The sequence below is a fragment of the Capricornis sumatraensis genome, chromosome 17 (genome assembly GCF_032405125.1).
Source record: "Capricornis sumatraensis isolate serow.1 chromosome 17, serow.2, whole genome shotgun sequence".
In the NCBI taxonomy this organism is placed as follows: Eukaryota; Metazoa; Chordata; class Mammalia; order Artiodactyla; family Bovidae; genus Capricornis; species Capricornis sumatraensis.
Genome location: NC_091085.1, coordinates 20909261 through 21197618, shown reverse-complemented (window position 1 = coordinate 21197618; position 288358 = coordinate 20909261).

Below are 288358 nucleotides of genomic sequence, written 5' to 3'. Positions count from 1 at the left end.
TCCCTCTCGGCTAATAGGTAGCAGAACAAGGACAGAAATTTAGATATTCTGGCTTCCAACTTGGAGCTTTTGCTGGTGCACCTGCTATTTCTCATTACTTGAAATTTAAGGGGTTCAATGAGATGAAAAGATAAGGAATTTTAAAATGTAGTTTTTCATTGTTTTTTTCTGAATCTTCTTCTAGTAAGGAATATACTAGCAATATTTACATATTCATTTGTTTATCTGAGTAAATAAATGCTATTTTGGAGAATGTATTTATTGGAAAAATACACCAAAGTAGTCAAATATCAAGAGTTTGTTGGTTTGGCTTGTGTATGAGGGCTAGGCATATAATTTGTATCTAGAAAAAGACATAGAATTTGTATCTAGAAAAAGGTTGTGAAAGTTCTTGTGACTTTTTAAAAAATTCTTATATAATATGGTCTAAGAGAGGATGCTGTGAAAGTGCTACACTGAATATGTGAGCAAATTTGGAAAACTCAGCAGTGGCCACAAGGACTGGAAAAGGTCACTTTTCATTCCAATCCCGAAGAAAGGCAATGCCAAAGAAGGTTCAGACTACAGTACAATTGCACTCATCTCACATGCTAGCAAAATAATGCTCAAAATTCTCCAAGCTAGGCTTCAACAGTACATGAACTGAGAATTTCCAGATGTTCAAGCTGGATTTAGCAAAGGCAGAGGAACCAGATATCAAATTGGAATCAAGATTGCCAGGAGAAATATCAATAACCTCAGATATTCAGATGATACAATGCTTATGGCAGAAAGCAAAGAGGAACTGAAGAGCCTCTTAATAAAAGTGAAAGATGAGAGTGAAAAAGATAGCTTAACACCCAACATTAAAAAACTAAGATCATGGCATCTGGTCCCATCACTTTGTGCAAATAGATGAGGAAACAATGGAAACAGTGAGACACTTTATTTTCTTGGGCTCCAGAATCACTGCAAATTGTGATGGTAGCCATGAAATTACAAGGTGCTTGTTCCTTGGAAGAAAAGCTATGACCAACCTAGACACCATACTAAAAAGCAGAGGTATTACTTTGCCAACAAAGGTCCATCTAGTCAAAGCTATGGTTTTTCCAGTAGTCATGTATGAATGGGAGAGTTGGACCATAAAGAAAGCTGAGCACCAAAGAATTGATGCTTTTGAACTGTGGTATTGGAGAAGACTCTTGAGAGTCCCTTGGACTGCAAAGAGATCAAACCAGTCAATCATAAGGGAAATCAGTCCTGAATATTCATTGGAAAGACTGATGCTGAAGCTGAAACTCCAATACTTTGGCCACGTGATGCAAAGAGCTGACTCATTGGAAAAGACCCTGATGCTGGGAAAGATTGAAAGCAGGGGGAGAAGGGGATGGCAGAGGATGAGATGGTTGGATGGTATGACAAACTCAATGGACATGAGTTTGAGCAAGCTTCAGGAGTTGGTGATGGACAGGGAAGCCTCGCATGCTGTAAACCGTAGGGTCGCAGAGTCGGACACAACAACCAACTGAACGAATGGAACTGAAGATCTTTCTGAATCCTTCCACTGTATTTCTGGGTCAGTTAATTCTTAGGTCCTTAGGAGACACCTTTGCTGTGTATATCTTTCATCTTATCTCCTGAAGGTGAGACCCCTGTGGTCTTCACATGTTCTTCATCTACACTCTTAATTTAGGAGCCTCCCTGTCTGAGGTGGCACAGAGGCATCAGTTTCTGCATGCCACTTCTTTCCTCTCCAACATCAGAATTGCCAGTGACCCCTTATTGTTTTTCAGGGCCAGCACCAATGCCTGGGTTTGGATTTCACTGCGGTTCATCAACTGGCTTCAATGCATGTACTGAAATTTATCTTTCTCATCTTTCTTGAAATTGAACATCCCCCTTCAGCTGGACCAATCCTTCTTCATTCCCCCACTGTAAGTTTGTTTATTTCTATCTCTTTATCTTTACACTTGAGTTTCTCTCAATGGAAAACCACCCCCTACTCCTGCATCTAAAGACAAATTTAAAACGTTTCCAGAACTCATAGTAGCCATGAAACTTTTCCAGATGAACTTTAACTAAAAATGCGTGACAGCATTTATTCTCCCAATGAAGTTAAATCTATTCCATGCCACAGAGTAAATTTCTATTCATCATCTCAACTAGAAAGTTTCTGTTGCTTCCCTTGCTTACAGTATACAGCTAATTGGTTGCTATTGTAATAATGCTAATTGGCACTAAATACTTAAATACATAAATACATTTACATTACTCTTATATTCATTATTTTATTGATCCTGACAAAACCTCTATTTATATTAATATTTATAATAACATAATGACTATTATTGCCCTTATAAATAAGGCAATTGAAACTCAGAGAAGTGGAACTTCCCTGGCAGTCCAGCAGTGAAGACCCTGCTTTCACTGTAGGGAACACAGGTTCAATCCCTGATCAGGGAACTGAGATTCCAGATGCTGCAAGACATAGCCAAAAATAAAATAAAACAAAAACAAAAGAAAATCAAAGAAGTCATATTAGCATTAATTGGAAATGTTACTGTTTTATTTTGCTGAGTATAGCATTAAAAATAAGTCTACTATTATCTTCCATATTTCCTAAATGAAATAACATTTGCTGCCCGGACATAAGATGTTTGAAATGAGGAAAAACTCATCTTTTTGCAAAAACTCACTATACTTCCTTGCTTTGCCTCATTCTAGTGAAAGTTTCATTAAACTAGGGAAGAGTTTTAGCATTTTTCTGTACCCATCATTCTTTGATTTACATAATTAAGGAGATAGATAATTTAAGCTTCTTTTTACTTTCTTTGCATTTGAGAGGTACATAGCTACACAAGAGTAGTTTTTCCTGACTATCCATGTGAAATAGGTGGGAATTCTCACAGAGTAAATGTTTCGTTCAGCCGTCACTTTGTAATAGCTGGAGGCTGACTCAGGCTCAACTGAGAAAGTATTTAAGGACTATTTAGCAAACTCACAATCAGTAAATTAATTTTCAAGAAACTATTATTTAGGGGGGGAAATGGCTTTTCCTTTCTCAGCATTCTGTATGCGTTTTTCTTTCTTAAACTACAATTTTTATTAACTTCCTCAAGCTACAAAAACAGGCACCATCGAGCACCACACAAAGGAAACCAAACCAAGCAGACAAGAACTTAAGGGTTGTTGGCCTCACATTGGATTGAAACCTGAAGGCACTGACCCGTGTGAGGCCCATTGCGCACTGGCCAGAGGCTTCCCAGGACTGCCATTGGTTTGATCCCTTCAGCGTCTGTTCACACAGATGCTGGAAACAGCTAAACTGGGAGATGGGAACTAGATTAGGAGCTGGTTGTACCTTCCTTCAGTTTGTATGCTTGAGTAATAAGTTAGAAGACAAGAGTAATAGTTTCCATTCCTGTAACTCTAAAGTCCTTTGAATTTTATGATCCCATTTTGCAAGATTGAACCGTGTGTCTGCTGTTCAATTTCAGCCTGAAATCACCAACCTGCTTTTCCCTCTCCCTTGCCTCTCGGGCTTCTCCAGCAGCCAGCTGGCGGCTGGGCTGTCTTGCCCTTGGGCTTGCCACTGAGTAGTGGGAGTTGGGTGGGAGGCCCTTTGGTGGACTAAATCCGCAGTTACTTTGTATTTCCGTTTTGTCCACCGGAGGGTAGAGGTGTTGATACAGTATGACTTTGCTCTGTGCTTCCAGTCAGATTCCAAGCCAAACTGTGTTCACTGGAAAAGAAGATGCTGACTGTCTGACTCCACAGTCAACCTAACCAGGAGGAACTTGGCATGTGAGTGCGGCTGCCTACCGGGTCACCGTTTTCCCCTATGACCTTGCTGCACCCCTGCTTATAGTTTTCTCCCTCAAGTACAACAGCTGATCAATTTTATATATTATTAAAGATGGTTTGGGGTGTATTTCTTTGGCTGAAACTATTTGCCAAGTTTGGATTCTTTTCTACTTCACCTTTGGATATATATATATATATATATATATATATATATATATATATATATATATACACATACACACACACACTTGCTCTCATGTACGATGATGAGCTCCATACCTAAGGCAAATATCAGGCTCAAAAAAAGACTCCCAGGAAATGACTTTAGGTTTAATATTTAACTTAAATGTCCTCTGTCTGCTGCCCGGAACCTTTTTTAAAATTTATTTATTTGTTTTTCTTTCTTTTTTCAAGGATGAAGGATGCAGAGGAAAGTGGGTTGCTAAAAACAAGACAACAGAGTTGCTGAAAATAATTCCATGTAACTTTAAATGGTGACCATTCTATCCTCAGGTGTTTAAAAACACAACACTTTTCCACCTTCCAGAACATTTGTGGTTAAGTTCAGAAGGACTTTGGAGATTTTGCACCCTTTTGAAACCTCCAACCTATGTGTTTTCTGAGGAGATACTGCTCCACAAATTGATCTTCAAAGTGGGGCCCACCCAGGTAAGCAAATAGTTGTAAATGTAAGTAAAAAGTGTAGTAAAAAAAAGAAATAAATTAAATAAAAGAATTAAAATCCAGATTTCCCTAAAGAATTCTAGAACCCTTTGGTTAGTTTCTCATAATCTATGTGACCCTTGAGATCCAACCAGTCCATTCTGAAGGCAATCAGCCCTGGGATTTCTTTGGAGCGAATGATGCTGAAGCTGAAACTCCAATACTTTGGCCACCTCATGTGAAGAGTTGACTCATTGGAAAAGACCCTGATGCTGGGAGGGATTGGGGGCAGGAGGAAAAGTGGACGACAGAGGATGAGATGGCTGGATAGCATCACTGACTGGATGGACGTGAGTTTGAGTGAACTCCGGGAGATGGTGATGGACAGGAAGGCCTGGCATGCTGCGATTCATGGGGTTGCAAAGAGTCAGACATGACTGAGCGACTGAACTGAATTGAACTGATGTGACCCTCAAATATCTTCCTGACTTTGCTTTTGAACACCAGCAGTTAAGTTTTGGCTTTCTAATAATGAGGTATTGAGTGTATTTGACTGCTCTCTCTTCCCAAATCTGGGATTTTTGTCCAGCAGATGTTCCCAGTTGTGTTACTGTTGTTGAGTTGTGCGTGGGGTATGATGATGTAGAAACCCAGAGAATAGTTTGAGACCAGGCCAAACATTATTTCTTGTTGCTTAATACAGGCCAAATTTGAACTCATGCTTCCAAAGGTTCAAAAGCTAGCACATTTACTCTCCCTGGAAAATACACTCCAGAATAATAAGTCATTCTTTAAAAAATTCAATCACTTTTGTACATCATATCATGACTACATGCGCCCACTCCTTTTCAAAAGTGGAAAGATGCTTTATGTGTCAATTCTCCAAAACTCAGAAAGTAAGTCCCATTTGCAGACTGAAGAAAATATGTCCTAATGAGGCAATATCTTAAAAATATTGTCAGTGTGAACTCCGCAGTTAAGAGACCTGGTAACACATCCAGTATCTACAGGGAAGATGGAAAAAGAGTTGAGCCAAATGGTATCATATTTCTTCTGGGGTTTTCCTCTCTCCTGGTGTGAATGTGAGCTTGAGGTTTTATCATAAAGAGATGAAATGGCAAGAAATCATTTACTGGCCTGCTGTCATGGAGAAAAGGCATTCACATCTGTTTCTGGTATTCTGTTGAAGAATCTCTCCAGTTGATAATTTGGATTGGAAGCAAATTGGTTTGTTTTCCTAGGTCTTTTTCTTCCAAGCTCAGATAAAACAAACCTATTCTGTGGGTCCAATGGTTTGTATTCTAAATTCTTGGTTTATGTAGCACAAAATCCCTCTATTATATTGTTAACACATGATCCATCTTAAAGAGAACAAAACTGAATTTTAGCAGGATTTATATTACTTAAGCTCACATGACTGACAACACTTTATGTGTGTGTATTCACAAGTATGTGTGTGAAGTTAGAATTTGTATAGATTTTAAATGTTATTCTATCTTTTAATTTATATTTGCTTTAAAATAGCTTGCACCTGTAATAGTAATTATAACTTCTTACTTTGAAGACTACCCCAACATTAACCTGGTAAGGGAAAAATAAGGATGTAGTCAAGTGATAAAAGGTGACAGTAAAGTCTCTTGTGATAAGGTAGTTGATATTTTCCTTGCTTTGACTCCTAGTTGAAGAGTACTATGGAATATTTTTATTATTTTTTAATCAATCAGTAAGGGGATGTGGAGAACACCATATGTAGACAAGTTTTTCAGTTGAAATTAAGGTCATGGAAAGCTGAAGCCTTTCGTCATAGAGTATAGAATATATGAAAAGAGCACAAACACAGAAGTAAATAAAGAAAAAGTGAAAAAATGTGAATGCGTAAACACAGAAAAACATATATACACATGCCAAATATGGCTGTGTTTTAGGTTTGTTGATAGGCTAAAATGACCGGAGCCAAGAAGCAAACTGGGAGGGCAACAGAAAGTTACAGGGGGAAAAGAAACTTCTGTATCACAGAAAGAGCACTGTTTTAGATGAAAGATGTTTTAACAAATATCTAGTTAATCAGAAAAATTACTTGTCCTTGATTTTATTTTGTTTTTGTGAATCCTGCTATAATTTCCTCCTGAAAAAGAGTGTAGAATATTTTCCATATTTATTACAAAGTTAAGTGAAACTCTACAATATGGCTTTGGTTCTTTCAATTAGATTTTTAAAAAGAGATTCAAATTGGGTTAATGACCATTCTTTTGAAGTGATGGAACTTTTAAAAATCTTGTACAAAGATAATTTTTTAGGGAGTTATGAGACTGAAAAATGTGAAATTGTTTTAGAAAAGATGTTGTCTCTGTCTTTTGCCAAAGTCCAGCAATATAAACAACTAGCAGGTTTCCTGTAAAGTCTAATGAGACGTAAACACAGATAGTAAAAGAGAAATGAACACCAGAACACAGTGTTTAAAAAAAAATTATGAAACGCGTGGCATTCATAGATTTATTGAGACATATTGCTTGGAATTACTCGACTTTTCTAGTTAAAAAAATATATAAAACTACCTCAGTCAGAAGTAACCTGGTTGATGGATGCCATTTTGAAGTTGGTTACAATCTTGTCAGCAGAGTGTATAGCCTTTGTCTGAGATCGTCCCATAACCTCTCTCTTTCCTATATTATTATACACATTTCAATGGGATACATTCTTTTTTCTATTGCAAGAACTCATCCTCCACGTGGAAATAAATAATCTTACTTCTAGATCTCTTAAACTTTAGAATCTAAGGAACTGAAAAGAAGCAAAACCAGTTTTTAAAAAGGAAATTATTTTTATGTAATCTTATGGCAAAACCCTACCTCGGGGCAGAACTTATCAATTCAACTTTTTGTAAACAAACAATCCAATAAAAGGAAAAATGTGAAAAAGTAACCTATGAAAGGTTACTTCATAAATGGACCAAAGAGTGTTACACTGTAATTTGAAACCCAACATTTCTGGGTTGAAATAAAAGGAATTGATGCTTTAAACAAATTTTATAATACTTCTGCATTTCTACTCTCTATCAGCTTATGTAAATTATTTTTATTATTTAATATGCTTTAAAAGTTGGTTATTAAGTCTGGAACATTTACTTAACTAATTATTTTTCATCACTTGGCATTTTAGAAAAAGAGGTCAATCATAGGCAACAAACTGATGTCATAAATTTATTAGACAAAAAGGACAACTTCAAAATATGCCCTGGATTTAGCAAGATCATAGAATGCAAAAGTCAGAAGTAGCCACAGAAGCAGAGATGCTGTTCTGAAATGAACAAACTCTGCAATTGGACAAACAGCAAAAAGAAAATCCTAACTCTACCACTCACTTGCTATGTACCCACCTTTTTGTTACTTCGTTTTATTACTTTTAAAGTATACAGACATGATTAGAAATTGGTAAGTAAAATCCAAACATTAAAGATGTTTTTGTTAGAAACAGGAATGACTTTGGGCAGGAAATAGGTACTCTGAAGTCTCAAGTCATACGTTCATCTCTGTGTTGCCTTGATACTCAAACAGCAGGCATTTGAGGAGGAGAGGAATTCGATAGGGAGATGATCCTCACTGTCTCCAGGGCTGATGCCCAAGAGTTACATCTGGGCAGGCCCCACCTTCCTCAAGGTCAATCATAAGGTCCCTTACAGAAAAAGGGATCCACCGTGAGAGCCACAGTGTGAACGCTTTATCTTCAAAAATAATCTTATAAACTTAAAAACATATGATAAAACATGATAAAACTACATTAAAATGAAAGTGTCCCCATAACCATCACTTTTGTTACTAGAAGTAACATTGCAATAATTACTAATGAAATAATTTCAAAAAGTCAGAAAGTCAGAGTGAGAGTAACTCAATATTCAGAAAGATTGTGTTCTTCCAAATTAGTTCTTCTGTATTATTTGAATGCTGAAATTCTTAAATTTATAAAATATTTATTAAAATTATTCTTATATTTGAAAAATATAAAATACTATAAAAAGTAGAGGACGTTTAAAAAAGAACTTAAGAAAGGCTAAGGAAGAGACCACTTGTGCTTTCTTGACTTTTTCTCCTGAGTGGTAGCCATGAAATACAGTCAGTGGTATTCCCATCATTTTTTCAATTGCCATGATAGAGTACTTATCGATTTAAAAAAATTATTTTGAAACTTCAGAAATTTGTCTCAAAATGATGCATTGAAGTGCATCTGCTGTGGAATAGGCCTATTTGCTTCAGCATTATTTTTCCTGAGGTAGAGCAGTCGCTGGCACATTGGGAAGAATAAAGCCTTTGGAGCCAAGCAGACCTAAGCTTGTGATCCATTGGCTTCCCTCCCTGGTTATGGGAGTTTGGGCAATTTGTTTAATGTCAAATACTGGCTTTGAACATCAGTATTTTCATCTGTAAAATGGGAATAAGTAGAATATTAGGGTATCATGAGAAGAGATATCTTATATTCAGTGCCTGGCTTTTGGTATATGCAGAGCTTTTTTAATGGTCTAAAAACTATCACCTACTCATTATTATCACCCACTCATTATTTTTTATGGAGTACATAGAGGCAGTCAACAAGTATGTCAGTATTCTAACACACAAGGATGTTGTTTCAAAGTCAAACAAATGTCTCTAAACTAATAGGTTTTTAACATAGGAGAATATTATTTTAAAGTAAAAAAAATTTTCTCTCAAACTGGTTTGGAAAAGCTTTCTCTCATATACTAGATTTCTAATTGAACTGAACACAATGACTCACATTCTTATAAATAGAGCATATTTTAGTAATGAAGACTTTCAAAACTGACTTAGGGAACTCCTGTACATTTAGAAGAGATAGACTTTTCCTTTCCTGAGTTCAATTGTTTTGTATTTTTATTACTTTTTCCCTGTCAAACCAAGGGTGCATTTTAACCACAGAAAGCATAAAACGCCAAATTTTTAAACCGTTGTAAAACTACCCTGAATGTTGTTGAAGTGTATAACCTGAGTCACTCAGCAAAGAAGAGTAAAGACGGATTTTGCAATGTCAAAAAAGTGGTATTACCTATCCACCATATTTGGAAAATATCCCAAAATGTGAAATATTCATATATTATAATGATATAATTGAGGCATGAAACAATTTTTGAAAATGACTGCCCACAAAAATATATGTAAACTGAATCCTTCCTGTTCTTCTGGTTGACAGATACATTCATTGGTTCATAGAGACTAAACAACAACAACCGACGTATATCTCCTTCACCAGTGGAGAAACTTACTTTTCTTTTTCTAAAAGTAATTTATTGGAGTATAGCTGCTCTACGATGTTGCATTAGTTTCTACTAAACAGCAAAGTGAATCAGCTGCACGTATGCGTACCTCCCCTCTTGCCTGGGTTTCCTTCCTGCCTAGGTCACCACAGAGCATTGAATTGAGTTCCCTGTGCTATACAGTAGCTTCTCATTAGTTATTTATTTTATAGCTAATATCATTAGTATGTATATACATATATATATGTGTATGTATATATATCAATCCCAGTCTCCCAATTCATCCCACCCCTCCATCCCCCTCTTGGTGGCCATACATTTATTCTCTGTCTCTATTTCTACTTTGCAAATAGGTTCATCTATATCATTTTTTTTTAGATTCCATATATATGCATTAATATACAATATCTGCCTTTCTCTTTCTGACTTACTTCACTCTGTGACAGTCTCTAGATCCACCCACATCTCTACAAATGGCACAATTTGATTCCTTTTTATGACTGAGTAATATTCCATTGTATATATGTACCACCCTGGAGGAGGGCATGGCAACCCACTCCAGTATTCTTGCCTAGAGAGTCCCCATGGACAGAGGAGCCTGGCGGGCTACAGCCCGTGGGGTCGCAGAGTTGGAGACGACTAAATGACTGAGCCCACACAGGCCCCGCATGCCCTTTACTCATCCTCTGTTGCTGGGCATCGAGTTTGCTTCCATGCTCTGTCTATTGCACACAGTGCTACAGTGAACATTGGGGTGCATATGTCTTCTGGAATTATGGTCTTCTCCCGGTTTATGGCCAAGAGTGGGGTTGCTGGGTCATATGGTCTAGTTTCATTTTTTGAGGAACCTCCATACTGTTCTCCATAGTGACTGTATTAATTTACATTCCCACCAACAGTGTAAGATGGTTCCCTTTTCTACCAAGAGAGAAACTGTCTCTGTAACTTTGTAGAGACAAGTGATGCTTTGGTGGTGGCAGCATCTCCAATGGTAAAGGTGCATTTCTCTTTTGATGACAGGCAGCACAGTAATTTTTCCTCCCTACGTAAGGTAGAAGGAGGATCCTGGGCAATGTCACTTTTCATAGTTCTTTTAAAATCTTTGACTCATAAGTAAACTAGCCTGTGGTAGAGAAAACCCCACCCTTCTCCTTGCTCTGGTAAGATAACGATGGTAATAAAAATCAAAATAATAATGAGGAGGGGGAGAAGAAGAAAGGAGGAAAAAGTAGGAAGAGGACAGAGAGGAAGAGATGGCCAAGGGTCAGCCTGCCCACTCACTTTCAAGGGTCAGCTTGACAATAAAATCTCAAAACGTCTGCCACATGAGAATTGTCTGGGACCTGTATTTTTAAAAGGCAGATTTCTGAGTTCCACCGTCAGATATTCTGAATCAGCCTGTCTGAAGTAAGGCCTAGGAACCTGCAGCTAAAGTCTGAGTCCCCAGGTCTCTATGTGGCTTCCTTGCAAGGCTGGGTGTGGAATTATCCTTGCATTGCCTTGCTGCCCGCTCTTTGGGTCTTTATTCCCTTGTCACACAATGGTAATGTAGGAACAGTCTCAGGCTTCAGTGAACAACTGGGGTCCGCCAAGAGAAGCTAATACACAGAAGCTACAGACAAAACTTAACTGTTTAGAAGATCCCTTTCCCAAGAGAAAAGAGTGCTCATCAAAATTAACTCTCTGCAGGGTACCCTTGTAGACAGAGCCTGGTTCCTAGTGCTTGTCCTTTTGCAGACTTCCTCCAAATGTTCCAGGACTCTTAAAAAAAATTCTTATTTCATATTGGAGTAGAGCCGATTAACAATATTGTGATAGTTTCAGATAGACAGCAAAGGGACTCAGCCATGATACAAGTATCCATTTTCCCCCAGACATCCCTCCCACCCAGGCCGCCACATAACATTAGCAGTGTTCCCTGTACTATACAGTAGGACCTTGCTGGTTATCTGTTTTATATATAGCAGTGTATAATGTCGATCCCCAACTCTCCCACTATCCCTCCCCCCAAATCTTCCCCTCTGGCAACAATAAGTTCATTATCTAACTCTGTTGAGTCTGTTTCTTTTTTCATAAATAAGTTCATTTGTATCATTTCTTTTTATATTTCTGCATATATGGGATGTCAGATGATGTTTCTCCTTCTCTGACTTCCTTCACTCAGTATGACAACCTCTAGGTCCATTTTTGTTGCGGCAAATGGCATTATTGCATTCTTTTTGATGGCTGAGTAATAGTCCATTGTATATATGTGCTACATCATATTCGTCGTTTCCTCTGCTGATGGACATTTAGGTTGCTTCCCTGCCCAGGACTCTTTTTTTTAGGGAATATCCACATCTCTCCCACAGTTGCGGCCTGATGACTCCTCTCCATTTATCTAGACTCCTGAAGACACAGTGTCTCCAGAAGAACATTTTTAGTTTCTGAAATAAGAGCACAGCAGGTAAGCCTCCTTGGGGAGATGTGGGTGGGAAGAATGGTGGCTTCCTATGGTGAGATCGTGTAGTGTCGGCTTTGACATGTCAGATCTTGTTTTCTTAAAAATGTCCCGGAGCAGTTGTAGGTGCTGAAAGGTGAATTTGTCTAGTTATTCAGCAAATACGTACACTCCACAGACACCACACAGGCTCATCATACACAGCGCACAAAGACAAACACATGAATTCATTATGCTCATTACAGTCCAACTCTAGATCCAAAGTAAGAAAAGAAAATTACATAAGTAATATGATCTGCGCATCCCCAATGCAAATAACATGTGGGGGACTTGCTGATAAGTAATACCCGTTCCCTCTTAGATTAGGCTTTACTAGCAGCCAGTCAGCATTGGGAGTATATAAGAAATGGTGCTCATTACTGAACCATCTGCTCACAGAGACTAACATATAGACTCAGTGGAAAGTTTAAAATTATCTGTCAGGGCACATTTCTGGGTTTGTTGTGAGTGGAAGAGATGCAGTGTGAAGATTTATGATCTATGGCTTCCCAGGTGGCTCAACAGTAAGGAATCCACCTGCAAGGCAAGAGTAGCAGGAGATGCGGGTTCAGTCCCTGCATCGGGAAGATCCCCTGGAGGAAGGCATGGCAACCCACTCCAGTATTCTTGCCTGGAGAATCCCATGGACAGAGGAGCCTGGCAGGCTACAGTGCACGGGGTCACAAAGATTTGGACACGACTGAAGTGACTTAACATGATCTTCCCATAGAAAGCAGTCCCCCGGGGGTTGAAGTCTGGTTGGAGGTGTTTAGCTTATACTTCCAGTGCTAGTTATAAATACTTTACATTTTTTTGGTCTTTGAAATTTTATTATTTTTGTTGGGTCTTCTCTGATGGTTCAGTGGCTAAGACTTTACCCTCCTGATCCAAGGGTTCTGGGTTCCACCCCTGGTCAGGAAACTAGACCTCGCATGCCACAACTAAAAGGTCTCTCATGCCGCAACTGAGACCCAGCACAGCCACATAAACCCACTCTAGTATTCTTGCCTGGAAAATCCCATGGACAGGGAAGCCTGGCGGGCTGATACCTTACTGTTATTTTTAAATCAACATGGAATAAAATTGAACTCTGATTTTGGTGTAGAGTTGTATGAATTTTTAACACATGTATATATTTGTGTAACCAGCAGCATAATCAGGACACAGTAGTTCTCAACCTTCAAATCCACCTCTTGCTAAGCCTTTATACTCACTCCTCCACCCAGCCCAAACCCAGGCACCACTGATCTGTCCTATAGTTTTGTCTTTTCGAAATGTCATACAAATGGAATGATGCAGTATGTGTTCTTTTGAGACTGACTCTTTCACTCAGCAGAATGCCTTTGAGATTCATCCAAGTTTTTGAAGGGATCAGTGGCTTGATTTTTTTTTTTTTTTTTTTGCGGAATAGAATTCCCTTACGGACATACCACTGTTCTTTAAAATTGAAATATAGTTGATTTACAATGTTGTATTCATTTCTGCTATGCAGTGAAGTGATTCAGTTATAGAAAAATACATACTTCCTTTTTTTAAAAAAATTCTTTTTCATTATGGTTTATCACAGAAGACATACCACTGTTTTATCCATTTATCCATGAAAGATGTTCGGTTGATTTCCACATTTTATCAATAATTGTTATGAATAGAGTTACTATGAACATTTGCATATAGGTTTTTGTTTGACTGCAAGTTTTCATTTCTTTTAGGGAAATACATCAAAATAGGCATGCTACGTCATTGTTGGAAGCATATGTTTAAATTTATAAGAAACCGCCAAACCATTTGCCAGAATGGCTATAGCATTTTGCATTTTTACCAGCAACATATGCGAGTTCCCTACTCCTCTTGTCACCTCTAAGTATTGTCAGTATTCTTTATTTTAGCCACTCTGATAGGGATATAGTGGTATTTCATCATCATTCCAATTGGCATCTCTCTTGTGGCTATAGATACAGTTCTTTCCTTCTACAATATGTTTGAATATATCTGTCTTTGCAAATCTTGCATTGTCCATTCCAGGGATACCCCTCAAGAATGAGCAAGGCACTGGGCATAGAAAGATGAATAGGACACAGTTCCTGCCCTTGGGGAAACTCACAACGTGATGGTAGGTACACAGGCTGAGCATGACTGCATATAGATCATGTACCCAATGTAAATTAAAATAAAATTATTTAAAAATGACTACAGAATTAAAAGTACTGACCCTTCTCTCTCTGGTCCATTTGTTGTTGCTGTTAGTCACTCAGTTGTGTCCAACTCTCTGTGACTCTGAGGACTGTAGCCCACCAGGCTTCTCTGTCCATGGGATTTCCCAGGCAAGATACTGGAGTGGGTTGCCATTTTAAAATTTCTAAATTCAAGGATTTTCTATCATGACGAGAATTTAAGCCCCTCTTTCCACAAAGAATAAATAGGACAAAAGTAATTGATGCCCATTCTACCCTCAGTATAATTTTTCTTGTGCTTTCTTTGATGACTTTTAATCAACATGCTCCTATGATTTGACCTTTTAATTCTTTCCTTTCTGATAGTTCAGCTTGCCATTTGGTGATACCTTCATTTAACTTTTTTTTTCGTGTATATCCTATTATAAGACATTTATCCATCATGGTCATTTACCACTCTGAGCACTTACTGTTTAGAACAACACAACCCAGCAGCTTTATTTGCTGAATGTTTACTGAGTAATAGCTACTGAACTAAGCACTTCATATGTGACATCTGGCTGAAATCTCACGAAGGTTCTTCACCTATGACCAAAAAGGAAACTAAGGCTAAGAGAGTTTAAATAACTTGTCTAAAGTTATAGAGACAATGGCAGAAAAAGATTTGAACCTGAATCTTTTTGACTCCAGAGCCTTGCACAGAGTACATGTTTAATAACTATTTTGCTTCTTTTTACTTCTCATGGCTTTTTCTTTATTGTCTAAATTCCAATTTAGTTCAAAACTTCTTCATGTTACTATACTTTTCAATTGTGTGTGCTCTTTTTCTGGACAAATTTCATTCCAAGAAGTGCATGTCCCTGACAAAATTTCGCATTAAATACATTTGTGAATAATCATGCTAACAAGACTTCAAGTTATACCCTAGATTATCTTTCTAATACTTTAAGGGATAAGACAACTGTCTAGGCCCAAATTACACATTTATGAGAAAGCTTATGGGTTGCTCTTAGGGCAAAATTTCTTGGTGAAAATAATAGTCATATTTCTTTCAATACACTTTAATTTATATTCTCTCTTCTCTTATAACCAGAGAGATGAATAATTAGAGAGATTAAGCAACCTGTCCAGTGACAGACCTCAGATCTTGCTACACTTGTCCTAGTTTCCAGTTCTTCCCAGTACATCCTCATCACTTTGCTCCCAAGGCTCATGTTGGCAGGTTGACTTGTCTTCAAATCATCTCAAAGCCTGGAGATAAAAACCTATTTTGAAATGAAAAAAAGTACTTTACATATGTCAATAGACATTACCATCTTCTTTTGGATGAAAAAGAAACATGCTTAATCTATGCTCTGTGCTATTAGTAGCTGTAAAGAGCACCAAAATACAGGGTCAGCAAGTGTGTCCAATATATATCCTGCTATAAATATTCTAACTTAAAGGATATATTTAATATGTTTGATATCAATGTTCTTAATGTTTCACAAACTCTTGCAGGGCTTCTGTTACTCTGTATACTCCCTTCCACAGAAGGCAGACATTCCTTAGAGAAAATTACATGGGAGGGGGCACTTTTCCATACTTTCTGGAAATAATAGGGACAACTGCCTGTGAAACACACTTTATCAGACAGTGCTGCATTAAGGTGAAAGCACATTTTGCTTGCAATTAAACTTCAGGTTCAGTGCTTTTTACAAATAAATTCATAATGGAAAACAAAGGTGTTTTAAATGGGAAACAAAGAATAAGTTACAAACTCTTCCCCTAATTAAAGAATGCTTATCAAATGTGGTGTTTTTCCACTGTGAATAAATCTGGAAGGTACCTTACTGAGTTGTGTTTGTTTTCCTGTAGGTCTTGGGTGAATATGTCTGTGACAGAAAATGAAAAATTATATGTATGACTAAAGCAAGAGATTTTTTTTTAATGTAGTGATAATCATGATCTCTTCTTATTAACATTCCTATGAACTTCAAACTCACAGTGAGTTCTGTTTCCCTCCATCAGAGTCTTTCTACACATGGGATGGTCTTTGAAGCGAGTTGGAGCCCTCCATGTTGAAACAAGATGAGGATAACATGGAAGCAAGCCCTAGAGACCACTGTAGAACCCATGATAACTGCCACCATGGAATCAGATTATTCTAACCACCGTAGAGAGAGCCCTGCAGGCACTGATGGTCTGCAGGTCTGATGCACAATGCATCATAAAGACAGCAGAATGGTCTTCTGCTGAAGATAAATACAATACAACAATCTAAACGTGGAAAGTCTAATATCACAGAAATTTTGACCTAGACATAGAAATCAGAGGACCTTTATCCACATTTAACCTACCAAAGAAATGATACTCCTTAGAAAAGTAGTTTAAAGTTATAAATGGTTGATCAGCCCTTCTATCCAATTCTGTATTAAAGATTAGCTTAATTATACATTATTATTAGTTCATTTGAGGAAACTTTATAGCCTCTGACTACTAGATTATCTTTACAATGCTTTTGTGCTCTGCTGCTGATCAATGGTTTGCTACATGGATGGATGCTGCCTTGTTATAAAACAAGATTTCTTTCAGCTTGGGCAGTTGATTAATTTTTCAGAAACAATTTAGTGAGTATGTAATATATTGTGAGTACTGTGTTAGTCACTGGGGATTCAATAGGGAATTCAGTTCAGTTCAATCACTCAGGCGTGTCTGACTATTTGTTACCCCATGGACTGTAGCATGCCAGGCTTCCCTGTCCAACACCAACTCCCAGAGCTGGCTCAAGCTCATGTCCGTCAAGTTGGTGATGCCATCCAACCATCTCATCCTCTGTTGTCACCTTTTCCTCCCACCTCTAACTGTCCCAGCATCAGGGTCTTTTCAAATGAGTCAGATCTTTGAATCAGGTGGCCAAAGTATTGGAGTTTCAGCTTCAGCATCAGTATTTCCAATGAATATTCAGGACTAATTTCCTTTAGAATTGACTAGTTTGATCTGCCTGAAGTCCAAGGGACTCTCAAGAGGCTTCTCCAACACCACACTTCAAAAGCATCAATTCTTCGGCACTCAGCTTTCTTTATGATCCAACTCTCACATCCATACATGACTACTGGAATAACCGTAGCTTTGACTAGATGGACATTTGTTGACAAAGTAATGTCTCTTCTTTTTAATATGGTGTCTATGTTGGTCATAGCTTTTCTTCCAAGGAGCAAGCGTCTTTTAATTTTATGGCTGCAGTCACCATCTGCAGTGATTTTGGAACCCAAGAAAACAAAGTCTCTATTTCCATTGTTTCCCCATCTACTTGCCTTGAAGTGATGGGACCGGATGCCATGCTCTTTGTTTTTTGAATGTTGAATTTTAAGCCAACTTTTTCACTCTCCTCTTTCACTGTCATCAATAGGCTACCTAATTCCTCTTCACTTTCTGCCATAAATGTAGTGTCATCTGCGTGTCTGAGGTTAATGATATTTCTTCCGGCAGTCTTGATTCCAGCTTGTGCTTCATCCATCCTGGTATTTTGCATAATGTCCTCTGCATAAAAGTTAAATAAGCAGGGTGGCAATATACAGCCTTGAAGTACTCCTTTCCCAATTTGGAACCATTCCATTGTTCCATGTCCAGTTTTAACTGTTGCTTCTTGACCTGCATACAGATTTCTCAGGAGACACATAAGGTGGTCTGGTATTCCCATCTCTTGAAGAATTTTCAATAGGGAGCAAAGTATAAATAATGCTTGTACTCTATCATCTTGAATGAAAAGTCAGCCCAGGTGGCAATAGCAGTAAAGAACGTGCCTGCCAGTGCAGGAGATGTAAGAGACACAGGTTCAATCCCTATGTTGGGAAGATCCCCTGGAGGAGGACATGGCAACCCAATCCAATATTCTCACCTGGAAAATCCCATGGACAGAGGAGCCTGGAGGGCTACAGTCCATGGGGTCACAGGGAGTCAGACATGACTAAAGCGTCTTAGCACGCACTCACACATAGCTGATTTACAATGCTGTGCTAGTTTTGTGTATACAACAAAGTGATTTAGTTGTACATAAATATATACATCTCTTCTTTTACAGATTCTTTTCCCATGTAGGTTTTTAGGCTGCAGTCCATGGGGTCACGAAGAATCAGACACTTACTGAGCGACTTCACTTTCACTTTTCACTTTCATGCACTGGAGAAGGAAATGGCAACCCATTCCAGTGTTTCTGCCTGGAGAATCCCAGGGATGGAGGAGCCTGGTGGGCTGCTGTCTATAGGGTCGCACAGAGTCAGACACGACTGAGTGACTTAGCAGCAGTAGCAGCAGCAGCAGTGCTATAAGGTAGGTCCTGTTGATATCTATTTTATAGTGGTTATCATTCGTGATCAGAAGTTATACTGGAGTAATTTTTAGTGATAAAATGTGTTTTCTAACACTTGAATTATTAAGGTCCCGATTATTTTTGTCATTATCATTAATTTATAGTGCTCATTATTGTAAAGAATCTTCCTTCACAATTATCTCATTTAATTCTTTAAACAACCCTATAAGATCGGTGTCTTTCTTCATTTTTAGCTGCTTAAGAGGCAAAGTTGAAAGGGTTAAATATCTTGCTCAGGGTCAAATAGTTAGTGAGTGAAGAGTTCAAACCCAGGTCTGCCTCAGGAGCTTCAAAGCAACAGGGTAAAAAGTTTTTTAAAATAAGAAATGTAATTGGCACATGATATCTGGAACTTATTGCAACTGGGTGCGACTAAGAAATGCCGGGGAAAAAATTCTCTTTTCAGAATCTCTTTTCTTAACAATCAGGGACCCACTGTCCACAGTGGGTAAAGAGATACATAGCACCTTTTCAAGGCTGAGTAATATTTCATTGTATATATGTACCAAATCTTCATCCATTCATCTGTAGGGTGGGACGTATATGTATGCAGCACTGACGTATCTATATATATCTACACTGCCATGTATAGAAGAGAGAGGTAGTGGAAACCCTGGCTATAGTGCAGGGAGCTCACCTTGGTGCTTTGTAATGACCTAGAGGGTTGAGAGCAGGTGTGGGAGGGAGGGGATATATGTGTACACAAAGCTGATCTTCTTTGTTGTACAGCAGAAACTAACACAACATTGCAAAGCAACTATCAGTTCAGCTCAGTTCAGTCACTCAGTCGTGTCCGACTCTTTCGACCCCATGAATCGCAGCACACCAGGCCTCCCTGTCCATCACCAACTCCCAGAGTTCACTCAGACTCACGTCCATTGAGTCAGTGATGCCATCCAGCCATCTCATCCTCTGTCGTCCCCTTCTCCTCCTGCCCCCAATCCCTCCCAGCATCAGAGTCTTTTCCAATGAGTCAACTCTTCACATGAGGTGGCCAAAGTACTGGAGTTTCAGCTTTAGCATCATTCCTTCCAAAGAAATTCCAGGGTTGATCTCCTTCAGAATGGACTGGTTGGATCTCCTTGCAGTCCAAGGGACTCTCAAGAGTCTTCTCCAACACCACAGTTCAAAAGTATCAATTCATCAGCGCTCAGCTTTCTTCACAGTCCAACTCTCACATCCATACATGACCACAGGAAAAACCATAGCCTTGACTAGACGGACATTTGTTGACAAAGTAATGTCTCTGCTTTTGAATATGCTATCTAGGTTGGTCATAACTTTTCTTCCAAGGAGCAAGTGTCTTTTAATTTCATGGCTGCAATCACCATCTGCAGTGGTTTTGGAGCCCCCCAAAAATAAAGTCTGACACTGTTTCCACTGTTTCCCCATCTATTTGCCATGAAGTGATGGGACCAGATGCCATGATCTTAGTTTTCTGAATGTTGAGCTTTAAGCCAACTTTTTCACTCTCCTCTTTCACTTTCATCAAGAGGCTTTTTAGTTCCTCTTCACTTTCTGCCATAAGGGTGGTGTCATCTACATATCTGAGGTTATTGATATTTCTCCCAGCAATCTTGATTCCAGATTGTGCTTCTTCCAGCTCAGCGTTTCTCATGATGTACTCTGCATAGAAGTTAAATAAGCAGGGTGACAATATACAGTCTTGACATACTCTTATACTCCAATAATAATAAAAAAAATAGATATGTAGCACCAAGGTACATATTTTCTTTTAAGCATTAAATGAGGCATTACACTAGGACCTGTTTCTTTTCTGAATCTTTTGTGATGAGCACTATATGAAATAGATGCTGAGTGGGAAGCAAGTAAGTGGATGTCACACTGACACATGCTTTCCTGCCCAGCATTGCCCCTTCCTCTGCCCAGCTCTTCCCCAGCAGCTGGTTATGCCTATCTCCTTCTCTAAAATTCACATGGTCTCAACACTGGTCACAAAGTTTCTTCATTCTTCTGTTTAAAGGTTAAGAGATGAAACTTGTAATGAAACTTATAAATGAGGTTAAAGAAAACATCCTGTGCACCTGTTTCCATGTATGGAGTTCAATTGAGCCATTGTCAAAGCTATAAGACCAAACTCCTCAGGAGTTGCCAAGGGGAATCCACAATTCAAAATAATTTCATAAAAACTTATTCTGAAGACAAGTCCAAGATATGAAGATTCTCTGAGAAACTGGTCCATGTGAAATTCATATACTCTATGCACAGCAGGGCAATATATTTAGAGAATAAAAACTATTGCTTTAAAGCTCCTCTGCCTGAATTTTCCCCTCTGTTTATTACAATGTTTACCTTTGAATAAATAGCACATAATTATAAAGAACTCCATGAACAGTATGAAAAGTCAAAAAGATAGGACACTGTAAGATGGGCTCCCCATGTCGGTAGGTGCCCAATATGCTCTGGAGAACAGTGAAGAAATAACTCCAGAAAGAATGAAGAGATGGAGCCAAAGCAAAAACAACACCCAGTTGTGAATGTCACTGGTGATGGAAGTCAAGTCCGAGGCTGTAAAAGAACAATGTTGCATAGGAACCTGGATCCATGAATCCTAGGTCCATGAATCAAGGTAAATTGGAAGTGGTCAAACAGGAGATGGCAAGAGTGAACATCAACATTTAAGGAATCAGTGAACTAATATGCACTGGAATGGTTGAATTTAACTCAGATGACCATTATATCTACTACTGTAGGCAAGAATCCCTTAGAAGAAATGGGGTAGCCCTCATAGTCAACAAGAGTCCAAAACACAGTACTTGGATGCAGTCTCAAAAACAACAGAATGATCTTTCTTCGTTTCCAAGGCAAACCATTCAATATCACAGTAATCCAAGTCTATGCCCCAATCAGTAATGCTGAAAAAGCTGAAATTGAACAGTTCTATGAAGACCTACAAGACCTTCAAGAACTAACACCCATAAAAGATGTCCTTTTCATTATAGGGGACTGGAATGCAAGAGTAAGAAGTCAAGAGATACCTGGAGTAACAGGCAAATTTTAGCCTTGGAGTACAAAATGAAGCAGGGCAAAGGCTAATAGAATTTTGCCAAGAGAATGCACTGGTCATGGCAAACACTCTCTTCCAACAACACAAGAGAAGACTCTACACATGGACATCACCTGATGGTCAATACCAAAATCAGATTGATTATATTCTTTGCAGACAAAGATGGAGAAGCTCTATAGAGTCAGAAAAAAACAAGACCAGGAGCTGACTGTGGGTCAGATCACGAACTCCGAATTACAAAATTCAGACTTAAATTGAAGAAAGTAGGGAAAACCACTAGACCATTCAGGTATGACCTAAATTAGATCCCTTATGATTATACAGTGCAAGTGACAAATAGATTCAAGGGATTAGATCTGATAGACAGAGTGCTTGAAGAACTATGGACGGAGGTTCATCACATTGTATAAGAGGTGGTGATCAAGACCATCCTCAAGAGAAAGAAATGCAAAAAGGCAAAATGGTTGTCTCAGGAGGCCTTACAAATAGCTGAGAAAAGAATAGAAGCTAAAGGCAAAGGAAAAAAGGAAAGACATATGCATTTGAATGCAGAGTTCCAAAGAATAGCAAGGAGAGATAAGAAAGCCCTCCTGAATGATCAGTGCAAAGAAACAGAGGAAAACAATAGAATGGGAAAGACTAGAGACCTCTTCAAGAAAATCAGAGATACCAAGGGTACATTTGATGCAAAGATGGGCACAATAAAGGACAGAAATGGTATGGACCTAACAGAAGCAGAAGATATTAAGAAGAGGTGGCAAGAATACAAAAAAGAACTATAGAAAAAGTATCTTCTTGACCCACCGAGGGCCAAACATCCGTATATGCAAAGTCAAGTGGGCCTTAGGAAGCATCACTGTGAACAAATCTAGTGAAGGTGATGGAATTCCAGTTGAGCTATTTCAAATTCTAAAAGATGATGCTGTTAAAGTACTGCACTTAATATGCCAGCAAGTTTGGAAAACTCAGCAGTGACCACAAGACTGAAAAAGATCAGCTTTCATTTCAATCCCAAAGAAAGGCAATGCTAAAGACTGTTTAGACTACTGCACAATTGCACTCATCTCACATGCTAGCAAAATAATGCTCAAAATTCTCCACACCAGGCTTCAACAGTACATGAACCATGAACTTTCAGATGTTCAAGCTGGATTTAGAAAAAGCAGAGGAGCCAGAGATCAAGTTGCCAACATCGTTGGATCATCAAAAAAGCAAGAGAGTTCCAGAAAAACATTTACTTCTGCTTTATTGACTATGCCAAAGCTTTTGACTGTGTGGATCACAACAAACTGTTGAAAGTTCTGAAAGAGACGGGAATACCAGACCACCTTACCTGGCTCCTGAGAAATCTGAATGCAGGCCAGGAAGCAACAGTCAGAACTGGACATGGAAAAACAGACTGGTTCAAAACCAGGAAAGGAATATGTCAAGGCTGTATATTGTCACCCTGCTTATTTAACTTCTATTCAGAGTACATCATGAGAAACACTGGGCTGGAAGAAGCACAAGCTGGAATCAAGATTGCTGGGAGAAATATCAATAACCTCAGATATGCAGATGACACCACACTTACGGCAGAAAGTTAAGAACTAAAGTGCCTCTTGATGAAAGTGAAAGAGGAGAGTGAAAAAGTTGGCTTAAAGCTCAACATTCAGAAGACTAAGATCATGGCATCTGGTCCCATCACTTCATGGCAAATAGATGGGGAAACAGAGCAAACAGTGACAGACTTTATTTTCTTGGACTCCAAAATCACTGCAGATGGTGACTGCAGCCATGAAATTAAAAGACACTTGCTCCTTGGAAGAAAAGCTATGACTAACCTAGACAGCGTATTAAAAAGCAGAGACATTACTTTGACAACAAAGGTCTGTCCAGTCAAAGCTATGGTTTTTCCAGTAGCCATGTATGGATGTGAGAGTTGGACTATAAAGAAAGCTGAATGCCAAAAAATTGATACTTTTGAAGTGTGGTGTTGGAGAAGACTCTTGAGAGTCCCTTGGCCTGCAAGGAGATCCAACCAGTCCTGAATATTCATTGGAAGTACTGATGCTGAAGCTGAAACTCCAATACTTTGAGCAAAGAACTGACTCATTTGAAAAGACCCTGATGCTGGGAAAGATTGAAGAGGGTAGGAGAAGGGGATGACAGAGGATGAGATGGCTAGATGGAATCACCAGCTCTATGGACATGAGTTTTGAGTAAGCTCTGAGAGTTGATGATGGACAGACAAGCCTGGCGTGCGGTAATCCATGGGGTCGCAAAGAGTTGGACATGACTGAGTGACTGAACTGGACTGAACTGAAAGAATTAGTTTTAAATGTGAACATACAGGATGAGATCCATTTGAGTCTCTCCCTAACAAATAAATACGAAAGACATAAATATGCTTCTTTGTCCATGAACCCAAAACAAAGTGCTATCTCATGAGCAGGTTATAAGTTTGGTAGTATGATCACTTTATCTTCTGGAGAAAGAATAGAATAATCTCTTTCTTAGGCTAATGCAATATGTTTTTAAATATGCTATTTACAGCCTCACTGGAACCCTTCCACTCTGATCTTTACAATACGATACCTGTCTGAATCTCCGAGACTCAATCAAATATCACTCTTAAGGTGTAGAATAGGTAAGTCTAGTAGCAGAAACCTCAGTTGAAATTTAACATATAACTGTTTCCTTATTTGATATTCTGTTTCCTCATCCTCATCCTTCTTCTTAATTATTCTGAAATCTTTCTGAGTTGAGGCCAAGATGATTTTATTTTCTTATCAATTGTTATTTAGCACTAATACTTAGCATGTATTGAAAGTGAAGTTGCTCAGTCATCTCCGACTCTTTGTGACCCCATGGACACCAGGCTCCTCCGTCCGTGGGATTTTCTAGGCAAGAGTACTGGAGTGGGTTGCCATTTCCTTCTCCAGGGATTCTTCCCAACCCAGGGATCGAACCCAGGTCTCCCGCATTGTAGACAGACGCTTTACTGTCTGAGCCAGTAATTATCTACTGAATAAGTGAGCAAATTAGGACAGGGAAACTGATGAAATATGTTTGCGTCTTTTCTAAGTTTAAAAGGTTTTGTAGCCCAGAAACTACTAGAAAGTAACTGAGTACATGTGAAACACCAATTTGAATTTTAAATGACTCCAGTGAATGAGCTTCTATCACAATTTCCTGTGACATAGCAACTCATCTGACAAAAATCTTTTACTATTTTACTCAGTGCCTTCCAGAAAATATAAGGAAGGCATCAGCTTGCTAGAATTTCATCAATGTTTGGTCAGACCAAAAATGTCTTTATTATTTTAAAAAGAAAATTATGGACCCAGGGATACAGTTACTTTTTCAAAGAGAATATATTGTTATATGGGGTAAAACTATAATGAGTTTATACTTGAAAAACATTAATTTTAAAAATACAACCAAAATTCTCTGTCACTTCAAAGGACATGTCATTTTTCCTTTTGGAAATGCTGTACTTCTGAGAAATAGCAACGATCCAAAAGAATCATTTATCTCATAATTTTGTTAGTGTTTTCTTTTCCTTTCCCCAGGACAAATTTGAGGAGTTTCCAAATTAGATTACCACCTTTTAACTGAAGTCTCTTTTCAAAACAAATTCCTCCTATTCTTTTTAAATACAACTATGCTTTTTTAAAAAAGAAGCAAGGTCAAAAGATATCTACTCGGGTTTCTCTATTCTGGTAAGATGGGTCAGAAACAAGTGCAAATAATGAAACATGTAAGAGAGAGACGTCAGTTAAAAAGGTAGCAAAGTGTCTGAGTGCTCAGTTGCTTCAGTAGTATCTGACTCTTTGCGACCCCATGGACTGTAGCCCATCAGGCTTCTCTGTCCATGGAGTTCTCCAGGCAAGAATACTGCCATTGCCTTCTCCAGAGCATCTTCCCTACTCAGGGAAGGTAGGGATCAAAGCCGTGTCTCCTACATCTCCTTCATTGGCAGGGGGTAGATTGAGCAGCAGTGACACATGTTTCTGAGCCACAGCTTTTCAGAAGGGAGTGCTGTCTCTCTTTGAACTCTCCTCCTGCAGGTCGCAAGGAGAGTGGAAGTGTCAAGGCTCTAAGAACAGTGGACTGCAAAGATGGAAATGGTTTAGTTTCTTGATTTATTATTTCATAGAAGCATCTTTGCACATTAAGTGAATAAGAAATGAATTTCCATCCAGTTTTAGCAGTTATATATTTTGAGTTTACTTATATAGAAGCTTAATCTGTCCCAACAAATGGATGCTGTTGTGTGTTTAGTGTCTAAGTCATGTCCAATTCTTTTGTGACCTCATGGACTGTAACCTGTCAGGCTCCTCTGTCCATGGGATTTCCCTGGCAAGAATACTGAAGTGAGTTGCCATTTCCTTCTCCAGTGAATAGATAGGATTATACTAAAATATTAGAAAGGAAATAAAGATGTTGTTTCACTGAGAGAGAAAAATATTGGTAAATTTATGGAGCTATCATCACCAGAGGCTCGCAGTGGTCAAGAGTGGCTACAGTATTAGTGCATGCTTCTATGGACAAGTTGACTGGGTTTAGAGGATGAAGCAGGGAGGACTGAGCAGATCCTGGAATATTGTATAAATTAGTGTGCTTTGGTTGCAAGTGATAGAGAATTGAAACTGGATTTTTTTTTTTTAAAGCAGTTTATTATCTACTAAAACAAGAAGTTCTGAGAAAGTACACCCTGGGCACATTGGCTAAGTCTTTGTAAACTGAAGTCTCTTATCTCTTTCCTTTTCCACGTGTTGACTTCACCCTTAGGCTGAAGCCTTTCCAGATGAAATATCCAGATCTAACATCATCTTGGGGGGAAAAACAGTTATTTTGTTACCTAAAGACATGTGTGGGGTCTGGCTGCTTGTGGCTCAAAAGCCAATAAACAGGCCAGGTTGGTGGAAATAATAGTTTGCTTCATTTCTGAGGCTAGCATGCGGGGGTGGGGGGAGTGGGGGGGATGTCTGCCCAAAGGCTGACTCCCCCTCATTACTGACAGTCAGTGAGGAAGAGCTTTTATAGACAGAGGAAGAGGGCTACATGCAGAAACGGTATAGTCAGCTCTGACAGTCATCTTCAGATTGGTCGTCAGTGGTGTGACCAGCATCATCTTGCTTGTTTTAGATACAGTTAATCTTCAGTGCGAAGGTTGGTTTGTTTCCATTACTTCGAGGCCAGTTCTTAGAATTGTGGCAGCTTATGTCAAGGCTAGAGTCTGGTCTTCATGCAGTTAACTCCTCTACCTGGTGCGGGTTTCAGTATCTGCAGGACACAGGATATGGCTCAGAATATTATCCTTTTAGCTTTTGAGAAAGAATTAAATGTCCCTGACTCTGTTTAATGACTACATTATTATTATTTGGTCTCTTTTGACTGTTTCCCTTTGTTTCTGCATTTCTTACGTCTCTGATTAAACTTACTCTTTGACTAAAGCTTTCCACAGACAAAAGGCAGGAACAGGAGATTGCAGGGTGGGCAGGTAAGGACCATAGGGTCCTGTTCTGTTTCAGTTTTCCCATGACCACTTTTTAAAAGTGAGGGAAATTTTCCCAGTATTTTGTTTTTATCTCCATGATAAGAAAAAATGTATAAGCGATGGTATGGACCGAACAGAAGCAGAAGATATTAAGGAGAGGTGGCAAGAATACACAGAAGAACTGTACAAAAAAGATCTTCATGACCAAGATAATCATGATGGTGTGATCCCTCACCTAGAGCCAGACATCCTGGAATGTGAAGTCAAGTGGGCCTTAGAAAGCATCACTACGAACAAAGCTAGTGGAGGTGATGGAATTCCAGTGGAGCTATTTCAAATCCTAGAAGATGATGCTGTGAAAGTGCTGCACTCAATATGTCAGCAAATTTGGAAAACTCAGCAGTGGCCACAGGACTGGAAAAGGTCAGTTTTCATTCCAATCCCAAAGAAAGGCAATGCCAAAGAATGCTCAAACTACTGCACAATTGCACTCATCTCACACACTAGTAAAGTAATGCTCAAAATTCTCCAAGCCAGGCTTCAGCAATATGTGAACTGTGAACTTCCAGATGTTCAAGCTGGTTTTAGAAATGGCAGAGGAACCAGAGATCAAATTGCCAACATCCGCTGGATCATTGAGAAAGCAGGAAAGTTCCAGAAAAACATCTATTTCTGCTTTCTTGACTATGCCAAAGCCTTTGACTGTGTGCATCATAATAAACTGTGGAAAATTCTGAAAGAGATTGGAATACCAGACCACCTAACCTGCCTCTTGAGAAACCTATATGCAGGTCAGGAAGCAACAGTTAGAACTGGACATGGAACAACAGACTGGTTCCAAATAGGAAATGGAGTATGTCAAGGCTGTATATTGTCACCCTGCTTATTTAACTTCTATGCAGAGTACATCATGAGAAACGCTGGGCTGGAAGAAGCACAAGCTGGAATCAAGATTGCCGGGAGAAATATCAATAACTTCAGATATGCAGATGACACCACCCTCATGGCAGAAAGTGAAGAGGAACTAAAAAGCCTCTTGATGAAAGTGAAAGAGGAGAGTGAAAAAGTTGGCTTAAAGCTCAACATTCAGAAAACAAAGATCATGGCATCCGGTCCCATCACTTCATGGCAAATAGATGGGGAAACAGTGGAAATAGTGGCAGACTTTATTTTTTTGGGTTCCAGAATCACTGCAGATGGTGATTGCAGCCATGAAGTTAAAAACACTTACTCCTTGGAAGAAAAGTTATGACAAACCTAGATAGCATATTCAAAAGCAGAGACATTACTTTGCCGACTAAGGTCCGTCTAGTCAAGGCTATGGTTTTTCCTGTGGTCATGTATGGATGTGAGAGCTGGACTGTGAAGAAGGCTGAGCCCCGAAGAATTGATGGTTTTGAACTGTGGTGTTGGAGAAGACTCTTGAGAGTCCCTTGGACTGCAAGGAGATCCAACCAGCCCATTCTGAAGGAATCAGCCCTGGGATTTCTTTGGAAGGAATGATGCTGAAGCTGAAACTCCAATACTTTGGCCACCTCATGCGAAGAGTTGACTCCTTGGAAAAGACTCTGATGCTGGGAGGGGTTGGGGGCAGGAGGAGAAGGGGACGACAGAGGATGAGATGGCTGGATGACATCACTGACTCGATGGACGTGAGTCTGAGTGAGCTCCGGGAGTTGGTGATGGACAGGGAGGCCTGGCATGCTGCGATTCATGGCGTTGCAAAGAGTTGGACACGACCGAGCGACTGAACTGAACTGAACTGAACTGAAGCGTATTTTGGAAATCTGGATACATAATCAGATTTTCACTTTTTAGATAATTATTTTCTGTCCATAAACTCAGATTCTGAGTCTTTTTAATCTGTTTCTGTTCTCAGGGTCTAATACTCAGAGATCCCTGGATGACACTGTGGAATGAGGCAAATTTTCATAATTATCTGAAACAGTGGTTCCCAACTGCGTTAGGGAACTTTGGAAAAGTCTGGAGACATTTGATATTGTCTCAGCTGGGAGAGTGCTGTCAGCTATTGGGATGAGGCTGGGGACACTGCTAAACATCTTACAGTGCACAGGAATCACCAAAAGAATGATCTGGCCCCAAATGTCCATGGAGCTGGAGTTGAGAAACCCTGCTTGAAGATTTTAATCAAGCCTATTTTGGTAAGTACCTTTACCAAAGGACCATCCATTATAGATGCTGCAGTTATGCAGACATCTCCTAGGACTTTAGGGATTCTTAAAGACAAGTTGGTTAATAATAGCGAAGATTCCGAGACTAGATCTTAACTATTTTGGGTATATCTAGCTTTCATGTAAACCTTCAAATAAGCTGTTCCAAGCTTTGAAGATCCAAGACACGGGTCCTGGGAGGCTCCCCTCATGAGCTGGCAGCCCTGTTGGTGATGTTGTATGCAGGCAATGCCAGCCAGATGATTTTACCCAAATCAAGATTTGTATGAACATGACATTTTGCTTATTCTGTTGCCTTTTTGTTCTTCTGATTCATAAACAGCAATAGCGGAGCTGAACAATGATCCCTTCTTGTTGCAGACACAGATGTGCAAAGTGTGTGAAGGGTTTCAATGAGGCCAGCAATGCCAAAACAATTCAGATGATACCTCATCTGCTTCACTCTAGGACTTCAGACTACAAAAGTGTGCAAACACTGTAACCCTCTATATTTATATTCAGTTGGTCTTAGGCGTGGCCACACAGCATTCTCCATAGGCATACAAGTTCAACACATATTAAAATCATCAAAAATGCTCTCTATAGGCTTAGATGAAAACTTTTTGACTCAACACCAGTGGATAACGTCTTATCAGAAAGTATAAGTTCAGATATTTGACCCAAAAACTTCTTTTCTTGTTCTTCCAATTCTCCCTTTTCTGAAACTAGTAAAAAGGGTAACACTTTCAACATTTAATTGAAGTGTGTGTGTATGTCCTCAGTTGCGTCTGACTCTTTGCAAACCCATAAACTGTAGCCCACCAAGCTCCTCTGTCCATGGGATTCTCCAGGGAAGAATACTGGAGTGGGTTGCCATTTCCTCCTCCAGGGGATCTTCCCGACCCAAGGATCAAACCAGAATTTCCTGTGTCTCCTGCATTGCAGGCAGATTCTTTACTACTGAGTCTGACAGCTAAAAATATTAATTATAAGGGCTATACAGTACAATATTTTGGTGATGCATTCCACCCTGTTGTATAAGATAAGGGTCAAACTTTCCACAAAGAGCCAGACAGTAAGCATATGGTTTCATGGATCATATAGGCTCTTTTGAAACTACTCACCTGGGAACTATACTCAATATCCTGTACTAACCTATAATGGAAGAGAATGTAAGAATACATATGTAAAACTGAATCACTTTTACTGTACACTTGAAACTAACACAACATTGCAAATTAACTTTACTTTAATAACAATTACTACTCAGCTCTGCTCTTGGAGCAAGAAAGCAGTCAGGAAATATGCCAACAAATGAATGAGATGGACTCATTCTTTATTTACGGACTCTGAAATTCAAATTTCATATAACTTCCATGTGTCACAAAATATGATTCTTTTTTATTTACATTTTAACCATTTATAAATAGAAAATCACTCTTACCTCACGGACCACAAAAACAGACAATGGGCTGTATACCCCACAGGCCATAGTCTTCTTCATAGTGATTTGATTTAAAAAATGATATTACAATGAATCTGTGATAAGAATATTGTCAGTTCAGTTCAGTTCATTTCAGTCGCTCAGTCATGTCCGACTCTTTGTGACCCCATGAATCGCAGCACGCCACACCTCCCTGTCCATCACCAACTCCCGGAGCTCACTCAAACTCAGGTCCATCGAGTCAGTGATGTCATCCAGCCATCTCATCCTCTGTCGTCCCCTTCTCCTCCTGCCCCCAACCCCTCCCAGCATCAGAGTCTTTTCCAAGGAGTCAACTCTTCGCATGAGGTGGCCAAAGTATTGGAGTTTCAGCTTCAGCATCATTCCTTCCAAAGAAATCCCAGGGCTGATTCCTTCAGAATGGGCTGGTTGGATCTCCTTGCAGTCCAAGGGACTCTCAAGAGTCTTCTCCAACACCACAGTTCAAAACCATCAATTCTTCGGGGCTCAGCCTTCTTCACAGTCCAGCTCTCACATCCATACATGACCACAGGAAAAACCATAGCCTTGACTAGACGGACCTTAGTCGGCAAAGTAATGTCTCTGCTTTTGAATATGCTATCTAGGTTGGTCATAACTTTTCTTCCAAGGAGTAAGCGTCTTTTAATTTCATGGCTGCAGTCACCATCTGCAGCGATTTTGGAGGGCCCCCCCTTCCCCGCCAAAAATAAAGTCTGACACCATTTCCACTTGTATTCTTTTATTAAAAAGATAATTTTCTAAGAAGATTTAAATTCTTGATAGTGCTGTTTTTTGATGGAAATGATGATGGATGGCTCAGAACAGTAATCAGGGAAATTCAATCAGGAATATTCTTTACACATCTTAAAGTGTTTATCTCATATTTTCTTTATGTGTCATGTTATCAAGGATTTGATTCATGGTACATCTATTGTAATTAAATAAAGTAGTAAAATTATTCCTAAATATATTTTACTCAAGTGTCTATGTTACTGATCATTAAGAATTAGAGGAAATTTGGTAAAGATATTCAAGTTACTTAAATCAGGTATGTACATCTTAAAACGTAAAAGTATCTATGGGTTCAAGGAATGGACTCCACATCATGGACTATTCTGTTTCGTCTCTTTAAAAATATCCTAAATATGCATCTCAAAGATAACTGCTTGGATGAGTATTCCTTTGATCCACATAGACTTGCCCCAGTAGGAACCATTAGAATAAATGGGATTACTCCTTCCCTCCATAGATCAACATCTAATGAATGCTCACCCTTGTCTCCTCAGCTGAATCCTGAAAATAGCAGTTATCAGGAGCCAATACTATCCGAGTCGACTGTTTTTAGTACCCTCCACACCATGGACAGAGGTGCTTAGTGGGCTGCAGTCCTCAGGGTCGCAGAGTTGGACAGGACTGAATGACTTCAGCACTCACTCACACCATCTGAAGTCATGTCGGTTTCTATCATGTTTGCTGCTGCTTCTGCCTGAAAGCTCTTTGTCCCTTGTTATTCAAGAGTAACTGGAATATGGGGTTTCCCTGCTAGCCTAGACATCCCCTGGTGAAGGGCGTGGCTACCCACTCCAGTATTCTTGGAGAATCCCATGGACAGAGGAGCCTGGCTGGCTACAGTCCATAGGGTCACAAAGAGTCGGACATGACTAAAGCAACTTAGCATGTACAACTGGAATATAGTGTCGTTTAAGAAGCTTTTTGAGTACCTCATCCCTACATTCTTTCACTGCAGCCGTATCTGCTACAGTGATTCACTGTCACGCACTTACTGCTTCGTGTATTCTGGCTCTCTATCTTGCGCTGTAAGCTCTCTGAGGACAGAAGTTTTCTAGCTTCAGCACGCAGCTTCAGGCTGGATGTAGAGTAGATATTAAATATTAAGTGATCAGAACGTTGGTCTTCTCGAATCTTGCATATCATTTTGGACTGTTTAAAAGGAAATGGGTGTCTCCACTGAAGCTAATCACGTCTTCTGACTTGCTGTCAGAACTCTGCTGAGGGGCCAAAACCCCTTCACCCCTTCCTTGCTGGAGCCCAAGAAAAACGTGGAGCACACCCCTTTACTCCTAACCCACAAGCAGCTCCAGAATGTCTGTCCTGAAGGGCTTAGAGAAGGAAATCTGACAAGAGGCTTGAAATGGGAAGAGGGCCTAGAAAATGCGTCTCTTAGTGATAGTTGTTGAGTAGGAACAGTATTTTTTTCGGGTGCTTACTTGGAGTGGCTTTTGGGGGTTTTCAGAGACAACAGGGAGTCAGGCTGAAGCTCCTTCAGCCAACTCTTGTTTTAAAATGTTATGTTTTAGAGTGGCTCGTTATACAATAAAAGGTAACTGACCCAAGTTGTAGATATCCACTGCTATCGCCTCTCGATCCCTGCTACATCTGCCAGCATAAGACTGTAGACTGTAAAACATAAATGGTTGTCCTCCATGGAAAGTGAAATCACAGAAGGAGATGAAAATGTAAGTGAAACTAAATTTATAGCATTGATATAGATTTTTCCTTGCACTGAATGAGGAAGCCTGAAAGATTAACAATCATAAAGAAGCTGCTTTATCCCAGTGAAATGTATATGCCTATATCTATACTTCTGGTGGATTTAAATTTCTCCAAAATCCTTTGAGATTCCTCTATATAGAAGGGAAACCTTAATTCTTTATTCCTTGAATGTGGGTGGACTTTGACTTGCTTCTCACACACAGGATATCACAGAAGTTACATTATGCCACTTTGGGCTTCATCGACAAGCACTGTGGCTTCCTTCTTGCCCTTTCTCTGGAATTACTTGTTCTGGGCAAGCCAGTTAACATGTGATAACACTCAGGCAGCCCTGTAAAGAAGTCCATATGGAAAAAGAGTAAGGATTCCTCCCACAAGTACTTGAATAGCCGTCTTAAAAGTGGATCCTTCAGCCTCAGTCAAGTCTTCAGATTGACTGCAGGCTTGGCCAGCAACTTAGCTACAGCCACATGAGAGACTATGAGAGAGAACTGCCCAGATTACTAACTCATTAAAACTCTGAAACAATGCTGTTAGTCTCTCGGTTGTGTCTGACTCTTTGCAACCCCATGGACTGCAGCACGCCAGGCTCCCCTGTCCTTCAGTATCTCCCAGAGTTTGTGCAAACTCATGTCCATTGAGTCAGTGATAATCTCTAACCATCTCATCCTCTGTCACCCACTTCTCCTTTTGCCTTCCATCTTTCCCAGCATCAGGGTCTTTGCAGTGAGCCAGCTCTTCGCATCATGTTGCCGAAGAATTGGAGCTTCAGCTTCAGCATCAGTCCTTTCAGTGAATATTCAGGGTTGATTTACCTTAGTATTGACTGGTTTGATCTCCTTGCAGTCCAAAGGACTCGTATTTAATTGCCTACATGATATTTCACTGGGATGTGTCTCTGGCAGATTGCTTTCAAAGATGGCAGCATTGATTTCTCCCAAGATCCTTTGCCCTGTGACCATGATAGATAGATATATGTGCTCACTCATATCCAACTCTGCAACCCCATGAACTGTAGCCTGCCAGGCTCCTCTGTCCATGGAATTTCAGGCAAGAATACTGGAGTGGATTGCCATTTCCTACTTCAGGGCATCTTCCCAACCCAGGGATCGAATCTATGTCTTTTGTATCTGCATTGGCAGGTGGATTCTTTACCACTGCACCACCTGGGAAGCCCATGGTACATGTTAACAATGGAATATTACTCAGTCATAAAAAGAATGAAATGATGCCATTCGCAGCAACATGGATGCAACTAGAGACTATCATACTGAGTGAAATAAGTCAGAAGGAGAAAAGCAAATACCACATGATATCACTTACATGTAGAATCTAAAATATGACAGAAAACAAAAACAGACTCACAGATGTAGAGAACAAACTTGTGGTTGCCCAAAAAGAGGAGACAGTGGGGGAAGGATGGATTGGGAGTTTGGGATTAGTAGATGCAAACTGTTATATATAGGAAGGATAAACCACAAGGGTCTACTGTGTAGCACAGGGAACTAAATTCAGTATCCTCTGATAAACCATAATGGAAAGGAATATGAAAAATAGGAAAAAGTATAACTGAATAATTTTACTGCACAGTAGAAATTAACACAACTTTGTAAATCAATTATACTTCAATAAAAGTGTTTAAAAAATCGACACATACCAACAAAACTGTTATTTTGAGGGGGACAGGATGTACTAGCACAACTGCTGGCTTCAAAACTCTACAACTTTAGCCACACATCCGGGGACCAGAAGCCGGGAGCTGCCAATGTCACGTCCAGGAACATAGCTGAGATAAATGCTGGCTCACGGGCCACTCTGAGTCTGCTAGACCCTTATGAGAAAAATGTGTGCCTCACAGCCAACTGTCTGTCACTTAACTCATGTCTGAATTCAAGTCTTTCATGAGTATATGTGGTTGGTGCAACCTATGTCGCATTCAGAATGCCAATTCAAGGGAGTCTAAAATACAATTTTAAGTTGTTGATCTCTGCAGTGAGAAGGCCCACTAGAAGGAAGTTGGAATAGAGGTTAAGTATGTCAAGCTGCCACATCTGTCCTTCTCCCCATCACATTTCTGCTACTCTGTCATGCCCCCTGTTAATTCTTTCATGAGATGTATCACAATTTAAAATTACACATGTGTGTGTGTATAAAATTTTCCATTTCCTTGCACTTGTGAAAGAACCTGCCCTTGAGTGCAGGAACATTGTTTTGTTCGTGGGAGCACTTAGAATGGTGGTTGGCACGTGGCAACTCCAACCAATAGTTTTAGAATGGGAAATGAGTAAATGCATAAATAACAAGTAAGCAGTCATTAAAAATAGCAGTCATTTTGTGATGCTATCCCTCTGAGGGGTGTCCTTAGAGATGTCACTTCCCCTTTGATGTGGCTCTCCTGGCCTAAGGGGTAGCTCCAGCCTGCAAGCACTTCTTTCTTCTAGTCTCTTAATGTACAGCCCCACCAGTATCTCCATCCTTTCCCCATTCAAGAAGTTTCCTCAGTCCTTGGTGAAAGTCTTTTAGAGCCTGGTGGCGTCCCAGGCATTGGCTGAATATGGATTAATGTTGGCTTGTATTCCATTTTAAGGTTACATGTGGGAGAAGAAGAAGGTGGGGAGGGATTGGCTCCAATTCATGAACGAACATGAATATGGTGCTTGCATCTCTGCTTCAGTCTGTCTTTCCACCAATGAGATGTGTGGACATTCTGGATCCTTCTTGAGGCAGATTAGTAATCATATTTTTGGAACACAAACATTGCTTTCACCTTAGCTGACAACTTATTGAAGAAAGAATACTCCACTATTTGAAGAACTCTGTCCCTTCCCAAGAGAATTCATAATTCCTAGTAATTGAACTGATGGGTATTATGTCCTTTCCTCCTCTTGAAAAGGTTTCCCTGATAGCTCAGTCGGTAAAGAATCTGCTAGCTGGGGAGAGTAGGGGCTCCTCTAATTGGGGTGCTCAGACTTCTCAGTGTGACGGCTTCTCTTGTTGTGGAGCACAGCTCTAAGACAAGCAGGCTTCAGTAACTGTGGCACGTGGGCTCAATATTTGTGGCTCCTGGGCTCTAGAGCACAGGCTCAATAGCTGTGGCACATGGATTTAGCTGCTCTTTGGCATATGAGATCTTCCCAGATCAGGGATCGAACTTGTGTCTCCTGCCTTGTCAGGCAGATTCTTTACCACTGAGCCATCAGGGAAGCCCCTATTTAATTATTTTGATACATTTCAGTAAATTTGGAGAGAGAGTAAAATTGTGGGGATGGAAGGAATGGAGTGCAGATCATTTCTTACCAGAACACCGCTAAGGGAGGTCAGAGGGTAGTTTATCTGGAGTTTATCCTCTGTCATTGGTCCCTTAGTCACTGGGATTATGTTTATTCTACAGTTTTTCTATAAAAGAAGCAATGCAAGAAGTAAAAGCTAATGACCAGCCTCCCACCTGCATCTAAGGTCTGTTGGACAAGTGAGTTAGGTACTTTGTATTCTCTTTTCTACCTTTAATCACAGGTCCCATCTCATCTCAACATATTAGACAAAATATGTTCTCCCTTCTACTGAATCTCTGTGCTGCTGCTGCTAAGTCACTTCGGTCATGTCCGACTCTGTGTGACCCAAGAGACGGCAGCCCACCAGGCTCCCCCGTCCCTAGGATTCTCCAGGCAAGAACACTGGAGTGGGTTGCCATTTCCCTCTCCAATGTATGAAAGTGAAAAGTGAACGTGAAGTTGCTCTTTTGTGTCTGACTCCTTAGTGCTTAACTAACATTAAATTTACCTCCATAATCCTGAAGAAGGAAATAGCTACCCACTCCAGTATCCTTGTATGGAGAATTCCTTGAATAGGAGAGGCTGGTGGGCTATAGTCCATGTGGTTGCAAAGAGTCAGATACGACTGAGTAACTAACACTTACATTTTTCAACCTCCATAAACCTAATCAATGAATGTGGTCCTACCCAAGGGCCATAGGAAAAGAAAAGGGAAACAGAAGTATAGTAACAAAGTAGTCCACTCAGAAGAAATCAATGGGAATAAAGTTTTAAAGAGGGAAGATGGAACTTTGGAAGCATAAGCATACAGTTGTTGCTTCAGACTGAGAAAAAAAAAAAACCAAAAAACAGTTCTATATTTGTTACTAAAAGCAAATGCAGAATTTGGATCATGATCAATTTCAGTTTACAAACAGATTCATAAGAAAATGAATCTATAATTGGGAATAGGAAAGAAGAATCAAGATGAGGAAATCACCTTTCTAATTGCAATATGATGCAGAGATGAGGGTGGTCATCTGTCCTTAAATACTGAATAAAAGAAGGTTATGCATGCATGCTCAGTCACTCAATTGTGTCGGACTCTTTGCCACTCCGTAGACTGTAGCCCACCAGGCTCCTCTGTCCATGGGATTTTCCAAGCAAGAATACTAGAGTGGGTTGCCATTTCCTATTCCAGGGGATATTCCCAACACAAGGATCAAACCCACATCTCCTTGCACTGACAGGCAGATTCTTTATCACTGAGCCACCATTATGACTGATCTGTTAAAACAGGCACACCTTAAAGAAAGAAAGTGAAGTGCAAGTGAAAGTCACTCAGTCATGTCCTACTCTTTGCCACCCCATGGACTATACAGTCCATGGCATTTTCTAGGCCAGAATGCTGGAGTGGGTAGCCTTTCCCTTCTCCAGGGCATCTTCCCAACCCAGGGATCAAACCCCGGGATCCAGCACTGAGGGCAGATTCTTAACCAGCTGAGCCACAAGGGAAGCCCAAAGAAAGGTTGTTTAGACTTTATCTGCAAGCATAGGATGCTCATTAATCTTGGTAAAAGTAGTGTTGCTGCCCGAAGATATTAACCACGACTTCGTGTGAAAATAGGTTGAGTGTGTGAAGAAGGCTCCTTTCTGATGGTGCCATCTTGGTGGACCCATTCTAGGTCTCGCTGCTTGAAATATGACAAGGAAACCATCACTGTACCATGAGAGGCCAAGGCCTGCAGTGCTGTGCAGCTCCATCCTTCTAAAGCAGTCACCACCAGGAATGAGAACGCCCAAGACTTAGGCTTTGGTCAGAGTGGGTAGATGTTAAAATAAATGTTGATCTTTGGGGTTAAAGAGAAACTCGGGAGCTTACTGCCCAAAACCAGGAAGAGTCCTTGAAGCTTTTAACCTTCTTTTCAGAGTCTAGAAGTCACACATAGGAGGCTTTAAATTTATTCTAAACACTGCAGTCTGTGATGGACAATAATGTGGTTTCTGTTTTTGCTTGCTAGATTGCCTGTCTGTGTTTATTTGTGGGTTGCAGCTAACTGATCACACACCATATCTGTTCCATTGTGGTAGACCACTGTTATTTGCTTTGTTATTTTCCTGGAGATTGTTTGCAAAGTGTTTCCAGACGTCAAACAAATGGGTTATCCCAAGCACTCTTGTTTTCTAAGCACTGAGTGCACCTTCTCTCTCAAATTGGGCTAAAACTAGAATCTGTTGATTTAGGTGGTTAAAAGTATATAAATGGAAGATGTGGATAGATGGATGTATGGATGGATAGTTTAGATGGATAGATAGATGATAAATCCATAGATAAATAGGATAGGATATATCAATGATCTAACTTTTTAAATTATTTGTTTATGAAGTCCTGGGAATTAATTCCGGAGTTGCATATTTGGAGAGCACGGGGGAAAAGGATAACAAGCACAAAAGAGCACAAAAGAGAGAGAGAGAGAGAGGCAGAGACCAAGAAACAGAGTGAAAGTCAGCTCAAGTGGGTGACCATAACCTCTGGCAAGACATCAGACAAACAAGTTCAACCCAAAGTCAATTTAACTTTATTGGACCACACTGTCTCAGGCAATTAGAAAAATATTTGTAAAACATCAGATGAGAAAAAAGAACGTGGAGCCCAATAATGCAAAACAATGTTTATAAGAGAGAAATCATGAAGTGGGAAGAGTAAACACAGTTATTCTATCAGCACCTCCTGTTCTTCTAAAGATTACTTAACATATTACATGGAGAAAATGCCTTCAAACAAACAGCCAAAATAGTTTCTCTCTAGCATACTCCTACCCCCAAAGGAGTGAGTTTTAAGACCTCTAACTCTGCCTAAGAAAACAACAAACCCTGAGGAATTTTCGATTTTGAGGAATTAGAAATAATTGCAGACTAGATTCCATGAGCTTATGGATAATTATTAAATCAACTGATAACCTCAAGCCAAAGATAAAAATAAAAATGGTCTTTATAGTTCCTATTTTGCCCTTGCTTTTCACCTTGGTGAAAAGGTAACTCACAGCCCACACAAGTGACAGTCCCCAAGCTGAGACTGCAATTGGAAGTTTATCTGGAGGAGAGATTGCACACAGACTCTTCATCCAAATGGGCTTTCAAGGGTCTTCACAGTTCAAGTCAACTGAACTCAACCTCAGTGTGGTATTGCATAGTTTAGCTTGTTTTACCAACTCTTACAAATTGCAGTAACTGCGTATCTCATGCAGGTGGAAAACAGGAAACGCTGCATATTTTGTCATCTTCCATCATACGCAAAACACACACACACACTCTTCATGGTCTGCACTTCACTCATGTCTGATAAATAGTGGTCCTGCATATCTGACTCCTCCAAGTTCCTTTTTTGCATCCAGGCCTGTTCTCTTTCCAGAACCATTCTTGGTATTACCTAATGTCCATGGGGTTGCAAAGAATCAGACACAACTGAAGCGACTTCATACACACACACCCACACACACACACCCACACACACACCCACACCCACACACACACGCACACATTCTTATCTCATCCTTCCAAATCACTAAATTCTTTACCCACTATTGAAAAAAAATTGATGGCATAGTTTCCTTCTCAGACGAAAATATACTATCTATGTAAAAACAAAGTGAAATTTATGGTGTAGAAATCTTCCATTTCTGCCATGGACCTTCCAGTTAACAGGCCAACCCTCAGGTCAATTCTGCTTCTCTGGGAAAACACTATGCATCAAAATCTATATTTAAAAAATACTATTTAAAATATATTTAAAATATTAAATAAACTATTTATTTAATATAAATATATATATAATATAAAATAAACTATTAAAATATATTTTAAAAATACTATTATGGAATGCACACATAGATATATTTCATATAGTGTGACTCCTAGAGAAATACCAGGAAAAAAGTATCCAGATTTCTAAGATTTCAAATACCAATTATATGCTTGAATATTTCTAGTCTGAGGCTTTGTTTGTAACCATCATCTGCTCTTTAAAATCCAATGAGCCTTGTGACTTTTTGAAACTTCTTTTAAAGGAAAGGGAACCATTCTCTATGTGTTTACTATGATTATGTATAACAAGTAGTAGAAAAATTTGGAGACTAATAGAAGGAATGGCTACATGCCTATTGTGAGGGAATATTGGAAATACAGAAATACCAACTATATGATAAGTCAACATCCATACTTTCATACACTCATGTGTGTATCCGTGAGTTTGTGTGTGTAAGTCTGTTTTTTTCTGTACCATTCTGCTTTAAATAGCTTTAGAATCTGAGGTATTTATTATGCCCCCAGGCCAAAACAGTGGACGGAGGGAAGCTTCCATGGGCATCTGGTCACTTTTTACGTACTATTGTTGAATCGCTGCCCTTGGAAGAGATTGATGTGGTGGAACATTTCTGTTAATTTCCCCTGAAGAATGTCACATTGGGTAATGTTCTGTGGGTGGTCATGTAATAAGACACTGGTGTCTGTCCATGACACATACTGTATATGAAAGGAGGCGTAGATAAAGGTAACTTGGATTCCATCCCTCTCTGTTTATACGATGCTTATCACCATGCTATCTAGACACCCAGCCGAGAAGCTTTTCAACAAGGAAAATTTCCTGCTCAGTTTCATTGAAATCCATGGACAATGAGTCTGGGCAGGCTCTGGAAGGGTTAATAGGCACACATGCTTCTGGGTAGTCAGAGACGAAAATGGATTGACCCAAGTGGCAACAATTTCCCCATTTCCAAAAATGTAAGCAACTGCTTCAGTGGAATACCACTGGAAATGAATATTCTATATTATAAACATACTCTAAGTGCATTTGCAGGCATCTAGCTGTTTAAACTGTTTTTTTTACCTAAACCAGTGACTTTTGTAAAGATATAGCTATTCACAATCCCTGTTTATTTTGAATAGTAATAGCATGGAAAATTTCAAAGGAAAATATTTGGCTATGTTTTCTGTAGGAGAGAGCAAATTCTTTGAGTGTATGTGTTGTGTGTATGCATATGGGCCCGGATAATATATATTACTTTTAAAAAGCATTAAAATATATATTCCTTTTTTGAATATTAATGTAACTTTCAGTAACATTGGCCCCATGATATTTTCTTTTTTGTGTCCCATGATAGAATTGACACAATACAGCATGTTGTTGACTAAGACCAAACATCAATGAATTCAACTGAACTTTTTACAAAGTCAAATAATAACAATAATGAGTCTCTTAGAACATCTGTATTTTCTTTTGGAGAGTCTTCACTTCCTTCCTCTTTCTACCCTCTAACTTCCTTTGTTTTCTTTTAGTCTTGAACTGTAACTGGGACATTCTGGAACATAGATTTATTCTTCTTGACCTCAGCTGTGATTAATCCACCCGAGACCAAGATCAACTTCTGGCTAACACTTGTTCCCTCTTCCTTATATCAGTAATGCAGATTCACCTATTTGTATGCAGTATCTGCCCTCAGTGTAGTTGAAAAGAAAATCCAGAGAGCAAAGATGCAAGAATTATCTGTGACTGATTTAACAAACACGTGTTGGGTAGCATTTACGGCCCTGGTTAGACAGTATTTTTAATGGGCGGATATTAATTTTACTGCATGTGAAGCTCAGAAATGCAGATGAGGTTTAAGAGGATGATGAATGGCTTACAGTTCTTATTCCTCCACCATATGGTATAGAAGCAAAACTACAATTTTCTTTGGGTGGGAGGAGGTACTCAGGTAGATTAATCAAGCACACTGGCAGCTAGGATGAATGGAACCTTAGTTAACACTAAAAACCTCATTGGAACCATTAGTTCTGACCTCTTTATCAAAACTTTTACCCAAGCTGCTAAGAATTAACAAGACTGATGAATCTGAATTTCAGCTTTTGCCTTTTTCTACTGGTCATTTGTCAATCAGTAGCATTCATTGAGAATTCACTACCTAGAGAATATTGTGCAGACTTGCAGCCTCCAAACTCTGTTAAGGAAAAACTACTTTAAGGAATATTAACAGGCTTCTGGAGACAAAGTTGCTACTTTTGCAATTAAGTTAGTTCAATGGTTAAGATACGGATTTCTTTTTACAATAAGTCTCAGAGAATCTAATCTTCTAACACAAATCTAATATTTGTCAGTATAGAAGAGGATTTAGTATTCAATGCTTCCCTTTGTTATCCAAGCACGAATTAATATTTCTTGGAAATAGCATTCTGCAGATTTCAAAAAAAGGGGGGGCTGTGGTCACTCCTTTCAGAGAGGGTGTTAATATCTCTGTTGTAAAGGTGATTACAGAACCAATGTTTTTAGGATATAAAAGGTCAAAAATTGCTTAACCCAGTGGTACTCAAGCCAAAGTGAATATTAAGTTTTCCTTGGATACCATTAAAAAAATAAAATTCTCAAAATCTGACCCTCCCCCAAACTTATGTAGAATTTAGGGGGATAGAACCAAAACCCTCAAGGTTGTGGAAAACACTGTCCGAGCCAATCCAATCAATGCACAAGTGAGACCAACAGCCTTTCAAAGAATCTCCAGGCCTCATTGCCCAGGCATCACTGTTCAATAGCAAATCACTATGTCCCTGTCCATCCCCCAGTGTACTGGAGAGATGTCCTGAACTCGCAGCCTAGCAATAGTAACAGCAACAGGGATGCAAATAGTTCTGCAAAGGATGAGCTACACCTGTCTAGGACTCTCAGAATTTGTGCTAGGAAATACAGAGATAAAGGAGTCACTACATCAAGGCCACTGATGTTGATGCATGGGAAAAATTCAGGAGACAAATTGGAACCATGATGGTTTTTGAAGTTAAAAAGAAGCAGAAGCTAGAAAGAAACAGCTGTGAAATAAGGGGGGAAGAAAGTAAACAGAATATACGAGGACACTGAACCATCACAGAATTTCTAAAACAGTGGTTTGGAATTTGGGATTAACATATACACCTCATTATACCTAAAACAGATAAACAAGAATTAGGTAGAAACTAACTTTTACCTGTTGGAAAGACTTCACAGAGCAGCTAAGAAATAAATCGTCTTTGCAAATATAAAAGGGTAAAACAGGTTTGGAGAAAGACAGGGGCCAGTACTTCAGGGAAGTGTATAGACTTGGAGTAAAAAAGGTCACGCACACAATGATACTCTGAAGGAGGTGGGGGGGGGGAATGAATGGCCAAATCAAGAGGCATTTGTTGATTGGTGCCCTGGCGTAAAATCCATGACCTAGACTTTAAGTATGGGTCAAGAATTAAATAGGAAAAAGATCACCTTGTTAAAATGTCATTATTTTCAAGCTTTTGGTTGTTGTTAGCTCTCCAGTCACTAAGCTGTGTCCAGCTCTTTGTGAGCCTACAGACTGAAGCATGCCAGGCTTCTCTGTCCTCCACTGTCTTCCAGAGTTGATTCAAACTCCTATCTGTTGAGCTGGTGATGCTATTTCACTACCTCTTCCTCGGCTGCTCCCTTCTCCTTTTGTCTTTCTCCATGTCAGGTCTCTTCCAATGAGTCAGCTCTTTGCAGCAGGTGGCCAAGGTACTGGGGCTTCAGTAACAGTCCTTCCAATGAATATCAAGGTCAATTTCCTGTTGGATTAACTGGTTTGATCTCCTTGCAGTCCAAGGAACTCTCAAGAACCTTCTCCAGCACTGCAATTTGAAAACATCAATTCTTCAGCGCTCAGCCTTCTTCACGGTCCAACATTCCCATTCATACATAACTACTGGAAAAAACATAGATAGCTTTCACTATACAGACATGTATTAAAAAACGACGACCTTTAAGGTCAAAAAAATGAAGATGATGGCATCTAGTCCCAACACTTCATGGCAAATAGATGGGGAAACAATGGAAACAGTGACAGACTTTATTTTCTTGGGCTCCATAATCATGGCAGATGGTGACTGTAGCCATGAAATTAAAAGAAGCTTGCTCCTTGGTAGAAAAGCTATGACAAACCTACACGGCATATTAAAAAGCAGAGACATTACTTGGCTGACAAAAGTCCATCTAGTAAAGCTATGGTTTTTCAAGTAGTTATGTATGGATGTGAGAGCTGGACCATAAAGAAGGCTGAGCCTCAAAAAAATGATGCTTTTGAACTGTGGTGCTGGAGAAGACTCTGGAGAGTCCCTTGGACTTCAAGGAGATCAAACCAGTCAATCCTAAAGGAAATCAATCCTGAATATTCATTAGAGGGACTGATGCTGAAACTGAAGCTCCAATACTTTGGCCACCTGATGCGAAGAGCTGACTCATTAGAAAAGACCCTGATGCTGGGAAAGATTGAAAGCAGGAGAAGGTGACAACAGAGGATGAAATGATTGAATGGCCTCACCAACTCAATGGACATGGGTTTCAGCAAACTCGGGAGATGGTGAAAGACAGGGAAGTCTGGCATGCCGCAGTCCATGGGTCACAAAGAGTCAGACACAACTGAGCTACAGAAAAACAACAATCTTTAAGGTACAGTGCTGACCACTTTCTACCCTTTGCCATTTAGTCTTCCAGCACATAGGAAAAGCAGAGATGAACCAGTATGCCCATATGCTGGGAAGAAATGGAAGCCAAGAGATGTAAAAGTTTTGCCCAAGACTGGTAAGAATTTAGGTTAAGACTTAAAACACAGACCTGAATTCTTAGGCTGTAGTGTGCGTGTTATATTTTCATAAGCAAAATAAATGCAAAGCTAACTTCAGAGTGAAAGAAATCAAGAGGCTTCGTTAATCCACTTTCTAGATCCTGAAGTTTCTGTTTTGTAAGAGTTAATTTTTTCTTATTAAAGTTGATACAATAAAATTATGCAGGAGCAAAAGTTTGGAAAAGAGCCTGCAAGTTTATGGAAACCACACTATAGGAATTTAAAGAATCTGCGGTGTTGCAATGATTAGAAATTTGTGTGTTATAGCACATTTATTCAAATTGGAAATGTTTATTGTTTAGTGAAAAATTAGGGCTTGAAACTGATAAATTAACTTAAACACCAGCATGAGGTTCTCTTTTCAGCACATTCCTAAAAAAACTTTCAAAGACTATGTTTTCTCTGAAAATATATAATAAAATAGAAATATTCATAGGAAAAAATTAACTAAAGGATGTGTCAACCATTTTTCATATCAATCTATCCTTTTCAAATGCTTCAACCACGTGTCAAGGAAACATACGTTTAGTAGAATTCTCTATTTTTTTTAAAAAGGACTTAGAGGGAATCTTTCTCATTGCATCTTAGAGCAGAAGAAATATAAATCTAGTGTGAAAACACCCAGGATGACAGAAAGTATTGTTCAGATAGGAACTTTTTAAGGATGGAGTGATAATCACCCTCCTGGCTAAAGACATGGACGATAAATACAGGGGGTGAACAGTTTAGCTTAAGCATCTGTGATTATGTCTCACTTCAACCTTCATTATCTATTCTGACATTGTTGATGTTGCCTAAGCTTTTGTTTCTAAGTTTGTAACATGGAAAACAAAAGTGTCTAGAAGCATTTTTCAGATCATATATATATTCCTGCTAATTTTTATGTTATATGTCATTGAAAACACACAAGAACCAGAATCTTTCTTCTCTTTTTGAGTTAAGGGTACATTATGCAGACATGTTTACTCTGAGTTGTAGGAACATGAGAAAAAAAAGGAAAGAAAAGAGAATATAAGTTCTCTGAGAGTTTAGGTCACATGAATTCGGATGATTCCAATTACTTTGCTATGCTTGAATTTATCTATCTATACTAAAAAGCCATGTGCTTTTGGAAACCTCTATAATAATACACCACATGTAATCACAATTACATAATTATGCAATATAAAAACAATTACTTAAGTAACATTACCGGTTAACCCTGGTAATTACCTGTACATGTATGTGGGCAAAACAGTCGATTTGAGTGCGGAAGACAACTCTGCTTGAAATTGTTTTTATGATAAAATTGTGGCAGTTCCAAAAAAAAAAAACCACTCAAAACTAAAAAGGCACAGCTTTGATTGCTTGGCCTGTGAATAAACTTTCCAAAATGCCTCTCAGATTTGGCACAGCATAATGTTGCAAGCCAAAGAATCAAAGACAACTTGCTGAAGAAAATGTGTGTGAGGTTGGTAAATAATTCAGCCAGACATTTTAGGCTGATTTGAAACTTTAAACAGGAGATATTCTAATTGGGGGTAAAGTTGAAAAACTCGATTTGTGTACAAGTGAAATCATGCTTGCCCTATCTAATAATAGGGTGACATTAGCCAAATAAGGTCGTCTAGAATCTGTGCCTCCCAGAAACTGGAACTGCAGTTAGAACAGACACGGGGAGGACCAGAAACTCAGAGCTGTTTTCCGAGGAGGCAACATGTCACTTAGACTTAATTCCCATGAGCAGCTCCCTCCAAAAATATTTCAGTGTTATGAATTGTGCTCTAGGCTGTGTGAGCCATTGGGTCAATTTAGTTGAATGAGGCAGCTGTCTTTCAAGAAAAGAAAGAAATGTAAGCTCACCAGTTTAGGGAAGAATAAGTTAAATAATTTAATTGAATTGACCTTTACTTAGTCAAAGAGGACCCCCAAGCGTTGGCTAGGGAGACAGAGCCAGAGAGCAGCTGAGGCGATCGTTTACTTGATGCTCGATCAACGGCTTACCCTTAGGGACATTGCCTAGAGGTCAAACCAAAGAATGATCCATCAGTTGTAACAAAAAATAAAATGCTGATGGTGATTACACCATTACATGTTAAGAAAGGACTCATTCGGTAGAAAGCTTTTTATTTTTTTCCTGCTTTATTTTGCTCTGCATAAATAGACTTCATCTTAAAATCTTGCTCAAAATTTAATTCAATGTTCTTTTCTCTTTGCTCCTAAACTTGCTGAAGAGATGGACTACTCTACTGTCCATAAACATCAATACACAGTATCAAAACAATTTATTTATTTAATAGAAATTGACCTTTTCCCCTTATATGTACCTTCGTCCTCAGATCTATCACTTACTACAAGGTTCTTAGAATTTCTCAGTTAAAACATGCATAGTAACCTATATTTATTTTAACAAGAATATTTCTTTGTAATGAGTGCTGGAAAAGTAAAGATAAGCCAAATATACTAAGCAGCAGATAAATCAAATTAAATTTAGCTGAAGAGAAGTTTAGAAAATTGACATTCACCCCCAAACCAGCCTTTGCATTACTAAAAAAGACACAAATGCAAACATCACGTAGAGTGAATTCCCAACACGGAGTGTCAGTTCTTTCCAGCTGTTTAGGTATGTGGCAAGGAAATGACCCATGGTCAAGAAAAATACACTCGTTGGTTCTGCAATGTGCACTAAATAATCTGAAGTAGGGGCAGCCACACAAGTTCTAACACTTGTGAGCTCACATAGGGATTCCTCGGAAAGGGGGTTAAGAAGGCACAGGGAGATAGACTGGTCTGTAGGGAAGAAAAAGAAAAAGAAAAATCAAAGAATGAGGTCTGAAATTCTCCAGATACTAGCATATGAACTCTGTATTTATTTTTTAATCCAGAAACAAAAGACAAATGAAGTCATCTTAATCTTACTAATAAAAGCCTCTCAAAACTTGTCCATTAAAAACAGAGGTACATCCTAAAATGACAAAGAAAATCAACAAAAAGCTTATCTGAGCTGTTAGGATTTAAGGGACATTCAGTTTTCCTTTTGATATGGGAATATTATTTTCTTTACATTTAAAGAAAAATAAATACCAGGTTAAGAGGTACTCATTACTGTAAGTAATTATATCCTTTGTTAGGTGGACAAATGATATAACTTTGATGGGCGGTCTAGTGTTCACATTTTTTAAAAAAATTTATTAATTGATTGATTTTGTTTTTAATTTGTGGCTGTCCTGAGTCTCTGTTGCTGCACAGTTTTTCTCTAGCTGTGGCAAGCGGGGCCTACTCTCTCTCTAGTTGCAGTACGTGGGCGTCTCGTTGCAATGGCTGCTTTCGTTTCAGAGCATGACCTCTTGGGCACACGGGCTTCAGCAGCTGTGGCACGTGGGCTCAGTAGTTGTGGCTCCTGGGCTCTAGGGCACAGGCTTATTAGCTGTGGCTCAGGAACTTAGTTACTCCTTGGCAAGTGGGATATTCCTGGACCAGGGATCAAAACCAAGTCTCTTGCACCAGAGGCAAATCCTTTACCACTGAGCCACCAGGGAAGCACTCTACTGTTCACTTTTTCCAGTGCTGTAAGTCATTCAGCATTGATTGCAACATTTTGGGCCAAGTCTGATTTTATAAAAGTGATGTTCAGTAAAATGATGGGAGGGCTTCCCGGGTGGCACAGTGTTAAAGGATTCACCTGCCAAAGCAGGAGACACAGGAAACGTGGGTTCCATCTCTGGGTCAGGAAGTTCCCCTGGAGCAGGGAATGGCAGCCCACTCTAGTATTCTCGCCTGGAAAATTCCATGGACAGAGGAGCCTGGCAGGCAACAGTCCATGGAGTTTCAAAGAGTCGGACACGACTGAGGGACTGAACACACACACAAGATGGCGGGAGAATGTAAGTTTATCTTAAAAGGGAAATCTGTGTTTAGTAGGAGTCCAGAGCAAAATCCAATTAGATTCACAAAATGCATTACACATTCATAAGTATAACTTGGTTGTTATAGTGCTTTGTACCTTTCAAAGGCTGTCCCATTGGTTATCCATTTTGATGCTCAAAAAAAACTGTTATATTGGAGAAAGTTATTATCATCTCTACCTTGCATATGAATTAACCAGTTCAAAGAATCTCAGTGACTTTTCTCTCTTCTCTCGGATCCCTTTTTGGAGCCCAGGGGCCTGTGGTTGAGTGTCTGGGAAGGGTGATCAGGAGCCTTGGACCCTCTGCCCTCTTTTTACCACTTTAGTCATTTGAAGGTCACTATGGATATATTTCGGAGAAGGCAATGGCACCCCACTCCAGTACTCTTGCCTGGAAAATCCCATGGACAGAGGAGCTTGGTAGGCTGCAGTCCATGAGGTCGCAAAGAGTCAGACATGACTGAGCGACTTCACTTTCCCTTTTCACTTTCATGCACTGGAGAAGGAAATGACAGCCCACTCCAGTGTTCTTGCCTGGAGAACCCCAGGGACAGGGGAGCCTGTTTGGCTGCTGTCTATGGGGTCGCACAGAGTCGGACACGACTGAAGTGACTTAGCAGCAGCAGCAGCAGCATGGATATATTTGTCATCTGCCTGTTTTGAATGCAGTCTTTGGCCCGAAGCTAAACATGAAGTAGAATGAGGACCATGGTTGTACTCTGAACTTAGGCTGTATGGTGCTGTTTAGTACCTAGCCAGAGACACAGACACAGTTGAAGCCAGGGCAGTCTGTCTGAAACACACAATGTGAAATAGAGAAGGATTGTGAGCAGGTCAGAACGGAAAGTGTAAATTTAAACATTATGCTTTGTCCCGCCTAACTTGCTTTGTGCTAAGCTGATGGTTCTGTTGTACATAATATTTAATTTTTTCAAAATAATTTTTATTATATTCTTTTAATGGTTTAGACAACAGTCCAATTCCCCTGAAATGTAATCTCCCCATGGAAATGCTTGGTGAGTCCATCATATAATTGTTTAAGCCGTGCACTATGTTTGCCTGATAAATTCAAGGCAAGGTTTTCTGAAAAACCATGAAACTGTCTCATCTTAGAGAGGTTAAGAGGGTGTTTCAGAAATCAGATTGCCTTGTATTTGAATGCTGCTTGTGAAATGAGTGGTGTTTGGTAAATTATTCAATCTCCCTTTCTTTAGTGAGGAAACTAAAAAATGAAATTGAAAAAATGGAGATGATTAAAAAGGATGCCCATTTCATAGTAATTTTGTTAGGTTAAATAAAGCAATCCACATAAAGCATTTAATGGATATTCATAACACAAGCTCTTATTTGGGAGGATTTTTTGAGACACAAGCAAAATTCTATAAGTGACAGAACTTAGCCACATCTTAATCACTGCTCCCCATGAGCCCCAGCAAACCTTACTTTACTTTCTCTCTCTAAAATTAAGTTGCCTATTCTGGACATTTCATGTAAATGTAACTATGCCGTATAGGGCCTTGTGCACCTGGCTTCTTTTATGTTGAATAACGTTTCCAGTGTAATCCATATTGTAGCATGCATCAGTACTTCATCCTTCTCATGGGTGAATAATATTCCACTGTGTGGATATACCACCTTTTGTTCAATCAGTCATCAGTTGGTGGACATTTGGACTGTTTTCACTGTTTGGCTATTATGAATAATGCAGCTATGAAAATTCACATACAAGGTCTTGTGTAAGTATATAATCTCGGTTCTCTTATGTATGTACCTATGTGTAGAATTGCTGAGTCATATCATAAATCAGTTTTTAGCTTTTTTTTAGAAAATGCTCCCTTATTTTCTAGAATGGTTGCACCACTTTACATCTCCATCAGCAGTGGATAAGTGTTGCAATTTCTCGACCTTCTCACCAACACCTGCTATTGTCCCTTATGAGAAATTACAACTATCCCAGTAAGTGTGAAGTAATCTGTCATTCTGGTTTTGACTTGCATTTCACTAATGGCGATGGTGTTGAGCATCTTATCATGTGCTTAGTGGTCATTCGTACATCTTTGGAGAAATGTCTATTCAAATCCTTTGCCCATCTAAAAAGACGCAAATGAGCCTTCCTATTATTGAGTTGTAAGGGTTATTTATATATTCTATATACTAGATCCTTATCAGACATATTATTTAGAAATGTTATGTATATGTGCATATATATGTCTCTCCCATGTGTTTTATTGTTTGTTCAGCTTTCGTTTTGGTTGCAGGGGTCTTTGCTGTTGAGCGGGATTTCTCTAGTTGCAGTGAGCAGGGGCTGCTCTGCTGCAGTGCACAGGCTTCTCTGTGTGGTGGCTTCTCCTGCTGCAGAGCGTGGGCTCTCGAGTGTGGGCTTGGTAGCTGTGGGGGTCTTCGTTGCTCTGTGGCAGCTGGACTTTTCCCGGGCCAGGGATTGAACTGTGTTCCCTGCAATGACAGGTGGATTCTTAGCCACTGTACCACCAGGGAAGTCCTTATTGGGAGATATTTCCTCATATTGTATGGGCCATCTTTTAATTTTCTTGATAATGTTCTTTGAAGGACACTTTTAATTTTGAAAAAGCCTAATTTATCTATTTTTAGGCATTGTGTCTAAGAAACCAGTGCTGAATCCAAGACCACAATGATTTACTCACATATTTCCTCAGAAGTGTTATGATTTTAACTATTACATCTAAGTGTTTAACCCATTTTGAGTTATTTTTTATATTTTGTGTGAGACTGGGGTCCAGCTTCATTCTTTTGCATGTGGATATTTGGAGAAGACCCGGATACTGGGAAAGATTGGAGGCAAAGGAGAAGGGGGCTTAGATGGCATCACCGGCTCAATGGACATGGATTTAAGCAAACTCTGGGAGATAGTGGCGGACAGAGGAGCCTGGTGTGCTGCAGTCCATGGGGTTGCAAAGACTTGGATATGACTTGGTGACTGAATAACCACAAAATCAGTTGTTTATCTTCATTTACTGAAAAGACTATTCTTTCTCCATTAAATTGTCTTATCCCATCTAAAATTAATTGACTGTAAATGTATGGGTTTATTTCTAAGTTGAATTCACTTTGAGCTAATTTCTGTATATGGTGTGGGGTAAGAATCTAAGTTCATCCTTTTACATGTGACTATCCAATGCCCTAGTGTCATTTGTTGAAAAGATTAATCCTTACCTGTTGCTATTGCTTTGGTACTTTTGTTGAAAATCAGCTGATTATAGATATCAGTTTATTTCAAGAGTCTCAATTCTGTTCCATTGTCTATCCTTGCAAGTTTCCTACTCTTATTTTTGTCAGTAGGCATGCATGATAAGGGAACATATTCTACTTACATACATAATCCCATGTCATTTTTTTTTCTAAGAAAAATAAGGCAGAAGTTAAATTTAAAAAAAGGCAAGCGAGGTACAGATTAAACTAACTAATGGATCAAGGGAAGAAGAGCCTTGTAAATCATGAGAACGAAATTTGAATTTGAACTGACAGAGAAAGAAGATAATGAAAATTCACAGCTGATAGCTTCCCAGTTTTTGCCAAGTAAAGAAAGAAGATGGATAAGAAACACTGCAAAAAATAAGTTACCAGGGCAGGGATTAGGGTAAGGGCTATATCAGTACTGATAGTACTGTCGCAAACAACATCCTTGAAGTTGATTTTCCTGCCATGCAATATTTCTTTATTATTCCCTTGGCAGTGGGCTAAATTAAAGAGCAGGGGAAAGGAAAGAATTTTTGACAAAATTCTACATGCAGTCAATGGTAGCCAATGTCCTGGGAAGGCGGACTCACGGAACATTAGCAACCTTGATGCGATGCCCATGTCGTGCTCAGGAAGGAATGCAAAGAAAACTCTTGACAGCCCAAACAGGACCTGCATGTGCTCGCTTAGTTGACAGACAGCAGAGGTTCATCTAGGCTTCCCTGATAACAGCTGGTAAAGAATCCACCTGCAATGTAGGAGATTCTGGTTTGATTCCTGGGTTGGGAAGATCCCCTGGAAGAGGGCATGGCAACCCACTCCAGTATTCTTGCCTGGAGAACCCCCATGGACAGAAGAGCCTGGCGGGCTACAGTCCATGGGCAGCAAAGAGTCAGACAGGACTGAGCGATTAAGCACAGCACAGCGGCTCCTCTACCTGCCGCAGACATTGAGTTCTCCTTCTGATCAGCCGTATGGAATTCTGCCTATGGGATGGAGGAGACGTTTTTAAAAATCAAGCTAAAGGACATGCCACAGGAGCAATGCCTATATACTTCTCTCAAATCAAATCTGTTTGAATACAGGAAACGTTGGGAGCGACCCGTATAGAAAAGATAAGCAGCTAGACTTCGTTTGTTTCAGTCCTGCCTGAATTTCTAGTCATTTTATTTAAGGTGCGTGTGTGTGCTCAGTCATGTCTAACGCTTTGCACCTTCGTGGACTATAGCCCACCCTGCAACTCCATGGAATTTTTCCAGGCGAGAATACTGGAGTGAGTTCCTGTGCCCTCCTCCAGGGGATCTTCCTGACCCAGAGTTCAAACCCACACCTCCTGTGTCTCTCACATCAGCAGGTGGATTCTTTACCACTGTGCCACCAGGGAAGACCCATTTTATTTAATAGTGTGATACAAACAGAGGATAAACATGCTAGAAGATGTCATAGAACTGAAAGTACTATGAAAGAAACATACTGGTTCAGAAGCAAAAAACAGGGAGTAAACGAGAGTCATTCTCTATTTAAAGGACAAGATAATGACACTTGCTCCCATAAGGAACGAATCTCGAGTCATGTGACTATTTAATAAATATCTAGTTACCTTAAAAAACAAAAGATCAAGCAAAACAAACCTAAGCTACTAGAGGGAGAAGAATGAAGTGGCTAAGAGCATGGATGCCAGGACAAGACTTCCTGGGTGTAGTGTTCAGATCTGCCCCTTGCTACTGCCTCTGTGAACTTGGGTGAGGAATTTAACTTCCCTCAGCCTCTGCAGCCTCTTCTATAAAAGGAGTGCACATTGTAAGCACTTCACAGAGTTGTAGTAAAAATTAAATCGGTCACTATTAGGAAAGCATTTATAAATATTAAATTCTGATTAAGCGTTCTGTAGGTACTTGCTGTTAAACCTCTTATTTTCTTTTATTATAGATCCTTTTCAATTCCAACTAAAAAAATAGGGGGTCCTTTAAAGTGTTAAGTATCAGTTCACCTCACTTTAAACTTTTTTTATGTATTTAATTTTGGGCTGTGGTGGGTCTCTGTGGCTGAGCAGGGGCTTTTTCTAGTTGTGGCAAGCAGGGGCGAAGCTCTAGTTGCCGCGCATGGGTTTCTCATTGCGGCAGCTTCTTTTGATGCAGAGCCCAGGCTCTAGAGGACAGGCTCAGTAGCTGTGGCTCATGAGCTTAGTTGTCTGGCGGTGTGTGGAATTCTCCTGGACCAGGGATCAAACGTGTGTTCCCTGCATTGGCAGGCAGATTCTTAACCACTGGGCCACCAGGGAAGGGCCACCTCACTTTTGTTACCTGGTTAGTGTATAAGGTTGTATCAATATTATTTGAAAATAGGTAGGGAGAAATTGAAATTGATGTTTAATGGAATATTCAAAGTGCTAATTATATGTCGTTCCTGATTCACAGTGAAATCAGCACTTCTGAAAAGAAGAATAAAAAGTAGATAAATACTTTCAAAATGAAAGATACTCCTATCATTATGGGAATAGTAAATATATATTACTTTTGAAAATTTTGCATATAAATGGTATGTTTTGCAAAATAGTTTTTACTTAGATAAAGGAAACAGAGAAATTCAAGTTCACATTATTTCCATAATAGATGTGCTCCTGAAAAGTTAAGTACAAGTAGGATATTTAAACACTTGATAGAGTGTTAGTGATCCTTTTTGTGAGGTGATAAATCCTTTCTGCAACGTGAATTACCTGGTTAATTTAATCTGTGTGTATGTGTGTGTGTGTGTGTGTGTGTGCATATGTTGGGCTTCCCAGGTGGCTCAGTGGTAAAGAATCCACCTGCCAATGCAGGAGGTGCAGTCTCAATCCCTGGATCTGGAAGATCCTCTGGGAGAAAGAAATGGCAACCCACTCCAACATTCTTGCCTGGGAAATCCCATGGACAGGGGAGCCTGGTGGGCTACAGTCCATGGGGTCACAAAAGAGTCAGACACAACTTAGGGACTAAAACGAATACACACATTGGTTTAAATTTATAGTAAAATCAAGAAGTATGTGCATCAGTGGAGTAGTTTCTAGAAGCCCTAGCATCTTTAGGTGATCAGGAGATTCGGTATCCCTTTTTCTTTGCGGTCATTAACGCCTTTGGACATGACACATGAGAAATGGATGCTCTCCTAGCCTCTGGCCAAGGTTAAGGTCAAGATCTGGCATGCGACTTCTTCTCATGGCCTATGGAATGGCTTTTTACATACAATAGATACAGGCTGCAAATAGCTCCCTCAGGAGTTGATCTATCTCATTCTAGTGATAATCATAACTTCAAATGGAAACTTCACAAACTGTCTCAGACTTCTCTCCATAGTTCAGTCTTCTTGTTTTGCATTCTGCTTTTCCCCTCTCTTATTTCTGTTCTGTCTCAATCTGCAGAATTCTGAGTTTAATTACGCTTCCTAAGGTAATTTTAGCCTTCTGCTGTCCTTCTCCATTTCTCACCATTCTCCTATTTTTTTTTCCATAAAATCAATTTCTATTCATCACCCTCCTCAACCTTCCCACTCTGGTTTCCCCAGCCATCCTGTCAGAGTTTTATGGTTTGTTTGCACCTACGGTCTGTAATGCTACACTTTTCATTGTGGTTGCCAAGCAATGGCATGCCATTAACCCTCAAGGGAATTCCTAAATTCCCAAACACACTCATTCAAAAAGGTCACCCTTGAGACATCTGTCTTCCTTTCTGACCTGCTGCCGATAGGCAACAGCTGTTGGGCCATACTTAGCATGCATCTTGTCTATGTCTACCACAATTATTACACCCCGAGACAGTCCTGCTTCCTACAGGATGATACAATTGTTCTGAGATGCTAATCCTACCTCTGTTGGCTCTGTTGGTGGGGAGAGTGATTCTTCCCAAGGAGTGGTGGTTACTTTCTCCAGGAATACAGTTATCTAGAGACACTCAGTTCAGTTTAGTTCAGTCGCTCAGTCGTGTCCGACTCTTTGTGACCCCATGAATCGCAGCACGCCAGGCCTCCCTGTCCATCACCATCTCCAGGAGTTCACTCAGACTCACGTCCATTGAGTCAGTGATGCCATCCAGCCATCTCATCCTCTGTCTTCCCCTTCTCCTCCTGCCCTCAATCTCTCCCAGCATCAGAGTCTTTTCCAATGAGTCAACTCTTCGCATGAGGTGGCCAAAGTACTGGAGCTTCAGCTTTAGCATCATTCCTTCCAAAGAAATCCCAGGGCTGATCTCCTTCAGAATGGACTGGTTGGATCTCCTTGCAGTCCAAGGGACCCTCAAGAGTCTTCTCCAACACCACAGTTCAAACACATCAATTCTTCGGCGCTCAGCCTTCTTCACAGTCCAACTCTCACATCCATACATGACCACAGGAAAAACCATAGCCTTGACTAGACGGACCTTAGTCGGCAAAGTAATGTCTCTGCTTTTGAATATACTGTCTAGGTTGGTCATAACTTTTCTTCCAAGGAGCAAGCGTCTTTTAAGTTCATGGCTTCAGTCACCATCTGCAGTGATTTTGGAGCCCCCAAAAATAAAGTCTGACACTGTTTCCACTGTTTCCCCATCTATTTCCCATGAAGTGATGGGACTACATACCACCAAAAAGGAAATACGTTATGCAATCTAGGCATCATCCTTGTCTACCTACAGTACCCATAACAAATCACAGCTGACTTTGCACCCACTCTCCAATGCCAGGCCCAAGGGACTATCTGAAAACTCATGTTTGACATGCAGTGCCCACCTCAAGCTCCTTTCTTATCAATTACTGTCTTAGGGGAATTAAATGCATTAGTTTCTTAATTCTCCCTAACACTTGGCCTCATGTTTACTTTTGCTCACAATCTGTTTGCCTGTGTAGCATCCCCTTCCTCAATTCTCCCCCACTGGCTTCAGTCTAGACATTGTTTAAAATCAAGCTCAAGTTTCACCATCTTCCGTGGAACCTGCCCCCCCAAGTGATTTCATCCTATGAAATTCATCCCTCACAATTTTCTTTAGTACATTCTTTTTTTTTAACCACTGATTTGACCATTATCATATTTCTCCCACAGAATTTCAATAGCTTATAGTTGAAAGGGACCTTAGATAATTTACCTGTTTCCTCTTTTATATAAATGATTAACTGAAGCCTAGAGTCTGAGTGGCTTTTACAATGACCTTCCCTGCCTCCCTCTGAACTCAAGAGGATCTGAGGCTCTGCTCTTCCACACCTGGGGTCTAGACATTGAAGAATATAGCACTGGCCTGCAGTTTTGACCTACAGAGAAAAAGGAGCCTATGTTTGAGTCTTGGATGGAGGAAGGCTCAGAAAGATAGAAAGCTTCGATTCCAAGCAAAAAGGACAAGATTAACAACTAGCCACCACATAAAAGGTCAACCATTTTAAATAGTCACATTTGAGTGACTAGTTTTAGGAGTTAAGGCAGGGAATATCTACTATGATAATTAGAAACCTTTTAAAAATAATTGGAAAATGAGACTTTAGGGAATGGTCTAAGCCAATGTTCTTAGCCACAAGCAAAGGCATATTAGTTCATACAGAAGATTGACATAATGGTAGTGTGTGTGTGTGTGTGTGTGTGTGTGTATGCATGTGTGTGCGCGCACGTGTGTTAGTTGCTCAATCATATCTGTCTCTTTACAGCCCCATGCTCCTCTGTCCATGGAATTCTCCATGCAAGAATACTGGAGTGGGTAGCCATTCCCTTCTCCAGGGGATCTTCCCAACTCAGAAATCAAACCTGCATCTTCTGCACTGCAGGCAGATTCTTTACCATCTGAGCCACCACAGAAGCCCCCAAAAATATATATATACATATATACACACAATGTTACCCACTCTGGTACTCTTGCCTGGAAAATCCCATGGACGGAGGAGCCTGGCAGGCTGCAGTCCATGGGGTTTCGAAGAGTCGGACACGCCTGAGTGACTTCACTTCCACTTTTCACTTTCATGCATTGGAGAAGGAAATGGCACCCCACTCCAGTGTTCTTGCCTGGAGAATCCTGGGGATGGGGGAGCCTAGTGGGCTGCCATCTGTGGGGTTGCACAGAGTTGGACCTAACTGAAGCGACTTAGCAGCAGCATATATATATGAATGCAAAGTCGTTTCAGTCGTGTCCAACTCTATGTGACTCTATGGGCTGCAGCCAGCCAGGCTCCTCTGTCCATGGGATTCTCCAGGCAAGAACACTGGAGTGGGGTGCCATTTCCTTCTTCAGGGGATTTTCCCAACCCAGGGATGGAGCACAGGTGTCTTACGTCTACCTGCATTGGCAGGCGGGTTATCACTAGCACCACCTGGGAAGCCTATATATATTCGTATATGGATATGTATATACTGCCTTTACATATATATTTTAATATATATATCAAACATACATATAGTATGTTATATAAATATGTCTTTTCTTCTATGGATTGTGACTTTTTAAAGAGATTCTTTGATGTGGACCATTTAAAAAATCTTTCTTGAATTTGTTACAATATTGCTTTTGTTTAATGTTTTGTGGTTTTGGCCCCAAGGTATGTGCGATCTTAGCTCCCTAACCAGGGATGGACCCCGCACACCCTGCATTGAAAGCGCAGAGTCTTAACCGCTGGACCACCAGGGATGTCCCTGATTGTGACTTTCTTGGGGGTCGGACTACCTGACATATTGCCATCTGCAGCACCTAGCCGTGCCTCATTCACAGGGGGAATACAAGAAAAGTTGGTTGTCCACGATGGTAAGTTTCATCTGGTCCTTAGAAAACTTTCTCAGTTAAGAAACAAGTTTTAAAGTAACAAGATAAGGGCCTTAATGAGTTCCTCCCCACCCACCCACCCTGGCCCCCAGGACTTCCTTCCTACCTCTGAGTATTCTGGCTGTGGTGACAGTCTCACCCTACAGTTGCTATCTGAATGCCACACGCAAGCACCAAGTTTGCAGGCAAAATCCTCTTACTACAAGGTGTCACTCCACTGCTCTGAGACTCCAGAGGCAGTCAGTCCCAAGGGCGTCTGAATATCAAGGACTCTCTGTGGCCTTTGGAAACTCCATTTGGCATGGTGGTCTTGAGGAAGGAGATGGATGCCCTCCCACCTCCCAGCCATGGGAAAGCAGTTGGAGATTCATTCCCTGTGGACTGAAACTCCAAGATAAGAATAGCAGGACAATTAAGGAAGGAGGCTGGGCCCTTCTCAGTCCACATATTTCTCATTCTCAAATCAGGATATCTCCCCGACCACACATTGTGCAGAAAGGCTCCTTGGAGGTCAAATGGGTAGTGTTGTCAAGCAATATTCTACCCATAGGTTTTTGCAGTAGAATCCATCTTGGCTGCACATGGGAGGATCCTGAGATATATCAAATATGGACTCTGAATCAGACAAATCAAAATGATTGGCCAAAGGAAACCCTGAAGAAATGCCCCATAAAAGGAATTCAAACTTTCATGAGGGCGAAACTTAGGAACTCTCCCTCTGAGTCTTCCTCTGTGTCTATCAACATGTACCGTGCTCTTTCCCTCCTAATAAATACTTCATTGTTTTCACTACTTTGCATCTTTTCATGGGAATTCTTTTCTGCAAAGCTGAAGGGTCAGGTCCCTTGTTGGTGACCACTGGTCTAGTGGCTAGGATCTGGTGCTGTCACGGCCGCAACCCAGCCTCATTCTCTGGCTGGCAGAGACCACCCCAGACTAGTCTTGCTGGCAAGAGAATTGACATGATCTGCTTAAATGACTTTTGGGGTCGACCCATGTTGGCATTAACCTAACTAGTGCAAATCAGTTTAAAATGTTTAAGGGCCATTTGCACTGACAATGCCAGAACCATTCAGAGAGAATGATGCTGCCATGCTCAGAGCAGGACTGCCCCAAGCCATACTCCCCGCCTGGGTCACTCACTAGGTCACCCAGCACCCCTCATCTTCTCCTCCACATCCTTGGTCCTTCTGGACCACAGAGCCCTGACCCCGCCTATGCAGAGCCTGCCTCAGTGGTGGTTTTCAGCTCCAATTCATTTATTATCCTGCTAGACCCAGCCTCCTCCTCCTAGGCACAAATCTAGTGACAGAAATTCTTTAAATTAAGAGGGAAACACAAACTATCTGCTGCTCAGGAAGAAACAGCAGGACCGGACCTACTCTGAGACTAGGCGAACTTTACTGGGAAGAGAATGGTGAAGTTTAGCCCTCACACCTCTTCCAGAAAATATGCATATGAAGACATTCCTGCCCCGAAATACTGAGATACCGAGGGGGTGGAAATGGATCGTTAGGGTAATTTGATAGGCATGAGAATGCACTTACACAGCCCCTCTGACCCCTGACTGCTCTGGTCCTCCTCAGACCCCAGGGAGTGGTGTGACTCAGGTCAACTGTCGCTTATCCGCAATGACTGGGCCAGCAGGAGCATGGCTAATGGATGTCCTTTGTGAATTCTCAAGCCTTGTCTTACTCATTAATTTCATCCTTCTTCCCCACCAGAGCTTGCTAAGTGGCCAGGCTGAAGCCTCAGTCCCCAGCCTACCCTCAGGAAGGGTGCTAACTGATCTGGGATAGAGGTCTTCGCTCGGGTTCAAAGACTACAGTAAATTAGCAGAAAGAAACATGGAAGTGTTCCACGAAGTAAACAGATTCCAAGCTTCCTGGGAAAAGCAATGATAAAGGAAAGTAGAGGGAGCTGGGCCTGCCAGAAGCATCACTTCATGTCATGGTTTAAGTACGCATCCTTATCTAGCCCTTAAAGCATTCTCAGGGTGGGTTGGGTCCAACCATTTGCTTATGGGCAGAAGTATCATTTCCCTGCTCCTAAGTCACAGTTAAATTCCTTCTTTAGCTAGAACTAGTGTGGATGGTAGAAAAGGAGTGAAAGGTATAGAAATTTAAGAGTCAGGAGGAAAAGCTGAGCATGATTAACAGTGTCTGAACTGAGACCCTTGGAAGAATGTCATCCCATTGGCTTTGGTGTTTGCCAGAGCTGATGTGAAGTGGCTACCACCAGATTCTCCAGCCAACTGTTGGCACTGGTGCACAAAATGCTCAAAATCAAATCAGTTCTTGGCCTTCATGTTCATTTTATAGCACGTGTGCACGTTCAGTTGCTTCAGTCGTGTATGACATTTTGTGACTTTATGTACTGTAGCCTGCCAGGCTCCTCTGTCCACGTGATTCTCCAGGCAAAAAAACCTGGAGTGGGTTGTCATGCCCTCCTGCAGGGGATCTTCCTGACTCAGGGATCAAACCCACATTTCCTGCATCTCTTTCATTGTAGGTATATTCCTTCCACTGAGCCACCAGGGAAGGCCTCCATTTACGAAGTGCTCAGCTGTTACCGTGATGTGTGGTCCTAAGATATTGCTGGTTTGAACATCCTCTCCCAACCCTCTTCACTGTAGATACTGTTCATGGGCAAAAATATGCTTCCTAGGAATGGTTAGAAAGATTTTTGCTTCTCGCAAAGTGGCCTCCTCCTACGTTGGTAGAAAAGCTGACTTTGTGGAGGAGCAAATGATGTTATATTAGTCATGGCATCATTTTTCAACTGATGGGGGGAAAAAAAACTCTCTCCACCTGCAAAAATAAACTCGATATCATTCTCCATACATTTTTATATCATGTCTTAGGAAAAAGAATCCACCCCCCGCCAAACTCTTGACTGGATATCACTTTATCAGATGGTTGAAAAATGATGCTGTGACTAAAGGGCTATCATTTTTCCTCCCATAAGAGACTAAGATTTAAGGAGAAAGCAGATTGAAGAGGGAAAAATAAAAATCAAAGTGCACTTCTCATGTACCTTTCCCAAATTAGTGACACTTTTATGCGAAATGCTGCAAATAATGATACTTAAAGTGCCTGTCAATCTTGACCACAGTTTCAAAAGTTCTTAAAAGAATTCTTCCCAACATGAAATGGCTCCAAAATGTTTATGTCACCAATTTTTTCCATATTATGTAAGTGTGTGAGGACAGAAATGACATCTGTTCTTATATGCTATCTATTCCGTCAGCTACAAACTTATAATCATTTTAGTAACATTGACAATGATCCTGAACTTCAGTTGGTTGATGTTAAGCATTTCTTATGGTTACAATGAGTGAATCTCAAGTGGTAATACTTCTCTTGTCTCTGTAAGTTGTGTCCATTTATTATAATATACTAGGAGAGAAGGAGATTAAAAGAAAGCCTTTGCTGGGATATAAATTCTTTTTCAGTTGTAAATTAACCAGAGGCTAAGCTACATCTGAGGGCAAGTATTATCTAGCAGACTCAGTGATATAGAATCCACCTGCAGTGCAGGAGATGCAGGATACTTGGGTTCAATCCCTGGGTTGGAAAGATTCCCTGGAGGAAATGACAACCCATCCCAGTATCCTTGTCTGGAAAAAAAATCCCATGGACAGGGGAGCCTGGCAGGCTGTAGTCCATAGGGTTGCAAAGAGTCAGACACGACTGAATGACTAGGCAGGAGCATGGTTTTTGCAGTGAGATGCAGGTTGGCTAGCTCACTCTGAGAATTGAATAGATGTGACCAACTTAATTTTGGCAAACCTAAGAAAAACACTGGGGGAAAAAAAAACAATGAAACACAATCTCAAAGTACTCATAGACACTTTTTATTGTTCATAGGCAGACAAAGGAGGGTAAAAGAGCTTTGAAATTCCAAACCACCAGAGTTCTTAAGTATGAAAACTGATTCACCATTGCAATAAAAAGAATAAAATATCTAAGAATAAACCTATCTAAGGGGACAAAAGAACTGTACACAGAAAATTCTAAGACACTGATGAAAGAAATCAAAGATGACATAAACAGATGGGTTTATGTTTAACATGGTTTACACGGTTTACCCATGTTCCTGGGTAGGAAGAATCAATACTGTAAAAATGACTATACTACCAAATGCAATAACAGATTCAACACAATCCCTATCAAATTACCAACAGCATTTTCACAGAAGTAGAACAAAAACTTTCACAGTTCATATGGAAACAGAAAAGACCCCGAATAGCCGAAGCAGTCTTGAGAAAGAAGAATGGAGCAGGAGGAATCACCCTTCCTGACTTCAGATTATACTACAAAGCTACAGTCTTCAAGACAGTATGGTATTAGCACAAAAACAGAAATATAGACCAATGGAACAAGATAGAAAGCCTAGAAATAAACCCATGCACCTATGGCTACCTTATTTTTGACAAAGGAGGCAAGAATATACAATGGGGCAAAGACAGCCTCTTCAATAAATGGTGCTGGGAAAACTGGACAGCGACATGTAAAAGAATGAAATTAGAACACTTCCTAACACCATACACAAAGAGAAAGTCAAAATGGATTAAAGACCTAGATGTAAGACCAGAAACTATAAACCTCTTAGAGGGAACTATAGGCAGAACACTCAGTGACATAAATCAAAGCAAGATCTTCTATGACCCACCTCCTAGAGTCCCATGGTAATAAAAACAAAAGTAAATAGTGGGACCTGATTAAACTTTAAAGTTTTTGCACAGCAAAGGAAACTATAAGCAAGGTGAAAAGACAACCCTCAGAATGGGAGAAAATAATAGCAAATGAAACAACTGACAAAGGATTAATTTCCAAAATATACAAGCAGCTCATACAACTCAATACCAGAAACCAAATAACTCAATCAAAAAGTGGGGAAAAGGCCTAAACAGGCAATTCTCCAAAGAAGACATACAGATGAAAAAAGATGCTCAACATCGCTCATTATTAGAGAAATGCAAATCAAAACTACAGTGAGATATCACCTCACACCAGTCAGAATGGCCATCATCAAAAAGTCTACAAACAATAAATTCTGGGATGGGTGTGGAGAAAAGGGAATGTTATTGTATTCTTGGTGGGAATGTAAATTGATATAGCCACTGTGGAAGACGGTATGGAAATTCCTTAAAAAACTAGGAATAAGACCACTATATGACCCAGCAATCCCACTCCTAGGCATATACCCGGAGGAAACCAAAATTGAAAGAGACACATATATCCCATTGTTCACGGAAGCATTATTTACAATAGCTAGAACATGGAAGCAACCTAGATGTCCATCGATAGATGACTGGATAAAGAAGTTGTGGTACCTATACACAATGGAATATTACTCAGCCATAAAAAGGAATGTGTTTGAGTCAGTTCTAATGAGGAAGATGAACCTAGAGCTTATTATACAGAGTGAAGTAAGTCAGAAAGAGAAAGAGAAATATCGTATTCTGACACATATATACAGAATCTAGAAAAATGGTTCTGAAGAATTTACTTACAGGGCAGCAGTGAAGAAACAGACATAGAGAACAGACTTATGGGCATGGGGAGAGGGGAGGAGGGGGTGAGATGCATGGAGAGAGTAGCATGGAAACTTACATTACCATATGTAAAATAGATGGCCAATGGGAATGTGCTGTATGTCTCAGGAAACTCAAACAGGGGCGCTGTATCAACCTAGAGGGGTGGGATGGGGAGGGAGATGGGAGGGAGGTTCAAAAGGGAGGTGATGTATGTATACCTATGGCTGATACATGTTGAGGTTTGACAGAAAACAACAAAATTCTGTAAAGCAATTATCCTTCAATTAAAAAATAGTTACATTAAAAAAAAAACAAAAACCTGAATCAGAAAACAATAGACTATGCTGAGGGACTATCTGGTCCCTCAGATTAAAAGTTCACAACTAAGCTACCAGGATTTTACCAAGTTCACAACAAATTTTCAGGACTGATTTCTTTTGAAAATACACAAAAGCCTTTCATTTAGACATTTTATATCATTGATTCAGTAAAGAACAAGTTAAAATTTGTAATTCTATAGCAAACCAAGTCTAGATTCAAACCAGTTCATAGGTCTTTTCATAGAATAATTTGGGGAAAATAGATCAGTGTTTCTTTGTGGGTTTTTTTTTTTTTTTTTGTATGTCTATTATTGATTTCTTTACTGGAGGTTTCTCGTAAATGACTCTGTCTTTGAATAAATTCCTTTTATAGTATAGATGCTGCCATTTTCCTGGCTGTTAGAAGATTCCTAATTTTCTTTTACAATCAAAGCTGTGTGAATCAATTCAGTTCAAGACAGATGAAAGAGTTAAAAAGAATAATTTCATTATGAGTGGCAAATAATAGGTTTAAACCCAATTCTGTCCTCGGTCTCCCACATTGCAGGCAGACTCTTTACTGTCTGAGCCACCAGGGAAGCCCAATTCTGTCCTCAAACACAGATAACTTAGTTTCCTACTTGGGGGCAAGGCTAACAAAAGTCTGATCAAGTGGCTCTGTGAGATTACAGGAGAAAGTCAAAGTTTTATTACGATGATTCATGCTTCTTCTAGTCTGTAAGAAAAATTAGAGAAAAATCTAGATCACTTCAGTAAAATACAAAGTAATTTTCTGAGTGTAAATGTTTTTATATATTCAAAGTGCTTTCTTTCAAATATACCTACTTGTTTCAGATCTTAGCATTGTCTTTTAATTCCCATTATATCCATCCATTCATGCAAAATATTTGCTAGTTGAATCAAAATTTCCACCATTTGTAATCACTCCAGAAAAGCATTCTGCTTCTAATCCTTTTTCTTCATTCTACACAAACTTTGCAAACTGTTTCTTGTTATTAATAACTCCCTACATTGCTTTTCTTTCTCTTTAAAAAACTATTTTAAAAATAACTATATTTGTATGTATTTGGCTGCTCCGGGTCTTCGTTGTGACACATTGGAACTTTAGTTGCAGCATGGGGTACCTAGATCCTTGACCAGAAATCAAACCCTGGGCCCCTGCCCTGGGAGCTTGGAGTCTTACCCACCGGACCACCAGGGAAAATCCCTAGTGTTTTAAAGCTCGGGTAGAGCCATTGGGTCCTCTCCTTCGCACGAGTAAGACAGCTGATTCTGGAGCAGAGTCTTTGTGTAAAGGCTGTGCTGCTGTTTCCTTTCCCACCATGGCTCCCGTCTAGTCTCCCTTATGCCTGCTGCTGCTGCTGCTAAGTCGCTTCAGTCGTGTCCGACTCTGTGCGACCCTGTAGACGGCAGCCCCCCAGGCTCCCCATCCCTGGGATTCTCCAGGCAAGAACACTGGAGTGGGTTGCCATTGCCTTCTCCCTTATGCTTCGTCTTTTCTAAATCCCTTGTCACTATTAAAACTCACCTGCCCTGGATCTTCCTCTCTCAGGGTCTTACAGAATTAAGGTTTTAGCTCTCATATTACAGCACTAATATTTCTGGAAGTCTGTGGATTTTGTCAGAATGCTCTAGAGCTTAGACAACAGTTGTATGCCTTTGGGATTTTCCTTTCCCTGGGCTTTTGAGAGTGGGCGTCTTCTTCCAACACAAGCATCCTTTTTAAAAAACAAACAAACAATAAATTAATAGATTCAATTTTATTACAATGGAATATTACAAATGTGAGAGCTATTTGTTGTGTACTTACAGTGAATTTGCCTACCTATAGCCTCATCCACTCACAGACTCCCTTGTTTAACCTTTGGAGGTAAATCTATTTCTTTCACTTGGGGAAAAGTCTCAAGTGATTCCTCCTTCTGCCCACCACTCCTTTAAGAACTAACAATCATAAGTATGTTAAAAAATGAGATTAAAATATGGGCTATGGCAAGTACGTTATTCAAGGTGAATAGTTTTCCACTGAAAAAAAAAGGGATTCAAATATTAACCATAGTTTAGACTACATGACCTTTTAAGATTCTTTACAATTCTGAGTATCTGTGATTCTAAAGTATTCTTTTTTTTTTTCCCCACAAACATAAATCCTAAGCCAATAATCAGATATCATAGATAATAAGATCACAAGGCTTTAGGACAGCTAATTATACATTTAACACCATCTTCTCATTTTGCTAAAAAAGTAATTGAATACTTAAAGTCTTCTAACTAGTAATTCAGCCCAGATATATTTCTGCCATTTTACACATTCCATCCTGCCCCTAGAAATGTTTACAGAAGCATTTGAGAAGTTAAACATTTGACATCTATTTTTTAAATGGTTACTATCAAATTTTTAGCATGCACACTTGACATAAGTTTATTACATCTGCATTCCATTCTAATTTTCTGAGATCCATCTTTCTTGTTTTGAAATATATTTCTTAGTGTTTGTTTGTTGTTGCCTTAGTGAGAAGCTGTCTAGGAGTGATAAATATTCTTACTGCTTATCTAAAAATGCCTTTATTTCACCCTCATCATGGAGTCATAAATTTTTGAAGTTAAATCCTTAATTGGAAATTATTTTCTCTCAGAAGATATGATTGCATTGTATTCTTTAATATGAAGTCTGCTATCAACCAAAAGGACAATTCCTTTGCGGGTAATTTACCTTTTCTCTTTGATTTCTTTTCCAACTCTGTATCATGCTTATCCCAACCCACTCCAGTGTTCTTGCTTAGAGAATCCCGTGAACAATGGAGTCTGGTGGGCTGCTGTCCATGGGGTCGCACAGAGTTGGGCACAGCTGAAGCGACTTAGCATGCATGCATGCATTGGAGAAGGAAATGGCAACCTACTCCAGTATTCTCGCCTGGAGAATCCCAGGGACAGAGGAGCCTGGTGGGCTGCTGTCTATGGGGTCGCACAAAGTCGGACACGACTGAAGCAACTTAGCTGCAGCAGCATGCTTATCCATTATTTTTTTGAATATTGTTTTCTCCAGTTCTCTGTATTCTCAAGAGCTAGAGGTAATAGAAAATCTGAAAAGAAAACAATAAATAAATTTAAAAAATAATTTTAATGATGATCAAGGTAAAAAAATAAATTAAAATTTTCCTTAAACATCTATTGGGATTTTATGATTCTTTTCTTTATGTTTATTTAGCTTCTCATATTTTCTTTTTGTTTCCTTGGGCTATTAGTCTGTGTAATTTCCTATGAGCTATTTTCTAGTTCATTAATTCTCTTTTTGGCTATGTTTCTTTTACTTTATTTACATGATAAATTTTTAATTTTAATGACTATGTACTTTAAAAAATTTTTTTCAAATGCTCCATTTGTAATTATTTCAAATCTGCCTATTCATTTTTAATAAAGACTTGTTATTTTATCATGAGTTTTATTTATATTTTACTTTGTCATTAAACTATTATTTTATCATTCTTTTCAGATTATTCTAGTACCTCTAGTTCTTGGGGAACTGACCTTCTTGTCTATTGAATATGCTTATTATCCCTCAGTAATTAATGTCTTTCTTCAGTTTTAAATATGTTTGTAATGAGCTCTTTCTCTCTCTCTGTTTTTCTCTTTCATAAATCTGTAAGAAGTCCTACACTTTGGGTGGTATGAATAACCCTAGAGATTGGTTTCAAGTTTTCTTTTACCTGGAACCTGATGATTTCATATTTTATCTTAATTTCTTGTATGTTGGACTTTATGTTATTTCTTTTAAAACATATCTGTATTAATTTCTTATCTAAAGTACTCACAATTAGAGCAGAATCATCCCAAACCCCAAAGCTTTGCTGAGTGCTGCATTTGATTTCTTACAGGAACTGTTTTTTTTTTTTAATGCATTATCCTACATAGTTGACTTTATTCCTGGGAAGTGAAAAAACTTTGTATTTCCCTTTTCACAGTCTGATCTATTTTGATTTGTACAGAAGACTTAACTCTAGCTTCCTACCTTTCTTAAACTTAAAATTCCATCTCCCTTTTCCTGAAGTTTGTTAAAAACAAACAAAAAAACAGTATTCAATGTCTAGGGCTCATATCTGTGGCTGAAACCTTCATTTGAAATGTATTATTTATTCTGGCAACTAGAGAATAATTTTTTAATTTCAAGTTTATTTACTTTTATGTTCTGTTAATTTCTTACAGGATTATTTTTATAGGTTTGTCCACTAAAGTGGTTATTTATATTAGTGTCAAACATCCTAAAGCATTTATAAAGGATTTTCTACTTGTCTAGATCATACTTTCTCTCATTCCATTTTAATTGCGATTTTTAGATAATGTGCTAATGTTCAATTTCCTACAATCTAAGATAATAGAGAAACTTAAATTAACAACTGATTCAATCAACTCTGCAGGGTTTTTTTAACATCAATTCTTAACACCAATAACATAGTCTAGAAACACAACACATTCCATGTTTATCTGTAGTCCACTTATCCATAGAGGATCAAAAACTTTGTAAAGTCTTTGAGTCAAACCTTGACAGACAAACACATGCACTTGCCAGGAAGAAAGGAGTATTCTTGGCATAGGGAGGAGGATGAGTAAGGGCCTGAACGTGCAGAAGGAAGGAACATAGGAAGATCAGAGAAATACAAGTAGTTCTGTAGACAAAAGCATAAGATAAGTTTGAGGATAGAAAGAGGTGGAAGCCTTGAGAATTGAAATGCATGCATTCATGATGAAAGGAGTTCTGAGAAGTGTTGCTCCAGCTTAGTTAATGTCGTGTAAATCTCCCCGAAAGAGCTAGTGTGTTCAGTCTGGACTCACTGGTCAGTAAACCTGGATCAGTACGTTTGTAGTGCTCTACTGCTATATTCTGTGTCACTTGGTCTCCACTTTGTCAGACTCCCAGACTCCCACAGATTGCTCTGAGGTGGGCAGCTGTGTAATTTTCTTAAAGTTGCTTCCCATGCTCCGTATTATGTCTGTCCCACAAAAGCACAGAGAGTGCTTTTCACTACCTTCTCATCAGAGGCAATCAGAAGAATGTCATCACTGTACTGGGCCTATGTGGATGGCAAAGGTGGTCAAGATCCCTGTAGACTACATTATGATAGAATTGATAAAGCCCTGAGGGGTAATAATGGGAAGGTATACTGTTAGTCATGCCATTAAACAACAACAACAACAACTGCTTCTTGAGGTTCTTGCATACCAGTATGGAAGAAAAAGGTGTTTTCTAAGAAATAGCTTCATAGCAGTTTCCAGAGACTGTACTGATTTGCTCCAGTAAAGACAGTAGCTCAGCAGCATAACTGCATCAGAGTTTACCACCTAAATAGGTTTACAACAATCCACAGACATTATCCAAGCTTCATCTGTCCTCTTCCTAAAAGGGATAAGCAAGCAAAAGGGTTATTATGGACATCGCCACGCTGCATCTTTGGAGTCTTAGATGGTGATACTAATCTTTACACACCCCCGAGGGATGTGGTATCATTTCTTATTTATTATCCTGGTAGGGAGGGGAAGTTCAAGGGTTCATTTGGTCCTTTGTAGGTCCGAGAGCTAATAGGGAAATTCTGTTCCAATTACAAATCCAGAAACTGGTGAAATAACCACAAAGTGGTTTTGAGGACCTACTGAGACTAATATGATTCACATCTGGTCTAAAACTTCATTTAGTTACTTGACCACCATAAACCCCCATTGAAACTAATGGACCAGAATACTGTATGGGGCTTTAAGAAAATTACCATTATTTCAGAGTTGGTATATAGTAATCAAAAAGATAAATAAAAATAGGAAAACAGGTTTATATACACATATTTTCTTTTATAGTCATCCTAGTAAACAGCTTCTAGTGGGCTGGAGGAGGGCATGGCAACCCACTACAGTATTCTTGCCTGGAGAATTCCATGGACAGAGAGCCTCACGGGCTACAGTCCATGGGAATGCAAAGAGTTGGACATGACTGAGTGACTAATATACATATTAGTCACTATTCTCATGAGAATGGTTTAAATATGAGAATAGATTTAAATATACCTATTTGCTTTTGTTGGAGAAGGAAATGGCAATCCACTCCAGCACTCTTGCCTGGAAAATCCCATGGGCGGAGGAGCCTGATAGGCTGCAGTCCATGGAGTCACAGAGAGTCGGACACGACTGAGCGACTTCACTCTTTCTAGTAAACAGCTGCACTTTCCTTGGAAGAGGATGATAGCATACAGTTGTGGCAATGTTGAAGATTCCTTCCTCAAGAGTAAGGATCTTCCCCATCAAAGAGAAAGCTCTGTGTCTTTCAGCTGGCTTACGTCTAGAAAGTGGGTAAGAGACCACAGCTCTCCATTGCAGTGACTCAAGTCAGATTTTAAAGGCTAAATCTGGAGCCTCTTCCTTGGTATATGCATGAAGAAAGATTTTAGAAAGCTACTCATCCATATCATTCCCAGGGGAATGATGACAGATAAGTTCCTCCCAAAGATGCCTGTAGGTCAAAAGATTTGATTATACTTTATCCCTGCTGCCCTTCATTGTCCTCGACGTATAAGAGCTCTTGACCTTGCCTACCCTGGGACTGAAATCAGAGTGCCATTCTCAATGGCAGCATTCGCCACCATCACATTTACCCAACAGAGGACTAACACCGGAGATATTTTCAAAGACGCAGATGTCCTCCTCACTAACTTATTTCTCCAAGTTTTAGGAAAAGAGGCAGCCTGTGGGCCTTCTCTTAGGATGGAATTGAGGAGTGGGAGTACAGATGGCACATAATGAGTCCACTCAAAAATGTTTATCTTCCTAAGCCTTTGAATTCTTTCCTCAATGTTATGCCAGGGAAGTTCTGGCATCGGCCACTTTTGCGTCTATTGTTTTGTCAACTTGCCAGATAAATGGCGAAAGTCATTTCCATATGCATTAGTGTAACAGGCAGGCTTCAGTAAGAGAAACAGAAACAGTACAGATGATATAGACTATGAGATTTATTATAGAACCTTGACCTCATGCACTTGTGGGAGCTAATTAAACAGTTTATATGTGAATGAAGCTTCTGCATCTGGTGCTGGGCCTGAGGTCAGTAGGGCAGGAAGCAGAAAGCAAAGGTTAATGCTGAAGCAAGGAAGTGTAGAAAAAATTGGAAGCTGTAAGAATGAGCTAAAACTCGTGTTGGTTTTCACTATAGGCATAAAAATGGCACCACAAAGATGCGCACGTCCTAACACCCAGAACCTGTAACTATGTGACACGACAAAAGAGAATAGAGTTTGTGGATGGAATTCATGTTATTCGTCAAGCTGATATGAAGATAGGGAGGTGGAATGGGAGAGAGGCAGGAGGGACAAGGAGTGAGAGCAACTTGACCCACCATGTTTAGGTTTGAAGACGGAGGGTGGGGGCTGAGGAAAGAGTTGAGGAATGAGGAAAGCTTTTGGAAGCTGGGAATGGCCCTCAACTGGCAGTTGCAAAAAAAATGATGACCTCCTTGTTACAATAGCCAGGAATGAACTATGCCAACAGCCTGAATGAGTAAGGAAATGGAGTCTCTCAAGAGCCTTCAGAAAGGACTGTGATCCAGCCAATGCTAAGTCAGATATCTGACCTTACAGAACTGTAAGACTGCACATCTGTGTCATTTTAAGTCACTTGTTTGTGGCAATTTGTGAATGCAACAGTACGAAAATAATACAATCTCTCATCACTTCCAAGCTTCCAACTGTGATCCTGTGGTCTGCAGAAAAAGTGGACACCCTTTGTAACAGCACCTGGCCCAGAATTTAGAGGAGCCAAGGGAAAAGAGGAGAAGAGAGGAGCTGTGGCCAAACTGCTGTTCCCAATGCCAGCAAAAGGACCCAACACATCAGGGATAGTATGAAGGGGCTTCCATAACACCCAGGGGTCTGTACGAGCTTCCCAGCACAAAGAAAACATGGCCGCTACTCCACATCCGCTTTACAAAGCTCAGGTAACACTTCTCTTGTGGCCCACACTAACCTAGATCTATTCATGGAAAGGAATTCTGATAAATGTTGCTCTAGCTTAGTTAATATAGTATATAGTTCTTCCAAACACTGCTAGTGTGTTTAATCTGGAATCATTGGTAGGTAAACCTGTATCAGTAAATTCAGCCTGACGCAGTGCCATATTCTGTCCTGCTTGGTCTAGCACCTTGAGAATTTATCCCCATAAATACAGTTAACCTTCGGTATTTGTTGAGGATTAGTTCCAGGACCCCCCAGATACCAAAATCCGTGGGTGCTCAAGTCCCTTATGTAAAATGACAGTGTTTGCGCATAACCTACACACATTCTTCTGTGTAATTTAAATCATCTCTAGATTACTTATGATACCCAAACAATGTAAATTTTATGTAAATAGTTGTTAGCATGTGGCACATTCAAGTTTTGTTTTTGGAACTTTCTGGAATATTTTTTCAAATATTTTCAATCCGCGGATGGTAGGAAACATGGATGAAAATCCTGCAGATATGGCGGGCAGACTATATTCCCTAGGTTTAGGCCAATATAAATCTTCCAGTTCTCTTGGAATATAAGCTGTTTCCTCTTAGGTCAAAATGTGTAATTTCTTTCCGGGAGCACAGTGAGATCTGACTGTAAATGTGAGCATAGAGGCCAAAGGATTTTGGATGGGTCTTAAGGAGATTAAACTTCTCCTTGTATGACAAATGAAGTCATTACAGTCTCTTCAAACAGAGAGACGGATATTATCCTCAGACATGGGAGACAAGCTGTTTCCACTGACAAGAAGGACGAAGTGACTCAGGGACCCCAGTTTCTCAGCTTTGTCTCAGTCCAATCAGTAGTTCTTATTCCCAGTTTCAGGGTTCCACTTCTGCCGAACCAATTCCTTAACTTTCTCATGGTGCATTGGGAAAAGCTGTGGATTCAACTGACATTGTAATTCTGCAATGCACACAATTAAATGTTGGACCTACTTTTCCAGATAGGTTGGCGAAGTTGCTATGAAAAAAAAAGAGAGAGAGATTTGCAATAAAATAGAGCTTTTAGGATTTCAGAAACTCTTTTATTTTTAAATTTTGAGGTGAGGACTTAAAGACCTGAGCTCTTTTTATGAGTACTTCTCTGTAATCAGAAGATCCATTGTAAGCCAAAGACTTTAGAGTCATCATTAATTGCCATAATGGTCAGGTAAAGTAGTCATTTTCCCCCTAAATACTTACTTGAGAAGGAATATTATTATAACTAACCACAGGTCAATTAATTTGATTAATTACGATGCCACTGCATGTAATGAATTCATATCATCTCGTTTCGCATTGGCAAGGGCTCAAAACTTCATTCAAGTCTCAAAACACAGCCAGACCATTTAGCAAATCCCAACTTCAAGGGCCTGTTTCCAGAGTCTACTTTTCCTAGTAACTATTATACCAGCCAGGGTGCAGTAAAGAGACAAAAATCACATCAATTATTTGAACAGAGAATTTAACAAAGTCTGTAACTACGTAGAAGAATATTAAGTGAGTCATTGACTAGGTAGGAAGAGAACCCTAAGGTAACTAAATAGCCAAAGGAAACTCTTAAGAATCATGTAAATAGCACCAAAAAGAAGCAGCTGCTACCTTTAGGGCTGGGAAATGAATATGGTTCTGAAAAATGTTGGAAAACCTTTCACCTGTGGCTGTGGGAAGGCCCTGCTCTACATGGGGTGAAGATGCTTTGGTGCAGAAATGTACACAGAAATCAAAAGCATACAGGTTGGACTTCCCTGGTAGTCCAGTGGTTAAGAATCCAGTTTCCAATGCAAGGAACTTGGGTTCAAACCCTGGGCCAGGAAGATCCCACATACCACCTAGCAGCTAAGCCCATGACCACAACTGCTGAGTGCATGCTCCAGAGCCTGCGCTCCGCAAGAGAAGCCACCGTAATGAGAAGCTCCCCCACACAGTTAGAGAGCAGCACCCCCCACCACTGCTAGAGAAAGCCAGAGCACAGCAGCAAAGACCCAGAATAGCCAAAAATAAATAAGTAAATATATTTTTGGAAAAGCATACTGGTACAAACTTGCAGCTGTAAGATCAATAAGTTAGAAGCTAATGTAAAATAAGGGGATTATAGTTGATAACACTGTGTTATGTAAAAGAAATTTTCTAAGACAGTAGAACTTAAATGCTCTCACAAAATATATTTTAATATGTGAGGTAATGGATGTGTTAATTAGCCAGATGGGGGAAACCCCTTCACAATATATATGTATATCAAATTGCCATGATACACACTTCAAATATCTTAAATTTTGCAGGTCAGTTATATCTCAGTAAAGTGTGTGTGTGCTAAGATGCCTCAGTTGTGTCCAACTCTTTGAGACCCTACTTTGGCCTGCCAGCCTTCTCTGTCCATGGGATTTTCCAGGCAAGAATACTGGAAGTGGAGTGGGTTGCTATTTCCTCCTTCAGGGGATCTTCCTGACCCAAGGATTGAATCTGTAACTCCTGGGTCTCCTGTATTGGCAGGTGGGTTCTTTACCACTAGCGCAACCTGGGAAGCCCCACCTGGGATGCCCCACCTCAGTAAAGCCCTCTCCCCAAGTTACAGAGGAATCCCACCAGAAATAAATAGAAGAGGGCAGCTCCCTTCCTTATCTTTCAAACTTCCTCTTACTCCCCTTCTTATCAGAGCCTAGCAAGTACCTGTCAAAATTTGAATTTACGAATTTCATCTTCAACATCACAGAGCAGAATCTAGAAAGGTGGATTTGAAGCTGAAAATACAATTTTGTGAAAACTGGCCTATTCAGTAAACACTTTTTCTTTTCTTTTGTAATAAGCCTTTTTAGCACCAATATGCTAATGCATGCTTAATGTATAATTGGATACTGAATTTCCATTTCTCAAGAGAGTTGATGGCAAATATGGAAACTGCACAAAATAGTTCGGACTTCACAGAGGCTTTAAAGATATCACTAATCACATAAAAACTGGAAGAAAAAAATACAGTCTGACACTGTTTCCACTGTTTCCCCATCTATTTCCCATGAAGGGATGGGACCAGATGCCATGATTTTCGTTTTCTGAATGTTGAGCTTTAAGCCAACTTTTTCACTCTCCTCTTTCACTTTCACCAAGAGGCTTTTTAGTTCCTCTTCACTTTCTGCCATAAGGGTGGTATCATCTGCATATCTGAGGTTATTGATATTTCTCCCTGCAATCTGGATTCCAGCTTGTGCTTCTTCCAGTCTAGCGTTTCTAATGATGTACTCTGCATATAAGTTAAATAAGCACGGGGCAATATACAGCCTTGATGTACTCCTTTTCCTATTTGGAACCAGTCTGTTGTTCCATGTCCAGTTCTAACTGTTGCTTCCTGACCTGCAGACAGATTTCTCAAGAGGTAGGTTAGGTGGTCTGGTATGCCCATCTCTTTCAGAATTTTCCACAGTTTATTGTGATCCACACAGTCAAAGGCTTTGGCATAGTCAAGAAAGCAGAAATAGATGTTTTTCTGGAACTCTCTTGCTTTTTCCATGATCCAGAGGATGTTGGCAATTTGATCTCTGGTTCCTCTGCCTTTTCTAAAACCAGCTTGAACATCTGGAAGTTCACGGTTCACATATTGCTGAAGCCTGGCTTGGAGAATTTTGAGCATTACTTTACAAGAGTGTGAGATGAGTGCAATTGTGCAGTAGTTTGAGCATTCTTTGGTATTGCCTTTCTTTGGGATTGGAATGAAAACTGACCTTTTCCAGTCCTGTGGCCACTGCTGAGTTTTCCAAATTTGCTGACATATTGAGTGCAGCACTTTCACAGCATCATCTTCTAGGATTTGAAATAGCTCAACTGGAATGCCATTACCTCTAAGGGCTTTGTTCATAGTGATGCTTCCTAAGGCCCACTTGACTTCACATTCCAGATGTCTGGCTCTAGTTGAGTGATCACACCATTGTGATTATCTGGGTCGTGAAGATCTTTTTTATACAGTTCTTCTGTGTATTCTTGCCACCTCTTCTTAATATCTTCTGCTTCTGTTAGGTCCATATCATTTCTGTCCTTTATCAAGCCCATCTTTGCATGAAATGTTCCCTTGGTATCTCTAATTTTCTTGAAGAGGTCTCTAGTCTTTCCCATTCTATTGTTTTCCTCTATTTCTTTGCATTGATCACTGTGGAAGGCTTTCTTATCTCTCCTTGTTATTCTTTGGAACTCTGCATTCAAATGGGTATATCTTTCCTTTTCTCCTTTCTTCATTTTCTCTGCTTCTCTTCTTGTCTCAGCTATATGTAAGGCCTTCTCAGACAGCCATTTTTCTTTTTTGCCTTTTTTTTTTTACTTGGGGATGGTCTTGATCCCTGTCCCCTATGCAATGTCACAAACTTCTGTCCATAGTTCATCAGGCACTCTGTCTATCAGATCTAGTCCCTTAAATCTGTTTCTCATTTCCACTGTATAATCATAAGGGATTTGATTTAGGTCATACCTGAATGGTCTAATGGTTTTCTGTACTTTCTTCAATTTAAGTCTGAATTTGGCAATAAGGAGTTCATGATCTGAGCCACAGTCAGCTCCCGGTCTTGTTTTTGCTAACTATATAGAGCTTCTCCATCTTTGGCTACAAAGAATATAATCAATCTGATTTTGGTATTGACCATCTAGTGATGTCCAATTGTAGAGTCTTCTCTTGTGTTGTTGGAAGAGGGTTTTTGCTATACTAAAAAACTAAACTTATAGAGAAAAATACTCATAGAATTGAATTTGGTAGGCAAATAAATTATAATAACTTCATCTAATGAGATACAATAGCCTGTCATTTGAAGTAGAAACTGTAGATGTCAAAATTTATAAACATTAAAGTAACTGTACTATAAACTTTTTTGATGAAGTTTATCTTAATGTACAAAATGTGTTTGCAAAGCTGTATATGCTTTCTCTCTTGCTGTATAGTTTCAATCAGATTTTAGAAATGTTTCAGCTTTTAGGAGAACTACTTTTCAAATCAACCTGCCAGTCCTATATTGGGATTGTATGCTTTCTTTAATAAGTCTCATTTTTTTAAATGGTGGGAAATGTTTTATCAAAATATCCGTGATTTGGAAGCAAGAAAACTTCAGATTTTGCAATAACTACAAAGGGAAATCCATCCCTTCAAAAGCTGGGAGATGAACAAATTAAATAATGAGAACTCAAACAGTGTACAAGATTTAATTTTAAAATTCTGTAAATGCCTTTGGAATGACTTGCAGAAAAAATCTTTTGATCAAATTTAATTTTTGTAATTGGATTATATTTTTTCCTGGAATGGAAGGAAATTGAAAGGACCTCATTTTGCTTCAAAAAGATGACTTTGCTGCATCTATTTGGCAAAACACTAAAAAGAATGGTTTATAGAAAATTTATTTTCTGAGCTTTGCCTTTATGAGATATTTGTAGAAAAGAGACACTCTGAGGCCAAAAAAAGTACTATAAAAATATTTGAGCTGATAGAGCTACACATTTCATAAATATTAGAATTGAGACTATCCTCTACTTAGTAGAATTTTCTCTACACTTACTCAGTAACTCAGTACCTCTTAATATTTTCTCAATTAAAATACCATTTATAGAGAAGTCTAAAGAGAAAACTAAATATGTATACTTTTCAAATATATTCATATGAAATGTAACTGAAGATTGCAGACAATCTTTGAAACTAAGACCTTACTGAAATAATAATACATTCTCCAGAAACATATTAATCAGTACAATTTTTTATTTTGGTTTAATCTATAAGGACACATTTTATTTTTTACTAATAATTTTATTTTTAAAAGTAATTTTTGCAAAGAATTATTTTATTCATTGACTAATATAAAAAAGTCAATTGGTTTTTCAATGAATAAATAGCTCAAAAATATATTTCTAATTAATCTTAATGTCTCTTTCACACTCAAAAGTATCTTGACTTGGTGTCTCATTCTGCTCAGGCTGCTATAACAAAATCCCACAGACTGGGTGGTTTATACAACAGACATTTCTGGAGCAGAGAAATTTGAGATTAAGGTGAGGTCCTGTGCTGGGGTCCAGCCCTGATGGATCCAGGGTGATTTGAAGGTGGGGACGGAGTCGGCGTCTTTGGAAAAATACATATTTAATCACAGATATAGAGAGATTAGAGATGGATAGTGTAGTAGGGAGATTAGTGGAGAAAAAGAGGCTGAATAACTTGGATTATGTGGAATAGCATCCATGCTCCAGATGGGAATTCAGCCAGAAAAACGAGAAGCAAGAAAGAAGCGACATGGGGGAATCAGTCTTTCCGGAAACTGATCCGATTTCTTTATTTTTGGGTTTGCTTATATACCTTTTGTTACACATAGGGATGAATACAGAGTCACGTGGGGGTCAGCAGTCCTGACCTTATCAAAATCAGGTGCTTCACATAAATGTATTAAAAAAAGGTCTTAGGGATATTACAGCATCTTCTGGCCATGAGTGAGACCTGCTGACATTTTATGATCCTTTCTTCGTGATAACCAAAAAACTTATTTTTTCCAAGGGTGTTTTTTCTTAAACCAGGCACCACCCTCCAAATAAAGTTACATTCCTATAGGGTGAGGGTGTAGTGAGTTACAATCAAGAAAGGAATTTATTTAACCCAAGGTTAACATGATTAATCTTAAAGGTTAATACTTATTTCTCCTATATGCTTAAAGGTTAATACTTATTTCTTCCTATATGCTAGTTATATTCATTATAAGGGTAGGGAACATGGAGATTTAGCAGCAAACATCAGCCCAACAAATGAAAATCCTTTCACCAATGTTCCCCTTAAGATCTATTTAGTCTTAAGATATGATAAAGTTACATTTTTACATAGCAAGGACACAGTGATTTATAACAAAGTACAGTGATCTATTACAAAAGAGAAAATCCATTAACTCAAAAAGTCTAGTATTGCTAACATCAAACTACTATATTTCCTTTGCTATATTCCAAATACATTGATTAATATATTCCCAGGTGCCTAAGGATATGGAGGCCTGGTGGCAATCATTGACTCAACAAGTAGAAACAGTCCTATGCTAATTAAGACTCTCAAAATACTCCAAAACTCTCTGTGTTGTTTATGGTTAAGAGGTAGTAAACAATCATGTGGCAGGAGTATGGATAATCCTGTCACACAAGCTAGTCTGTTAGCAGAGAGGTTTGACCTGAGACATCCTTGTCCCACCCAGAGCAGGGAATTAGCAGCAATTATTGACACAACAAATGAAGAACCCTTCACCAATATAATTCCTAACCAACCCATTATACTAATAATTTCTAACTCCCCAAAAGAATTTGCCTTTAGTAAGTCTAAAACATCTCATGCCTCTCAGGTTGGGAGGCTGTAAACAATCACATGTGGCCGGACGAACCTATACAGGCGGGCTAGATAACCTTCAGAGGAGTCCGTAAGCTGAAACACTCCTGTCACGCCCAGGAATTTTTATTGCCTTGGAGCTGCACGTTTACTCCTTTTTTGAGAGAAATGGTTATGGGGGAGAGCCCCCCGTAAAGTCAGAGGTGTAGGTGAGAGCATAAAACAGACTCTGGTTTTGGAGTTGGATGCTCGGGAACAGGGGGTTTCCTGAGGCTTGATCACGCCTTTGCGTATGCCAAGCCTCCTTCCTCATGGCCTTTGCCATGGGCGGAGTTCCTCACGCTGGCTCCCGGCAGTCCTGGGTTCTGGTGAGAGTTCTCTCTCTGGCTTTCAGAAAGCCATGGAGCTCCATACTTGGGGAGAGAGAACATGCTGTCTGGTCTCTTCTTGTATGACCACTAATCCTATCATGAGGGTCCCACGCTTGTAACCTCATGTAAATATATTAATAATAACCTCCCAAAGGCTCTATCTCCAAAAACTACAACATTGTGGATTAGGACTTAAACACATGAAGTTTTGGAGGGACACAATTCAGCCCATAGCATGTGGATGATAAATCTTGGGGCACGATCCTTATGATTCTTGTTATCATGGCATGAAAAACACCTGGTCCATCGCCGCTAACTTCCAGATACACAGTCCTTGCTTGTTTTTGGTTGCGTACATCTAGTTCCACTGCATCCAAATCCGAATGAATGTATTTTCCTGGTTTGTCCAAGAACGGGTCATTTTCTATCCTCTTCTCTCTGCCTGGGAAAGATCTCTGCACTTCTCCCTCTCTTGGCCACTTCTGGGTTCCTGCTGGGAATATAATTCCCACTGGGAATCTTTCTAGGGGGTTTGAGATGCTGTGAAGCCGCCTTCAGGCATTTTGCTTAGAAAGCTCATTCTATCATTGCTGCTATACAGCTCAGAAGCCACGATGAATGTTGGGTACTTCTATAAGGCTTGCAACCTCCTTGGGAAGTGGGCCAATGGTTCTTTGTGGACTGGGACATCCTCAAAATAATTTGAAGTTTTTATTATTTCTCCCCACCCCTAGCACTTGCCTGAGGAGATGAGCACTGGGCTTCTGTTCAAGAATTCATCACCGCTAAGGTGACTTAGTCACATCCCCTCTTATTTCTCCCTCCCAGAAAGTTAATTGTATCTCTTTTTGCTAAAGAACTGGCTCTTAAATCATTCCACATTATTTACATAGACACCGTTTAAAATTTGGCTCTCCTACTTAAAAAAAAAAAAAAAAAAAGCTTTTGGAGCCCTCTATCAAATAACTTCACACTTGCAATCAAATGCCTTGGGTTTCAAGATTATTGTGACTAACATGAGTTTAAAAACAACAATAAAAATTTAAATGACTTCATTGTTTACTGTCTCTACCCGTGTCCTAAATAACGAAAACTAGTGGCTCCATAGGGGAGGCAAAAAAAAAAAAAGAACACGGAAAGACAAACCTTAATTATTACTTCAGAATGTCCTGCCAAAAATGTTGGAATTTTAAAACTGAACAAAATCCTTATAAATTATTCATCAAGTCCACACTTTTGCTTTATGGACTTGCTGTGTAAAGTGAGACCCAGACAGAATCAGTGATTTTCTCTTAAGACTACGTAGATTCTGAACAGAGGAAGGTATACTTACCTCCATCAAATACAGAACTCTTTCCCCTGATTTACACCATTTCCTTCCTAAGGTCAGCTCTTCTGAATCTCTCAACAGGTGGCATCAAGAAAACAGACATGGCCCTTTAAGTGCATTTAGAATATGGGAGAATTCTGGTCTTCCCTGGTGGCCTCCCGGTGGAAAGGCTTCCCTGGTGGCTCAGATGGTAAAGAATCTGCCTGTAATGAAGGAGACTTGGGTTTGATCCCTGTGTGGGGAAGATCCCCTGGAGTAAGAAATGGCAACCCACTCCAGTGCTCTTGCCTGGAGAATCCCATGGACAGAGGAGCCTGGCAGGCTACAGTCCCTAGGGTTGCAAAGAGTGTGACATGCCTGAGTGACTAACACACACACGCAGAATGCTGGTCATTTGCTGACTTCTAGTTGCTGCACTTACCTAAATGCAGACCCAGACTCTCTCCTTTTGTGTTTTCATAGAGTCTCATCTGATTGTTCCTTGATTTTAAGCACATGTATTTCTGCTAGCTACACTGTCAAGCCTGGTCTTTTTCTGTATCATATGTTTAATTTGGGAAATTGAAGTCAAACTCCAAGACATCAGATTGTCATGAAATAAAGTTGCTTTAATGTTCATATTGCTAAGAGAAAATAAAAATTATTTACCCATAAAAATGAAACACTCTCCAAATGAGTGTATATAATCTAAACCTTAACTGCTTATTAAAAAACATTTTGAACCAAGTTTCTTCCAAAGGCTTTCAGTTTCAAGTAGAACTTTCCAGGTTAGGTTGCTTTCTGAACCACATTCTTTCCAGTTCTAGGGTTCCAGTATTTTAAACTTTCCTATGAGACACCTCTTAATTTTGGCAAAACTGAACCATATCATGATTTGGTGAGGGGGAGGGGATAGTTTTAAATCTGTCACATAATAAGGCCAAAGCTATACCTACGCACGGGCTTCCCTGGTAGCCAGATGGTAAAGAATCTCCCTGCAATGCCAGAGACCTGGGTTCAATCCCTGGATTGGGAAGATCCCCTGGAGAAGAGAATGGCTACTTACTCCACTATTCTTGCCTGGAGAATTCATATTCTTGCCTGGAGGGAGGAACCTGGAAGGCTACGGTCTATAGTGTCACAAAGAGTTGGACACAACTGAGAGACTGACATGCACTTTTTTTTTTTCATACCTATACATGGGCAAGATTTAACGGTATTTGAAAGAATGAACTTGTTTTGCATGAGACTTGGTCATCAACTACAGAATTTTAAGAGGGATTATGATCTCAGGTGGCTCAGACGATAGAGTCCACCTGCAATGCAGGAGACCCAGCTTCGATCCTTGAGTTGGGAAGATCCCCTGGAGAAGTAAATGGCAACCCACTCCAGTGCTCTTGCCTAGAAAATCCCAGAGGTGGAAGAGCCTGGAGGGCTGCAGTCCATAGGGTGGCCGAGAGTCAGGCACAACTGAGTAACTTGCACACATGATCTCTGAATGTTTCTCCTCTATTTGTGGTCCATAATGGCAATAAACAAGTAACAAAATTCTCAGCTTAAGAAATGTAGATTATGATCTAAATAGGAGAGTTGCCTTATTTATTCCAGATAAATCATGTCATTTTGATTTTCTGCTCTGAGAATTCATTGAAACTTTCTAAAACAATAAGGGCTTAAAATGTATTTAATGCACACAAAGCAGATTCCTCCATTTTCACAAACTTTTCATCCGTAAGAGAAAAAATAAATAAATCTGTTACAATTTTAGAGCCTAGGCATAGCTATTTAAAAAAAATATGGAAATACAAATGAGCAATACTAGAAAATTTCATGCAAATGCAAAATAACTTATATAATTATTTCCTGCAAAGATTCATCTTTGAAATACGGTATTTATAAGGGTGCTTTGCTTTCAAAAACAACAATACATTGTATATAAACCAGAGAGCATGCATAGCAGCTCTGTTTAGAAAATAGCAAAGTAGCATGGAAAAGGCCTCTGTTTAGTTAGCCCACCCACCAACTAGGGGAAAAGTTAAAATAAAAAAAGGAGAATGGACTACACGGAATTGTTACCACTGTGTCAAACCTGGGATTTTGTTTTCTAAACAGTGCTCTCCAAGTGGGGTTTTAGAGTCATTACTCAATACAGTTATTCAGTTAGGGACCTCATTTGAAAATTCGATCCCACATAACTTTCCTTGTTTTGTGTTTTGTTTTGTTTAGAAGACGTGGTTCTTCCTCCACCCCACTCCTGACAAAATGGGACAAACCAGACAGAGAAACAGCAACAAAAATCATCCTTGACTTTCGCACTCCATTTTCTAACTTTTACCCTTTTTTGTATGATCCTGACTACAATCCTCCATGAAGGAGAAGATAAATGAGGAAACTCTGGCTTCCAAATGTCAATGCCAAGAACAAGCTCCCACAGCTTATTTGTGACAGGGTCTGGGTGATAATAGTGGTAAAGAACCCGCCTGCCAATGCAGGAGACCTGGGAGATGCTGGTTCGATCCCTGGGTTGGGAAGGTTCCCTGGAGTAGGAAATGGCAACCCACTCCAGTATTCTCTCCTGGAAAATCCCATGGACAGAGGAGGTAGCAAAGAGTCAGACACGACTGAGCACGCACACAGCTGGACGATGAGCTACATTTTCTGCCTCTCAGGTTACCACTTTTTCTATCAGATGGCACTAGATATATAAGGTTTCACTTGTTATTGATGCAGTGGAAATTGTACATATTCAATTAAATGACCTTGAGAAGTATATCCATTGCCTCTTGGAAGCTGGGATGCGGAGACGATCCCTCCCCTTAATCTTGTTGCTAAGTCACTTCAGTCATGTCCAACTCTGTGCGACCCCATAAACGGCAGCCCACCAGGCTCCACCGTCCCTGGGATTCTCCAGGCAAGAACACTGGAGTGGGTTGCCATTTCCTTCTCCAATGCATGAAAGTGAAAAGTGAAAGTGAAGCCACTCAGTCATGTCCGACCCTCAGCGACCCCATGGACTGCAGGATTCCAGGCTCCCCTGTCCATGGGATTTTCCAGGCAAGAGTCCTGGATTGGGGTGCCATTGCCTTCTCCCCTTAATCTTGAGTCTCCCAGATTTCTGTCTCCCTGCCAGATAGCACGTGGGTGTGTTCTAACAAAATGCTTGTAAAACCAAACTCATTGTTCCCCTCCTGGCAGCCTACTTCCAGTGGCTCATGCATGTGAGTCTGGCAGGTCAAGTCTGCCCTTGCCCTGCAGAGAGCCTCTTGCAGAGGGCTCAGTGCAGCCCATGTTGCTGACCAACCAGCAGAGCTCTGCTGACTGCCTGCCAGCCGCCAGCACACACCCAGCTTGCCCTCTGCTCTACTTCACCTGTGTGCTGTCCCCCTCAATTTACTTTAAATTCCAGCCCTTAGATGCTTCTTTTTAAAAATTTTTAAATTAAAAAATATTTTAAACTTTTTAATTGAATATAGTTTGTTTACAACCTAGTGTTAATTTCAGGTGTACGGAAAATATATATGTGTGCATGCTCAGTGCTCTAGTCGTGACTACTCTTTAGGACCCCATGGACTGTAGCCCTGCCAGGCTCCTCTGTTCATGGGACTCTCCGGGCAAGAATGCTGGGGTGGGTTGCTCTTCCCCACACCACCTTCCAGGGGACCTTCCTGACCCAGGGATCAAACCCATGTCTCCTGCATTGCAGGTGGATTTCTTACCCACTGAGCCACCTGGGAACCCTACAAATAAAATGTGGGTTTTTTCACCCCATAGTTCAAACCTCCACTTTTCCTTGCCCAGACTCTACTCCTGAGGAGCATTTAAGTATTAATACAACACACCACTGCACTTCATGACATGGAGATGGACACAGATTTCAATGATTACAAGAAATAATCTCATCTTTCTCAGAGCTAATAATGCATGTGGTCTGAATTTAGAGGAAGTAGAAAACATTTCCTTACTCTTCCCATGGGATCTCTTTTTGATCCACAGGAAGGCTTCTCCCTATTGATACCTAGAAGTGTCCCCCACTTCATCTCATTCCTTCCTTCCTTTCCCTCCCTTGTCACTCTAGCCTTCCATTCTCATCCCATGCCTTACTTTGCTGGAAAAAGCCAGAAGGCAGAGAGCCATTTTTATCCTCATGGCCAAAGCCAACGAAATGTTTTTGCTCTGTACTCTTACCATTTTATGAATGAAGCTCCTACACATGTCTCCTTCGCTCTCAGTGTTCACCACAGAGGGCACAGCTTGGTTCTGCATCATTATGCTAAAATGATGTTTATCCAACCCAAGCCTCCTGTCTCAAATCCAGACTCATCTATTCCAATTTATCCTCAGCATCACCACCTGAACACTGTATCAGTTGGGATTCAACCAGAGAAACAGAACCAGAAGGAGTCAAATATTAAGAGGCCTATTACACAGAATTGGCTTAAGGATTTCCCTGGTGCTCAGTCCAGTGGTTAAGACTCTGTGCTGCCATGCAAGGTTTGATCCTTGGTTCGGAAACCAAGATCCTCTTTACTATGTGGTGTGGCCAAAAGATTAACATAAAATAAATACAAGGAGGAAAGCTTTAAAAGAAAAAAAAAAAACTATTAGAATAGGTTTACAGGATTGTGGGGACTGGCTAGGGAAGTCTTTAAAACACAGAATGGACTGCCAGGAATGGCAGGCTTGGACTCTCTCATGGGCTGAAGCTGAAGGACAGATTTCTTCATAAAGGAGATTTCAGCTCTGTTCTTCTTTTTAAAATAATTTTTTATTTATTTACTTATGGCTGCACTGGGTCTTCGTTGTTTTGGCTTTCTCTGGTTGCAGGAAGCAGGGGCCATTCTTCACGGTGGTGCACTTGCCTTCTCTTGTTAAGGGGAATCGGCTTGAGGCGTGCGGGCCTGGGCTGCAGTAGTTGCAGCACGTGAGCTCGGTCTTGGTAGCTGCGGCTGGAGGACTCTAAAGTGCATGCTTAGTGGTTGTGGCACACAGGCTTAGTCACTCTGTGGCATGCAGAATCTTCCTGGACCAGGGATCAAACCCATGCTCCCTGCATGGGCAGGTAGATTCTTATCCACTGGGCCACCAGCGAAGTCCTTGACTCTGTTCTTAAGGACTTCCAACAGATGAAATTCAGGCCCACCTAGAACAGCCTTTCTTATTAAAGCCTACCCATCATAGGCTTGACTCACATCTACAAAATACCTTCACAACTACCCTTAGATACGTTTGCTAGAATAACTGGGGGCTACAGCCTAGCCACGGAGAAGACAATGGCACCCCACTCCAGTACTCTTGCCTGGAAAATCCCATGGACGGAGGAGCCTGGAAGCCTGCAGTCCATGGGGTCGCTGAGGGTTGGACAAGACTGAGCGACTTCACTTTCACTTTCATGCATTGGAGAAGGAAATGGCAACCCACTCCAGTGTTCTTGCCTGGAGAATCCCAGGGACGGGGGAGCCTGGTGGGCTGCTGTCTATGGGGTCGCACAGAGTCGGACACGACTGAAGCGACTTAGTAGTAGTAGTAGTATAGCCTAGCCAAGTTTATACCAAGAGACCATCACAAGCATCTAATCAGAATTAGCATGTCCATATTGAACTCCAGCTTTGCCTTCCCCCAGCTGCTCTCTACAAACTAGCTGTCCCTGCCATGGCAACTCCATCCTTCAGTTTTTCAGGACACACACTCCATGCGGTAGGTTAAATATTGGCATCCCAACTATGCCCATGTACTCATCCCCAGAACCTTTTATGGCAAAAGGGACTTTGTAGATGTGACTAAATTAAGAATCTTGAGATGGGGAGATTATTCTGGGTTTCCAGGGTGACCAATGCAATTACAACAGTCCTTATAACAGAGACCCGGGGGAGTCAGAGGAGGAGCAAAGGATGAGGAGAAGGAAGCAACATGCTACAAGCTTATGGGAGCAAGCATCAAAGTGACAGGCTTTAAAGAAAGAGAGAGGGGTTACAGGCAGGCTTTAGAAGCTGGAAAAGTCAAGGGACAGATTCTCCCCTCAGCCTCCAGAAGAACCAGCCTTAGCAACACCTTGTGCATGCTAAGTCGCTTCAGTCGTGTCCGACTCTGCGACCTCATGGACTGTAGCCCGCTAGGCTCCTCTGTCCATTCTCCAGGCAAGAACCCTGAAGTGGATTGTGATGCCCTCCTCCAGGGGATCTTCCTGATGCAGGGATCCAACCTGCATCTCCTGCGTCTTCTGCATTGAAGATGGATTCTTTATCACTGAGCCACTGGGAAAGCCCTTAGCAACACCTTAACTTTAGCCCAATACACTGATTTCAGACTTGTGACCTCCAGGATTATCAGATAAGTTTATGTTGTTTGAAGTCTGTAGTGCTTTGAAGGAGCATTAATAAAGAACTAAAGTACTGGGACTTCCCTGGTGGTTCAGTGGTCACGGCCAATGCAGGGGGCACAGGATCCCCCATGCTGCTCGGCAAAAAAAAAAATAAATAAATAAATAAATAAACAAAACCCAAAAACTCTATTCTTGTGGTGATAGTTATACAATTTTGTAAATATACAAAAATATCACTGAATTGTATAAGTAAAGCAATGAATTGTGTGATATAAAAATCATAATAAAATATTTTTTGATTATGAAAAGAACAACTAATGTACCCATGTCCAATCTGAGGTGACATCTTGTTAGCTTTAGTTTCAATATGTCCAGAATGCAACCACTTTTCAACACTTCCCCAGCTACCACCCGTTTCTAGCCTTCATCGTCTCTGCTCTGCGTAATGTCAAAAGACTGCGAACCATTCTGGTCTAGTGTTCTCCATTCTCCAGCCCCTGCCTCAGCCCCTAGGCAGCCGCTGCTGGCTTACATAGCACCTTCATGAGAATCAGAAAAAGGTGGCCTTTTCTTCAGGCAGATGCAAACTCATGCCAGGGTTAATGGTGAGGCCCACAGAGTTGAGGCTGAATGTCCTCACACAGAACACAGCCTCAGCAACTGTACACAGCAGCCTTGCCTACACCTTTGCAACAGCAGTCCACAGCGCCCTGCCAAAGCAAAGTCAGCTCCTGCCACCACTCTGCTCAAAACCCTCACAAGTCTCTCCTCTGACTCAGTCCTCCCAAGGGGCCGTCAGCCTTCTGTCATCCGCCCAGCTACCTCTCAGATCTCCTCTCTTACCAGCCACCTTCTCACTCACTGTTTTTCCCCCAAAACTGCTTTCTTGCTATTCGTCAAATATCCCAGACCCATTTTCATCTCAGGGTCTTTACTCACTGTTTGTCTCCTCAAGCTGCAAAGGTTCATCTCCAATATCCAAGTGACTGGCTCTCTCATCTCCCTCAAGTGTCTGGCTAAATGTCCCTTTTATAGTGACATCCACCCTGACTATTCTGTTCAAATGTGTAACCCGCACCTGTACCCCTCCCTTCCTAACCCCCTGTATCCTGGCTTATTTTTCTCTTTGGCACTTCTCGCCATTTCACATTCTACGTGTAAAGACTTCATTATTGTATTTACTGTAAATGCCTAAGAGGGTACCCCTGTATCCTTAAATAATACCTGTTATCAAGTGGGCACACAATGAAGATTTGAATGAATGAATAAAAGCGTTCTTTCTTTTCCAGCTCAGGCTCTCCCAGAAGCAGATTCTAACCAACAATGCAGAAACAAGAAGTCAATTTGGAAGGAGATCCCAGGACACAGTGCTAGCGGTGTGGGGAAGTAAGACAGAGGAAGGAAAGCAGCCACGGAGGCGTATGTTTTCCTTCTTCTTTCTTTTTGTTCTTTTATGTCTTTGGTTTCCTCCGGTCTTAGATACAGCATGAGCTCTTCATCGCATCATGCTGTGCACGGACTTTCTAGTTGTGGTTCATGGGCTCAGTAGTTGTGGCACGTGGGCTTAGTAACTCCGAGGCATGTGGGATCTTACTTCCCAAACCAGGGATTGAACCCATGTCCCATTTTCATTGCAAGGCAGATTCTTAACCACTGGACCATCAGGGAACTCCTAAGGGTATGTTTTCAAACCCTCTAGTTATACTGCAGATAACTGGAATTTTAGCTCCTTGGGGACACCTGGGACTTGGTGAAGACCATATACTTCTGTAAGGGAAAAAAGATTTTTTTCTCTACCCTTTTCCATTCTGTAGTTGGGCCTGAGAACTAAACTGACCAATGACAGATGAACAGGAGAAAGGCATTCAAGTTTCCTTTAAGGTTACTATTTTAACATGGCACTGCTGCTACTGCTGCTAAGTCGCTTCAGTCGTGTCTGACTCTGTGTGACCCCAGAGATGGCAGCCCACCAGGCTCCCCTGTCCCTGGGATTCTCCAGGCAAGAACACTGGAGTGGGTTGCCATTTCCATCTCTAATGCATGAAAGTGAAAAGTGAAATTGAAGTCGCTCAGTCATGTCCGACTCTTAGCAACCCCATGGACTGCAGCCTACCAGGCTCCTCCTTCCATGGGATTTTCCAGGCAAGAGTACTGGAGTGGGGTGCCATTGCCTTCTCCATGGCACAAGAGCCTTCAAAGAAGTCAGTAGGCCTAAAAACTTGTGCTACTATTTTAACAAAGAATGGTCGATATTGGAGATGTGATAAGACAAAGGCAAAGGGGGTCTGGGGGCGGGGGAACTGTGGGAAAATGACTAGGAAATATACAGGGAAAACTAATGAAAGACAAGGGTTGCTTAGTAGGTTTGTTTGCTCTGTTTCATCTTGGCATCAACTCCCTGTTTCTGGTGATAAGAATGTTCTCTTCTTCCTGTTTCAAGGAGCACAGCTTTCCCCTGGGAAATTTATGTCCTGCTTTTAGGTAGAAAGGGAAGGTCAGATAAGACATCGTACGTCTACTCTTGGACATCGCCCCTTCTGCTCAAAATCATCAATATGTCAGAGTGGCATACTATTTAGGGTGTCATGTTCACCTCAAAGTGATCCCCCCTAGGAGGCCAGGGAGCTGGTGTCTTTATCCACCAAGTTTTAGACGGGGCATTAATTCTCTGTCACTTCCCTTCTGCCACATGTACAGGGCAGAGTAGATTCCATCCTCAGAAATCCTCAAAGAGATCATTGCTGAAGTCAAACTTGTTGGCATGAAAACAGTGATGCCTGAAGACACATGAATGGGCTTCAATAGCAGCTGCTTAGCTTCTCCTCTAAGAGAGAAGATGAACCTTTCTCAGTCAAACAAGTAAAGCTACATATATGGTCACAATGTAACCCAAGCTACAAATATGGTAACTTATTATAACACTAGCTTCAGTTCTTGTTGCAGGACCCATCTTAGCTGTCATCCCTGGTTGAGGCATGGAGATGGGGCAGGGAAGGTTGGCAGGGGAGATGAGGGTACTTCGTGACTGTCCTATGATGCTCAAGCATAGAAGGACTTTTTGTGCAGGAATTGAAGGAGAAGACTGAATCAGGAAATAGTAGAAGAGATGAGGTGAACACCTTGAATTGCTGTTCTGGTTGTTTACAGCCAGCATCCTGATTGGTCAGTGCTCCTGCTCTAGACGTTGTTCAATATTGTGAGAATTACCCCCAGAAGGACCCTACACACAAAACCAGAGCCAAGACCTGAAAAGGTGCCAAAGCAATGAGGCAGTCTGCAGCAGACACAGGGATCTGGAAGCCCCCAAAAAGAGGGAGTCATGGGTTGAGTGGATGAGTGAGTGGGTGCTCTGAGTAAATGCCTAAGATGAGAACCATTCTCTTTGAATGCTCTCATGTCTTTCTGCAGCGTGATGCATTGATAGATCAGGTGGTTTAAGGAACCTGGGGAAGGTTCTATAAATCAGACATCCCAAAGACAGGACTGCCCCATCGTGAAGTCTTTCTGACATTTCAATCCATTAGAGGGTCAAGTATATCTAGAAGCTACAAAGAGAAGACTTCCCTCGTGACTATCACAAAGCAGATTCCACCTAAACAGGTCGGCAAAGAGTTGTGGGTACCTCAGGGTACACCCTTTTTCCTAACCCACCAAGAAGCATCTCTTTACCGTGTAAAGTGAGGGTCAGAGCATCACTCTGCCCGATCCTACTAGACTGTCTTGAGGTCTGATGCTATTTTTCCTCTAAGCCAGTCCTCATCTTTCTTAGGTGCCTGGCTGAAAGCATGAACCAGTTTGGATGATAATGCTGATAGTCAATGCTGTAGTGATGGAATAAAGAGAAAAGAAGCAAAAAAGAAGCAAGTGAGTAATGAAAAACAGATTACTTGGGTCCCTCAATAAGATGTCTACTGGGATAGTGAGGGTTAGAGTTAGGAAGCAGAAGGCAGAAATAACGAAGTCCAGGATAAGGGGTGTCACGAGGCTTTCCTTCTTGCTCCAGATAAGTTAAAACAGCTTCCAACGGTGCAACACATCACTTTGAATTCTCATCAGAGTGGGGAAACCACTGTTTCAGGATTAGCATTCCAAAGGGAGCGAGAGCCACTGTAGCCTCAAAACCATGACCACGTTTAAAGTCCAAAGATGATTCTAGCAGCTGTTCTCCCCAAATGGTTTCAGCACTATGAGGTTATAATGTGGAAAAGCTAGAACTGAAAAACTGAACAGATATTCTCTTTAGAATAAAAGGAAATGACTACAAGCCCGGTCATAAATGTGGCAGCTTACTAGAAAGGCAGGTTTAAAGAATAAGGAAACTCATGTTCGAGATGAAATTGAAAACAGGTGCCAGGCCTCTTTCTTGGAGTCAGAGAATGTCAGAACTGGAGGAGACCCCGGGGTAACTCCTTCATTTCCCGTATTTGATGGATCAGGAAGCCCAGATCACCAGGAATGGAGTAACTTGCTCAGTGCCACTCACAGTGAAGGTCAGAGTTATCTCTCAATTCAAACCTTAGTCTGCTTCTCAGGCATTTTAATACCTCTGGCACAAAATTAATGAACAAAACCTCTGCTTTTTTTTTTTTTAATAAGATCTATTGTAATTTTGAATCCTAAATAATCACACTGACTTGAACTCCTTGTTTCCACAAGAGGAAACGTGCAGCAAGAGGGAAGCTGAGATCATGTCTAAGGCCCATGCTCTTTATACGCTCTGTGATGACCTAGAGGGCTGGGCTAGGCAGGGGGACTCCAGAGAGAGGGGATAGATGTATACATACGGCTGATTCACTTTGTTGTACAGCAGAAACTAATACAGCCTTATAAAGCAATGACAGCCAGTCCCATATTCTTGCCAGGAAAATTCCATGGACAGGGGAACCTGGCGGGCTGCAACCCATGGGGTCGCAAAGCCGGCCACGACTCAGCACATACTCCAATAATGGGCTTCCCAAGTGGCGCTGATGGTAAAGAACCCACCTGCCCATACAGGTAGATGTAAGAGATGCAGGCTCCATCCCTGAGCAGGGAAGACCGCCTGGAGGGAGGCACGGCAACTCACTCTAATATTCTTGCCTGGAGAATCCCATGGACAGAGGAGCCTGGTGGGCTGCAGTCCGTAGGTTTGCACGGAATCAGATACAACTGAAGCTACTTAGCATGCACACAAGCACTCCAACAATAAAGTAAAATAAAATAAACTATGCTCTTGAGCTGACAGTAACTCATTCATTCATTCAGTCAGTCCATCAGTTGGTCATTCAATCAACAGATATTATTTGAGTATCTGCTTCGTGCCAAACATTTTCCGGAAACAGTAAGGCTCCTCTCACTTGTTTTCTCTCTTTCTAGGACAGAGCCAGTTCCTCTCCAGGCAGTCGCCCATATGGTGATCAATTTTCACTTTTGTAACTTACAAGGTAGAAATGACTTCATTTCCACTCCCTGGCTCAGGCCTGGCTCTCTCATTTTGTGCCCTGGTTCCCTGAAGAATTAAAATCAAACTATTTGATTCTCACTAGACCAATCTTCGGAGAAGGCAATGGCAACCCACTCCAGTATTCTTGTCTGGAAAATCCCATGGGTGGAGGAGCCCGATAGGCTGCAGTCCATGGGGTCGCACAGAGTCGGACACGACTGAAGCGACTTAGCAGCAGCAGCAGCAGCAGCAGACCAACTTTTCGTCGGTTCAAAGGACTGTCCTTGTCCTGGGCTCATGTGAAGCACTGATGCCCCTGTTTTTACCTACAGGAAATACCTGACTGATTTTTCAGCTGATATGGACATACTAACTCCATTTTCCTGTTCTGAGTTACCAAAGTCTATCAGCATATTTAGTGGGGTTATTTTCCCACCTCAGATTCTGTCCTGATTTCCTTCCTAACTTTACCAAGAAATCTTTACCATTAAGGTTTAGTTCTAGCAGACATCTAATTCTGCTGTAGAATATCATCTTATTTCCACTGCAATAAAAATAATAAATAGAACAACAGAAACAATGACCAGCAGTAATTTGGCAACTCCTATATGTTAGACACAGTGCTAACGCATTATCATTACTATTATCATCATTATTATTTCTATTAATCCATTCAATCCTCACAACAACTCTTGAAGCAGACATTACTGTTATCTTCATTTTGCAAATAAGGAATTTGCTGCCCATAGAGTAACAGTATCTGTTTACTAAATCAGTTTTTTACTTCAGAGAAGACAATGGCACCCCACTCCAGTACTCTTGCCTGGAAAATCCCATGGACAGAGGAGCCTGGTAGGCTGCAGTCCATGGTGTCACACAGAGTTGGACACGACTGAAGTGACTTAGCAGCGGCAGCAGCAGCAGCAGTAGCATCTAACAGTTCAAACTAACAAAATTCAAACCAAAATTAATGATCTTTTCCTACCTACCCCCCAACCACCAGAAGTTTTCTCCTTCACATGTGTAATTTCATATTAAAAACAGATAGCATCTTTTTCTTTTAGGTCTCATTATTGTCTATTGAGCTTCCAACAGGCTCAAGTTCGTATACTTACACTGTAGGAAATCCACTTTCTCACTGTATCTACAATCAGGAACATTTAGAATACATTTAACTTTGAAATTTAATGAGGAAAGTAGAATATGAAAACCATTTTTCTAATATTAAAATTTGCCATTAAAAGTCCAGTTTAAACCAGTTTTTCCAGATTATTATATTATGAGCCTGTCAATTATCAATGAATACTAGAAAAATAACTGACCTGTTGGGTCCAGGGCATTCTAATCTCCTCTCCCCACACCCAGATAGAATTAGTCCACATGAAATCTTTAGGGACTTACAAATGGGCCACTGTAATAGATATCTTTTCTGGGTGAGAAAAGAAATCACATATTTAAAATTAAACTGGAAGTCAGATTCTCATCTACCTGATTTCGGAGACTTTTTCTCTGTGCTTTCTGCCTTTCCCAGTTTTGAAACTAATGACTTTCATACCTTAAGCTGATATTCCAAGTGCCAAATGGGAATCAGAGGAGAAAGCCAAGCAGGAAGAGTGGGGAGCAAGTTGCCTGAGCATGTCCCTAACTTAGATTTTGTGTTAAGGATGGTGGAGCTCAACAGTGTCATGGGGCACCCTGGATGGGAGGGGACTTGGGGGACAAGGGACGTGTAAATATATGGCTGAGTTGCTCTACTGTGTACCTGAAACTATCACAACACTGGTAATTGGCTATACTCCAATATAAAATAACAAGTTAAAAACAAGGATGGAGGAGCTCAAGAATGCTTTTTCCCAGGATGCTGTTCTGGAAGATAATGCGTCTGGCATATTTAGTGAGAGTGAATGAATGAATGAACATCAATAAGGAAACGTGCTTTTGCCTGGAATCTTTTCATGCATCAATTATGATTCAATGTGGAGATAGGTTAGTATTTTGAAGATTCCACATATAAGTGATAATAAGTGATAGCATAACATATTTGTCTTTCTCTGGACTTCATTTTAGCAAACAATATAAATAGAACCTGAACTTCAAAAGTTTCTGAAAATGCCACATTTCAAGTTGTTATTATTGTTTAGTCACTAAATTATGTCCAAGTTTTTGTGACCCTATGGGAATGTAGCTCACCAGGCTCTTCTGTCCATGGAATTTTCCAGGCAAGAATAGCAGAGTGGATTGCCATTTCCTTCTCCCAGGGTACCTTCCCAACCCAGGGATCGAACCATGTTGCCTGCTTGTCAGGGGGATTCTTTAGCACTGAGCCACCTGGGAAGCCTCTGAGTAATTCAATACATATTTTTGAATCCATTAAATTAATGGGTAAATAAATAAGCATCTGCAGTTCCTTGCTCTTGAAATAACTGATATAAACATCCTGTGTTCTATCACTCCATCCTCATATACACATTACAAACTCACTTTTAAATAAAAGGCATCTTTTAAAGCAAATAACTCAAAGTAATGAATCCCAACATTTTCTTTACATTTCATTGCATCTATTCTTAAGAACTCTTCATACCAAAGGTTTCTATTCTACCAAATTTTAGTTGTTAAAGGACAAGGCATTAATTTCATCTGTTTAAAGAGTTGGACAACTGTGAGTCAGGATCAATGCTTGCATGATTGAGAGCTTCCAAGTTTGGTATGAGTGCTTTGTAGAGCCTAGAGATGTATTAATAAACTCATGATGAAACAGAACATTTCTTTTTAAAATATTTGTATATTTATTTGGCTGTGTCAGGTCTTAGTTACAATGTGTGGGTTCTTCGATCTTCATTGCAGCCTGCAGGATCTTTTAGTTGCAGTATACAAACTCTTGGTCACAGCACATGGGATCTAGTTTCCTGCCCAGAGATCAAACACAGACTCCCTGCATTGGGAGCGAGGAGTCTTAGCCACTGGACCACCAGGAAAGTACCCAGAACATTTAAATGATTGCCAACAGTGCAATTCAATATGTTCCCCTGAGTATGGGACGAGGGCTTCGTTGTCCTCGGTCAGGACAACCTCCTTAATTGCCTCAGTTTCCTGGGATGCACACCCCACGAGGGCTGACACCCTTTTAGGCCCGGCTGTGAGCAGTAAATGAAGAAATTAACTAACTCATTCAAATGACACAAAATGATAAAGCTCAAGTGAGCCCTTCTAAGGCTACGAATTAGCTTGGCACTAACACGGGGACGAGAGCTGTGGGTCTGCGCTCTGTGTGGGTAGAAAACCAGCATTGAATCCCTACCTTTATGACTCTTTGTAACCCAGAATTCGGAAGATCTGGGACCAGACCTTGCTTTCTTTCCTTGACGTGGTTCCTTTTCTAAAAAGCACGGAGAAAGGGGCTGGGCGATATACCTGAATACATTATTTTACCACTAGTTACTTCCTTCTTACTGCTTTCACTAGAAACAAGGACACTTTCTTTTTGAACTAGAACTGAACTTCCTCCTTCTCTTCCTTGTAGTGTGGCAAGGAACACGCAGAGATGCTCCTTATGAAGGCAGGCGCACGAAGAGGTGGGGGCTGGGGATGCGTGTTTCTCTTAAAAGTCCATAGAAAGCTGTTCCTTACACATAGAGCAGTGGCTCTTATGAAAGACAAAAACACATTGCTCCTTTCTTTAGATCTGAATGGAGTTAGTTAAGCTTTCAGCCTAAGTGTGAACAAGGCAAAAGAAAGAAGGGCATATCCTTGTTAAGCAACTCTAACTGAAAGAGATGGAGGAGGACAGTGACATCAGTTACAAAATGTTTAGGACTCATTTATGAGAGGGTGTGGTTTTCATTAAGTTCAGGATTGTCATCAAAAAGGAACTTCGCCAAAGGAATAATATTACAGCAAACTGAATGTGCAATTTCTTGACATCTGGGAAAATCATAGCAACGTCCTCACTTCCTTTCAATGCCCAGAAAAAAGTATTCAAACTATTAGCATTCATCAGTCATTTCCAACAATGTAATTTCTCTAGTGCTTTGTGTGTCTGTCTTGAAAGATGAAAAGAGAGGACCAAGACCCCAAATATCAGATCTTTAAGCTAAAGTAACATAACAATGTGAATCACTATACTCCAATAAAAAATAACTTTTTTTAAAAAAACCTCCTGAAGTTCAGGTTTCTTTTATATCATTTGCAAAGATAAGCCATGGTAAAATACAACCTCCATCAGTAACACTTGCCCTAAAGAACCTACTGACATCCTAACTTACGTGTGAAACTTCCCAAGAGATAAGATGAGCCAATAGGGAAATATGGAGAAGGCAGTGGCACCCCACTCCAGTACTCTTGCCTGGAAAATCCCACGGACGGAGGAGCCTGGTGGGCTGCAGTCCATGCTAAGGGTCAGACAGGACTGAGCGACTTCCCTTTCACTTTTCACTTTCATGCATTGGAGAAGGAAATGGCAACCCACTCCAGTGTTCTTGCCTGGAGAATCCCAGGGATGGGGGAGCCTGGTGGGCTGCCGTCTATGCGGTCGCACAGAGTCGGACACGACTAAAGTGACTTAGCAGCAGCAGCAACAGGGAAATATATATTATGATGGTTCAGAGCCCTAATGATGGAGTCAGATAGAGTTGGCTTCCCGTCCTACTCTGCCACTTACTAATGTTAGAGGACCCTGAATCATGTGACTTGTTGGAGTCTAGATGCTTTTATCTAATATAAAGACTAACAGAGCACCTATCTTTTAGTTTGTTGTAAGGATTCAGTTGGAGTGTGGGAGCAGACTGGCTAGCATATGGTAAACACTCAATAAATCCTCACTCAATTATTAGTGGGCTTCCCAGGTGGCGCTAGTGGTAAAAAACCCACCTGCCAATGCAGGAGACAGAAGATTTGCAAGTTCGATCCCTGGGTTGGGAAGATCCCCTGGAGGAGGGCATGGCAACCCACTCTAGTATTCTTGCCTGGAGAATTCCCATGGACAGATGAGCCTGACGGGCTACAGTCCATAGGGTCACAATGACTCAGACATGATTGAAGCGATTTAACACACACATACAATGATTAGTAATATTGATTTGGCCAAAAGGTTCGTTATGGGTTTTTCCATTAGATAGTATAGAAAAACCTGAACAAACTCTTTGGCCAACACAATAATGTGTTTTTCAATCTCCCATGCAGTGATTGAGGTTAGTAAAGAAGAAAAAGATTCTTAAGAAAATAATAGATAGAAGCTGAAAATCTCTTCGGAGGGGCTCCTACAGCATACTGATGGTTTTCAAATAAAAATTGCCGCCTGTTGATGCCGAGGTGTCAACATGACATAAGATGATCATCGGGGGAAAAAAGAGAAAAGTCAGAAGAACTAAATCCTCATCCACAACGGGGAAAATATCCCCGGAGGGAGCTTAACAAGATAATAAAGACAAGACAGAGGGTAAAAAGATGCAGAAATCTGAAATTCATGTCTGAGACCTGTCACATGGAACAGTGACAAATATTGGTTAATGGCAAGAGCAGGAGTCCAAAGAAATAATAAACTTTCCAGCCATGACTGATGACAGTGTTACACCAGAAAGCTTATAAGACAACAAATGAGTACATAGCTGTAAATCACTTCACATCAACACGAGTCCCAGTAACTTGTGGAAGTCTTTCAGAAGTGTACTATTGTGGCAATTTAGTTCTAAGGATTTCTGGAAGACTTGAAGCAGAGGGTATGCAAGAATGCTAACACACTGTTCAAAGAATTAAGCCTATCATGTATCAAATTTTATCACCCTCAATTTTCTGTCATTATATTCTAAATTAATGTTCACGTTGAAATTGATATCTTGATTACTCAAGTGGTTCAGAATTCAAATATGCAAATAAAAATCACCCAGTCTAGAACAAGATCAAAACAAATGTATTTTCCTCCACAAACTAAGGATAAGTTAGCATTCAAGTTGATCACATCCTCACTAATTTGATCAGTGTGTGAGGTTAAATAAATTATCTGGCTTCTCACTTGCCTTTTTTGGCCATAATCTAGCTATGCATTGGAAAAATATAACCAGGTCAGAAAAAGAGAAGGGTGACAGGTCCAATAGAGGTGGAACTGGGGCCAGTTGGGTATAAGCTGAAGAGAGCAGATAATGGAATCGAGAATCCTGAGTTCTACTCCATTCAATCTTCTGTGATAATCTATTTGAAAAAAGAAGCTGAAAAAGCATGCTGCTAAGTCGCTTCAGTCACGTCTGACTCTGTGCGACCCCAGAAACGGCAGCCCACCAGGCTCCCCTGTCCCTGGGATTCTCCAGGCAAGAACACTGGAGTGGGTTGCCATTTCCTTCCCAATGCATGAAAATGAAAAGTGAAAGTGAAGTCGCTCAGTCGTGTCAACTCTTAGCGACCCCATGGACTGCAGCCTACCAGGCTCCTCCGTCCATGGGATTTTCCAGGCAAGAGCACTGGAGTGGGGTGCCATTGCCTTCTCCCTGAAAAAGCATGGATATACGAATATGCCTGCAATGCAGGAGACACAGGTTCAATCATTGGGTCGGGAAGATCTCCTGAGGAGGAAATGGCAACCTACTCCAGAATTCTTGCCTGGAAAATTTCATGAACACAGGAGTCTGGCAGGCCACAGTCCATGAAGTCACAAAGAGTCCCACATGACTGAGCGTGCACACAGGCACACTCACATATGTATATGTATAGCTGAATACATTTGCTGTACACCTGGAACTAACAGAATGCTGCAAATCAACTATAATCCAATAAAATTTTTGAAAAGTTTTTTTTTTTTTTTTAATAAGGAAAAAAAAAAGAATCCTAAGTTTTAACGTCAGATGTCACATTAACTTTCATGGCTTCTAAAGTCACTGTGCCTCTTAGAACCAAGACTTTTTGATACATCAAACCAGGAGGTCAGACTAATAATTTCTCAGGTTCCTGCCAACTCTACCATCCTGTGATTTCAGCTGTTCCCCTTGTCGCCCATATCATTCTTTTGGCTGCATCGTTCATCACCATCTTCAGGTCTGTGTGGACACAGGCTACAGATAAGGACTGGGCTGAGAAAGGAACATGAAGCATTTGGAAGAATGGAGGACAAAGCAACAGGCTATAAGGCAAAGGAAAAGCCACTTTGTTAAATATTCACCCCTTAGAAGTTGCACTGATTCTTTTGTCATATATGCAATTCTTTGATATCCAGTAACGTGATAAATAGCTGCCAATACAAGTGCTTGAAATGCTAACAGACGCTTGCATACTCCCATATCTGATGACTTTCACGGTAGATATAACCAAGGTGGTCAAAATTCCTGAATTCGTGTATTTGCAACATGCTGCAGGTTTCATGGGCTTCCAAGGTGGCGCTGGTGGTAAAGAACACACCTGCCAATGCCGGAGATGTAAGACATGCTGGTTTGATCCCTGGGTCGGGAAGATCCCCTGGAGGAGGGCCTGGCAACACACTCCGGTACTCTTGCCTGGAGAATCCCACGGTCAGAGGAGCCTGGTGGGATACAGTCCTTAGGGTTGCAAAGAGTTGGACATGGCTTAAGTGACTTAGCACACAAGCATGCACGGGCCTTCATACATTTTCCTAAATTGTATTCCTGCTAAAAGTGAAATATTACTTGTGTTGAGCCTCAGATCAGAAATTAATTACTCTTAATTATACCATCACTCATTTAATCTCACTCTGACATGTTTTGTCTTGGTTGGAGCAGTTACGGTATATAATTTTACAAATTATTTTTATTCAAAAACAGGGTATAAGGTGAACAGATTTGCATCGTGGTTCCAACTCAGGAGTGGATTGACATTCTGCTACAATGTATCTTTACTGCTTGCCGGGCGGAGACTGGTCACTCTCTTAAGCTTCTCCATATTTTCTCAGCATCCACTTACAGGATAAACTCTCGGTTTTCTCTTCTGGGCCTTTTATTTTCATAAAGAAAATAAGTTCTTACTATCTATTAACAAAGACACTTTTTAAATCTAACTGGGATATGTTTAAGGTCCTAAGTCATCCAACTTTGTGGGCTCACTTTTTCTATAATGTTAAAATAACCTCAGCCCTTATCACACATTACATGTAATTACTACAGGAAGTCCAGCACCCTTCTTAATGAAGTAGAAAACAATACGATTATAAATCTTTATTTGTGTTGCATATAAAGATACGATCCATGATACTCGCTCACACACAAACTGAGTGACTTACAGCTGACAAAAATCTCACAGGTTCTGCAGTTTCATTCATAATAAGTTTTTCAATTTTTTTTGACTCACCAAACACATGCATTTTAGCTTGCATTTCATTTAAACTCAATCCTCATAACCTTATGAGGTAGGTGTTATTATGACCCCAAGATGGGGTCCAGAAAGGTTCAATAACTAATTCAAGGTCATTTGTCACTGGTAACAGAGCCAAGACTTGACTTCAGCTCTACCCCCAAAGCCTCCTTGAAATACACTCTTTAGCAAAATTAGAGATGGCTACATGGCAGGCACCTCGTGACTCACTTTCAAATCACTGATATTGCAAAATTACATTCACACACGCCACAGTATGCTGGTCACGACTCCATGTCAGAAATGATGTTTCAGGTGATGATAAGGACGCAGCTGGACCTGGAAACAATTATATATGAAAAAGACACCTGTGACTATAAATCCAAAGAATATCTGTGTCTATTAAGTAAGTGCAGAAGTTATTTATATTTATTTCTTTATAGACTAAACTATGATTGGACTTGCCTGCAAATCATGAATATTAAAACTGGCTTTTAAGTTTTTGTTTTCCACTGTTTTTTTGACTATCATAAAGATCATCACACTGAAAAACTATTTAATCTTCAGCCTCTACCTACCTGTCAACTGTTAACACCTTTCATTTGACTGTGGATCCAGTATTCTTGCCTGGAGAATTTCAGGGATAGAGGAGCCTGGCCGGCAATAGCCCATAGCATCACTGAGCGACTGACACACACTTGAATAAAATGTCCACTGTCTCATGCTATCTTTGACTTTGGTAAAGATATAAACACCATTATTGACACTGTGAATTTAAAGCAAGTTTCTGATTTTGGTGTCAGGTCATTTTGATTTAAAAAAATATATATTTTTTCTTTGTAGAAACAAGATTTTTTTTAATTTAAAGATTATAAGGTTTAAATTTCTTCAAGTACAAAAAAGCATTTCCAGCTTAATCCATTACTCTTCTCCCCTTTCATGCTGGGCCTAGAAAGCAGGGTGAGGTAAAGTCTATTCGGGTCTCAACCTCCCAAGCATTTGAGTCCAATTAACAGGTGGATGAGAAATTTATTTTTCTTAATAGAGTTATATGTCTGGGATTTATTTAGTGGTTTTGAGGCAGACTAGAAAACAGGATTGCAAATAGGGTGGGAAAATAAGCCAGAAAAACCAAGATAATTTCCAGTTGAATTATGACCTCAAATGGATTCCGGAGAATGGAATTTCCATAATTCACAATCCTATTATGGGCTATTTCTGGAGCCTTTGGGGCTGAGGGTAATATCCTCTGTAGAGTTCTAAACATATTTCCTGCCCTGTTAGTTTTTGCTCTGCATCCCCCATTTCACTAATTAATTGTATTTTATATGCTAACAACTTCCTAAAAGGAATTAAGGTGGCTTGTTACAAATGCCAGAGAAATGGAATCATTAACTGAAGGGGAACAACAGGGAAAAAGAGCTATATTATTAAAGGAAGAAATAGTGGTACCAAGATACCAGTCTAAGAATAATGATGACAATTGAGCAGAAATAAATGTAAGTTTCCACATTCCCTGCAGTCACTGAAAACATATTTACACCATGTGGTGAAGATCCCTAAGAGAAAAACATCTAAACAAGCTCTAGAAGAGCAATTGCTAAGAGAACATACAGTCAGATCATAGAAAATTTGATGGAGGTGACAAGACATAGTTGTCACTCAAAACAAACAGAGGACAAGCATCCTATTAAAAGAAAAACGAAAGGGTCCTAATAATAGAGAAGTTAACACAACTGGAAATGTTTGTTCCCTATGAATAAGCCCTTCCTTCAGAGCTTTCAGGATGCAATATTAATTCCAGGCAGGGGCAGGAAATAACCAAATGTCACCCAAATGATCTGGAAGTTAACGTAACCTCCTAGCATATGATTTATTTTCATGAAAACAATTTACTCTCAGTTAGATTCAGCCTGGAAAATTCACTTCCAAAAATGGGAGAGGGAATGAAAAAAGAATATATATATATATATGTCCAAGCAGCTTAACTGCCTAGGTCCTACAGAGTCAGGGTCAATTACAGATGGAAGGAGCAAGAACTGAACATTTGCTTTGGCATCGGTGCTGCCGCCAAGTTCATGGTGGGGGAGCCGGACCACAGAGGCTCCCCGGTGCGGTGCTGGCCGGTTTGGAGCGGCTTTCCCTTGACTTTCGTGGGTCCCGCCCTCGCCAGCACATCTGGCAGGCACCGTCTGGCACTGCACTCGGTCGAGCAGCCCATCAGGCGGCTCTGCTGCCTCCGCCTTGGGGACAATGCGGCTTTTCTTAACTGTCCACGCGCTAGGCTTCCGCGCTCCCACACCGCGTCTGCCGCGCCGCTCTCGGCTAAGTTAGGGACCTGCAGACAGGAGGACATGTCCCAGTCCGGGTCTGCTGTCCCAGACCCGCTCCGATGGCATGCGATTTCCGCACCAGGAGAACACATGGGCCTTTGTGCGACCTGCATCTGGAAAACTTCCCGGATCATGCATCTGCCCTGTGATTTACACCTTGCCGAAGAAGGCTGACCTGCAGGAAAGCGAGCGAATCTCTAAGCGGTGGGTGGGCTGGGCTCCCTCCCCCAAGCCCTGCTTCCCTCTTATTCTGAGAAACAATCGTGGGTGTTCCCACCTCCCCAAAACTCCCTCCCCTGAACGAGGCGGGGGGGGGGGGGCGGGGAGCTGCTTCCTGGCTGAATAAAGCTGAAACACCTGTGTGCCAGAAACAGGCAGACGGAGACAGACCCATCTGTGCAGCTTGCTTTTCTCGGAGGTGAGGGTGGGAAACACATCTGAGCCAGCCGAAGATTCCTTTGGTCCGGATTCTCCCCAGTCCCTTGCAATTCTTTTGCTCAGCATTTCTCTCCTTGGGGCTTCCTCTACCCAAGGATGAACGTGCCATGCCAAAACCAACCTGGTGCATTTAAAAGGCCTGAAAGGCAGTTGTATTTCAGGGGATATCTCCCCTGCCTTCCTTACTCATCCTGCCCTTTTATGTGGACTGGAAAGACACCCAGAAAGAAAAGCAAAACCATCTTCAGTGTTCCCTGAACGTCTGTCATCAAAAGCCTGCCCTCCATGCGACGGCTGTGGCTCTTTTGCTCCTGTGAGATGTGCGCTGAGCTTCATTCATCCTGAAAACATATACTGAGCACCAACCTGCCTGGGGTTGTGCTGAGGCTGGGAGGTGAGACAGCTGGCAAAAAGGCCTCATCAAAGCTAGCGGATGAGTGCAGTAAAAAACAGTTGCCCTGTATTGCAAAAATAATGTCACATCTACTACATTGAATGGTATTTCCATTTTTATTCTGGTGCTTTATTTATAACTGGGTTTCTTTTTCTCTCACATATGGCAAGGTCCATACAGACCATAGAAGAGGCCCAAATTGCTTAGTACAACAGGTGTAACATGTAAGTAACATGTGCAGGCAACTAATGAGAGTTTTGTGAAAATAATAAGACATTAAGAGTTTGAACCCATTAGAAGCAGCCCTCTAGTTACTATTACACAAATAAACCTTTTATACAGGTAGCAAAAATGGCCCAGGATATGGGGAGTGAGTGGGTGTGGGGAAGAGGTGGGGATTATCAATCAGGGCCCAAATAAATCAGACAGTAATAGTTGTGGGTTTTTTTAAAAAAGACTTTTTATTTTTAGATATTAGACTTACCAAAGAGATGAAATTGTACAGAAAATTTCTGCAGATCCTACACTCAGCTCCCCCTAACGTGAACACCTTGCAAAACCATGATATATGCATTCCCAAATAAGAACTTAATATTGGTACAATACTATCAACTCTGTGACAGACTTTATTGAGATTTCACCAGTTTTTTCACTAATGTCTTCTTTCTGTTCTAGGATCTAAGCCAGGATATCACCCTTTCATATCTGAAAAGAATTCTGCCCCTTAGGATCTGTAAAGTGCAGAAAAGGACATGGGAAACGAGACAGAGTGACAAGGTGGGATTCTGGGATTACTTATTTTTTAATCTACCTTCAAGGAGAACAGAATGCCTTAGAAAAGTGGTTTTCCTGACCCCCAACTGTATTCTCAAACCTGGGCAAAATGACAGATCAAGTACTCTCTTTTTGATAGCCTTGTTAATCTCTAGGGACCCAACAACCAACCACTCTGATGCAGCTCTGAGTATTCTTTCCATTTCACAGATGGGGAAAATGAAGGCCTCACTGAATACGTGTTTAAGATCACAAAGGCCCATGGAACATATAATAAGCCTGAGACTAAGGCTTAATGAGAAATGAGCTCAGCCCTGAAGTCTCTGTTGCTAATCCTTATTACATGAAATGACATTGATTTGCAGGGATACAGGGAAAATGCTTTCACAGGAGAAAATGAGAAGCAGAAACTGAAGATAGAAGCCCTAAGCATGATTGGATGTGGAGAGGTGGGGGAGAAAGGGTCCATATTCCTGTGGGTGATGAACTCTGGTTGGCACAAGAGCAAAGTCTAGTAATTGTCAATTGGTTTAAGCGGCCATCGCCAGGCAGCTAAGTCATGTGGGACTTTCTCACGTGTGATGTTTGAAAGCCAGTGACTTGGACTGGCCCATGTGTTCCCTAGACCTTGAAGTCCGAATTACAATCGAGGCACATTTGGAAAAGACTGGCTGGGTTCTGGACCCAGGAGCCAGAGCTACATACATCAGAGGGACTCACTTCTCAATGCTGCAGATTCGTGAGTCCAGCAGAAGCAAACGTGCTGGAACTTTCACAGCAGGTATTACACTGACTGTAAATACCATCCATCTTAGTCACAATTACAAACAGCTCTCCCTCCTGCTCACTCCATCCATCCCCTTCTCTCAGGCGAAAGCATCAGCATGGAGCAAAATGTGCTCATTTCTTTGCACCAATAACTCTGCTGTCAGGAAGTGGGACCCTCCCTGGATCAAAGAGGCTTCTTTAGCCTGGCAGCGTGTGGCAAAGGGAACTTTCTCCAAAGCCTCTCTCTCTCTCTCAATATTAGGCATTCTTTTATAGTTTCAAATTAACATTAAAGAACAATCACACAGTGATTCAGGGCCCTGACCGACAACGACAAAAAAATAGGGATACGTCCACAATAACTCTGTAAAATGGACCAACTGGCACATTTTAAATGACTCTTTAGTAACAGAGGGAGGGAAAAAAATAAAAAAGCATATGAGGTAAATCCTTCACTGGGTAACTCACCAGGGAGACTGGTAAAAATAAATTGCACAGCTCTAATTTTCCTAGCAGCTTCCATGCTATTCTTTGAAACTGAGTAGGAACCCCTTGGCCTAATCCCAAGAGCCGATCTATAGTAAATAGTGCACACTTAATGCCTAAGTTCCTTTTAGCACCATTCAGACAGTGACTTCAGCCGCAGAGCTTAGTCATAGCAGACATTTTTGTGGTGAAAGCATTAAACCCACATGCAGCTCTCTTTCTGTGGCCACTGGGGGTCATGCTCCCTTCCCATTAGCTGAATAAATCATAAAGTCGGCTCAGACCACCCAAGGAGCCCGACCAGAGAGCCACAGGCCATGCCTACAGCCGCTTATTTCTTTTCAGAATCTACAAGGGGAAGGAAAAAAAAAAAAGAACAGAAAAAGAAAAACAAGAAAAACAACACCGAGAAACAGACGGACCGTAGGAAATCATTGGATTTTTTTTTTTAATGTGATCTCTTTGAGAGTAACCCCAAGACTTGTTTATTTGTTTATTTATTTTGTTCCAACCGGGGAGTCTGATTTAAGAAGAAAAGCAGTGGAAAAATACACACACAGGCATGCCTTTTGTCATATGCTGGAGTGGGCTGACAAATTTTTTTTTTCCTTCCCCCATTGTGGATTTTTGAAATGAAGGAAGGCCGCCCTGTGTGGCCGCGCTCTTCAGGTGGTTCTGATAAGACACAGCGCAGATACTCCCCGGGGGGGCTGAGCATCCGGCGAGTTTGTGTGGCCCGTGGGGATTTTAACGAGGAAGCGAACGTGTTGTGTAACGTTCCCTGCGTCCAGTGATTCACTCCGCCTGGGAGAAGGACGGTCGGGGAGCGAGGTCTGCAAAGTCACGTTCCCATCAATCAGTAAATAAGATAAGAGGCAGGAATTTTAAACACAACTATTAGCAGGCGACTCCCGTCGCATCAACAAACCGCAACTCATTATGTTAAGCGGTCTCTGCGGGGGAGGAAGGGGGGGAGGTTGGCGAGGAAGAGGAGGAGGCGGCAGCTTGGGGGTTTTTTACTTGCATTTTGAAGGAGTGCGCTGAACTTTAAAGAGCGCTGCCTAGGTCTAATAGGCAACTGAAATTGGGACCATTGGTCCCTCCAAAACTATTACCCCTCCCTCAAGTAGAGTATGGCCCAAAGGGAAGGACGCTCAAGGCGGATTCTAATGATTTCTGGAAGACTCTGGCACGCAGCATCCAGGATCCTGAAGGAATCTGAAGCAAAGTGAGGGTTCAGTCGCTTAGGTCTCCATGAAGCGACCCCCTTGCTGTCTGACAAATTTCAGTGCCTGATCTTGAGACTTGTTTCTAAGTTTTCATTGGTTACTCAAGACAACGAAGTTCTTAAAGCAACAGACGGTATCTAACCTTTGCCTAGCATCAGGAGGCTGCTGGGTTTTTGTTTGTTTACTTTTTTTTTTATGAGAAACCACACAAAACTGCCTAGATATTCTCCAAAATCTCGGTCTTCAATAGCCCTCTTGCTGCTCAGGAAGGGACGGCCAGTCTGTCCACACAGGACACGTTACAGGCTGATTTTGTGACTCAGGCCCACCAGGGAGGAGGGCAAGGCCACTTATATAATTTGTGACCTAATATGTGAGTTGTAGGGTCGTCATGAAGCAATTCTGTCAACAGCCCATGAGTCCTGGAAATCAGAGTAAGAGGACAGAGGGGAATCCACCTCGTGATAACCTGCAGCCCATTAAAATGTTGGTAATTAAAGTCTTTATTTACCAGATTACATACAGCTTTAACTGCATTATAAAAGTCTTCGTGCAGGGTGAACCAAAAGCTGTGTCCACACAGCTAACCCTTCACTCACAAACGTTCACTCATCCTTGTGGAATGACTTGCATTTCTCTTTTTTTCCTGCACGTATTTTCCACATCATTGAAAAATAAAACATTCTTGAGCAGATGTTCTGAAGCCTCCTTCCTGAGTCAGAGTGCCTGGAAGAATTAGGCCAACTGTTGCCTGGTGTCTAACTGCTTATCTGTAACACACCCAACTTCATGTGCCTCCAACCACGCTGTGTAGACAAAGTGGCCCCTCATCTGTATCTGAGGGGCTGTTTGCATTGTGGGAGAAGGTAAACAACCCCAAAGAAAGTAGTCCAGAAAAAAATAAAAGCAGATGAAACTTTTTTTTTTTTTTAAATTTGGAAACAGTCGCCTTGTAATATTAATAGACTTTAGTCACTTGGGAGATTAGCTCTTGTGCTGTGTAATTGGCAGCTTTTTCTCATGCAATTAACCTCTGCCAGAATTAATTGTGTGTGAGTGTGTTGCCAAAGCTTGTGTGTGCATACGGAGGGTCTTGAGGCTAAACTATACTATTTGGATACACGCGAGTTGGAACTTTTTCTATTGGTTGTTAGGTAAAACATCGGGAAGCTGAAACTTTGAGTCATAGCAATTAAGACATGAAGTGGATGAAAGTAGATGAAAACTTTGCTTCATAAACAGTACTGTTTCAAAAACAATTCACCTACCTCCTGCCTAGCACTGACCACAGTTCTCAAGACAGGATCTGGGGGCCACTACCCATCTCTCTATTCTTGTCCTGGATTCTGCTCTCTGCTCAGACTGTCTCCTTCCATTTGTCTTGCCTTCTCCCCAAAGTTTACTTGCCCCCCTCCGTGTAGCTAAATTCTGTCATGGTTAAAGCAGCTCCTATAAAACTAGTTATAGACTATAACTTGAAAAATCCAAGTTTATGACACAATCAGCATTCCATTTCTTCTCTTGTCTAAAGTGTAAAATTAATGAGCAATAATGTCTTCATGAAGTGAAACTGCCACCATCACCACGACCACCACCAAGCACTTATCAAGCTGAACCATAGGAAGTTTTGCCTACATTCAACTGTTTACAGTCTACATATGATTTATCCCTATATAGAAGACTTACTAGATGCCTGGTACTATCAGAAATAACAGGCATGGTATCTTTTTTAAAATGCAATAGAGCAATCCTAGTTGAATGCCAGCTGTGTAACCTTGGGCAAGATTCCTGATCTTTCATTGACTCAGTTCTGATGTCTAAAGTGGGGGTAATTATGGTACCTCAACAAGTGTTGGCTATTAGTATTATGTACCAGAGGCAGAAAAATGATAAGACCTGACCCTGCCTTTGTGAGCCTCATAGTCTTATGAGGATGGACCATGTGCTGAGTCCAGGGCTATTACTGGCTTCCCTGGCAGCTTTGAATTAATTCGCAAAGGATCTGCCCTTGGGTAGATGCACTTGTCCCCAGAGCAGGTATCTTCCTTGTGGGGCTCAGCCTGCCACAATCGTAGGCTGCAGTCCCATCAAGGGCTGAGATGGAGGCGGGTGCAGGGAACTCTGACAGCATGGTAGACAGGCATCCAGCCCAAGCAGAAGTTTCCCTTCAAGCAAAGTTAGACTTTTTCGCTATACTCCAGGTTCAAAACATAAGCAAAGAAATTCCATTAAAGCCAAATCATTGAAGTTAGAAAATCCTTGACTTCTGTGTGTCTTTAGTTATGAGTGGCTCCCCCTGCAAGTGGGGAACATGGCTTTTTCCCTGATCCCCTCTTCCTTCTTCCCGACACTAGAGACCTATGGCTTGTTAGTGTCCTTGTACATTCCAAGCAAGTTTCTGGTTCTCCCTGGCCTCTTGTTTGGCCCTAGATTCTCAGTTTTTGGTTTTGTTTTGGCCGCACTACCCGCTGCCCCTGGGATCTTAGTCTGCCTATCAGGGATTGAACCCATGTCCCCCGTGTTGGAAGCACACAGTCTTAACCACTGGACTGCCAGGGAAGTCCTCAGTTTTCGAAATACAGGATTTTGGAACTTGTAGCCAAGTGCTACAGGCAGTATCTCAGCATTCTTCTCATTTCTTGCCAGTATTTCTACCTTCCTCCCGGAGGCTTCTCAGCCCAACCTCCCACCTATAACAAAACACCAGAGGACTCCCTGAATTTAGGCATCTCTCTAAAGTACTCAAGACATTCCTAGCTATCTAAACACATCTTCCCTGCTGAACATGGGGAGTATTTTATATACCAGATCCTCTTTGTATCATGTTTTATTAGTACATATAAAACCTCAAAGATGTAGAATGAGGAGGAAACTATCGCCTCGTGTTCTGCTTCAGAAAGGCCCAGAAAGGGAGGGAAGTTCTGCTCTGAGAAAGAGATGATGTCTGTGGACAGAAGAAGGTGGAACACAAGATCGCCTGCTCAAGGATCCCATGGTCCACAAGGCAAGGGTACCGAATAATCAGATTATTCCTTGAAGGTGAAATGTGAGATAGAAAGAAATTGCGTGCACCCTACAGAAAAAAAAAAATACTAAAATGAGTGGTAGTCATGCCGAAGATGCACAGTGAAGAGACCAGTAAAGGAGCAAGCTATGAGCAAATAGTCAGTAGTAAAAGTGGAGAAATAGGTGCTAAGTTGAGAAAAGGACCCTCAACCCATGAATAGAGGCAAGGAGATAATCGTGGGAGCAAAGTGTGAATCTGACAGTGAGTAGTTCCTGCTCAATGGTCCAGCTTGTGTTGGAAACAAAGCCATCTGTATATGGGAAGGGATTGGGGGGAGGGGGGCAGATGATTACAAAGGCTGGACAAGATTTGGATTGTGCATTGAGAAGAAGGAGAGAGCTGAAAATGAGAAGACAGCAATAAATGACCAAAAAAATTTCAGATGAGTTGGGAAGGCAGAAACTACAAGGATGCCAATCATCTTGTTTGTGCAGTTTCCCTCTTTGGCATGAAATTACCAAGGAAAAAGATTAGAGGAGGGAGATTTTCACTTGATTCAGGATCAGGGTTCAAAGATGTCATAGGTACTGGTCAGAGTAATTTATGTGATTGACTAGGAGGTCTACTTTGGGCAAACACTCCTTACTACTGTTAGGATGAATTCAAATAGTTAAGCGGTAACCCAATAACCCACTCTAGTTGGTCCCTGCCTTCAGTACTCTAGCAGCCTTTATTCTTTGGCACAGCTTCTACATCCCAGACTTGCTGGGGTATTATCAGTTCTTTTGCATACCTTAAAAGTGCAACTATTTCAGACCTCAGAGTTTTTAAACATGCTGATCTCTTTGGGGGAATACCCTTTTCTCTCTGGGGGAATTCCCTGGATAGCTTCTCCTGGTTCTTCCATTTCTACTGAAATGTAGAAATCATCTCAGAGACAAGCTTCTCAGAGAAACCTTCTTAGGCCCCTTGGCTAGGGAAACTCATTGCACCTACACGCTATTCCCTGATCTTCATTGTGCTCATAATCACTCAGCCACTGTTTCCTTGCCCTATTTACTGCAAGTGCATTGATTGTGTTTCTCATTTACTATTGCAACCTGTGTCTTTCATGATTATCTGTTCACAGCACATGCTCAATGGACATGAGAGAATGACTAGAGGAATTGGTCATTGTAAAAGGCATTCCCAAGGCCACCAGGCAGTCACTCAGAGAGTGAGCAAGGACAGATGATGGTGTGGTTGGATGGCTGGAGATTAAGCGTTGGGAGTTGGAGAGCTTTTTCACAAAAACATTCCTCAAGATGTCCAGATGACAGGATTGCTGAAGGCAAACTATGGACTTGGGATATATGAATCTCAGAAGACTGGATGGCTGGTGTGTCAGATGCTTTACTTGTTCAAGTGAATACTGAAAGCACTCAAGTTACTGGTGCAACTCTGCCTGGAAAGCAGCATAAAAATCTAGGGTCCAAAATCTTTTGCAAATAGTGGAGAATGATGGGGGAAAAAAATCAGTAGATAACATACTCAAGGAAAAGCAGGTGGTAAAGCAATCAGGTTTGCAGTTCAAGGAAAGAGGAAGATGAGTTATCATCGTCAATATTTCCTGCTTATTGGCACCTGACTGGGGGAATTAGTAGAGTATCATGCTGAAGGCTCTAAATATTTGTTGAAAGTACAAGGCGTTGGTATAATCTAGAAAGGTCTTAACAAGATCTTAAATTAAGTAGCATTTTCTGATTAACAAATGGTATAGTTAATTAGACAGAAAACTGCATTTCCAAAGCATTCTTGTATTAGCATCTGTCTCTCAGTAGCAGTAAGCCCCATGAAAGGGTAATTTTGATCTGTTTTGTCCATGCGTAGATTCTTAGTGTCCAAACAGGGGTGGGTGCATAGCAGACACTCAGTAAACTTTTCCTAAAGGAATGAATTCCATTTAACAAAAGACTGGTTTTCTCTAATGATTCGTCAGACTAGTTCAGTGAGATTTGATGAACAAAATGTATCTTAATTTTTAAATCATCTCTAAAGCTATTTTAGAAGTAGTACCATGTTTATGAAAGAGCTGAGATTCATTTTCTTTTGTTTTCAGTAAAAGGTAGAAAGCAACCCTTTCTGAGAAGTGATTATTAAATTCCAAGCCCTCTAATACCTGCGTGTGATATTACAGGCACATCTCTGTAATATATCTTGGTTATAAATTGTAAGCATCATGAGCAGCTTCTAGCTTCTAGACCCTTCTCATCAACACACAGATTTAATATGCCCATATGAACATGAAAGCTCTCTGGTCATAAATCACTTCTCGAAGGTGTTGATTTCTTCAATGGCACTCCCAGTAATTTCCTTAGAATTCAAGCCCAGTCTTAAAAAATCTCAGGTGATATTGCTAAATACTAAGTTCCTTATTTTCTTGGAGGTTTCTTTTTTTTAAAAGAGATTGGTTAAAGTATCTTAAGTCAGAGGGAAAATCTTCATTTATTCACAAACTAAGTAATACATAGTATCAAAACCAATTACAATAACAAACCCTACTGTAAAGTGTAATCTCTTTTTATAATAATAATGATTTAAATGGGCTTCCCTGATGACTCAGTGGTAAAGAATCCACCTGCTAATGCAGGAGACACAGGTTTGATCCCTGGATCGGGGAGGATCCCCTGGAGGAGGGCATGACAATCTACTCCTTTATTCTTGCCTGGGAAATCCAATGGACAGAGGAACCTGGCAGGCTACAGTCCATGGGGTTGCAAAGAGACAGACACGACTTAGCAACTGAGCATGCAGGCACACACAATGATTAAAATATTGCATACAAAATTCTACGTTTGCGGTACTACCTTGAAACAAGCAATTCTGCTTTCAACATAGAGCAACAATTGAGGCGGCGCTCAGAGACAAAGAGGGCAAAGCAGCTCTTAGGATTCTTTCGACGTGTGCTTTGACAACCAGCTGCACCCAGGAGAGATGGGACTGCCCTGCAACAGGACCCCACAGTGCAAAAGACCCATGGATCTGAAACGGTTGTGAAAGAACTGGGCACGTTTGATCTCAAACAGTGCCCCTAGGGCTGCCAGATTTAGCAAATAAAAATACAGGATGGTCAGCAAAATTAAGTCTGATAAACAATGAATAATATTGTGGGTAAGTATGTCCCAAATATTGCATGGGACATACTTATGCTAAAACATCATTTGTCTTTTTTTTTTTTTTAATCTGTAGTTCAAATGTTACAGGGTATCCTTTATTTAATCTGGCAGTCCTAAGACCATCATGGCTTTTCTGTTATAGGTCAGAGCACAGAGACTGCCCCAAGAAGTGGGTGATGAGCCAAGTGGATGCCTTGAGTGGACCTCTGGGCTAAATTATAAGGGGTGAGAGTGAAGGGATTCCCAAAGAGAGAGGAGGCACATGAGTATAGTCATTCTCATTGCTAGGCCTCTGCTTTTCATTCTGTCAATTAAACGAAGGTAAAAAGAACGCTTTGACAGACAAATGGAAAAGGCTTTCATAAAGGGAATAGATAATGGTCCTGGAGCACCATTAAGCAGTCAGCCAGCTGCCCCGTCCTCTGCCCACTTCCTTCTCATGCCTAAGGGAAGTGGGGCAAGATTTGAGAGACTCAACTTGTAAGCATATCTCTGACAGTTTACTTTTCATAACATTGTTTGTATTGTGGAAATGAAAAAGAAATCATCAGTGGCAGTTTTAATGCTATTAAATGCCACCAGATAGCTCAGCTATGTGAGAAGCTTCATTTGGAAAGTTCGCCAACTCTGAGTTTCATTTGTAAACCTGGAAGAGGAAGCCAAAAATAAAATCGAACCATTGGTAAATAACTATTTTGTTATTGTCCAGCAATTCTCATAAAATCTTAGCTCTAGTCATGTTTCCTTTGCCGATTCCTAGCAAAATCTGAGTACAGAAAGCCCAGATGGATATTGCTGATTATTATACTTTTATATCAAATCATTTTCTTTGATCATGTTTAGAATGGGAAACACAGGCCCTATTCCCAGGCATCCTGCTGCTGCTAAGTCGCTTCAGTCGTGTCCGACTCTGTGCAACCCCATAGACGGCAGCCCGTCAGGCTCCCCCGTCCCTGGGATTCTCCAGGCAAGAACACTGGAGTGGGTTGCCATTTCTTTCTCCAATGCATGAAAGTGAAAAGTGAAAGTGCAGTCGCTCAGTCATATCCGACTCTGAGCGACCCCATGGACTGCAGCCCACCAGGCTCCTCTGTCCATGGGATTTTCCAGGCAAGAGTACTGGAGTGGGGTGCCATTGCCTTCTCCCTAGCTGTCTATTCCTTAGCTAAGGCACAATATCTCGGGTGTTCATATTCTTCATCTTTAAAATGCAAATAAGAACATGCATTCTGCCATCCTCTTGGCATACTATGAGCAAAGATGTGATCATAGCACCAAGTGCTATGAAAAGTACCGTAATTCACTGCTGCTACTTCTTTTTACTAGGGGCACAAGCAATTCCAGTGCATTGCTAAAGATAAGACTGAATCAGCTCCTGTAGTAAGGCTAAGTATTGGAGCAGCCAAAAAGATTGGCAAAAACATCCCTTCAGCAAAAGCTGTGGTTTGCAGTGTGATCCTGCAGAGCTCCGTCTTTGGTGTTCTCTAAAGTACAGAGGAGGGTGAGTCCCTACCGTGAGGTTACAGTCCATTTGGAGGGGAGGAGGGGGTAAAAAGACAAGGTCGCTACTAAATAAAAATGTGAGATAGTTCATATTTAGTGTCCAGTGAACAGTGATGACAGACGGTTTCCCTTAGAGGTCACAGCAGAACATGGTCAATGTAGGGAAATTATTTTAGAGCATTTCAGAGAGTTAGTCTTCAGGATGGTTAGAGAGGGGCTTATGAAGAAATGAAAAGAAGGAAGAGCATTCTACCCAGATGGGGGTGGGAACGCGGGCCTGTTGATGACAATAAGACTAGGTTGGCTGGATCAAAAATTCCTGCTAGGAATAATGCATCTAAGATTAGCACATAAAATATAAATAATAGTGCTAGAAAGATTAAACTAAATTGGTAGATTGATTCCAGATTATGGCTGGTGGGGAACACCAACCAGGATTGGGAATTCAGACTGAAACTGACATATCTCTTCATGAGCAAATACAAATGAGTTATGTATGAATAACAGAGGCACACGTATATTTCTGTTTTGAACATAACAGAAGCGTTGCCATCTACTCCAAATATGATTTAAAAGATTGCCTCTTCAAGGAGGTCCTGCCTGGAGGTTGACCTGTGTTTCAAAACTGCAGCCATTAGCAGCAAAACCTACCCCCGCTAGTAGCTCTTTCATTGAGTTTTACAAGGTTCACAACTTTTACAGCAATAATTTGCCTTATGGCTGAATTCCCTGTTACTGGTTGATCTGCTGCCCCAGTTCGGAGCCCTGTTGCTGAATATTGCAGTTTCTTCTGCTTCTCAGCTGTTTCCGTGTGTTTTACTGTACAGACAATGACCACTGTGATTTCTGCTGTCGTCTCTTCTCCACATATGTCTCACCCAGGGAATAATCTCCATTTCAAGTCTGCAAGATTGGCCACAAGACAAGTTTTTGTTAATTCACTCCTGCTCGTTAATGTTAACTAATGGCATAAGTGATTTTGATGAATTACAATAGAGCCTGAATCAATTTCTGTAGTGGGTCCAAGGCTTGGAGCAGTAAGAAAGATTAGCACGAACACTGCTTTGGAAAAAGTTTTAGTGTTTGAGAGTGATGCTGGACAGAACGGTCTCTCATTCTGTGCACCAGTCTTCCTGAAAGACATTCTAGCCTTATGGATTTAATTTAATGCCTCTTGGTCAATCAGCACACTGTTAGATACAGTGTTGCCAAGGAAAGAAAATTCAGTGATGATTTTTAGCTGTGTTGCCAATGAAAATCTTACTTTGATTAAGTCTCACTTTCTTTGTTGAGTCTTTGAATATGGCCGTGGAATATGGATTTAATAAAAAGTGACCTATTACACAATTCTCCGTTTTAGTCCATTGGTAATGAGGAATGGATTGGCCGTGACGATGTCAACGGTGACACAACTGAGCAAACCTTCATTGAGTAGCTTGGAGATCTTCATGAACGCTAGCTAGGAAGCGAGGCTTTTTAAAACATTGCCAAGGTCCATGAGAACAAACCCTTCACGAACACAGAAACCAGTACTGACAACCTCTGTTCTTCCATGTCAACCAAGATTATGTCAATATTGCATTAAGGGCAAATCTGTCTTGTTCGTTTAGAAGTTGTGGTGGGTTTCAGTCAGAATGCCACCAGTAGGAATCAAGAGGATGCCTTCAGAAATCCCACATCATTGTCTTATTCTCTTGTATTGTGGGAAAGCTTCTGCAGATACCTAGATAATCTAAGAAAAGCTTTTAAAGCCAAGTGCATAGTACATGCTCTAGGAGGCTTTGTTCTTATAATTACTATTGTTGTTGTTTTAGTCACTAAGTCATTTCCGACTCTTTTGTGACCCTACAGACTGTAGCCAGTCAGGCTTCTCTGTCCATGGGATTCTCCAGGCAAGAACAGAGGAGTGGGTTGCCATTTCCTTCTCCAGGGGACCTTCCTGACCCAGGGATAGAACCCATGTCTCCTGCATTGGCAGGCAGATTCTTTACCACTGAACCACCAGGGAAACCCCGTAATTGTTATTACCATTTATCATAGAATGCCTCAGCACATATGTATATCTTAGGGTTTAGGATCTTGATCAATTTTTGCAGATCTTCATTAAGAGAGTATTTTCTTAAAATATGTTTAAAAACTGGTAGACGGTAATTTCCTTAAACCCTTTAAACCCCAGAAGGTTTTATCTGCAAAATAAGTATTCATATTTAGGAAATCTCTTAAGTTTTGATAGAAATAATATTTCCTTCTTTGTGCAAAATGAGAGTGGCGCCATCTTCATTATGACTTCTGACTGAACCTGCTCTTTGATAATGAACATGGGTAAGAAGTTTGACAGAAGTCTTAACCTGAAACTCTCTGCTTTCTGCATTCTATCACATGTGCTTCTTAACTTCATGTCACCTTACAGGTATTTAGGGTGTTTATTTTGCCTTGATGGTAAGAAACTTTAGGATGCTAGAAATTTGTGTTTTCCTATTATCAACAGACTCCCCCTCCTACCCCTTTCATTTAGTATTATTTGATGAAACCATCTCAAATCCCTGGACAGAAACTGCTGTACTGGATCAGATCAGTTCAGTTCATTTCAGTCACTCAGTCGTGTCCGACTCTTTGCGACCCCATGAATTGCAGCACTTCAGGCCTCCCTGTCCATCACCAACTCCCAGAGTTCACTCAGATTCACGTCCATCGAGTCAGTGATGCCATCCAGCCATCTCATCCTCGGTCGTCCCCTTCTCCTCCTGCCCCCAATCCTTCCCAGCATCAAAGTCTTTTCCAATGAGTCAACTCTTCGCATGAGGTGGAGAAAGTATTGGAGTTTCAGCTTTAGCATCATTCCTTCCAAAGAAATCCCAGGGTTGATCTCCTTCAGAATGGACGGGTTGGATCTCCTTGCAGTCCAAGGGACTCTCAAGAGTCTTCTCCAACACCACAGTGCAAAAGCATCAATTCTTCGGTGCTCAGCCTTCTTCTCAGTCCAACTCTCACATCCATACATCACTACTGGAAGAACCATAGCCTTGACTAGACCGACCTTAGTCGGCAAAGTTATGTCTCTGCTTTTGAGTATGTTATCTAGGTTGGTCATAACTTTTCTTCCAAGGAGTAAGCGTCTTTTAATTTCATGGCTGCAGTCACCATCCACAGTGATTTTGGAGCCCCCAAAAATAAAGTCTGACACTGTTTCCACTGGATATTAATACCTAATACCCACAATTAAAGCAGATATATGTATTCACTTTCCAACCTGCCTTATAGATAGGAGAAGACATATTAGAGGAAGTTGATGAGCAGAGCTTCCAGAAAATTTCTTCAATAATGCGAACAACTCATTTACTCCTCCTTTATCCTTCTTCTTGACTAGAATGTGGATATGAGGCTGGAGCTACAGAGACCATCTTATAAACATGAGGTGCCCATGAGGATGGGCATTAAGAAAGATACATTAGAAACAGAAGCAGCTTGGAATGTTGATCATAGTATGGCGCTTCTGAGCAATCCCTGAACTGCCTACCCCTGGACCCGATTTCACCTGAGAAAGAAATAAACCCTTGCTAATTTAAGCTCCCTTACTTTTTATCTCAATTATTGAAGGCCTTTGATAATTTCTAACCGACATTGTGTCTGGTTCTTTTTGCCTACTGGGATGTTTCAAAGTGACCTTTTCTATTAGAGGTTTATGGCCCTGCCTAGTGATATAAATTCTTTAAAATGGAGGAGTTGGGTTTATGCCACTCTTTTCTTTCTTTGGTACTTAAAGAGCATGATATGCAAAAAAAAATAAAAAGCTGTTAATATGTTATCTTTGTTGCTGTTAAAAGCATTTGAGGCCTTACAGATTGGAGTTTCCTGATGAGAGATTGATTATATGTATAATGTATAGAGATACCTATATATTTATAGATGCACACACATACCTATTTAAATGCCATTCTTAAGTCTCTAACAATTGCCTTAATTCTGAGTTTCTTTACAAGATGCCTTTCTAACCAGAAAAATTACGTTGGAAATAAATATAGAAGGAAAACTATTTAGGAAAGAGAATATCAAGCTGCCAAATTTATTCTAAGGATTCACCTATTTTGAGTGGTTAAAGTTATCCATTCTTTTTGACCTTATATCTAAGCATAAAAAAGAACCAACCATTTCCCACATGCTCTGAACATAACCTTTATTCAATTTATATATCTAACAATAGTAGTCAGGAGGATACAATTTATACAAAGGTTTTTGCTGAATGGGCCACTATTCAGAAAACTCTTCTCTGATGGATTCAGTTCAGTTCAGTTCAGTCGCTCAGTTGGGTCCGACTCTTTGTGACCCCATGAATTGCAGCACACCAGGCCTCCCTGTCCATCACCAACTCCCGGAGTTCACCCAAACTCATGTCCATCAAGTCAGTGATACCATCCAGCCATCTTATCCTCTATTGTCCCCTTCTCCTCCTGCCCTCAATCCCTCCCAGCAGCAGAGTCTTTTCCAATGAGTCAACTCTTCGCATGAGGTGGCCAAAGTATTGGAGCTTCAGCTTTAGCATCAGTCCTTCCAAAGAACACCCAGGACTGATCTCCTTTAGAATGGACTGGTTGGATCTCCTTGCAGTCCAAGGGACTCTCAAGAGTCTTCTCCAACACCACAGTTCAAAAACATCAGTTCTTCGGTGCTCAGCTTTCTTCACAGTCCAACTTTCACATCCATACATAACCACTGGAAAAACCATAGCCTTGACTAGACAGACCTTTGTTGGCAAAGTAATGTCTCTGCTTTTGAATATGCTATCTAGGTTGGTCATAACTTTCCTTCTGATGGGTTAGTTCAATTCATTTATTTTGTAACTGCTTTAAGAATGGTTTTTGTGGTGAAATATTACCATACCTCACCTACTGGAAGATTTGCAAATTAACATTTCATTTCTCTTGGTTTGGTTTTGAGTAGGTTTGGAAGTAAACACCCTTTCCTCCTAGGACATCTGTTTCTTCACTGGGTTCCTCAATGAAGATCAAAAATAAGGACTAAGGCAGATACAGATTAAATTGCCACTTTTTTTTAAAGTACAGGCTAAAGAATAGCTTTTAAATACTGAACTTCAGAATTGAACTCTGACCAATTCAGCTGGGCATAGGCACAACTCTGGAGCCAGAGGCCACCCCTTTAGAGGCCTGGTCCCTTCTCCTGTGAGGGCCAGGTTCCCCACCACAACCACGTGAAGGCGTGGTGTACACTTAGAACATGAAGAATCAGATCAGATGCTGTCCTTTCTGCAAACAGTTGGCTCCAAAGTAGAGAGGGGGAATGAGGGAGTCAGTATCTGCAAGTCCAGTTCTTTCCCCAAAGTCATCAATCTGATTGGTTTCTCCAGCTTCACTGATGGGCAGGGAGTGGAGCCTGTGGAATGAGAGGGTAGGAATGAAGGGAAAATCTCTCCTCCTGGCTGCCGGGGGGCGGGGGCGGGGCGGGGAATGTGAGAAATAAGCAGCCCCTTCACTGTCACTGCTCACACAACATCCTCCCTTATTCCTAAACTATCATTCTTTTTTCTTTTTTTTACTTGAAGTGTAGTTGATTTACAGGCTTCCCTGGTAGCTCAGCTGGTAAAGAATCTGCCTGCAATGCAGGAGACCTGGGTTCAATCCCTGGGTTAAGAAGATCCCCAGGTTGTGAAGATCCCCTGGAAAAGGGCATGGTAACCCACTCCAGTATTCTTGCCCAGAGAATCCCCATGGACAGAGGAGCCTGGTGGGCTACAGTCCACGGGGATCAAAGAGTCAGACATGACTGAGTGACTAAGCACAGCACGGCACACAGTTGATTTACAATGTTTCAGGTGTACAGTGAGAAGGAAATGGCAACCCACTCCAGTATTCTTGCCTAGAGAATCCCATGGACGGAAAGGCTTGGTGGGCTACAGTCCATGGGTCACAAACAGTCAGATACGACTGAGCGACTTCACTTTCACTTTCAAGGTGTACATATATAATAATTTATTTGTATATTCTTTTCAAATTCTTTTCCATTATAGGTTATAATAGGATACCGAATATAATAGGTCCTTATGGTTTTTTTTTTTTATGTAGCGTGTATCTGTTCATCCCCATTTCCCAATTTATCCCTCCCCCATCCTTTCCCCTTTGATAGCCAAAAGTTTGTTTTCTATATCTGTGAGTCTACTTCCATTTCTGAACTATCATTCTTCATGTGGCTAGTGAAAATGCTTTCCTTTCCAAGCTTCTAGTGATTTCAGGTTTCATGTTAACTGATGGGCCAACAATGCCTGTTCAACAATCTTCAAAGCTTTTTTTTTTTTAACAAATAATAACTAACAGGATCTTGAAACATTTCCTGAAAAGGTGTGAGTCATTTTCCAAAGGAACAAGGAGTGGATTCATCAAGAGGCTTGTCTGAATCAACAGTGAGGAAATCCAAGTGCTCGGAAGGCTCAACCACATTGGGAGACTAAAATTGATGGCGTTGGTGTGTCTACTGCTGGAAGAAAATGGGCCAAAGCAATTTTGCTAAATCAGGGGATTCCCTGTCCCTCTCTGCTGCCCTAGAAATATCAGATAAGCTAGGAGACCAGGGTTGGAGTGAAGAGAGCAAGTTGACATCATTGGTTAAGAGATATTTCAGTGTTGGATCAAAGTTGAACACTGCTCTGATGTCCAAATTCAACACTCAAGTGTCTGTTTTATTTCTCAAATTATTAGGTTAGTCTATCTACACTTATATTTAAACATATTGTTGTTGATACATTCATTTTGCCTTTCTTATGCAAAGTTTAACTTTGAGAATCAAGCAACTCATGCATTTCTACTGCTTAAAAAAAAAAAAACACTTCAATCTCTACCTTTTTATCTAAATAAGCTATCAAGACAATCTTAACTTTAGAGCCTTTTGGATTAAATCTACCTAACTCCATGCTTTCAACACTTTTGTTAACTCAGTCACAGAGATTTCTCGGTAATATATGGGTTTTGATCTTATCTGGATTGCTGTTCCTCAACTGCAACTCTCCATTTAAAATCACTTTCCTCAGAGTGATGTACATTTTGGGCATCTGAGTATATTTGTAGAACTAGTAGTTGTGGTAACAAGACTAAGTTTACATGTCTGTCCACATCAGCACCATGTACTCAAGATGGATTTCAGCTGCCAAAAAGGTCACTCCAAACTGCTTGCACAAACCTGTCTTTATGCCCCTGTTTATTATGCTCTCATGTAGTCGCTGTCTTAGGCACTGAAACAGCCCAGCCATATATCAACAGCTCTCTGGTGGTTCCGAATGTTCTAAACAAGAGCAAGGGTGCGCTGAACCTCCCATGTAAACTTTATACAACAGATTCAGCAGAACTGTAATTATTTACAAAATGATGGCATGAGAAATCTCTGGATTTATATCTTACGTTAAAGTAACTTAGATGGTGTCCACATAATTCTTGAATTCGTGGTAGGTTTGCAATTTATTTTGCTTTATTTTGGTTGCACTTGATACAGCTCAAAGGCTATTTTCATTGAAGTTTCAAAAAGAAAACAACTCAGATTGGACAGGTTTCTGAAGTGTACGTGACAATTAAGCCTGGTGCATACATGGTACCACAGCAACTTGAACTTATTTCTGCCTGGGCAGAAGGTCTTGTGTACTGGGTATATAACATGAAATCCATTTTCGTTTTTCACTTTTAGAATGCAAAGTGATTAAGAAAAGCTATAACATTACAGAGAAATATCTCTAGACACTAGACCAACTAAATCAGGTGGGATTTAGAACTTCTTGTCCCTTTTTGCAATTTGTTCCATGTCCAAATATAAGCACAAAGCTCCCTTTGAGGTTAAGGGGACTCCCTGCTTGTATAGGCATCACAGGGTAGAGATGAAGAAAAGGAATGAAGCTTCTGAGAACATGGAAAAAAGCGATTTTTCAATGACAATTACAGTCTGCAAGTTAAAGTGATACAATGACACCAAAATATCATATAGACTCATGTTTTGGATATATATCAATTTGTAAACTGTATCACTAAGAGAGTCATAAAATTGTTTTGTCCCTATTCAATACCTTACCCCTTCAAACTAAGACTTTGCAGCACTGAGGACTTGAATGAGAAAAGGAATCTACCTCTTCTTGTAGCATAATTACAAAATTCATGTGTTAAATCAGTTATGTCTTCTTTCTCTAGCTCCTGAGAAATTAAAATTTCTGCCAAAAATTAAAAAAAAGATAATGTTATCACCAGAAACCTTTGCTCACACATCAAAACTACTTTGGGTATGTTCTATTGAGATTATTTCAGTGGGTATTTAGCTGTAAGAGCATGAATAATCTGCTATGAAATGTTATCTTATTACTGTCAACATACTTTTCAAGCTTTAACTAAATATTGCTGCTAACACCACTGTAGGAAAGAAAAAAGATTATTATCATATCTTCTCACAGCAGGAGGACTGAAAAAGGAGCAATTAGTTAAGTGTTTTACACTCAAGGCAAGAGAAAACATTAGGGTTAGAAATGAGATTAGACTCCAGAGTAACACTTGCTCTGCAACCAGGCCATCTTAGGAACTGCTTACTGATTTAGGAGGGTGAAGAAAAGAGTCCAGACAATCATCATTATTCACCCCATATCATTAGCTGGGAGTAAACTAGGTCAACATTTCCAGGGACGATTAATTTCTTCAGACCTTGAAGGAGTGATTATTTACTGTGTACTATATCATCATGTGGAGAAGGAAATGGCAACCCACTCCAGTATTCTTGCCTGAGAAATCCCATGGACAGAGCAGCCTTGAGGGCTCCATGGGGTTGCAAGGAGTCGGACACAACTTAGAGACTAAACCACCACCACCACCGCATCCTCATGTCAATAATTTACTTACTACTTCAGAATATTTTTACAAAATGAGAAACTGATCAAAGCTTGTCATGTGGCATAGTCAGCATGCAATCGACCAATCAATCCTGAAAAAAAAAAATCACAGAACTCAATTTACTTGGTAAAAGCAAATTTGTTAGTAAATGACTCTGTATGTGATATGAAGCTGAACCCAGACCAGAATTATGGGAAAGAAATGTGTAGAGTTGGGAGCCTTGAGGTTTGTTTTGTCAGAACTGGATAGATCTTTGAGAACTTTGGCACTCACATTAAAGTTCTGTGCCTCATTATTTTTAAATATCTAATGGGATTGACAACAGCAGAGTGCAATTGGAAAAGCTAGGGGAAAAAAGTAATAAAATAGGTGTTTATATTCTTTAGACCAATTATCCTCAGAATCTTTGAAATTGTTGCATTTTATCATTTTGTAGTTGATTTTACATAAACTGTCGGTGCCTTGTAAAATTTCAATTGGTATAAATTTATTTTGAAGATTAAAGTGACATATAAATGTAAGTATGCTTTTATGTCTTTCTGTAAGTGGAGGTGCTATTTTATAAGATAATTTTATGCTGTGTCTTGACGTTATTAAGGATCACCCATATCTATTACAAACAGGTGTCCAAAACCAGATTGGTCTTCACTACTTTGTATCAACTTTATTTTATTGCTTTTTCAAAATTAAATTCATAAATAATGGAAATGAGAATAACTTTGTTTTATATTCACAATAATATTCAAAGAAAATAGGACAGTTAGAATTAACCTCTTAAAAAGAAATAAACCAGTGGTACATCTGTTAGAAGTAATAACTGACTTTCGGGTACAAAATATCCATTGAACTGCACTAGAAGTTTCAAAATCCATGGAAACAACCTCAGATTTTTTTTTAAAGCTAGACTTCAGGAAGGAAGGGAAACTCTCATTTGTCCCAAGAGCTGTCAATTATCCGGCCTGAGAAGGTGAACAAAGTTATGGACAATCCAAGAATGTGAGGACATGGTCTTTTTCAGAGCATTAACTCTTTTATCTTGTCTGTATTCCACGGATCCTCTCTATTCCCGCCTTAACCTCCTCTGGCCGATTGTGAGCTGTTATTCGTAACATCATATTCCTGGCTTTGATTTCCCCAACCTTAAATCCATTAAGATTGAATGGACTTACTGTAGCTACCTCTTGGGGTTGGCGACCATCAGGAAAGGGACACATAGTCTCTCAAAGCTAAAGTTTTTGTTATTGTTGAGTCTCTGAAATTTCCCTTGAGTCAGAGAGAGAACACTGGAGAAGATCTCAGATGAGTTTCAAAAACGTGCTTCTTAGCAGTTTATCACGTGGCTCATTGGGAGCAAGATTGAAAGGAAATGTGGGGCCTCTTGGCAGAGGACTTCATGGGGCCCCTTTGCTGGGCTGAGTCATCTCCTATCCCCTTGGAGCAAGAACCAACCTCACCCAGTCAGCAATAAAGAAGAATTTCCCTACTTCAGCAAGCAGCAGCTTGACTAAGGGTTCCCTCCTGGAATACTTCCAGACTTTCTTTGGGCAATTCAGCTTTCCACTGTGGACATCTTCAAGATACTCCAAGCCCACTCAAAGGTCCCAGGTATCTTTGGGTGCCTTGCCATATTGTAATAAACCAAGGAAGTGGGGCTAGATAATAAAAGATGGACATAGCTTCCATGATGGCTGAGGCCTTTGGGAGGATGTTAATGACATTTCATTTCATGTTTGAGTTGTTGTATAAGAACATAAGAATGATATTTCTTTCACTTCAAACTAAACATCAGGCATGAACTCACAATGAACAGAAACCCCAGCAAAGACAGGAACTGCTTAGGTTCGCCCGCTTCCTCTGTTCAAGTCCTTCCAGAAACTGACAAAATTCTCAAGTAGACGGATGAAACTCAAGGCTCTCAGAACTTTTCTGGAAGACAAGACAAGTGACAGGTTAAGCTGTCTGGTTTCACAGGATATTGCTGCCAACTACTTAGATATAGAAATGGATGAAAGCTGTCCAAACCTTAAAACAAGATTTGCTGAAGGCCATTCAAATACACGGGCTTCCATGAGGGCTCAGATGGTGAAGAATCTGGCTACAATGAAGGAGACCTGGGTTTGGCCCCTTGGGTGGGAAGATCCCCTGGAGAAGGGAATGGCTACCCTCTCCAGTATTCTTGCCTGGAGAATCCCATGGACAGAGGAGCCTGGAGGGCTATAGTCCAATTGTGCTTCCGCTCAAGGAAGGGTCTATCAAACGGTAATCATCCAGAAGTGATTCGAGTTTAAGTTCCAATCCAGAACAAGACTGAACACCATGAAAGGGGAAAAGGACCAAATGCTAAACCCTAGGCTGCCGGGTTTCCTTGCCAGCAGGTGAATCTGAGCAGGTCCCGAATTCGGGACTCATCCACTCCGTGTGGACTATTTGAATCTCACATTAGTGGAGGAGCCAGTCTTGCAGGCTGTTCTGCAAGGTCTCCCTACAACCTTGCCCAAGCCCTGGCTAATCAGACCCAAATGCCTTAACTTGATTGTGCTCTACTCATAAATATTTGTATCTTTCTCTGTGTGTCATTCTAATTCATTAAAATGCTTTCATTGGAAATCACCTGTCAGGGATCATTTTTCAGTTTAAACAAGGTTTTCTTCTCCACCTCATGACCATTGATGAGATTCTTCCTCCCAGCATCACCCTTCTCCCAACCACTACCATTGTCCTGTGCCCAGGTTGGTCTGTTTAAAACTGATGATTTTCTGCGGTAAACATTCTCTCACATGGTGGACAATAGAGTATCAAACAGTATAGAGTTTAAAGGTGACTTAAAAAAAAAATCAAACCCAAGTGATTGTAACTTTCCACAGGAGAGTTTAACATCCTACAAGCCTCAATGTTCACCAGCTTTCCTGATACAAACATTTCTTTGCAAGCATTTGCTGAGATATTGTAAATTACTTAACTACAGCAGTGTACTTTCTTTCCCTTAATCTTGATCTGATCCCTGAGGGGCTATTTATTACAGATATATACAACTTGTCATTAGAAGTGAAGTTAATGTAATATGACACAAGTAGCACGCATTGTTTAAATGTGTTCCAGAAAGTTAGCAAATTTAGTTCAGAGAATACTTACATACTCTTCTGCCTGAAAAGCAGCAAGAGAGGAGTGAGGCTGAGGGAGGGGGCGGGTAGGGGCAAAATATTAAACACTGCTCACTGTAGGTGGCCAATTAATACCCTGTATCCAAGCTGGAACAAATCCTTCCACGATATACGTAAAGCATATAATCTCTTATCTGCTTAGGCATTATCAAATATTTTAGCAAATCCTAGTAACTTCAAACACAGGTTTAATGGAATGCAGTGCTAAAACATGCAAAGTCAAGAATCAAGTTTTTTAAGAACATAATCTGTTTTAGAAGGTTTCAAGAGAACTGCTTTGCAATGCCATTCTAATCTTATCCCATGAGGAAAGACGTCTGATTTGGCAAAACGTTGCATCTCTTAAAAGCAAAACGCACAACTTTGCCTTCCCACAAATCAGACCCATAAGCAGGAAAATCATTTTAATTCCTCAGAAGCCAAAAGAGTCTACAGCTTTGGTCCAGTTCTCAACATTTGGTCACCAGATAATATTCATTTGAGAGGGAATTCCTATAGATGGCCAGACAACATTAACAGTATCATCCAGCTGGGACATGTGCCAGTATTAATTCAACATTGTGGTTTGTAGCTCATCATCAAGTTAATAGTCATACAATTCATTATACTACAAGCATGAAAAAAAAGTAAAAACAAAACACCAACGTAGCAATAGTAAAGCTCTGACAAAATTTGGTTTTGCTCATGCGTACATTTACTTAAAAATTGATCTAGTTCTCCCCCTAGCTCGGCTGTCCTCCTTTCCTGGATAACTAGGATATATTTTAAGTGCCTTTTCATCTTTTCCATCTTCATCTGGGATTCTGCTCATGCACTCAGGGTGGTTTAGATGAAAGATCAGAAAGTAGGTAAAGTGAGAGAAATCTCCCTTTCAAAGTGAGGCAAACACAGCATGAAGCCAGAGAGTTAGGAAAAGAAACAGTGAGAGACAGACAAAACTGCTTGTGGAAAACTGATCTTTCCATGTATTTTAAGGCAAAAGCTGAGCGATACACTTGACTTATAAGCATAACATTTTACGCCTTTTTAAAATAAAAGCCAGAATATAGAGAGCCAAAAGCCAGTTCCTAGATAAAAGCAGGGGAGGAGGGGGGCAGTAGGGAGGGGGAGGGGGAGGGCTGGAGAAAAAGAGAGATCTTATTTTTTAAGAAGAGAATCTCTTAGTAGAGTTTGCACAGCTTAAGGAATCTAGTGCTTGTGAGTGATACAAGATAACACTTTCTTGTAATTTTATATAGTAAGCAAAGATTTAGAATATTTACAGACCACCCTGAGTAAGAACGTCACTGGATTCTAGGAGCATGCTCATACCAGAACATTCATCTTTTTTAAAAAAGTGTCCAATGGCCCTCAGGCCATATATGGCTACAGGGGAAGGTATGCCTTTGACCTCCCAGCGCTGCAGAATTAGAGCACAAAGTCATTACAGCCTACTGAAAGGATTTTCTTTCTTTCATTTGTTATAATGACTACGTTTTTTTATCAGATCTGGCCAGCGACTCCATGAAAACACTAAGGTTCCCCACATTCTAATCACTGACAGAAAGAGATCGTAAAGATATTTGTAATGTTTTGAGTGACATTTTGCTGGGGTAGGGAGATATGATTCAGTGTGAAACAAAGTTTTTCTGTCATTTGCACACCAGCATACTGTCTTGCTTTGGTATTTGGGTATTGCTGGCCTGCTCTATGCTCATGGGCTAACCTAGAAAGGAGGTCTGTGGATCATATTTTAAACAACCAGCCTGGTCTAAGTTCCTTTTTTTAATTTATAGGTGGGTCTTGAAACAGTCAGAATTTCTTATTAAAATTGATATAGGAACATTCCAAGCTTTCAGTCAAGAAGAATTCCTTTCCTTTTTATTCTACGCAATGTAATTGTAATGAATTACAGCATTCCACTATTTATATTCTCAGCATACACTTTCACAGAAGTTCCCTGTCGTTCTGCATCAGTTAACAGATGCTACAATGTCTGATCTTAAAGACTCTGTGGTCCTGTGTATTTTTCCCATTACTTAGGCAGCTAGATTTCCCCCCATTGGTTATTTCTTCCCTGGGAAGAAAGGCACTTTTGCTAAAGCATTAACTCTTTCTTGGTTCCACTTTCTCTAGCATAAAGTAGCAGTAAACAAGACTGATGACACCACATTTGTCTGAAAGATCACTCAGTCCTACTTACATATAAATTGAAGAGCTATTTAGTTAGCCTTGTTTTCTGAAATGCTAAGGATCATCTTTTAAAAAATATTCACGGTGCTTACTTTTCTATCAATCAACTCTTCACAGTAAAAGATGCCTAGCAATTCTCACAGCATTATTTTCTATCGGCAAGGATACAACACTGTGTATTTCCCTTCAAGTCATTGCAGGCAGACGCTTTAACCTCTGCGCCACCAGGGAAGCCCACTTGGGGGTACAGGCTTCTAAATATTTTATTTTAGGATATCAGTTCAATTTGGTTTTTTTTTAAATTGGAATTTAATTGCTTTACAATGTTGTGTTAGTTTCTGCTATACAATGAAGTAAATCAGCCATATGTATACATATATCCCCTCCCTCTTGAACCTCCTTCCTCCATCCCACCCCTCTAGGTCATCACAGAGCCCTGAGCTGAGCTCTCTGTGCTATACTGCAGGCCATTAGCTATCTGTTTTATACATGGTAGTGTATATACGTCAATCCTAACCTGTTTTTAATTGATAGACTGCCTTTGGGTTTCTTCCTTTCTGAAGTATGCAATATGAGTGCAGTACATTGCTATTCTAAGCAACATAGTTTTGTGCCAAAATCTCCTTATGCTTTGAATTCTATAACCATTGTAATTCATTAAGTCTGAGTTATTTTAACAGAGTGCCTGGGAACCTTAGATTTGGTGATAATTTATAATATCTGGCAATGGCAACCCACTCCACTACTCTTGCCTGGAAAATCTCATGGGCAGAGGAGCCTGGTGGACTGCAGTCCATGGGGTCGCAAAGAGTCAGACACGACTGAGCGACTTCACTTTCATTTTCACTTTCATGCATTGGAGAAGGAAATGGCAACCCACTCCAGTGTTCTTGCCTGGAGAATCTCAAGGACGGGGGAGCCTGGTGGGCTGCCGTTTATGGGATCACACAGAGTAGGACACAACTGAAGCAATTTAGCAGCAGCAGCAGCAGCAAGTATTTATTAAAATAAGTAGATATTTATCACCAGCTCCCAGAGTTCATGCAGAATCACGTCCATTGAGTCAGTGATGCCATCCAGCCATCTCATCCTCTGTTGTCCCCTTTTCCTCCTGCCCTCAATCCCTCCCAGCATCAGAATCTTTTCCAAGGAGTCAACTCTTTGCATGAGGTGGCCAAAGTACTGGAGTTTCAGCTTTAGCATCATTCCTTCCAAAGAAATCCCAGGGCTGATCTCCTTCAGAATGGACTGGTTGGATCTCCTTGCAGTCCAAGGGACTCTCAAGAATCTTCTCCAACACTACAGTTCAAAACCATCAATTCTTTGGCGCTCAGCCTTTTTCACAGTCCAACTCACATCCACACATGACCACTGGAAAAACCATAGCCTTGACTAGACGGACCTTAGTCGGCAAAGTAATGTCTCTGCTTTTGAATATGCTATCTATGTTGGTCATAGCTTTTCTTCCAAGAGTAAGCGTCTTTTAATTTCATGGCTGCAATCACCATCCGCAGTGATTTGGGAGCCCCCCCACAATAAAGTCTGACACCGTTTCCACTGTTTCCCCATCTATTGCCCATGAAGTGATGGGACCAGATGCCATGATCTTCATTTTCTGAATGTTGAGCTTTAAGCCAACTTTTTCACTCTCCTCTTTCACTTTCATCAAGAGACTTTTTAGTTCCTTTTCACTTTCTGCCATAAGGGTGGTGTCATCTGCATATCTGAGGTTATTGAGATTTCTCCCTGCAATCTTGATTCCAGCTTGAGTTTCTTCCAGCCCAGCTTTTCTCATGATGTACTCTGCATAGAAGTTAAATAAGCAGGGTGACAATATACAGCCTTGACATACTCTTATTCCTATTTGGAACCAGTCTGTTGTTCCATATCCAGTTCTAACTGTTGCTTCCTGACCTGCATATAGGTTTCTCAAGAGGCAGGTCAGGTGGTCTGGGATTCCCATCTGTTTCAGAATTTTCTACAGTTTGTTGTGATCCACACAGTCAAAGGCTTTCGCATAGTCAATAAAGCAGAAATAGATGTTTTTCTGGAACTCTCTTGCTTTTTCCATGATCCAGTGGATGTTGGCAATTTGATCTCTGGTTCCTCTGCCTTTTCTAAAACCAGCTTGAACATCAGGAAGTTCACGGTTCACATATTGTTGAAGGCTGACTTGGAGAATTTTGAGCATTACTTTACTAGCATGTGAGATGAGTGCAATGGTGCGGTAGTTTGAGCATTCTTTGGCATTGCCTTTCTTTGGGATTGGAATGAAAACTGACCTTTTCCAGTCCTGTGGCCACTGCTGAGTTGTCCAAATTTGCTGGCATATTGAGTGCAGCACTTTCACAGCATCATCTTTCAGGATTTGAAATAGCTCCAGTGGAATTCCATCACCTGCACTGGCTTTGTCTGTAGTGATGCTTTCTAAGGCCCACTTGACTTCACATTCCAGGATGTCTGGCTCTAGGTGAGTGATCACACCATCGTGATTATCCGGGTCGTGAAGATCTTTTTTGTTCTGTGTATTCTTGCCACCTCTTCTTAATATCTTCTGCTTCTCTTAGGTCCATACCATTTCTGTCCTTTATCAAGCCCACAGCAAATATAAACTGCCACCTCAAATCTAGGAAACTAGCGTTTTCAAACAAAGATAGCTGTAAGACTTCCTTGACCTTGGTCTAAAAAAAAAAAAAAAAAAAAACCAGGTGCGGGGACTTCCCTGGCAGTCCAGTTGTTAGGACTCCATGCTCTCATGAAAAGCTCCAGTTCAATCCATAGTCAGGGAACTAAGATCCCCACGAGCCATGCTGTGTGGTCAAAAATAAAAACAGGTGCTATTTTATTTATATCAATGTATTTTACTGTCTATGTGCATTAATACATTCATTGATGGCAAGAAAATTTTAGTTGCTAGAATTTTTGTACTTGAATTTTAGTACCTTGTACTAGAATTACAGAGGTTCATAAGGATCACTTTTGGCCCCTAGGAAGGTTCTGGTAGGCATCTCGGTGAAAATGTGGTCAAACACTTTCAAGTTCTGTTCTCACCCAGTGTGCCCATGAAAAAAGTTAACTCAAATTCTCTTCTGTTGGATACTGAAAAGCAAGGTCACAGGATAGTCCTTCAAGCGTGGGCTTGTCTGCTCTCATTCAGAAGGGACTCACACTATTACCTCCTCACATTGGACTCTTACTTTTTTTGTAGTAGTAGTAGTTCCTTCAGTTCAGTTCAGTTGCTCAGTCGTGTCCGACTCTTTTTGACCCCATGAATCGCAGCACGCCAGGCCTCCCTGTCCATCACCAACTCCCGGAGTTCACTCAGACTCACGTCCATCAAGTCAGTGATGCCATCCAGCTGTCTCATCCTCTGTCATCCCCTTCTCCTCCTGCCCCCAATCCCTCCCAGCATCAGAGTCTTTTCCAATGAGTCAACTCTTTGCATGAGGTGGCCAAAGTACTGGAGTTTCAGCTTCAGCATCATTCCCTCCACAATCCCAGGGCTGATCTCCTTTAGGATGGACTGGTTGGATCTCCTTGCATTCCAGTTACTCTCAAGAGTCTTCTCCAACACCACAGTTCAAAAGCATCAGTTCTTTGACACTCAGCTTCTTCACCGTCCAACTCTCACATCCATACATGTCCACTGGAAAAACCATAGCCTTGACTAGACGGACCTTTGTTGGCAAAGTAATGTCTCTGCTTTTCAATATGTTGTCTACAGAATAGGTACCTTTAAAGATTTTCACTAAAATAGAACAAGTGCTCATTTTTAGGTGGTAAGATGGGAGAGTTGGAGTGTGAAGAAGGCTGAGCGCTGAAGAATTGATGCGTTTGAACTGCGGTGTTGGAGAAGACTCTTGAGAGTCCCTTGGACTGCAGGAGATCCAAGCAGTCCATTCTGAAGGAGATTAGCCCTGGGATTTGTTTGGAAGGGATGATGCTAAAGCTGAAACTCCAGTACTTTGGCCACCTCATGCGAAGAGTTGACTCACTGGAAAAGACTGATGCTGGGAGGGATTGGGGGCAGGAGGAGAAGGGGACAACCCAGGATGAGATGGCTGGATGGCATCACGGACTCGATGGACGTGAGTCTGAGTGAACTCCGGGAGATGGTGATGGATAGGGAGGCCTGGCGTGCTGCAATTCATGGGGTCACAAAGAGTCAGACACGACTGAGCGACTGAAATGAACTGAACTGAACTGAACTGAAGACATTGACTCTTCATTCTTCTTTTTTATCTTGGATAGAGATTTTTAAAAAATTATTACTAACATTTCGCTGTTATTTTATCGCTACTGTGATTGTTGTTATTATTTTATAAACATAGAGTCTAGGTGGTCCCCGTTCAGTTCAGTTCAGTTGCTCAGTCATGTCCGATTCTTTGCGACCCCATGAATCGCAGCACGCCAGGCCTCCCTGTCCATCACCAACTCCCAGAGTTCACTCAGACTCATGTCCATCGAGTCAGGGATGCCATCCAGCCATCTCATCCTCTGTTGTCCCCTTCTCCTCCTGCCCCAATCCCTCCCAGCATCAGAGGGTAGTTCCTTACTTTAAATTAATTTGGAATATAGTTGATTTACAATATTGGGTTAGTTTCTGCTGTCCAGCAAAGTGAATCAGCTGTATGTATACACATATCCCCTCTTCTGTAGTTTTCCCTCCCATTTAGGTCACCATAGAGCACGGAGTGTAGTTCCCTGAGCTGGACAGTAGGTTCTCATCAGTCATCTGTTCATACACAGTATGATTTGTATGTTTACTCACATCTGATTCTGCAGGGAGAGCAACAAAGGGAAGGTTGTCCAGAAGGAAACATGACGACTACAGCCTCCCATTCCTGGCTCTCACCCTGGGCTCGTGTTCCTGCTCAGCCACTCAGTCATGTCCGACTCTTCGAGACTTATGGGCCGTAGTGCACCAGGCTGCTCTGTCAATGGGATTTTTCAGGCAAAAATACTGGAGTGGGCTGCCACTTCCTTCTCCAGAAGATCTTCCCCACCCAAGGATTGAACCCGTATGTCCTATGTCTCTTGCACTGACAGGCGGGTTCTTTACCACTGAGCTACCTATGTGGTCCCGTGTGTGAGCCGCCTCACACATTTTAAGGATTTACGTAAAGAGGCAGACACAAGACTTGTAGACACACACAAGACTTTCAGAGTATATTTGAAAAGATATTCTTTTAGCCTCAGATAGTGGTAAATAATATCTATCATCGTCTATGGCTAAGATTTCTGATTACAGATCTATTTCTGCAAACTGTTGACAAGGAACCCAGGAAAAGCAAACAAAAGCAAGATTCCTGAGAAGACTTAAATTTTGAAATTTTCAAAAACTACTTGGATTACATGATACAAGTTAAAGTTTCTAACTTCAAAAAACTCATGGAGTAAGTTATGACATATTCAATATGGCGGGGCTTTCAAACAGTGCTCCTGAAAACCTCGGTAAGTGATGGGGCTGGAATGGAGATGGGAGAGAGGCCAGGAGAGAAAATTCCACCCCTTTAATCACACTGTTCCTTTTGGCTAGTGTATGTGTACATTGAAGGTTACCATAGGACTTTATTTGACAAAGGATTCTCAAAGAAAAATTAATGTGTTACTTCCCAAAGAAAGAAGATTCTAGGTTACTGTGTTACCAGAGAATTTAACAGAAATCCAGAATAGCTGTTTTTAGCAAGAGATTTCTTTTACTTTCCAAATAAAAACGTACAAAGACTATCAGAATTTTCTTGAAATTTGAACAAACTTTTAATATTCATTATGGAAATATGAATCAGTTATTACCCCCACAGAAGAAATAAACACTGTAGCAAGGGTTTTATAAGAAAATAACTAAGAGAAGTGTGTTAATGTAAAAACAATTATTCTCTGTACTATAAATGTAATACATCTTCATCATGGAAAAATTTTCATACACAAGAGGGAAGGGATATATGTATACACATTCACTTCAATGTATGGCAGAAATTAACACAATCTTGTAAAGCAATTATACTCCAATTAAAATAAACAACAATCCCCCCAACCAAAAAAAGGAAATATTTTTAAGGTGATATCAAATCATCTGTAGGAGGTTCATTGTTACTTTTGCTGTGAATGGGTAGATGTAGGAACATAATGTTGTAATGAATACACTTTTTTGGCTTGTGTATTTGATTAAACATTGTTTTGTATAGTTTTTCATACTTAAGAAATAATCTTTACTGAAGGAGGAAATAGAAAGGACAGAAATGAAGCAGGTTGTCACTGATATAAAATTTTGTAAGGGTGAAACAGGGACTTCAGGTCTTTAAAAGTTCCTCCACTTTTATTTGAACAACCAGAGGTAGCAACAGTATTTGTCCTGAAGCTAATATTTTCTTGCAGGTGGGAGCCTTAGTGGTCCTAGGTCTCTGGAAATTTAATCTAGTTTATCTTGGGGATATTGTCCCATTGGTCTACCATTTGCTTTCCTAATTTCTTTTTCCATTATCTCATAAAGAAAATAGTTATAAAATAAATAAAAGGCAATTTCCACTGTGAGAAGAAAAGCCAAATAATCAGTTAGAAAAGAATTGTCTTAATGAACTGCTAAGCCCAAATTAGACTTCCTGATATAAACTAAAATAAAATGCCCCCAGCTTGTGATAAATGAATCAATGACTCCTGCACATATTAAGCAAAAGATTATCTAGCCTGTCTATGAGTGAAAAAACAAACAAAAAAAAAGGCAAGATTTCCCAACCAGAGGCCAGAGGAAATGGATTTGGGGGATAGGCAGATTCACACAATGCTGAAGTGTGATGGTCCTCTAGGATTTCCTCCAAATATATTTTAGATTAAGTACTAGGGAGTCATTAGATCTATTTAAAGTTAACAGCTACAAGTATTAAACACATCAGGATAAGAAACAATCTGCCCTCACCCTGTAGAGCAAATTGAAGGAATTAAAGCAGTCTGCCTAGTGGTAGTCATAATCTAATAGGTTAAAATATTTCTTCCCTAGCTTCTTTATGCTCATTCTTTCTCTCTTACTCAGCTTTCCCCCTAACTAGAATATACTCCACGTTGATTTTGAGACCAAGTCACCATGGTTGCATTTTTAATTTTTTTAATTTTTATTTTTGTGCACGTGGCATATGGGATCTTAGTTCCCAATCAGGGATTGAGCCCAGATGCCCTCAGCAGTGAAAGCCTGGAGCCTTAACCACTGGGCCAGCAGGGAAGTCCTAGCATGGTTACCTTTTAGTTAGCATAGTAGATTAGTTTTAGATTTCGTATCCTCCCTACTGTCCCTTAATGCCTCCCATCTACTCAGAAACTAGCCTGTACATCTCTATCATAACAATGCATAAAAATTGCCTTTTTACACGTCTTTCCCTGTCTACATTCGATACATATCTTGAGAACAGCATTTTTCCTAGATTCTAATGGAGTCCTCGTCATTGAGTAGGTGCTCAAAAATAGTTACTGAATGAATGAGTAAATAAATGAGAAATAAATAAGTGGAACAAATGAACGGAAAAGGGAATAAACTGGGAGGCTGCCGTGATAGTGATGACAGAGCGCTTTGGTCAGTTCTTGTGCAGTAACCTAGGATATTAAATTTCACATGACCAGGTGAACTCTGCTAGGTTAGCTGTAACCAATAAAATATCACTTTCAGTCAAACATACCTTTCAGTCTCTGTGTGTTATTTAAGAGAACTAAGGACCTGGCCTAGAGCTTTTCTTTTGGATAAACCATCATTAAGAGTTAATGACCCAATGCCTTGCTTTAGTCCAAAAACTATTTCTAATCGGTCATTAGTCTCCCCTACTTGGCCTGAGACTCTGATTATTGCTTAATTTAAGCACAAACTACGAAGCAGGGAAAACATTGCCTATCTCTGTCCTTTAAACATAATGAGCACAGATTTCAGCGAATTTAATCAGTTGTTTACATACAAGTTAGTTCTCAGCAGTAACAGAAGTTGTGTCCTTCACTTTTACAAAAATGTAAGCATAATATCTTAAGAGGTCAGATCATATTGGTTATTTCCTTTACGGATCAACATCATTATATTTAAGATTAAATATTTTTTAAGTTACAACTTGAATAGCATTTTATTTCAATGTTCTGCTGTGGTACACTCTATTTCATTTTCTCTCTTAGCACAAATTTGATTAATTTTTTTGAAATACATAGTAGCAATTATCTAATGACAATGTGACCCGTGTATCTTCAGGCAATTTGATACCATATTATTTCAGAAATACCTTGGGTTCCTAAATTAGTAACAGAAAATGTATCATGGATTTTTCCAGAGTTTTGTTTTATAAATATTTACTGCAGCACAAAACTTTGTTATACTTCTTGAGTCTACTTGATAATCTCCTGATTAGACCATCCCATGCTTGGAGGAGCCAAGGAAAAATTGTGGAGCCTGCCAAAGGCGAATAGACTGTGTATTTCTTTCAAACTTCTATTTTTTTCAATAGCTTGTGTTTTTTTTTTCTGATAAAATAAACCATTTAGATGAACAAGTCACTCATTGATCTTTGACCTTTTTAGCCACATCAAAAGCATCTTAAAAGCCAATTAGTAGAAATACAGAGAAAAGGTCATTTTATTACAGCACTCCACATTGGAACCATAATATTTTACATAGATTCATGTTATCCCAAGGCTTTCCTTAGAAAAATAGAAAGAGAAATACTTCAGTCATAAAGTAGATAGATATTCCGCATCTACAAATGATTTTACTCTTCCTCATTTTGGATAGAGTAATTTTCTTGGCATGTCCAATGCATAATGAGCTCTCCTGATTATCTCTTTGGATATAGAACAGGGACAACGCTGATAAGTGATGTCTATTGATAATCCCCAAGCCTCATTTTAGACACTGACTTTAATTACTTTCTTACAACAGCCCTTCACCAGAGGATTTCAGAAGAAACACATGTAAGATGAAGTGTTAGCTTTTATTCCCTGTCCTCCTTTCTTCCCTGAGAGTGTGGGTGTTTAGGCAGGAGAACAAAGAGGAAGGGAAAATCCAAGACTCAGATAACTTCTGAATCAGGCCCTCAGAAATGTAAACAATTATTATTTTATAATAATGATTCATCAATATATTTGTAATCAAATATCTAAAAATCAGGTGTTTCAAGAAGATTCATTCATTCGGTTTTTTATTTGATTTGATTTAAGGATCTGCAATCTGTAACGCCCTGGGCTAGATATACTTTGAATCCATAATAATAGAAAGCACACTTTTTTTATTGTCCTTAAAAATGTATAGTCTACCAGAGTAACCTGGTCAATTCTTTGCCATATTGTGCTGGGACATGATATCTTTCTGTCAGTTCAATAGAAAATAGTAGAAATCATTCAGATTTTGGTAGCAAGTATTTCCCCCATAGCACAGAGAACCAATTCATCTTATTTCTAAAATGAGAGCATCATATTTTTCTCTAAGCAAGATGTTTTCTTTGTATATAGGGCAGAAAAGAAAACAAGTATACAAAAAAAAAAAAAAAAAAACCCAAGAACAAAAACCTAAATATACCCTAAAATAAAGCATAATGCCATAATGCTGTAATCTAAAGAAGATGTGGAGCTGGTAGAATAAAGTCTCCAAGGTCACTTGTAACATATAAGTATCAGGTATTGAAAAACTGTATTGGACTTTGATTTTCTGAGCAAGAATTTCCAGTCTTTTCCTGAAAGCTTTTCCTTTAAAGTACAAGCAGACCACATTCATCAAAACCAGATGCTAATGTCTCTCTGCTCAGCTTCAGTTATCAATATCAAGTTTGAAAGATCCGAAACATTTTTGTAAAAATGGACTATGCCTGTGATCAGGCCATTTTTACCAGGGCTGACATGAGCCAAGGTCCAAAAATGCCTCTGAAACAACAACAACAACAAATCAAGGTCATCAAACCACGTTTTTCTCTTTCATTTTTTTAAGTCAAAAGATTAGTTTTTCAGGAAATTTCACATACATGTGTGACACACACACACACACACTCACACACACACACACATTTTTGTTAAGGTCTGCTAAACATTAGGCCAGGAGAGGAGCCAAACTTCCTGATCTGGTTCTTTTGAAAACTGCTGACATTGAACGAATCAGCCCTTTAAACTCTGGTTGGCTCTGTTGGCCACAGTGTGTTCATATGATGGTTTGTGCAGTTTGTGCAGACAGCAATCAAGATGACTGGCATTGCCACTCACATAGTCCAAATGAATGGGGCAAACCCGGAGTGAGAGCGCCACAGCTAGTACCAATGTGTTAGTAGAGATGAGACCACACTGTATGCTAATAGTCTCAAAAGGATACTGAAGTCCTTGAGTTGCTTTGATGACCTTCCGTTGGGTATCCAAAATTCTAACCAAGTACCATTTTCTCCAAAAATGTTTAAATATTCTACATAAAAGTCTTTCCTTTCCTCTTAGACAATAAGACTAACGAGAATGGCATCTTAGACAAAATTTCATAATTTTAAAAATGCATTTGGATACTTAATTTACTGCAGCTATAGAATTTCAGAGAGACAAATCAGTTCAGTTCAGTTCAGATGCTCAGTCGTGTCTAGTTCTTTGCGACCCCATGGACTGTAGCAAGCCGGGCCTCCCTGTCCATCACCAACTCCCGGAGTCCTCTCAAACATGTCCATTGAGTCGCTGATGCCGTACAATGATCTCATCCTCTGTCGTCCCCTTCTCCTCCTGCCTTCAATCTTTCCCAGTATTAGGGTCTTTCCAAATGAGTCAGTTCTTCCCATCAGGTGGCCAAAGTACTGGAGTTTCAGCTTCAGCAGAAGTCCTTTCAGTGAATATTCAGGACTGATTTCCTTTAGGATGGACTGATTGGATCTCCTTGCAGTCCAAGTGGATTCTCAAGAGTCTTCTCCAACACCACTGTTCAAAAGCATCAGTTCTTCAGTGCTCAGCTTTCTTTAGAGTCCAAATCTCACATCCATACATAACTACTGGAAAAACCATAGCCTTGACTAGACGGACCTTTGTTGGCAAAGTAATGTCTCTGCTTTTTAATATGCTGTCTAGGTTGGTCATAGCTTTTCTTCCAAGGAGTAAGTGTCTTTTAATTTCATGGCTGCAGTCAACATCTGCAGTGATTTTGGAGCCCAAAAAAATAGTCTTGACACTGTTTCCCCATCTATTTGCCATGAAATGATGGGACCGGATGCCATGATCTTCATTTTCTGAATGTTGAGCTTTAAGCCAACTCTTTCACTCTCCTCTTTCACTTTCATCAAGAGGCTCTTTAGTCCTCCTTCTCTTTCTGCCATAAGGGTGGTGTCATCTGCATATCTGAGGTTATTGATATTTCTCCCAGCAGTCTTGATTCCAGCTTGTGCTTCATCCAGTCCAGCATTTCTCATGATGTACTCTGCATATAAACTAAATAAGCAGGGTGGCAATATACAGCCTTGACATACTCCTTTTCCTATTTGGAACCAGTCTGTTGTTCCAAGTCCAATTCTAACTGTTGCTTCCCGACCTGCATACAGACTTCTCAAGAGGCAGGTCAGGTGGTCTGGGATTCCCATCTGTTTCAGAATTTTCCAGTTTGTTGTGATCCACACAGTCAAAGGCTTTGGCACAGTCAATAAAGCAGAAATAGATGTTTTTCTGGAACTCTCTTGCTTTTTCCATGATTCAACAGATGTTGGCAATTTGATCTCTGGTTCCTCTGCCTTTTCTAAAACCAGCTTGAACATCTGGAAGTTCACAGTTCACATAGTGTTGAAGCCTGGGTTGGAGAATTTTGAGCATTATTTTACTAGTGTGTGAGATGAGTGCAATTGCACAGTAGTTTGAGCATTCTTTGGCATTGCCTTTCTTTGGGATTGGAATGAAAACTGACCTTTTCCAGTCCTGTGGCCACTGCTGAGTTGTCCAAATTTGCTGGCATATTGAGTGCAGCACTTTCACAGCATCATCTTTTAGGATTTGAAATAGCTCTACTGGAATTCCATCATCTCCATTGGCTTTGTTCATAGTGATGCTTCCTAAGGCCCACTTGACTTCACATTCCAGGATGTCTGGCTCTAGGTGAGTGATCACACCATCATGATTATTTGTGTCATGAAGATCTTTTTTGTACAGTTCTGTGTATTCTTACCAGCTCTTAATACCTTCTGCTTTTGTTAGGTCCATACCATTTGTGTTCTTTCTTGAGCCCATCTTTGCATGAAATATTCCCATAGTATCTCTGATTTTCTTGAAGAGATCTTTAGTCTTTCCCATTCTATCATTTTCCTCTGTTTCTTTGCGCTGATCACTGAGAAACGCTTTCTTATCTCTCCTTGATATTCCTTGGAACTCTGCATTAAAATGGGTATATCTTTCCTTTTCTCCTTGGCTTTTTGCTTCTCTTCTTGTCTCAGCTATATGTAAGGCCTTCTTATACAACCATTTTTCTTCTTTGCATTTCTTTTCTTGGGAATGGTCTTGATTCCTGTCTCCTGTACAATGTCACAAACCTCTGTCCATTGTTCATCAGGCACTCTATCAGATCTAATCCCTTGAATCTATTTCTCACTCCCACTGTATACTCGTTAGGGATTTGATTCAGGTCATACCTGAATGGCCTAGTGGTTTTCCCTACTTTCTTCAATATAAGTCTGCGTTTGGCAATAAGGAATTCATGATCTGAGCCACAGTCAGCTCCCAGTCTTGTGAGACAAATAGTCAAGTCAAAAAAAAAAAAAAATATATATATATATAACTTTATGAATTCACTTAGGGGCAAGAAATTATCAAAAATACCACCTAGTTGTTACTATGCTAGCATAATATAGCAGAACAGGTAGCAGAACGGGAGAGGTGTTAAGTAAGGGTGATTAATTCATGAGAACTGAAGAGAACATTAAAATTTGGCAGATGGAGTTAACTGTGTCATATATGTGTTAGTCGCTCAGTCATCTTCTCCAACTCTTTGCAACACCATGGACCGTAGCTCACCAGCTTCCCCTGTCCATGGGATTCTCCAGGCAAGAATACTGGAGTGGGTTGCCATTTCCTCCTCCAGGGGATCTTCCCGACCCAAGGATCAAACTCAGGTCTCCTGCATCTGCATTGCAGGCAGATTCTTACCAACTTAGCAACCAGGGATGGAGTTAACTGAGGATAGGAAAAAAGCCCATAAAGAGGGATCACTGTATACAACAAAACGAAAGGCTACCCTAGTAAATAGTTATCTCAAGACTGATCGGATCATGTAACAACCAAAGTAACAGATTCAAAGAATATCTGAAAATGGAGTAGAAGAATCCTATACACAATTTCTGGAATTGGCAGCTTTCTAAATAGTGGTATGTCAACTTAACACGTACCAGTCCACTGTGAGCATGATTGTGTTAGAAATAGAGTTTAATAAGTAGTTTTTTCTGTATAGTTAAACTTTAATTGCCTGCAAAGAAGAAAATGTGCCAAAACAACTAAAAAATTTCCTAGAAAATCTAATTCAAATAAAGTTCTGATCCTAATAGAATAACTAGGCCTAGAGCTATCCCCCTGCCATAAACAGCTAGAAAATTGGAAAGAATATACAGGGCAATAGTCCACAGACATTGAGACGGTTCACAGACACTGTGATCTCTGAGAGGCCGGAAACAAACAAGGTGAGTGTCACGCTGGTCCTGCCTCTCTGCCTGGAGGTAAGTTTGCATCGTGGTGTGAAGAGAGACATCTCAAGCAGGGAACAGGTGTATTACTAACCTGATGAGACAGAGACAGAAGTTGAAGAGCCTGGGGCAACTGGAATTTGAGGAGCAGAGGTTTGAAAGAGAGGGAGAAACCCATGGAAGAGCTTCAGAACAATCCTTAGGGATCTGCTTAGGCCTTTGGCAGAATATGAAGCTATACCTACATAGTATGAAACTTGGTGGATGTGAGCAAAGAAAGAACAAGGGATTTGGAAGCTGAATAATTCCCTGGGAGACATTCATGTACAAATATTCATAGTGTAGAGATTTCTTTAACACTTGAGAAATTCGGCAGAGATTTCAGAAATGTCATGCCCAAGTAGCCAGCCTAAACTAGCGTTAAAGTAGATCTCATTAAGTGTAACAACAGGCTTTGAAAAGATGGAGATGATCTGCAAGTAACTAAGCTACTTGCTGTATGTGTATGTGTTTAATGGAATTGAATTTAAAATGGAAGACTGACATGAGTGTAAAGAATTATTATCTAATTATAAATAGAAACAATTCCCTTTAACTTTACCTTCAACTTGATTTACACAGTAGACTTATTTTTGATGCAATGTCCTATGGCTGCTGGCAATTTATTTTAAAAAAGGACATAAGAGTAAATAATTGACGGATTGAAGGCACATATCCAAGGAAAGTAAAAGTTTTTAAAGTAATTTTTCCTAGAACAGCTTGTGAGATTGTTGATTAATTGATTCGAGCCTTATTTGGAACGTCTCCTGTCAGAAACTGAAAACTCCGGATGCTCACATTGCAACCTGCAACCTGTAGCTCATTCATTGATTCCTCCAACAGACAAGTGTTCATCACCTACTATGTGCTAGGCCCTATAGTCGACTGAGGTTGCAGCGATGGAGACAAAGGCCCCACTGCAGGGGTGAAGCACGTTTTTGTTAGAAAAGCAGAGTGTATAAATTACATTATTTAAAGGCGTTCCCTACCAGAAACATACTCATAATTTATATTTCTATATACTGTTTTAGGTAGGATGGAATAAGATGAAGTAATAGCCCCTGGATACAATGTCAGATGTGTCCACAAATGGTCACATATACAAAGTGCAGCTGTCATGTATTTAATCACAGAAATCAAACCGAGAACTTGTGTGGGAAAGGAAGATGCATATGTGAATAAACTGTTAGGGACAAGATGGCATCGTACAGTAGCACCTGGGTGAGACAGCCACGGCAAAGGCTTTGTGTAGAAGATAATTCTCCATGGGGGAGGCAAATGGGTGTCTGTTATTTGGACCAGACATCAGAGAAGGGAAGGGTATTATATTCATAGGGAGGAATACTCCAAAGTAGGCTAGAATGGTAGAGAATTGGGACTTATTTTTTTTAAATAATAAGAAAATTACTGAATCATTCTGAGCAAGTAAATACTGGGGAGAATTAGATTGATATTTTGCAAAGGTTTCTCCAAAGGTGTTTTGGACGGTGAGATAAGTAAGGCACAGCTTCAAAAGAAACAGCTATTTTAATAGACCTGTTTTAAGAGACAGCAAGGGCCTAAGGCCATCTCAGTGGTAGGCAAGGAGGGGGCTATCTGTTGATCATTAAGAATTGGTCCAGTGAGCTCACAGACAGAGAGAACAGACTTATGGTCGCCAAGGTGGGAGACGTGGGGGAGGGATGGAGTGGAACGTGAAGTAAGATACAAACTAGTACATACAGGATGGACAGACAACAAGGGCCTGCAGTACAGCACGGCATTCAGCGTCTTGGGATAGCGTCCAACTCTTTGCGACCCTGTGGACTGTAGCCTACCAGGCTCCTCCATCCATGGGATTTTCCAGGCAAGAATACTGGAGTGGGTTGCCATTGCCTTCTCCAGGGTGTCTTCCCGACCCAGGGATAGAACCCAGGTCTCCCACATTGGAGCCAGATGCTTTAACCTCTGAGCCACCAGGGAAGCCCTAACCATAATAGAAAAGAATATGAAAAAGTATGTATATATATATGTATAACTGAGTCACTTTGCTGTATAGGAGAAATTAACACACCATTGTAAATCAACTATTACTTTAATTTAAAAGAAGAAGGATGATGCTGTCAGAACATGCCTGGTGACAGAAGAGGAGCGGGCCACAATGCCTCAGCTTCTGGACCTGGGGCATCAACTGCATGAAAAGTGGTCTCGTTAAGCAGAAGGAGTAATAGGCCGGCAAGTGTCCAGTGATTTCAGAAACTGATGAGGCAGCAGACAGTGATGCTGGGTGATCACTGAAGTAGAATGTGGAAGAGGTGGTTTTGGGATGCCTAAGAGGTGTGTTCCAGGAGCAGCTTGTGTCCTTGGGTCAAGATACTGACTGAGCAAGTGTGTGCTGTGTGTGTGCCAAGTCTTTTCAGTCGTGTCTACTCTTTGCAATGCTATGGGCTGTAGCCTGCGAGGCTCCTCTGTCCATGGGATTCTCTAGGCAAGAATACTGGAATGGGTTGCCATGCCCTTCTCCAGGGGATCTTCCAGACCCAGGGACTGAACCCACATCTCTTGCAACTCCTGCACTGGCAAGTGGGTTCCTTACCACTAGTGCCAACTGGGTGTGTGTGTGTATATATATATATGCATTTTCAACTTCTTTTCTATTATAGGTTATTACAACATATTGAATATAGTCCCTGTGCTATAATTAGGTCCTTGTTGCTTATCTTGCTGACATATAATAGTGTGTATCTGTTAATCTCAAGATCCTAATTTATCTCTCCTCACCTCTCATTCCCCTTTCATAACCATAAGTTTGTTTTCTATGTCTGTGAGCCTATTTCTGTTTTGTAAGTAAACTCTTCTGTATCATTTTTCTAGATTCCACATACAAAAAATACCATATATTAGTCTTTCTTTCTCTGGCGTATGTCACTTAGTATGGTAATCTCTGGGTCCATTCAGGGTGCTACATCTCCCAGCATTTTAACACTAGGATATCTTTTACTTCAAGGAATTCCAGAGTGCCAAATATCGATTTTACTGATAAGAGAGCCTGAAAGCAGAAATCAAATAGTCAAGGGTACCTATTTACTACTCATTCTTTCCTTAAAATAAAAATAAAACATGTTTTCCTTTCCTAAATCTAATTTGGGGCTTGCCAAGGGCTCAAAAACAATCCACTTTTCCTTATGAAAAGAATCAGGCAAAACCCTGAAGAGTTTTGAACATTTGGCAACCTTGTTCTGGGCTTTTTTAGGGTTATCTTCACAGAAGCAATGTGGGTTTCAAGGAAAATAGTGTAACTGTGATTATTTTTTAATGTTAACCCTCAAGGGAATCACTTTGGCATCACTGCCTCTAAGACCGTCAGGATATCATTTCCCTTCCCCTGTTCATACAGTTGTATATACAAGAAAACCAGGGCTTCATTTATGGTTTCACTTCTTCTCCCCATGGGACTTGGCGATGTTCTCAATTTATATTTGGGCATACATACAATGGGCTGACTTTGGCTTAACTATAAAGTCACATATTCGCAAATATATAAGAAAAATGTTGAACTGCTTCTGATAGCCCACACACTATTCAGTTTCAGTTGCTAGCTCTACTTTATTCAAATCCATCGCATGTTTTAAATTCTTAATACACAAGTGTGTACATGGGAATTGAAGAATTTGTGGCAACATCAAACATATGGAAATTCTATATAGCCCTGAATTAGCCTCTTTTGGTGTTATGAGTCTTATTTGGCATTATTTTCATGCTGATAAATTAGGTCTGCTCTTGGTATAAACTCTTGAATGCTGAATTTAGTGATGGGTTTGTAAGGAACGAAATTTCAACTCATTTTCATTCTCCACTGAAGGTCTATCTACAAGGTGGTTAGAGATTGTATTTCTGTAGAGGTTTGGCCTTCCAAATATGTTGGCAGTTCTGGGCCTCCACTCAGGTTTGATTGGTATGGAATTTGTTTTTCTTTGAAGGTTACTCCAAGACTTGAGTAGAATGATTTGTATCTGGGTCTGTTTTGCTTCTCAGGTGGTATCATACTCCCTTTGCCAGAAATAACCTCTGTTGGAAGGAAAAGAGAAGGGAGGGAGGGGTAGAGGGAAAAACGGAGAAACAGGGCCTATCAGACTAACTTTGTATTTCAAATTTTGAAAAAGAAAGCAGGACTTACTGTGGAATTCACTTAAATAAATATTCCATTGCCTAGATAATCATACTCGAGTGTTTTGGTACAAGATGAGAAAGATATAGCTTGATGGGTATTTGTACATGGCTACCAGTGCAATTATTGATGCACTGTGATTTGATGCATAAAAAGAAGACCATATTAGGCCGTACTGATGGTTGAATCACAGAGTGCAGTGGTCTCTCTGGATGCTACGGCTTTTGCACTGCTTTGAGGGATTGCATTTAATCCAGCAACCACAATCTAAAAAGGATCATGACAAATTAGAACACATCTGAAAATGGCCGCCAAGTAGCCCTAGCACCGAAGACATGAGAAAGAGTGAGAAAAAGTCAACATATTTCTCTAGGAGCCAAGAAGGATTTGATGGCATTTCTGAAAGTATTTTTGACTGATACCTGGGTCCGAATTACTTGAAGTGTTCTTTAAAACATGAAATTCTTAGCTCTACCTGTGAGTTGAAGAATTAGAATCCTGGGGGCTACTTGGGGGTGAGTGGATATACTTCTTAAAGAAGTTTCCAGTTGTATATATAGTCAAGCATTTACAAACTACTGGAACAGAAGGGCTGCGAGTAATCTTCCAGATGGATGGGCTCTCATATTGCAGACCCAGGAGTATGGCCTCTGTCATTTACCCAAGGATGAAGCTAAAGCCACATGAAGCCAGATTTCAGGACAACTAACCCCTTGAAATCATGAGTGCCTTTTCATCAGAGATGGGTTTCCTGTCTTCTGTATACCTTCATTTCTTCACCAAGTGCGTTCACTTCGTGAATGCTAATTAAAGATTGTGGAATGGTGGCGTGGAGTCACTCTTTGATGAGAATGACAATATATTCGAGTTTGATAGGGCTGGTCTTTGTTTACACCAGTTAAACTGGTGTCCTTCCCAGTTTACCATCTGTCCTGAATTTCTCAGTTTTAAGCAAACTGTTATTATTATTGTTGTGTGTGTTAGTCACTCAGTCATGTTCAACTCTTTGCAACCCCGTGGACTGTAGCCCACCAGGCCCCTCTGTTCATGGAATTCTTCAGGCAAGAATAGTGGAGCGAGTAGCCATTTCCTTTTCCAGGGGGTCTTCCCCACCCAAGGATTGAACCCAGATCTCCTGCATTGCAGGCAGATTCTTTACCAGCTGAGTCACCAGGGAAGCCCATTATTATTACTAGGGGCATTAAAATAAAACAGGATAGGTTTAGCTTAGCTTCTGCCATGGCCTCCTCCACTGTTTGTTGGGTGAATGTGAGTGAGTGGGGTTGTCACTTTTCACATATGGTGAAATTTGAAAGGCGACCAACAGTGGCCCTGTCACTTCTCCTTGTCCTTTCCAGCTGTTACGTAATTAACACTTTATAGAACACTGTTCAGAAAGCTCACTGATAAAATGAGTACCTTGGGACCCAAACAGATGAGGGCAGCTAATTCGATCCAGCCTTAGATGGTGAAGAAGCAAACAGTTGTTGTTGTTCAGTTGTTCAGTCATGTCAGACTCTGTAACCCTGTGGACTGCAGCATGCCAGGCTTCCTTGTCCTTCACTATCTCCTGGAGTTTGCAAACTCATGTCCATTGAATCGATGATGCATCCCACAACCTCATCCTTTGTCACCCCGTTCTCCTCCTGCCCTCAATCTTTCCCAGCATCAGTTTCTTTTCCAGTGAGTTGGCTCTTCACATCAGGTGGCCAGAGTATTGGATCTTCAGCTTCAACATCAGTCCTGTCAAAGAATATTCAAGGTTGATTTCCCTTAGGATTGACTGGTTTGATTTCCTTGCAGTCCAAGGGTTTCTCAAGAGTCCTCTCCAATACATTGGAGAGCATACATTCTTCGGCACTCAGCCTCCTTTATGGTCCAATTCACACATCTGTACACAACTATTGGAAAAACCATAGCTTTGACTCTGCGGATCTTGGTCAGCAAAGTGATGTCTCTGCTTTTTAATATGCTGTCTAGGTAAACAGTGGATATTGTTATTGTTATAGACTGCTTGGTGGACCAATCAGCCACACCATCATCACCCAGGCTTGGCTGTCAAGGGGCACAAAACTTCCAGGCCACCAGTTAGCAAGGCCAGAAGACAGCGTGGAAAATCATAATCTAAGTATGTATAGATGTGTGCAGGAAACAAAACAGGAGCCATTCTACCAAAGAACATGGAAAAATTATTGGAACACTTATGACAGTGGTTTGGTCAGAACTTTGTGTAGTGTTCATCTTCAGCTAGCTATTCAGCTATGTTACTACTCGTTAATTCGATTTTGCTTTGCAATAAACCCTTTCAGCATCAATATGATGAAACCAAAATAGAAACTGTATGTTTAATGAAGATTTAAGTTCTGAATTTTTATTTCACAAAATCTGTTCACAGTTACTATTCATATAGAAGTCATAGTGACATCACTATTCACAAGAAAACCAGAAGATGGGAGTCTGCTGAAAATGCATAATGTCTAATGAGGCTGAAATACTTGAAACTGTTATTTTGCAACTCAAAAGCAAAGAGTTTCAGCAAAATCATATAATTCAACTCTAATGCTTCCAAAGTTACTAATTATTTTAAGATGGTAATTTATCCTGAACAGTAACAGGAGGTGAGTTTAATGCATCATTCTTCGAAGGCTTGATATTTCATTTAGTAGGAATGTTTTTATAAGCAATTTCACTCATTTTCCATTATAAATTTTTATGCATTATTACAGAAAGTTACAAATGTCTTATGCATTATGACAGAATGTGGTCCACTGGAGAAAGGAATGGCAAACCACTTCAGTATTCTTGCCTTGAGAACCCCATGAACAGTATGAAAAGGCAAAATGATAGGATACTGAAAGAGGAACTCCCCAGGTCGGTAGGTGCCCAATATGCTACTGGAGATCAGTGGAGAAATAACTCCAGAAAGAATGAAGGTACGGAGCCAAAGCAAAAACAATACCCAGCTGTAGATGTGACTGGTTATAGAAGAAAGGTCCTAGATGCTGTAAAGAGCAATATTGCATAAGAACCTAGAATGTCAGGTCCATGAATCAAGGCAAATTGGAAGTGGTCAAACAGGAGATGGCAAGAGTGAACATCGACATTGTAGGAATCAGCAATCTAAAATGGACTGGAATGGGTGAATTTAACTCAGATGACCATTATATCTACTACTGTGGGCAGGAGTCCCTTAGAAGAAATGGAGTAGCCATCATGGTCAACAAAAGAGTCCGAAATGCAGTACTTGGATGCAATCTCAAAAACGACAGAATGATCTCTATTCGTTTCCAAGGCAAACCATTCAATATCATGGTGATCCAAGCCTATGCCCCAACCAGGAACCCTGAAGAAGCTGAAGTTCAATGGTTCTATGAAGACCTACAAGACTTTTAGAACTAACACCCCAAAAAGATGTCCTTTTCATTATAGGGGACTGGAATGCAAAAGTAGGAAGTCAAGAAACACCTGCAGTAACAGGCAAACTTGTCATTGGAGAACAGAATGAAGCAGGGCAAAGGCTAATAGAGTTTTGCCAAGAGAACACACTGGTCATAGCAAACACCCTCTTCCAACAACACAGGAGAAGACTCTACACATGGACATCACCAGATGGTCAATACCAAAATCAGATTGATTATACTCTTTGCAGCCAAAGATGGAGAACCTCTATACAGTCAGCAAAAAACAAGATGGGAGCTGACTGTGGCTCAGATCATGAACTCCTTATTGCCAAATTCAGACTTAAATTGAAGAAAGTGGGGAAAACCACTAGACCATTCAGGTATGACCTAAATCAATCCCTTATGATTATACAGTGAAAGTGACAAAACAGATTCAAGGGATTAGATCTGATATGCAGAGTGCCTGATGAACTATGGAATGAGGTTCGTGACATTGTACAGGAGACAGGGATCAAGACCATCCCCATGGAAAAGAAATGCAAAGAAGCAAAATGGCTGTCTGAGGAGGCCTGACAAATAGCTGTGAAAAGAAGAGAAGCAAAAAGCAAAGGAGAAAAGGAAAGATATAAGCATCTGAATGCAGAGTTCCAAAGAATAGCAAGAAGAGATAAGAAAGCCTTCCTCAGCAATCAATGCAAAGAAATAGAAGAAAACACAGAACGGGAAAGACTAGAGATCTCGTCAAGAAAATTAGAGATACCCAGGGGATATTTCATGCAAACATGGGCTCGATAAAGGACAGAAATAGTATGGACCTAACAGAAGCAGAAGATATTAAGAAGAGGTGGCAAGAATACACAGAAGAACTGTACAAAAAAGGTCTTCACCACCCAGATAATCACGATGGTGTGATCACTCACCTAGAGCCAGACAGCCTGGAATGTGAAGTCAAGTGGGCCTTAGAAAGCATCACTACGAACAAAGCCAGTGCAGGAGATGGAATTCCAGTAGAGCTATTTCAAATCCTGAAAGATGATGCTGTGAAAGTGCTGCACTCAATGTGCCAGCAAATTTGGAAAACTCATCAGTGGCCACAGGACTGGAAAAGGTCCGTTTTCATTCCAATCTCAAAGAAAGGCAATGCCAAAGAATGCTCAAACTACCACACAACTATACTCATCTCACATGCTAGTAAAGTAATGCTCAAAATTCTCCAAGTCAGGCTTCAAAAACACGTGAACCGTGAACTTCCAGATGTTCAATGTAGTTTTAAGAAAGGCAGAGGAACCAAAGATCAAATTGCCAACATCCACTGGATCACTGAGAAAGCAGGGTAGTTCCAGAAAAACATCTCTTTCTGCTTTATTGACTATGCCAAAGCCTTTGTGTGGCTCACAATAAACTGTGGAAAATTCTGAAAGAGATGGGAATCCCAGACCACCTGACCTGCCTCTTGAGAAACCTATATGCAGGTCAGGAAGCAACATTTAGAACTGGACATGGAACAACAGACTGGTTCCAGGTCAGGAAAGGAGTACATCAAGGCTGCTTATTTAAGTTATATGCAGAGTACATGATGAGAAACGCTGGGCTGGAAGAAACACAAGCTGGAATCAAGACTGCAGGGAGAAATATCAATAACCTCAGATATGCAGATGATACCACCCTTATGGCAGAAAGTGAAGAGGAACTAAAAAATCTCTTGATGAAAGTGAAAGTGGAGAGTGAAAAAGTTGGCTTAAAGCTCAACATTCAGAAAACTAAGATCATGGCATCTGGTCCCATCACTTCATGGGAAATAGATGGGGAAACAGTGGAAACTGTCAGACTTCATTTTGGGGGGCTCCAAAATCACTGAGATGGTGATTGCAGCCATGAAATTAAAAGACGCTTACTCCTTGGAAGGAAAGTTATGACCAACCTAGACAGAATATTGAAAAGCAGAGATATTACTTTGCCAACAAATGTCTGTCTAGTCAAGGCTATGGTTTTTCCTGTGGTCATGTATGGATGTGAGAACTGAACTATAAAGAAAGCTGAGCGCTGAAGAATTGATGCTTTTGAACTGTGGTGTTGGAGAGGACTCTTGAGAGTCCCTTGGACTGCAAGGAGATCTAACCAGTCCATCCTAAAGGAGATCAGTCCTGGGTGTTCATTGGAAGGACTGAAGCTGAAGCTGAAACTCCGGTACTTTGGCCACCTCATGCGAAGAGCTGACTCAATGGAAAAGACCCTGATGCTGGAAGAGATTGAGGGCAGGAGGAGAAGGGGATGACAGAGGATGAGATGGTTGGATGGCATCATCGACTCAATGGACATGAATATGAGTGAACTCCGGGAGTTGGTGATGGACAGGGAGGCCTGGTGTGCTGCGATTCATGGGGTCGCAAAGAGTTGGACTGACTGAGCGACTGAACTGACTGAACTGACAGAAAATTTGTGTTGACATACATTTAAATGATATCAATTTTATATCAGTAAATATCAGTTATTTCAAGTGGAAAATTAGTTAATTGAATTATCATTTGAAGGTTCCAGTCCAGAAATGACAAAATGCAATGGTAATATGAATACAAATTGTTGAGGAGCAGATTATTATAGTAAATACTATGCTTCCCAAATTGCAAAAGCATGAAGCAGAAGTACATTGGAATCAGTTATGCCATAAAAGTCATTCACAATTGTATTTAAATAAAACAGAGTATTCTATGAAAGAAGAATGCCTACTTGTTAAATTTATAAATACTAGACACATACAGTAATAACACTACAAAAGTGTTGTGATGAAGCCCATTGAATAAAAGAAATTCATTTTAACATGGTACATGCAATTTTCTTCTTTGCTGCCATCATCAACCCACTACTAGAAATGTCAAGACTCTAAAGAGGTACTTTTTAAATTAACTACTTATCTTTAGTAGCAAGGGACTTTTTCTTAAGGATGCCTCTAAATTTTGGTTACAGCTCTTTCAATCAGTTAAAATTATTAATTGAAGTATTCAACAAATGAAACTTCTAGGAAAGCTTATGAAGCTTTAAAGAAATTGCAGGAATTGAAAACAAAGTTTGCAAACCAGGAACATTAAAACTGATCCCTGTAGAAGCAAAAAAGCCACTGAAAAAATTGAGCCAAATTCTGTACAAGATTTTATTTTGAAATATCTCGGATTGGGAGAAGAATCTTGGCTTAGATGGTAAAAGAATCTGCCTGCAATGTAGGAGACCTAGGTTTGATCCCTGGGTCGGAAAGATCCCCTGGAGAAGGGAATAGGTATCCACTCTAGTACTCTTCCCTGGAGAATCCCATGGAGAGAGAAGCCTGGTGGGCTACAGCCCATGAAGTCGCAGAGAGTCAGACATGACTGAGCAACTAACACTTTCACTGCTTTTATTGGGTAAAGAGAATAAAATTGAGAAGGACTATTAATTTCACTAATCTAAATTTAATGAAACATTTAAAAGATTTCTAAGGAGAACTTAGATATAATCAAACAAAAATGCCCTGAATGGAGGCAAAAACAGCACCTGTGAAGTAGGTACACATTTCAATACAGAAAAATATTGAGAATTTCCTTTAGTAGAATTTGTTCTGAACTTATGAGGCAACTCATCATGTATGTATTTATTTCCCAATTATAAAAGTCATGGTACACAGAGAGGAGTCAATAGGTGACATCAGTAATTTCAAATGCATTCACACTCAAATATAACTTTGAAGGAAATTGAAGACAGTTTTCTTTTTAAAATTTTAAATATTAAGACCAATGTTGCAAAAAAATGCTGAAAGTGATATTTTGAAAACAATATTCCTCAGAAAAATGCCAGTGACACATTTTTAGGGATAGATACAGCTAGGAAACTAATGCAGGGATACACATAGAAGGAATTATTCAGGCTATGTGATTTTCAAATAATGCTATAATAACACATTTTATATGGTGCTTTAATTTGCATCAATGTCTTGGTTTTGTTTTTAAGCAAAATATTTTTCCAAGTAGATTTCGAATACAATGATTTTTAAGGTTCTACACCTAACCTGCCTCTTGAGAAACGTGTATGCAGGTCAGGAAGCAACAGTTAGAACTGGACATGGAACAACAGACTGCTTCCAAATAGGAAAAGGAGTATGTCAAGGCTGTATATTGTCACCCTGCTTATTTAACTTCTATGCAGAGTACATCATGAGAAACGCTGGGCTGGAAGAAACACAAGCTGGAATCAAGATTGCAGGGAGAAATATCCATAACCTCAGATATGCAGATGACACCACCCTTATGGCAGAAAGTGAAGAGGAACTAAAAAGCCTCTTGATGAAAGTGAAAGAGGAGGAGAGTGAAAAAGTTGGCTTAAAGCTCAACATTCAGAAAATGAAAATCATGGCATCCGGTCCCATCACTTCATGGGAAATAGATGGGGAAACAGTAGAAACAGTGTCAGACTTTATTTTTTGGGCTCCAAAATCACTGCAGTTGGTGACTGCAGCCATGAAATTAAAAGATGCTTACTCCTTGGAAGAAAAGTTATGACCAACCTAGATAGCATATTCAAAAGCAGAGACATTACTTTGCCCACCAAGGTCCGTCTAGTCAAGGCTATGGTTTTTCCTTTGGTCATGTATGGATGTGAGAGTTGGACTGTGAAGAAGGCTGAGTGCCGAAGAATTGATGCTTTTGAACTGTGGTGTTGGAGAAGACTCTTGAGAGTCCTTTGGACTGCAAGGAGATCCAACCAGTCCACTCTGAAAGAGATCAGCCCTGGGATTTCTTTGGAAGGAATGATGCTAAAGCCGAATTGATGCTTTTGAACTGTGGTGTTGGAGAAGACTCTTGAGAGTCCTTTGGACTGCAAGGAGATCCAACCAGTCCACTCTGAAAGAGATGAGCCCTGGGATTTCTTTGGAAGGAATGATGCTAAAGCTGAAACTCCAGTATTTTGGCCACCTCATGTGAAGAGTTGACTCCTTGGAAAAGACTCTGATGCTGGGAGGGATTGGGGGCAGGAGCAGAAGGGGACGACCGAGGATGAGATGGCTGGATGGCATCACTGACTCGATGGACGTGAGTCTGAGTGAACTCTGGGTGATGGTGATGGACAGGGAGGCCTAGCGTGCTGCAATTCATGGGGTCGCAAAGAGTCGGACATGACTGAGCGACTGAACTGAACTGAACAACTTACTAAGACCAGTTTGTCAATCAAAAAACATTTCAAAAATTATATAATTTAGTTTTAGTGCCTTTCTCCTTTTATTTTCAAATATATCCCAGTATTTCTGAAGAGCTGTGTGGTCATTCTACTCTAAGTGGTTAATGAGAGCAGGATTAGGCTGACACGCGGTTCAGCGGCATTCTGTCCCAAGAAACTGTAAGAAAAAGGTTACAAGGAGTGGGATGAGGGACAGCACATCTGAATCAGGAGAGAAGCTGATCTAGATCCCTGGTTTTCAATCTTCCACTTTGTTTGTACAATCCTTTTTTATTTTCTAGGAGGTTTGTGCGGTTGGGAAAAGAAAAGCTATCTTTTAAAAATTTGTATTCATCAAGTAAGAAAAAGGAAGGAAAGAAGGAAGAGAAGGAGAAGGGAGAGAGTGAGAGGGAAGGAGCTTGAAAGAGAACAGAATCTAAACATCAAGATGGCCTCTTCCTGTTGTCCATCAGGCCAAAGAGTGTCTGTCTTGACTCAGACCTACTTTTCATGAGTGAGCTCCTTGGCAGCTTGTCTGTTTTTATGCAATGGCCCTTATGCCAGGAAATGGGCAGGGGCCCAAGCACAATAACCCCTAGAACACAGTCAAGGCATACGCTGGTAGGAAGGGAGAAGGGTGGAATGGGAGAGGCGCTTGAGGTCCAGGTGGCTGTGGCCACATCAGCAGGCATGGGGAATCTGCGAGAGGGCGTCATCAGCTGGAGCTTGCGCATCCCACGGGCTTCAGGGAGTGAAGGGAGGCTTTCTCGGGAGTTAGGAAAACTGCATGCTGCCAAGTCGCTTCAGTCATGTCCAACTCTTTGCAACCCCATGGACTGTAGCCGGCCAGGCTTCTCTGTCCTCAGGGATTCTCCAGGCAAGAATACTGGAATGGCTTGCCATGCCCTCCTCCAGGGGATCTTCCCTCCCCAGGGATTGAACCCGCATCTTTCATGTCTCCTGAGTTGGCAGGCGGGTTCTATACCCACTGAGCCACACCAGAACTCTCTTCACATCACCAGTCACATGTGGACTGCTGAAGAGGATCACCGACCTGCAGAGACTTCTTTCCACTCCAGGATGCTGCCATAGCTATTACAGTATGAGAGTTAAGAGCCGAGTATGTGGAGCCACACAGACCTTGAACCCAAGCACGGCTCCACACCTTACAGCCTAGGTGATCCTGAGTGATTTCCTGCTGCTGCTGCTGCTAAGTCGCTTCAGTCTTGTCCGACTCTATAAGACCCTATAGACGGCAGCCCATCAGGCTCCACCGTCCCTGGAATTCTCTAGGCAAGAACACTGGAGTGGGTTGCCATTTCCTTCTCCAATGCATGAAAGTGAAAAGTGAAAGTGAAGTTCCTCAGTTGTGTCCTACTCTTCACAACCCCATGAACTGCAGCCTACCAGGCTCCTCTGTCCATGAGATTTTCCAGGCAAGAGTACTGGAGTGGGGTGCCATTGCCTAAACATGTCTAAACCTGCATCTTCATTTGTCAAGTGGAGCTATTCTTCATTATGCTCGGGGATGGATTAAATTTTTAAAAAAATGTGCTTACTGTCTGGTAATATTGAGTAAGCACTCAGTACATTGTGGCCATTAGAATTTATGATTAACTGTATGGTTACTGTTATTAATGTGATTATTATAACTGTTATTCTTGGCCTGCTCTTCTCTTCTCCTTAGAAGCTCATTACTATATTTATGGCTTCCTTCACCAACTCAACAGACGTTTATTTATTTATTTTTTTAATTTATTTATTTTTTTAAAAATTTAAAATCTTTAATTCTTACATGCATTCCCAAACATGAACCCCCCTCCCACCTCCCTCCCCATAACATATTAAATCCTTATCATCTGCAGAGATCTGAGATGACTGAGATTGAAACATGAGTAAGATATATTGCAAGATCTTATGTCTGGGTGGGGAAATTAGACTGCCTCTTTGGGGACAGTCTTTATTCAGAAGTGATGTAACTGAGTGTCCATCGGCTATGCTTTGATATATGACTGAATACAAGGAAGAGTTGTTTCGTGTTCCTTAGGACACCTCACCATCAGAACTTGCTTCTTTTTCAAGATGGTGTATGTGCGTGTGTGAGTGTGTGTGTGTGTGTTTTCTCTATGAATATAAATTAGCTGGTACCACAGATTAGAAGATCCATATAATCAAAGCTATGGAACTCCAGTACTTTGTCCACCTCATGCAAAGAGTTGACTCATTGGAAAAGACTCTGATGTTGGGAGGGATTGGGGGCAGGAGGAGAAGGGGACGACAGAGGATGAGATGGCTGGATGGCATCACTGACTCGATGAACGTGAGTCTGAGTGAACTCTGGGAGTTGGTGATGGACAGGGAGGCCTGGTGTTCTGCAATTCATGGGGTCACAAAGAGTCGGACACGACTGAGCGACTGAACTGAACTGATGGTTTTTCCAGTAGTTATGCACGATGTGAGAGCTGGACCATGAAGAAGGCTGAGCACCAAAGAAGTGACGGTTTTGAATTGTGCTGCTGGAGAAGACTCTCGAGAGTCCCTTGGGCTGCAAGGAGATCAAACCAGTCAATCCTAAAGGAAATCAACCCTGAATATTCACTGCAGACAGCAGGGGAGGAGATAGTTAGATAGCATCACCAACTCAATGGACATGACTGTAAGCAAACTCCAGGAGATAGTGAAGAACAGGGGATCCTGGCTTGCTGCTGCAGTCCTTGGCATTGCAAAGAGTTGGACATGATTTTGGGACTGAACAACAACAACACATTAGAAAGATAAGGCAGCATTGTGCCCAGATTGTCTTAGCTGCAGCATTGTGGCCATGGCAGTGTGAGGTTTCAGACAAGAGGGACTTCATTTAGGATTTGCTCTGTCTGCTATCTCTCTCACCCTGAGCCAGCTGCAGGTCCCTGAGAAAGTAGGGCTATTTGGGCTTCCGTATCCAGTTTGTTCTGGGCTTCCAGGGTAGCTCAGCTGGTAAAGAATCTGTCTGCAATGCAGGACACCCCGGTTCGATTCCTGAGTCTGGAAGTTCCCATGGAGAAGGAATAGGCTTCCCACTCCAGTATTCTTGGGCTTCCCTGGTGGCTCAGATGGTAAAGAATCTGCCTGCAATGCAGGAGACCTGGGTTCAATCCCTGGGTTGGGAAGATGCCCTGGAGGAGGACGGGGTAACCCACTCCAGTATTCTTACCTGGAGAGTCTCATAGACAGAGGACCCTGGCGGGCTACAGTCCATGTGGTTTCAAAGAGTCAGACATGACTGAGCCACTAAGAACAGCATAGCATCCAGTTTGTTCTAAGCGACTCCCTTTGCTGTGAACAGCCATCCCTCCCCCACCACCTGCAGCTCAGCTCCTGTGTGATCTCTACAAAGCCCTGCTGATACACTGGTCTTGTAAGGGAGTGAACCACACTTCCCACTGTCCCTGCTATACTCTCTATAAACTTCTGTAATTATACAGAAAATGCTTTTTGTTTTTTTTTTCCTTCACTGAAACATGTATGTTCAGTTCAGTCTCTCAGTCATGTCCGATTCTTTGCAACCCTATGGACTGCAGCACACCAGGCCTCCCTCTCCAACACCAGCTCCCAGAGTTTGCTCAAATTCATGTCCATTGAGTTGGTGATACTATTCAACTATCTCATCCTCTGTCGTCCCCTTCTCCTCATGCCCTCAATCTTTCCCAGCATCAGGGTCTTTTCAATGAGTCAGTTCCTCACATCAGGTGGCCAAAGTATTGATTGGAGTTTCAGCTTCAGCATCAGTCCTTCCAATGAATATTCAGGACTGATTTCCTTTAGGATGGACTGGTTGGATTTCCTTGCAGTCCAAGAGACTCTCAAGAGTCTTCTCCAACACCACAGTTCAAAAGCATCAATTCTTCAGCACTCAGCTTTCTTTATAGCCCAACTCTCACATCCATACATGACTACTGGAAAACCATGGCTTTGACTAGATGGACCTTTGTAGCAAAGTAATGTCTCTGTTTTTTTTAATGCTATCTAGGTTGGTCATAACTTTTCTTCCAAGGAACAAGTGTATTTTAATTTCATGGCTGCAGTCAACATCTGCACTGATTTTGGAGCCCAAAAATTAAAGTCTGCTACTGTATCCCCCTCAATTTTCCATGAAGTGATGGGACCAGATGCCATGATATTAGTTTTCTGGATGTTGAGTTTTAAGCCAAGTTTTTCGCTCTCCTCTTTCACTGTCATCAAGAGGTTGTTTAGTCCTTCTTCACTTTCTGCCATAAGGGTGGTGTCATCTGCATATCTGAGGTTATTGATATTTCTCCATGCAGTCTTGATTCCAGCTTGTGCTTCATCCAGTCTAGCATTTCTCATGATGTACTCTGTGTATAAGTTAAGTAAGCAGGGTGACAATATACAGCCTTGATGGACTCTTTTCCTGGTTTGGAACCAGTCTATTGTTCCATGTCCAGTTCTAACTTTTGCTTCTTGACCTGCATACAGATTTCTCAGGAGACAGGTCAGATGGTCTGGTATTCCCATCTCTTTCAGAATTTTCCAGTTTATTGTGATCCACACAGTCAAAGGCTTTGGCTTAGTCAATAAAGCAGAAATAGATGTCTTTCTGGAACTCTCTTGCTTTTTCAATGATCCAGCGGATGTTGGCAATTTGATCTCTGGTTCCTCTGCCTTTTCAAAAACCAGCATGAACATCTGGAAGTTCATGGTTCATGTACTGCTGAAGCCTGGCTTGGAGAATTTTGAGCATTACTTTACTAGCGTGTGAGATTAGTACAATTGTGAAGTTGTTTGAGCATTCTTTGGCATTGCCTTTCTTTGAGATTGGAATGAAAACTGACCTTTTCCAGTCCTGTGGCCACTGCTGAGTTTTCCAAATTTGCTGGCATATTGAGTGCAGTACTTTAACAGCATCATCTTTTAGTATTTGTAATATTTCAACTGGAATTCCATCACCTCCATTAGCTTTGTTCATAGAGATGCTTCCTAAGGCCCAACTGACTTTGCATTCCAAGATGTCTAGCTGTAGGTTGGTGATCACACATCGTGATTTTCTGGGTCGTGAAGATCTTTTTTTTATAGTTCTTTTGTGTATTCTTGCCACCTCTTCTTAATATCTTCTGCTTCTCTTAGGTCCATACAATTTCTGTCCTTTATCGAGCCCATCTTTGCATGAAATGCTCCCTTGGTATCTCTCATTTTCTTGAAGAGATCTCTAGTCTTTCCCATTCTATTGTTTTCCTCTATTTCTTTGCATTGATCACTGTGGAAGGCTTTCTTTTTTCTCCTTGCTATTCTTTGGAACTCTGCATTCAAATGGGTATATTTTTCCTTTTCTCCTTGCCTTTCATTGCTTTTCTATTCACAGCTATTTGTAAGGCCTCCTCAGACAGCCATTTTGCCTTTCTGCATTTCTTTTCCCTGGGGATGGTCTTGATCCCTGCCTCCTGTACGATGTCATGTACCTCCGTCCATAGTTCTTCAGGCACTCTGTCTGTCAGTTCTAATCCCTTGAGTCTATTTGTCACTTCCACTGTATAATTTTAAGGGATCTGATTTAGGTCATACTTGAACGGTCTAGTGATTTTCCCTACTTTCTTCAATTTAAGTATGAATTTTGCAATAAGGAGTTCATGATCTGACCCACAGGCAGCTCCTGGTCATTGTCTTTTTCTTTTTTCTGACTGTATAGAGCTTCTCCATTTTGACTGCAAAAAATATAATCAATCTGATTTTGGTGTTGACCATCTGGTGATGTCCATGTGTAGAGTCTTCTCTTGTGTTGTTGGAAGATGGGGTTTGCAATGACCAGTGCATTCTCTTGGCAAAACTCTGAGCCTTGCCCTGCTTCATTCTATACTCCAAGGCCAAATTTTCCTGTTACTCCAGGTGTTTCTTGACTTCCTACTTTTGCATTCCAGTCCCCCATGTCTGTACCTTTTTGCTAATCATAAATTCCTTAAGGACTGAAACTGTTTCTTACTGATCTCGTGCATCTAGCATACAACACGGTGCCTAAAACCTAAAAGGGGACCTAATGAATACTTGCTGAATAGGCGGGTGAATGAATGAATGAACAGGAATCATGAGATTAATTATTCTACTCTGAAACTTTTACAGCATTATCCACAAAGTCTCCAGGAATGATTTCTCTTTTCGATGCTTTCTCTTTCGTAATCTTGATCATCTGAGAATCTCAAACTCCCTAAAGAACTATCTATCCCATATCTACTCTTCCTTGCCAAATTCTGAACATTTAACAGAATGTTTCTGAAACTAAGTATCATCCTCCCCTTTTTGACAACTGCTGCCAGAGATTCTCACTCACCTACAAACCATATAGATTTGTCATCACTTTAGTTCCCTAAAAGCCCCAGCTTTTTTTCTCCATCACTTCCAAATCTGATGACAATCCTAATTCTCTTTTCCTTCCCTCACAACTCTAAGAGCACAACCTTCCACCTGCGGCAACCCCATCTCTTCTCAGTTGCTGATAACCTTGACCTCAAACTCACTCTTCTTATACGCTTCATTAATCTATTTCCACCGGACTCTATCCCCTAGGATCGTTCTCAGCTTTGTTGAAGCACGTTGGTGTTTGCTTTTTGCAAAAAGTCTTCACCCAATGTCATCTGCCCTTTCGTCCACCACCCACACAGATTCTTTTGTTGTTACCTTCTTATTCCTGCACTTGCCCCTCCCCACCACAGGGCTCTCTTCAGGCCACATTTTCACACACACACACACACACACACACACACACACACACACGTCCCTTTTATTTTCACAAAGTCATTGCTGGATTTCGCACACTTATCTAACTGCCACTCCAGATTCTCCTACTGTTCACCAGATCGAAATCCATGAGCCAGTTGCCCAATTCCTTCCAATCTGAGACTTGGTTGAAGTAGTCTCAAGAAACGTAATAAGTCAGTTTAGGAGTCAAATCCAAGGTCAACTCATTCTCTCTTGATTCTGATGATTGGTCCTGCCCACTCTTTGAGCTTCAGACAGCTGACCCTGATCCACTTTCCCACATTGTGTTTGCTCACTTCCTGTCTTTAATCTTAGTCATTGATTCAACACCATCTTTCTGGGTTCCATTCTATCCAAACAACATTCATCACAGGTACCATAAGCACTGGAGATATTCAATTTTATATAAATGGTGTTGAGCACCTAGGGCAATGCTTGGCACTTAACAGCTCTGCATACATCAGTTCTCCACATTTACCCTTCCTCTTTGCCCATGACAACACCATGAAGGCTTTCATTTCACAGGCAGAAAATTAGGACTGAGAGACAGATTCAGTTTTCCCAATGTTCATGATGGATCGGTGACGACATCAGGACTGCAGTGTCTATCTCTCTCAATTCTCTGCTTTGAAACTACACCTTGCACCATGACATTTCGTTTACCCAAAGTCCAAAGAGACTTCCAGATTTAGTATTCATCTGAAACACAGAGATGATTAACCATAGAGTAAGACTGACAAACGTGCCCCAAGTTAAAACAAACTCATCAGTGCCAAGACAGAATGACCTTGAAAAATAGAAAAGTGAATTGTTTACATTGCAAAAGAATACTTTACAAAGGGGAATCCACTGAAAGTACCCCTAAACTCTGCTTAAATAGCTAATATAAATCATATAATTTATATAACTATATTTATATTGCATAAATACCCATTGTTTACAATAACAGTTAATTTTCCAAATTCCGTTTACATAAAACTTTCCAAGGCACCATATGAACAGTGATGTCTCTGGAGTGGGCACTTTAAGTATGTGCTCAGCTATGGGTTTGTGTACCACCACCAAGACACCCTGAGGAGTTTGTGAATATCATGCTACCAGGTAGTTCTGCTACTCACCAGCTTGGCAAGCTTGGGAAAGTTCCTCAACCTCTGCTGAACTATGGTTGATCCATCTACGAAAGGGTGATAATGCCTAGGATTAAAAAAATGTTTATCCAGTGCTTAACACAGTGCTTGGCACATAATGGTGCTCTTTTTCTCTGCCTCTCCTCCTGCAGCCTCTTTCTGAGATTCTCAGGTTTCAGTCCATGAAAGCCATTTTCCTCCAATCTGTAATGTTAGCACCCATAAACGGACTTTAAAGCTTTTTTCAGGAAATCACATTTCTGCTCTTTTTCTCATTTGTAATAGGAAAATATAAATAAAAGGAGACAGCCCCCATGTCCAGTTATAAGGAAGTGGTTAATTACATTGTGACATATCCATTTAATATGATGTTATCTGTCATAAACAATGTGTATTTTTATTTGCTACTATGAAGAACAGTTGATAATATATTATTAATTGAAAATTACAAGTTCAATACAATACATATAGTCTGATACCAAAAGAAGTCTCATGCTTCCCTGGTGGCTCAGTGATAAAGAATCTGCCTACCAATGCTGGAGACACAGGAGACCCTGTGTCAATCCCTGGGTCAGGAAGATCCCCTGGAGGAGGAAATGGCAACCCACTCTAGTATTCTTGCTTGGGAAATCCCATGGACAGAGGAGCGTGGTGGGCTACAGTCTATGGGGTCACAGAGTCAGACACGACTGAGCATCCATACAGACACATGAACATAAACACATATGTACTTATACACAGTCACATTTACCATTACTGGATTCTTTATCACTGGGCATTAATTAAGATTTTTTCTCCTATTATAAATAAGCTGAAGAACACAGAGTTGGCTTCCTAAAGAAAACTTTAACACACTATGGAGATTAAACATTACATTTTTAACTAACAATCAATATCTCAGTATGATGAGGTTATGATTGGCTTTTTAAAATGTAACCTACATCATGTACTTTCTCAAAAAAATAAATATATCTTACTTGCTTAATAAAAAGTAATAAAACTGGACAAAAACAAGCAAACCGTATATTCATTGTACAAAATACAGCACTTCCTATTTTTAAGTGTACATAGCAAATATCTGTTATCAATGTTAACCAATTCATCAACTGTCTTTGTGTTTACACAAATTTTAAATGTGACCAATAATTTAAATGACACTCCAGGCCATCATCTCTAGAGTCACTGTACTGGTATTGATGTAGCTTGAATTCCTGGGGAAAAAATGTGCACAGATTCAAATAAACTTGAAAAATCCAAACAGAGTCTTTTATTAGTGACCCTTAATGACCCACAATGAAGGCTAAACATCTTGGCTAAACAATTATCTTTGGGAACTGAAACGCAAACAGAAATAAAATTCTGTTTGCCCTTATCCTATGTGGCTGTTCTTCTCTGGTAATAACACATTCACATATCCAAGTTAAAAAGTTCCTGGTACAATTTAAAAAGCATTCGCATTCTCATTCAGAAAGCAAAATGGATATACATTTATATCTGTGTACTCAAATAAATTTCTTTTCCCTAAACAAATCCCCGTATAAAATTATATAGAAGATAGCAGACAACTGGGCATTCAAAACCCCTCTGTAATGTTACTTATGCTCCTTTCATTCAGGTTTCCAAATCAGATTGCCTTGCAAATATCATTATATGAATAGTTTCTTGAAACTTAGATATATTCATCTGCACACCAGTCTTCAGAATTACGTCCCAAGAGCTCTTTAACGTTAGAAGTTCTGGTGCTGATTAAAAGTGCTAGGAATAAACTTTAAAATGTGTGGAGATATACATGTATGTATTTAGAACAAGGAATTTCACAAAGAATCAGTTTATGACTTTGCACTGGACTCTAAAGAATTAAGATGAGAACAAACCTTGATGCCCTTAACAACCCCAAAACCACTAGATCAAAGTCAGTGAGGATATTATTCGTTAAGAGTCAGAACATAGCAGTCTCATATACTTTTACTTTGAATGGATGTTATTTTTGGACTGATTTCCTACAACTCTGACTGTATTCATTATGAATAAAGAGCCATTTCAGAAAACTTCCTTTCAGAGTCAGATGTTTTAGCCACACAAACCACTGGCAGAGATAGAACTAAAATGCATTTTTTTCATTTAATTTTTCTACAATCATAAACCTGTGCGAATATAGAGATAAACAAGAATTGCCAAAGGCAAATGTCCCTCTCAGCAGATGGTATAAGCAGAATATCAGCTTGTCCTTGCCATGCCTTGTTACTCCTATTGCTTACTTTCTGAAGAAAAGACACTATTTTTAAAAAGTGTAAATGTCCTTACATGGCATTCAAAACAAATGGAGAGAAAAGCACAATAAAACAGGAAATAGTAAATGACTATATTAAACTCTAGCCCTTTACTTGGCCATCTGTCTTCAATTTCAGGCATGTTGTTTTTGAGTAGCGTCCCATTGTAACCGAATATAATAGGATAGGCAAGTTAATGAACTAGGACACATCCCATCATAAATGTGATGTATCACCAAGGCAAAGCCACCCAAGATGCAAGGCAGCTACTGTTTTCCTGTGAAGCTATTATTTTTTTTGTTCAGTGCTCTGGGGAAAGAGTAACCTCATTTATCTTTGTGTTGTTGCTCTGACTGCTACCCTATCCTTTTTCTCCCTTCCTGACCTTGATCTCTAAAGAAAAGTGAAAAAAGGAAGAGGTGATCCCAGAGAATGTAGGTAAAGGAGAAAGAGATGAGATTTAGATTCATCTGAAAGAAAAATATATCTTCACTGTTTTCATCACCAATCAGGATTCCTCAGTAAATTACAAATCAGTTTTGCTAAGATGGAAACGTTATTGGCCAATTCAGTTATTGACAAGCCGCGTCTTTGTATATTCTTCTCCTGAAACCAAACTCATTCCTCAGAAAACTCCTAATTAGTTTACATTCTTTAAATTTATTTAGACAACACTATTCTCTGAAGCACTGGATTTAATTTCTTGCTTATGAAAAATATTTTAAATGTTATGAGGAATAAAATACACAGGGTTAGAAACTGGGAGACTTGAGAGATTGCATTGGAGGAGTCTGCGTCTCCCCTAAACCTTTTTTATCTTAGTGTCTAATGGGTTGAGTGATTTTGATTTGACAGGATAGTTAATTATAAAGTTTATTAATGTACCAGTTTAAAGATTTCTTCCTGAATCCATTTCTGTCTCTGACTTCTCCCTTTTCATTTAGTCCCCTTTAACTGCTTAATTGAAAACTGTTCTCCCTGCCTAGATGAGCTGATTTAAGACAGGAAGTTGATTCTTCATTCCCAAGTACTGAAAAGCAGCATGATCCATTTCATATCAGAATCCTCCAGTTTCTATGGGAGTCTTACTTCCTAGCATCTTCTTAATGCAGAGTACGGTAGACAGAATGCTGAGACACTCCCTGGTGTACACACTGTGTAACATCCTTACCTTCAGCGTGAACAAACTGGGGGTATGATGGATTTCATAGGCCCACCATTAGGTCACCTTATATTGCAAAGGGAGAAAGATTTTGAAGCTGTGATTAAGGTACCAAATCAGATGGCTTTCAATAAAATAAAAGGAGAGCCTGATCTAATCAGGTGAGCCTTGAAAAGGGACAGGGCCCTTTCTGAAAGGAGAGATTCAGCATCCAGTGGTTTCTCCTGCTGGCCTTGGAGGACAAAGTGTTATGTCACGAGGAGGGCCATGTGCAAGGAATTGTGGATGGCTAGGAGCTGAGAGTGACCATGGTCTGACGGTCTGCAAGAAAATAGAGACCTAAGTCCCATGACTGCAAGGAACTGTAATGTTTCAAAACCTGGATGATCTTAGAAGAGGATGCTGAGCCTCAGATGAAATCACAGCCCAGGACAACACTTCGATTTTAATGTAGTGAAACCTTGAGCAGTGGACCTGGCCAACTTGTGCCTGTACTCCTGACCTATGAAAACTGTGAAATAGTACATTTGTGTTAAGTCATTAAATGTGTGGTAATCTCTTATATTGTTGCTGTTTAGTTGATAAATTGTGTCCGACTCTTTTGCAACCCCACGGACAATAGCCTGACAGGTTCCTCTGTCCATGGGATTTCCCAGGCAAGAAAACTGGAGTGCGTTGCCATTTCTTTCTCCAGGGGACTTCCAAACCCAGGGATCAAACTTATGTTTCCTGCATTGGTGAGCAGGTTCTTTACCATTGAGCCACCAAGAAAGCCTATAATCTCTTATAGAACTAATACACACAGCATATGAATCCATTCAGGATCATTGTAAGTCTGTGATGATTAGTATCCTACCAGTCCTTAGCCTTATATGCATTCCTCTGAACAGTCACTATTTAGTCTTACTCATGATTCACAACTGCAAAGACAAACTCATTTTATCTTTGAACTCTTCAGTCTGAAATCTGGATGAATCTCACTTCTATTTTATAGATGAGGAAACTGAGGTTGAGTACAATTGACTAGTTTGAGTTTATACTGCTAATAAGTAGGGAAAAAATGAGATATATTTCAGAATTCTTTCCACAATGGTAGAGAAACTGGATTAAGATTTAATTTGGGGGAACTTAACTGGCAGTCCAGTAGTTAGGACTCCACTGCAAGGGGCATGGGTTTGATCCCTCGTTGGGGAACTAAGATCCAGCATGCTTTTAGTTTAATTACAATGGAATCAATCCCTCCCACTTCTGAGCTGTGTTAGCACTGCTATTTTTTGTTGATCTATTTTCTGTAACAGTCAATACAATCCATTATAACTATACTAGAATGTTTGTTTCCCATAGTACTGTATCAGCAGAGGAAGCTGTAACTAATAACTATTTAATTGATATTTTCTGAATTAATGAATGAATTTAATGAAGATTAATTGGCTGGGTAGATGGGAGAGATAGTTAGAAATATTAAAATGGCTGCAAATTATAATAGAGTGGAGGCTTGAGGGCAGGAAATTAGGAGAGCCGAAAGGCTTTAAAATCAAATACCGAAGGAAAAAATTAAGCTCCTAAGAAAATACTTTTGAACTCTGGTGTTGGAGAAGACTCTTGAGAGTCCCTTGGACTGCAAGGAGATCCAACCAGTCCATCCTACAAGAAATCAGTCCTGAATATTCATTGGAAGGACTGATGCTGAAGCTGAAACTCCAAAACTTTGGCCACCTGATGTGAAGAAACAGCTCATAGGAAAAGACTCTGATGCTGGGAAAGGTTGAAGGCGGGAGGAGAAGGGGATGACAGAGGATGAGATGGTTGGGTGGTATCACCAACTCTATGGACATTAAATTGAGTACGCTCTGGGATTTGGTGATGGACAGGGAGGCCTGGTCTGCTGCAGTCCATGGGGTCGCAAAGAGCTGGACATGACTGAGCAACTGAACTGAAGGAAATACTCGCAGCATACATTGATGAAATACTTAAGGCACTGGGGCATACTCAAACCAAATCTCCCAATAAAACCATCATTAATAAAACAGAACAACTTTAATGAAATAGAATTATCACAAGGCTGTGATTTCATCTAAAACTTTGACAATGTAATCATCTCTCTATTTTTGCCTCACATGTCACTCTCACTGAAAAGACTGTGATCTTAAATAAATAAAAGTCCACTAATCTCAGTTTGCCCCAGCATCTCTTCCAAGGGAGCTTCAAGCATGTCCCACATTGTAATACTGAATACTCAGCTCTTTCTTTAGCAGGAAATGATCAGGGATTGAATTCTACAGTTTTCTGAAGCCTCTTATTGTTTAATTATGGCAATAAGCAGGAAACTGCAATTTCCTTGAAGGAAATGTCTAGCTTTCCAACTCTATATCCTTTGTGTGCTGTGATTACTCACTCAGTCAGGTCTGACTCTTTGTGACACCATGGACTGTAGCCCACCAGGCTCCTCTGTCCATGGGGATTCTCCAAGCAAGATTACTGAAGTGGGTTGCCACGCCCTCCTCCAGGGGATCTTCGCAACCAAGGGATCGAAACCAGGTCTCTCAGATTGCAGGTGGATTCTTTACCAGCTGAGCTACCAGGCCTTTGGGTCTAGCATAACGTTTCTGTACAAGATGAGGGTAAATTATGACAGGATCTGAAATCATCCTAGCTTCTTTGAAGACACAATTTTAAGTACAAAATACCAAGAAGAGTGAAAACAGAAACAGTGATGGAGAGACCATGACCCTAAACAGGCAAGGCAATGGTTTGCCTCAAGCTGGGATGAAGATGGAGACAGAGGTTGGATTTGAGATGTACTTTGGAGGCAAAGTTGATAGGATTTGCTGACAGCAAAGGAGGAACTAAGGGTACTTCCTAGGGTTTTGACTTAAGCACCTGAATGATGCTGCTACTGCTGCTGCTAAGTCGCTTTAGTCATGTCCAACTCTGTGAGACCCCAGAGACGGCAGTCCACCAGGCTCCCCCATCCCTGAGATTCTCCAGGCAAGAACACTGGAGTGGGTTGCCATTTCCTTCTCCAATGCATGAAAGTGAAAAGTGAAAGTGAAGTCGCTCAGTCGTGTCCGACTCTTAGCGATCCCATGGACTGCAGCCTACCAGGCTCCTCCATCCATGGGATTTTCCAGGCAAGAGTACTGGAGTGGGGTGCCATTGCCTTCTCCAACCTGGATGATAACAGTACCATTTACTGAGAAAGATAAGCAGATAACCAAAAGCTTTAGAGAGAGTCTCCTACATATGAACCTTCAAGTTGTGAACTTTCAAAGATATAAACATGTGTTCCATCAGCATCAGGCATGATTGAGATTGTAGGTTGCCCTCCATCTCCTATCTCCTACCTCCTCTTTCTCCTCCAGTCAGTAATCCTTCTTGCCTGTTCATTCAATGACAGCCACTGTATGCCAGCTATTGTATGTATGTACTACTGTGCTTTTCAAGGTACTCTCTCCATATCCCACAAAGTTGTGTCCAACTTTTGTCACCCCATGGACTGTAGCCTGCCAGGCTCCTCTGTCCATGGGATTCTCCAAGCAAGAATACTGGAGTGGGTTGCCATTTCCTTATCCGAGGGATCTTCCCAATCTAGGAATTGAACCCAGGTCTCCTACATTGGAGGCAGATTCTTTACTGACTGAGCTACCTACAACGGAAGACCCCCAAGGTACTATACTGTAAGATTAAAAATGTTTCCTTTATTCTTGTGTGTTCATTTGTTATGTATTATTTGTGTGAAAAGTACTATAAGCCCAGTACAGTACAGTACAGTACAGTACTATATAGCTGCTTATGTTAGTTGGGTACCCAGGCTAACTTTGTTGGACTTACAAATTGGAATTATGAGTACACTCTCGGAATGAAACTTGTTCATATGTAGGGGACTTACTGTACTGTTCAACTTGTTCAGTTTGAGATGCCTTTTCATTATCCAAGTGGATACATTAAATAGCAGAGCAAGATCAAATCTGGGCTGGTATGGTCCAGAAAGGATTCACAGAATAAAAGAAGACTTGCCCTTGAAAAGTGAGTTAAATTCAAATGGATATTGGAGGAACTTTCTGCATTTCTTGCAGAGGAAAGAGAATTGAAAAATATGTGAGAATGAGCATGAAATGTGGTTGGAAGTAAAAAGGTGAGGAATTGGTACTAAAGAAAAGTAAGAGGTAAAATAGGCCTTCCCAGGTGGCTCAGTGGTAAAGAATCCACCTGCCAATACAGGAGACAGAGATGTGGGTTCGATGCCTGGGTCCGGAAGATCCCTTGGAGGAGGAAATGGCAACCCACTCCAGTACTCTTGCTTGGCAAATCCCATGTTTGGAGGAGCCTGGTAGGCTGCAGTCCTTGGGGTCGCTAAGAGTCAGACACGACTGAGCGACTTCACTTTTACTTTTCACTTTCATGCACTGGAGAAGGAAATGGCAACCACTCCAGTGTTCTTGCCTGGAGAACCCCAGGGACGGGGGAGCCTGGTGGGCTGCCGTCTATGGGGTCGCACAGAGTCGGACACGACTGAAGCGACTTAGCAGCAGCAGCAGAGCAACTAATACACACACACAAACTCTATCACGTGTGTAGATTTCTGTGCCCGCTATCACAGTCTACATACGGAACATCTCACTGAGCAAGTTATTTAATGCCCTGATGTTCTCTGCAGTAAAACTCAAAGAGTTCAATTTTATATCCTTTATAGCGTCACAAAGAGTCAGGCACAACTTAGTGACTGAGCATGAGCACCAAGAGGTAAGGTTAGAATTGCAAAGTAGGACTAGTGGATGCAAGTGAGTGACAGTCATTCAGTCAGGTTCAACTCTTTGAGACCCCCCTGGACTGCAGCCCACCAGACTCGTGCATAGGAATCGCAAAAAAAAAAAAAAAAAGGTTCGAATTCTTCCTCTTAAAAAAGCATGTAGGAGCTAGGATAAATTTCAGTTTCGATTCTGACTGATTCTCTCTTTTATCCCCAGTTCTTAACACACAGTTTGCTATACAGAAAGTGGTCAGTTTATTAAATGAATGAATCAACAGTGAATGAATGATTGTAAATCTAAGTATGCTTGAACAATGAGAGAACAATGAGTGAAAAAAGCAATGAAGGGTTCCCTATTTCAAACATCTAGGTTTTCAGAGGAGATAAAGCCTTTGTATTTTTTAGCGGTGAAGAGAAGGAAAGAAATCTGCCTCACTATATTGCCTAACCGGGTAAGATGACAAAAGGAGATAGGAAATTCAAGTTTCGCCTATCAAAAAGTACTAAAATCTTAAAATATCACCAGCGATTTCTACTAAAACAATGAATTTGACAAATAACTTTGGTGATGATTGAGATTAAGCAAAACCTGGGTAATTTTTTTAATGTTCTAAGAATCAAGTGGCTGCGGTTTTTCTCTCAGCTATTCATGTCACATGACATTCAATCCTTAAATAGTTTTAAAATTGAAAGTTTATACTATTTTTGTTCAGTGTGTCTGTAGCATTTCTGACCAAAACATTAAATTGATTAGAAAATGTCATTTTCTAGGGCACCATGTCAATATTCAGTGGAATGATGAGTCAAAATCTCCCTTTTCTTTATAACCTGCTTTTGTTTCAGATAATCTCCACTTTTGACAAAGTTTGCAATGTCATACATTTGTATTTATGTGTGCAGATACACAAGTCTGTTACAGGTTTATCATGGTAGAGATGGTAGAGTTGCTTTGTTTACTCAAGATCTGAAACTAAGTCACTGCTCAGCACACAATGAAGTAACGTAAAAATGACAAACCTCCCATAAAGTCAGCAAACTTTGCTGGCACTTACCCACTATTGGTCTCAAAGTTCTCAGATTATACACTACTTTTATTGGATTATTCTTTAATGGGACTTTTTAAAGGGCATTTTAATAGCCTCCATATTTCAGCAGATATACATTGAAAGGCATTTGGAATACCTCCCAGTTGCAAAATTTTTGATCTTCTAATTTCTTAGAATTCTGACAACCTACCAGGTAACAGTTAGTATGATATTATCCTGACACATTCCAGAGTTGGCAGTTGTTAGATTTGCCAGTGCAGTTTGTTGCCCACATCCCATGGGCCAGAGATTTATTGACTTTTCCTCTTACCTACCTCTTCATAGACCCTCCCCTCACCTCTTTTGTTTTAAGCTCTTTGACTGAATACACCATGGGTGTGTTTTTAGGTACATTATGACTATCAGACTATAAATGTCTGACCTAGTGTAAAATCGGAATTGGCTACAGAAATTTTATATTGGAAATTTTTCACTATTATGTGTAATTTAAAGAATCAGAGATAACATATTTAAGGCAAATATATCTGTTTTCTTTACCCAGAGTCATGCGATTCTCAGAACTTTCCCAAGTTCGTAGATGAATTGTAGGTAAGCTGCAAACGCTCTAAAAAGCTAAATCTAGCAGAGTAAGCCTGCTGTGGACACAACTCAGATTTCTTCTTTCCCAAACAAGAATGTCAAGCATGGAAAGGAGTAGAGAAGGATGAAATTTAAAAACAATTATAAAATAATTATCAGTTCAGTTCAGTCATTCAGTCATGCCCGACTCTTTGCAACCCCATGGACAGCAGCACGCCAGTCCTCCCTGTCCATCACCAACTCCCGGAGCTTATTCAGACTCACGTCCATAGAATCAGTGATGCCATCCAACCGTCTCATCCTCTGTCCTCTCCTTCTCCTCCTGCCTTCAATCTTTCCCAGCATCAGGGTCTTTTCAAATGAGTCAGTTCTTCCCATCAGGTGGCCAAAATATTGAAGTTTCAGCTTCAGCATCAGTCCTTCCAATGAATATTCAGGACTGATTTTCTTTAGGATAGACTGGTTGGATCTCCTTGCTGTCCAAGGGACTCTCAAGAGTCTTCTCCAACACCACAGTTCAAAAGCATCAATTCTTCAGCACTCAGCTTTCTTTATAGCCCAACTCTCACATCCATACATGACTACTGGAAAAACCATAGCTTTGACTAGATGGACCTTTGTAGGCAAAGTAATGTCTCTGCTTTTTAATATGCTGTCCAGGTTGGTCATAGCTTTTCTTCCAAGGAGTAAGTGTCTTTTAATTTTATGGCTGCAGTCACCATCTGCAGTGATTTTGGAACCCCCAAAATTAAAGTCTGTCACTGTTTCCATTGTTTCCCCATCTCTTTGCCATGAAGTGATGAGACCGGATGTCATCATCTTAGTTTTCTGAATGTTGAGTTTTAAGCCAACTTTTTCACTCTCTTCTTTCACTTTCATCAAGAGATTCTTTAGTCCTTCTTCACTTTCTGCCATAAGGGTGGTGTCATCTGCATATCTGAGATTATTGATATTTCTCCCTGCAATCTTGATTCCAGCGTGTGCTTCCTCCAGCCCAGCATTTCTCATGATGTACTCTGCATAGGAGTTAAATAAGCAGGGTGACAATATACACCTTGACATACTCCTTTCCTGATTTGGAACCAGTCTGTTGTTCCATGTCCAGTTCTAACTGTTGTTTCCTGACCTGCATACAGATTTCTCAGGAGGCAGTCAGGTGGTCTGGTATTCCCATCTCTTTCAGAATTTCTCACAGTTTGTTGTGGTCCACACAGTCAAAGGCTTTGGCATAGTCAATAAAGCAGAAATAGATGTTTTTCTGGAATTTGTTTGCTTTTTTTATGATCCAATGAATGTTGGCAATTTGATCTCTGGTTCCTCTGCCTTTTCTAAACCCATCTTGAACATCTGGAAGTTCACAGTTCATGTATTGTAGAAGCCTGGCTTGGAGAATTTTGAGCATTACTCTGCTGGCATGTGAGATGAGTGTAATTGTACAGTAGTTTGAGCATTCTTTGGTATTGTCTTTCTTTGGGATTGGAATGAAAACTGACCTTTTCCAGTCCTTTGGCCATGGTTGAGTTTTCCAAATTTGCTGGCATAGAGCTCAGCACTTTCATAGCATCATTTTTCAGAATTTGAAATATTTCAACTGGAATTCCATCACCTCCACTAGCTTTGTTCATAGTGATGCTTCCTAAGGTCCACTTGACTTCACATTCCAGGATGTCTGGCTCTAGGTGAGTGATCACACCGTCATGGTTATCTGGGTCATGAAGATCTTTTTGCATAGTTCTTCTGTGTATTCTTGCCACCTCTTCTTAATATCTTCTGCTTCTGTTAGGTCCATACAATTTCTGTTCTTTATTGTGCCCATCTTTGCATGAAATATTCCCGTGGTATCTCTAATTTTCTTGAAGAGATCTCTCGTCTTTCCCATTCTATTGTTTTCCTCTATTTCTTTGCACTGCTCACTGAGGAAGCTTTTATCTCTCCTTGCTATTCTTTGGAACTCTGCACCCAAATGCATATATCTTTTCTCTTCTCCTTTGCCTTTTGCATCTTTTCCTTTCTCAGCTAATTTTAAGGCCTCTTCAGACAACAATTTTGCCTTTTTGCATTTCTTTTTCTTGGGGATGGTCTTGATCCCTGCCTCCTGTACAATATCATGAACCTCCATCCATAGTTCATCAGGCACTCTGTCTATCAGATCTAATCCCTTGAATCTACTTGTCACTTCCACTGTATAATCATAAGGGCTTTGATTTAGGTCATACCTGAATGGTCTAGTGGTTTTCCCTACTTTCTTCAATTTAAATCTGAATTTGGTTATAAAAATCCCTCAAGAGCTACCTTTTTGGCAGCCAGTGATACCAGGGGCAGACAAGAGTCAAGATTCTCCTGGTATTGATTTGGCTTCCATTTTGCTGGAAATCATCTCCTTCCTGGTAGAGGAAGCTAAGGCAAGAAGGTAGGCCATGGTGTGAAACAGCAGCCTGTCTGAGAGTGGGGCTGCCTGGCCTCTACTCCAGTTTGGATTTTTCCAGCTTCAGGTCGGAGAAGGATTATAGGAATCAGCACAGACATTAACCCACGGCGTTCTTGTTATAGCACTGGGTCCAGCACATTCCTTCCTTCCTCCATTTATTCAGCAAAGGTGTATTGGTCATTAGCCAGGAGTCAAGCAATGAGTTAAAAACATAAAAACAGAAATAGATTCTCTAAAAACAACAACAACAACAACCCAGAAATAGGTTCTGACCTCAAGGAGGTAAACATGTAGCAGGGAGACAGAGTCACATCATAAATAGACAAGTAGGGTCCAATATGAAAAATAAAATCATAGCTCCATGCAATAACAATTATGAGAATGTGATCAAGATAAAGGCACCTAATTTAACCACGATGACCCTAGGGGAATGATTCCTAAATTGAACTATTAATATTAATGAGATGAGCTTAGAGTATAGAAGGCTAGAAGGACCTCATAAGCAAATTGACCATTCACAAATTGACAACTCACATTATGTATCTGGAGAACTTTATGCAGTGCAGCATTTCTGTCTTATAAAGTATTGGGCAAAGAAAATCATGCTGAAGAAAAGCAGACAGTGAGTAACACGAAGGGCTTGATATTTAGTTGCTCCCAATATTTTCTACCATGACATTACATGAGGCTGCTGAAATTTAAATAATATTTCAAAAAACAAACATTTAGTTTTTCTGAAGCACTAGTCACATTTCATGTGCTCATGGTAGTTAGTGGCTCCCATGGAGAGTGCAGATTATAGAACATTTTCTATCAGTGCAGAAAGTTTGGTTGGGCAGTGTTGGCAAAGATAGTCCTGAACCCATGAAGTGTTTTTTATAGAGAAGTCAGATTTAGGTCTTAGATTCACACCGGGAACTTTGGAAGACACACCTGAAAAGACAAGACGGAGATGGGAGCTCCTTTAGATGAAACGTCTAATGGTCTGTGCTTCCATTCTGGTGGTGCAAAGGACAAAAAGTAACACATAGTAGGCAAAATACATAGAACATCAGAGAGTGACAAAGTTCTAGAGACTAAAACAAGGAAGAGAGAATAGTAGGGGCTGCTGATGGGTTCAGCTGTAAAGAAAGTGATTAGAGAAGGGCTCACAGAGAAGGTGACTTTGGACCAAAGACCTGGAAGAGAAAAGAGCATGGCTTAGGTATCTGGGGATCCAGTGCATGAATATGCACTATTTAAGACACATGTGCATCATGATTTAATTTTTTTATTTACCTCATTGAATCAGTCAGGGTTTTTCAGAAAAATAGAACCAACTCTTGTGTTTGTGTGTCTGTGGCAGGAGGAATGGGGAGGTTGGGCGGAGGGGGGATACTTCCCTAGTGGTCCAGTGGCTAAGACTCTGCGGCTCTGCGCTCGCAATATCAGGGGTCCAGATTTGATCCTTGGTTGGAGAATTAAGGTTCTGTATGCCTCACAGTGTGGCCCAAAATGTGCGTGTGTGTAAAATATGCATGTACATATCAAGAGATTTGCTAAAAGAATAGTGGTCCATGGGGTCCACTGCAGTCCATGGGGTCTCAAAGAGTCAGATATTACTGAGCAAATGAACTGAATGTAACTGTGCAATTGTGGAGGCTAGAAAGTCTACAGTCTGTTGGGCAAGCTGGAAACTCAGGAATTGATCTTGCAGCTTAAAAAAAAATTTATTGGAGTATAGTTGGTTTGATCCTGCAGTTTTGAGACAGAAGTCCTTATTTTCTGGTAAACCTCAATTTTTGCTCTTCAGGCCTTTAACGGATAGGATAAGATCCATCCACATGCCTAAATATCATTTTTTTATGGAAAGTCATATATTACATTATATATGATAATCACAGCTACAAAATACCCTTCAGCAATATCTAGCTGAACCATTACACTTACCTAACTCCTATGTTTCAGATAAGAGAATTGAGGTTCATAAAGAAGGAAAACTCGGCCAAACTAATTCAAGGAGAACCGAATGCTCATTTAAGTCTCCTGACACTAAATCCAGTTCTCTTTTTTTCTACCCAGTCTAAGTAAACCAGACAAAGAAACCGGAATTAGATCACATAGGGAGCTCCAGATTAAAGGAGGATAGGTTCCGACATGCCTTTATATTTTATGACATTCACTATTGAACTCTGTTTTTGAATAGAAAGTTTTTATCTTTATCTCTTTGAATATTTTCCCATTCTGCAGTTTTTTTCTATTTTGACTCTTTGGTAGTTCTGAATATATGTTGAATATCAGCTTCCCACATCCATAATCTCTCTTTCTAATTTTTTTAGCTCTTTGTCTCTCTATACTGCATCCTTGGAGTTTCCTTGCAACTATCTTTCAGTTATGAACAAAATTTCCCCTCAGTTGTGTTAATATGCCTTTAAGCCAAGCATCCAGTATTTTCATAACAATTCTTATGGTTTTCATCTCTAGACAGTCTTTTTGGTTTTATCCCATGTTCTGTTTCTTGTTTTCTTTTCTTTTTTGATTCTTTCTGGGGTGCACTGGGTCTTGGGTGTTGTGTTCCAGCTTTCTCCAGTTGCTGAAAGCAGGGGTTACTCTCTAGTTGCGCTGCATGGGTGTCTCGTTGTGCTGGCTTCTCTTGGTGCGGAGCACAGCCTCTAGGGCGTGCAGGCTTCAATAGTTGTGGCACACAGGCTTGGTTGCCCCTCAGAATGTGGGATCTTTCTGGACCAGAGATCAAACTGGTATTTCCTGCATTGCAAGGCAGATTCTTAATCATTTGACCATTAAGAAAGGCCCAGTTGTTGTTCAGTCACTCAGCCATGTCCGGCTCTTTGCAACCCCATGGACAGCAGAGTGTTAGGCTTCCCTGTCCTTCACCATCTCCTGGAGCTTGCTCAAACCCATGTCCATTGAGTCAGTGATGCCATCCACCCATCTTGCCCTCTATCATCCTCTTTGCCTGCTTTCAGTGTTTCCCAGCATCAGGGTCTTGTCTAATGAGTTGGCTCTTCGCATCAAAGGTGGCCAAAGTACTGGAGCTTCAGCTTCAGCATCAGTCCCTCTAATGAATATTCAGGACTGATTTCCTTTAGGAAAATCAGTGCTGACTGCTGTGATCTCCTTGCAGTCCAAAGGACTCTGAAGAATCTTCTCCAGCACCGCAGCTCAAAAGCATCATTTCTTCAGCATTCAGCCTTCTTTATGGTCCAACTCTCATATCCATATATGACTATTGGAAAAACCAAAGCTTTGACTCTAAGGACCTTTGTCAGCAAAGTAATGCCTCTGCTTTTTAATATCGCTGTCTTGGTTTGTCATAGCTTAATGTCTCTGCTTTTTAATATTGCTCTCTAGATTTGTCATAGCTTTTCTTCCAAGAAGCATGTGTGTTTTAATTTCATGGCTGCAATCACCATCTGCAGTGATTTTGGAGTCCAAGAAAGTCTGTCACTGTTTTCATTGTTTCCCCATCTATTTGCCATGAAGTGATGAGACCAGATGCTATGATCTTAGATTTTTCGATGTTGAGTTATAAACCAGCTTTTTCACTCTTCTCTTTCACCTTCATCAAGAGACTCTTTAATTCCTTTTCACTTTCTGCCATAAGGGTGATGTCATCTGCATATCTGAGGTTATTGATATTTCTCCCAGCAATCTTGATTCCAGCTTGTGCTTCCTTCAGCCCGGCATTTCACATAATGTACTCTGCATAGAATTTAATAAGCAGGGTGACAATATACAGCCTTGACATACTCCTTTTCCAATTTTGAAGCAGTCCATTGTTCCATGTCTGGTTCTAACTGTTGTTTCTTGACCTGCGTACAGGTTTCTCAGGAAACAGCATTCAGCATACCATGTGGTCTGGTATGCCCATCTCTTGAAGAATTTTCCACAGTTTGCTATGATCCACACAGTCAAAGGCTTTCATGTAGTCAGTGAAGCAGAAGTAGATGTTTTTCTGGAATTATCTTGCTTTTTCTATGATCCAGTGGATGTTGGCCATTCCTAAATCTTTCTTGAATATCTAGAAGTTCTCAGTTCACGTACTGTTCATTCCTGGCTTGGAGAATTTTGAAGCATTATTTTGCTAGCATGTGAAATGAGTACAATTGTGTGGTAGTTTGAGCATTCTTTGGCATGGCCTTTCTTTGGGACTGGAATGAAAACTGACCTTTTCCAGTCCTGTGGCCACTGCTGTGTTTTCTGTATTTGCTGGCATTTTGAGTGTAGCATTCCCACAGCATTATCTTTGGAATTTGAAATAGCTCAGCTGGAATTCTATCACTTCCACCAGCTTTGTTTGTAGTGATGCTTCCTACGGTCCACGTGACTTAGCACTCCAAGATGTCTGGCTCTAGGTGAGTGATTACACCATTATGGTTATCTGGGTCATAAAGATCTTTTTTTGTATAGTTTTTCTGTGTATTCTGTGCTTATTTTAGAAAGCACTGCTAATTTTATTTTCTGAAGCTTTGGAGAATTTAATCCTACATGTGCCCTCCAATTCTTGCTTACAGTAATGGAGTTCTCCTCATATATTTTATACTTTGAGACTGTGAGCTCATCTTCAGTGGCGCTCTACTGGCAGAATCCCTGAGGCTTGGGTTAAAGGCATATCCCTCCAGAGTTATTTTGCATTTGCTTCCTCCAGGCAACCCAAAGACATGTCCAGCTTAGGACTCACTTTAGCATTAATTCTTCTGCTTTATAGGCACAAATTATGCAAATGATATAATTTGAACATCAAACCCAAGTGTGACATAAGCTCGTGGGAATGAATTTTCAAGAGAGACTTGTCCTTAGCAATAACAGAGTCAGAAACAAACAAGCTTCTTTATAATGTCCTTCTGCCAATGGAAGGATTTTTATAACCCAGTGTTTTTTACTGAGGATTCAGATTTTGAGTGTTCATTTGTTTGTATGAGAAGCCTAAGTTCCAAGTTCTTGCTTTACTGGGGCTTGAGGTAAATGAACTCATATTATCTAGACTGACTACCTCGCTTTAATCCCTAGGATAGCTAGCTTGATTATACTCTCAATTTCAATTCCCTCTTTGTTTCTGACAGATAAATTAGATTGATACATGCTGTGCTGGAAAATATAATATTTTAAAATATAACTGACTATAATATTTTTAATATACCTGACTAGACACATACACAGACATCCCCAACATATGCAAAGGCATGTCATATGCAAATAGTTATAATAATAGTTACCATTCACTGAGCCCTGGGAATGCGACAGGAGTTTTGCACACTGTGTGTGCATTGTCTCAGTGATAACATTTTAAGTAGTATTGTTATTAGGCTTGTTTTACAGGTAAGAAAACAGAAATCAAGGTCTTGGAAAACTGCTCAAAAGTGACAAAGTAGCATGGAAACCCCAAGTTATCTGAGTCAGTGGAAATGTTTTCAATTATCATAGCATGTAGCTTTGGAGCTTCCCTGGTGGCTCAGTGGAGAAGAATCCATCTGCCAAAGCAGAAGAGGCAGGTTTGATCCCTGGGTGGGTAAGATCCCCTGGAGAAGGGAATAACTACTCACTCCAGTATTCTTGCCTGGAGAATTCCATGGACAGACGATGCTGGTGGGCTACTGTCCATTGGGTTGCAGAAGAATCGGACATGACTTAGCAACTAAATAGCAACAACACATTGTAGTCTCTGGTAATGGAAAAATATATCTGGGCTTCCCTGGTGACTCAACAGTAAAGTGACAATCCAGAATTCATGGGTACGATCCCTGGGTCAGGAAGATCCCCTGGAGAATGAAATGGCAACCCACTCTCTCAGGAAATCCCATGGAAAGAAAAGCCTGGGAGGCTACAGTCCATGAGGTTGCAAAGAGCTGGAAGTGACTTGGCAACTGAGCACACACAGACAGCATATAGCTTCCATTTATGAGAGAAACAGTCTCTGTGTATATATGCTTTTGTTTTAAAAACTTTTAGTTTAACAAGATATTCATTTTTTTATAAATTGTTGGTGATTACATAAATATATTCATATTTTGTTGACCAAATGGCATTTTTGTATTTAAAGTCAGGTTAAAATTTATTGTGGTAAAGATGCAAGTTAATTTGCTTTTGCAAACTGGATTTTGAAGCTTTCAAACTATGGTGCTGGAAAAGACTCTTCAGAGTCTCTTGGACAGTCAGGAGATCAAACCAGTCAATCCTAAAGGAAATCAACCCTGAATATTCACTGGAAGGACCGATGCTAAAGCTGAAGCTACAACACTTTGGCCACCTGATGCAAAGAGCTGACTCATTGGAAAAGACCCTGGGAAAGATTGAAGGCAGGAAGGGAAGGGGGCCACAGATGGTTGAATGGCATCACAGACTCAAATGGACGTGTGTCTGAGCAAACTCTGGGAGATAGTAAAAGACTGGCGTGCTGCAGTCCACGTGATCAAAGAGAGAGTTGGACACAACCGAGCGACTAACCTTCCATGTATTCTTCATGCTAGGGAATTCTTTATCCACCTAAATAAATTATGCAAATTGCCCAATTAACCTTTCATATATGGAATTTTAATAATTTTAGTAGAAATGTTGCTTCCTTCCTTTTATACTGTTACAATTTTTATGAGTGTAGTCACCAACCCACACTCTTCATTGAACCCCCTGAGGTTCCCAACAATCATAGCTCTTGGACATTTTTAAAACAAGGCAACCTCAGTGGAACCACTTTGAAGCCAAAGTGGCTTATATCTTTGAACCAAAATAGGGAGCAATCAAGTATCATTCTTTCTTCTCCTAAAAGATTCTTCTGCTTGACTAAATTCACAGTTAAAGATAGATTTATAAAGGAGGGCTATTGTCTTATAGCATCAAGAACAAAAAAAAAATGTGTATATCAGCTTAAGAATGACATCAAACTCCTCAATTTTAATTTTGCTATTGTAAATAGTAGTACAATGGATACTAAACCACATGATATATGAACATTTCCCTAATTAATCCATATTACTTGAAAGTGAAAGTGTTAGTTCCTCAGTCATGTTTGACTCTTTGAGACCCCATGGACTGTACCCCTCCAGGCTCCTCTATGCCTGGAATTCTCCAGGCAAGAATACTGGAATGAGTTGCCATTTCCTTCTCCAGGGGATCTCCCAACCCAGGGATCAAACCTGAGTCTCCTGCACTGCAAGACAGATTCTTTACTGCCTGAGCCACCAGACAAGTCCTCATATTGCTTAGTTGATACTTATTTCAAGCATTTTATGACACTCTCATAGACATTGAATGTGCTTTATAGCTAATATAATTTTAGAGTATTTAGTGAGGTTAAACATCTTTTAAAATGTTCAATAGTGTTGGTATTTCTTCTACTATGAAATAATTGTCTCTATTCATTCTTCATACAATTTTTTGAGTTAGAATTTTTTTCCCTCTACATGTTTTATGTAGTAATATTTAATTATTGGTTCCAACACTTCCCAGTTAGTTGATCATCCTTTTATACAGGGGCTTTTGGACACACAAAGTCTTCAAATTTTTAGGTATTTTTAGAAAACGTATAATATTCTACTTTTTATGATAGTTTACATGCTTTTAATTCCTCTCCCCACTAGAGATTAAATAGATTTCTACTTTCTTTCAGTTTTCATCATTCTCTTTGTTGACCTTAACATCCACTCTTATTGATCTGGAATTCATTTTAACATACAGATGCAGTAAGAATCTAAATTGATTTCTTTAAAAAAATAGGTAACCAGTCTTCTGCAGATTAATATTCTTGCATAATCCATTTATTCTAAATGGATTTCACATGCCTTTAAAAAAAATAAATATTAACCACTTATGTATTTTAGGGTGTATCTAGTTTTCCTGTTATTTATTTTAAACAGTTCTTGAGTCAGTTCTACACAGATTTAATTATCAGAGCTTTGTAATATATTTACTTATCCAGTAGATATATTTGCCAATCATACACTCAAATGTCCTGCCTTATCATTATTCTTCTCCTCCCAAAATAATTCTGAGTTCTTTTTAACAGTTTAGTTCACCATCATATAAAGCCAATTTCATGTGAAAATGATTTTTTCAATATAGTCACAGTTCTTACTGTGAGCATCAAATGTTATGTTATATTGTGATATGATGGTACTCTCTGGACATCAGCACTTAAACAAATATTGTGATATGTTGCACCTAAAAAGAATTCTGTGAAAAGAACTTTTGGGAAAGAGTGCCTGTTTGACCCTCCTTTTGGAGATTCACAGCAAATATGGGCATATAGAAGACAGGGAAAGTTTTCTAAGAATTGCGCCATCAAGAAACGTGTTTAATCCAGTGTTTTCCAAATTTTCATTATATTTTGCTTAATGCTTACTATCAAAGCATCAAAATGGCTCCTCTGTTCTGTATGTTCTAAGAATGATCTTTCCTTTTGGCTATTCCTAGTCTTTTTTTCATCCTTTTTGCCTGAGATGCTGACCAGTCCCTTAGATACAGAGCCTGTTTCTACACAGGCTTGCCTCGAGCAGGCAGGGATGGCAAGGGCGCTGAATGTGAGCTGTATCAGCTCCTCTGAGACGTCTGCACTGCTTCATGTTGTGGGAGGTCATGGGAGTGACTTCAGTCAGGGAACAGAGGAACCAGACCGTGTTGCCTAAGTCTCCTGAAGAGAGGCAGCGTCTCCAGCTCGCCTGCAGCCCAGCGGAAAGTGGGTCACTTCACCACTGAGGAATGGCGCTGGGTGGCACTTCAGACACACTGCGGTGAGGGAACAGACCCTTATTCATCCCGGGGGAGATAGTGTTTTTCCTCCCCTGGGATAGATGCACGCTGGCCCGGCAGCCTTTATGGTTAGGCGTGACTTCCTGAGGGATTTTCTCTGGATTCACAGAAGGTTCCCTGAGTACCAGGGAAAGCCTGACTCACCCACAGGCCTGTCAGGGTGGGACTGGCATGACTTGGATGCAACTTCTACTTGGCTGAACTCCCACGACGGTCATTTTCAGCCTAAAATCAGCTGCCCCAAGGAGAAATGGAAGCACAGGATGAGGAAGAGGCCCCACGGAGGTGCTGACAGGAGCAGTAAAATCTCTCACAGGCTTCTCATAGTGCCCCAGGGTGACATATGAAGGAGCTTGGAAAATATTTTTTTCTCTACAACTTCCTTTTCCCCTCCAGCAGCTTCTCCAGCAAGTTCATGTCCCTGATTCCTACTAGCAGATACATATCCTAAGGGCTGCTCCTACCATGCTTTGGATAACTGGATCCAAACCTGGAGCCAGCTTCCCAACTTAGCATCTTCATCCTTAGCTCCCGTACCAAAAGGGTCAAGATTCCTTTCAATACCCTATCTTGTGTTCTCTATCACTGAAGTTACAAGAGCTATCTTGTCCTGTCCACTGCCACCCCCAGAATCAGTCCTTAAATTCTCACGTGCGGTCACTCAGATGTCAACACAAGCTCATATCTGATTGCTGTAAACAGGCAGGGTGACGGAGCTGCCTGGTCACTGAGTCCCTCCAAAGAAGTTGAAGGTTGGTTTGCCATTATTTAAACCCCACAGTAGCCAGATGCCAGATTAAAAAAAAAAATATATATATATATATATATAAGGTTTGTTGGGGAAGTAGGTTAACAAGTCACAGAAAGAAGGAAAAGAGACTCCTGTAAGGCAATTTACCAAGATGTTCGAATCCCAGGTCTGACTCTTACTAGCTGAGTGACTTCAGGCAATCTGCTTTATCTGGTTTTTAGCTCCCTGTGAAATAGGGTTGGTCATGGTATTTGCTTCACAGGAAGGTCATGACAATTAAACAAGATTGTGTGTATATAAACATATCAATAAAATATGTCTGATCTAAAAGGATGCCCAGGAAATGTTGAGAATTGTGATGGCAACAATGGCCTTTGAGTGGTCACTGAAACCTTGAAAGTTCAGCACCATGAATAACTTTCTGGGGGAAAAAAGGGTCTATAACTTTCATTACGAGTTCCCCAAACTATTAAAAAAAAAAAAAGAACTCTTGAAATTATGGAAAACAATCTGAAAACATGAAAACAAGCTGAGTTTCACTGAAATAGGACAGTTGTTCCAGACAAAAGGGTCTTTACAACATAAAAATTACCAAATTGTTATCCTTGACTAAAACGCCCTCGTTGTTTTTCTTTGCTTATTAAATATCATCTTTCTTCCAAAACTCAGGTCAGCTAACCCCTTGCTGAACACCTGACTGGACCGCTTAGCTGGCACTTGCACAGTTCCCTCTGAACACATTGGTCTCGTTTCTCCAGCACCATCCCAGTTACTGAAAAGCAAGGATCAAATGTTGTATCTCCTTTCCATGCCCAGGGCCATCCTTTGCAGTTGTTACTAAAAGCAACTGTAGATCACTGATCATGATATTTGTCAAAGTGTGTTTTTGTATGTAAAGTATAATGAACTTCTTCTAGGTAAGTTCACGTAATGGACTCTCCCCTCTGTACAGCACAGCATCCAACATATAAGTGCCTCATGAGTGAAGGGTGAATAAATATTTTTTAAATCAGGTAGCTATGAGAAACATACATTAAAGTGGATACATTAGGCAGGTGAGTTCATGAGGAAGTAACTTGTTCTAACAGATCACTGTATGGATGATGTAACAAATGCTTTCAGCATTTATCTTACATTTTTCAAACATTTGGGGCTTCCCAGGTGTTGCTAGCAGTAAAGAATCTGCCTGTCATTGCAGGAGATACAAGAGACATGGGTTCAATCCCTGATTCAGAAAGATCTCCTGGAGAAGGAAATGGCAACCTGCTCCGGTATTCTTGCCCAGAAAATCCCATGAACAGAGGAGTCTGGTGGGGTACAGTCCATGGGGTTGCAAACAGTCAGACACAACTGAAGTGTGGATACACCATACTATATGACTTGTGTTCCAAAAATTCACTGGAACATTGTATTTTCATCAGGAGACCAAATTTTAAATTTTAAGAATCAGCCACCCTTCCATTCTGCTTGAGAATGAAGTCCAAACCATTGTTTCATCAGTTTTCCTCTCACGGTCCTAACATGAAGTCCATCACCCATCCTTGAACTATACATGCATAGAAGTTTCCCAGCACCACCTAGGATAAACAAAGCAGAAAAGGGAAGATACTTAAAAGTCAAAAGGAAAACAGCCAACACGGCAACAGTCAATTATCTTCTGTGGTGATACCGTTAGGAGAGAAAGGAGAGAAGTTTGTGCAAAGCAACCACAAAGTGCCATCAGAGCTATTGATGGATAAGCTGTTTCTGAAACCTCTGTTTTTAAAGAAACCATATCAGCAGCACCAAACAACTCATTTGCTGCAGATTTGTCTTCTGTTTTTTGCAAAATACTGATAAGTGCAACTTAACTTTAGAGAGTAACTATATACATTTTTCATTTAAACAGGGCAAATGGGAAACCACAGAATATATGCAACTATGGAAACAGGGGACAAATATGTACTCATGAGAAGGCGAACAAAGATACTGGCTGGCTGGGTAGGATAAAACTCTAGGCAGGGTATGAAGTTAAAGAAAAAAAAATGGCTGCTGTGAGTGGAAGTGAATCCTTCCTAGAAATTCAGACTGTTGTTATACTTTTTCCAACAAAGGAGCATGTCTGCTCAAATTTCCAAAGGAATTCTAAACTGAAATTTTACAGAGTATTGATTCAATAGGTTCTTTTCTAGCCAATGTATTTTATGAAGCTTAAAGATAGAATTGGAAAAATAAGTTAATCAATGTGGATCATACTGTGTCTTTAATAAAGCAAAGACTGATGCCAGACTATGAATACACAATTAAGTACAGAAGTCATGGGATGAATAAGGAACATGGAGTCCCGAATCATTATTTGTGATATCAGGGAACCTTGCAGAACTGCATTTCTCAATTTCTATTGCACAGACTATTCATTCTGTTGGATGTTAGCAGGTATTATGTCAATTAATTTTATTTTTATTTATTTTTAAACTTTTTATTTTGTACTGGGGTATAGCCAATTAACGAACAGTGTTGTGATAGATGAACAGTGAAGGGATTCAGTCATACATGTACATGTATCCATCCTCGCGCAATCCCCTTCCCATCCAGGCTGCCACACAATACTGAGTAGAATTCCCTGCACTGTACAGTAAATCTCTGTATTGGTTATCCATCTTAAATACAGAGCTGTGTACATGCCCATCCCAAACTCCCTAATTATCCCTTCCCCCTACACTTATGGTTGCAGGGTGGGGGAAGGACGAGGGGAAGGGTTAGTCAATTAATTTCATATAGTCAAATCTCTCACTCCCTTGCTATAAACAAGGTCGTATATACAGATACACATAAAAAACAAGCTCAAAGCAGGAATTTTTTCTTAAGTCTACTTTTAAAATTATAGTATAGTTGACTCACAATATTGTGTTAGTTCCAAGTGTACAGCATAGTGATTCAGTATATTTGCAGATTTTATTCTGTTACGGGTTATTACAAGATAATGTGAATAATTCCCTGTGCTATGCAATATATTGTTGTTGCTTATCTATTTTATATAGCATAGTTGGTGTCCCTTAATCACATACCCCTAATTCATCCCTCCCCTCTTTCTTCTCCCCCTCAGTAACCACAAGTTTGCTTTTTATATCTGTGAGTCTGCTTCTTTTTGCATAAATGTATATTCATTTGTGTTCTTTTTTAGATTCCACATATAAATGATATCATACAGTATTTGTCTTTCTTCGACTTTTTTCACTTCGCAAAATATTCTCTAGCTGCATCTGCATTGCTGTGAATGATAGTATTTCATTCTTTGGATGACTAACTAATATTCCATTATACACACGCCACATCTTCTTAACAATCCCTTCCTCTGCTGATGTGCTCTTGGGTTGCTTCTATATCTCAGCTATCGTATATAGTGCTGCCTCCAACACTGGGTTGTGCATATCTTTTTGATAGTGTTTTCATTTTTTCTGGATATATACTCAGGAGTAGAATCTGGTATCACATGGTAGTTCTATTCTAAGTTGTTTAAGGAAACTCCATGCTATTTTCCACAGTGGCTGCACCAATTTCTATTCTCACCAATGAAGGTTCCCTTTTTCCACACTCTCTCAAGCAGTTGTTACTTGTAAACTTTGTGATGACGACCATTCTGATCAGTGTGAGGTGATTCCTCATTGTGGTTTTGGTTTTCAAAGCAGGCCTTTTTAATAACATGTTTTCATAAATTTTCCAGGTCATGTCCTATGATTGGTCATAGCAGGTCTATGATATATTTCTTCTTCTATTACCATGAACATTTGTTCCACAAAAACTAGATAAATACATACATACCTAATACATAAATAATGTAGCTGGTGAAATAACTTAGAGAATTTCTATATTATATCCTTATCTTAAAGAATCACAATGTTCATTCGTTCAATAAAAGCTCTAAAAAGTTCTATAACAGTAAAACCCTATTTAACTCAGCATTGCCAAAATTTATTTCGTTGTGGAACTCTTTTCTTTTCTTAATATGTTTTATTAATAACTCCTATAACACAGACTCACTTTGAAATATTCTGGCATAGAAAAACATTTAATGACATAAATAAAAATGTACAGACAAAAGTCAAAAAAACAAAGCAATGTACACACTATGATCCTTTCTTTGTAAGACAATTGCACATTTGTTTTTCTTATTTTTTCTAGAATATATATATTTTGCTAGAAAAAAACATGTTATCAATTACATATTTTAAACACTTAATATTGTTTCATTTGGCATGGGAGAAACCTACCAGAGTAGCGATTCATTTTCTAAAGTTTCTAGGCATTCTACTCTCTTGTAGGGTTATAACCAAAGCCAAACACCTTCAGTGAGTGCCTGCCCTGTCTTGCTATGGTGGTTGTTGAATGTTGAATGTTGAATGTCATGGGAAGTGCCCCAGGCTCCTATTTCTCCTCCTAATTGGTGCACCTGAAAAATATCCATTGAACTGAGCTTTGAATGGCCTGCATAATTAGTATCATGTATAACAAGGAGGCCAAATGTAAAGACCAAGTATCCTCATGCTTTTCCCCCCGAAACACCAACTGGAGGCACCTGACAAAATACTATTCCATTTTATCTAGAAGTCACTTTCCTCCTTGAGTGAACACAAGACCTGGGTTTCTTCTCCCTGTCTTCAGCAGGTGGGCCAAGGAAGGACTCTGTTCAGCCCAACCGGGACAGATGAATGACGGGAGGCAGAAAAGCTGCATGGCCCTCCGCTTCGCATAAAGAAACCAGAAGTTATGGAAAGTTTGCCACAGCAGAGAAGTGTACTATGCAGGAAATGGACCGTCTGGAAGCTCTGGTATTGTAGAAAAGGAGCTGGGGGGATTAAGCAGAAGGTGGGGGAGAGCGCTTCTGCCTTGAAGGAGCTGATAACCAAATGCTTAGCACGGGAGGAATGCAGTAACAAGATGCCTACATTTGGGCTCTGCTGGGACGTGGCTCTAAGTTCTGAGCAGTTAAGGAAATGGGAAGGATTAGAGAGCTAGAGTATAACAGAGCATACAAGAGACCCATCTGGAAAAACAAGATAAATAGATCAACCAAAAAGTGTGTGCATGCATGCCTGTGTGAAAGGCTCCTGAGGCTCACTGCTAGAGGTGAGACCAGGTCTGTGCCCACAGGAAGCAGCCTTTCTGGTTGGCTAGAGGGCATCCTTAGAGAAGCATTTAAAATAAATAAATAAATAGAGACAATACATAATTTGGTTTTTGATGAAGGGACAGAGCCTGGCATAGAGCCTGGAAAATAGGTACTTACTATGTGTTTATTGAATTTAATTAAACTTACAAGCTGTTAGAGGGCTAAAGAGGAGATCTTTGCAGAGTTACACAAGAAATATGGATTCTTATATAAGCAATAGGGATTCCCAGGTGGCTCGGTGATGAAGAACCGCCTGCAATGCAGGAGATGCAGGTTCGATCCCTGGGTCAGGAAGATTCTCTGGAGGAGGGCATGACAACCCACTCCAGTATTCTTGCCTGGAGAATCTGATGGACAGAAAAGCCTGGCAGGCTACAATCCATAGGGTCACAAAGAGCCGGACATGTGTATAAGCCATAACAGACAGAAACAATGGCATAAATGATGAGACGCAACTTTGGAACAAGGTGGAGAGAAGGCAATTAGAAAAGTCTTTAATTCTAAAAATCCACAGATTAAATTTGATCAGAAGTAGACCCTAGAACCACATTTATGCTCTAAGAAAGTAAGTGACAATGGAAATGAGTCTGAGGACCAGAGTTGCTGGTGCGAATGACTGACAAAGGTGAGTCTTGAATGTGGCAAAGCAGTGACATCTATTTCTAGGTCTGTGCTACAGCCATCAGGACAGTATCACTTGGGAACAATTGTCTGGAACTGATGTTAGACTCAGTGCAGATGCAACAAAACAATACATTTGGGACTCAACAAACACAGTTCCTTTATTCTCAAGTATACTATAGTGGCTACCATATTTATAATAAAAGACATAGAAGATGTTTCATTTGGAGAAGGCGATGGCACCCCACTCCAGTACTCTTGCCTGGAGAATCCCATGGACAGAGGAGCCTGGTGGGCTGCAGTCCATGGGGTCGCGAAGAGTCGGACACCACTGAGCGACTTCCCTTTCACTTTTCGCTTTCATGCATTGGAGAAGGAAATGGCAACCCACTTCAGTGTTCTTGCCTGGAGAATCCCAGAGACAGGGGAGCCTGGTGGGCTGCTGTCTATGGGGTCGCACAGAGTCGGACACGACTGAAGTGACTTAGCAGCAGCAGCAAGATGTTTCATTATTTAATACATTTGAACTATTAATTCTAGCACAATAAAAACATGTGTGCAAACACATTTGTGCTTGGCAACGTGAGAATCCTAACATGTACGAAATCCAGGAAAACCAAACAAGTATTAATATAGGCTTAAATAGCAATAGTCTTTGGAGAAGGAAATGGCAACCCACTCCAGTATTCTTGCCTGGAGAATCCCAGGGACAGAGGAGCCTGGTGGGCTGCCATCTATGGGGTCACACAGAGTCAGACACAACTGAAGCAACTTAGCAGCAGCAGCAATAGTCTGAATAGGCAAAAAGATATCCATCACACTGGGATCATATTTTTATTTTTAATTTATTTAAGTATAGTTGACTTAAAATGTGTTACTTTCTGCTGTACAGCAAAGTGGTTCAGTTATATATACATTCTTTTTCATATTCTTTTCCTTTATGGTTTATCACAGGATATTGAATCTAGTTCCCTGCACTACACAGTAGGACCTTGTTGTCTTGGCATCATCTTAGCAAGGAAAAGGACAAGGACATGGCTGAAACTTTTGTTCTTGGTACATTTTCTACGTGATCTGCATCCACATGGGAGGTGAGTCTCTGCAAAATAAATTCTCTTTCCTGGTGCTTATAAAGCAAACTGCCATGAAGCCTGACCTAAGACAGTTGGGCCCATATGGTCAGTTCTTGGATGTATTAACCTATTGCTTAAATACAAATGCCCTATGCAGCTCTCTTGGCTGTCAATGGCAAAGACCATGTGGCACGCACATCAGAGATGAGCAGAAGAGATGGTTGCCTATCATGTAACTCACATCCTTACTTCCTCACCAGCAGAGCCACAAATATTTCCAAACCAGAAAACAAAACTCACTTTTCTAAGCCGTAAACACTTTAGTTGCATGCATTTATACAATGTGTTCGTTCTTTCACTTATCTGTCCTCCATTCGGCTCAATGTCAAAAAGTATATGGTTATGGCTTTTTGCCACAGGTTATTGTTTAGAGTGAAGATGTAAAGTACATTTGGAATCCAATGGCTTTGTGTAAGTTGAGTTATCAACTATCTAGTGCTAAAATCTCAAAGAACAATGTGCCAGTTAGAGGAGTGGAGGAAGGCAAAAATTGCTTCTGTTTTCTATGATATTTGTTATTTAGGCTAAGAAGCTGCCCATCATCTCTTTCAACCTAGAAATTTTGAAAAAGGAGAAGAATATAGAACCTTCTAATTTCAGAATGATTTCCGTGCATTAAGTTTTACCACTCGTTTAATTTCATAAAGGCATTTTTGTTCTTGAAATGCTTATTCCAGATAAGAAAATCTCCCATCAAAACTATGTGAAATCAGACCCAAAGAACACATTCTGGCCGTGTTTCTTGACCAAAGATTGGGACTCAGTATCAGGACTTGTTTTTCTCCCCAAGACAGATACCACCAATGTTAGACTGCATTCGCAATGGAAATCATTGCTTGGGCACTGAATCCAGCCACAGAGGATTTGGCAAAAAGGCTGTAACCTCTTCTTTCTCCTCACCAGTGAGAATCCCACCACAGTTTTCCATCCGTTGGTGACCTCCATCCTGGATTACCTCAATGCCCTTTGCTCAGGGCTATGGTTAGAGACCTCCCAGAAGCACCAGCTGTTGGTAGAGAATGCATCAGTTGTCTGGCTGCTAACGGGCATAGGCTGACGTGACTGGAGTGGCTCTGAATCCCCAGGGCCCATCTGGCTTAGGCTGATGGCCCCAAGCCTTTTCATCAGCCTGAGTCACTGAGATTTTCCAAGAAGTATATTGGGCTCGTTGACATTTTGCAACTTCTAAACCTCCATGGACGTTCACCACTTCTTGGCAAGAAGATGGACTGAATATAAGTAATGATAGTTGATGGGCACTTTCTAGTCTAATTAGGAAATATGTAACATAGAAACAATTTTTGCCTTCCTTCTCTCCTTTGACTTGCACATTTTTCTCTGGAATTTTAGCCCTAAATGATCAGTTGATAATGCACACAAGCCTGCTTCAGAATGTATTTCAGAGTTTTACTCTAAGCAATAATCTAGCAAAAATTCTTACCATATACTTATGAGAATGGATAGATGTAAAAGGAGACATTGATGTTTAACTATCTAACCCTTACCTATGCACAGTGAATTAGGCAAGAAGTGAGCAGTGAAGAAAGCATGACTCTCTTGAAAGGATGCCACGCATGCATATGCTTATCAGCTGGAGGCTACAACCAGATGGCCTCCCGACCCAGGTCCTAAACCATCGCACCAACTAATTAAGATTTTGAAGAAAAAGGAATATGAAATAACAATTTTCATCAGGGAATACATACTTGATTCTGCTTCCTCTGGTCTTCAATGAAACCCCAGATTATTAGCTAGTATCCCAGATCTGTTGACTATGGAAATATGATTTGACAAAAAAAAAAAAAAAAAAAATAGTAAGGCAAAATGTCATTGGTTTTAAATGCTTCACTTTCAAAAGTTTGTATTTATAAAACACTCACTTAGAAATCGGAATTGGAAATTGTTGCACCAATTATATGAAAGGCTCTGATGTACTCAGTTGTTATTTAGGTTCTATTATTTTGGGTTTTGGACTAGTCAGTTTATTTAAAACTGGGCATTAGAACCAATCTTAAAACAGTGATTGAGGTTAGCTAAAATAACACTGTGTATGCACTATACGAAGGTTTACTAAAACAGCTGTCAGGCAATTGCCACTGAGATAACTTCTGTTCCACTCAGAGGGATAAGTTTTGATGGTGACAGACGGGGGAGCCTGGTGGGCTGCCGTCTGTGGGGTCGAACAGAGTCGGACACTACTGAAGCGACTTAGCAGCAGCAGCAGCAGCAGCAAAACTTGACTTGGGCTTGAGGAAGACAATCCTTATGCAAATCCTTACAGCACAATCAGTCGCTTATGCTGTGACAGCAGACCTTTCTCCAAAGAAGACACCCAGATGGCTAATCAACACATTTAAAAATGCTCAATATTGCTCATTATTAGAGAAATACAATCAGAATTACAATCAGGTATTACCTCACACCGGTCAGAACGGCCATCATCAGAAAATCTGCAAACACTAAATGCTGGAGAAAAGAGAATCCTCCTGCATTGTTGGTGGAAATGTAAATTGATACAGCCACTGTGGAGAACAGTATGTAGATTCTTTAAAAAAATAGGAATAAAAATTACCATATGATCCAACAATCCCACTATTGGGCATATGCCCTGAGGAAACCATAATTTAAAAAGACACATGTACCCCAATGATCACTGAGGCCCTATTCACAATAGCTACGACAAGGAAGCAACCTAGATGTCAATCAACAGATGAATGGATAAAGAAGTTGTGGTGCACGTATACAATGGAATCTTACTCAGCCATAAAAAGGAACACGTTTGAGTCAGTTATAGGTGGATGAAACTAGAGTCAATTACACAGAGCATAGTAAGTCAGAAAGAGAAAAACAAATATTGTATATTAATGCATATATATGGAATCTAGGGGGCTTCCCTAGTAGTTCAGCTTGTAAAGAATCTGCCTGCAATGCAGGAGACCACGGTTCGATTCCTGGGTCAGGAAGATCCCTTGAAGAAAGGATAGGCTACCCACTCCAGTATTCTCAGGTTCCACCACTCCCTGGTGGCTCAGATGGTAAAGAATCTGCCTGCAGTGTTGAAGACCTGGGTTCAGTCCCTGGGTTGGGAAGATCCCCTGGAGGAGGACATGTCAACCCACTCCAGAATTCTTGCCTAGAGAATCCCCATGGACAGAGAAGCCTGACAGGCTACAGTCCATGGGGTCACAAAGAGTTGGACATAACTCGTTGAGCAACAAAGCACAGCACGTGGAATCTAGAAAGAGGGTACTGATGAAGCTATTTGCAAGGCAGCAGTGGAGATGCAGACATAGAGAAGAGACTTGTGGACCCAGTGGGAGGAGAGGGTGAGATGAATGGAGAGTGTAACACTGAAACACATACACCATCATATGTAAATTAGATAGCCAGTGGAAATTTGCTCTACGACACAGGGACCTCAAATCAGGCACTCTGTGACAGCCTAGAGGGGTTGAATGGGGTAGAAGGTAGGAGAGAGGTTCAATAGGGAGGAGACATGTGTATGCCTGTGGCTGACTCATGTTGATATACGGCAGAAACCAACAAAGTATTGTAAAGCAATTATCCTCCAATTAAAAATATATAAAATTTTTAAAAATTCTAATGAGTAGGCAGAATGACCTACCCCAGGCATTAGGGTGTAATCATCCACTATCCAAAGAGAAAAACAGTCCATAATCAAAAATGTTAACTTAATGGACACTCATAAGTTGAGAAAGTTAAATGAATTAGCTAGATTCATACAATGAATTCCCTGAGTGTTGTTTTATGTTAGTCTGTGTACTAAGGTAACTCTGTAGAAATTGTTGCTATCTGGATTTTAGGCATTCGCAGGAGTGTTAGCAAAGAGGAGCTTAGGACAAAATGGCATATTCGATGAAGACAATTACATGAGAAAATTCATGTTAAGTTACACTGACACTGATACTATTCATGTGTTACAGGGATACGGCTCATATGATATGTCTCCCTAGAAAGACCTGGGGGCAATCCTGCTTCTTCATGAAGCCCCTTTCACAACACTAGTTACCTTCATCTTGGTCCCACACTGGCTCAGCCAGTTACCAGCTACTGGGCCACATGTCTGCCCACACACTTGCTAAAAATGCAGTGATCCTCCCAGTACCATCACCATTTAAGGACTCTGCCCCAAAGGCAGATGTACATTGCCTGACATTACATCAGAATCAATTTCCCTTCTTGTTCCCTTCTTGCACTTAAAGATACTTTGAATTCAATGCCCTATAGATATCCCTTTGATTCTTCTCTGGGTCACCAACCTTCAGAGTCAAGAACGTTGCTCGTGACATTCCTGGTTGCCTGAGATTTTAAAAGCCTGTCCAACCATCAGCATTGTTCTGAATAGAATGTTCGCCAGTCTGTAGCAAAAGTTAGGAGAGAACCAAAGGGCAAGGGAGTGATTTATTTTTCTCCTAAATCTAAACAGATACTTTGTAAAGACTATCAATAGCTTAACTACGCATACTTCTTATTTTTCCACTTTTTGGTGTTCTTCCTTCTGAAAAACGATGGTCATTGATTGACTACAAGTTTTCCTTAATGTCTGACTTTGCTAAATATAATATAATATAAGCTAAATATAATATAAATATAAGATGACTATCATGTTATTCCCTCCCTTCCTTCTTTGTCTCTTACATTTTTTTGTTCATTTTTTATTTCACTGTTTTGTTAAATTCAAATCTGTGAAAAAGAAATGGGGCATCTTAGATTCACTGGTCACCAGGCTGTATTGATGAAAATGTCAGTGTCCACCTTGTACTGATCATGTAGTTTCACTCAAACCTGTTCAAAGTGCACTAAAATCTATCCCTGCACAGTATCAGTGTGCAAGGAGAAATTCTGTATTTTCCATGGCAGGACTCTGGTAAGAGTATCTGGAAAGAAGGAGAGAAAGAGAAGGGAGGAAGGAAGGCAAGAAAGAAGAAAGGAAGGAAGGGAAGGAGGGAAATGAATGGGGGAGGAAGAGAGGAGGGAGGAAAGAAAGAAAAAGGAAGAAAGAAAAAGAAGAGAAGAGGAAAGAAGAGCGATTCTGTGAGCACTGTGGTCTCTCACGCTTTCCATTCAAACGTCCCCTCAAGTCAGCCTTAGCTTTGTTGCTGTTTGCAGCTGATTGGAGACATCATTTCCTGCATAAGGTGTAGGTTTGGTCTGAACACCCACCAAGAGAGTAAAATCAGTGGGTCCAGGGAGGCTGCGAGTCACATTGACTCCAGCAAACTCCAGAGTAACTGGATCACTGCTGTGACAGCTCCTTGTTAACAGAGTAAATCAGAAAGTGGAAGCTTGCGCAGGCACATAAAGAGACACAGCAACCTTGGGGACAACCCACTGTCCCCAAAGATGCCAACACAGTAGATGAGGAAGAAGGTCAAGGTCCCATCCCAACCCCGCACCATCCCGCAGTGGTGTCAGTTTACAATCGTTCACCCTCCTTACCTATAATAACAGAAGATTAAAGGTTACCTGGTAAAGATGCCAGAATATAGAGAACCAGGCCTCTATAGAGGTGTGTGTCACCTCTTAGGACCTCTTGAGGACAGACGTGCTTCCCAATCTGATTTTCTCAGCCCCCTTCAGACAGTGCTCCAAAAGTGAAGTGCCAGAAAAGACACTATTGAACGCCTGTGTACGTGCTAAGTCGCTTCAATCATGTTCTACTCTTTCTGAACCCATGGACTGCAACTCACCAGGCTCCTCTATCAGTGGGATTCTCTAGGCAAGAATACTGGAGTGTATGGACATGCTCTCCTCCAGGGGATCTTCCCAACCCAGGGATCAAACTCATATCTTATGTCTCCTGCACTGGAAGGTGGGTTCTTTAGCACTAGCACCACATGGGAAGCCCCAAATGCACTATTGTTAATTTCTAAATATGAAGGGCTATCAACTAATACAGGGCTTCCCAAGTGCTGCCAGTAAAGAACTGGTAAAGAACCCGCCTGCAGGAGACACAATAGACACAGGTTTGATTCCTGGGTCAGGAAGATCCCCTGGAGAAGGGATAGGCTACCCATTCTAGTATTCCTGAGCTTCCCTGGTGGTTCAGATGGTAAAGAATCTGCCGGCAATGAGGGAGACCTGGGTTCAATCCCTAGGTTGGAAAGATCCCTTGAAGGAGGGCATGGCAACCCACTCCAGTATTCTTGCCTGGAGAATCCTCATCTGCTTTTAAGATACACACATATATAATAAAGATACATTCAAGCAAGAACAAATGCTTTCGGAGAAGGGCATGGCAATCCACACCAGTATTCTTGCCCCGAGAATCCCATGGACAAAGGAGCCTGGTAGGCTACAAGTCCATAGGGTCACAAAGAGTCAGACATGACTGAAGCAACTCAGCATGCACGCAGAAAGAGAAATCCTTTCTTTCTACAATAATATATACCTCAAGGCACCTGACACATTCCTATCCCCAATAATATCAGAAAAAAGGTAGGGATATCATTATTGCCTCCATCACTGAGGATTATTTGGCAGTTTTAGCCAATTGATTCAGATATTAAGCTTAAACTAGATACTTCACTCCTGAAAGCAGAGGCACAGACTATCTTAATTTCTCATATGATTATCTGTCTTTAAAAAGCCAAGGCAAGTAATTGGCAAGCAATTAAAATGAATAAAAGAATTAGACCAAAGGAGAGTGGGCATTAAAAAAAAATACAAAGTCAATGATTTTAAGAGTGATTAAATTGCTAAAAGGATTATTTAGAGAATTAGCAGCATGGGAATGGAAGTAGGCTTTGGTGGCTGGTTATTATTAGAGAGGCAGACAGGGATTCCCCCACCCCTCTTTGCCCTCCCCAGTGAAGAAGGAAAAGGAGCAAAGAAAGGGTATCATACAGAGTGAAGTCAGAAAGAGAAAAACAAGTATTACACATTAACGCATATATGTAGAATCTAGAAAAATGGTATAGGTGATCTTATTTGCAAAGCAGAAATAGAGACACAGACGTAGAGATCAAACATATGGATCAAGAGGAAAGGGGGTGTGGGAGGAACTGGGAGATTGGGATTGGCATATGTACACTATTGATACAATGCATAAAAGAGATAAATAGCGAGAAGACCCTGGGAATGCACAGAGAACTCTGCTTAATGCTCTGTGTTAACCTGAATTTGAAAAAAGAACAAAAGGGAGGGGATATATGTGTATGTAGAGCTGATTCACTTTTTCTGGACAGTAGAAACGAATACAACATTGTAAAACACTATACTCTAATAAAAAATACTTAAAAAAAAGAAGAAACCAAGACAAGGGCAGTGAAGAGATTGGGGTGGGGTTGAGCGGGGAGTTTAATTAAAGTGGAAGCTGAGGGAAAATGCAAAGGAGGGGACAAACTGGTTTTTCAGAATCTTCAAATCTATGCAGAGAAATCTAAACCTGATCCAGGAAGAAAATAGAACACAAGAACTAAGCGAAGAAAAACAATGCTGGTGCTGATGATTAAAAGTCTGTTGTCCCCCTCCTTTCCCTCAAATTTCTGTTACTTTATTGCCAACGTTAGAGACTTCTTGCAAATATCTTTAAGCTGTGCTTACTGGTTAAGATTACTTTCTTCCATAAGTTTTTGCTAGCAATCTACCTGGCACTGGGTACGCAGCAATCAAGAAGATAAATTTCCCACCATCTGAAAATGGAAAGGGTACCACGTCTCTAAATAATGTTATGATTTATAAATTCTTCTAAAATAAAAGTTTGGGTCTGATACATCTCTAATCTGAGTGGGGAACTTTTTTCATGGGAAAAAAATCAATGGAAGAAATAAAGTGTGTGTGGGTGTGGGTGTGGGTGTGAGTGTGTGTGCGTGTGCATGCATGTGCTTAATCACCAAGTTGTGTGCAACACTTTGCAACCCCGAAGACTGTAGCCAGTCAGGCTCCTCTGTCCGTGGGATTTTTCCAGCAAATATACTGGAGTGAGTTGTCATGCTCTCCTCCAAGGGATCTTCCCAACCCAGGGATCGAATCTGAATCTCCTACATTAGCGGCAGATTCTTTACCATTGAGCCACCAGGGAAGCCGGAAATAAAGTACGAATAGATTTAAATACATAAAATCTTCAACACTTTGTCAAAGCTTCTAAATTAAAAAGAGAAAAATCTAAGCAAACATTTAACCTAAATGTTTATACTAATAAGAAAATGGAAAGCAAATAGAAATAATGTTTGCAACAAAGACATATATTCTGATTATGAAGGCACTGACCTGAGAAGTCCAAAGGATGTGATTTGACCCTGCTATGGTCTGAGTATCTGTATCACCCCAAAAATATGTTGACATTCTAATCCCCAAAGATGATGGTTTGAGGAAGGGGGACCTTGGGAAAGTGCTTACATCATGAGGATAGAACCCTCAGGAGTGGGACTGATTCCCTCATGAAAGAGGCTCCAGGGAGATCCCCAGCACCTTTCACTATGTGAAGACCCAGCAGCTATGAACCAGGTTGCAGGTGCTCACCAGAGAATATGACCATGCTGGTGCCTTGATCTTGAACTTGTCAGCCTCTAGAATTGTGAGAATAAATTTTTGTCTCTAAGTTACTGTATCTGATATTTTGGCATAGCAGCCTGAAGAGACTAAGGCAGACACACAACCATAACTGCTCACTCTGAAAACACTGGATTCTTATCATTTTAAAATAGAAAAATAGATTTTACTAAAATAACTGAATGTAGTAACATTTAAAAAGTCCCTGTTTTAAGGATGAGATATGTCTAATAAAGGTTTAAAAAGCAGCTCAATTCACTTTGGAAACATTCTGTCCCCGCGCTGGCCCCCCGGCCAACCCCACTTTACTACAACTTTCAATTCCTTTGTCGATCTTATTTGAAATGTTACTTTGAATCACTCTATTTTCCTAATTATAAATTAAACTAGATTCCTGAGTTGTCTGATTCAGGAACATCTGGGCTTTTTCTTTATATCAAACCCTCTTTTCTTCCACTCTAAGTGTAAATGCTAACTCTCTTATCAAATGCTTCCTACATATGCTTTCTCACCTAATTAGGTAAGAGATTACTTCTGTCCAGCTCTTTCCTGGAAGTACAAAGAAATCTATAAGGAGATTAGGCGGAACATCTCCATGTCAGCCGTACAGACTTAACTGCTTTTTCAAATCTCCGGGTCTGTCTCAATTTGTTTGCCTTTCTTTATTTTCTGGCTTCAACTCAATTATGCTGCCTTTCCTGGACTCTAAGAAACACATTACTTTTCACATTTTAATATTTCTAAAATTAGGATTTTAATTGAATTTGCCCAAGTTTCTGTGTTACTTTTACTAATTATCTTAATTGCAATGCAGGAGTTGTTTTTTTTTTTTTAAATAAGGATGGTAGCTTATATTCAATGTAAAACTTATAAAATATGAAGCACATTGAATACCAAACTATTTTCTCAAAAGATGAATCTCGCCCTCACTGAAAAACAACTTTAAATCACTTTAAAAAACTTAGTAAGATGTTAAATTTCTTTCATTATTTACACTTTAAATAATCTCTTTATATTTTGAAGATGTATATTACAATTTTTCTCCTCTGGCACTTTTATAAAAGCAATTCTGGAAGACTTGGAGAAACAGTGAATGACTCAGAAGTTGGGAGGAACATTCTTTCGCGAGGAGACACCTGCTTTATTGAAATAACTGGGCTGCTCTTCAGCTGATGCACTGACAAGGCAAAAACGACCAGGTGCATTCGATTGTAGAGTTCCATGCTGCATTTGGCACCACACACTTTGTAAGTCGCCCAGTTGTGTGTTGGTGGATGTCTAACAACTGGCTTTCTGGAGGAAAGGGGGAGCCTTGATGTATAGCATCTCCAATTCCCCTGGTTTCCCCCCACAGCCAATTTTAAGCTACCAACATCACTGAATTTGGGGCTGGGAAGAAATGCACACAGACTCTCCTAGTATTAATAGATTCCAGCACCCATCTGAACTGAATTCCTGGAAAACAAACATGATAAGTTATTTCAGGGTTAAAGAAAGCCTCAGACCAGTAACTAGACTTACTGAAGGAGATGAATTATGCTAGGGGAGCAAGGACAGAAATTTGGGTGAGAAGGGATAACTGAGTCAGAGGTTAAACATACTTTATTGGGAAAAAGTTGTCTAATTGTGGTTTTTTAGGTCATTTATTGTGCGTATATAAACACCCTCATCTATTTCATCTATGAAGTCTTTGTAAATGCTACATTGCTCACTGATGCTTTGGGATGAGTTTTGGTTGAGGGGAGGTGGTTGTAGGGAGTATAAATTGCAAAAAAGTGCAGAATCCTGCTTCAAGATTGGTGCAGGACTAAACCTGAAGCTGCATATTAATAATAACTTAAGAGGACAAAAAGTAGAAGTCAGAGAAGGTGGAAGGTTTCCAAGAAAGAAAAGTCGAGGGATTTTTTGTTTGTTTGATTGATTGGTTATGTTTCCTGCTAGTGAGTTTTATTTATATGGCTAGCCATAGAGGACAAGAGAGAGACTGCAGAGAAAGAGACGGTGTAAAATGCGGGGCTTTGGGGACTGTGTGGCTCAGCCAACAATGTTTTGACGTCGTTAGTAAAAGTTTCTGTGTTCCCGTGATGAAAAATTGATCCAATAATTTTTACAACTCTTTTTTGAAAATTGAAATATAGTTGATCTTTCTGTTTTTTAATTTTGGAGGCTCAGTGGTACAGAAATTGCCTGTTAATGCAGGAGACGTGGGAGATGCATTTGATTCCCGAGTTGGGAAGATCCCTTGTAGAAGGAAATGGCAACCCGCTCCGGCAATCTTGCCTGGGAAATCCCATGGACAGAAGAGTCGGGTGGGCTACAGTCTGAGGTCACAAAAGAGTCAGACATGCCTTAGCGACTAAACAACAGTTGATTTATAATTACAATTTAGTTTCAAGTGTACAGCAAAGTGATTCAGTTACACACACACACACACACACATATATAAGAATATATATATTCTTTTTCAGATTCTTTTCCATTATATGCAATTACAAGATACTAAATATAGTGCCCTGTGCTATACAGTAGGTCTTTGTTGTTTACCTATTTGTTATATAATAGTGTGTATATGTTAATCCCAAACTCCTAATTTATCCCTTCCCACACCCCCTCTCTTCCCTCTGATAACCATAAGTCTGCAAGAATTTATCGAATTTTGACACAATCTGATATAGCCTTCTAACCACAACTGATCCTTTCAAGTTAAGGGTTTAAGAATTTCTTCTGGATAGAACTTCTTAAATTACACTTTCTCAATTCTTTTCCCAGACTTTCCCTGGAGACAATTTCATGGTAAAGTCAAATAGACCCTATGAGATAAGATGCCCACACATTTGACTTCCTTATTACCATCTCACATCGACTGGGAAAATGGGAAGCAGTGAAATTGAAGGGAATTGTCCTCGAGGATCTCGTTTGTCAGAGGGTAGTCCTGGAAATAGAAGCCTGTGTTCCAGCTTCTGATCCTGTTCTCTTTTTTCCAGATGTTATCTTTGCAACTGCCCCCAAGCTCTCGGGTGCATGGAAGCCACCGGAAACAGTGACAGAGGGCTTGGTTATACTTCGGTGATGCTTTGCCTATCACGTGAGAGACGATTTCTATGTTGGTGCCCTTCTGAACTGTGGAGAAAGTGGGGAGAAGGACTGGATGAGGCAGTTCTCTGTGTGGTCCAGAGGCCTTTACTGCAGGAAGTGGGCCCTTCCGGCCACACTTCTACCAGGAATCCTTCTTTCCCCTTATAGTAAACCCCTGTTTATAAATATATGTGCACCCGTACACAAACATATACATCCTTCAAACGTCCAGAGTGGCTCTGTATCCACAAAGATAAATACACAAAGAAGAAGCGTGACAGAGACGGATGGACAGAGAAGTATTTTTAATTTTTTAAGAAAACATTTGCTTGCTTTCAGGGAGAAACAGTTGGTTCTAAGGGAAAGGAAACCTGTACTTAGGCTAAACTTCCTCAGGATTAATTATTACTGTATTTGAAATCCAAATGACTTGACCCATCATTAGTGGATAAGTGTAGGCCAGGGAATAAATATCCACTGTGTCCACAATAAGACAGGTACCCGCACCGAGTTCAAAGGCCCCAGGACTCTACCACACACACGTTGAGGCCATCTTTAGAGTTGTGAGGATGACGAAAAGCTGGCTGGCTTCTGAAAGCCCAAGGAGGCAGCCAGCACAACCTCAGCCTAATTAGCAGAAACCACAGGTCTAACCAGCTGCTGGGCCATTCACGTAACCAATCCTCGAGCCAGATGCCACTTGTGGAAAAACATACCTCAGCGCTCCTCATTGAAATTCCGTCCCTAGGCTCATAAAGAGGGTACTGTGTGAGCCACACAGACCTGGCTTGGGGCAACTGGGGCCATTCTGTGAGATAGAGCGCGAGGCTCTGCTCTGCGTTCCAAATGGCCCCTGATTGTAAACAGGCTGTTCAGCGCGCCTGGAACTCAGTGGAGGCCCTGCCGCTGTTTTCATGCACGCCTGGGATTTTCACTGTATTCCGACTTGTGTACGAAAAGGATCAGAAGAGTCTAAAATCCTCTATGAAGTAAATGAACGAAGAAGTGTTTTATCAATAAAGTTTCATTTACACCTCTCACACGTATCGCTTAAATGACAAAAGCCCGGGAACACCTCACATCTTCTTTCGAACATATGTCTTTTTTTCTCTTCATAAACAGAGTCCAGACCTCAAACACTTGTGTACTTCATAAGTGTTATTTGAAGATGGTGGCATTTGTTGAATTGAATTCAGGCACTTGGCTCACAAAGGGTTCTCTTTGCTCCATTCTATTTAATGTAACTACAACTACCAATTTTTCCCATGAAGGAAACGTTTAATGATATAAATGGATTTTAAAACAGTTTGGTACCCTAACCTATGAATGTTGGCACTCAACGTTTTTAATAGGTGTAAGGTCATAATTCAGTCTTAGTATACTATCTCTTATTTTGAGCATTTTCTATAGAAATATCTATCCTGGAGAGCAATATAAAAGCTTTGTTTAGCAACAAATCTAAATGGATCAAGTCACAAAAGAAGAGTTAGTTATAAACACCTTTTTGCTACTCAGGACAAAAAACAATGTGTAGAGCGTATAAAAATCAGCGTGATATCTTTCCAGGGTCTGGAAGAGGAGTTTACTTTTTTCAAAAACCCCAAACCAAACAAAGGCCAAAAGGGCAGAAGAGCTAAATAATATAATTTCACAGTTTAAAAATATTGGCGATATTTGGCGGTGTGTCTTACATATCTTAAATTGGCCAGGACACACTATCTATTCTCTTAAACCCTTTACATCCATATTGAGCTTTCCATTCATATTTGTCATTCTCTACATGATTTCCCTAATAATTTCTTCTGTCTGTCATGATTTCTCATTTTGTTAGTCAAATCATCTAATGTTCATGATAAAGCAATACACAGAAATATCTTTGTAGATAACTAACATGCCCTGATGTCCTGGTGGGAAAAATATTGTTGGGAGTATGAGAATAAATCAGTTCATGAAGCAAACTTAATTCCTCCCATCTATGCTGCCCACTTTGACCCTCTCACTTGTTGTAGCCTCATAGCTTCATGCTCCAAGAATAGGGGAGCTTTGTGTGGACTAGTATTCAACCAGAAACTATATCTTCAAAAGAAATTGTACACATTATAAGGCATGAGTAGTACAGTAAAAACAGAAAGATGGGGAAAAATGGGATGTGTTGATATGCAGTATACCAAAGAAAAATAAGAAAAAGTAACAAAGAAAGCAAGTAAAGAAAAGGGAAATTTCTACGAAGCTTTCAGATAGGCTCCAAGGCCAGTTACTTAATCCTGAGTGCTTTAAATATTTCTAATGCATTTATGTACTTGGACAGCAAACAAGGACTTAGCTGAAAATTGGACTTCCTAATATTAAGAAATAATATTAAGTGCAACTGGCGCACTAAGTGCGGGTGGCTGCCACCGGCGCACTAAGCACGGGGGACTGGGACTGGCGCACTAAGGGCGGCTGAGAGGAGTTACCCCACATCCGAGGTCAGGGGCAGCGGCCAAGAGGAGCTACCCCATGCCGGAGGCGAAGGGCAGAGACCAGAAGGAGCAACCCCAAGTCCGAGGAGCACTGGCTGTGCAGGCGCAGGAGGGCCTAGAGGAGATATCCCACACTGAAGGTCAGGAAGGGTGGCGGTGAGGAGATACCCTTCGCCCAAGGTAAGGAGCAGTGGCTGCGCTTTGCTGAAGCAGCCGTGAAGAGATACCCCACGCCCAAGGTAAGAGAAAGCCAGGTAAGATGGTAGGTGTTGCAAGAGGGCATCAGAGGGCAGACACATTGAAACCATACTAACAGAAAACTAGTCAATCTAATCACACTAGGACCACAGCCTTGTCTAACTCAATGAAACTAAGCCATACCCGCAGGTCAACCCAAGACGGAAGGGTCATGGTGGAGAGGTCTGACAGAATGTGGTCCACTGGAAAAGGGAATGGCAAACCACTTCAGTATTCTTGCCTTGAGAACCCTGTGAACAGTATGAAAAGGCAAAATGATAAGATACTGAAAGAGGAACTCCCCAGGTCAGTAGGTGCCCAATATGCTTCTGGAGATCAGTGGAGAAATAACTCCAGAAAGAATGGAGGGATGGAGCCAAAGCAAAAACAATACTCAGCTGTGGATGTGACTGGTGATAGAAGCAAGGTACGATGCTGTAAAGAGCAATATTGCATAGGAACCTGGAATGTCAGGTCCATGAATCAAGGCAGATTGGAAGTGGTCAAACAGGAGATGGCAAGAGTGAACGTTGACATTGTAGGAATCAGCAAACTAAATGGACTGGAATGGGTGAATTTAACTCAGATGACCATTATATCTACTACTGTGGGCAGGAATCCCTCAGAAGAAATGGAGTAGCCGTCATGGTCAACAAAAGTTCAAAATGCAGTACTTGGATGCAATCTCAAAAACAACAGAATGATCTTTGTTCATTTCCAAGACAAACCATTCAATATCACAGTTATCCAAGTCTATGCCCCAACCAGTAATGCTGAAGAAGCTGAAATTGAACAGTTCTATGAAGACTTACAAGACCTTCTAGAAGTAACACCCAAAAAAGATGTCTTTTTCATTATAGGGGACTGGAATGCAAAAGTAGGAAGTCAAGAAACACCTGGAGTAACAGGCAAATTTGGTCTTGGAATGCAGAATGAAGCAGGGCAAAGACTAATAGAGTTTTGCCAAGAAAATATACTGTTCATAGCAAACAACCTCTTCCAACAACACAAGAGAAGACTCTACACATGGACATCACCAGATGGTCAACACCGAAATCAGATTGATTATATTCTTTGCAGCCAAAGATGGAGAAGCTCTATATAGTCAACAAAAACAAGACCAGGAGCTGACTGTGGCTCAGATCATGAACTCCTTATTACCAAATTCAGACTTAAATTGAAGAAAGTAGGGAAAACCGCTAGATCATTCAGGTATGACCTAAATCAAACCCCTTATGATTATACAGTGGAAATGAGGAATAGATTTAAGAGCCTAGATCTGATAGATAGAGTTACTGATCAACTATGGAATGAGGTTCGTGACATTGTTCAGGAGACAGGGATCACGACCATCCCCATGGAAAAGAAATGCAAAAGAGCAAAATGGCTGTCTGGGGAGGCCTTACAAATATCTGTGAAAAGAAGAGAAGTGAAAAATAAAGGAGTAAAGGAAAGACACAAGCATATGAATGCAGAGTTCCAAAGAATAGCAAGAAGAGATAAGAAAGCCTTCTTCAGCGATCAATGCAAAGAAATAGAGGCAAACAACAGAATGGGAAAGACTAGAGATCTCTTCAAAGAAAATTAGAGATACCAAGGGAACATTTCATGCAAAGATGGGCACAATAAAGGACAGAAATGGTATGGACCTAACAGAAGCAGAAGATATTAAGAAGAGGTGGCAAGAATACACAGAAGAACTGTACAAAAAAGATCTTCATGACCCAGATGATCACGATGGTGTGGTCAGTCATCTAGAGCCAGACATCCTGGATTGTGAAGTCAAGTGGGCCTTAGAAAGCAACACTATGAACAAAGCTAGTGAAGGTGATGGAATTCCAGTAGAGCTGTTTCAAATTCTGAAAGATGATGCTATGAAAGTGCTGCACTCAACATGCCAGCAAATTTGGAAAACTCAGCAGTGGCCACAGGACTGGAAAAGGTCAGTTTTCATTCCAATCCCAAAGAAAGGCAATGCCAAAGAATGCTCAAACTACCGCACAATTGCGCTCATCTCACATGCTGGTAAAGTAATGCTCAAAATTCTCCAAGCCAGGCTTCAACAATATGTGAACCGTGAACTTCCTGATGTTCAAGCTGGTTTTAGAAAAGGCAGAGGAACCAGAGATCAAATTGCCAACATCCGCTGGATCATGGAAAAAGCAAGAGAGTTCCAGGAAAACACCTATTTCTCCTTTATTGACTAAGCCAAAGCCTTTAATTGTGTGGATCACAATAAACTGTGGAAAATTCTGAAAGAGATGGGAATACCAGACCACCTGACCTGCCTCTTAAGAAATCTGTCTGCAGGTCAGGAAGCAACAGTTAGAACTGGACATGGAACAACAGACTGGTTCCAAATAGGAAAAAGAGTACGTCAAGGCTGTATATTGTCACCGTGCTTATTTAACTTCTATGCAGAGTACATCATGAGAAATGCTGGACTGGAAGAAACACAAGCTGGAATCAAGATTGCCAGGAGAAATATCAAGAACCTCAGATATGCAGATGACACCACCCTTATGGCAGAAAGTGAAGAGGAACTAAAGAGCCTCTTGATGAAAGTGAAAGTGGGGAGTGAAAAAGTTAGCTTAAAGCTCAACATTCAGAAAACTAAGATCATGGCATCTGGTCCCATCACTTCATGGCAAATAGATGGGGAAACAGTGGAAACAGTGTCAGACTTTATTTTGGGGGGGCTCCAAAATCATTGCAGATGGTGATTGCAGCCATGAAATTAAAAGACGCTTACTCCTTGGAAGAAAAGTTATGGCCAACCTAGATAGCATATTAAAAAGCAGAGACATTACTTTGCCGACCAAGGTCTGTCTAGTCAAGGCTATGGTTTCTGCTGTGGTCATGTATGGATGTGAGAGTTGGACTATGAAGAAGGCTGAGCGCTGAAGAATTGATGCTTTTGAACTGTGGTGTTGGAGAAGACTCTTGAGAGTCCCTTGGACTGCAAGGAGATCCAACCAATCCATTTTGAAGGAAATCAGTCCTGGGATTTCTTTGGAAGGAATGATGCTGAAGCTGAAACTCCAATACTTTGGCCACCTCATGCGAAGAGTTGACTCATTGGAAAAGACCGATGCTGGGAGGGATTGGGGGCAGGAGGAGAAGGGGACGACCCAGGATGAGATGACTGGATGGCATCACTGACTTGATGGACGTGAGTCTGAGTGAACTCCAGGAGTTGGTGATGGACAGGGAGGCCTGGCATGCTGCGATTCATGTGGTTGCAAAGAGTTGGACACGACTGAGCGACTGAAATGAACTGAACTGAATATTAAGAAAGGAAAGAATATTGATAGGCAGTGAGAGCATCTGCCACAGATGGCAATTACACAGTACAGATTTTATTCTTTAACTTGAACTAGGGGAAAAAAAGGTGAAAATATTTACTGAAATGCGTTTCTATTCCAAAGATTTTTCTTTCAGCTTAAATAAGATATTGCACATGGAAACTGTTGAAAGGAGTAAAATGACTAAATAATTCTAAGGAGGGATTTTTTTGTTTCTTCCTTTTATGGTGAGTAGCTTTGAAAGTACGTGTGGTATCCGGATGTTAAAGAATCACTGAATCATGAGCTAAAGGACAGCTTTACATGAGACAGTTAGAGATGTTTAGGAAACACAGTTAAGCTGAATATCAAAAGGATTTGACATCAACTTTGATGGTTAAAAGTAGGCATTTTTTGAGGCTAGCAGAGAGCCATAATTTTTGACAGAGTATGCTTTTATTTTCTGAAAATGTGGACAAATCTATTTCGTTCTTTCACAAGGCCAATCATCAAACTAATTCAGTATTGTATATAAGAAACGTATATACAAGAAAATATGTATAAGAAAAAATAAATTTTTAGCTGTGTGTTTAATGAAAAATAGCATTAAATTAAAAACGAGAAAAAGTACATTTGAGTCTTTGTAATGTAAGCAGGTTCTAGAACGAGTCAAAAGCTAATAATAAAGAAATACAGTAAATTGTTTCAAAGAGTACAGTTGACCTCTGATCCAGACAAGATAGTATAGGCCCATTTTTCCCTATTTCTCCTTGCTAGGCACAAGTCTCACCTTAGAAATGGCACAAGAAATACCGAAGAAGGACTTTGAAATGTGGTAGGAAGAAGCGGAGTTTCTTTAGAACCACAAGAGTTGAAAAACAACACAGCAAAAGGACGTTTTATGTCCCCTCACCCAACAAAAGTCTACGCAGACCATCATTTCCCAATACCTGACCTAACAACAGAAGGTAACTCCCTCCCCTGAACTGAATGAGACTCCCTCTAACATCAGGTGAGATCAACAAAAGCCATAAGGGAATTGATTGAGAGGTTCAGGAACAGTAAGCAATGAGGAAAAGTCTTCTCCTCTCCCACCAGGACTGAGTCCCAGGCAAGAGGGACTCGGTGTCAGTGAGAGGGACTCAGCTACAAAGGAAGCCAAGCCCCTGGAAGTTTCTTGTCCCTGTAGTCTAAGTCCATCCTCCCTAACCCAGAGACACCAGAATAGTCCAGAGGCACCAATAGGAGGATCCCAACACACCCTCATCAACTGAGACATATCTGGAAGCCACGTCTGAAGAAATCCCTGATTTCCCCTCAGGAAGCACCAGCAGAAATTAGAGGGGTCCTCAGTGGCAACAGATAAACCAATAAGACCAAAATAACACTGTTATTTATATTATTATTATTATTACATAATATAAGAATATACCAAAGAATATTTTGCTTTGATAAAGAAATTTGAGAATTAAATTCCCAGTGAAATAAAAGCCCACAAAAGTAGGACAAAATCCGTATATGTTAACCTTAAATTGCATGACTGCTAGCTAAAATAAAAGATTTATATGAAATCCAAAGTCTCTTAACATAATAGATAAAAATATTCAGGGTAAAGTAGAAAATTATGTCATACAAAGAACAACGAAAATCACAACCCGAATGAGAAATGACAATCAACCGAAATCAACAATGAGTTACATTTTGGAATTATTTGACAAAGATTTTAACATAGTAATCATAAGAATGCTTGAACAATCAATTAAAAATTCTCTTGGAACAAATGAAAAAATGGAAAATCTCAGCAAAGAAAGGAAAATTACATTTAAAAAACTAAGTGGAAATTAGAAATTTAAAAACTCACTGCATTGACTAAATAGTAGAATAGAGATAGCAGAAGACAGAGTCAGTAAATTTTACAACAAAAGTGTAGAATTTACTCAATCTTGCCAACCCAGACAAAATAGCCTAAATATATATACACACACACACAGACACACATACAGAGTCTTAGGGACCTTGAGACAATAACAAAAGAGTGGTGTTGGAAGAGTATCTAAATAAATGATTACCAACAAATCCCTCAAGTTACCAAAAGACACAAACCTACAGATCCAAGAAGCCGAGTAAACCCCAAACAAGATAAACTCAAAAAAACTCATGCCAAGATTTCATGATTAAACTAAAAACAAAAAAACAAACTAAAAACAAAAACAAAAAAATCTTTAAAACATCTAGAGAGAAATAACACATTACTTGTAGGAGAACAGCAATTTAAATTACAGCAGATTTCTGATCTGAAACTATGGAGGCCAAAGAGAAGTGGCACAATATTTTTCAACAGCTGTAAGGAAAGAACTGTCTACCTCAAAAACTATATCCAGTGAAACTATCCTTCAGAATAAAGAGATAAGTTATATTTGCATACAAAGAAAAGCAAATTTAATGCGAGCCAAATTGAAAGACGCTTGCTCCTTGGAAGAAAAGTTGTGAGCAACCTAGATAGCATATTCAAAAGCAGAGACATTACTTTGCCAACTAAGGTCCATTTAGTCAAGGCTATGGTTTTTCCAGTGGTCATGTATGGATGTGAGAGTTGGACTGTGAAGAAGGCTGAGCCGCGAAGAATTGATGCTTTTGAACTGTGGTGTTGGAGAAGACTCTTGAGAGTCCCTTGGACGGCAAGGAGATCCAACCAGTCCATTCTGAAGGAGATCAGCCCTGGGATTTCTTTGGAAGGAATGATGCTAAAGCTGAAACTCCAGTACTCTGGCCACCTCATGTGAAGAGTTGACTCATTGGAAAAGACTGATGCTGGGAGGGATTGGGGGCAGGAGGAGAAGGGGACGACCAAGGATGAGATGGCTGGATGGCATCACTGACTCGATGGACACAAGTCTGAGTGAACTCCAGGAGTTGGTGATGGACAGGGAGGCCTGGAGTGCTGCGATTCACGGGCTCGCAAAGAGTCAGACACAACTGAGCAACTGAACTAAACCTACCATTAAAGATTGCTTAAAGGACTTTCTTCAGACAAAAAGGAAATGCTAAAAGAAGGACTCTTAGAGAGTCAGGAAAGAAGGAACAATGGAAAGAGCAGAAATCTGTATACAATAGACTATTATTTTTCTTATGAATTTTATAAACCAAAGCTGATACTTCAATGAAAAATTGCAACACTGTCTCATATTTAAGACAGGGTTTTCCCAGTGGCTCAGAGATAAAGAATCCACCTGTAATGCAGGAGACTCAGGGGACACAGGAGATGCTAGTTTAATTCCTGGGTTTGGAAGATCCCCAGGAAAAGGAAATGGCAATCCACTCCAGTATTCTTGCCTGGGAAATCACATGGACAGGGGAGCCTGGCAGGCTATAGTCCATAGGGTCACAAAAGAGGAGAGCACAATTTAGTAACTAAACAACAGACCTAAGACAGTGATATTTAAAAAGTGAGGAAGATAAAGGGACCCAAATGGAAGTTAAGTTTTCACACTTCACTTGAACTTGTAAAATGCTGATACCAGTAGACTGTGATAAGTCTATATTTTAGAATGTGATAAGTGTATATTTTAATAACTAGAGTTGTCACTATGAAAACTAGAAAAAGAGATAACACACAAGAATACAAGTGAATCAAAGTGGAATTTTAAAAAAAATTGTTCAAATAGCTCACAGGAAAACAAGAAAAGAGAAAGAGAAGAAACAAAAACCATAAAAAGCAGAGAAACAAGTAGTGAAACGCCTTACTTAAGTGCTGCTGCTGCTGCTGCTAAGTCACTTCAGTTGCGTCCGACTCTATGCGACCCCATAGACAGCAGCCCACCAGGCTCCCCCGTCCCTGGGATTCTCCAGGCAAGAACACTGGAGTGGGTTGCCATTTCCTTCTCCAATGCATGAAAGTGGAAAGTGAAAGTGAAGTCGCTCAGTCGTGTCCGACTCTTCGAGACCCCATGGACTGCAGCCTACCAGGCTCCTCCGTCCATGGGATTTTCAGGCAAGAGTACTGGAGTGGGGTGCCATTACTTTCTCTGCTAGCATACTATTAATTACCTTAAATGTAATGGTCTAAATATATCAATCAAAGGACAGAGATTGTTCAGCTGATTAAATAAAATGATCCAACTATATGCTGCTTACAAGAAACTTACTAATGCAGGAGACAGGTCAGGAAGATCTGACTTGTCTGACAGGTCAGAAAGATCTCCTAGAGATCTTGGTCCCCTGGAAATGGCAACCCACTCCATTATTCTTGCCTGGGAAATCCCATGGACAGAGGAGCTTGGTGGACATCACTGAGTGACTAAACAATAACAACAATTAGCAATAAAAGAATCAACCCATTGGAAAGAGAGAATCCTATATTTGTACATGCTAAACAAGAGAGCCTCAATATGCATGAAGTAAAAACTGACAGAGCTCAATTCTAAAATGCCCTTTTTTGGTTGCCAGAGGTAGGATGTAAGGGAGTAAGGAAAAAAATAAAATGCACATTTTTTCATATTTAATATTTCTGGAAACAGAGATATGTCTTATAATGCATGACAATTCTAATGTGAAAAGCTGTTATTTTTTTAAAACAGTCATAAGTTAATAACACATTTTATATGTCAGTAGTCTTAGAAATGAGAAAATGTGATTATTGCCTCTGTTTCAAAAATATATCCTGCTTCATGTTAAGAAAAACATTTTAATAGTATTGATAGGTAGACAGACTCTTAGAATTCCATTCATTCCATAAACTGAATTTCTAAATCAAAAAAGACACAAACACAAAATGATATTAAAATTTGTCTTGTTAAGACAAAAAGGGTAGAATCTTAAAATACTATTATGAAGTCAGCTTATGAAACAAGAACAATAAATGGCCTTTGTTTTCTACATTGATCAGAATTTTCATCCAACAGCTTCATATTACAGTTTACTGCATATTTCATATTAACTAAACACTGCAAAATGCTCAGACTGGAGACTGGGTTTTGTTTTTGTTTGAAAAAATGAGTAACAGAAAAGCCGAAGTTTGACAGATGTCTGCTGATGCTATGTGTACCAGTTAGTCGACCACTTCACTCCCAAAATCAGTTCTAGGATTCCCCTAATATTTTGGACAAATGCTTATGTCTACAGCTAGGGCTTTAGTCATTATACTCTGGTTGCCCTTGATCTTGAATTTCTCGAGTCCTGCAATAATTACTATGTTCTCTTGTTTGAACTTGGGGATCATTGTTAAGTGCGGCAAGCATTTTAGTAAGAATTTGCACATAAGGTGCAAATATGTTGTTGTTTTGTCCATTTTAAAACATACATGCAGAATCTTTATGTATTTTTTTTTGATTTGCTTATTTCCCCCTAAATTATATTTCTGAAATTCATGTCTTGATATGTTGCTCATTTATATTTATTGCTGCACAGTTTTCAAATGTATTTTCATAGTTTATTTGATCACTCTACTGTTAATTTGTTGTTCAGTTTCTCAGTAGTGTCTGACATTTTGTGACCCCACGGACTGCAGCACACCAGGCTTTGCTGTGCTTCACCATCTCCCAAAACTTGCTCAAACTCATGTCCATTGAGTCAGTGATGCCATCCAAACATCTCATCCTCTGTCATCCCCTTCTCCTCCTGCCTTCAATCTTTCCCAACATCAGGGTCTTTTCCAGTGAGCTGGTTCTTTGCATCATGTGGCCAAAGTGTTGGAGCTTCAGCTTCAGCATCAGTCCTTCCAATGAATATTCAGGGTTGATTTCCTTTACGATTGACTGATTTGATCTCCTTGCAGTCCAAGGATCTCACAAGAGTCTTCTCCAACACCACAGTTCGAAAGCATCAATTCGTTGGCGCTCAGCTTTCTTTATGGTCCAACTTTTATGAGGTTTCTGGATTGTTCTGATGAACAATGCTAGTATATGTGCTTTTACTTGCCTTCTGGGGCTTCCCCAGTGGCTCAGCAGTAAAGAATCTGCCTGCAATGCAGGAGATACAGAAGACACAAATTCGATCCCTGGGTCAGTAAGCTCCCCTGGAGAAGGAAATGGCAACCTACTCCAGTATTCTTGCCTGAAAAAATTCCATGGACAGAGGAGCCTAGCAGGCTACAGTCCAAAGGTCCCAAAGAGATGGACAGGATTGAGCAACTAAGCAAGCACGGACACAAATATAAGAGTTAATGTAGACACTGACTCCTGAGTTGCAGGTATGTATCTGTAAACTTGATTCAGTTCAGTTCAGTCACTCAATCATGTCCAACTCTTTGTGACCCCATGAACTATAGCACACCAGGCCTCCCTGTCCATTATCAACTCCTGGAGTCCACCCAAACCCATGTCCATTGAGTCGGTGATGCCATCCAACCATCTCATCCTCTGTCGTCCCCTTCTTCTCCTGCTCTCAATCTTTCCCAGCATTAGGGTCTTTGCAAATGAGTCAGCTCTTTGCATCAGGTGGCCAAAGTATTGGAGCTTCAGCTTCAACATCAGTCCTTCCAATGAACATCCAGGACAAATCTTCAAGATGGACTGGTTGGATCTTGCAGTCCAAGGGACTCTCAAGAGTCTTCTCCAACACCACAGTTCAAAAGCATCAATTCTTTGGCAATCAGCTTTCTTTATAGTCCAACTCTCACATCCACACAAGATCACTGGAAAAGCCATAGCCTTGACTAGATGGACCTTTGTTGGCAAAGTAATATCTCTGCTTTTTAATACACTGTCTAGGTTGGTCATAACTTTCCCTCCAAGGAGTAAGCATCTTTTAATTTCATGGCTGCAATCACCATCTGCAGTGATTTTGGAGCCCAGAAAAATTAAGTCTGACACTGTTTCCACTGTTTCCCCATCTATTTCCCATGAAGTGATGGGACCAGATGCTGTGGTCTTAGTTTTCTGAATGTTGAGCTTTAAGCCAACTTTGTCACTCTCCTCTTTCACTTTCATCAAGAGACTTTTTAGTTCTTCTTCACTTTCTGCCATAGGGTGGGGTCATCTGTGTATCTGAGGTTATTGATATTTCTCGTGGCAATCTTGATTCCAGCTTGTGCTTCAACCAGCCCAACATTTCTCATATTGTACTCTGCATGTAAGTTAAATAAGTAGAGTGACAATATATAGCCTTGACGTACTCCTTTTCCTATTTGGTAAACTTGATTAGGTGGTGCTGAATTGTTTCCAGCGTAGCTGTATTGTTTTAAATTCTCAACAGCAGGTTATGAAAGTTCCTAGTATTTGCTGTCCTCACAAATGCTTGGTATGTTCCAACCATTTACTTTTTGCCAACCAGTAGCTATGAAATAGTTCTTATCTTTCTTTCATTTCTTATACTATCTCTTTAATTATTTTATTGCAATAATTTCATGGTTTGTTTCTATTTTCTTATTAACTTTTCCACAGAGGTTTGTTTCCTCAAGTAACTCTGTGACTTTTTATTGTGGGTTCTTCAGTAGTGAAGTGAAAGTGTTAGTTGCTCAGTTGTGTCCAACTCTGAGACCCCATGGAGCCTGCTAGGCTCTCATTTTCAAGCAGAAGTCCTGTGCACCAGGGGTGGTGGAAGTGTTCTTGTGGAGTAATTTTGTCTTCATATTTGCTGGATTCCATTTGTCCCAGACCAGTTTTTCCATAAATATTTCAGCAATATACCTTGGGTCTTCACAGTGTCCACTGCTATGTTTTCCTTTCTGGCCTTGAATTCCTTATTTATTTCTGACATCTGGGGGTTTCTCTTTCTTTTGTATTGGGTTGTGCCTGTGTTGTTGTTGCTGCTGGGCTTTATTTTTGTCAAATAAATGGAATGAGAGGGAGTATTCATGCCAGCTCAGTTTGTCCCATTACCAGAAATTCTGGTCTGATTTAGAATATTACTGGTCCATGTAAGAATAATCTCTCAAAGTAAAGTGATTTGGGCTATAATTTGGTTTCAAATAAAATTTGACCATAGGAAGAAAATGGACTAGGAGTACTGTGATTCCTGGGCTTCCCAGGTGGCACCAGTAGTAAAAAACCTGCCTGCTAATGCAAGAGAACCTGCCTGTAAGAGATGCGGGTTTGATTCCTGGGTGGGGAAGATCCCCTGCAAGAGGGCATGGCAACCCCCTCCAGTCCTCTTGCCGGGAGAATCCCATGGACAGAGGAGCCTGGTGGGCTATGGTCCATAGCGTCACAAAGAGTAGGACACGACTGAAGCGACTTAGCACACACTGTGATTCCGAGGACTATCACTGCACTGCCAGTTCATTAAATTGCCTTATGGTTTTAAAATGAATCTCAGAAACCTTCCCTAAAGAGGAGGATCAGCTCTCAGAGTATACATCAAATCAACTGTCAAAGCTTGCCAGTCTAAGAGCTACATGCTAGACTTTGATTTGATTTTCTAATGTCATAAATGCCACCCTGTGTAGCTTCTTGGAACACAGCCCAAATATAGGTAATTTTCCCTGGTAATAATACCTCAACTCACTGTTTGCTGAACAAATATATGTGGTTAATATCTACATGCCTTAGCATGTGCTGAAGCTTACAGTGCTCTAGTTAACTTTACACATAATCAATCTAAGTTTTCAAAACCTAATTTCAATTGTCTGAAAATTCAGCAGATTGTTTTAGCATTTAATTGCCTTATTTATGAGATACTGTTACTTATGCTAATTGCTTTCAATTTAGATTATTATTAGTTGACTTCTCAAATTATCTCTGCCTCTTAAAAAACTTAAGATAATTCATAATTCTTAGTGACTTACTAAAAAAAGATAAGATTACATGAAACACATTTCTTAGAGTCATCCTGACCCTAAGAAGTATTTAAATAATTTTATTTAATCAAGAAAAAATCTGGAGTTGATAAAAATGATTCCAAATGTTATATTTTCATGCATTTTGTTTTCTCTTGTATTTTTAAGATATCAAAGCTTAATTTCTGCCCATTCCCCTTTAAAAATTCATAAAAGGCATTGTCTTGCAAGATAAAGAAATAAACTAAATGTCCTACTTCTAACAGCCTTTGGGGGCTAAAACAGAGCACATTTTATTAAAAACTGTTTTAAATAATTGAGAAAAAAAGAATAAGTGAAAGGAGTCATTTTAAATGGATAGGAATCAAGTCTCATCAACATCTAAAATTAAATGTACTCTCTCCTTCAGTTTTTCCCGAATATGCTGTGGCCATAAATGAATGCTTAATATCTACAAATGGAAAAGAAAATTTAAATGAACTCATACATATGTTCTGCTATGCTGCGTGGCTCACCACTGTCTATTTTCTACGATTAACTTGCTGCCACTGCATTTCCCTTCCAGGTGGCTCAGTGATAAAGAATTCACCTGCCAATGCAGAAAACACAAGAGACTGGATTTGATCCCGGGGTTGGGAAGATCCCCTAGAGTGGAAAAGGGCAACCCACTCCAGCATTCTTGCATGGAAAGTCCCATGGGCAGAGGGGCCTGGCAAACTACAGTCCATGAGGTTGCAAAGAATCAGACACGACTGCGCACACCCTCTAGCCCTTCAGTTTGCACATTGGTTGGGTGCTTGTTATGTGAGAGACACCACGCTACGTGCTTAAGGCAGCAAAAAGATGACCAATATAAGAAAATTTGCTTCCTAAAATCAAGGTAGATTTGTTTTTGTAAACGAGTGAAAATAAAGCCAGGAAAAAAATAATAACTATGATAATATAATATATGTTAGGTACATCACATAATATAAATAATATTATAATAATTATAAGCTATAATCTTTTGAGTGTTTTCTCCACTAAGGCACTTTTAAAGAAAGTATTTTCATGAAGGCAGATATAGTGCAAGACACCTTAGGCTAGAGTAGCAATGCAAGCTTTCACTTGGAAATGTCGAGTTATATAATGCTATACAATTGCTGCCTACAGCACCAGCAGAACTAGATTCATAGAATTCACTCAGGGTTAGGGGTAGCCCCATGGACCATTTTCCATGAAACAAGAGACATGGTTACAAGTTAGCATCTCATAGTTTAGTGTAAACAAGTATCCGAGAATCAAGAAACAAACACCAAACAAAAAACCTCACACAAAAAAATACAAAGTGGAAGATATATTTGCAATATTGCATATAAACGTTAAACATTATAAAGTTTAAAATTCTTAGTATAGATAAGAGTTCTTACAAATCAGAAAGACAGCCTACCCTCTCGAAAAAGGATCTATGGGCAAGTACAGAAAATTCATCACACACACACACACACACACACAAAACAGGAGGAGATTGCCAATGAATGTGTTTAAAAAATGCAAACCTAATAAGATGTCATTTTTCTCCTATCCCTTTATAGCGGTTTCTTTTGAAGGTAATATGAAATTTTCTTACCATTCTTGATTCTCTTGCCAGAAAGCACTTTGGTAATTCATAGCAAAAGTTGGAAAATTTTGCATTCATTTCAAGCTATTCTGTGTCAGAATACCTCACTGCCCTAGGCACTGAGGAAAAACATCAAAAAAGGCCCAGCCCAGTCCCAGGGAAGCCCATAGACTCCCCTGGATATAAGAACACAAATGCTGCTGTGATGGGAAAGAGAGCTGCTAGGGTAACTCAGACCGTCTTTTTTATTTGTCTGCTTGTTTTGTTTTGTTACTTTTCAGTGGGTAAGAGTTAGCAAGCTGATGGTAGGTGGTGAGGGGCAGGGAAGGTTTTCAGAAAATTCATCACTAAAAGCTGCCAAAGACCTTTATCAGAAGGAACGTAACGTATATTACTAACCAGCTTCCAGAGCAACTGAGGTGATAGAAACACATTTCTCTTTGGGTGCTGGAAGGCAAGATCAAAAGTGATCCCCGAAGGATCTTATAAACGTGGGGTCAGGGCACAAGTCACACAGGGGACGGGCACATTCTTTAGACCCTCCTGGTAAGGGTGATATTTGCAAAACCTGAAGTCTGCCTGCCTTCTCCCTGCCCCCACATGCCCGTTCTTGGTCACATCGCCCCCTGTAGTGCCTGATTTACAGCATGGTGCTATTAAATTGAAGCTTTTTTTCAAGGTTTTATTGTTAGTGTTTAAGTCAAGTGAGCTGTGGGCTCAGAGTATTTAGAGAAATTGACTCCATATCCCAAGTGTTGGTCTATACAGGACTCAACTGCAGATTCCAACAATTAAGTTTTTGTTCATTTAATGCTAATTTATGGAAACTGTATTTTAAGATGAAGGTACAAGTGGTCCACTAGTTCTTTAGATTTATTATCCATGTTTGAGAATATTTCTTTCCTCCTGTCTTTTCCCTTTCTGTACCTTTCTCACATTGGAGCTTATGTGAATAATCTTGATTGTAATTGTGAGATATGTGGCTTAATGCACACTGTGATGTTTTAAATTGAAGAATTATAAAGGGAGTGTTAGTGTATACAATTCTCTGTTCTTAGAACACAGCTCTGATGAATGCTACAAAAAAGATTTTTTGCTTGCTAACTAAAAGAAAATACAAATATTAGATTGACAAATATTAGTCAAATTAGATTGACTCTTGTAATTGGCAGGTGTTGGGTTTTCAATGGAGACAGACTGAAAAAGACACTCTTTTCTTGATTTAAAATCCACATGGTGGGGGCTCGTCTATCCAAAGGTATTCTTTTAACTGTCAAAACAGAGTTTCCATCAGTTCTCACCCAAGGGAGCTCTGACCTGGATGGAAAATGCCACAAAGTATTAAAGCAAACTTTAGTTTTGGGTTTTTTGTTTGTTTGTTTGTTTTTACTGTCCTAGTATCTTCCCCTTTTCCTCTGAGTGAAGAGTTGGTTCACTGTGGTCTCATTTGGAATATTCCATGAAGAACACCAACAATGTATCAGATTGGTCATGGTATGAACGATTTTCATGGGTGGAAATACAAAGGCCAGGGTTGAATGAGAGCCTTTATAGAGGCTTTGAACAGTAATAAATTCTGATGAAATGTCTCCCACCCCTGCAGACCATCTTAATCTTTTTCAGGCGCACCCTGGATGGTTTACAGGAGAAGCAGAGCTCCTCTGCAGGACAGAAGGAAGAACAAAACCGGTGGCCTTTCATTCCAGCTGAGAGACAAAATTCACCTAAATTTTACAAAACAGTCTTTGGACAGAAACCAAATGAAAAATTCTTTTCATAGTTGGCCCAATAGCACGCCACCTAAAATGACCGACTTTCTATCTGTGTTGTCTGTGTGGGCCCACTGGATCAATAAACCGCTGGCTCTTGTGATTTATTTTGTATTGTAACCCAAAGCAAAATGACCTCTGGTATATGAGAGAAGATAATGTGACTTCTTTGAAGCAAAGAGAAGAAAAGGGGGCCATGGACTAAATACTAGTGGCATTAAGACAAAGAGTAAATAACTTGTCACCATCAGGGTTTCCAAAGATTGCAGCCCACGAAAGCTGAACTCTGCTTGGAATGTGATAAGGTGGCCAGGCCTGTTGTGAAATACTTCTTTGGTAGGAGCTCCAGGCTGACAGGCCATATAAAGAAGTGTTGCAGATTCGAAGCTTATTTCTTGTCAACATATCAGGGGTGGTCCTTTCGCAGCCTAGCAATCTGAGTGACACTGAGCCTTGACCCAAGAAGCAGCAGAAAAGACTGGCTTCAAAATAGGAGGAAAAGCGGGGCTTAGATAACCAGATCTGGATTTTAATTCGCATTCACCACCGCCTCCTCAAATTTATGGGCAGGGGACATGAAGGAGATTTAGAAGTTAGTAGAAGGAGCTAGAGCTTCGAAGTCAGACAGACCCAAGTTTGAATTCTTTCTTTATTACCTACGAACTATATGATCCTGGGTAAATCTCTTAGCCTCAATCTTAGCCTTAGCCTGAATCTCAACCTCCCGGCTGTTGAATGGGCACAGTAATACGTACCTCACAGCATTGTTTTAAGCAACAATGAGGGGTCTGTACCTCTTAGCAGTGTTGTAAGGATTAAATGGGATAGCAAAGAGGCAGGTGTGCAGAGTAGCTGGCTCATCCTGCTTCCCTCTTCACTCATCCCCTTAAAATAAGAATAGTACAGAATCAGCCAATGCAATAACTTTTTATATGATAAAGAGCAATTTGAAAAAATGTTTTGATTAGGGTGCAGTTGGTTTAGAATGTTGTATTGCTTTCTGCTGTAGAGCAAAATGAATCAGTTATATAGATACAAATAACCACTTTTTTAGATTATTTTTCTAATATTCATTATGAAGTATTGATAAAGTTACCTGTGCTACACAGTAAGGTCTCACTTTTTATTTATTTGGCTGCACCATGAGGCATGCAGGATCTTAGTTCCCCAACCAAGACTGAACTGTGCCGCCTGTGTGGAAGTGTGGAGTCTTAACTACTGGACCACAACTGAAGTCTCCAGAGCAATCTTACCTTGCTAGACACTCTCTTTCACAATTTCTGGCTTAAATATCGACAACTGAATAGTGTATTTTAACATTATCCTCTATTCTCCATCATCGTCTGGTGTGAGAGTGGGCCTTGTATTAGTTTTTATTCCATTTAACAAGTCCTTCCTGAGAAAGTCACAATGACTCTATCTTCATTCATACATACACTATACACCCTGAATTGAAAGTGAAGTCGCTCAGTCGTGTCCAACTCTTTGCGACTGCATGGACTATAGCCTACCAGGCTTCTCTGTCCATGGGAATTTTCCAGGCCAGGATACTGGAGTGGGTTGCCAGAATTAGTGTATAGTGTAAAAGGCCAAAGTACAACACTTAAGTACTGAAAAGAAGAATTAACTTTCTGCACACTAGGTATGACTATAATATGTGCCTACAATTTAACAAATCATTTCCTAATAGTAAGAGTAGTCAGGCAGACCTAAGTTATTTCTAATCAAGAAGTAACAGAGGATAACTTTCTAAATTAACATTATAATATTGACATAAGCAAGTTCTGCTGGCTGTGTCCAGGCTAAGGGGAGCTACCTACAGCTTGTCTAGAAGTGATCAGCAGTGCTTCAAAAAAAGAAAGCAAAGAGTTTATAACCCTGATGACCTTGTGATGTAATCTCAACATTTTACAGAGGAGGAAACTGAGTCTCTCCCAAAGGTATGTGACCTGCACAGTTACCAAGTATCTGAGTCCAAACCTAAAGCTATATCTCATCTCAAAGCCTTGGGCTCTTTCTGAGTTGCTGTTTCAGATTTCCCCAGATTCTCCTGCTACAATCACATGCTGGAAATAATCTAAGCATTTCCTAAAGTTTTTAAAATATCACACACTATAGCATTTTCTGACATGGTTTTCACAGAGGGGTGATGGAAAAAAATGGCTTTTGGCACAAGTGAAGGTGGTAGATGGCTGTTGTGGAATAGCCATCCCAATGTTCCATTCCAGGAGGTATAAATAAGTACAGAGAACTATTCTTTTGTGAATGCTCATCCAGCCCTCTTGAGGTTTCCATCAACACCAGCCATAAGTAGCACTTAGCTCTTCTACTCGTTTGTGGCCTGGTAATGTATCCTACCAGGAATTAGCAATTTCTAAAGCTGGCTTGGCCACCCACTTACTGTGTGGCCATGGACAAGTCATTTAGCAACTTTCTCAATCTCAATCTTAATCATAGAGTAAGAATCTTGACTTGTATTACAAAGATGGCCTTATTTGCATTTACTAAGGACTCATATTTTCAAAGTTGATTTTTTAAAAAGTGGCACTATCATGCCACATATATTAAAAGACTTAACTATATAGTTGTTATTCAAAGACAGCAAGATCAGAATATAGGGGGAAAATAGGATAAAGCTTCAGCAATTGCAGCTGAAAAAGAGGCTTGGTAGTACTTATTCTTCCAAATTATGTTGTTAAACAAAGCTCCAAAGAGGACTAAATGCCATAGAAATTTACCACTTCTCCATTAAAACAGTTCTCGCGTGAAGCTTCTTTGGGAAGTTCCAGAGTCAAAGCCTATGTTCTTAGGCGAGGTTTAGGAGTGGTTTCTCTATGATCTCATAACCTCTTGATTACACTGATGTCAGTTCAATTATCACATCATATTATAATTATTTATTCAAGTATCTGTGGCCCCCAGTAGACTTTAACTCTCATGGGCAGGAAACATTCATCATTCTATTCCACTGCCCAGACCATGATAGGCTTTAAATACATACTTCTTGAGCTACACCATCATGGAACAGTTGGTTACATATGGGAGAAGCTGTCCAAGTTTATGATGTTTTCCCGGTAGAGTTTCATTTCCTCAACTTATAAAAAGATAATAATAAGGATTTCAGCTTGTATGGAAAATATGTCAGCATCTTCTAACTATATCTCTCTTAGGTCCTTGAGACAGCAGTCCAAGTATGGCTAGATTCTGTTGATTCTGGTTGATACACACACACACACACACACACACACACACACACACACACACATTCACACACTCATATACCCATACGTTCACACTTATAGATACATTTACCCATCATATAGTCACACATGCACACACACTCACATAGATTCTTTCTCTCTCTCTCTCTCTCTCTCTCATGCACACACACACACACACACTCACGCCAGAAGACATGCATAAAGAATAAAATATTGAGAACTCTTACAGGGTGGCAGGTATGTGCTAACCAGGGGAAGACTAATAATTTACCCTGCTCAATAAGAACTCTAGGTTTTGTACCAGGAAACATGCTTCCTTCAAAATCTTGACTGACAAGTTAATATATCTCTACAACGAGGTCAGAGGGCACACAGAATCTGACTCCTGAGAGACACTGTTACTACAGAATGTAGGAAGGCCAAAAGGCCCTTGTTCCTCCTTGGAAATATGGCATTTCTCTTGGGAATTATTAATATCTTCTGGGTGTGAGGGAGCTACTTGCTATGGAAATGTGGGTATAGATGACCTAAGAACCTGAAGAATGCCAACATTCATTCACAGTTGTTTATTATAAAGCCAAGATAATATGACAACTGTACTTTTTCTTAAAAAAAAATTCTGAACATAGTGAAAACAAAAATTTAGGAAATAAATGCAGACTGATTCTTTTCATTGGACTAATACTATATTATGTTGGCAATTTTGGTGTATATAGCCTTCGTGTAGTCTCATGTGATAATGCAAGCTAACACTAGTTTGTTACTAATATTTTACCTTCAACCCTTTCCTCTATTAAAACAGAGAAGAAAATTCTATCCTAAATCAATTACTCCTAAGGTAAATGGCATGAAGTGACACTTCAGTGCAGAGATGAGCAGTTGTTATGAAGTGGAAGGGAAGGCCATGGTCCCTGGGGCCTGTCTCCTGGGTCAGGGTACGGCACAGCCATTTATTAGCCTTGTGACCTTGGGCAAGTTACTAAACCTCTCTGGGCCTTATTCTACATTTGCAAGTGAAATACCCCTTGACAAAGAGCAGGCACAGTCACAGATCCCTCTGGCAGAATTATGAAAAGGGGAAACACTGAAACAACCTAAAGGGGTGGAATGGGGTGGGAGGTGGCAGGGAGGTTCAAGAGGGAGGGGACATAGGTATGCCTATGGCTGAGTCATCTGGATGTTTGGCAGAAACCAATACAATTTTGTAGAGCGAGTATCCTTCAATTAAAAATAAATAAATGTAATTATTTTTTAAAAAGAGGAAATAGATTGGAGGACCCTGGGACATTCATGGGAGAGAAGATAATCCTTGCTGCTCTTTCCAGCAAAACTGAGTGGCAGTATGCATCACTGTTCCCCCTCCACCGCCACTGAAGTCCAAAGATGCTACTTGAGACTGCCTGCTTCCACCCTAGGAGATCATCCCTGGAAGGGACGGCCTTTCACAGAGAAGAAAACAGAAGTTTCAGGATGGAGAAGACAAAGAAGGTGACCAAGGTGGGGAGGATGGTGCCAGAATCCGAGACCAAGTTAGAAATGGGTAGGAATATTATCTACAGGATCCCTCTTTGCACAGGTCTCAATCTTCGGAATTTGTTCTTTTCGAAATTCATCAAATGAGCCACAATTTTAATTACTTTTCTCATTTGTAACAACCTTTAGAAAACTGCCCTGACAATTTATGTTGAAATATAACTGCATATACTTAAATGGTCTGTATGCTCATCTTTGAGAGACTGAACAGACAGAACAACATGAAGTTTGGTGCCTCCCCACTTTGTCTGGGTACCAGAAAGGTTCGGGGGGCGGGGGGCTGCTCAGCATGCTGCACACATGCAACATGAAGTCCAGGATGCTCTGCAATTTCTGCCTAGCCAAGAGAGGTCGTGGAGAAAGCCCAGGGACCAGATAAGCATGCTGAAGTGGATGAGCAAGAGAAACGGGAACACCAAACCTTCCTATTAGCCTGCACAGTAGGGGCGTGTGTGTGCTAAGCCCCTTCAGTCATGTCCAACTCTTTGTGACCCTCTGGGCTGTAGCCTTCCAAGCTCCTCTATCCATGGGATTCTCTAGGCAAGTATACTGGAGTGGGTTGCCGTACCCTCCTCCAGGGGATCTTACCAATCCAGGAATTGAGCCTGCATCTCTTGATATCTCCTGCATTGGCAGGTGGGTTCTTTACCACTAGAGGCACCTTAGGTAGTGTGGACTAAAGAAATAGGGCAAAGAGCCCATCAGTCAGATAGCATGGGAGAGGGGAAGCAAAAACATAGCCCCACAAACAATGATGCAAAGAGAAGCGACACCCAGAAGTGACAAAGGAGTCTTCGTGTGTCAACAGTACCTAAGGCCAACACATTACCTACCAACCATTTGAATCAAGCCAGTACCTCCAGAGGGGCAGGCCGAGAACACTGAGGGTCTGCTGCCAGGTGGTCTGTTCAGTGCAGAATTCAGCACATCACATAGATTTGCCTTTGGTCTCCTCAAATTAATTTATCTCAATCTTTTCAGGAAGTACATTGCTCTCGTTCTTCTATGTAACTGAGTTTGACGTTGAAATGTGTTTCCTAAAATGCTTACTGCCACTTCTGAGCTCAATAATTCTCTGCATACAATTTAATTTGCATATCTAATGACCCCGAAAGTCAAGAATTATGAGAAATTTATAAAGAGTAAAATTTATAATGACTTTTGTTCCTTTAACTAAACTATCCATAAACCTCAAACAAGCAGCTGAGAAAAATCTGTCACCCCCCCCTCAGACCCTCCCCAGGTTGGCATGGGGTTTTGAGCAGTTGGCAATTGGGCCACACAAAATCCATCACCATTGTCCCAGTAGAGATTCCTGTAAAAACTTCAGTTAGTAGAAGACCTAACAAGTTTTCCTTATTCAAGAGGCTATCATTTTAAAGATCACTTCTCAGTAGCTGGAATTCATGACAACTCACTAGGTATCATGTTTGCCATCCAATTAAGGATGTTTCAAAGGAATTTTTCAGTTCTCTTCTCCAATCACAGCTGAAGTACAGCAGTTAAAGAATTCCAAGTTCTAAGATTGTGGCTGACATATATGCGCTACTATATTTAAAACAGATAGCTAACAAGGACCTACTGAACAGTACAGGGAACTCTATTAGATACCCTGTATGGCCTATATGGGAAGAGAATCTTAAAAAATAAGAATGGATATATGCATATATGTAACAGATTGACTTTGCTGTACACCTGAAACTAACACAGCATCGTAAATCAACTATACTCCAGTAAGTAATTTTTTAATTTATTTATTTTTCTTTTTTTAATTTATTTTTTTTAATTTAATTTTAAAATCTTTAATTCTTACATGTGTTCCCAAACATAAACCCCCCTCCCACCTCCCTCCCCATAACATCTCTGTGGGTCATCCCCATGCACCAGCCCCAAGCATGCTGTATCCTGCGTCAGACAGCTGGGCATACACACCGAGGAAACCAGAATTGAAAGAGACACATGTACCCCAATGTTCATCGCAGCACTGTTTATAATAGCCAGGACATGGAAACTACCTAGATGTCCATCAGCAGATGAATGGATAAGAAAGCTTTGGTACATGTACACAATGGAGTATTACTCAGCCGTTAAAAAGTAATTTTTTTTAAAAAAAGATAAACTAAGGCATATTAAAAAATCCATCAAGAAGGACAACAACTGAACAAAGATAAGATAGGGCAGTGGAAAAAGAAATTTTCATAGATTGATTTGGAGAATTTGAGAATAAAAATGTTTCTATACCAAAAAAATAAATAAAAAATAAAACACACGAAAAAGAATTCCAAGTTCTCCCTCCAGTTTTCACCGGTTTTCTGCATTCTGCCCCACTGACCTACCCAATCATGAGTCAGCACCTCTCCAGTTTCCATGTCACTCCCCGAAGCTATGTTTTTTTTGTTTTTACTTTATTTTACTTTACAATACTGTATTGGTTTTGCCATACATCCACATGAATCTCTTTAGTCATAGAAAGCAAGGCCCAGATCTTTTTTAAGACTGATTTTTCTCCCTACTTGCCTACTACATGATAAGAGAAGAAAGGAGGTGAAAATAAAACTCACAATGGATTGCCAGTATTATTAGATTATTAATGGTATTAACTTATTAGTTTAATAGCTTACGCTTTGCAACTCTAACAGAGGGAATATACAAGGGAAGAGATGGTATTCAATACTTCAAGACAGTTCCCACTCATATTGATATGTAAGATGTAATCATTAACTTTTTGGGCATCATAATTTAAAGTGCTTTATTGAAATGTTAATCACCTTTATCTGTTAGATTTAGATCTTATATATTCGTAGTCTCATCCGAGGTAGCACTAGAGGTAAGGAACCCACCTGCCAATGCAGGAGACATAAGAGACACGGGTTCGATCCCTGGGATGGGAAGATCCTCTGGAGGAGGGCATGGCAACCCACTTCAGTATTCTTGCCTGGAGAATCCCATAAACAGGGAAGCCTGGCAGACTACAGTCCGTAGGGTCACAAAGAGTCAGACATGACTGAAGCAATTTGCCACGCATGCACACAAACTGTTTGTTAAGACAGCTTTTATCATGTTTCCTTTCCAATAAAAAAATCAAATCAAAATTGCAAAAAAACTTGTGATTCATCCTTATTAGAAATTGAAAATTTAATGTGAAATTGAAAACAGAGATGTGAATAAGATATGCTTCAGTCAAGAACTTGAATTCTCTGTTACTGTTAGCAACAAAATGAAAATTTGCAGATGAGGGGGGATGTAGGAGATTTCCAAAGCTAACGTATACTGCAGGTTTCCCAGGTTTTTCCAACCTGGGAAAACTCGTGGGTCATACATTCATTGGAGCCAAATGTCCTTTGGCTTCAACATGGCCTCTGCCTTTTTCTTCTACTGCTTCTTTGTCTGGACTTTAAAGTCCTCTGCTTGCTTTGAAACCAAGCTACCATTGTGTGGTGTCTCCTTTCACGATTTTCTCTCTCCAAGTTCAGGTAACTGGGTCTAGGTGATCTCACAGATTTCATTCAACTATGCCAAAACGCTGGCTTTTACTATATCACCTGTGCTGCCCATTGCTTTGCATCTTCTGCCTAGCGTGGAGGTCTACAAAGAGGAGCTCTTGGGCCAGATGCTCCCAGTCTTTTTCAGCTCAGGCCATAAGCTAAGAATTTTGTTCACACTTTTAAATACTTAGGGGAAGAAGAAGAAGAGGAGGAGGAAGAGGAAGAGGAGGAAAGAGACAAGGAGGAGAAGGTAACAATGGTTGCAGTGGCAAAGGCCACACATGGCTTACAAAGCCTGAAATACTTTTCAGGAAAATTCTGCAAATCCTCGGTCTAGAAAGGTGGTCAGCCTCACTCACAGCATATGATTTCTTTTTTAGATCATTTAGATCAAGGACATAAGGAAACTGCAGAAAGGAAAATTTGGCCAAATCTGACCCTGATACAAAGGAACGCTTGATTAAAGCCCTCTTTAATATTTTCCCTTGTGTGGCAAGCACTTTGTTGGTTGTCTCCCCTGTAGACATCTTCTCTCAATTCTGATCAAAAATCAGGGAGCCATGTGCTTCAGGGGAGCTGGGCCCTCTACATCGTCAGGGAGGTAAGTTAGGATGAACCCAGGCAATGTCATTCCATTCCCTTTGGCAGTGATGGATTTGGGATTTGGCACAATTTGTAAATCTGGCCAATAAAACATAAGGGTAAGTCAGCTGTGGGATGCATGAAAACAGTTTTTCTTTGAAAAGGGAAGCCAAAGAAAGAACATGTCCTCTTCTTCGCCTGTCACCTTAGGACGTTGCTGGGTAAAGACATGATGTCTAGAATTACTGTAGCCATCTTGTAACCCTAAGGCATGCAGACAGAGTAGAAAATTGGTACATTCAAACAAACAAAAAATCCCACCAACAAAACAACACCATCTACCTGGGAATTTAGTATATAAACGAACGCAGTTGCTCTATTGTGGAGGCCACTTTAGTTGTTTTTTCCCTGCCCCACCCCCTTCAATCCAGAAGCACCTCAATATACCCTGTATAGGCAACAGCTTGTAGGAAAAACTTCTGGACTACCTTTGTTGTTGCTTGTTGTTAAGTTGCCTAATCACATCTGACTCTTTTGCAGCCCCGTGGACTGGGATTTTTCCAGGCAAGAATACTGGAGTGGGTTGCCATTTCCTTTCTCCAGGGGATCTTCCTGACCCAAGGATTGAACCCTCGTCTCCTGCCCGTGTCTCCTGCATTGCAGGCAGATTCTTTGCCACGGAGCCACTGGGTCATTGCATAATAGAGGATTTTTTTTAAAAAAATGAAATGCTGATCTTATCCTAACGAAATGGGGCAATCTTTTTATTAATCATCCCTGCAGACACACACCACTTTCCAATCTGGGCTAACAACATCTCTAGATCCAGCGTTTATGACTAATTCTTGATTTAGAAGAATGGTCATCAAGAAAACAGACTGAATCTTCCCAACCATTCATAAACATGTGGTTTTAGTTGTGTCCAGAAGGGAAATTAGATTTTTACATCATTGATCGAAGTTTCTAAATATTCTACTCAGTGGTATAAGTATTCTTTCATCCACAAATATTTTTGAATAATACAGAGGGTGGATCACAATAAATGTGCAATGATTGCATGAGATTAATTTGAAAGTCAGAAGTAAAATTCCCAAATGGCAGAGCAAGTCTTAAAACGCATGAAACTTACTTCCCAGCCCCAATCCCACTGCCTCTCAGTGGTCCTCACACATGTCGACATATCCTACACTCCCTGATCCGCCGTGCTGTCGGCCCTGTGTGTTCCCACACTACTGAGAAGTTACAATAGTTTATTCTAGATGTCTTGGCTTTTACAGCCTAAATTGAGGCCTTTAGTGGCACTTGGAAATTATTTTTGTGGTTGACTTTTATAGATAACACATTTCCCACCCCTACCTCTTTCTGCTGGCTCCTTCAGAGATTTGGTTGAGGGAAACCACACAGAATTCTGAAATCTGTAGGCCAGGTGCCCACAACACAGTAACGAGGATCACCACACTGGTGGCTTTTGGCAGGACATCAAAGTCTGTTCCTTCTCCTATTATCATTCCTAACAGGAAATTTGACTCCAGTGAATATATATAATATTTTCAGTAGCTTTAACTCATAACCCATTAATTACATTTGGTTTTATTTATTGTGTGTCTGGTATTTCTCTTAAATTTAAAACTCAAAAAAATTAAAAAAAAACTCTCCAAGAGTCTTTTAATTTTAATATTCTACTATTATTTATGGGAAATTGTAGCAGGGAATATTGGCGGTAGTAAGAAGAGTGAAATTAATGAAAGCTTTTTGTCACTCTTCTCTTCTTTAGATCAGAGGTCCCCAGTCTCCAGGATCTAATGCCTGATGATCTGAGGTGGAACTGATATAATAATAATAGAAATAAAGTACACAATAAATGTAATGCACTTGAATCATCCCAAAACCACCCCCCTCAAGTTCATGGAAAAATTAACTTCCTGGAAACCTGTCCCTGGTGCCAAAAATGTTGATCACTGCTATTAACATCATCAAATCCACCAACTTCCTTTACATCTAAAGTTGTCTTGATTTTAGCCCAGGGTATCTTCTTGCCTGTGTCTCAGCACACCCATAGGCAGGCTCCTTCCTTGACTTACTCACTTGCTCATTATTCCACAAATATTTATTCATTAGGTATAATGAGCCAGACGTTTACAAAGGCCCTGGAGGACTCAGTGATGATCAAGACAAACCCAATCCTTCTCAACACGGAGCTTACAGTATCACACTGGGGACAGATCCAAAACAAGAAAAGAAATGCTCACAACTGATGGTAAGTGTCATAAAGGAAACCAGGGCAGAAAGGAAAACTGGCTGTTTTTCCCTTTGGATAGGTTGTTTGGGGAAGGCATTACTGAGGAGGTGAGCTATGAAGGGACGAGGAGCAGTCAAGGGAACACTGTGGCTGCCACTGTCCCTAAAAATCCTGACTCCGTTCTCTGGTTTTGCTGAAGTTCATGTTGGAGTGAATTGTCTATAAGAGCAGATCCTGTGTTATTCTCCAGAAGCTTTCAGTTGGGACAGCCTTCATCATCTTCCTGGTTCTTCTATGACAATCAACCAGAACCACAGGGAGAAAACTTTTTCCCTTGGAAATCTGAGACAGGTACAAATGACCTCAGACCTCAAATTCTGCAAGTTCAGTTTAGTTTCCCAGTTATGTCCAACTCTTCGTGACCCCATGGACTGCAGCACACCAGGCCTCCCTGTCTATCATCACCTCCTGGAGTTTACACAAACTCATGTCCATTGAGTCAGTGATGCCATCCAACCACCTTATCCTCTGTTGTCCACTTCTGTTCCAGCCTTTAATCTTTCCCAGCATCAAGGTCTTTTCAAATAAGTCAGCTCTTCACATCAGGTGGCTAAAGTATTGGAGTTTCAGCTTCAACATCAGTCCTTCCAATGAATATTTAGGACTGATCTCCTTTAAGATTGACTGGTTGGATCTCCTTGCAGTCCAAGGGACTCTCAAGAGTCTTCTCCAACACCACAGTTCAAAAGCATCAATTCTTTAGTGCTCAGCTTTCTTTATAATTCAACTCCATATACAACTACTGGAAAAACCATAGCCTTGACTAGACGGAACTTTGTTGCAAAGTAATGTCTCTGCTTTTGAATATGTTGTCTACCTTGGTCATAACTTTTCTCCCAAGAAGTAAGCGTCTTTTAATTTCATGTCTGAAGTCCCCATCTGCAGTGACTTTGGAGGCCCCCCCCAATAAAGTCAGCCACTGTTTCCACTGTTTTGCCATCTTTTTGCCATGAAGTGAGGGGACCAGATGCCATGATCTTCGTTTTCTGAATGTTGAGCTTTAAGCCAACTTTTTCACTCTCCTCTTTCACTTTCATCAAGAGGCTCTTTAGTTGTTCTTCACTTTCTGCCTTAAGGGTGGTGTCCTCTGCATATCTGAGGTTATTGATATTTCACCTGGTAATGTTTATTCCAGCCTGTACTTCTTCCAGCCCAGTGTTTCTCATGATGTACTCTGCATATAAGTTAAATAAGCACGGTGACAATACACAGCCTTGACATACTCCTTTTCCTATTTGGAACCAGTCTGTTGTTCCATGTCCAGTTCTAACTGTTGCTTCCTGACCTGCAGACAGATATCTCAAGAGGCAGGTTAGGTGGTCTGGTATTTCCATCTCTTTCAGAATTTTCCACAGTTTATTGTGATCCACACAGTTAAAGGCATTCACATAATCAATAAAGCAGAAATGGATGTTTTTCTGGAACTCCCTTATTTTTTCAATGATCCAGTGGATGTTGGAAATTTGATCTCTGGTTCCTCTGCCTTTTCCAAAACCAGCTTGAACAACTGGAAGTTCATGGTTCACGTATCGTTGAAGCCTGACTTGGAGAATTTTGAGCATTACTTTACTAGCATGTGAGATGAGTACAATTGTGTGGTAATTTGAGCATTCTTTGGCATTGCCTTTCTTAGGGATTGGAATGAAAACGGACCTTTTCCAGTCCTGTGGCCACTGCTGAGTTTTCCAAATTTACTGGCACATTGAGTGCAGCACTTTCACAGCATCATCTTTTAGAATTTGAAATAGCTCAACTGGAATTCTATCACCTCCACTAGCTTTGTTCATAGTGATGCTTCCTAAGGCCCGCTTGACTTCACATTCCAGGATGTCTGGCTCTAGGTGAGTGATCACACCATCATGATTATCTGGGCCATGAAGATCTTTTTTGTACAGTTCTTCTGTGTATTCTTGCCACCTCTTCTTAACATCTTGTGCTTCTGTTAGGTCCATACCATTTCTGTCCTTTATTGTGCCCATCTTTGCATAAAATGTTCTCTTTGTATCTTGAATTTTCCTGAAGAGATCTCTCGTCTTTCCCATTCTATTGTTTTCCTCTATTTCTTTGCACTGATCACTGAGGAAGGCTTTCTTATCTCTCCTTGCTATTCTTTGGAACTGTGCATTCAAATGGGTATATCTTTCCTTTTCTCCTTTGCTTTTTGCTTCTCTTCTTTTCACAGCTATTGGTAAGGCTTCTTCAGGCAGCCATTTTGCTTTTTTGCATTTCTTTCTCTTGGGGATGGTCTTGCTCCCTGTCTCCTGCACAATGTCATGAACCTCCATCCATAGTTCATCAGGCACTCTGTCTATCAGATCTAGTCCCTTAAATCTATTTGTCACTTCCACTGTATAATCGTTAGGGAGTTGATTTAGGTCATACTTGAATGGTGAGTGGTCTTCCCTACTTTCTTCAATTTAAGAATGAATTTTGCTATAAGGAGTTGATGATCTGAGACACAGTCAACTCCCAGTCTTTTTGCTGACTGTATACAGTTTCTCCATCTTTGGCTGCAAAGAATATAATCAATCTGATTTTGGTGTTGACCATCTGGTGATGTCCATGTGTAGAGTCTTCTCTTGTGTTGTTGGAAGAGGTTGTTTGCTATGACCAGTACATTTTCTTGGCAAAACTCTATTAGTCTTTGCCCTGCTTCATTCTGCATTCCAAGGCAAAATTTGCCTGTTACTTCAGGTGTTTCTTGACTTCCTACTTTTGCATTCCAGTCCCCTATAATGAAAAGGACATCTTTTTTGGGTGCTACTTCTAGAAGGTATTGTAGGTCTTCATAGAACCATTCAACTTCAGCTTCTTCAGCATTACTGGTTGGGGCACAGACTTGGATTACTACTATATTGAATGGTTTGCCTTGGAAACGAACAGAGATCATTCTGTCGTTTTTGAGATTGCATCCAAGTACTGCATTTCGGACTCTTTTGTTGAACATGATGGCTACTCCATTTCTTCTGAGGGATTCCTGCCCACAGTAGTAGATATAATGGTCATCTGAGTTAAATTCACCCATTCCAGTCCATTTTAGTTTGTGATTCCTAAAATGTCGATGTTCACCCTTGCCATCTCCTGTTTGACCACTTCCAATTTGCCTTGATTCATGGACCTGACATTCCAGGTTCCTATGCAATATTGCTCTTTACAGCATCGGACCTCCTTCTATCACCAGTCACATCCAAAACTGGGTATTGTTTTTGCGTTGGCTCCACCCCTTCATTCTTTCTGGAGTTATTTCTCCACTGATCTCCAGTAACATATTGGGCACCTCCTGACCTGGGGAGTTCCTCTTTCAGTATCCTATCATTTTGCCTTTTCATACTGTTCACGGGGTTCTCAAGGCAAGAATACTGCAGTGGTTTGCCATTCCCTTTTCCAGTGGACCACATTCTGTCAGACCTCTCCACCATGCCTGCCTGTCTTGGGTGGCCCCACAGGACATGGCTTAGTTTCATAGAGTTAGACAAGTTTCCATCACAGTGGGGTAAATACAGAGCTTGTTCAACAGTCTTAGTGGAAGATGCTATAGTCCTCTTGGGCCTCTAGGCACAAAATAGGCAGAAGAGGCGTTAGGACGGGAGTGCTAAAGAAAGGAAAGCATAGACTTGAGATGGACCCAAGTTTCCAAACCAATATTTTAACAGGAGCTCAACATCTGTTAGGAGTTGATTCTCCTTCTTCTTCTTGCCTCCTATCAAAATTAAGTTATACTTTAAATGACAACATCTTCTTGACATTTGTGATTTATGTGACCAAGCTGCATCATTTAACTATGGTCAACTATGGTGAAGTAGAAACAATACTGAGCTTACATAAGGCTGGCCCTAAACATGGTTGGGCCTCCCTGGTGGCTCATAAACAGTTAAGAATTCACCTGCAGTGCAGGAGACCCAGGTTTGATCCTGAGTCAGGAAGATCCCCTGGAGGAGGAAATGGCTGCTCACTCCAGTATTCCTGCCTGGAGAATTCCATGGACAGAGGAGTCTGGCGGGTTACAGTCCATGGGGTTTCGAAGAGTCAGACACGACTGAGTGACTAACATTTTCAAACATGGCCACCAGAAAGAGCTAAGAGGCACATTGACCCACCCAAGTATCAGTTTTTTTCAGCTGTAAAACTGAGGAGCACAGTTAGAATTTGAGTCCCCTTCTTAAAAGCCTATTTGGAGAAAATTCAAATCATCAAAAGAGCAATGATTACTCAAATGTGTTAATAAGTTACTTAGGTTTCAGCAAATTTGAAATCCACTAATAATAATGTAAACTCTCATAGAAATCAATCCTACTGAAGCTTATACATATCACAGGACTCACATACTAGAAATGTGTCTACTACTGTGGTAAGGTCTTGCACAGGAATAACTTAAGGTGGGACTTTCTTTAAAAATATAAAGATGCAATGGAAACAACAAATAAATATAAAGCACAAAGGATGAGAATCTGAAAGACTCCAAATAAGCATACTTACTAGGTTAATATAAAAAATTCACATTGTAAAAGAAATAGGAAAGAATAAAATCAAAATACGGTTGTGAGTGCTCACTCAGTCATGTCTGATACTTTGCAACCCTGTGGACTGTAGCCCAGGCTCCTGTGTCCATGGGATTTGCCAGGCAAGAATACTGGAGCAGGTTGCCATTTCCTCCTCCAGATGATCTTCCAAACCCAGGGATCGAACCCACATCTCTTGCATTGTAGGTGGGTTCTTTTACCACTGAGCCATCGGGGAAGCGTTGCTGCTGCTGCTGCTGCTGCTAAGTCGCTTCAGTCGTGTCCGACTCTATGCGACCCCATAGATGGCAGCCCATGAAGCTCCCCTGTCCCTGGGATTCTCCAGGCAAGAACACTGGAGTGGGTTGCCATTTCCTTCCCCAATGTATGAAAGTGAAAACTCAAAGTGAAGACGCTCAGTCGTATCCAACTTTTGGCGATCCCATGGACTGCAGCCTACCAGGCTCCTCCATCCATGGGATTTTCCAAGCAAGAGTACTGGAGTGGGTTGCCATATATTGGCAATTTTGAGCAAAAATCAGAGAAAAAAGGTCAAAGAATAAATCCATCTCTATGAACACTGGGTTTGTGGCTTTTTATCATCATACAGAAGTCCTGATGGCTTTTGCACTCAATCTTAGGACTGATCATTTTAGCTGAGTTTTTGTTTTTGCCTTTTGCACGTTCGTAAAATTCACCCACAGTGGCACACTGTCAAAGTCTTGAGATCATGACGGTCAGTGTCCTTAGCAACAGAACAAACCAAGGAGAGCTGCCTTCTCTACCCAGCACACTGCAAGCTGCTTGTGTTCCCTAAAGAAACTACTGTTTAAAAAAGGAAAGAAAGGAAACAATGAAGACAGAATTAGAGGCCCAAAGGACTGGATGAACATGAGCAAAGCAAACCTGCCACTCTGAGGCTTCCTCTAAATCAACCCTCCTACTTAAGGAGAAATATCAGGGGCCCCAGGTGGGTGTAGGGGGCTGCAACTCTCCCCCATCACCTGCCTCCCATTTCTGTGGTCTTTTCCACGAGTCAGCAGGGGTCGAGGGAGGAGGCAAAGCCTGCACATCGTCAAAATAACCGAGTGGTCTGGCCCAAAGGAAATGTGGTCTAAGAACTCTAATGAGAGGGTGAGCAGAGAGCCGCTGCTTACCAGCAGTGAGCTGTGTCCACGTGCAAGTGAACAACAGCCTTGCTGGCCCTGGGACAGTCCAGAGCCTTAATCTGTAAATCACTGTGAAGCCTAAAGCTTCAAATTAAAAAAAGTGGCCACCCCCAGAGTAAAGGCCTAAGGCTGCAAAATAACTCCCTGCTCTCACCTCTTGTGGATAACCCAAGTGAAAACACGAAAGAGCCCCAGCATCCAAGAGAGGAAAGGGTGGCTTGCCAGAACCTAATTAAATTTAATCAAGATGGCAAAAAATGATGAGCACGTGTCCCGTAATCCCAAATGAGAAACACACATCTGCGCACGCGGACACACACACATACACACACACACACACACACACACACACACACGCACCACTGCTAAGAACTCTTGACTGTACAGTCTCTCTCTCTTTATAAGCCTACCCTAAAATTTCTGGCACGGGCCTGAAAGTCATTAGTAATTTAGCTGAAACGTAAAATTTTACTGCAGCGCATTGGTAGCTATTATGAGGTATAAATCTGTGTAGCTCTGGCAGGTTGAATTCCCTCCTACACCCCTTCAACAGGCTATAGAAAGCATTTAGCTGTGCTGGGGGTAAGAGACTCACATTTTGGAATTAAATTAGAGACATGAGAATACTAAAATACTCTTTCTTTTCTAGATCTACACTAACCATTTTGATCTGCCTTCTTGGGCCACATCCCACTAGAAAAAAATGCAATCTTCTTTGAGAAATTTGGGTTCAGCCAGCTGCTTTACAAAAACTGCAGTGGACAAAATTAACAAACAGGGCCACCAAAATCTGTGCTTATCTGGCTGTTTTATCATATCTACCTGGGCCCCTCATGGCCAGAGGTCATCAGACAACACAAGTATCTTACTCATTAATTCCAATGTGTGTGTGTGTGCTAAATAGCTTCAGTCATGTCTGACTATTTGTGACCCTATGGACTGTAGGTTCCTGTGTCCGTGGAAATCTCCAGGCAAGAATACTGAAGTGGGTTGCCATGCACTCCCCCAGGGGATCTTCCCGACCCAGTCATTGAACCCTGTATTGCAGGCAGATTCTTTACCATCTGAGCCACCAGGGAAGCCTAAATAACTTCTTTCCCTTATTTTACTTTCCTAGAAGATTCTATTATATCAATTACCAGTTGCTTTATTAGAGTTAGCAGAAGAAATTAAACATTAAGTGAAATGTCACGAACATCATTAAATGTTCATTTAGAAATAACACTATTTTCACTATGATTTAAAGCAAAATAAATAGGTATGTATTCTTCTAGCTCATTGCTTGGAGTTTGGAATGGAATAGTCTAAAATAGAAATGAATATGGTTATGGGGTTTCCTGTAGCTACGGTCCCTTCAAGAGGGAAAGCCCAGTCATCTTCATCAATTTTCTCTAATTCTATGCTATCATGGCAATTTTTCTTATCTGTTTAAGGTAGTAGAACATGTTTATACTGTGTTAAGAATGTTACTGGGGATGTTGGTCATACTTTACATCTTTACTTTCAGTAAAATGTAGCAGAAAATTTGTCTCAATGTGTTTAAACTACAAAAGAGGATTCACTGACTCATGTAATTAAAACTGCCAGAGGGAGGGTAGGCTATCAGTAAATCATGGCTGAGCTACTCAATTATGTATCCAGGATCTTTTTTTTTTTTTTTTTTTTTACTTTCTGTCTTTCTGCAGAGGATTCATTGTAAGACTGGTTCACCTCACGGTCCCCAAATGGCTGCCACTGCACTGATAGTAACATATTCCCTTGTTAATTTCTTCAACAATAGCATCAGTATTCAAACATTTCTAGAAAAAGAAAAGACATTTAATCTGTTTGGATTTTTTCGATTAGATGGCTTGAAATATATGTCCAAATCTTAACTAATTATAACCTGTGAATAGAATGCACTGATTAGATTGACCTAAGTCATGTGCTTACCTTAGACCCAGAAGTATAATCATTTTTCTCAGGATCACATAGATATTAGATGCTGTTATGGAAATGTGTGAAGAAAATAAGGCAAAAAAAGTCAGCTAACCATGATCTACCATAACAGCATTTCTTCCTGATGAACTGAGATAGAAACTCCAGTGTGATCTAATAGGCAAGAATAGCTTTTAATACCCTCAGTACCTGCTATGTTTTATCTTACTGATAAAATGTAGGACTCTGTTCAAAGAGTCAGAAGGTCCATTCTTTCCCATAATGAGGTGAGCAGGTGGACCAGTGGGCAAACAACACTGGGGAACATTGGGAATGTCTAGACAGGAGATTGATAATCAAATTAAATGCACTAATAGCTCAGGGCAAAAAATCCTGTTAAGAGTATTCTAAGATAGTTAAAAAGGAAGTCTTTTTAAGGTACTGTTATTCAACGTCATTGGTATGAAGTCTCTGCATAAAATGGACTCTACATGCCCCATGGTGACTCAAGTGGCAAATGTGCTGTCACTATAAGATGTAATGCCTTCCTCGGAATTTCCAGTATCAGTCCTTAAAGCAGGCCTCAGAGAGCTGATCATGTGTTTAGTGTAGAGAGAATAGGGAGGAAAAGGATACAGAAGACAAGCATTGATTACATTTTTCAAGAAAGGGAATTAAGTCTATCTGAAGTTAGGGAATTGGCCACAAAAGTGAAATGAAAGTTCTTTTAAATGAAAAGAAAAAGATGCAAAGTAAAAATGACCACAAATATTTGGTCTAGTTTTCAATATGTCTTGGAAAATCAAGGCTTATGATCCAAAGTTAATGGTATATCTTAGAAAAATAAATCAAATTGTGGCCCATCAAAGAGAACCAGGAGAGAAGGGTATTAAAGAACTAAAAAGAGGTTTTCAAACATTAGTGGTCTAATAAGGCCATTTAGATTCTCTTTAATGCATAAAAGTTCTCTCTGTGTTGACTGAAATGAACCTGACTTATTTCCCTGTCTGACTAGCCTCTTCCTGTTACCTTAGATTTGCTGTCTTTCAGACCTGGACGGCTGAATGGTCAACCTTACTCCTAAAGGCCTGGCATCTCTGTTTTGCACAGTGCACAGAGACAGCTGAACTGGAGGTGCAGCTAGAGACAGGAGGGCCTACTGCAAGCTAAAACCTAAAATAAACAGAACAAAGGCACTAGCGGATACTTTAAAAAGGAATTTATGGCCCATTTCCTCATTTCCCCAAGGATTTTGCTTGTGAAAATATATTTGATATTTTCAGCATTAAAAAAATATATTTGTCAAAAAGAAAACAGGCCAGAGTTTCACATGTCTAATCTACCATTCCAGCAAGACACCAAAGTGTAATAGCATCAGTGGGACCCTCCAGAGGTCCACTGGGTCTGAAGTCACCAGTCTGTAGAGCCACCCACACCTGAATACACGGTGAAGGTGACCTGAGCAAGCCAGGCCTGCTTGCTGGTGTCAGATGACTTATTCTGGGACACCTTATCCGTGGCAAAGTGGAGAACTGCGATGAGGGCATTTTATATTAGGCTAATAGTCTTTCCCTGATTGTGAGGACTGTATTTCTCCACATTCTTTCCCTCCTAGGGAATACAAATGGTGACGTCAAGCACGATAAATCATGGTGTCATAAAAATAGATCCCATTTATTTAATGGCTCTCTAGCCTAGCCATGTTGCAGACTTTGAAATTCTGTATGTCATAGACTTAGTATTTCTAACAAGCCTTAAAAGCCCGCTCAACTCCCCCCAGCTGTCGAGGACAGGAAGTAAAGAAAGTAAGACTTTTTCCTGCTAATCCTTCTAAGAGGAGTTGAGAGAGCCAGCAGAGCCATTTTGGAATTTTGCTGGGAAACAAGGATTAGCATCTCCAAGAGACACTACAAAACTGTTTGATTAGTGTTGCTGGGTTATTTTAGATGGGATCCAAATAACATGAACTTGAGGTTAGACAGCGGGCACTTCAAAACTTGTGTCTGAGAAGCTATCCAAAGCTGGTTGTCCATCCACTTCTCATATCCATTCCTAAAGACATTGGACAAGGAATCTCAGAATTAGAATGCTGTTAGTCCATTAATTAATTAATTGGAGAAGGAAATGGCAACCCACTCCAATATTCTTGTCTGGAAAATTCCGTCAACAGAGGAGTGTGGCGGGCTACAGCCCATGGGATCACAAAGAGTCAGACACGACTTAGTAACCGAGCATGGAACCCATTAAAGGTATTTATTTCAGTCTTTGAACTTTGAAAAAAGCATATTCCTTAACTTTCTGGGACTCATGTAACACAACAGCAAAAAGATTAAACTAGAAAATGTGAAATCACTCAGAGGCTGGAGAAGTTCTCTGTGGGGAAAGATACTTGTGAAAGATACAAAGTTTCTCGGGACAATAAGCAGCTCCTTGATCAGGGAGACATCTGTCTATTCAGCTTCCTGTTTACTGTGTTGACCGGAAAAAAAAAAAAAGCACAACATGAGAGTTGTGAGTTAAGTTTTATTTGGGGCAAAATCAGGACTATAGCCCTGGAGACAGCATCTCAGATAGATCTGAGGTACCAACTCGAAAGAGGTGGCAGGGGGAAATCAGTGTTATACATAATTTTAATGAAGGGGGTATGTGCAGTCACACACAGGTTTTAGCAAGGCTTGCTGCTAGTCATGAGGTAAATATGGCACCAATAATGATTTCAGCACTTTTCTAGATATAAGAAAATGCAAGACTTGAGCTCATAAAATCTTCTGCAAAGATTTATCGGAAGGCCTCTTCTGCCAGTTTTTCCCAGAGCACTGAATGCCTCATTCATGATCTCCATATTGAACCCCTTTCAGAGTATGTAAAAAGTTAGCAACTGCAATGGCTAGTGACCTGATCCCTGTAGAGGCAGATGGCAAGTGCCAGTTTTTAGTCGGCACCTGTATTTGATAGTATGTGACACATAGTAGATGTTTAAGGAATGCTGAAGGGACAAATGAATGCATTAATAGCACTTTTTTTCCAAAAGCCCCTTTTTTCTTTTCTTTTCTTTCTTTCTTTATTTTTATTTTACTTTACAATACTGTATTGGTTTTGCCATACATTGACATGAATCCGCCACGGGTGTACATGAGTTCCCAGTCCTGAACCCCCCTCCCACCTCCCTCCCCATATCATCTCTCTGGGTCATCCCAGTGCACCAGCCCCAAGCATCCTGTATCCTGTATCGAACCTAGACTGGCGATTCGTTTCTTACATGATAGTAAACATGTTTCAATGCCATTCTCCCAAATCATCCCACCCTCTCCCTCTCCCACAGAGTCCGAAAGTCTGTTCTATACATCTGTGTCTCTTTTACTGTCTCGAATACAGGGTTATCATTACCATCTTTCTAAATTCCATATATATGTGTTAGTATACTGTATTGGTGTTTTTCTTTCTGGCTTACTTTGCTCTGTATAATCAGCTCCAGTTTCATTCACCTTATTAGAACAGATTCAAATGTATTCTTTTTAATGGCTGAGTAAGTCTTTGACTGTGCGGATCACAATAAACTGTGGAAAATTCTGAAAGAGATGGGAATACCAGAGCACCTGACCTGCCTCTTGAGAAATCTGTCTGCAGGTCAGGAAGCAACAGTTAGAACTGAACGTGGAACAACAGACTGGTTCCAAATAGGAAAAGGAGTGTGTCAAGGCTGTATGTCACCCTGCTTATTTAACTTATATGGAGTACATCCTGAGAAATGCTGGGCTGGAAGAAGCACAAGCTGGAATCAAGATTGCCGGGAGAAATATCAATAACCTCAGATATGCAGATGACACCACCCTTATGGCAGAAAGTGAAGAGGAACTAAAAATCCTCTTGATGAAAGTGAAAGAGGAGAGTGACAAAGTTGGCTTAAAGCTCAACATTCAGAAAATGAAGATCATGGCATCTGGTCCCATCACTTCATGGCAAATAGATGGGGAAACAGTGGAAACAGTGTCAGACTTTATTTTTGGGGACTCCAAAATCACTGCAGATGGTGACTGCAGCCATGAAATTAAAAGACGCTTACTCCTTGGAAGGAAAGTTATGACCAACCTAGATAGTATATTCAAAAGCAGAGACATTACTTTACCGACTAAGGTCCGTCTAGTCAAGGCTATGGTTTTTCCTGTGGTCATGTATGGATGTGAGAGTTGGACTGTGAAGAAGGCTGAGCGCCGAAGAATTGATGCTTCTGAAGTGTGGTGTTGGAGAAGACTCTTGAGAGTCCCTTGGACTGCAAGGAGATCCAACCAGCCCATTCTGAAGGAGATCAGCCCTGGGATTTCTTTGGAAGGAATGATGCTAAAGCTGAAGCTCCAGTACTTTGGCCACCTCATGTGAAGAGTTGACTCCTTGGAAAAGACTCTGATGCTGGAAGGGATTGGGGGCAGGAGGAGAAGGGGACAACCGAGGATGAGATGGCTGGATGGCATCATGGACTCGATGGACGTGAGTCTGAGTGAACTCCGGGAGATGGTGATGGATAGGGAGGCCTGGCGTGCTGCGATTCATGGGGTCACAAAGAGTCGGTCACGACTGAGTGACTGAACTGAACTGAACTGAACGGAATACTCCATTGTGCATATGTACCACAGATTTCTTATCCATTCATCTGCTGATGGACATCTAGGTTGCTTCCATGTCCTGCCTATTATAAACAGTGCTGTGATGAACATTGGGGTACTCGTGTCTCTTTCAATTCTGGTTTCCTTGGTGTTTATGCCCAGCAGTGGGATTGCTGGGTCATAAGGCAGTTCAATTTCCAGTTTTTTAAGGAATCGCCACACTGTTCTCCATAGTGGCTGTACTAGTTTGCATTCCCACCAACAGTGTAAGAGGGTTCCCTTTTCTCCACACCCTCTCCAGAATTTATTGCAAAAGCCCCTTCTTTAAAGCATTTCTTTTGTCTATTGGAAGCTCAGTATGCATTTTTAATATTCCATTGTTAATCCATGGTTTCTAAGGTCAAGAATTTTTTGTACATGTCATTCATTCATTTATTAATTCAGTGGAAACTTACTAAACAATCTTATGTACTATGCACTAAATTAAGTGCCATAAAGTACTCTCCCATATTTAAAAATACCATATATAGTATATGGGGGCTTCCTGGTTCCTCAATGGTAAAGAATCCGCCTACCAATGCAGGAGACGTGGGTTTGATCCCTGGTGGGGAAGATTGCCTGGAGAAGGGAATGGCCACCTATTCCAGTATTCTTGCCCAGAGAACCCCATGGACAGAAGCAGGCTAGAGTCCATGTGGTCATAAAGAATTGGACATGACTGAGCAACTAACATTTTCACTTTTTCACTTTATATAGTATATACATTGATTTTACCTGCTTTGACTATTAATTCATCCCAGAAGTTTTAGTCTGTGTGAAGTCAATAGAATCATTAAATGAATAATAGTGGTCTTTATAAGTTAAAAGACAGCCTCTTTCTGTATGTACTGGCTCTCCACTCATTTGCTGTGTTTTGTTTTCAAATATTTTTTGAACCCATCCTTTATCAACAAACTACTATAATTCATCTACTCTTGTTGAGAGCACCTGAAACTTTGCCACTGAAGAAAGAAAACTATTAGAAAATCTTAACTTATGGTGTTACCCAATTCTAGAAGTGGGTTTTTTAAGAATTTGCTTTGGATTCAATTCATAGTGCTTTGGGGAATCACAGGTCTTATCCACAAAGCTGGGGTTGCAAATTGGATTTTCATAACATAACCGTGCTGTAACACATGTCCTGCCTCAGATCTCTAAACAGCCCTCCAAAGGCTGCTTCCCTGCAGGTTTCCCCACTGCCCCTTCACTTTTCATTTCTCTACATAAGACTGAAGGGTGCAGGAAAAAATTATGGATAATAATTGATGGAGGTTTTTTTGGTTTTCTTTTTTAACGCTGCAGTTCATTTTTATTTTTTAAATTTATTTATTTTAATTGGAGGCTAATTACGGTACAATGTTGTAGTGGTTTTGGCCATACACTGACATGAATCAGCCCTTGGTGTACATGTGTTCCCCATCCTGAACCCCGCTCCCACCTTCCTCCCCATCCCATCCCTCTGGGTCATTCCAGTAGGACCAGCCCCGAGCACCCTGTCTCATACATCGAACCTGGACTGGCGGTCTGTTTCACATATAATAATATACATGTTTCAATGCCATTCTCTTGAATCATCCCACCCTCACCTTCTCCCACAGGGTCCGAAAGACTGTTCTATACATCTGTGTCTCTTTTGCTGTCTCGCATATAGGGTTATCATTACCATCTTTCTAAATTCCATATATATGTGTTAGGATACTGTATTGGTGTTTTTCTTTCTGGCTTACTTCACTCTGTATAATAGGCTCCAGTTTAAGAATACATTTGAGTCAATTCTAATGAGGTTGATGGAGTTTTTGAACAGAGTCCACTGAAGATTTCAAATCCATGCTAAAACTGTCTCTTTTTCTAGGTTTTTTTTTTTTTTTTTTTTTTTTTTTGCCTTAAAGTACTTAGATAAGTACATCAGCTCTTCCTTTTGCTCTGGTTGACAATCTGAAAGTGCTCATCTCAGTTGGAAGTCTCTAGAACTTTCCTGAACCATCTTGTCACAGTAAAAATGGGTGGTCTTACCTTTGGATTAAGAACTCTGGCAGTTAATCCACCACCCAGGCCATCTGGTGCAGCCCTGCCAATTGCTTCATAAGCTTTCCAAGAAATTTAACACACCGAACGGAGCTCATGCCCAGTTAATTTCTACTCTCTCTTCATCAGCAATATTCCAGAAGATATTTTCCACTGCAAAATAGGTATTTTGGAAAGTTCACCAGGTTGTTTGCACAGGATTGACATTTACACCACCATGAACACCATTTTATGTGAAATGGCAACCCACTCCAGTATTCTTGCCTGGAAAATCCCATGGACAGAGAAGCCTGGTGGGCTACAGTCCACGGGGTCGCAGAGTCTGACACGACTAAGCAACTTCACTTAGGATTTCTTTAAAGAACCTTTATCCAAGTGTTGACCTGGCTTAACCCTACTTAACCTGTAAAAAATGAAGCGATTACAGGAGAAGGTAGATGGCTATGGGCCACTGATGAATTAGACTTTCGCTTGGTTGTGTTTCCTTAGAGCCTTTGAACTGTGGCTTGAGTACAATCTTCCTTAATACTTCCTTTTGCGGATCTTGTTTTGTTACAGTAGCTGATCTTCTGAGGTTAGGAAAACGGAGAAAGAATGTGTTGGGCTTATCTTGCTTATAAATGGTATGCTTCGTAAGGAGGGGAGGAGTTTCCTTTCTAATATTCTGGGGACCTACTTGTCTACAACTATATGAAGTATCTGGAAGCTTATTTTTAATTTTAAAATCTAGTGCTGTTGAAGGGTGGAGAAATAACACACACATTGCTTCCTGGTGGGAATTATGAAAGCATGCATGCTCTTTGACTTGGTGATTCCAATTCTAGAAATTAATCCTAAGGAAATAAAAAGGATGTGTACACAAATTTAATCACTAGCAGTCATTGCAGCATTGTTTATGGCATAGAAAACTGGAAGATACATGAGGGTAAAACAAAATCTATCTGTGTGCCTATAGAATGGAAAAGCAGGCAGCCATGGAATAGTATATATTGCAATGTGTGCCTGCATGTTCAGTTGCTTCAGTCCTGTCCAATCGCAGGACCCTATGGACTGTAGCCCACCAGGCTCCTCTGTCCATGGGAGTCTCCAGGCAAGAACGCTGGAGTGGGTTGCCATGCCCACCTGCAGAGGATCTTCCCAACCCAGGAATCGAACCCATGTCTCTTACATCTAACCTGCATTGTCAGATGGGTTCTTTACCACTAGCACCACCTGGGAAGTCCATGAATTGCAAAAGTGCCTGTAATATTGACTTTGATAGACTATCTCAGTGTGTTGGCAAATTAAAAAAAATAATCCTATTCTATACCAAATGATCTCATTTTTTGTTTAAAAAAAAATATATATATATATATAAAGGTAAATTCTGCCTAAATGTGTACATTTCCACAATCAAAGCAGCAGAATAGTCTCTACACTACAAAAAGTTATGTGGCAGAATTATGGGTGGTGGTTATTTTGTTTTCTTATTTATATTTTCTGTTTTTCTTAACATCACAGCATATACTTGTGTAGTATATGTTGAGGGCAAGAGGAGAAGGGGGCGACAGAGGATGAGATGGTTGGATGGCATCACTGACTCAATGGACATGAGTTTGAGCAAACTCCAGGGAGATGGTGAAGGACAGGGAAGCCTGGAGGGCTGCAGTCCATGGGGTCGCAAAGAGCTGGACTAGGACTGAACAACAACATACTTGTGCAGTAATAAAAAATTTCTAAAGTTTGGTTTTTTTTAAGGTAGGAGTTGTTTTATTTTGCTTCTCAAGTAAGTGAAGTCAAATGAAGCTTGCAAGTCAGTGGACTGGCAGAGCTTGCCTGCACATATGGGGAGATGGGTTGCAGAAGGAATTTTGGACTTGGCTTCAGGCTTGAAATCCAGGCTTGTCTCTGCCCTCCTAGTCTCAGTGCGAATCAGCAAATCCTTTTACTTTTCTGAGTTTCACTTCCACCACCTTTAGCTGAGGACAGCACCGTTACTCTATAGGATCACATAATCTTCCAGGATTATGAGCGTCAGGTAACATAATACAGGTGAAAAGACTTGGAAGAATCAAGCATGTCTAGTGAGTAGAAGAAACAGCAAACCACAGAATGGTCCAACTAGCTGAGGCACCTTCCTAACACATCCATCCTGACCTGCTCCAGCCTCTCTCATGTCCTAACAAGGAATCCTGCCTGCCAGTTTTATTTTTTAATTAAAAAAAAAAAAAAGTTAGCCACACCATGTGGCATGAGGGATCTTAGTTCCCCAAGCACGAATTGAACCCATGCCCCCTGCAGGGGAAGAGTCTTAACCACTGGACCACCAGGGAAGTTTGGCCTGCCAGTTTCAGAATGCAGCTGGCTTCTCCCTTTCTGCCCCTGAATTCAGCACTAGCAGATGTGTGCAGAGCCAAAACCCCAACTCCGTGTTTTCCTACATTCATTTCCAGTAACACAGTTAGGCTGCTCTTACACCACACCTGCAGGGTGTATTTCCTCAGACAATTCCACTGCACTTTGAAGCTCTTACGTGTCTATGTTAAATATGCCATGGTAGACACAGTGTGCTCTGTTTTTGGTTTTCCACAAGAATATCACAATAGCCATATGAAGGAGAGGTCTTCCTTCCCAAATCCACGCTACCCTGAGTCGTCATTCTAGAAAATTCCCTCCCACAGCCTTGACTTGAGAGAGTTCCTTTATCTCTAGATTTCGCTCTGCTTATCCAGCTCCCGTCCCTGGACTGAAAAAAGCCTGAAAGTTTAAGACAGACTTTGTTATGTCTGAAGATTTACTTGCCCAGGCTGTGGAGGCCCACGTGATTAGTTTTTGAGTCATGTTTCTTGGCTTTCAAGCCCGCAGAAAAGAACTTGGACTTACATGAGGGAAACGAATTTTCTCAGGTAGCTCAGAAGGAGGATGCTGTTGTCTGCTGTCCCCCAAAGAGTCTTTTATTTCCTCTTGTTGTTCAGTCGCTAAGTTGTGCCTGACTCTTTGCAACCTCATGGACAGCAGCATGCTGGGCTTCCTGTCCTTCACTAACACAGACACTAAACTCATGTGTGAGTTTGCTCATACTCATGTCCATTAAGCTGGTGATGCCATCCAACCATCTCATCCTCTAGAAAATGATAAACCAAGTTATCAAGTGGCACACCTGCCTAGTTAGAACCTTCCAGGCTCCCTGCCATCTAACTTAAGAATGATCAGGATAATGTCTAGTAATTCTTACTTTAAATTGGATATTTTCCAAAATTTTAGAAAGCACTTTTAGAAAGTAGTTGGGATCCAATGTATACCAATATAGGGACAGGCAGTTCAATTTTAAAAAAAGGTTGTTGTTGTTTTTTTTCATGACAAATGCCAAGCATTTATTTAGGTAAGATGGTGGAATCTTGCTGGCAAGGGATATAAAAGTGGTTTGAGGACAATGAATCTGTGTCCTCAAGACCCCTGCTGAATGTCCAGCGGAGCTCGCCATAAGTTCCAATAACCAGAGAATGCTTGGTTCCTGGCCACATATCCGGGGGCCCGCTGCATAAGATTTAGATCGTTTCAGCCACAGCAAGTGACAGGCTGAGAAACAGCTTCAACCAAGAAGAGACAAAGGGATAGTGTTGGAGCAAAAAGAGCAGCGGCATTCTCTTTGTATTTTAAAATTAATAGAGTCAGTTATAGTTTCTGAGTTCACTTGGAATTCCAGTTGCCAGAGAATGGGTTTGAACACTGAAAGCCCTCTTTAATCCACCGTGGACCCCAGACAGGTAGTGGTGTTCTCCAGCACGCAGGGCACAGGTAGCAGCACTGAGAAGCCAGCAAACAGAGCCTGCCAGGAAGCTTCAACACTGTCCTCAGGGAACGGCCTCCACGCAATGGGCCGCCTTTGATCTCCGCTGAGACTGCTCTGGGGATGCCAACGGTGCGGTGGGTGTCCGAGAGTTCATTTTACACAAACCATCAAAGCTGCTTTCAGATGGTAAAGACTAACAACCTGGCCTCTATTTGAACAGCTAGCAGCTCTTCAAACTGTCTAATTCTCAGAGCCTATTAAGCAGAAAGAGAGCTAAAAACAGAGCATATGTTAAGTATTGGACAGAAGCAAAGGGAGAATGAGCCAGCCAGGCTGGGGGAGCTTCTGACTCCCACCGGCATCCTCTGCATATCAGTTCCTCCACCTTTAAAATCAGGGGCTTTCTTGCTGGCTCAGACAGTAAAGAATCTGCCTGCAATGCAGGAGACCTGGCTTGGGAAGATCCCCTGGAGAAGGGAATGGCAACCCACTCCAATATTCTTGCCTGGAGAATCCCATGGACAGAGGACCCTGGCAGGCTACAGTCAATGGGGTCGCAGAGAGTCAGGCACAACTGAGTGACTAACACACACACACACACACCTTTAAAATCAACGGTTTCTAAGGGTTATCCCCATCACCGTACGTAATTCGAGAGAACCAGGATTTGGCCAATGCTGCATATTAAACTTTAAAAGCATCACCAAAATATCAAGCAGAAATTTATCAGAACATGGGGGAAAAGGAAAACTTTGGAGAATTTAAAGAATATAACAAAAAAGAATCTTTAAAGCAGTATACATATATATATATATACATATATATGTATAATTGATACACTTTGCTGTATGTACACATGAAATTAACACAGCATTGTCAATCAACTACACTCCAATAAAAATTTTAAAAAAAGAAGGAACACAAGTAAATGAGTTTTGAAATCAAATTTAAATCCACAAGAAAGGACATTAAAGAAAGATTATTTAGCAAATTGCCACAGTCCTTTATCATCCTCACTGTTTTGACTTAGGAAATCAATGATGTATGTTTACATTCTTTTTCATTAATGACACACACACAAAATTGCGAAATAACTGAAATCACTTCTCAGTGTCACTTCCACATTCTCTTTAGCTAAATTTCTTTCTATATGAAAATCATGAGATATTAAAACAATCAAGATTAGTGAGATAGGAGTTGCTAAAAAAGAGTGATTCTATAGTGGAAAAATAATTATCTTTGGAGAACATGATATATTCTCTTGGGGTTGAGGGGTAATGTCCAAAGACTAAAGGTTGCTTAAAGTGTCATTAGCCAGTAGATTGGAGAAGGCAATGGCACCCCACTCCAGTACTCTTGCCTGGAAAATCTCATGGATGGAGGAGCCTGGTGGGCTGCAGTCCATGGGGTTGCTAAGAGTTGGACACGACTGAGCGACTTCACTTTCACTTTTCACTTTCATGCATTGGAGAAGGAAATGGCAACCCACTCCAGTGTTCTTGCCTGGAGAATCCCAGGGACGGGGGAGCCTGGTGGGCTGCCGTCTGTGGGGTCACACAGAGTCGGACACGACTGAAGCGACTTAGCAGCCAGTAGATAGTCTTTAAATAGAAGATAAAATACATGGTTGAACAAAATAAAAGAATAAAATAAACTACACTAGCACTTCACAAAGGAAGTAATATAATCAATAAACATAAAAACATACTCACCAATGCCCAGGAAAACACAAATTAAAATAATGAGATTAAATTTTTTTGCCTAGTAAATTAACAAAAATTCCAAAGAGCCATGGCGTCGGGTGTTGACAAGAATACAAGAAACAGGCCCTCAAATATTATCGGTGGGAGTGTCAGTTAGAATCACCTATTTTTTTGGGGTGGGAGGTGGGAGGAAAAAATTGTAGTGGCTGTAACACATTTTCAATGCACAAATCCTATAGAATAGATAAGAAACTCAGTAACCAAAATTTTGCTGAATCACAGAAATGTAATTCTAAGCAACTCAGGGCTCCCCTCTTTCCCCTCAAGCATTTCTAAGTCTTGATGTCATGTCAAGATGTGGGGGAGGAGAAGAAGAGGTACGTGATCTGTGAAGTCATTTCCACACCAGCGTCTTCCAAGGAAGTCATTGGCTCACCCAGTCCTCAGCTCTTATCCCAGACAGGTCACTGATGCATGTCCCTTGTTCCTGGTGGCAAGGTCCCTTGATGTCCAGCAATTTTCTCTGCTCCTTTGCTGCCCTGCTTGAGGGCCTGGGAATAATCCTGCTGCTCCTCTGCTCGGCTAGAGCCAGGGAATCCTGACAAGGTCATTTCTGGGCAGATCTGCTTCGTCACAGGCAGCATTTTTTTCCTCCGGGCCCCTGCTGCCTTCATGCTCGGGGACTGGGTTGCTCACTGAGATTATAAGCTGGGAAATTTAGGGCCTGGCCTGTTGCTAGGACCTACAAATACCTCTGCTTTCCCTCCATCCCCCTCCTCCTACCCACAGGGCCAGAGAAACTTTCTCTAACCTAAAACAGAAGTTCTGCGGTCTTTTATGATGTGTCTCCCACACATTTTGACTTTGCCCGTTTTCTTCATTCCCCTAAGGATTTGGGCCTTTGGAAACCAAAGCCCTTGAAGACATCTTCCCCTTCTCATTTCAGATTTAGAACGTCCATCCTCTGTGACAATGAACATCGAAGACCCTAGTTGCTTGAATATGGCAGGAGCAGGAGGAGGGGAGAGAGAAAACATTGTTAATATTTCCAAAACACAAAAATTACGAGCTAGCAATCTACTACCCTCTTTGAGAAATACAATCCTAGAAATAAGTAAAAAGGTATAGAAAGGATTACCATAACATTGTTTGTAACTGTGAAAAATTAGAGATAATTTAAATTTCCACCAAAATACAGGATGGTTAAATAAATCAGAGGAAACTGATAAAATAGAGAAAAAATAAACTGATAAAACTAATAAAATTCTAAGTCATTTTCAGTCGTGTCCGACCCTGTGTGACCCCATAGACGGCAGCCCACCAGGCTCCCCTGTCCCTGGGATTCTCCAGGCAAGAACACTGGAGTGGGTTGCCATTTCCTTCTCCAATGCATGAAAGTGAAAAGTGAAAGTGAAGTTGCTCAGTCGTGATGGACTCTTAGCGACCCAAAGGACTGCAGCCCACCAGGCTCCTCTGTCCATGAGATTCTCCAGGCAAGAGTACTGGAGTGAGTTGCCATTGCCTTAAATTCTAGGTGAATATTAGAAAGAATATGTAAATCTTTACCTGCTGACTTGGAAAGATCCTATGAACATAGTGAAGTGAATCGGGCAGAATTCAGAATGATATGCCAGATACCTAATTTGTTTTTTAAAAGCACCCTATTTCTGTGTACCTGTGTTAATATGTGTTAATATGAGCACAAAAAGAGATTGCAAATGCTAGTAATAATAATTTCTGTAGTTAGAATGAGGAAAGACTCTTCCTTTTTCACTTTATAACCTTTTAAAATGTTTGATTTGGTTTAGCAGGTACCTACTACCCTTATAGATTTTTTAAGTTAAAAAAAAAAAAACCACATTGTAGCCCATGTTAATTTACCTCTAGATGGAACCTCACTCATTCTCAAAACACGCACAATTTCCTGAAGAATCAGGAACTAAGACAGAAAAATGAAGACCTTCCATTCATTCAGTAACAAAGATGATCATTCAAGATCCATGATGATTATTAAGAATCAGTTTGTAAAACTCTGACCAGAAAATAGATTCCTGTGGTGAATTATTAGAGACCAAATTTTAAACATCATTAGAGAAATTTAAATAGCTTATTCTCTGCCAGGCTCTGTGAGTCAAATGTAGATTTTATTTTGAACAAATGATGACAGTTGACAACAAAGTATAAACATGATCCAAGTTAATATATGTGCTAATTTTTCTTGGTCTTAATCTCCAGTGCACATTCTTCATTATCTGTGAGATTAATTGTCTTCTCTTGAGTCAAATCTAGGAATAGCTTCTTCTATCACTGATTGCATTTCATTATAAAAGGAATCTGATGCATCTGAAATCCAGAACCAAACTGAACATACTTGGCCCAACTATGGGTGTAATAATGACACAGCAGAAGATAAACTTATGAGCTCTGCTGATGAGTTTGACACAGTATTACAGTAAGGCCACTTAATTAACAATGATGATACCCAAGCTCCTGAACGGGATCTAGTATCTCTTTTAATTCATATTTATTGGTGTATATTTGATTTGCAATATTCTGTTACAGGTTACAGAAAATTGAATGTTATGCATATACATATATCCACTCTTTTTTACATTCTATTCCCATATAGATCATTACAGAGTATTGAGTCCTTATGCTATACAAGAGGTTCTTATTAGTTATCTATTTTATATATAGTAGTTTCTATCTGCCAATCCCAAATTCTTAATTTATCCCTTCTCTTCACTTCCCCCTAGGTTTTTTTTTATATCTGTGACTCTTTCTGTTTTGTAATGAAGTTCATCTGTATCATTTTTTAGATACCACATATGAGTGATGTCGGGGCTTCCCTGGCAGCTAAGTGGTAAAGAATCTCTCTGCAAAGCAGGACTTGGGTTCAATCACTGGTTTGGGAAAATCCCCTGGAGAAAGAAATGGCAATCCACTCCAATATTCTTGCCTGGAAAATCCCATGGACATAAGAGCCTGGTAGGCTACAGTCCCTGGGTTTGCAAAGAGCTGGACATGACTTAGCAACTAAACCACCAAACATGAATGATATTATATGATACCGTCTTTCTCTGTCTGACTTCACTTAGTATGACAGTCTCTAGGTTCAGCCATGTTGCTGCAAATGGCATTATTACATTCTTTTTTATGGCTGAGAAATATTCTATTGTATACACAAACCACAACTTCTTTATCCATTTATCTGTTGATGGACATTTAGTTTGCTTCCATGTCTTAACTATTGTAAACAGTGTTCAATTAACATTGGGATGCATGTATATTTTTGAATCTTGTTTTTTTTCCAGATATATGTCCAGGAGTAGGACTGTTGGATAATATGGATAATATGGTAGCTGTCTTTTTAGTTTTTTAAAGGAAACACCATACTGTTCTCCATAGTGACTGTACCCATTTACATTTACACCAATAGTGTGGGAGGGTTCCCTTTTCTCTACACCTCTCCAGCATCTACTCTTTGTAAAGTTCTGATGATGGCCATCCTGCCCAGTGTGCAGTGATAACTCACTGCAGTTTTGATTTGTATTTCTCTAATAATGAGTAGTGTTGAACACCTCTTCACGTGCCTCTTGGCCATCAGTATGTCTTCTTTGGAGAAATGTTTGTTTACATCTACTGCCCATTTTTTAATTGGGTTATTTGTTTTGTTGATATAGCTGTCTAGTATCAGTTCAGTTCAGTTCTTTATCAGTTCAGTTCAGTTGTTCAGTTGTATCTTTATAGGTCACGCCAGAAGAAGAACCCAACTGACCACCCAAGAGAGTATCTTTGTGTCATATGTAAAAACAGTGACTCCCACTATTAAATAAAAAAAGTCATGACTTTAAAACATCTGTAAGTGAACCTTCTCATCCCCATAACCATCTACTCCTATAAAGAGTTTGGATAAATGGTTTGGATCACCTCAATAGTAAGATATGCCTTTTTCAAACATTTCTAATAATTATTCACTCGATTAACATTTGTTGAATGAGTGCTTTGTGTCAGGAACAGCTAATATTTATTTAGCACTTACAATGTCCTGGGCACTGGCTTACTTTCATAAATTTACTCATTTAATCCTCATGACAAGTCTATGAGTCGGGTTTATCATCTTTCAAATTTTATAGAACTGGGCCCTGGGTCACAGAAATCAAGTCACTCACTCAAGCTCACAAAGACTATCCCTTAAGCAGCTGAGATTTGAACCCACATAGTCTGGCTCCAGAGCCCCCCTCTTCACTCTGCAAACTAGGCTGAAAAATAAATAAAGAAATAAAGAACATATTCCAGTGGGGGAAATAGAAATGCAAAAATAGTTAAAATGAAATGTAATGTTATGGGAACATGTATGCAGGGATGAACAGAGAAAAACCACAGGAATCAGGACTGCATTCACAAGTATCATGGAAATGCGTATGGCGGGGGCGGTAGCTGGATAGAATTTATTCTACCTTTTGGAACTCTGTGTTAGCATACATATAGTTAAATGAAACACTTTCTTCATCCATCCAAATTAAAAGTATATAAACTAATGGCAGAGTGAAGAGGAACTAAAAAGCCTCTTGATGAAAGTGAAAGAGGAGAGTGAAAAAGTTGGCTTAAAGCTCAACATTCAGAAAACGAAGATCATGGCATCTGGTCCCATCACTTCATGGGAAATAGATGGGGAGACAGTGGAAACAGTGTCAGACTTTATTTTGGGGGGCTCCAAAATCACTGCAGATGGTGATTGCAGCCATGTAATTAAAAAACGCTTACTCCTTGGAAGGAAAGTTATGACCAACCTAGATAGTATATTCAAAAGCAGAGACATTACTTTACCGACTAAGGTCCATCTAGTCAAGGCTATGGTTTTTCCTGTGGTCATGTATGGATGTGAGAGTTGGACTGTGAAGAAAGCTGAGCACCAAAGAATTGATCAGTGAAGAAAACTGAGCGCTTTTGAACTGTGGTGTTGGAGAAGATTCTTGAGAGTCCCTTGGACTGCAAGGAGATCCAACCAGTCCATTCTAAAGGAGATCAGCCCTGGGTGTTCTTTGGAAGGACTGATGCTAAAGCTGAAACTCCAATACTTTGGCCACCTCACGCGAAGAGCTGACTCATTGGAAAAGACTCTGATGCTGAGAGGGATTAGGGGCAGGAGGAGAAGGGGACGACAGAGGATGAGATGGCTGGATGGCATCACTGACTCGATGGATATGAGTTTGGGTGAACTCGGGGAGTTGGTGATCGACAGGGAGGCCTGGCATGCTGCAGTTCACGGGGTCACAAAGAGTCGGACACGACTGAGTGACTGAACTGCACTGAAACTAATGAATTCTAATCTCCCAGCTGTATAAAACTAGGTGTTTTAGAATTTACCTAGTTACAGGAGACTAATTACCTCCTTAAGAAACACTTTATTATCCTGAGAGAAACTACTGCAGCATTTTATTTCATGGAATGAAGCTGTCTATTGAGCAAGCTTTTTACCTGGAGCCCCTGAAACAAGTAGTTCTGGAAGAGCGACCGATTGACTTTTAAAACTCAGCCCTTCCCTTTTTTAGAAACTCTGCCAATAAATGGAGGCTCCATTTTCACTTTCCTCTACTCTAAACACAAATATTCATTTTGCAAAGATGTTGGTGTGTCATTGGTAAAATTCACTTGTTGCGCTATTTCTATTTATTATACCAGACCTCATCCCAAAATAGTCCTGCATAAGATGCCACATATGTCCTCTAGCACTCTAGGAATTAAGAGCATATGGTTAATAAAAATGGAATCCCCGTGACTTCAGACTGTTACCCAGGAAAGACATGCATCTTGATGGGGTTATGAGTTCTTTCTTGAAGTCAGAAACTTTTGTTTTAAGCTTAATTAGGTGTATTGAGATAACTCAGCTATACAACTCAGAATTTTTAAAGTTCACTGTACTAACTGTGTCGATCTATTAAAACTGCTATAAAAAAAATGACACAGATCGGATGGCTCATCCATAATAGAAATTTATTTTTCACAGTTCTGGAGGCTGGAGATTAAGTTCTGAAGACCAAGATCAAGGTGCCATGAAAGATTCCATGTCTGGGGTATGCCAGCTTCCTGGGTTCACAGATGGCCGGCCAACTCCTTCCCATGTTCTCACTTGGCAGAAGGGCCAAGGAGCTCTCTGTGGTCTCCTTTATAAGGACACTGATCCTTCACACGAACTCCATCCTCATGATCCAATCACCTCCTGCAGGCTTCACCTCTTAACACCATCACTTTGGAGGTTGGGACTTCCACATATCAATTTGAGGGGGGACAATAATATTCAACCCACAACAAACCCATTTCACAGTATCTAAATATTGATAGTGACTCTCTAAAGATGTCAACCATTTCAGAGGCAAATGAAAGGAAAAGTATTTCAATTTAAGTCCAAACATGAGGAGTTTTTATAATGGGCCAGGCATGGGGAACCCAGAGATGCCTGCCCTTCCCCTAGGCCACAGTAGCCCCAAACCAAAGTCTGAGGTCAGTCAATAGTCCTGCTTCATGTTCAACAGTTTGTAGAATATATTTTTGAAGTAGCTCCTTAATTCAGAAGTAAAATCTTTGTCAAATAAGGACATCAATAGCTTCCTCTCCAAGACTGAGGGCCAGATTCCTTCCACAGAATCCCCATGGGGCTTTTTAATACTACTAGATTAAATATATTTAACCAATACCTGGTTTCAGCCAAAGCAGAATAAAAAGACAAATCTATTCAATACAACATCAAATTAGTCACTTTTAAGGTAATAGCCAGACAAGGATACTCGTAGGAAATAACCATCTGGTGGAAAAAAAAAAAATAGGAAAAGAAAATCTAAAGGTCATCTCATTTCAACTGAAAAGCTGAATTGTAAAAATTATGGTTGGCAAAGTGATATCTCTTCAATCAAAATAAAACATAAAATGATCCTTACTAGGCCAACAGCAGCTGTCCAATCATAACAAACAAAATTCCTCAGTTGATGTCTTTCTCTGGAACCATGTTTTCTTCACCTTTTTTTTTTTTCCCCTCCAAAAATTAAATGAGAGACCCATGGATGGGGTGAAGAAAGAAAGATATGTGAAGCTGTTTCTAATGTGTGTGTTGGATTATCTGCAATACACAGATAAAACTGGGTGTAAGCCTTAAAATAGAGCAGAGTGTCAATTTCAAAATAAATAGTGATAATGGTATTTTCAAGATCAGCTCTTTATTCATGTTCTGTGCCAAAGCATTTAAATACCCTGTGCTACTCATAACATAATGTGGGTGGTAAAAGAAAAAACCTATCCCTCCTTCAACATGTTATTCCTAAAGAGTCTATTCATGTCAGCACGGCAGAGATACAATTAATTTATCTAACCCCAATATCCTAACGTAGAGACACAAAGTACACGAAGAAAAACATTCTCTTATTTTGAAAAGAGAAAAATGAACATAAACTTTGCTTTATGTAACTGCCCAAAGCTATTTTAGATAAATAATAAAATAATTTTAATTCACAAATGATTCTAGCAAACCATTCTTATCAGGCACTTAATTTAAGTCCAGACTTTGAGCCCACACGTACTTTTTCCTCATGGGACTTAACAACTGCTGTGCTGGCAGTTTTGTAGAAAATGAGACGATCTGGGTTGGGCGTTCTTTAATTCAGTCTAGAGGATGACATTTACCATCTTGTAGTTAAATGATTGGTTTTAGATACATTTTTTTTTTTTTTTTTTTTAGGCTACATAGCTCACCTTATGTGGCTGTGCTTTGTTTAGGGAGATACCATTTAATTTGAAATTAACCTTTGGGCTGTTTAAATCTTGTTAGCTAAAAACATCAGACTCTTAGACTTTTAGCCAATCTGCTTAATATACAAGTTCCATATATTTCTCTTGAAGAATTCTAAATAATAATGAGTCAAGTTGTTCATTTCTAATAGTTCTTTCTAATTAAAAAATAAACAAACACTGTCTTTTAAAAACACTTTCCAAGACAACCCAAAAATCTAACACTTCAGACAAATAACACATTCAAAATTGAGTCAAGAACATTTTTCACGACAACTTAGATTTTAATTGTATGTATAAATAACAGGAAATAACTCTGCTCTTGGCATTTTTAATTTCAGAGTTGCCTTATATATTTAAGAACACTGATGAAAAACTAAAATGCATCAATAATGAATAGTGAAAGATTCATCAATTAAAAATATGTAAAGTTTTACTTAGAAAATATATTCTTTCTTATTTCAATTTTGAAAGAAGTCTTAAGAATTTAAGAAGCAGGGGTGTATGTGTGTGTGTGTGTCTACTTGACAGAGAGGGAGAGAGAACGCCCAGGAGTATCCATAACATGTATTTAAATATCACCAATTACAGAGGCATTCCCTACACTTAACATTCATGGATAACCTTTGTGTACATATTCAGGTGGGGTCAGCAGAGTATTTATGGAACGCAGGGCAGTACTGCTGGGAACCACTTCCCCCTGTGACAGGGCGGTCAGGCTACTTGGATGAATCATATCCAAGAGAAATAAGATAGGGACTCTATGGAAGACAGAATCATAAAGAAGTCAGAACTATAATTTCCTGAAGTCTCCAACCCATGGTAGATGGGGAGGAAAAAGATAGTTTTAATTCTACTAGCTACTACTCTGAGTAAAGAGGCTTTATTCCTTGTAAATGTTTATTTTATTCTGAAATCAATCCTTCTTTCTTGTTTCTGATAAAGTGACTCTTGCCACTGACGCCAACCCAAATCAGAAACACTTAAGTGCTGCACTATATACAGTAGAGAAACTGGTGTTTATAACAGTGTGAGGGGTGAGTTCAGTTGTCACTTGTTTTTGTTTTGTTTTGTTTCTAATGAGGTTTTATTTACAATTTTAAAAATACTTAGGGGCTCTAGCATTTGTTCTCATAAGTTTCAGCAAACCTGTATCACCTAACCATTTAATTCCAGAGACATTTTTATATCTAAGCAGTACATGAACCACCATGCTTACCTATGTCTAGAAAGATCAGGTAAACAGCTTTAAGGCATGTTGTGGCTGCTGTTTAGTTATTAAGTTGTGTCCAACTCTTTTGTTGACCCCATGGACTCTAGCCTACCAGGCTCCTCTGTCCATGGGATTTCCCAGGCAAGAATACTGGAATGGGTAGCCATTTCCTTTTCCAGGGGATCTTCCCGATTCAGGGATTGAATCCATGTCTCCCGCACTGCAGGCAGATTCTTTACCACTGAGCCACCTGGGAAGCCCCAACTTAGGCATAAGGAGGAGCAAAATGAAAAGTATTATCAATACTTAGGCAGAGGGAACAGAATATAATGAGATCTATATTTCTAATGATGTTTCAAATCCATAGTATTATTTTTGAAACACAGGCATACCTCAGAGATATTTCAGGCTTAGTTCCAATAAAATAAATATCAGTATCAAAATACATACCTTAATCTAAAAATGAGGTATGTACATAATAAAAATGTATTATTACTAAAAAATGCTAACCATTAGGTGGCGCAGTGGTAAATAATCTGCCTGCCAACGTAGGAGACTTAAGAGACGTGGGTTCGATCCCTGGGTTGGGAAGGTCCCCTGGAGAAGGAAATAGCAACCCATTCCAGTATACTTGCCTGGGAAATCCCATGGAAAGGAGAACTTGGCAGGCTACAGTCCATGGGGTTGTGAAGAGGAGGACACAATTTAGTGACTAAGACAAAAGCAAACCCCCCTTTTCTTCCTGTGTATAGAGACGGTGATACCTATTTCCTGGCATCTTCATAGGGACTGAGTGTGTTAGCAGTACTTGGTAGGTACTCAATTAATGTTTATCTTTCCCTTCACTTACTAAACAAAGCTTATTAAGAAATCTACAAATGATCACCTTCTAACAGAGGAACACTTTGCCCAAGAGTCTTCCCAGGTACCTCCCATAACACATTTATCATTTCCATGAGCTAAATGTTCTAGTCCATAAGAATTGAGTTTCTCTAACTGTTCAGATGTTAATGGCTCCACATGGGTAGCATGTTTAGTCATTCCTAAATTTGTTTCATGATAGCAGGAGGGTCCCTCCTGTACAAACTGGCATCTTAACTCCTAACTCAGAGCTTGGTGCAGGGCCAGCTTTAAAGAAATATTAGAGAAAAAAGGACATGTTAGAATGAATAAAATAAATGAAATGAATGCATCACCAATACTCACCACCCAACATGTTGAAAGACCAACAAGAAGGCCCTTAAAAATTCTGTTTATTAAGAAAAATTCTGGAAATTTTCTGGGATTCCTTACTCTTATTCCAAAAATAAAACACTGAGGCAAACTTAAACTGACACAAAGAGAAGAAAACTCATCTCTTAAATCATCATAAAAAAAGGAAAACTTAGTTTCTGGAAAGCACCATTTCTAGTGTCCAGCTATTCTTTTGCAGTTACTTGTATAACCATGCTGCTGCTGCTAAGTCACTTCAGTCGTGTCCGACTCTGTACGACCCCATAGACGGAAGCCCACCAGGCTCCCCCGTCCCTGGGATTCTCCAGGCAAGAACACTGGAGTGGGTTGCCATTTCCTTCTCCAAACCATGAATATTCCACTTTTCAAGGTTATTGTAAAAATAAAGGTGTGGTAGAAAGAACACCAGAGTAAAGAATCTTTTTTTTTTTTTTTTCAGAGTAAAGAATCTTAAAACCCAGGTATTAGTTACATCTACCACATGAACACTTGGGTCATTCACATTACTTCCTTCAGTTTCATTTTTTCTCATTTATCAAATATAGATAAGTCAGCCTTGCATTAAATATATCCCTTAACAATATATATAATATTATATATATATATAATATATATATAATATATCCCAGTTTACTGCAAGAGAGGGTGAAATAAACTATGCAAAAGAGCTGAAGCACTATAACTTGAACAAATTAGATAGACTCTAGGAACCCTCAGTTTTCTGTAAAATGGGGGAGATAATAAGAGTAATATCTATTTTGCCCAATTATTGTGAAGGCTATGATAATATTAATAGAGCACTCAGTATAGTACTATTTATTATTACTATTTTCATTCATCTGAAAAAAATGCTACATAGACAACACATTTTCCTCTAGGCTACAAAAGAACATACACTTTCTTGATAAATGTCTTTCTTTGTTTATCACTTTTAAATTTGAAAAAATTTAAAGATTGAAGTAATTTTACTGCACTATTATATATAAGGATTAAAAAGCATTTTAGAAATAGTGATGAGAGAAAAAAGGAAAACACCACTGATTCTTCAAAGGTTTTTCACTGAAATATTGTTACATATGCTTTCGGGTTTCTAAAAATGCATATATAGTTATAAAATGAAATCAAATTGTATACGGTGTATGCATGTGTGTTAAATAGCTTCAATCATGTCAGACTCTTTGCAACCACGTGGATTGTAGCCCACCAGCCTCCTCTGTCCATGGGATGATTCTCAGGGCAAGAATACTGGACTTATGCCATGCCCTTCTCCAGGAGATCTTCCCAAACCAGGAATCAAACCTACATCTCTTAAATCGACAGCATTGGCAGGCAGGTCCTTTATCATTGACACCACCAGGGAAGCAGCTCTATACTGCATATCAGTTCAGTTCAGTTCAGTCACTCAGTCATGTCTGACTTTGCGATCCCATGAACCGCAGCACGCCAGGCCTCCCTGTCCATCACTAACTCCCGAAGTTTACCCATACTCATGTCCACTGAGTCGGTGATGCCATCAGACCATGTCATCCTCTAGCATCTCCTTTTCTTCCCACCCTCAATCTTCCCCAGCATCAGGGTCCTTTCAAATGAGTCATCTCTTCGCATCAGATGGCCAAAGTATTGGAGTTTCAGCTTCACCATCAGTCCTTCCAAACAACACCCAGGACTGATCTCCTTTAGGATGGACTGGTTGGATCTCCTTGCAGTCCAAGGGACTCTCAAGAATCTTCTCCAACACCACAGTTCAAAAGCATCAATTCTTCGGTGCTCAGCTTTCTTCACAGTCCAACTCTCACATCCATACATGACCACTGGAAAAACTGTAGCCTTGACTAGACGGACCTTTGTTGGGAAAGTAATGTCTCTGCTTTTGAATATGCTATCTAGGTTGGTCATAACTTTCCTTCCAAGGAGTAAGCATCTTTTAATTTCATGGTTGCAGTCACCATCTACAGTGATTTGGGAGCCCCAAAAGATAAAGTCTGACACTGTTTCCCCATCTATTTCCCATGAAGTGATGGGACTGGATGCCATGATCTTAGTTTTCTGAATGTTGAGCTTTAAGCCAACTTTTTCACTCTCTTCTTTCACTTTCATCAAGAGGCTCTTTAGTTCTTCGCTTTCTGCCATAAGGGTGGTGTCATCTGCATATCTGAGGTTATTGATATTTCTCTCAGCAATCTTGATTCCAGCTTGTGCTTCCTCCAGCCCAGCGTTTCTCATGATGTACTCTGCATATAAGTTAAATAAGCAGGGTGACAATATACAGCCTTGACGTACTCCTTTCCCGATTTGGAACCAGTCTGTTATTCCATGTCCAGTACTAACTGTTGCTTCCTGACCTGCATATAGATTTCTCAGGAGGCAGGACAGGTGCTCTGCTATTCCCATCTTTTTCAGAATTTTCCACAGTTAATTGTGATCCACACAGTACAGTGTTTTGTAATCTGCCTTTTCCATTTAACATACCATGAAGCTCTCTTATGCTGATAAGTATAATTATGTTGCAGATGTTTAACATTTACAGTGCATTCTAGTTTATGGTTGTGATGCCATCCATTAGAGAGAAAGTCCAAACACGGCTATAATAACCTACTGCAGCTTTCACACAAACATCAGGGATCCTTATTCCAAGTACATGATAGAGGAAGGGGTTGGCCAGACGGTGTCACTACTTCAACAGTCAAGTAGAAAATGATGAGCGTTGGATACTTGATCTTAATAAGGCAAAGAAGAAAAGAGTAAGATGAACTAGTAGGCTACAGCTAGTTGGCTCCACAGCATATAAACGTCCTATTTCTACAGGAAGACTCCTGGAGAAGAGGACCAAATGGGAGGCTTAGTTCTCCCATTACGACTCTCCTTCTTCCTCTAAAAATGGGGAAGAAAGTGTTTAATAGCTCTGCCCTAAGACCTTAAGACATAAGACATTATAAAGTGTTTAATAGCTCTGCCTAAGAGCATAGGTCAGCTCAAGCTAACAGCATGAAGATTATTTGGCCTTTTATCTTCTCTTTTTTTTTCTTCTGGGTTTCTAAAAGAAATGAAGAAACCTGTAGGTCATTAGATATTTAGTGCAAACCTCTGGGCTGATGTAAAAGTTTCAGTGTTGTGTTAATCAGTTGTGTCCGACTTTGCAGCCCCATGGACTGTAGCTCATCAGGCTCCTCTGTCCATGGGATACTCCAGGCAAGAATACTGGGATGGGTTGCTGTGCCCTCTTCCAGGGGATCTTACTGACTCAGAGACTGAAACTGCATCTCTTATGTCCCCTGCATTGGCAGGTGGGTTCTCTACCACTAGCACCACCTGGGAAGCTAGTTTCGGCACAGGAAGTAAATAGCATAAGGTAGCAAGAAACAGTTTAATCCTATTCACCCAATTCTCTAAACTGTATTTCCTTACAGATTATTTAAGACATAAGAGAAACCATTTGAGTGTTGAGTTTGGTTGAGAAAAAGTAGGTAAAATTCTCCATAATTGGAAAAATTAATATTAGAATGACCAAATGTTTCAAAATTTCTGCATTTGAGCCCATATGCACGTGTGTGTATGTGAATGGATCTGGTCTTTCAAGCAATCAACTGCTGCCAGTAGCAAAATGTTATTAAAAAAAATTTTTTTTAATCAGCACATCAAAAGATAGAAAACTATTGTTAAGCACAAAAGGAAAGAAAGTGGGACAACTGACTTGTTTTTTAGTTGTTTGTCACATTCTTCTGGAGGCAAGTGCAGGATTGCCAATGATGTCTCTTAGCAAAATTGAGTTGAGGCAGTTAGTTGGAAAAACTAGCCACAGCACGACCCTTTCTGAAATTCCCCACTGGCACCATCGTGGACAACTGCCTCGACTCCCCGCCCCAGTCTCTTTGCCCCCTCATTCCCCTCTGCTATTTGGCTCAAGAGCACCCAACCAATAACTCAGGAAAAAAAAAAAAAAAAAAACTTGTTACTCTGAGCATGATTCACTTCCACAGAGGCCCTTTTCGAATTTGCTTGTCCTCCTCCTGTGTGGTCACCCCTCCCGGCCTGGAGATCTACAGCAGATCACTGCTTGAGGCCCAAAGCCGTTATTTCTATTCTTTCTTAAGAATTACCATTTCCTCCCATCAAGTGTGGTTAATGAAAAAGCCTCTGATCTGGCCGTATTTGTTGTGCTTAAGTGTGGAGCTGCCATTTCAAGGGTTTAAAATTAGGTTGGTTGCTGTTGCTGCCTTTCCTGTAGCCAGTTAATCACAGGATTCTTGGCCACATTGAGGCCAGAATGGGCATGGCACATGCAACAGGGAAGGAAACCACTGATTGGAGGCCAAGAAGCTAATGTGCTTACACAACATGGATTGTTGGAAACACTTTGAACCTTACTTTGTTTTTAACTGTATTTAAAAATGTTTCCCTAGGATCCACCACTGGCCTTGGCACATTTATTAATGAGAGAATAGGCTTTTGGCTTTTCTCTTGAAGGGTTGACCACAGCAATGATAGGCTTTATTGTGGGCAAATCAAAATGAGAGTTGGAGTTGGAGTTCTACAACTTACCACTGAACTTGAAATTGTGAGCGTCTCTCTTTTCTCCTTCCCAACTGGGCTATTGTGACTTGCTGATGGTGATGTGAAAATTCAGAAGCAGCTCAACACATATTTTAAAAATAATGGAATTTCTCAAAATAATATTTTAATAAAACTTATAGATTGCATTTGCCTTCACGTGCAGGTAGATTAAAAATCCAAGTGCAAGTAAGATCCCACCACCTCTCAACTTTCTGGCATTGCTCTGGCATCACATTAGTAAGAAATTATTTGTGTTTCAGAATCTTAAAACGTACGTAATGTGTCTAGGTTGGCCATAACTTTTCTTCCAAGGAGTAAGCGTCTTTGAATTTCATGGCTGCAGTAACCATCTGCAGTGATTTTGGAGCCCAAAAAAGATAAAGTCTGACACTGTTTCCATTGTTTGTCCAACTATTTCCCATGAAGTGATGGGACCAGATGCCATGATCTTCATTTTCTGAATGTTGAGCTTTAAGCCAACTTTTTCACTCTCCTCTTTCACTTTCATCAAGAGGCTTTTTAGTTCCTCTTCACTTTCTGCCATAAGGGTGGTGTCATCTGCATATCTGAGGTTATCGATATTTCTCCTGGCAATCTTGATTCCAGCTTGTGATTCCTCCAGCCCAGCATTTCTCATGATGTACTCTGCATAGAAGTTAAATAAGCAGGGTGACAATATATAGCCTTGAGGTACTCCTTTTCCTATTTGGAACCAATCTGTTGTTCCACATCCAGTTCTAACTGTTGCTTCCTGACCTGCATATAGGTTTCTCAAGAGGCAGGTCAGGTGGTCTGGTATTCCCATCCTTGGAAGAAAAATTATGACCAACCTAGATAGCATATTCAAAAGCAGAGACATTACTTTGCCAACAAAGGTCCGTCTAGTCAAGGCTATGGTTTTTCCAGTAGTCATGTATGGATGTGAGAGTTGGACTGTAAAGAAGGCTGAGCACTGAAGAATTGATGCTTTTGAACTGTGGTGTTGGAGAAGACTCTTGAGAGTCCCTTGGACTGCAAGGAGATCCAACCAGTCCATTCTGAAGGAGATCAGCCCTGGGTGTTCTTTGGAAGGACTGATGCTAAAGCTGAAACTCCAGTACTTTGGCCACCTCATGCGAAGAGTTGACTCACTGGAAAAGACTCTGATGCTGGGAGGGATTGGGGGCAGGAGGAGAAGGGGACGACAGAGGATGAGATGGCTGGATGGCATCACCAACTTGATGGAAGTGAGTCCGAGTGAACTCCGGGAGATGGTGATGCACATGGCATGCTGTGATTTATGGGGTCACAAAGAGTTGGACACGACTGAGTGACTGAACTAAACTGAACTGAACTGAATGTGTTTAGGGTCATGCAAGTACTGAGCGTGAAGAACTCATGAGTTCTGACATGCTTCTCTATTCTGGCTTACTGTATACCCTTAGGCATGTCTCTAATTCACTTAATCTCTCTGTTTGCACACTTATAAGGTGGAGATAATTCAGCTGACCTAGTTCACCGGGCTGTGTGTTGAATAGCTGAATCGTGATTTATAAAGTACATTTAAAGTACAGTGTTCTAGGCAAATGCTCATAAATATAATGACATGTTACAGAGTAGGGAGGCCATATTAAGCCACTTTCATGTAGAAGGAAATTAAAGTGCAGTGAAATTTTCATATACACCCAAGGTTAAAGATAATAGAAAGCAAGCCCTAGTCACTTTCTTAATGTCACTGCTCTACCTTATGGATGAGCCAAGGGGGAAGAGTCATAACCAAACAGTAAATAACTTGAAAGAATTATCCTAGAGAGTTACTTCCTCCTATAGCTACCTATGGCTTTTCCATGCTGCAGAAAACTGCTTGGAAATGGAGCAACTAGGTCAACTGAGAGTGAGAGTAATAGAGTTATTGATCTCATGGCTTTTGCTTGTTTGTGTCTTTTTAGTGGTTGGTTGGGGGAGAGTTATTAATGATCGCTACCCATGAAGAAACCTTCTATGGCAAGCTTATTATAGAACCAAAAGATAATTAGTATTGATAGTACACCTAGAATATTTTAGTGCTGTGTGAATACTGACATCAGCTTCTGTTACTTTGCATTCCAGGTTTCACTGTGTCCCACAAGTCGCCACTTCTGTTCTTTCAAACTGCATCTAGTGCTGTAATAGTCTCAATGTTTCCAGAGTATGTTTACTCCTAATAAATGAATAGAGCTACACGACAGATCCTTTCATTTACCAACTTTGTTAAAGATTACCAGGCAGAAAACATTGCCACGATCACTGTGACACATGACCCACCATCTTGTGTGGTGACCACAGCATGGCAGATATGATCTTAACTCTATGGCAAGACACAAAGAGAAGAAAGAAGAACATTTAAGGAAGCAAGACACTTCCAAATTATGCAAAGGTTAAGCGAGGGGACAAAATTACTCAGCCATGAAAGAATGAGATACAAGCAGAGTTAGATGTTCTTAAAGGCCCAAGATGGCTTCCCTGGTGGCTCAGACAGTAAAGGGTCCACCTTGCCATAGCTGGGTTGGGAAGATCCCCAGGAGGAGGTCATGGCAACCCACTCTGGTATTCTCACCTGGAGAATCCCATGGACAGAGGAGCCTGGTGAGTTACAGTCCATGGTGTCACAAAGAGCTGGACACGACTGAGCAACCATAGATGGACAGAAAAGCCTAAGGAGGGAAATAAGGCTAAACTCAAAGTGAACTCTAGGACCAACAGAGTGGAAGGTGAAGACCGTAAGCCAGTTGCAGCAATAACTTACATAAATTTAAAGTGTCAATAAAAGTTATTGTGCTACACAATTTATATGCATTGCATTCTCACGGCAACCTTTTGAGAAATTTATTCATTCATTCAAATATATTTATTTAGTATTTTGTTTCCAAGTAGGAAATAGTAGGTGATAATATTTATACTATTTCTACTACCATCACTTTTTTAAAAAAGGTTACATTGCAAAGCATAAAGTTTTATTTTAAAACACCTTAGAAAGTTAACGAATCAAGAGAAGTCAACAATTCATAGGAGGGAAAGCCCTCTGAGATGAGCAGTCTGTTTCAGACAACTTTCTGTGGAAGATTTGCCAGTTCTAGACATGGGCTGTTGATTGGGTTTGGCCCACACAAAAGAGCTTCACTGGGAGAATGAGAAATCTGCGAAGCTTTTAGCGGTCCTGTGGGTTGGCGGGACAATTGGAAACTTCAGTCATTCTAACCCATGGTTGGGTTTTCCCACAGCATATCTGTTAAATTCTGGAAGTAGGAAGCTTTTATAAAGCAAACTGAAATCTCCTTTAGTATCAGGGTGTATAAGAGACAAACTCTCACTTGGGGATGGGACCTGTCTCCAACACCCAGCTGGACTCCTAAACACATTTGCCAAAGTTGGAAGCAGGGGGAAGCAGGAGGCAAAAGACCGCACCAAGTTCCAAGCCTCTGTAGGGCAGACTGAGCCTTCCACAGTCTTTCACGGTTAAGATGGTAGAAACCTGCCAGGCAGGCTTTCCACAAAAAGACGTGGAAAGTCAGGCCTGTGAAACAGAGGTGAACTGGTTCAAACTGAGTCATATTAACCTGCAACCCAGTCCCAACTCAGTGTAAGGCAGGCTGGAATAAGATGAGCAGTCCCTAACACTATCTTCCTAACATGGAAAGCTCACTGATAGGAGTTATCAGCCAGAATTAGACCAGTGTTTGTCACACAATTAAAATTTACTTGATTTGTAGAGAACTTGGTAAATGTGGTTAATAATCAAGGAAATAAAATATCACAGTAACAGATCTTTAAATGATTGAGTTATTGGAATAAGCACACAATGGCTTTGAAATAGCCCGTTCTAATATAGCAAATTAAAAGGGGGAGGGATGATGAAAAGATGTAGAATTCCAAAAGAAAACTGGGATTTCTTACAAAGAATCAATTGCTCTAGAACTATAAAATATAATATGTGAAAATAAAAAGTTATTGAATAATAGTAGGTTGACCTAAAGAAAATAGCATAATTGCATTAAAAGATAAATCAATATATAGGTCTTTAATTTCTTTAGGTAGATATATTCCTAAGTATTTTATTCTTTTCATTGCATTGGTGAATGGAATTGTTTCCTTAATTTCTCTTTCTCTTTTCTCATTAATGTATAGGAATGCTAGGGATTTCTATGTGTTGATTTTATATCCTGCAAATTTACTATATTCACTGATTAGCTCTAGTAATTTTCTGGTGGAGTCTTTAGGGTTTTTTATGTAGAGGATCATGTCATCTTAAAACAGTGAGAGTTTTACTTCTTCTTTTCCAATTTGGATTCCTTTAAAATACTTAGGAATATATCTACATATAGAAACTAAAGACCTATATATAGAAAACTATAAAACACTGGTGAAGAAATCAAAGAGGACACTAATAGATGGAGAAATATACCATGTTCATGGATTGGAAGAATCAATATAGTGAAAATGAGTATACTACCCAAAGCAGTCTATAGATTCAATGCAATCCCTATGACACTACCAACGGTATTTTTCACAGAGCTAGAACAAATAATTTCACAATCTGTATGGAAATACAAAAACCCTTGAATAGCCAAAGCAATCTTGAGAAAGAAGAATGGAACTGGAAGAATCAACCTGCCTGACTACAGATTCTACTACAAAGCCATAGTCATCAAGACAGTATGGTACTGGCACAAAGACAGAAATATAGATCAATGGAACAAAATGGAAAGCCCAGAGATAAATCCATGCACCTATGGACACCTTATCTTTGACAAAGGAGGCAAGAATATACAATGAAGAAAAGACAATCTCTTTAACAAGTGGTACTGGGAAAACTGGTCAACCACTTGTAAAAGAATGAAACTAGAACACTTTCTAACACCATACACAAAAATAAACTCAAAATGGATTAAAGATCTAAACGTAAGACCAGAAACTGTATAACTCCTAGAGGAGAACATAGGCAAAACATTCTCCGACATAAATCACAGCAGGATCCTCTATGACCCACCTCCTAGAATGTTGGAAATAAAAGCAAAAATAAACAAATAGGACCTAATTAAAATTAAAAGCTTCTGCACAACAAAGGAAACTCTAGCAAGGTGAAAAGACAGCCTTCAGAATGGGAGAAAATAAAAGCAAATGAAGCAACGACAAAGAATTAATCTAAAAAATATACAAGTAACTCTGGAAGCTCAATTCCAGAAAAATAAATGACCCAATCAAAAAATGGGCCAAAGAACCAAACAGACATTTCTCCAAAGAAGACATACAGATGGCTAACAAACACATGTAAAGATGCTCAACATCACTCATTATCAGAGAAATGGAAATCAAAACCACAATGAGGTATCATTTCACGCCAGTCAGAATGGCTGCTACTCAAAAGTCTATAAGCAATAAATGATGGAGAGGGTGTGGAGAAAAGGGAACCCTCTTACACTGTAGGTGGGAATGCAAACTAGTTCAGCCACTATGGAGAACAGTGTGGAGATTCCTTAAAAAATTGTAAATAGAACTGCCATATGACCCAGCAATCCCACTGCTGGGTGTACACACCGAGGAAACCAGAATTGAAAGAGACACATGTACCCCAATGTTCATTGCAGCACTGTTTATAATAGCCAGGACATGGAAGCAACCTAGATGTCCATTAGCAGATGAATGGATAAGAAAGCTGTGGGACATATACACAATGGAGTACTACTCAGCCATTAAAAAGAATACAGTTGAATCAGTTCTGATGAGGTGGATGAAACTGGAGCTGATTATACAGAGTGAAGTAAGCCAGAAAGAAAAACACTAATATAGTATAATAACGCATATATATGGAATTTAGAAAGATGGTAACGATGACCCTGTATGTGAGAGAGCAAAAGAGACACAGATGTATAGAACAGTCTTTTGGACTCTGTGGGAGAGGGAGAGGGTGGGATGATTTGGGAGAATGGCATTGAAACATGTATAATATCATATAAGAAATGAATCACCAGTCCAGGTTCAATGCAGGATACAGGGTGCTCTGGGCTGGTGCACTGGGATGACCCAGAGGCAAGGTATGGGGAGGAAAGTGGGAGGGGGGTTCAGGATGGGGAACACATGTACACCCATGGTGGATTCATGTTGATGTATGGCAAAACCAATACAATATTATAAAGTAATTAGCTCCCAATTAAAATAAATAAATTTACATTAAAAAAAATAAATCAATTGAAGACACTCAAACTGAAACATCGGGGAAAAAAAAGATTAGAAGAAATAGAGCTGAGCATAAAAAGAAATGTGGTATTTGTAAAAATGTTGAATTTATATGTAATTGGAATCCTACTACTACTACTGCTAAGTTGCTTCCGTCATGTTCAACTCTGTGCCACCCCATAGACGGCAGCCCACCAGGCTCCCCCATCCCTGGGATTCTCCAGGCAAGAACACTGGAGTGGGTTGCCATTTCTTTCTCCAATGCATGAAAGTGAAAAGTGAAAGTGAAGTCACTCAGTCATGCCTGACCCTCAGCATCCCCATGAACTGCAGCCCGCCAGGCTCCTCCATCCATGGGATTTTCCAGGCAAGAGTACTGGAGTGGGGTGCCATTGCCTTTTCCAAATTAGAGTCCTAGAAGGAGACAAAAATGGAGAAAGAAAAAATGGAACAGAAACAATATTTGAAAAGATAATATCCAACAATTTTTCTAAGTTGGTAAAAATATCAACTCACAGATTCAAGAGTTTTATCAAACCTCAAGCAGGCTAAATACAAAGAAAACCACACCGAGACACAGCATGGTCACACTGCTGAAAATCAACAACAAGAAGAGAAATTTAAAATCAGCTGAAGAAGAAAAAAACATACAACCTTTAAAGGAATGACAATAAAACTGACAGCTGACTTTTCAACAGAAACCAGGAAACATAGAAGAAAAGAGAATGACATCTTGAAGCTGCTGAAAGGAAAAGAAAATTAGCTACCAACCTTGAAGTCTATAGCCAGTGAAAATATCCTTCAAAAATGAGGATATAATAAAGATGTTTTTAGATAAACAAAAGTTGAGAGAATGTATTTTCAGCAAACCTTCACTAGAAAAAATACTAAAGGAAGTTTTCCCAATTGGAGGAAAATTATTTCAGCTGAAACACAGGATATCAGGAAAGAATAAAGAACCCTGGAAAGAATATATGAGTATTTCTAATATATATGTGTGTGTGTGTGTGTGTGTGTGTGTGTGTGTGTGTATACAAATAAACAATGACAGTTTAAAATAAAAGTAATAATAATGTCCCATACTGGCTGAAACATATGATAAAAGTAAAATATGTGAAAACAAAGTGGACAAGAAGGGAGTAAATGGAGTCAAAGTATGGAAATAAACTTAGATCTTTCAGAAAGTGATGAAGTTACTAATTTAATGCAGACTGTAATAAATCAAGAATGTGCATTTTAATATTTAGGCTAACCATAGAAAAAACTTAAAAAAAAATCTAACTAAATGGCCAATAGAAAACTAAAAGTGAAATAAAGAAAAATTTCATTAAGTCAAAAGTGGGGAAGAAAGGAGGGATGAAAGAATAAAGAAGAGATGGGACCAACAAAATGAATAGTAAAGTGAGAACTTATACTCTACTTTGTTAATAATCACATTAACTGGGTAATGAACTAAACACAGAAGACTGTATACAGAGGAAAAGCCCCAGTCATACACGATTCATAACAGAAGGCACACTTTTATACTAAGGATACAGAAAGTCTGCACTTAGAAAGATACAGAAAAAGATATGCCATGTAAAATCCAGCACAAATAAAACTGGGGTAGCTATGCTATTTTATGACCCAATAGGCTTTGAGACAAGATGTATTACTAGGGAAAAAGAGAGGCATTTCATAATTATTGAGGTCAACTGAACAAGAGATTAAAACAATCTTAAATGTGCATAGATCTTACTACGTAACTTCTAGATATAGACACAAAAGCGGACAGAGTTAAAAGAAGGAATGAACACATATATATTTAGCAACTTAGAAGTGCTGAAGAGAAAAATGCCTCTTGTCTTAATCTTACAGTCTTGGACTTCCCTGATGGTCCAGTGTTTGAGAGTCTGCCTGCCAAGGCAAAGGGACACAGGTTTGACCTTTGGTACAGGAAGATTCACAAGCCATGGGCAACTAAGCCCGTGTGCCTCAAGTACTGAAGCCCACATGTTCCAGAGCCTGTGCTCTGCAACAGGAGAAGCCACTGCAATGAGAAGCCTGTGCATTGTAACTAGACAGTAGCCTCTGCTCACGCTAACCAGAGAAAGCTCATGCACAGCGATGAAGATCCAGCGCAGCCAAAAAATAAATACATTAAACAAAATATTTTTTAAAGAACCCTGTGGTCTTACACAAAAATGTTTCAAGAAGTAAACAACACTGCTTTTTCTTGCTCTTAAACCGAAGTGCTATTCTAAATTTCTCATTCTGATTTTAAAACAGAAGTTAAAGGTGTTTAGTTGAGACATAATGTCGCACAGTCGGACACGACTGAAGCGACTTAGCAGCAGCAGCATCAATGTCACTAAACTAGTAAATGGCTGTCAGGACAAGAAGAGAGGTGTTCCTGACTCAAGACTCTGAGCTTTTTAAAAATTTTTTTGCAAAGGTATAACTTTAATTCTAATGCTTTAAATTATATTGTACTAAAGAAATATTAGTTCTACTATATTTTTTATTTCTCTATATATTTATAACTAATAGTAAGAGAGTTTTTAGGCTTCCCAGATAGATGGCATGGTAGTAAAAAAAAAAAAAAAATCCACCTGCCAATGCAGGAGATGCAAGTGATTCAGGTTGGATCCCTGGGTCAGAAAGATCCCCTGGAAGAAGAAATGGCAACCCACTCCAGTATTCTTGCCTGGAAAATCCCATGGACAGAGGAGCCTGGAGGGCTACAGTCCATGGGATCGCAAAGAGTGGGACACGACTGTGCATCCATGCACAGGCCTCTATTTTATCATCTAACAGTAAAAATAATAATAATTTTCATCAAAATTTAGTTATGAACATTAAATGGATACTAGAAAAAGTTCCTAATCCACCGTGGTAGGAAGAATAATGATCCCCAAAGATAGCCCCAGAATATGTGAATATGTCGTGTCACAGACAGAAAGCAGTTAAAGTTGCAGAGGGAATCAATGTGACTAAATGGCTGACTTTAGGGCAAGAATATTGTCTTGGGTTATCTGGATGGGCCCAATGTAACCACATGAGCCCTGAATAGAAGAGGAAGGCAGGAGGTCAGAAGGAGAAATACAGTAATGGGAAAGGAATAAAAGAAACAGAGAAAGAGATATGCAACCTGAGATAGACTCAAAGATCCAATACTGGCTGAAAAGGGAGAAAGGGACCACGAGCCAAAAATTGCAGACAGCCTCTAGAAGCTGAGAACTTTCCTCAGCCAAAAGCCTGCAAAGTCGCACTGACCTCAGCCCTATAAATCAGGGACCTCCATGGTACAAGTACGTGGCCCATTAAGAACTGGGCTGCACAGCAGGAGCTGAGTGGTGGGTGGACAAGCAAGCAAAGCTTCATCTGTATTTAAAGCCACTCCCCATCACTCGCATTACCACATGAGTTCCACCTAAAGTCAGGTCAGTAGCAGCATAAATGTAATGCGCTTGAATCATCCTGAAACCATCCCTGCACCAGTCCTAGGAAAAATACTCTTTCACAAAACTGGTCCCTGGTGCCAACAAGGTTAGGGATCGCTGCTATAAATGCAAGAGATAGAATTCTACTGACAACTTGGTTGAGCAAGGAAACAGACTCCTCCCCAGGACCTGATCCCCCTTTGGATTTCTGATCTAAAGAACTATAAGATAATAAATGTATACAGTTTTAAATGGTTGAGTTGGAGTAATTTGTTACAGCACCTATGCTGCTGCTGCTGCTAAGTCACTTCAGTCGTGTCTGACTCTGTGCGACCCCATAGATGGCAGCCCACCAGGCTCCTCCATCCATGGGATTTTCCAGGCAAAAGTACTGGAGTGGGTTGCCATTTCCTTTTCCTATAGAAAACTAAACATCTATTTCTGCTTTATTGACTATGCCAAAGCTTTTGACTGTGTGGATCACAGTAGACTGGAAAATTCTGAAAGAGATGGGAATCCCAGACCACCTGACCTGCCTCTTGAGAAACCTCTATGCAGGTCAGGAAGCAACAGTTAGAACTGCACATGGAACAACAGACCGGTTCCAAATAGGAAAAGGAGTGCGTCAAGGCTGTATATTGTCTCCCTGCTTATTTAACTTCTATGCAGAGTACATCATGAGAAACGCTGGGCTGGAAGAAGCACAAGCTAGAGTCAAGATTGCTGGGAGAAATATCAACAACCTCAGATATGCAGATGACACCACCTTTATGGCAGAAAGTGAAGAGGAACTAAAAAGCCTCTTGATGAAAGTGAAAGAGGAGAGTGACAAAGTTGGCTTAAAGCTCAACATTCAGAAAATGAAGATCATGGCATCTGGTCCCATCACTTCATGGGAAATAGATGGAGAAACAGTGGCAGACTTTATTTTGGGGGGCTCCCAAATCACTGCAGATGGTGACTGCAACCATGAAATTAAAAGACGCTTACTCCTTGGAAGAAAAGTTATGACCAACCTAGATAGTATATTCAAAAGCAGAGACATTACTTTGCCAACAAAGGTCCATCTAGTCAAGGCTATGGTTTTTCCAGTGGTCATGTATGGATGTGAGAGTTGGACTGTGAAGAAGGCTGAGCGCCGAAGAATTGATGCTTTTGAACTGTGGTGTTGGAGAAGACTCTTGAGAGTCCCTTGGACTGCAAGGAGATCCAATCAGTCCATTCTAAAGGAGATCAGCCCTGGGTGTTCTTTGGAAGGACTGATGCTAAAGCTGAAACTCCAATACTTTGGCCACCTCATGCGAATAGTTGACTCTTTTTTGGAAAAGACTCTGATGCTGGGAGGGATTGGGGGCAGGAGAAGGGGACGACAGAGGATGAGATGGCTGGATGGCATCACTGACTCGATGGACATGAGTTTGGGTGAACTCGGGGAGTTGGTGATGGACAGGGAGGCCTGGTGTGCTGCGATTCATGAGGTTGCAAAGAGTCGGACACGACTGAGTGACTGAACTGAACTGAACTGATAGAAAACTAAAACTCATACACCCATTGATGCTGCTGCTATTATTACTATTGTGATCATTCATTCAATCTTTCAAAATATTTACTGACACTGCGCTAAGTACTGGGATCCCACAGGAAGCAATTAGCAAGGGCTCTGCCCTCACAAATCTTACCTCTTAGTGAAACACAGCCAGGGGACACGACTGAATGATTTTCACTTTTACTTTTTCAGTGTATTGATGGAATACCTACTAGGTACTAGCACTGTGAGGAAATGAGGAAACAGTGGAATGTTTTCACCTGACACTTGTACTTTTCTTCCTTTTAAGCAAGAAATATTTTTCTTTGGATAATTTGGCAGACTGACCATTTGTCAGTGATATTGTAATGAGTGGGTCTGAGCCCTGTTTTTAAGGTTAGGCTTCTTGCAAAAAGTGACACATAAAATTTTAAGCAAACAGGAAGGATTTCTTGATGAATAGAACATGATAGATTTATCGTGTTGCCTATGAAAAACCATAAGCCTCATAAAAGAAGACAGAAACAAGAAGAAGGCCGTTTTGAACAACAGAATGAAGTAGAATTGTAGACAGAGACTGAGGAAATTGATATAAATACTTGAAAGCTTATGAGGCCACCTAAATATTCAACAGTAGAAACTATTTCAATAAAAGATGGTACATCCCTTCTGTGCAATATCATACACTTTTAAAGTCATGCTTTACTGACTTGATGGACGTGAGTTTGAGTGAACTCCGGGAGTTGGTGATGGACAGGGAGGCCTGGCGTGCTGAAATTCATGGGGTCGCAAAGAACTGGACACGACTGAGCAATCGAACTGAACTGAACTGAACTGAAGGATTATTTAATGGCATCAGAAATTATTCCTGATGTAATATTACCTGAGATATTATGTCAAAGGACTCAAGTTATAAATATAGAAATGAAAAATTAAAGCCATCTGCCTTGAGTAGGATGGGGATGATGGATCACATAACTGACAATTCAAGGATAGAAGTGTCTTCAGAAAAAGGCTTGACCCCGTGTTCCAACACTGTGCCATGACCTAGCTTCTTTCTCTGTGCACTCTTGCTAAGTCACTTCAGTCATCTCCAACTCTTTGTGACCCTATGGACTATAGCCCACCAGGCTCTTCTGTCCATGGGATTCTCCAGGCAAGAACACTGGAGTGGGTTGTCATGCCCTCCTCCAGAGGTTCTTCCCAACCTAGGGATCAACTTGTTTCCTGTTTCCCAACCCTGAACCAATTTCTGTAACCAAAAATAAATAAATAAAACATCTCTTATCCCCTCAACCCTCCACAATTTCTTTATAATAAGAAATTGAACAAATATTTAGACTGCTTCCATAAGCTTGGCTATTGTGAATAGTGCTACAGTGAACACGAGTGCAGATATCTCTTCCAAATACTGATGTCATTTCCCTTGGATATGTGATTCTGACATCAAATCCAATACGTGGGCTTTTTTCCCACAAAAAGTAATTCTCTGACACCAGCTGGATGCCTCACAATTCAACTCAATTCCAATACTCTCCAGAGATAGCATTAGGTCCCACAGTTAAGGGCTCAATATCCCAAGACTGGGATACTTGCCAGTTACAAGTTGAGATACTAGTTACCTGTGTTTCTGACCACTAGTTACATTTTGGAGGTTTCCATGATCTCCTCCTTGGGTTCTATTATAATAACTTGTTAGAACAGCTCACAGATCTCAGGAAACCAATTTATTCACCAGATTACTGGTTTATTACAAAGCATATTTGTTGTTCAGTTGCTCAGTCATGTCCAACTCTTTGTGACCCCATGGACTGCAGCATGCCAGGCTTCTCTGTCCTTCACCATCTCCCAGAGCTTGCTCAAACTCATGTCCATTGAGTCAGTGATGCCATTCAACCATCTCATCCTCTGTCATCCCCTCCTCCTCCTGCCCTCAATCTTTCCCAGCATCAGAGTCTTTTCAGATGAGCTGGTTCTTCGCAGCAGGTGGCCAAAATATCACAGTTTCAGCTTCAGCATCAGTCCTTCCAATGAATATTCAGGGTTGATTTCCTTTAGGATTGACTGGTTTGATTTCCTTGCAGTCCAATGGACTCTCAAGAGTCTTCTCCAATATCATGGTTCAAAAGCATCAATTCTTCAGTGCTCAGCCTTCTTTATGGTCCAAATCTTACAACTGTATATGACTACTGGAAAAACCATATCTTTGACTATATGGACCTTTGTTGGCAAAGCATTGTCTCTGCTTTTTAATACACTGTATAGGTTTATCATAGCTTTTCTTCCAAGGAGGAAGCTTCTTTTAATTTCATGGTTGCAGTCACCATCTGCAGTGATTTTGGAGCCCGAGAAAATGAAGTCTGTCACTATTTTCATTTTTTTCCCCAATTTTTTCATTTGCTATGAAATGATGGGACTGGATGCCATGGTCTTTGCTTTTTGAATGTTGAGTTTTAAGCCAGCTTTTTCACTCTCCTCTTTTACCTTCATCAAGAGGTTCTTTAGTTCCTCTTTGCTTTCTGCCATTAGGGTAGTATCACCTGCATATCTGAGGTTATTAATATTTCTCCCGGCAATCTTGATTCCAGCTTGTGCTTCATCCAGTCCAGCATTTTGCATAATGTACTCTGTATATTAGTTAAATAAACTGGGTGACAATATACAGCTTTTATGTATTCTTTTCCCAATTTTGAACCAGTCTGTTTTTCCATGTCTGGTTTTAACTGTTACTTCTTGACCTGCATACAGGTTTCTCAGGAGGCAGGTAGGTATTCCCATCTTTTTAAGAATTTTTCAGCTTGTTGTAATTCACACAGTCAAAGGTTTTAGCATAGTCAATGAAGCAGAAGTAGATGTTTTTCTGGAATTCTCTTGCTTTTTCTATGATCCAGTGGATGTTGGCAATTTGATCTCTGGTTCCTCTGCTTTTTCTAAATCCAGCTGGTACATCTGGATGTTCTCTTATATAATTATATAAAGCTCTATATTGTTTTATGCATATAGTTTCATAACTTCTTATACACAGTTGACCCTTGAACAATTCAGGGTTAATATAATTGATAGTCAGACTCCTATATCTCCAGTTTCTCCATAGCTGCAAATTCAACTAACTATGGATTGTGTGGTACTATAGTATTTACTATGGAAAAGTATCTCATGTAAGTGGATACATGCATTTCAAAGCTACACTGCTAAGTTTTATATTTATATGTAGATAAGTAGTTTATACATACAGTTCATTTATTCATAAATTAATATACATTTGAAAGTTTGACACCTAGTGGTGAATGGTTCTAATTAGTATTTTAAACCATGGGAGAGGACCTCCCTTCTGGCACAGTGGATAGGAATCCACCTTGCAATGCAGGGAACGTGAGTTTGATCCTTGGTCCTGGAGGATTCCACATACCACTGAGCAACTAATACTATATGCCAGAACTACTAAGCTGGTGCTTTAGAGCCTGCGTGCCACAACAGTTAAAGCTAGCATACTTTAGAGCCTGTGTTCTGCAACAAAAGAATCCACCACAGTAAGAAGCCAACACATTGCAACAAGAGTAGCCTCTGCTTGCTGCAGCTAGAGAAAGTCTGCACTAAGCAACAAAGACCTAGAGCAGTCAAAAAATAAAATAAACATAAAAAATAAATAAATAATACATAAAACCGTAGGAGAGTTAAGTGAAAAAGAAATGACACCATCAAGCAAAAGTTAAGAAGTGCTGTTTTTGCAGAAGTATTTTTGATTGATTAAAGTTAATGGGTCTCATCCAGTAAGATTAATTATCCATATATACAATGGAATATTGCTCAGCCACTAAAAGGGAAGAAATAGGATCATTTGTAGATGACATACAGTCTGTCATACAGAGTGAAGTAAGTCAGAAAGAGAAAAACAAATACCGTCTATTAATGCATATATGTGGAACCTAGAAAAATGATACAGATAAACCTATTTGTGGGGCAGGAATAGAGATGCAGAAATAAAGAATAGATATGTGTACACAGAGGAGGGGACAGGGAGGGTGGGGCAAATTATATGACTGACATATATACACTGTCATGTGTAAGACAGATAGCCAGTGAGAACTCCTGGAAAGCACAGGAAGCTTAGCTCAGTGCTCTGTGATGACCCAGAGGGATAGGATGGGGGCAGTGGGAGGGAGGGAGCCTCAGGAGGTAGGGGAGAGATGTATACATGTAGTTATCTCACTTCATTGTACAGCAAAAGCAAACACAACATTGTAAAGCAATTATATTTCAACAACAACAAAAAACTGTCTATTACCAAACATTTAGATAGCCATATCTATGGACTTCCAAGCATCCTTTTTTTTAATCACTCAGAAAATATGTAACTGGCCTATGTCTGAGCTTTCCTGAGCCATTTCTTCTCTAGTTCCACCTGTGTCTGTGTCAGTCTTAGTCCACTGGCTATGATCTGGCCACAAAAGAAAGCAACACAGATACACACGCGCACACAGAAACACAACTCCAGTAAGGTGGTTGTACTGATATTCTTGTGGAAAGATGGAAGTAGGGATAGGTCACACAGCACAGCTTCGTAAACAACACATTTGCTCTCCTTCACACATTCCCAAGTGCCCTTGACAGATGTCTGACACCTACTAACTCAACTGTCCGAGAAGTCTGCTTTTATTTTATCCTTCCCTCCTGGAGCCACATTGCCACCAGCCTGTATCAGTCTAGCTTGCTTCTTCTAGTGTGTGTGTGCTTAAGTTGCTTCAGTCATGTTCGACTCTGCAAACCCACGGACTGTAGCCCACCAGGCTCCTCTATCCAAGGGTTTCTCTAGATAAGAATACTGGAGTCGGTTGCCATGCCCTCCTCCAGGGGATCTTCCTGACCCAGGGATCAAACCCACGTCTCTTACGTCTCCTGCATTGGCAGGCGAGTTCTTTAACCACTAGGACCACCTGGAAAGCCCCTTCTTCTTCTAGGTCAAGAGTCAAAACAAATATCATAGGTGTATGTTTATATACATAGTACTAGAAAAATGGTACTGACGGGTCTATTTGCCAGGCAGGAATAGAGACGCAGGTATAGAGAATTGGTTTGAGAAGGGGGGACGAATTGAGAGAGTAGCATTGACATGTACACTCCCTCGTGTGGAACAGATATCTAGTGGCAAGCTGCTGTACAGAACAGGGAGCTCAGCCCAGTGCTCTGTGACGACCTAGTGTGGTGAGAAGATCAGGGAGGGTGGCTGGTAGGAGGAGGCTAGGACAGAGAATCAAGAAGGAGAGAATGCATGTCTATTTGTGGCTGATTCACATTGTTGTATGACAGAAACCAACACAATATTGTAAAGCAATTATCCTCCAATTAAAAATTTAAAAAAACCCACATGCATCCATAGGAACCAGCCAGACAACATAAAGGAAAAAATAAAGTCCAAGTATAAAGGACTAGCAGGGATTATGGGAAACCAGACAAAAAGTTCCCCAGGAAATACTTGGTAGCCTGAGGGAACAAGGGCCCAGTATTCCTTGAGCTCCTGGAGATTGTGGAAATAAGATCTTTTTCACATCTTGGCAACTAATTCACATTTAAAAAAAAACACTCTGTGGGCAAAAAAAAAAAAAAAAAAATGTATTTGCTAGCCAGATGAAACCCATGGGCTACCAGTTTGTGACTGGTTCTCTGAATCTCTCAGTTCCTCTTCCTAACTGAAAGATGGTAGCCTTCTCTTGGTGTTCTCAATTTGTATAACCAAATACTAGTCACTGCCCAGGGTAGATGTAAATGATTCATCACTTAATTTGTGTGTGGAGGTGGGAAGTAATACACTTATAGACACCAACACTTTCCAGCACAGCACCACATCTTGCAGCTAGCATAACCTAAGTGTCAGGAAAGCTGGTACCAGTTCCCCTTTAGCCCCTTCCTAGATATAATCTTGCTTCCCTGGTGACTTACTGGTAAAGAACCCACCTGCCAATGCAGGAGACCTGGGTTCAATCCCTGGGTCAGGAAGATCCCCTGGAAGAGGGCATGGCAACCCACTCCAGTATTCTTGCCTGGAGAATCCCATGGACAGAGGAGCCTGGTTGGCCACAGTCCACAGGGTCACAAAGAGTTGGATACAACCTAGTGACTAAGCAACAAGATATAATATTATATCCCACATCATAATACAAGGTAAATGCTGTGATGCTTTCAACTCTAAAATTAAATGAACTACATTGAACACTTTTTTCATGCCTTGTTTCTTATTTTTTCCTTTCAGAAAAAAGCAGAGAAAGCCAAGCATCCTCCTAGCATCAGTGATTGATGTTGTATGGTAGTCACCAAGGTGTTCAAGATGCCACAATACACACTACATGAGTGACATCGAGTGAAGAGTCAACGCCCAAAGCAACGGCTTTTCGACTTCTTTTCTTGACTCTATATGATTCAGGGTTTAGTCAAAAAAATGAAAATCACTGCATGGATTTCAAAGAGAGGGATTTAGAACAAGAAATTGGTTTGCCACGTTGAAAGTCAGAAAAAGTGGAGCCCCATGTTGGGATCATAGGGCCATATTTCCAGGATTAGCCAAGCTCCATGGCAACTAATGTCACAAGCCATCCTTTTTGTCATGAGCTATGCCATCCAGTTGTCACAGGACCCATATCTCTATCAGGCACCAGAAGACCCCCGACCAATGACTTAACATCACCCCTTCCCATAGGAATTTTCTTTGCATTGAGACTATAAATATTGGCCACAAGCCCATGAAAGGGGTTGGCTCTCCCTTGAGTTGGCCCACTGTTCTAACAGCATCACCTACTCTGATAAACTCTATTCTCCTCTCATTATGCCTCATATCTGCAAATTCTTTTCCAACCCACAATCAGACTGCCTCTATAGAAAGGGAACACTATTATAATTGTTATTGTTCAGTCACTCAGTCCTGTCCAACTCTTTGCAACCCCATGGACTGCAGCATGCCAGGCTTCCCTGTCCTTCACTGTCTCCTGGAGTTTACTCAGACTCATGTCCATCAAGTCGGTGATGTCATTCAACCATCTCATCCTCTGTCATCCCCTTCTTCTGCCCTCAATCTTTCCCAGTCTTTTCTAATGAGTTGTCTGTTTGCATCAGGTGGCCAAAGTATTGGAGCTTTAGCTTCAGCATGAGTCCTTCTAGAATATTCAGGGTTGATTTCCCTGAATTGGATTGAAAATCATATCTAGAGGTAATAACTGCAGCAATTAGCCCTAGTCTTGGGAAGGGGAACAGAGAATAAGAGAAGGACTAGTTAGAACCAGGAGCTTGAAGGGAAGATTCTGAGGAGCTGACATTCATACATCTGAGGAGTTGCACCATCTCGTTTTGCCTGGTACCTCTGCTGCTGGAGATCTGAAAGAAGCTGAGAAAAGTCTGAAGCTGGAGCTGATGCTGTTGCTGGATCAATGCTGATGGAAACAGAAAAATAGAAAGGAAGCCCCTTCTTCCCTCCTCCCACATTCTCCTCGCCCTCCAGCACTTCCTAGTTGCAGAACTTGACAGAACCACCCTGCACGAAAGAATTCAATGTCAACATCAGAAAGCAGTGTAGAGAGGGTGGATGTGGAGTTGAAAGACAAAAGATAACTAACTAGTGCAGACAAACCATGGTAAGAAATATATTCACATCAGGACTCAGTATTACATCACTTTCATGCACATCCAACTGAAACAAGCTTCAGTAGCAATGGGATGCAATATATTTCCTTTCTATTCTATTCTACTCCATTTTAGTTTTAAGTGCTAGTTACACCACCCCTAAATGATTTCATTAATGTGCTAGAAGTGTCTCAAATATGAAAAAGAAGTGGGTGATTCCTGGGGTTCCATGGAAGCAAAATATATGCAGTTGAGAAGGACTCCTATCGAATTCCAACAAAATTCTGTATTTGGAAAATGTGGGGAAAGGGTGGGAAGACTTGTTTTTCTGGTTTCAGAGAAGTCCTTGCAAAGAAACAGGGAATATCATTGTGGTAGAGTCCGCAAGTTTCACATTTTCATTTTGACCCTGCCTTCTCCATCAACATTACAGATGTAAGTTTAGAAGTAACATATGACATAGGTGTTTACATGCTGGGTGGCACTGAAATACTTAATGTCCTTTTTATAGTCAACATTTATTAACATGGTGGCACAGGGAAATTAAGTTTGTTTTCTTTAGTGAATAAGTGTTAGGAAAATTACAGTGTTGTCCACTGGATGGCATAAAAGTCACTAATAACAGATTCTTCTTTAGATTTCTGCGGCAATTAATCTAAAAGAGTAGACATTTATGACCAAAAACACAAAAGGATTGTACTATTTTTGGTCATTGGTGGTGTTTAGTCACTATGTTGGATCTGACTCTTTTGCGACCCCATAGACTGTAGCCCACGAGGCTCCTCTGTCCCTGGGATTTCCCAGGCAAGAATACTGAAGTAGGTTGCCATTTCCTTCTTTGGGGGATCTTACCTACCCAGGGATGGAACCCATGTCTCCTGCCTTGAGAGAAGGATTCTTTACCACTGAACCATCAGGGAAGCCCTGTTGGTTATTAGCCAGTATTGAGTCAAACTTTCATTAGTAGTGCAAGCACTGAATTTGGTCCTTATGAAGCCATTTAGATATCACTACTACTACTAAAAAAAAAAAAAACAAACAAACAAAAACAAAAAGGGCTTCCCTGGTGGCTCAGATGGTAAAGAATCTGCCTGCAGTGCAGGAGACCTGGGTTCACAAGATTCCCCTGGGGAAGGCAT